This window comes from Acomys russatus, chromosome 7, assembly GCF_903995435.1.
Source record: "Acomys russatus chromosome 7, mAcoRus1.1, whole genome shotgun sequence".
Taxonomy (NCBI): Eukaryota; Metazoa; Chordata; class Mammalia; order Rodentia; family Muridae; genus Acomys; species Acomys russatus.
Window position 1 is genome coordinate 27326508 of NC_067143.1, and position 284165 is coordinate 27610672.

The 284165-nt window shown below is 40.6% G+C and overlaps 1 protein-coding gene across 1 annotated transcript; it reads right to left on the reverse strand.

Annotated features, from left to right (window-relative positions):
• Positions 1 to 10380: 10380 nt before the first annotated feature.
• Mctp2 (multiple C2 and transmembrane domain containing 2) lies at positions 10381 to 234635 on the reverse strand. The gene is made up of 23 exons (XM_051148727.1): positions 234407 to 234635; positions 188418 to 188951; positions 174457 to 174519; positions 172852 to 172960; positions 156459 to 156601; positions 155608 to 155684; positions 155075 to 155186; positions 151882 to 151917; positions 140779 to 140943; positions 138484 to 138614; positions 129401 to 129587; positions 126937 to 127030; positions 113675 to 113777; positions 111914 to 112016; positions 90759 to 90860; positions 89376 to 89450; positions 87369 to 87488; positions 51029 to 51151; positions 47835 to 47879; positions 31290 to 31399; positions 18534 to 18643; positions 12604 to 12701; positions 10381 to 10449 (listed from the first exon to the last, which is right to left on the reverse strand). Exons 2-23 carry the CDS (start codon positions 188880 to 188882, stop codon positions 10381 to 10383), a joined length of 2640 nt encoding a protein of 879 aa, XP_051004684.1. The 5' UTR covers positions 188883 to 188951; positions 234407 to 234635.
• Between the last annotated feature and the right edge of the window lie 49530 nt (positions 234636 to 284165).

The window sequence follows — 284165 nt, forward strand, 5'->3', positions numbered from 1 at the left end:
ATGGAGCTCAGCAAAGAATAGCCCACTTGTTCTCAGTAATTTACCCTGTCATAGGAAGAGGTTAAATGAACCAAGTAAACCCAAATATTTAGCAATTTAGCAATGTTTAGATCGTAGATGACGTTATGGTGTGGATGCATACTTTCTCTGTGATGCAGTTAAGCAAATGTTGTGCAGTTTTTAGTTTTTTGAACCAGTTGTTTTTATGTAATAATGAGCACATGTGAAAGAGACAAGATTGTATCCCAATGAATACAATGAATGAAAAGCTGACATCTCAGGATGTGTCAGGCATAAAGAGTGGCATAATAAAATCATCCCAGAGAGAGAGAGAGAGAGAGAGAGAGAGAGAGAGAGAGAGAGAGAGAGAGAGAGAGAGAGAGAGAGAGAGAGTTGGCTGGAATAATGATGTATATTTTTTCTGGCACTGAGTGCCTAGTGAGGTTGAGATGCTGGCAAGGTGTGGAAGGCACTAAAAGGAAAATGAGCATTTCTTCTGAGAACATAGATTCTTGATATTTTTACTTATAGTCTTGGATTCATTTTTTGGAAAGAGGTAAAATTATAAAAATGATGAGTATATATATATATGTGTGTGTGTGTGTGTGTGTGTGTGTGTGTGTGTGTGTGTGTGTGTGTGTGTGTGTCCTGTGTGTGTTTTTATGTATGTGCATGTGCCTATTTGTCCTTTGAAACCTACTTCTTCCTACAGGAGAAACACATGGTGTTCTTTATGCACTCAACAAGCCTTGTTGCTGGACAAATGTTAATGTACGAAAATGTGTGTGTGTGTTGGGGGTAGGGAGGGATGAAATGAATCACACCTGTGAGAGATAAACTCCCTAGCATGCCATGTTTTGTTATCACACCTACCATCTGTAAAAGCTGAACCTTTCTGGACTACATGAGATCCTGAAATTTGATCAGCCAGTTAACTCATGATAAGCAGCAGATCAAGGCAGTGTTTTTGTTTCTGAGTGTTGTCCATGCGACACAGAGTCCCAGGCTTGCTAGGCGAGTGTCTATGCAACACAGGGCCCCAGGCTTGCTAGGCGAGTGCTGTGCCACTGAGCTATATCAGACATGTCCCCCGCCCCCATTCAATAATTCTACTTTACAGTTTGCCGTGGATGTCTAGATAGGGTAAGTCACTTTAATAATCCTGATAGTAAATATCTTCTTAAAATGAAAAACAGTTTGTGTTAGTGGTAGAACTAAATATTCAAACACAGTAAGACCATGATAAGAACCCTCTGGTTTATTGTTTAAAATGACTCAACCCTCACAGAAATTTAAAATGTGTATTTTTATTGGTGAATGAAAATACATTCAAAATAGAAGAGCTAAAACTGAACCTCCTTTCATGGTCTAAATATTTCTGATTGGCCTCAGTTTAACTGTGAAATGGGGATGAAACCATTCTATTCTATAACTTTTAATAAAACTAGAAGTGTGGATATTATGTCATAAGTTTGCAATGCAACAAACTTCATAAAGTAAACAAACTTATGCAACTTGAAAAGAAAGTAAAATAGTAGCACAATTTATACCCAAGAACCTAGGCATAGTCTCAGTCACTTAGCCTCCCAAGTCTGCCTTCCAACTTCTACACTCCAGGGGGAGTTTTGCCTTTTAACTTTAGGTAACTGGAATCACACACATTTTGTATTTCTTTATCTTTGGGCCTCCTGGGCTTGACATTGCGAAGTGGATTCATATTGCTACATGTAAAGCAGTTCAGATGATTTCTGCCAACTCCATTTTACAGTTACAATTCATGTCTCAACACATCTAATAAAGGAAGTAGGTCTTCTTATTTATGAAAAAGGCAAGAAGTGGCACTATGAATAGCTAAAAACGTAGACGTCCCTTTGTGCTTATGTGCCAAAGAGTGATCTTGTGGGAATGGGTACAAGGCTTATGTGATCAACTTCAATAGAAATTGCACACAGTTTTCCAAAGTAGTAGCATCGATTACATTCCCAGGCAGCTGTTTTTATACAGTTGTGTTTCGTAATTTCAATTTGTATTTGTGTGATAATTAAAAGGTATTGACCAATTTTTATACTTGTTAGCCATTTGAGTAGGTGCTTCTGAGAAACTACCATTTTACATATTTCTTCTGAGATATGTATTTGACTTTTTATAATATTCTGTATAACAGTAATTTACTGGACCATATATAAATATAATATAGGCATTAGCATATGGCATATAATAATGACCAAGAATAGAACATAATAAAGATATTTGTCCTTTCATTTTTACTCATTTTTGAAGAAAAGTTTAATTCTAGTCTTCTTCAAAGCATTAGTGTATTTCCTTTTTTATTTAATTTTTTATTAATTTATTCATGTTACATCTCAATGTTTATCCCATCTCTTGTATCTTCCCATTCTTCCCTCCCTCCCTCCCATTTTCCCCTTATTCCCCTCCCCTATGACTGTTTCTGAGGGGGATTTCCTCCCCCTGTATATGCTCATAGGGTATCAAGTCTCTTCTTGGTAACCTGCTATCCTTCCTCTGAGTGCCACCAGGTCTCCCCCTCCAGGGGACACGGTCAAACAGCCTAAATGTCCCTCAGTAGAAGAATGACTAAAGAAACTGTGGTACATATACACTATGGAATACTGCTCAGCTATTAAAAACAAGGAATTCTCAAAATTTGTGGACAAATGGATTGAGCTAGAAATGATCATAATGAGTGAGCTAACCCAGAAGCAGAAAGACTCAAATGGTATATACTCACTTATATCTGCATACTAGTGTATTTCCTCTTAACTAAAATTTTGCTTATAGCTGATATTTTTTGCTTATTGCATGGTATAAAGATATTTTCTATTGTGTCTTTCTCGAATTTTTATTTTGCCTTCCATGGTTAGATCTACTAAACTGATATTTGTCTGTGAGATAATGGGTCAATATTTTACTCACAATAATATTAAAATATCCCAGTACCATTTCACACAAAGACTTTCTCCTGTGCGCTAAAAAGATACAGCCTCTAACAGTGCTTGGCGTCTATGTGGATAGCAGCAGCAGGAGCCAGGTTCTGACTTCTCTATTCGTGAATTTTGTGCCCATACCATGTCATCTGTTAACGTTCACTTTTACAGTATTGCCTTGTCTATTCTTGAAACCCCTACATTTCCTTATAGTCTTAGAATCAGCTAGTCAATTTCTGCATTATTATAATCAGAAGTCTTTTGACACTTACATATACTCAATTTCCTAATTTATGAACCCCCATCATATATTTTCCCTCCTGTTTCTGTGTAGTGGCTTAAATATGTTTCACTCTGCATATATACTAATGGGGGAGTATGTTGCGTACTTTTCCACTTTTATAAAGTTCTTGAAGTTGAGAATGAGGATTATGCTTTCCTTATAGCATGTGCAGGTAGATCTTATGCTTCTAGCTATGTAAAATCTAGGCAACCTTGTACAAGATTAGTGTTTTTTCATCTTAATTTTTAGAAAGAATTCTAAAAGTTTTTTTATTATGTTTATCATTACTAAAGCACTTCACTGACATTTGATGGTCCCTAAAGTATTACCATTATCATTGCATGTGGTAGGACAGCCGTCACTTCCATGTAAGGGAAGTTCAGTAAGCTTCATGCAAAGATGAACCAGCTTTAAGCCCTTGCTCTGAGACTGCAGCTTTTGTTGAATCGTCTATTAGTTGCTCAGCATCCTTTCGGGAGGCAGTTTCAGCTGTTCTGTCTTCGTAAGTGTGAGATACACTAAAGGCGGGAACACTGTGACAGAGATCCTTTCAGATGCTTAGCATGGTTAACCTATGGATGCTTTTCTTTTTCCTGCTAATAGGTGGACACGGAGTTTATGACCCAGAAACATCTTTTAGAATCATCTTTGATTCTAATCAATATCTGCGGGGGGAGTGTGCATGTGCGTGCGCGCACGTGTGTGCCTTTCTCTGCCTCTGTCTCTCTCTTACACACACACACACACACACACTCACATACTCACATACACACACACAGTTCCCTCCACTGAGGAGCCCAACTGTTCTATATCTGTTCCTCAATCTAAAGCAGATTTACGTTGCTCCACATACTAAAGTGGCACGAAGCCAGATTTAACCAAGTCATTCTATACATGTTATTCTGTGTTATCAATGTATGTGCTTCACAAGCCGTACCTGTGTTCTTTTTCTAAAATTAAATTTTATTATTCAGATTATATCCCGATTGTTATCCCCCCCCCAGTTGTATCTTCCTGTTCCCCCTCCCTCCCTCTTTCACCCTATTCCCCTCCGCTAGGTCTGTGACAGAAGGGGATCTCCTCCCCCACCATATGATCACAGCCTATCAGGTCTCATCCTGGGTAGCCTGCTTAGCCTTCCTCTGAGTGATACCAGGACTCTCCACCAAGGGGAAGGGATCAAATAGGGGCCACCAGAGTTCATGTCAGTGTCAGTTCCTGCTCTTCACACTACTCTACAGAATGTGCTGCCCATTGGCTAGATCTGGATAGGGGTTCTAGGTTTGCTGCATGCATTGTTCTTGGTTGGTACCGTAGTTTGTGTATGCCCCCCTGGGTCCAGATCCACCAGACTTGATGGTCTTCTTGTATGGTTCCAGGACTCTCTGGGTCCTTCTTTCTCCCCGTTCTCCCATACTTCTCTCACCTGGAGTCCCCATAGCAAGTCTCAGCTTCTGTCGTAATCCCCTGCTGAGTCAAGACTCTCAGAGGACATCTATGTTGGGCTAGTATCCAATTATAAGCGAGTATATACCATGTGTATCTTTCTGGGTCTGTGTTAATTCACTCAGGATGATCATTTCTAGTTCCATCTATTTGCTTGCAAATTTCAAGATTTCCTTGTTTTTAATAGCTGAGTAGTATTCCATAGTGTAAATGTAACAGTTTCTTTATCTATTCTTTGACTGAGGGACATCTATGTTGTTTCTAGATTCTGGCTATTACGAATAAGGTTGCTATGAACATAGGTGAGCAAATGTCCTTGTTTTGTGGTGGAGCATCTTTCGTGTATATTCCATACCTGTGTTCTTTATCCCTTCTTTTTCTTTATCCCCACCCCTTTGCGTGCATCTGTACATGCATGTTTGGAGGCGAAGAGTCAACATTGGGTAACTTCTATTTTGGCTTCTATTGCAGTTTGGCTACATTTCATTTACTTACTCTGTGGGTTGGTAGACCCACGTGTGACACACTACAAATGGGAGATGTGAGAACTTGTGGAAGTTGGCCTTCTCTTTCCACAATGTGTTCTAGGATTGGATTCTGGTCACCAGGCTTGTCAACACACACCTTTATTTGCTGAGATAGCTCACTAGCCCCACTCACCTTTACTTTTGAAGATAAGGTCTCTCAGTGAATCTAGTGCTCATTGATTTTTCTGGCACTGGTAAACATTTGACCTCCAAGGATCCTCCTGTCTCTATCTCCCAGACTTGGGCTTACAGACATGGGCCACCACACCCTACTTCTCTGTGGGAGGTGCGAAACCAAATGATTGTTCTCATGCAAGCACAGCAGGCATGTTACCAAATGAGGCATCTACCCAGCTCCACTACTTAACACTCTTAACCATCGCATGATCATATGTCTAAATGTTGTCCTCAAGATTTTTGTTCTTAAACAACAAACCTTCACTCACTTTGAGTGTTACTCCTGAAGTGGGCTTCTCCTAGGTATGGACTGGTTCTCCATTGAGTGCTTTGTTCATATGGTATCCCTTCCTTGTTATTCCCATTGGAGGCCCTTCAGACCCCTCAAATGCAACACTGACCACACAGTCTTACCATGGCTCCCACTGTGGTTCACACACACACATGTTCTTCCCACACCTGAGCTTCTACTTACTTCCACAAGATGCAGCATCCCCTTCATAGACTCAAACACTGTAAATTATCAATATCTCATTTTCTTGAATCAAATAGCCATCTTTGTCCCTGCTGTCTCCCCAGTCAGGCAGATAACACTTTCTCTTTATTTCTTATAATGTCTCAATTAGACTTTTATATTTTCTCTCACGGTGCAATGATATAAAAGTCTAGGACACCATTCATTTATATCAGTAACATGACAAATGACAGAACTATTCTCTGCACATTCCTAATTGCTAAGCCACCCACTGCAACTAGGTCAAAAGTTTTGTGAAACTTGGATCTGAGTATATTATCTGCTTGAAAGCATCCAGTTTCTATGTGCCTCCACCAAGAGAATGTTGAATGTTGTCTATTTTGCTCATGTGTATCAATCTATGTTCCATATGTTAACTGTGAAGTTACAAGAAAATAAGAGAAGAATCAAAGGCTCATTTTCCAGTTCACAAATATTGTATTTTTTTTCTATTGATGAGTAAGAAGTCCTCCAAATATAAGACACTGTATAATTGAATGGTTGGTCGTAGACACATCTAGAAACCATATATATCACACAAAATAAGCTCTTTACTTCACGCAAGTATTTATTGTCCAGGACACCATTGATCTATCTGGATTTATTTTTCTTCTGAAAGCAACATGTGAAAAGACACAGATACAAATGGTCTGTGATTGTGCTGTCAGCCAGGTGCTTCTGAGTAGCTTCCAGGCTGGGATGTCAAGTAGAGAGTAGTGGGGTCTAAACCTCTGGGAGCTCTGACCTACAGCAGATGGGAAGAAGATTTCTGATGTTCTGGTGTGTTTTCTGGGATTCATTTCTTCAAACATTGATCTCAAATCATTGAATAATGGCATTTGAAGATAGGGGATTTGGAAGGTAATCAGCATGAAGCTACCTCATGATGGCAATAGTGGTTTTAGGAGAGACATGAGTGAGTTAACACGTCTCTCCAACACTGATGTCCTCACCACGTTACGCTACAGCGGGTGGTGGAAACAGACAGAGCACAGAGCATAAAAACAAATGTCGCATCGTCAGAGAGGAGAACTTTGAATGGTTTGAAGGAGACTAGAATCTGCTTAGCCAGCTATTTGGGGAAAGATATCACAATTGAAGGGATAATATGAAGAATAGCCCAGCTCAATGAGATTGTCACCACTGCTGCCATTTCCATGACATGTGGGATACTATAGACTGTTGTCTCGCAAGGTCACCACCAGGATGGAAGCAATACTATACCCATCATTGATGGACTAGATCTTATGGCTTTGGAGATGAGGAAAAAGCACAAAGAATGAAAACAAAAGATATCCACGAGGACCCCATCCCCAGTCCAGAAGCCGAGCTTTTAAGCTGATTTCACACACTCTGACAATGGAGCTGTGTCTTGAACCTTGCAGCCCAATCTTGTCTTCGATGTGGATCGATATTCATTCAGTATATTCACATTGTGTAGGTTACCTGCCTATTAGTCACGTAGGAGTTGCCATGCAAACTAACATAGGAAAGACAGTTATGTACTGATAAAATAACTTTACAAATGTTCAATAAATGTATAATTTATTGAAATACATTTCAACAAGGCAAGGAGTGAATTTCTAGACAGAGGAATTCACGCCACTCACAAAGCAGGAGGAAGTTATTTAATTGTAGGAAAAGGAAAAGTTACTTAAGTCTTCTTGTTGTGGAACTCCTGTCTTGGCCCTTATCTGAGGGGACAGGTGGACTTCTTAGTAACATTTCTCAACAATAAATTTTAACACATACCACAACTCAGGTTTTCAAGACCGACCTTCTGTGTAAAGTGCTGTGAGGGACTAGGGGTTAGGCCCCAGGTATCTGTGTGAGGCATCTTGGGTCACGAGGGAGCCAGGCTCCAAATGCTCATGGCTTGACTATAGAGCCGTGAGAGTGTAGCTTTCATTTGTCTCTTTTATCTTTCAAATGGCCATCAGCTCTCAGATTTACTGTGGTGGCTTTGCAGTGATTCCATTCCAGTAACATGCATTTTACTCAGTGCTGGTCTCAAATCATATGAACTGTCATGCTGACAAATCTGGACATGCCAAATGACTTCTTTCTATGAGTGTAAATTGTGAATATTCTCAGGATGAAGAAAAATCTTGCAGAAGTTGCTAACATCTTGGGTTAAAACAATTCCTCCTTTTGTATATCAAACAGTGGAAGGAGGAAAAAGAAATCCACGTTCCACGCTCATTTGGTGTCGTGCATACAAGGAGAAGAGTTCTGCCCAGTGTGTGACAGGTGCTTCTTCAAGATGGACTAGAGTATTTAATTATAGTATTTGTCATTCTCTGAGATCCTGGGCTAAAACAGGATTAGACCTGTACAACTGTCACAATTGTATAAATTTTAACATTTTGCTTCCAACAAACACTCGTTTTCTCACATGCAATGTTGATTTAATCAACAAGCAATTGTCAGTTAGTATAGAGCTTAGGAAAAGTTGGCCCTGTCCTGCTCTCAGATACCAGCTGGCATTTGTGTCCTGAATTTAATGTTGTGAGTTCTATTTGGGCTATGAAGGAAAGAAGTCTCGCTAATGATACCTTCCTGTCGGGGAAATTATTTCATTTAGAAATTCTAAAGCAAAAGAACAGCCATGAAGGATGGGTTCCACATTTAAATAAATAAGGGGTTATTTTGCTCCCAAAAGTTTTCATTCCAGTGACTGATCAGATCTCACATGTCGGCTTAAAGATATCTGCCTTGGGTCATTACTAAATGACAGACTATGATAAACTGGATGATGAGAATAAGACAATGAAGTATTGTTTACACAGAAGATTGAGTAACTGGTTGAGACAAAGAAGTTCTCGGGCATCTATTGTATGCACAACTAACAGATTTACTGGGGCTTTTACAATCTCTTCAAAGCTCTTTTCCAGCCAGCTTCATTAACTTGAAGTAAATCAAATCATGCAGAAATCGGGTGCTGCCACAAAGAAACCAGGAAGAAGAATATGAAGAAGAAAAAAAAAACAGACATGAGATGATAAAGTTTAGAATCTTTGGCATTTTTTTCATAAAATATTTTTTTGGAGATTATTAAGTTACAATGCAGAAACAACAAAAGAGAACCAAACACAAGTAAATCAGATCTTTTTACCCCAATCGTCCTTTACAGTACTTATATAACCCTGCACATAGCAAGTATGTGTCTGTGTCAATGAAATACAGATTTTAAAGGTTAAATACCATTCTAACACAAAGATATGTGTACACATTTTCTACATGCACAAAATTAATGTTTTTAAACCTGTCAGAGTGCTGTGGAGTTGTGGAGTGCTCAGTACTCAGACATTATCTACAGAGGACTTTTTGGAGATTGTTTTGTATGCACAGAGTTTTGAAATAAGATTCAATTGTCTATACCTTATTTTGACACTCAGAAAAACAAAACACAAATTTGGACAGCCAAGGGCAGTTTTACTGTCTGTTCAAAATATCAGGCAACTAAAATGATTTTTAACTTGCTAAGAGTCTCAGTTAGTAAGCTCATTAATACTTCGATATTACTAAAAACCTTCTGAATTTACTCATTCGTCTCCCTCAGCTCCCACCATCTCTTTAAGGATGCATATTGACATGGACATCTTCTTTTGGTAGTAAGCAAAAAGAGAAGTTGGAAAAATGGCATTTTGCAGCAATAAAATACTATTACAAAACCTGTATTTTTCTGATGGGTGACTCCTTGGGACTTTCATGGATAGACCTTGCCAACAACAGCTGGGATATGATTATAGGCTGGCATCCAATACTAAGGGGTCACCAAAAATAAATATACATATGCTTAGTAATCACAGCCGAGAGATTCCTAAATATCTGGTTTAACTCTGGAAATCACTAAACATTCATTTTTCTTATGTACATTATCTGGATGGATAGATGGTGGCAAAATAGTCAGAAACAAGTGGGGTTTATAGAGACTATGAATAACTGAACCACTCTTCATTGTTGATGTTAAGACAGAGTTTTCATGTGGAGCAAAGGCTGGCATGGTACAGTTCCTGAGCTGGCATTGAGCTCATCACTGCCCTGCCTTGGCCTCTTCACCCTTAGCTTTACATGTGTGAGCCACCAGCCCCAGCTGGAAAAAAGAAAACCTTGAACCTTAATGAAAATCTGATGAAGATATTGAAATAAGTTCAGCATCATCCTGGAATAAACAACCTCCTGGTTGTTCAGAGGAGCACACTGAGATATGTGGACACCTTGTTTTATGTCCTAAGAATGGTTGAGAGACTCCCACAGTCACAGATTTAATGCCTTTTTTTCTTGTTTTGACTCTCAACACATCTGGGACATCCATGCACAGGGGCCTGCGAGCAGGGCTGTTTGCATCTGTATATGTGAAGAGTGCAGAAAATGATGAGGGGGATGCACAGAGCACCCATTTCCGGACACCTTGGTACCACTAGAGCAGCTAGGACATGGGACTGATCAGCTGTACACTGGATGCTCAAATCCTCAGTGTGAGCTCTAGACAGTACTCCGCTTCTTCCGAAGTGGGCTGTGGCTGCCACAGAGCTTCAGCTCTGCATACTGCACCTGTGAAAACACACAGACATGATGCTGGCAGTTAGGTAACCCTAGCTCACCACGGAGTGTGTTAATGGCTCCCCAAGGACACAGACATGGCAAGGCAAAGGAAGGAAGGTTCAAAGGTAATGAATCACTTTCTAAACACAGAGCCATGGGGGGATTAATTGCAGGAAGGGTTTCAGAAGTCATGCATCATTTCTTGAAACCAAAATATTAAAAGCAGGTTTTTCTAATGAGATGCATGGATGTCTATGGGCTTCTATTTTGCTCACTGCTGCTTCCTGATCTTAGTCTTGCTTATACCAGCTTTCAAACGTAAATAATCTAATAGCTGCCTCTGAGGATTGTTAATCTTATATTCTTACCTAACACTGATTCCAAGGAACCTACAATAATGAGAAAAAATTCAGCCTCTTACAGACATTTATTTTACCTCAGACGGGACAAAATATTGGAATTGATACCAGGCTACAAACTTATATAGAGGTCACTTAAAATTAAGTTCACTCATAATGTAATGGCTAGAACATCTGCAATAAGCATGAACACTTGGGGAGTCACCAACGGTTATTGTCATTAGAGAACACCCTGGTGGGACAGGAAGATGTGCTAATGCACGGAGGATCCTCATTCAAATATTTTGTCATATATATCTCTGTGATTATACCAACTAAACTTGGATGACACATTCCAAGGGGTGGGGCCAGGACCATGGAGTGGTGGAAGTGATGGAAATTTTCTATTCACAGATGTTGTATGAACTCACACTGTAACTCAACTGATGGTACATTGCAAGTATAATACTTTCATGTATAGCTGTGATAGGCTTGTGTAGACTGCATTTATTTTAAACTACTATGTTGTTGACCACATGTGCTACCTAATTTTAGCATTTCTGCCAACTTCCCCAAGGATGTTCTACGTACTCCTACACTAGGCTACACTTTCTCAAAATCAGATAAACAGGAAGAAAAAAAGTTTTGTGAAAGTCCCCTAGAAGAATAGAAGATAATATTACAATTGTTTCTAAATGCAAAACATATACCAGGTTATTATTTCTCAGTTATGTCATGTAAGTGATAGAGAGTAAATATATCTTTATAGAATTGAGGTTTGCAGGTTTATGTTATGAAGTAAAAGCTTAAAAACTGAAAAGCACCACAGAGTACATTTTAATGTCTAGAATGTGGAATGAAGGGAAGAGATCTGTTGAGACCTTTAGCCCCATGTGTCTATAATCCACCTGAAGATGCTGGGAAACCAATTACACTACATTGGCCCAAAGATAAAAAATCGATACTTGATTTAGGGTTCTCTCAGACAATAAAAGACTGTGCCTTTGATGATCTTGATGATGCTTCATGCCATGATATCCCCCTTTGCCCATTTAGTGTTCACTCTTTTCCATTAGGGAATTCGCTGCCTGCCTGTCTTCCTCTGGCTTTGGTGCAGGCAAGTCTGCAGGGCCCTGGATGGGGCCACTCCTCGAGACTTTCTGTTATTGGTGCTTTTGTTAATCTCTGGGTATCCACAAAATTGAGTCACTGCTGGACTAAGTGAGCATTACCTGTGACTAATACTTGCGATTGATCTCAGATTTGATTTCCCATCACCTCTTCCTTTGTGTGTGCCAGAGTAAGTAGCGGTTTGCCCTCAGTCTTCCCTAAGTCTTTAGTGGAAAGAAGATAGAGGGGAGGCTGAAAAGATAATTGGGGCAAAAAAAAAAAAAAAAAGGAATAAAAAGAATAATCCTCTTGTCTCCTACTTCCCCGAAAATGCCTGCCATCTGGAGGACTAAGAAAATAAGCAATGCCCCCTCTTCACTGGAGCTCAGGTAACTCCTGAGTTCATCTCACTCTCTTCAGGGAGGAAAGCAATCAAAATGAGACCAACACCGCAGCCCTGTAGCTGCTCAGTATGAGTTCCAGATCCATTCCTAAGTAGCTCTTTTGCAGGATAATTTTCCTCTGTCATTATATGCTTTGGATGAAGGCTGTTTTTCCCCCACACCTCCCAGAAAGAACTCTTCAGGGATTTGCTGACTCTTTTTATCTCAATTACTCACACAAGCAGAGTCATGTGCCCTTCCAGGTCTCTAGCGCTGGTAAGAACTCAGCGCTGGTGCCCCTGTGTGTGGTGACTGATCAGAACATTGCATACCTTCTGAACGTCTGAAGGCACCCTGGAGAGAAAGTCTAGCAGCTCGTTATTGTCGATGGAATATGGATTTCGAAGCTTCTTAGTAAATTTATTTATGCCTGAAAACAAAAAATAAGGTACATTTATCATCCATATCTACCTACCAACATATCTATCTATCTATCTATCTATCTATCTATCTATCTATCTATCATCTCTACCTACCTGCCTACCACCTGTCTTTGAAAACATGTCTCAGTAGGGGAGGAGAAATATTCACAACTAAAAATTAGTGTGAAAACAAACACTGTACTTTCAATTGTGCACAAGTTGTTGTCATGTGGCATCATTCACGACAACTTTTTCCTGAAAGGATGGAGGGTCATGCTGTGGAAAGAGGGGCTCTGCCTCCTTCAGCTGTGAAAATCCCATTACAACACCAGCAGCAGGGCAGCAGAAACCTGTGCTAAAACAGGGGGACTGATTGGCTCTTTCGGTAACCACTGATTAAAAGCCATCTCTGCTATAGAGACAAATGTCCCAGATGGGAAAAGGCCTCTACTAGTCAAAACAAGTCCCTGCTTGGATGCTCCGGACCAAACATAGCTGTCGGGAGAGGAGGGTGGGAGCTTTAGTGGGCAGAAAGAAACTGCAGCAATAGCTCTTCTTTTACTTGTTTTTTTCACAGGATCCTTTTCTCTCACTGCAGAACAGAACTTGACATGTTGATTGCACGTTGCTGGCAGAAACTGTGAAAAGTTATTATTGGAAAATTATCTCACTGCAGTGACTAACTTCATTTATGGACTGCAACAGTGAAACATGTGTTTGTCCAAGCAACAGAGTCTGGAATAACTTACAATGGGGACGGTCGTAATTAGAATGAGGTTTAATGTTCAAGATGCCGATAGACCCTACGGCCTCTGTGAATCTTAGGCTGTGCAGCTGGAGTTCCTGGGCTGCCCACAACATGGTTTCTTCTGCAGAGAGAGATTCCTCCCAACCTTCTTTTGTCTTCTACTCTGTTCCTTGGGGCTGCTCTGCCTTAGCCAGATCTCATAAGCTATAGTCTTTTCACCAAATGTCAACCTTTTTTTTTTTTTCATGTTGAGTTTTAGAAGCAGAAAGACTAGGTGTCCTTCTGAAGTTTTGCCACGGGGTGCTTGTTTAATAAGGATGGTATCTGAAGGCCCGCCTGTCCCAATGACGCTGAATGAATGCTCAGCTTAGCTGTGCTCTGAATGGCTCCTACTCAGAAGCCAAGTTCAACAGTCCCCATCACATGAAAGGTTTGATGTTTCCCTTTGTTCATTAAATATGACTTTGCTTTCATCTAAGGACTAGACTTCCTGCATGGCATTGTACCTGACACAATGACAACCTCCAGTCCTTTCTTTTGGGGGTCAGATTTACATCTGCTTTGCAAATGGGAGGCAGCCATTGTTCATGAGTAAATGGTGGCATGGTGGTTGGGCTGGGGAAGGATCTCAGTTATGTTCCCCTTTCCTTCAAGTCAAAGCTGCACTCTGCCTTTCTTCCCTCTACCCCCACAGCAAGCTTCGTGTTTGGAACTAAAATTCCCCCCCAGCGTTCCTTTAAACTAAAATACTCTCACTGTGTTATTCTAAAGACATTTAATTGTAGCATAGGCTTTTTGGCAAAAGAAAACAGACAAGGCAAAGTGATGAAGGGAGACAAAGACGTATTGAGAAAAGATGTATCTTCTATTGTTAATTATATATAGTGTGCGCATCTGGAGCCTTTACAACGAACAGCAAGGCAGGGATAATATCAGAGCCGATCAAAACACCACATTCTTAGTCACTGAGATTACAAACCTGCACGGCGGCTCAGATGCACCCATAAAGGCAGAAGTAGTCCACAATGCAGTGAGGCTGACTATGTTTGAAAAACTTGGAATAAAAACCGCAAGGTATTCAGCGTGCATGCTTCAGAAGTCTAGCTCATTTTCAAGGCATCTTACATTCAACAATTTCAGGTATTCTACTAAATTACCTATTATGTGAGATCAAGGATAAAGAGGGCATTATCGACTCCTTGGTCAACTTTGTGGGGTAAGAGGGCAAATAGCAAAGGTACCGGCATGCCCGGGCTTCTGTTCCAGCTTCATAATGTATTAACTGTGTGACTTCAGGCATATAACTTAACCCTCCAGGGCCCAAGATGTCTGACAATGTACTCTTCATAATAAAAACCTTTCCTCTGTAGTCTCCAGGATTGATAATAGAATCCTGCTGAGTAATATAGCCAAGGATTTTATAATTTGCAATTACCCAACAATGGAGGGTAGTTGGAGTCATTACTGTAGATGTCAATTAGATAGGATCACAAGGAGGTAGTGATGGAAAACAAGTTCTTTGTGTTATCCATCACACACACTAGTTTGGGACACATACCCAAACATGGACACTGTGTCTGATCCCGTGATTCATGACTTCAGACTTATTTACAAAACTGAAATGATACAGTTATCTGTTATAAATATTGTTAGCCAAGACAGGAAAAAAAAGTTAAATCAGATGCAAATAGCATTGCTGAGTGGTCCCAGACTTTACGACATACAGATCAGTTAATGGAGCTGAGGCCTCCAGTAGAAAAAGGAATCACTTGGAGAAGTAGGGTGGCTGCTTTCCATTTCCATATTACAATACCAACCATATGGCAGAGAATGGCACTGTCTATAAAGTACTTGGGCACATTGTGCAGAGGTCCAAGGATAGCACTTTTGTTGAATGCAAGACTGGACTTGTGCTTGTTCTGGCAAATCCCGAGTTCCCTTCATATGCCAGATAGTACGTTCTCAAATGGAAGTATAAGGCAAATGGGTCACAGTTCCTTCTTACACAAAGCTCAACAGGTAGCATGGGGAGTTTCTATCTACCATGCAAAAATGGAAGGGTGTGAGACCAGAACTGGTAGATAGTAAGGAGAACATCTATGTATGATGAAGAAAAGAATCAAAGGAATTATGGGAAAACATGTCAAAATGAGCAACAACAAAAAAAGATGTGCATTGGACTGGATAGTAGAAAGGGCTTCTGGATTTGTGTAGATCACACAAGCCAATAATGTCCCTTAGAGACTTCTAGAAATGTATTTATCGTACAAGTTAGCAAAGCCCAGAAGAGCAAGGTTTCTAGGGTGACTTCAGAATTTCTTCATAGATGACCCTTTGTGGAATTTCCCAAAGTCACTCTCACAAAATACAGCAGTAGTGGGGGCCACAGCAGGTCGCATTTATGGAGCACAAGTATTGAGCTCACACTTTCATGCACTCCTTACATATTACTTACACTCACCTGCCTAACTACACATTACAGAGCCAAAGGACAAAGCCAGTGTTTCACCTGTCAAAATGTTACAATGTGTTCCCTGCATCTAGCAGTATTTCCCAGGAGGCTTCTCCTGTTAAGCTGTTTTCATGGGTTGGTGTCGATGAATTTCTGTGCTTGAAGTGCTCCTACAAAAGTATTTGCTGTACATAACATGAGATCTTAGTGCATGTAACGTGATTACTTTTTTTCCCAAAGGGTTAATGCCACCAATTAATTTCTGACACTAATTCATCTGGTTTAGCAACCAACAAAATTCAACAGGTAAGTTTTAGAATAAGTCATCTCAACCTTATTCAGGTTAGAAGGAACAACCAAAGCTTTAGGCATATATATAAACTCTTTCTATGTGATAAGGTGTGAGTCTACAGGGAATATAGACTTTTAAAAGACATGCAGGAGTATTCTCTGAGCCTATGATAACTTATAACTAACTCACCTTGGCAAAGAAGAGGTCATAACAAGTGCAGAATATATTCCAAAATGCAGTGCCTCTTTTGCATGAGGAGACAAGGCAAGCCATCCCTTATTGATGGCTAAGCCTTGGACTCCATCGTGTATTAGTAAACTCATCAGCAAGCTATAAACTATTGTCTAAAGTGTAGAACAATGCAACTAGAATGAAAAACTGAAAGGAATTATTTGGGCCAATGAGAGCAAAGCTAACTCCATGCTGCTTAGCAATATTAGCCACAAACTAAAAAAACAGGAGAGATATGTTTTGTTAAGTTGGTGCAAAGAGATTTTAGAAAGCTGCCAAGATGTGAGACTATTAAAACAGAAGCCAGAATGATCTGGGTGAATAGAGAGAGGCACAGGATCAACAATCAGAAGAGGAAACATAACTCTGTACTTTCTCTGTGTATTAGATCCCTGTATTAGACAACTAGGGTTCAAAAATACTGGCAAAAACAATGTCTGTGCTGAACTTAGGCTGATTTTCCATTGCCAGTCCCTAAAAATATAATATGGCAATCATTTATCATATATTTATATTGTTTTATATGTTAGTAATCCAGGGACATTTTAAAATACAGGACAGTTTATATAGATTATAGGCAAATACCATGTCATATATGGGACTTAAACATCTAGAGGTATGGGTATTCACAAGATTCATGGAAACAATCTCCCAAGGAAACACAGGGAAGACTATGTTATCCTTTCTTCTGGGAGGAAGGATGCTCAGAAGGATATTCAAATATGCATAGCATTCAACAGCTGACCATGGCATTCAACTCAGCATGATCAAGGTAGTAGGCAAAGGCCTATCATTGTCAATCCCATCTGGTTAAAAGACAATATCTAAGTGCTAAGCAAGAGCAGGAATTGGATTTGAAAATGAATACTTATACAAATGAAGAAAAATACAATTATTTCAGCATTATAATTCAGCAGGGTTTCAAACTTCGTACTTGTTCCTCAATCATGCCTAATTCTTTTAGATCAAGACTCTACAAAAAGCAATTAGACTATGTCTTTCCTTTGGGTACAATAGCGAGAGCTTTAAGATTTCACCTAAATAACACAGAATGGCCAGGTACCCTCCCCCACCCCTTGCTGTTGTGTAGTCTTATGAGTTATTTCACTTCTCCAATAACCTCTCTCTCATTTCCAAATGTCCACTTTGGTTTTCTTCATCAGCATGGTTCCCTCCACCAACACCGTCTTGGTAGATTTTCTTGATGGATCTAGAAGAAAATGGTAGCTTTTCTCTTCATTCCCAGGTTCTCTGCTGTTGCTTATGGGTGAATGCATCTAGGCAGTCTCTCATCGTTGGGACTTCCTTAAATATCTTCATGTGGAAGATCCCATGAAATGATGAAGATAGGAGATTCAGCAATAGTCATATGACAAAGCTTGCTGGCTTCTGCATCAACGAAGCTAGTGTGCCCTGCTGCACTCTGTTATCTCAGTACAGATGTGTGGGCTCACACACAGCCTTCGATTTGGTCCAGCCACTTGCCTGAATGTGAAACTTGCCATGGCATGTGTGCCAAATTGATCCTTTTTCTTGTTGCTTTTTAAATGGGCTAACCTTTAGGTAGGCGTGCCACGTCCCCTGCAAACAACCACTTACTCTTCTTTTTCCCACTGCCTAGGTAGGCACAGAAGTCTGTCCCTCACCACACTGCTTCTGGATTTAACCATGACGTCAGTTCATTTCTTTGCTGCCGTTGAGATGAAGCGTCAGAAGCAGTGAGGCAGTGGCCAGACCCATTTTTGCTGTCTATAAAGAGCAAGATGCAGGTGTTTGCCCACCATTTGAACCACAGTGCCTCCGCACAGTTACTAGGCCGCAGCCATTCATTATTCAAAGGGATTTATGAGCAGGAAAGCCTAAAGGGAAATGGCGAGCCTGATCGTAGTTTCATTTGATTGTGATTCTGCACAGGGCTTATAAATATCCATGTTGAGACCTCATGAAACTGGCCTTTGCAGAAAGATCCTGGAAATTTTCATTCCCCAAATGTATTCCTTAATCTTATGTGTAATTGGTAACAAGAGTGCATTTAAAGTTTATGGTTGTACTTTAAAAATGAGTAATTTGTTCTTACCTGGAACTGCCTGTTAGCAAAAGGACGGAGTCAGACTTACCCCACAGTAGAATGATATACCGCAGAGGGATGAAATACAAAGCAACAGTGGCTATGGCCAGAATCAAACAGGCCAGCAGCGAAAGGAAGGGGACTGTCCAGTTAAACACACTGTGAACAAACCACATGAGTGTCAGTTAAGTCATCATGTCACATGTATTTCTAGTATAGCTATAAATTAAGGCCAATTTTAAAAGTTTCTTTAAAGATGTGTGTGTGTGTGTGTGTGTGTAAATTATGCTACCCTGAGTACATGCTTCATTGGGAACCTGAGAGATATTAATGAGTAAACTATCAGAAGACCCAGTTAGCTCTGAACTTGTCAGAAAACCAATAGTACATTCTTCCTCAAACCAACAGTCCCCAGCAAAACCCTCACACACTGCATGGTGGTTAAGAATGGCAATGCTGCCGTAATGGCTTGGTGCCCACATCTCTTCAAAAGTAAGCCTCAGGTAAGTCATTTCCAGGCCAATGTTTTCTCTCTAAATATAAAATGGAGAGTATTATTACTTCTGGGTTGTCATGCTTTTGTGAGCCCTAGACTGGGCCATGGAAGTGAATGCAGTGTGCACACTACTGTGTAGTCCTTGAAATCTGCCTGGCTCCTGAGCTCCCAGCTGTGCCTAGACTAGTTCTGTCACTGGCTTCACCTGCATATATAAGTAAGTTGTAGATGCACTGCCTTGAATTAGAAGTATAAAGAATGTTTTTTTAGCCAGGCACAGCAGCTCACATCTGTAATCCCAGCACTCAGAGAGGTGGAGGCAGCCAGATCTCTGTGATCCTGGTCTACAAAGCGAGTTTAGGACAGCCAAGGCTATACATAGAAACCCCATCTCAAAAAACAACAACAAAAAACAAAAACAAAAACAAAAAACACTTAATAAATACAAAAGAAAAAAGGAATGCTTTTTTCGGGTGATTCTGGGGGAAATGAGAAAAAGGGAGGAGGAGGAGGAAGAAGAGGAGGAAATGATGAGGAAGAGAAAGAAAAAACAAACAAACAAAAATGGGCATGGCTTTATGCCCTGTAACCCCACTGGGAGGTGAGTGAGAGTTGTTTCCCAGGAGCCCCTTGGATAACCAGCCTAGTTGAAATAGCAAGCCCCAGGTTCACTGAGAGACCACCTCAGAGGAATAAGGTAGAGAGCCAGAGAGCGGGACACCTGCCATCCTCCTGTTGACACAACACACTAAGCAAAAAACACACTTGTGTACCATACACAAACAACCAAGATTCCACCAATGCTAAGAAACTGTAAATAGCTTGCCCTCTCTTTTACACTATTACCAATATTTTTTAAACCTTTATCCCTTGAGAGGTATAACATATAAGTTCCTTCGTATTAAGTACATTTGTATATCCTTTAGAGACGCTAAAGGACAATTTTATTAGAATTTAAGTGAAAAACATAATATTGGTTAGGAGGAAATCCAGGAAGCCACCAGGAAGAGAGATAGAAAAAAACTCCTTTCCACATGGAATTGAAATAGTGTTAACTCAATAAGACAATTATTAGGTATCCTCTCCCATCGGAGGCTCCTAGCTCCAGGTTTCCATATATCAATGTAGTGTTTATCCTGCCTCAAGACACTTCTCTCTACAACAGACAGAGACCATTATAGAAAACCGCAATCAATCAAAATCCAGAGTTGTGGAGCCCAGACCCAATGAATACATCTAGAAAACACTCCCATACTTGAGCTCAGGAAGCACTGTAGAAGAGAGAGCAGAAAGATTTTAAGAGCCTGAGGAGCCAGGAGTTTCCCATCGCTGTGTCTCCTAGTAATCTCTGAAGCTACACCCAGAAAGACTCACCATCATGACAGCCTAAACATGAGATGAACGAGGCCAATTACAACAGTGGATGAGGGAAAGGTCATGAGGCCTCAACCTACATGAGAATTGCGGGTAACTAAGGAATACTGAGGGTGGGAGAAATAGTCTTCCCTAGGGAATAACACACCGACTGGTTATTCAGTACCAAATGCACAACCCTAAACACATAGGCATACAAGTAACATTATATGAATTTTAGTACGTTGTGTTTAGGAATATACATATATGTATGTGTACCACACTAAACGAAAAAGGAGGCCAGGAATTTCAAAGGGGAGGAAAATGGTATATGGGAGGCTTTAGAGGCAGGAAAGGGAAGGGGGACTGATGTAATTATAAAGAAAAACATAATTAAAAAATTAAAAGTACTCCTAAAAATGGAAATGGGCCACTGGGCTGAGGACAGAGCTCCACGGTGCTCTTTAATATGCCTATTGACTCTCTTGTGCTGAACAGTATTTTTTTCTTGCCTGGAGTCAGTTTATAAAAGTGTATAAGAACACTGAGTTATAAGCCAACTGGCTTGGGCTCTAGTCCAACTGTAATACTGGGCAATTGGGGGGGGCTGGTTTAATAAATCTGAATTATATCTTCTCAGTGAGATGGTATTATTAATAATATGTACATATATAATATATGCCATATATATCTCGAGGATTAAACAAGAACTTATATTTCTAAATACAAATATGGATTTTCATTACAAAATTTGCTCTTGTTTGCCTTGTCAATTTATAAATTTGGTAAGGCATCTTATTTTTATCTCTCTTTTTAAAAAATTTTTTTTGTGGCACAGTCTTATACTAGCCGGAAGCTCAGTATGCATTCCAAGTTGGCATACAACTCATGGCTATCCTCCTGCCGTAGCTTGCCACCGTTGGGACTGTTACACATGTGATGCTGCTTAGAATGGATAGAAACTAGAGAGAAGTCCTTAGCCAAGGCCACAGAGGCACTCTACACGACTGGCTACCAAAGCATAGGTCACGGCGCTTGCATTCAAGAAATCACCTCTCGGTTAGTCACGAGGAAATCTCTGAATACAATGCCTAATCTAAGAAAAGAATGGCAGGACACAAAGACCACTCACACATACAACACCTCAAAGTTAGTGAAAACATCAAAATATAGACATCAATGCATGCATATAATTATGACTGAATTTACCCATGTGGAAACAGTAAAGTAATAGATGTCTACGCTGTGATAAATGCCTGCAGGATATATTCCAAACAGTAATGATAGCTAAATGTGATGGAGTTTAGGAATGATGCACAGAGTACATTAAGAGACTTTCACTGGCCATATTTGTTTTTTATAATGGATACATCGTGAAATAAAATAAAACCAAAGCAAATGTGAATACCAAACTATGGTTTTGAATACATTTTAGTGGTAGAAAAAAAATGAGCAGATTACCATACATATACAGCCACAGTTAGGTATGAAGATGTAGCCCTTTGACCTTTGCAGATTATTTGTTAGGACTGTGCAATTAAAAACAGAGTTTTGGTCTAACATTCTGTACCCATAAGTAAGGAAGCCAGCTTCTTTCTGCTTCATTCCCATTTTAGAGATGCGAGCTGACAAACTGCACCTACCCTACAGGAATCCTCGGGCTACATAATGAGTTAATGAACACAAAGCATTTAAAACACTATATGGTAGGTACAATGGTTATTTAATACATCTTAGCTATTTGCATTACTTTATTATAATATAAACGCAACATAAATATGAGAAGAAATCTAATTATACCACATAGCAGTATGAAGTCAAGTGTTAAAATACATGAATGTACTGTTCAGGAAGAGATATACATCATGATTCCCACTGTAGCAATAATATCATCCACACTTAAAAGAGTAAAGTGCTAGAGACATGATTTGGAAAAATAGCTTTTGGAAAAAATACGCCACTATTCAGATGACAAGAAAATAATATAATGGTAAAAAAAAATCAAATTAATACAAGTATGTTAAAAGTAAACTCAATTCAAAAATCATTATTCTACTTTTTTTTTTTTAACAAAATACTAGGGTGTTTTTAGTTTGTTTCTGTTACTTGTGTGAGGTAGGAAGAAAAAGCCTAGAACATCCCTAAATCAAGCATTTTATAGGCATTCACGGTATAAAACAAATGTATATGTATTTACAGTAAGCATAAGGGAGAAATAAACGAGTGAAAAGAAGGGAGACCAGAAGGGAAAATCCATAAAAATTATGGATAGGAAGGACCAGCAACATATTGTCAGGACCTGGGAAGATAGGACTGCAATCTGAGGTTAGGTTACTTGTACAGATTAAAAAGCTTTGATAGCAACATGTAAAATAAAAATAAAAAAAAAAATACACGAATCACAAGTTGGTAGTTGCCCAAGGTGAGCCATGGCATAATCTCCAGCAGTAAGATTACCAATCCAGATATCTGAGCCCTGCATCATAACAATCCAAGAATGGAAGGTTCACAGCTGATGCCAAAGGGCACCTGGCTCCATAAATAAGACCCAGCAGAAACCAAATTCTGAGATAGAAGATTTCAGGTGCTGAGGCCAACTTCACATGTTAAGTAACCATGTTTAGTATGGAAAAGTCATTAAATAACAAGCCATTAAAAACTAACTCATAAAAAAATATCAAAAATAAATAGGATGTTTAAAAATCAGACATTGAAATCTAAACATATTAGTAACCTTATGAAATTCAAATAGAATACATGCTATGATGGGAAGATCTCAAATGTCATATGCAGGACACAAGTCAGAAACAGTGCTGGGAATATTGAAGGAAAATAACTAGACATGGATCATGAAAGTGTCAAAGGGAAGCCTGTGCAACTATGCCCATGTAATCCAACAAGACAGCAAAAGTTCATTAGTAGTAAATAGGTTACTTCCTAATGAAGAATAATGTCATTCATGAAAAAAATAACAATTATAACATGTAAAAACTAAGAACAAAAGTATAGGTCACAGGCTGGCTATAGACACACAGAGAACCACCAGCCATAGGAGTCATTACTTTTTTTTTTTCTTTTTTCTTTTTTTTCTTGGTGCAGTTATGTGGTGGACAGATGCAAAGAAAGAAAAGCAGAAGAATTTGAGCATTATAAAGAGAGAGAGAACCAGAGCTGAGAGAGTGGAAAGAAATAGCCTGCTGTGAGTAGCCTGCCTCTCCACCTGAGGCCATTGTGACATGGTGGCCCACACAACAGCAGGGATCTGTGTCTTATGTCCATAGCTCATATCACCACTAAAGACCATACGAGTGTCCATATGTGCTACCACCTGCGACCACACTGATGGCCAAAAGTTGTGCAGAGTGGCCCATGCCCTTCATTGGCAGCAGCATTCTGGAGAGCTGGCCCCACTGCTCACCAGCTACAGCACTAAGGAGAGCAGACCCTGAACCTCAACTGCACAGCACAGCAGAGCTGGCTCTGTAGCCTGAGTGCAGATGAGCCAGCCTGAGAGTATGAGAGCAAGAGAGCTGACCCTGGCCCTTTTGGGCTGCAGCATTGGGTGAGCAAGCTGGAGTGAGTGTTGGGGAGCTGGTGGGCTGACCCAAGGGCCAGGTCTAGGGACTTTGACTTGGCCCACTTCAACACCACCCTCATCTATGAAGTGCTGGAGCATGTGAAGGAAACCAGTCCTATAAATCTAAAACTACAGGATCTCCATGACACAGGGTATCTGAGAGGAGTCCCAGTGAGGATCCAGTATTGATAGGGTAGGAGAAGCCAGAGGCTTCAGATCAGACCAATGACTCATTGCAACGAATATTTGCAAATAAAGGTGTGTGGAAAAAGGGGTATACTGTGGGACACTCTGTTGACACACTACAGCTTCCACACCAAGATATTTTTTTATGCTTTGTTCTGTTTTGGTGTTTTGTTTGGTTTTTGTTTTTGTTTTGCTTTTTATTTTCTTTGAGAGGGATATTGCAAGGGCAGACAGAGGGCAGATACAAAATGACAGGGAGATGAGTGGATTTGGGATACATGATGTGAAACTCACAAAGAATAAAAAGTTAAAAAAAAAAAAAAAACAGAGCATCAAGAATATAGAAAGTCAAAAGCAACAAAATTCAAGGAGAGAGTTCCAAATCATGGTGGATTATTCTAACAGATCTCTAAACAACTGTTAGAACAAATCCACCAAAAACCAATGTTTAGTGCACACACAAGATATGACCATAGTAATTTGATTTTAGGAAATATACACAGTACAATATACTCAGGGATCTACTTACTAAGCTTACATGAAAAAATTACGAAAATAAGCTATTGCTGGGCCAATATTTTCTGAACATAAAGGAATGGGATGACAATCGAGAAACAAAAAGATGTACAGAAAATTTCCATAGTAACCTAAATTAAGCAACAAATTTCTTGGCCAAGAAAGAAATCAAAATAAAAATCAGAAAACGGCTTTCGGTAAATGCAAATGATTATTATTACTATCCAAAATGTCAGCTGTGGCATTAAAGCTGTGCTTACAGAAGACTCAATCTTTACATTAACAAGAAAGATTGAAAGTAAGTGATGTAATTGCCCAGAGACAGAAAAATAATAATAAATAAAGACCCCAGAAAGCGATGAGGAAAAGTAAGCAAGGAAAGAAATATGAAGCAGAGATTCATGAAAGCAAACATGTGTGCCTTCTAAAGACTAACATAAATGACATGGTCTTGTCAAGGGAGAACATAAGGAAAAACAACTATCAAGAAGGTACTGCTGCAGATCTTACAACATACAAAAAAGTAGAACACGCAGAACTGACACACCTCATCAGGTAATTGTGCTTGCTAGCCACATAAGGACCTGAGTTCAAATCCATAGTACCCATGTGAAAAGTCAAGCAAGGCTGCATGTCCCTGTAACCCCAGAACTGAGTGAAGACAAGCAGGTCTCCAGAGCTTGCTGGCCAACCAGCTTAGCCAAGGTTCAGTTCAGTGGCAGACCCTGTTCAAGGCAATAAGGCATTGAGCCATAGAGACAGACATGGGACATCCTGGTCTGTTCTGTACATATGACCACCCTCCTACAATAGGCATACGCCACCCACATTTATGAACACACAAACAAAACAGTATGCTATTCTAAATAATTAAGATAACTTCTAATAGTACAGTTTATAAAACATGTTATAAAAATTGAGCCTGCAGAAACATAATAGAAAAATAATATGACTTACTATATATGTGTGCATGCATACATATGCATATATATATATGTATATATATGTATATATATACATATATATATATATATATATATAAACAAGAGATGAACATTTAATTAAAATCTCAAGAAAAAACTGTACTCCCAGATGCCTCTGACAAATCTCTCAGGTATGAAAGGAAATGATGGTTCTCCTCCTCCACCAAAATCTTTTAGAGATTAGAGGAGAGTAAACCCAACTGGACTCTTCTATTGAGGAATTTGAAAGAACAGAATATAAACTAGCCACAGTATTAATCATCCTGGCAAAATCCTAGGTATGTGTCTATATTGTAAAACCCAGCAATAAAGAGGCACAAACAGTACTTGAGGGCACTGTATCACAAAGGACAGGGGGTTTGTTTCAGGGTGGTAAGCTTGGCTCCCATCTAAAAATCAACCACAATACTTCAGCACATTAGCAGAAGGAAAGGAGGGGTCCGTGGATGAAGCCCATGATCATGCAGAAACTCAACTTCTGTGCATGATAAAACTGAGGGACAACGAGGCACCAAGGAACTCTTCTCAATCTGAAAGGCATCTTTACAAAAACCTATAGCAGACATCTTCCCCAGGGATGTAGTGATAGGAACTTTCACTCTGAGGTGGAGTCAGAGGAAGCGATTTCCACCAACCATGTTGTGATTGGCGTTGTCTTATATCCACGATCAATGCACCAAACCAAACTAAAACACACAGGAACTGCAATGAACAGATGAAAAGTTTCTCATATGACAGGAAGATCTAATAAAAAATCCAAAATCCTTTTCATATAAGAACTGCAGTAACAAAACCTACCAAAGGTCAATGGAAACAAAGTCAGTGGAGGTAAATGTATTTTACCTCTAAACACCAGTAAGGAGCGGGTAGAAAATAAAATCATTTTTAAAGATGTAATTTAAAGTAATAACAAACAAATCAAGAACTTGAAAATCAATCTCTCACACACTTAAGTGTCAAAAAATCTAAGATGGAGAGTAAATGGTCAGAAAAGATGGAGGAAGACATCAATTCATGTGACCTGAATATTTCTGTGTGCCAGATGAATATACACATTATGTATGCATGTATGACAAAGGCCAGAATTCTGGTGGGAGTCTTCTATGGCACATTCAGAGTTGAACACCATGGCCAACTAGAGCTTTCCTATTTTGAAATCAAATAAATTATGGCATGTTTTCATAAACCTGAGTGGGTTTCCTGAGTTGGGAGCTCCCCAAATTCTAGTCATGGAGAAACAAATAAAAGCCAACTTTCTTAACATGAGCCCACCACCATTTGAGGACATAATTTTGTAAACTGTAAGGTACTTGGCAAAAAAAAAAAAAAAATGACTAGCAGTGTCCAATAAGATGGGTGCAGATCTGTCCTGCGGCCCCACCCCACACAGAGTTGGGGTTAATTCATGACAATCCAATGGTTACTTTTATCTCAGGCTGTGATAAATGTATCTGAGGACAAGTGAAGTCCTCAGATGCTTGCTCTATTAGAAGTAAAAGCTACTGGCCACACACTCATTGCTGTAGATTGTTCTCTCTGGCATGTCCAAAAAGATGGCCTCATTTAGTGTATGTACAGTTGTCATGCTAGCGTGCGAATCGTCTTCTGGGCATTTGTCCTTTTTTCTTTGCTCCCTTTTTAACCAACTCTTCTCAGGGTAAACACAAAGTGTGCCACTGATATTCTGCTGAACTACCTGTGATTCTAACTGCCCTTAACTTGGTTTCTTAACCCCACTTCCTACTGAGGACAGTCCTACTTTTACAGATGTGCCATCTACACTCTAGGCCATCAGAACACCAGCGAGTCTTTACCTTCCTAGGCCCCCTTAATCTCACCAACTCCTCCTTGAAGCTTTGCGTAAATGCTCAAAGATACAGGAATAGAACAATCAATCAGTACACTTAGCTCCTCAGGATCATTTGAGAGGCTCTGTAGGAGAGTGTAGTGCTGACTAAAAGTTTCAATGTGATATGCACACATATTTGAAATTTGCATATGTTAGAAAAAAGTAATCAGAGACGATAAAGCAGGAAAGATTAAATACTGTTTCCCCCTCCATATATAGACAGTGTTGACACTCTTCCGGACAGTCGCATGGAAGGCCTGCTTTAAGCACTTCATGTAAAATATCCCTTGTTGCCAAAAGTTGGGTACAAGTTTTCTTGGTTTGTAAGCACAGAATTACAATAGAATTCCAAGTGTGTGACAAATGACATCCCACTTGAATGCCCAGCAGGGAGTTTAAGGTCACTGTAATAATGAATAGGCAAAGAATTAATAGGCGTTGAGCCTATTAGCCTTCCTGTGTGGCAGCTGGGCAGAACAGTGCTCTGTTCATGGCCTGTAAACATGTTCCGGGCATGGCCACCACAGCTGTGCCGGGCACAGCTGCCCCTCAAAAAAGCCCTGTAGAGATGGGAGCCTGCTGAAATCACTCTGCCCTCTTCTCCCATCAGACACATTTCCTTTTACATTATCAGCTACACAACAGCTACATTTGTGCTTTAGAGATGTCTGAGAATGGAGACAGTTGTACCAAACATCATCTTCCTTCCTCGGCCTTGCCCCCACTCCACATCCTCTCATCCTCCGGGCTCCCAGTACGTTCTTTACTCGTGTGTGTGTGTGTGTGTGTGTTCTAACTACTCAGGACCTCTTGTAATGTGCCTCATCTCCAAGCATCAACACTTTTCTCCCTGTGTCATGAACACGTTGCTTCCCTACTTCTCCCTGCATCTTTGTTAGTGTTCGGGTTCCTGTCTTTGCACAGGATGCCCATCCATGGCAGCCCCGAGCCGCCATTTGCCAAACCCTCTTCTTCCATTTTCAGAGATTGCTAAGAGGCAGCTGCTCACTCTTGCCTTCTAGTTCCCTGTCTTTTAGGTCACTTTCTGCACACGGCAAGCTTTCCCCACTATCCTATCTGACTTTTATCTACTAAAGCTATATAATTCTATTTTCCTATTCCAGTTTTTCTTCTTTACTGAAAAAAAAAGAAAGAATTCTTGGAGAGTGTAGTGCTATGACTGTGTAACAATAAAGAATGCAGGTTCAAGTCTAACTTGAGTCTTATTGACTGTGACCTTGGACTATGTATTTAATCACACTCTTTAGCATCTTAGGCTGTACTAGGAATCACTGCCATGCTCTGCTAGGAACTATGGCATCCAACACTGAGTGATTCCACAAAACACTCACTGTCCGAATGGCTTAGCGCAGTGGCTGGCCAGCATGCCACTAGCCGATGGCTTGCTTAGCCCAGACAGCATTGCACACTGTCGTTCTCAGCAAAAGAAGCTACAAAAGAACTATGCACTCTCCTCACTGGATGTTATTCCTTCAGCTGTTTCTGTTAAACACTGGCAAAGCCAATCTAAGGAGTGATTTGTTCACCATGTGAAACCTAGGAAAATAAATCAGATAAGGTGTTAACGTATGTCAGCAAAAATCCTTGCTCTCTAATTCTTTTCTATTACGATGTTAAAAATGAAAATTACACTGTTTAAATTTAAACCTGTGTGTTTGAATTTTTCAGTTTTTATTCCTAATTGTGTGTGTGTGTGTGTGTCTGTGTGTGTGTGTGTGTGTGTGTGTGTGTGTGTGTGTGTGTGTGTGTGTGTGTGTGTTTCTGGTTGTGGATGCAGGTGGATGGTCCACTAAGACCAGAGATGTCAGATCCCATAGAGCAGGAATTAAAAGCAGTTGTTAGCTGCCTAATATGGGTTCATTGAAGCAGGGCCCTCTGGAAGATCGAAAGGACTCTAAGGCACCGAACCCTCTCTCTATCCCCTGAAAGTTGTTATTTACTTAGTTGTAAGCAAATGTGCATTCATCTAGATAGATACATGGCTTATGCCTATAATCCCATTTCTTGGTAGGCTGAGGCAGGAGAACTACCATGAATAACAGGCCAACTAGGGCTACAAAGTGATGTCTGGACAGCCTGAGCTACATAGTAAGCACAGATCAGCCTGAGTCACAGAGATGAAATATCTGAATAGCAGCTCCAATAACCAAAACTGCTACATTGATAGTGAAAGGTTATTTGATGTCAATATCTTTGGACCTCCAACTGAAAACAAACAGTATTTGTAGAAGACACATTTATTCTGTATACTCCCTGATGTTAACCATCACTTGAGATTTTCCTGCATTCTTATGTAGACACATTTACTGAGCATTTAACACTACTTGAAAGTGCTTTACTTCTACAATTTCAAAACTAGTGTCTTTTTTAGGTAATTAGAGCAAACTACACAGACATGACCAATAAGATAGGCATTAATTTGCAGAACATAGCTGATACAATTTTGGATCAAAGAAGGGATAAAATCTATTTATAAACCTAAAGAAAACAGTTAAAACTCACATCATACTAAATAAAAATGCTCTTATACACATTAATACTGCATAAAATAAAACAAAAATTATGAATCCTAGCCTTAATTGTCTCCATTAAAAGTGTGACCTGAAAGTACAGGGTAGCACATTACAAGCTAAATTTGAGGAAAATGTATGCCACCTTATTTTGGCTTTTGCTTTTGTTTGTTTCTGCTTGTTTTTGTAAAGAAACTTGTACTGGTCACATAGCAAACTGGTTATTTATACAACAATAGTAAACAACAGAATAACTGTCAGAGGTCACAGAGCCTTCTAGAATCAAAGATATATTCTCTAGCATGTTGAGAAAATCCTGGCAGCACACCTTTAATCCCACTGGGGAGGTAAAGACAGGCAGATTTCTGTGAGTTCCAGGCCAGCCAGGACTACACAAAGAAATCATGTCTCAAAAAAATGCAAGGAAAAATAAAAGGTAAAAAAAATAGTAAGTCCTCAACTTGACCCTAAGATAATCACATAGGTGATGAAGTAATTTCATGTCCCTCCACCTAAGATATTATTAGTTGTATACCAATTTTGGAAATTAAGAAAATTTGTTTTAGTGAGCTACTTGATTTTAGGGTTCAGGTTTAAAAACCCTTTGGAGCACATTTGCTTCCCCCTCTGATCTCTGAATAAACCCACAGGCTTTTCACGAAAACCCAGATATTTCTGAAATTCAAAAGTGCATTATTAATAGTTGTGCTTCAAAGACTAAGCTCAGTGCCTGAGTTTGCACCAAGTCCTCTGCATACAAAGGATGGTTTGCAATTTAATGTTAAGGATTCCTGAGTATGCAAACAAGTGGGCCTCTGGTTCTTGTGTCTCCATTGTGGTTTTTTTCCCTCTGTCTAACTTGAATGTGATACTTTTTGTTTTATCTTATTGTATTTTTTGTCATGCTTGGTTGTTATCTCTCAGAAGCCTGTTCTTTCTTAATGGAAGACAGAAGAGGAGTGGATCCGGACAGGGGAGGAAGTTGGGAGGGACTGAGAAGAGTGGAGGGAGAGGAAGCCATAATCAGGATATATCATGTGAGAAATAATCTACTTTCAATAGCTAGGGGGAGGGGGAATAGTCATGCTCAGACAACCCATGTAAACTGAGCCACATTGTCACCCCAGTTCTGAGGTAACCCACATCTGCCAAGCTGACAAGCCCAAAGGACAAGGCAGTCTAGGTCAACCCCAGTTGAGTAATACCATTGCTTTTCTCATCACTTACGAGATCCACTAGCCTCCTCCTCCTCCTCCCACCATCCCGTGGAGGACCAGGTCTACTTATACACCACTGCACACAGGGAGAACTTACTTCTTAATCCTCTCTCCGAAAGAAGCAACTTCCTCCAAGATGTTCTGGACAGTGGAAACAATATCCTGTACCATATAGAGTCTCTCGATTATTCCCTTTTTCTCAGATTCCTAGGAAAGGCAAAAAGGAACATTTGTATTAGCTACTTGGAAGAAAAGGAGTTATTTCAAAAGGACAACCACATTTCCCACTAATGTTTATTGATCCCAAGTTATAAAAGCCAGTTCACTCTTTGGCTTTTGCCACACACACACACGCTGTGAGCCCCAGTCACCATCTTAGGCTGCAGAGATGATAACAGGACATCCTTGAGATGAGGAGCTTCAGGTCTCTGCTGAGAATTCTACAATCACTTCAGCATGACCGGCTGTTTTCCCTTCTCCCCTCGGGTATCTAAAGTATCCTGTCACCCTCTTCTATGACAGTGTATCAGACACGCCCACAGTAAGAGCACGTCAAGATGGAAACACACACACATTTCTGAGTACTGTCACTTCATATGCAAACCGTTGCCTTCTGTCATGCTCCAAACACATTGCAGACATCAGGAAAACTTCAGTCAACCTTTTGGCAACTACATCTGAAACAAGCAAGCATTAAAGGCATGCCATAGGCAGCTGGACCACATGGGCCTCTGTTCCACAGCCTGCAAACAGATCTAACACTGTATTATGTGTGATTTATTCATGAACTTAAGAGCACTATATAAGCTTGACTTCCTCAGTCTCCCATCCTTTATGTAAAATGGAAGAAATCCCGTGGTCTAAGGATGTTGCCTCTAATGTGTGTGTAGAAGATCTTCAGTATATTTTACTATGTTATATGATTTAATTTAATGATTACTCAAATGCCCAATGAAGAAAAAAAATCCCTACACTGGTATTTTTGTACTATGTCTTAGCTTATCTCTTTCCTACTCTTGTCTCTCCGCAACAATTCAGCCTATTATGCTTGTTGTACAAGCAAGGGTCTTTACAAGATTCTCTTATTGAGACTGTTACTTGGGTTAGAATTATGATAAATCACCAAGTAGCCACTCAATAGGGGAACACTCCTAGGATCCCCCCTCCGTACAGAGAGAGAGAGAGAGAGAGAGAGAGAGAGAGAGAGAGAGAGAGAACAAATAAACTCATTTTTATCTTCTATTTTCTGCTTCATTTAAAGAATCTTCTTCAAGATTACCAAATACAAATAGCCAAAACACTATGAATGTAACATTTATATAATTCCTGAGTGTTACATGGTTCTTCTTGCTGAAGGTAGTTTATGGTGTGTATGTGTAATGGTATAAATGTATATGTAAAAATATAAATAAATTAATAAAAATTAAAAAGTTGTGTTCTACCAATAAAATAATAAATAAATAAATAAATAGTCTTGAATGGAGTGAGGAAACCAGTGCCCCCTGTGGTGGTTGCAGGCAAAACCAGCAATAGGGCAGATAGTTGAAATCTACTCATTCATTTAAGTAGTTCCCTACTCCACCATTGGGTACTGAGGTTGTTGTTCTTGCATTCCCAACTTCCCAAGAGAGTTTTATTCTCTACCCTAATTTTAAATTATTCGCCACCTACTATTATTCTTTAAGCAGTTTGTGCTAAAAAAAACAAAAACAAAAACAAAAACAGACATGCTGCCAAGGCAACCTCATTCACATGCAGCAACCCACAGTTGCCTATGAATGGGCACAATGGTCAAAACCCATCTCTGTCTGCTGCAGAAACCCCATGTTTACAAAGGAGCATTTGAAGGCTCTGGACAGCTTGACCAAAGGGCAAAGGAGCTTCCTACTTGCAGCAGCATTGACTTGAGGTCAAAACAATTCCTTGAAAAATGACTCAAGTTTCTGTGTGGCTCAATTTCCTAAGAAACTTCCTATTTTAATTGATTTTTTTTACCCAACAAAAGCACCAAAATTTAAGGTTCTGATTATGAAAAAAGTGTTAATTAGTACATCAAACTAATGAAGGATTGTGACAGCATCCTTTCAGTTTTTAAATGAATTTGACATTTTGCTGTGAGTATTCAGTATCCATAGATGAGATTCACATTTGCATATTTTTAAGAGTCAGAGTAATCAAAATCCTGTACATTTTGAATTACCAACTAACTCACTTTGATTATATTACCTAAATTATAAAAATGATTTCATTTTATTTTTATAATTCACTGTTACAAAACAAAAATGCATGGTATATAGAATTCAAATGAAAAAAAGTCTTTATGTTGGTTTTGTAAATGTTTGGAACTGACTCATAAAACATGGTCATCTATGCTACAAACACTCAAAGCACTCAACAAATCAACTTTATTTGAGGTCCAACTTTCATCTTTGTCCAGCCTGTCACAGGATGGACATCTAACAGCCTTTTTTTTAATCTTCTCATTTCTAATCTCCATAAAGCTGTCCTTAAGCATGTTCAGAGTTGAAATAAATGGTCATTAAATTGGCACCTTAATTGACACCACTATAGATAAAACTAAGCGCAGCTTTCTCAGCAAGGCTTGGGTACCCTGAAAACTCACAACATATGTAACAGATGGAAGATATTCTTAATTCTGTACTGTAATATCAAATGTGTATGCCTCGGGCATAGTTTATATCAATTGCTATATTTCTCTGTTAAACGTTTTTAAAGATAGTGCTTCTATAAAGATATGTCCTTATTTGACAATTTTATAGAATTTATTCAGAATGACCATGGATTCACTATTTTCTATTTCTATATACACTATTTATTTTATGTTCAAAAGGCTGATCATAGTTTGAACTAAAGCATGGTTGCTATGTGCTTGATCATTTTCATTCGATCAATGTGCAAGAGGGCTCCCACAAGGTATTTGCCTTTCCTACTACCAGAATCATGAACTATGTAGGACTTTTTACTAAGTGCCTATCGTGGCTCTGGGTATTTTGTTATAGCATCAATAAGCAATATAAAATATAGCCAGCATAATAACACTACCTTTAGAACTATATTATCAGACCATAGTTATTTATTAGCTATATATTATATATGTATATAGTTATATGCTTCATTCTTATTTAAATTAAATTATGTACCCAAATTAAATTCTATATAAATTAAACTATATACATATCATTTTTATTTAAATAGTGATTGCATTAAAGATTGTTTTTTAAAGTGCAGAATTATTCAATATAGCAGATGAAATAAAACCTTCTAATATTGTAACACATTTGTTGATTGTGATCGCTTTAAAGAAAATGGCCCCCATGGGCCCATTGGGAGTAGCAGTATTAGGAAGTGTGACCTTGTTGGAGTAAGTGTGGCTTTGTTGGAAGAGGCATGCCACTAGGTGATCTCTTTAAGATTTCAGAAACTCAAGCCATGCCCAGAGCGGCATTCACATCCTGCTGCCTGCTGATCCAGATGCAGAACTCTCAGCTCCTTCTCCTGTCGGCTTGCATGCTGCCATGCCTCCCACCATGAAGATGATGGAAACTGTATGCCATGCCCAATTAAATGTTTTTCTGTAAAGAGTTGCCATGGTTATATTGTCCCCTCACAGAAATAAAATTCTAAGACATTCTATACTTCTGAAGTTATCTTTAAACCACTAATCTGCCAATGGATGTGTCACACAGTCACTTCTATTTCCTAAAAACTAGTGTCTAGTCACAGCAGGAATTTTGTCTGTGTTCACAATGTGAAACAATGGACTTAAAGGCCAGGACTGGTAACTCCTAAGAAGATCTCACCCACAGAAGAAGTGCCACATGTATTAGGTGGCCTTGTCAAAAGTTCCAATCATACCTCCTTTGATCTTTTGCCATTTGCTGTCTTGGTGCCTCTGGGTTTCTCTTCTCCCTCCTTGCCCTATGAAGCATCATTTTGAAGAGCTGGCTCCTGCTAAGTACTCCTTCCTCCCATCTCCCCTGGGACTTTCTCATGCAGCTTTCATGAGACTGTGTATTATTTGATGCCTTTTGGCAATATTTTGGGGAAAAGCTTTCCATTTTCATCTGAGAGGCTGATTGGTAACCAGTGATTTTTAGATCAATAGATGACAATTTAGATAAAATGTAAAATGAAACTGCGAAGACATATGAACACTACAGATCTGCACATTCTGGAAACACATTAATCTTTATAGTAGCCAACATTTTGCTCACTTCCTATCCTGTGAGATTATTTCAAATAAGGTGAATCATTTTATGGTTCTAAAAGTGACAACTGCCTCTATAATAACGCACACAAAACCTTTAGTGTTATTTGCATTTTTAGGAAAAAAAAGGCGCATCTCTAATAACAGTCTATGGAGTTGGGGAGAAGTTGGTGCTGCTCTGGTCCAATTACAGATGAGCTTTGTGTGTGCATTAGTTCATGTAGATTGCTATGACAGGTCACATGATTTATAAAGTAAAGAGATTATTTGGCTCACAAATCCCATGTCTGGAAGATTCAAATAGCATGATAATAACATCTCAGTGAGCAGAAAAGGAAATCAACATTTGCAAAAGGGGCCAAGCATCCAGGGCCTCTTCGTTGTATGTTAATCACTTTCAGGAGCAAATATTCTATTCCACAAGAACAATGCTAATCCATTCCTTGGGTATGGTGTCAGACATAATCACATCTCATGAGCTCTGCTTCTGCACAACACATGAGGACCAGAACCAGAACCTGCAAGAGTCAGAGATTCACTGTAGCAGTAAATATGATGGCTTTTACCATGGGAGTCTTAGCTGCAGTTCTGAAAATGAAACTCATATGATCTGGTCCTGACTGGGGTGAGAGGCAGGGATGGGAAGCCTTAGTTGCTTTTCTATTTCTGTAATAAAACACCATGACCAAAGGAGAAGAAAGGGTATGTATCGTACAGCTTGCAGTCTTTCATATTGGAAAGTCAGGACAGAAACTTAAGACAGGAATTGTAATAGATGCCTTGGAAGAATGCTGCTAACTGGCTTGATTAGCCTGTTGTTTGGTTGTTTTTTGTTTTTTTGTTTTTTTTAAATACATCCCAGAACTGAAAACTCAGGACTGGCACCAACTACTATGGACTGAACCCTACCATACCAACCATTCACTAAAAAAGAAAAATACCACATAACCTTGCCTACAGACCAATCTTATGGAAGTATCTTCTCAATTAAGATACCCTCTTCCCAGATATGTCTAGGTTTGCATAAAGTTGACAAAAGCCAATCAGAAAAGAAGCTTCATCACATTTGTAAATTACATGGTACAGTCATTAACATGAACCCCTTCCCTTCAAGCAGGCAAAAAGACAAAGGATGAACAGCCTTTTGTCTAGCTTAAAGAATACTGGGATGTATCTTGGTTTCTTAAGAAAAGCTCTTCTGGGACAAGTCTGTTCACGTTACCCTGATGCTCTGAGAGATGGTCTGGTAGCTGGATGTGCATCCCGCTGGCTTTATTTACACATCTCAGATTGAACCAGGGAATGTGGTGATAACAGTTTAGCAGATACAACATTGCCTCTGCTGCTGACACCACACTGCCTGGGAAGAGGAGGGATGATTCATTCAGAAAGACAGTCAGGGGCTACAGGTCTCTCGTCCTCTCACCACAGAGGCTTCTGATTCATACAGAGAACTGTGTTTAGAAAAATAGTGATGACCACTGGTGTGACTGCACAAATGAACAAGAAGATTGCAACTGACCGCATAGCCACAGTGGGGTCTTCCTTATGATTATAAACCTGCAAAGGGATAGAGGCATAAGTGAAATCCTCAGGACTGAGGGTCTACTTGGCGTGCAAGCACCTGTCATCAGTACTAGAGGAGGAAAAATGAAGATTTCAAATCCGGAATCCAATCTCACAAGGTTCCTTTATATGTGTGCACATAGCATGTGTGTGTGTGTGTATGTTCACATGTGTGTATGTAGGGGCAGTTGGTTGATGCCACTGCTTTTCATCATTCTGTACTTTGTGTATTAGGCAGAGTTTCCTCCCTTTGTTTTGTTTAGTTTTTGAGACAGAGTATTCTCTTCCAGGATAGCCTTGGCTGTCCTGGACTCGCTTTGTAGACCAGGCTGGCCTGGAACTTTCAGAGATCCTCTGTTAGGACTGCAGGCATGTCCTGCATTCTGTGCAGGCAGAATTTCTTAATGGATTCCAGGGCTTGCTGTTTTTCTAGATTAGGTGGTCGGCTTGCTCTGAGGATCCAGTTTCTGCCTTCAGTGTGCTAGTATCGTAAGTGAGCTGCTCTACCCTCCAGCTATTTATGTGGATACTGGGCACATACACTCAGCTCCTTGAGTAGCCAGTGATTTTTGCCACATTTTCCTTTTGCTCCAGCTCACCAGTTCCTGCTTTGCCTTGTTTAAAGCACTATAAGAATGAGTGACACTGACAGGAAGGGAAACAAAATGAAAAATTCCTATCCTCAACTTGAAAGTATTTATCACGTGAAGATGAATGCAAAAATCACCATCATTTAAATTATACATGTGTTTACAGGGCATCAGAAAGCCTGCATCTTTGGTTGAGTTTTATAGAGAGTTGAATTAAGGATCGATAATGTGCCTGTAGCATAGCATAGCCGCTCACTCCTTTAAAGTGAACAAAACACAAAGAAGGCATCAGGCAAGCTTGCCTTCCTTAAGGCCTTGTTGGCTAGCTAACCCATGTCTCCAGTGAACACAGCTCTGTAGGTGCAAGAAAGGAGCTTTGAGCCTCTGGGAAAGAATTAACACCATCAAAATAAATTTACAACTGAGAATTAATTATATAATCAGTACGTTACTTTAAGTCTTTCCTGTTTGTTCTGATTTAGAGAACCACTCATTTCTCTGTTAATTATCTAAGCAAAACCAGGGAGATATCGCTGAAAACTGACCCTGTCAGAAAAAAAAAAAAAAATACTGTTGACATGCTTCAAAATTGAGTGGTGTTTATCAAAGAATGCGCATGAATCCCCAAAGGGTCCAGGCAAAATTTTTATGTCGAGATCCTTCCAGAGACTCCAGCCACCCAGATGGAAGATGCAAAGCTGGAGTGGTAGACAAGGGGAATGCCTTGTCTGTTTTAATTCATTGAATCTTATAGACCCATAATTTGAAAACTTGAATGATTAGAAATTTATTGACTGGCATTGAAACATTAAAAAAAAAAAAGTGCTGAATATCTGTGCTGATGAATTGCTGCTGCATGAGATTATAAATTCTTCCCCGGGGAACCCTAGCTTCATAAACTAGGAGCCCACTTCTGGACTTAGCCCAAGAGGCGTATTCATGTGCATAGGTAGACTCAATACTATGGTGCATACTATTAAATTGGGAGGGGGAGGCTAGAACCCCATGGGCAAGCTCACCTGGAGTACACAGTTGGGGGAAACAAAAAACATCCTGTCTCAAATGAAGTAAAAGTCAAAGACCAACACCCAAGCTTGTTCTCTGGTGTTTATAAGTGTACTGTGGCATATATACATCCAGAGGCACATTCACAGACATGCATGCTCACAGATAGCAATAGATTTACTTGTTTTTATTTTATAAATATGTCTATGCACCACAGAAGAATTGGGCATCAGAATCCCTTGAATTGGAGTTACAGACATTGCAAACTGTGGGTCACATGGATGCTGGGAACTGATCCCACCATGTCCTCTAGAAGAGTAATTGGTGCTCTTAATGACTGAGCTATCTCTCCAGCCCCAAAGTTTATTTTTTTTAATAGGGGGAGAAGGCAATGCAGGCTCTTTCTTGAGAGTGCTTCTGTGTCAAGTAGTTCTCTTACTTTGAGAAATAAATACAAAACGGTTTGAGTTCTGAATCAATACCAGTTCTAAGCAGCTTTATCCTGCTTTAGCCATCTGATCTTGACACAGAACTCTGCCCTGGTGTTTATCAACATGTGCTTTTGCCTTGAAACACGAGTCTTTTCAGGTGTCAAATGAAAGGATGAGAAAAGAAAAGGCCACAATCTCTGACATCCTGAGGAAAATACTGGAGACACACAACTTCATCTTTGGAACTCAAATGCCAGGTGGACTGACTCCATTGCATCGTCCCTGGGCCAGCTGAGAGATGGATGTGGCCACAAGGTAAAGAGGACTCATAGCTCCTGTAGCTGGAGCTACTGCAGACACGTGACCAAAGAGTGATGGTTTCCGGCTTTGTTGTATATGTCCTTTACCTTCCTTCTAGGTAGAGGAAGTGGGGGAGTGGGTAGGGATGAATACTGGGTAAGATACTCAACTGATTAAGAAAAGTAAAAGGTAGGACCGGGGGTATGATTCAGCCAAGTATCTATCATCTTACTGTGATAATGTTGGTTTGGGTCCCAAAATAAACATAAAAACCCAGGAATGCCAGCACTCATCTGGGATGAGTTGGTGGGGTGAAACACAAAAGCAGATAGATCCCTGGAGCTCATTGCCTGGCCCACCTAGGTGAGCTTCATGTCCAGTAAGAAACCTTCTCTCAGAAAGTAATAGATGAGGAGAGGGAGGAAAAGACCGCTGGCCTCCGACCTCCACACTCATGTGTGACATGCCCACAACAAGAAGTATATAGCACACATACACACAGATATAGAACACTAAAGCTAATTATTATGCACTAAAACCTGACTCAGACATCAGCTCCTATAAGCAGTCCTGACTCCCTCAGCATTTCCCTCCAACTGCCTTGACTGCTTCCCAACTCGGTCCAAGGGTGACACATCTCATGCTGTGGTTCCATTGGAGCGCCTGTGTGACTATGGTCTTTGTATAGTCACAGGGACTCTGCTACAGAAGAAATCATCAGCAAATGCTGCTGCTGGTGTGGGATGAATGAATGAATGAATGAATGAATGAATGAAAGAAATGGCATGCCTGTTTCCAAACAATGTAATACAGCTTACAACTAAGATTCAGCTCAGAGGGCCTGGATTTAAATCCCACTGTGAATTTGACAGAGAAATCTCAGGTGCATTAAATTTTCTTAAATGAGATTTGTTTATCGATGTGAAAAATAATAGCCAGTGGAATGTTCTGACTGCTGAATGAGTTAAAGGACACAAAAAACTGAAATTGCTGAACATGATAAAGTTACTAATACTTCCATGAGTTTGAGTATTAGAATGTCTTACCATCTTGCTTTAAATTAATACTGTTATAGTCTTTTCTACACACATTACTTAGTTTTCCAGTAGGAAAAATGTCATAACTCTATTTTCTATCAATTGTTTCATAAACTGTCAACTTATAAATTATCTAAACCAAGAAGAGACTTGATACCCTATGAACGTATACAAGGGGAAGAGGTCCCCCTCAGTCACAGTCATAGGGGAGGGGAGTAAGGGGAAAATGGGAGGGAGGGAAGAATGGGAGGATACAAGGGATGGGATAACAATTGAGATATAATATGAATAAATTAATAAAATATATTTTAAAAATTAATTTTCTAAAATGTATCTTGTAAACCTCATGGATAATGGAGACACAGGGTGTGGTGGCCATGTTTAAACAGCGGGTTTCGCTATGAAAGACAAGAGCAACCATTACTACCCCCAAGAAATCACTAGTGGGTAGTGATCCATCTGAACTGTGATGTTTAGTTCAAATCCACGGCAGCACAGTCAGTCTCAAAACTATTAAGTACAATAAACAAAGGCACAAGCAATAAACAGAGAAATGAATCTTAGGGCATGGAGGCAGGAATGTCAGAGGTAGGAGAAAAACAGGGGGAGGGGGTGGTAAGAGTGCCAGAACATAAAGTTTACTTGTGTGCCATTGGGAAGAAGAAATACGGCCAGTGGATAACCAGCATCCCATGTCCAGTTTCTCCTACCCTATCTTCATGGAATGATTTCAGACAGCAGGAAAGCAAGCAGCTTGATGTAGCGCCCATGACTGAAGAAGCAGAGCCTTGGACTCTTTGCTTTTAGATAGTAATGTTATTTAACAGCAGCATGGAAAACTTGTGGAATTTGCCGGCTGGTGTGTCTTGCTTCACGTTGATTGAAAGCATATACCAAGAACAACATTTACAGTGGATGTTTTAAAACCTCTCCAAGTTCGGAGACACTGCTCAGTGTCATGACAAGCAAGGTGCCCGAATAACATCCAAGGACCAAGTTCGAAACATTTTTGGGTTACTTCTGAAGGCAAGGAAGTCTCAAACATTTGAGAAATGAGGATTAAATGATCAAAAAGGAAATGTACATGAGATAATACATCAAAGAAACATAGGAACTAAGGACTGCATCCTCCTGTGATCCCAAACATACATCTAGTGGTCATTAGAAATCGACTGCAACACATTCTCCTACTACAGTCTTGAAAGTAACACAGTGTGATAGAGGCCCTAACAGTAAAATTGCTGTGTCAGTAAAAAACACATTAAATTAAATTATCAGAGTTTAAACCAGAATGACTACTTACATTACTGCCCTGGAAATTATGCCAGATTCTCTGCACCACATCCTACATATAGGTTGTGCTTTTTCAGAAGCTATGTGCACCTATGTGCACACTTGATGGCAGACTTAAGACTAACTGTTCAAAGAAGCTTGCTGAAGATTTTCTTTCCTTAACAATACCATACCCTGTCACTAATAACTGCCACTATCTCCTATAATAAACAAAAATCGCTGAGTGATATGGGAGCTTCTGTGTGTCTGTCTATGTGTGTGTCTGTGTGTCTGTCTATGTGTGTGTCTGTGTGTCTGTCTATGTGTGTGTCTGTGTGTCTCCCTGTGTGTGTGTGCCTGTCATTCTCTGTGTTATATGAGCAGCTATTGTTACTTTGCTTTTTCACAAGACACAAAAGAAAATGAGTGAAACTCCTCTTTCTGATAGACTGTCAGACAGTCAGCAGCTACTCCATGGCCAATAGTATTCCGAGGTTACAGGAACAGAAGATTCACCTCTATAGGAATTAGCCTTGGTAGCCCTGGGCCCTCTATCCAAAAGGTTGACTCTGAAAGAAACTACCAAATGCATGCCATGTGTGCAGATAAGTCTAAAGGTACATTTTAAATGATGACAGTGACAGCATTTTAAGTTTTTTCTTTTTCCTTCTTCTCTCTCTCTCTCTCTCTCTCTCTCTCTCTCTCTCTCTCTCTCTCTCTATCTCTCTCTCTCTCTCTCTCTCTATCTCTCTCTCTTTGAGGCAGGGTTTCTCTGTGTAGTCTTGGCTGTCCTGGATTCACTTATAGACCAGGCTGGCCTTAAACTCACAGAGATCTGCCTGCCTCTTTCTCTCCCAAGTACTGCGATTATAGGCGTGCACCACTGCATCTGGCACATTATAAGTTTTTAACATTATTTTCTAATGTATATGTGTATATGACTGAGTGTATGTATGTGCATCACTGGCAAGTAGGTGCCCACAGAGACCATAAAAGGGTACTGGTCTTGTATGTGGCTGGGTGCCACCTGATGTGGGTGCAGGAAACAGAACTCAGGTCCTATGCAGGAGTAACAACCACTTCTAAGCACTGGGCAATCTCTTCAGTCTCGGCATGCTACGTTTTCTGAACAAGAAGTAACACTCATTCATCCTATCTTATTACTGAACTTCCCTCAGTGAATACTGAGATATTTCTTGTTTAAAGTAATGTGTCCATTATCTTTTTCCAATCCATAACTGATATAAAGGGATGGATTTCTTTTCTCATAAGCACTGATGGGCATCCATGCCATCATCAATGACCCTGAAAAAAGAAGTCATTCAAGTCCCCTGACAGTCTAATTATACAAAAATGCACCTACACGGTGAACATTAGTATAGGCTTTTTTTTTTCTGATAGCAAGAAGCAAATTTTTTTTTAATTTTTATTACATTCCATTATGCTTTCATCTTCCTGATAGTAATAGTAAATGCTGGAATGTTCTATGTAAGTAACTGTTGGGCTGGAACAAGAAAGACACTCTCTGGGAAACTATTTATACCTTCAGCAATGAAAACAAGATATTATTGTCTTACATGACCTTTCATAAATATGGGGTACAGCATTTTACACAATTGTTTCTTGGTTCATGCTTCAATTACTGACCTTTACTGTGTAGAAAATTAATGCAATTTTCATTGTAGTGCATCTGTACAAATAAGGTCCACATGAAGAATTCCACATAAGAAATCTAATAAAAATAGAAAATGCTAACTGATTGTTGTTGGCTGAACTCAGCCATTATCTGTTTGTTCTGGGGTCCCTAGAAAAGTAGACTTGCAACAAGCAATTTCTTATATGGTATAAGAAAGAAGGAGTTTTCTTTCTTCAAAGTTTAGTCTGTATGCTTCATTTCTTAAAAGCCAAAAACCTAGTTACCTGCAAAATGTATGTGTTATCACAAAAGAAAAGGCAGCAGAATTGTGACATCTAATCTGGCTTCTCACATAGATGGCTGCAGTGTGCTGTTAAGAATGAGAAGGAGCCAGAGGTGACGGTGATGTCATTTTACAACCAGCTCTATTTGAGACAATAAAAGTGTGACAGTGACCAGGCCTGTGAGTCAGAGAAAGGCAGAAGATGGGAGCCCATGCATCCCCTGAGGAAGCTGGGCCAAGGGGCCCAGGCAACCTTTCATCCTCTGTCATCTGGGATGGTGTTTGCATCACTCTCAGGCTAATGGGTCTGGTAGAGAGCAGCTTCCTTCTCTTCTGCTTTTACAGGGAATGGCTGTATGTTTATAATTTGTTCATAGATCCTCTGGGATCAGGTGTGCTATAGATCCCAAAAGCCTGTTCTGTCATGTCTAACACACAGGAGAGGATCATGCAACAGTCTCCTGTAGTGGGAAGTTGCCCTCTCACTGCCTGGCCAGGTTTCAGACAAGTACATTATGGTGCTGGGGTCCTGGCCACAGAAAGGAAATGATGCACTGGGACACACATGGCATGTGCCCTCAAGAGGTCTCAGTGTTGAACTTGAAGTTTAACAAATCTAGTTTGGCAAAGCCCCAAGGGAAGCCCTCTGGTGCTCTGGCTAGTTTTATAACAACTTGACACAAGCAAGAGTCATTTAGGAAAAGGGAATTTCAGTTGAGAAAATGCTCCTGACAGACTGGCCTGTAGGCAAGTCTATATGGAATTTTCTTGATTGATAATGGACTTTACCAAGTGTAGTTCCATCCCTGGGCTAGTAGTCCTAAGTGCTATAACAAAGTAGACTGAGCAAGCCACAAGGAGCAAGCCAGTAAGCAACATTCCTCCATGGCCTCTTCATCAGCTCCTGCTGCCATGGTCCTGCCCTGCTTGAGTTCATGCCCTGATTTATCTTAGTGATGGACCATGTTGTAAAAGAGTAAGCTGAAATAAACCAAACCCTCTCTTCCCCAAGTTACTGTTCATCATGGTGTGTTATGGTAGCCATAGAAACCCTAAGATAAGAAACAAGAGCAACTTGATATGGACTGAGACTAAAACTATGCCAGGCTCCTAGCAACAGAGAGGTGTGTTTATCTGAAAGATCATACATAGCTGGGCTTTTTTTTTTTTTTCAGTAGATTTTATTCTTTACAAAGTTATATAAAAATACAGGAACAAAGTGCCATGGTTATGGCCAAACTATGAAAAGAAATTACTGGAGTACCTTAGTAGAAACATCTCAGAATTGAATGTAACCTGAAGCTAACAAAGACAGCCCCATTGCCAATTCTCTCCACGCAGGACAGGGCAATACCACTAGTTTGTTTAGCTCCATGCTTGGTCCTGACCCATTTCTGCAGATGCCACATTAGGTGCCTTCTGCAGGCATCCTTGCCCAGAAATGTTTGAAACATTAACACCTCTCTCCCTCCCCCAAGCATCAGACAGCTCTTGAATGGGTCATGTTCTGGCCTAGACATGTGATTGGACTGTATTGCCTGGTGGTCTGCTGGAGAGCACATGAGAGCCGTTATCTTTATAGGGTAGCTTTGACTACTTGAAGAAGACCCATAAGATCAGACCTGTTAGCTGCTAACATTCAGTCATGGAAGGAGGTACTGAACACGGTCATTGGACCCTTGTATGAGGCTCAAGTCACTGCCTACAATGCCTCCTAGTCAGCTATGGGTAATTTTGCTCCAGTTTCACACAGCCTTGTGATCTCTAGATATATCTAATTTGTGGGAAATTAGCCGCAGTGGGGAAGTGGGTACAGGGGGCTTCACTTATGCAGTTTTGGGGAAGTTGTAATTTATGCTTGCATGTAAGTTTTCAGTGGTGCAGGTGATTTTGGGGGTAAGCCATGCTTCTATAAGCAATCCCTCACCATGTTCTATAATGAGCCCCATAAGCCCATTGGGGTCACATGGGCATTGGTTTTTTCCCCCTACATGCCCTTTCATAGCGGAGAAGCCCTTTTTATAGCCACTCAGTGAAAGACCTCACAAAATATTTTTTCATCCACTGTTTTTGTGTTTTGTTTATGATTGTTTGATACAATATCTTACTCTGTACCTCAGCCTGTTCTCAAACTCACAGTAATCCTCCTGCCGCAGCCTTATAAGCACTGGGATTACACTTCTGAGCCACCATGAATGGGTCCATTCCTTCCTGCTGGAAGCTTCTCTTTATGTGATATGTCAAAGGCACTCTGTGGCAAGTGTCCCTAGTGGGGACAAATGGTACCCTCTTTCAAGGATGGCACATTTAAACAGACTTGGATGAAACAAAATCTGCCTCACATTTAAATTTTGGTTAAAAAAAAACACTTTAAATTCTGCCTAGTGTGATATTGTGATATAATAAGAAATAGATATTTTGTCTTGGGTCCTGGCTGTTGGCCAGAACTCTTAAAGCTCTTGAGCTGTGCTAAGTGATAAAAGCAGCAGGAGTGGGTTCTGTTACATTCAGGTTTTGTCTTTAGCTCCAGAAGCCGGTCTGGACCTAGAGAGCTGGGAGAAGAACCGTTTGCTGCACACTGCACAGATCAAGCTCTGTTCAGTCCCACCTGAGGTTTGAGAGAGTGCAGTGTCTTCTGGAAAGCCCCTAACATGGAGATCTTCCTGCCACAGGAAACCAAGCATCTGATAATGGGTCTGAAATTTGCCATTGCACCCTCTCCAAAGCTCCCGACCCTCCAGCCAAAGAGCCAGGCTCTTCTATCCACTAATGGCCACTGAAGTACCTAGGCAATCTGTGTTGCTAAAGAAACCTACATACATACAAGAACAGAAGCACCACACAGGGGCGGGAGGATTCTGTGTGGACAAATTGTAAGGAATTACTGGGCCCAGATTGGGATGCTCCACACCCTGTCCCACGATTGCCCTTCTGCATCTCTTCTGTTTGATTGTTCCCAGGTTGAATCATTTATGTATCATAAGGCAGTAAAGGGAGAAGTAGGTATTCTGAGTTTTGTGAGCAATTCTATAAACTTAACAAACCTTAGGGGTAGGTTATGGAAACCCCAACTTATAGCTGGTTGTCAGAAGTGCATGGGGCATCCTTGCAAGTGCCTCAGATAGGTTTAAAATAACCACTTGTGAGTTTCTTTGGCAAAACACCCCTCCATGCACTGGGCTTGGTCTTCACCTCACATTAAGCGGTTTGCTTATTCAGAAACCACTTGAAACAGTTAATCAAAAATTTCCAAAGAAGAAGCTTACATTGCTATCACCTCTATTCTGTAAAGAAACAATGCTATTTTAAAAAAATATTCTGTGTTTTATTCCATTGTGTCTTTAATAACAATCACCTTCAGACAACAGAAAAGATTCAGTCTGTAATACACTCATTTGTTTCAAATGGGCAAAACCATCTGGTCCCCTCAATTAACTGCAAGGCTCTGGTGTCACAGAACCAGTCTTTGAATTAATGGCTGTTCAGCAGGCATTTATATTGCACACTTGCTCTTCAGGTTCTCCTTTCTGCCCTTTCTTCTCGCACAAGACTCCTCCATGCCACCACCATCCCCGCCCCACCCCCTGCCCCCGACACCCAGGTTTTAAGGGACTGGAAGTTCATTAAGCTCAAAGCCTCTCATTTGGCACTTCACTTTTTTTTTTTTTCCAGAAGGTTTGTCGGAAAGTGTAATGACAACAAAAGCAGCAGATTTGAGAGATTCTCCCAGGAGAAGAAAAAGGACAGATGTACACAGACATAGAGCAGAGAACACTGCCAGCAACAGCTGGGAAAGTGACAGGCTCAGAAGTGGGTGACCACCCCACAGAGCGGGTGCAAACCTAAAGGAGCAGCCATTTCCCTTGATTTGCTCTTGACTTACCAGACTCCCTCTCATTGACGGAGAAGGGCCTTTCTTGACTTACATTCTGATTCTTAGGAAAATTCAGCTATTTGCTCATCTTTTACCCTCTTTCAATCTCATGTTTAAAAATATTAGAAAGAATGAAAGTAGCACAGTGCCCTTCAGAACAATGAACATGCATTATCATCATTAGAAATAATCATTGTGAGATATGAAAAGTAGTTAGTACTGCAATGGTATGTAGTAGAGGAAAATCAGATATTGCAGCCATTCTGTTTCAGTTAAGCAAGAGGTTGATTTTCTTTAAATCATAGCATTTCTATAATATTACATAATGCCAAAAATCAAAACAAACACAACCTGGGAAAACACAGTATGGGAATCATTAATTAGTTCCTACTAAGGGTCTGTCATCAGCACACCACTTACCTTCTCCTCCTCCTCCTCCTCTTCGTCATCTACATCTGTGCTCTCCTGAAAGGAAACCCCATAGCATGTTAAGTATCAACTGGGATTACATAATGCAAATGAAACACACATTTTTAAGTTTTAAAACTGAAACAACATTAGTACGTTTTAAAACTCATGATATATCCTCTTGGAAAAATTCACACTTTTAAAAGTTGAGAGACACAGTGACAAGGTTATAAATAATATATATAATCTACTTGGAACTGTTAGGTATAAATAAAGCTATTGTGCAAGTGCCCTTTGACAGCATCCACCTCCAAAACTGCATAGGCAACTTATCTTTTCTGTAAACAGTTTTGTTCTTGTCTGCAACTGCTATGCTAAAGCTGAAAATACTAAACTCATAGTTATGAGCACCACTCTTCACTCCTTTGCCTTTCCAGCCATTACTGAAACATTCTACAATAGAAAATGCATTTGTCTGAATATAATCATCCTTAAGAATGTCACGTTTCTCCCCTTGGGGTTGTGGGGACAGAGAAGGGAAGAAAACTGAAGACTCTGATACTGACTAACAGTTGCATTACCTCAGACCAGGTGCTGCCCTATAGTTGGGCTGCTATTTAGGTTCATTGGACTGGTTTAGATGTTTAATAGGAACATTTTACATCATATAATTGTAGTGTCTAAAGATGAACATCAGTCAGATATGATGGCACATGCTTTTACTCCCAGCACTTGGCAGATAGACGTTGAGGGATGTCTGTGGATTTAAGGCAAGGCTCTGCACAGCCAGTGCCAGGACACTCAGGGCTATATAGTTCAGATCTAGCCAATGGACAGCTCATTCTCCATGGTTGTGGGGAGAGCGGGGAGTGTCTCTGACATGAACCCCGGTGCTCCCCATTTGATCACTTCCCCTTGGTGGGGAAGCCTGATGGCACTCAGAGGAAGGGAAAGCAGGTTACCCAGATGAGACTGGATATGCTATGGCCATATGTTTGGGGAGGAGGCCTCCTTCTGTCAGGGGTGTAGGGCAGGACAATAGGGCAGAAGAGGGAGGGAGCATGGGAATGGAAAGATACAAGCAAGGGGATAACATTCTGGATATAATCTGAATAAATTATAATAAATTAAAATTAAAAAGAAAAAAGAGACCCAATCTAGAAGGAAAGAAAAAGAGACAGACAGGGAGGGAGACAGAAAGGGATTGGGAGGGAGAGGGAGAGAGACAGAGAGAGAGAGAGACAGAGACAGAGACAGAGACAGAGACAGAGACAGAGAGACAGAGACAGAGAGATGTTATCATCAGTTGCTGCAATCAGGTGGGTTCAGAAGCAGGGGAAGAACAGTCAATGTTAGAAAACCAGGGATGTTTTCAACCTGAAGATTTACTTTTCTGCTTAACCATGTGAAGGTCAGACTTCCTATTTACTATTGATCCACCAGTTTCAAGCAATTTTCTTCACTGGAACTGTTCAAAGAAGTGACTACGAATGCTCTGCTCTACCCTATCCCAGCAAACCTCTGAGCAGTCACCAAATAACATCTCTCAGGGCTGGTGTTTCCTTACCTCTGACCATCCTCATAAGCCTGAGCTGTCACTCTGTAGGACACACACTGTCTATAGAGGCGTTAGCTTTTTCACCATTGTCACCATTCATGCCTCATAAAAGCCAATGGATCCATGCTAATGTACTGAAGAAAGGTAAGCAAGGGTCAAGACATGACAGTGAGGATGGCTAGATGTCAGCATTTTGAGACACGATTTCCAAAGTTTGTCCCTGTAACTTTGGGATCATCACTCTGGGGTTCTAATCCTTCATGGCACTAGGCATGATGAAATGAAAACGGACGTTCTTGTCTCATTCAGAGTTGCTTTACCAAAACTAAATTAAGCAGTGAATTTGAATATGTTTTTGAAATCAAAAAGTTCTTAAGAATGCAAATTTATATTCCCATCCATAAAAAGATATTTATGCACATCTGTACACACATATGTAGATACACAAATATATGTACTTCTGCACATAGGATAAAGAAGATCTCATTCACACGGTGGCTGAATAAAATCTGGTTAGACATTGCACCAATGTGAGTTGACAGCATTTATTACTACAGATGTTTTCCATTAGAGATGTTTCTCTAATTTATATTCATATAAAACCTAGTCTATAAACATATATAAAATATAAATCCATTTTTTTGTTAGCTGGTTCTTCTGTCTTATTGATATGTGTCCATGACTGCTCCATAAGATAATCAAAACCAAATACAAGAACAATTTGAAAATTCTTGTAGTTCTACATCTGTCATGTGCTCATTGTTTTACATTTGCTTCATCTCAAATGAGGCCAGAAATGCCCTTCAATACAATATCTATTCTTTCACAGATGATTTTTTTTAAAGATGAGAATATAAAAACACATATGACAATAGTTAGCATTAGAATCATGGGAAAACTTACATATAGATGATGGCCTTAGAAAGAAATTTATCAGGCACAGAAAATTTAGGGTTTTTATTTTAAAACCTGCTTCTTAAATCAGAGATTTAACTACAGCTAGTTACCAAATTTAAGTTCTGGTTCACTTAGACCAGAAAAATACTTTCCGAGCTGGGATGGATGAGGGGAGTAAGGAGGGCAGGAGGACAAGGAGACACCAAGGGATTTCCTTCAGAAGGGACCATGTGTCTTTTCACATAAAGGCATTTTGATGGATAATCAGAACCAATGTGGCCTTTGGGAATAGAGGGTGGGAGTTATTCTCACCCACTTGCTGAGCACCCTGGAAGTTGGTAATCCCTGAAGAACCCTCAAAGGGAAGAATGGCCTAACCCAGTTTCCCCCAAAGTATGCTAGAGGAGCCCAGGGAACCCCCCAAAGATTAATCTCTAGTGTTTAAATTTCCAGGAACCCTATCAGAAAACAGAAGGGTATACAGATTTCTAGGGAGGAAATGACAGCCAAGATCCAGAGGGTTCCTCTCCTATTCAGAACATCAGCTGAAATGTGGAAGTGTAAGATATGAGAAAAGGAAGATTCCAGAATGTGTGTGATAAAGCGTATGTTCTGGAAATTGTGTCCTTAAACCTCATTCTTCATGGTCCTAACAGCAACTGGAGCAGGGCTTCTTTATGGTACCAACACACATTGCCTCCATCCTCTTCCTCACTGGGCCATTGGAGGAACTCTGCGAATTTTTGCTCACCTGGTTGTCCTGGGTGCTGCTGCCCTTCCCTTTCATGGGCCTGAGGAAGTTGTACAGAAAGAGTAGCAACAATGCCAAAGGAATCATGTAGAGTTCAAAATTCCAGACAGCGACCAAAAACACCTGCCAGGAAGACAAATAGGAGTCCATGACTGCTGACTAAAACAGAAGATAGGAGTTTTACATTGCTATTTCATTGATATAGGGAGATTAAATTTAGAGATAGTTTAAAAAGGGTGAAAGTACAAATAGGTACAGCTCCTATAAAAACCAGTGTGGGAGTTTCTAAAAAACTAAAACTAGATCAGCTATTTGACTAAGATATACCGTTACTGACATATACCCAAAGGACTATATTTCCTATTATAGAGACACATGTTCAAAGCTGCTCTTTTCACAATAGCCTAGACATGAAAATAACCTAGATGTCCCTTAACTGATAAGTAGACAATTAAAAAATGTTCTTCCCATACACAACAAAATTGTATTCAGCTGTAAAGAAAAATGAAATGTATAGGTAAATGAACGGAATTGGAAAATACACTAAATGAAATAGCCAGACGCAGACGGTAAATTGTTACATTTTTAAACTCATGTGAATCTTACTGTCAAATCTTTAGATTTGCATGTTTACATTGGAACACCTACTGTAGAAACCAGGAAACTGTAAAAGGACCACTGGTTGAGGAACTTGGGGATATCTTAGAGAAGAGTGAATATTAAAACAGAAGTGATAGGAAGGGGAAAGGGGGCATAATGAAGAAGAGGTTTAAGTAGGGAGAGGGATGGGATGGGATGGGATGGGAGGGGAGGGGAGGGGGGGAGGGCAGAGAATCGGGTTGGGGGAAAAAATAACAAATGCTGAGGATGACCAAAAGATGAAACCTACTGCTTGAGAGGCTGCAGATGACTGATAGATGATGATGATAAGATAGATAGGTAGATAGATAGAAAGACAGACAGACAGACAGACAGACGGACGGACGGACGGACAGATGAGAAAAGTGCCATTTCCTTACACAGGAGATAATGTTCCTCCCAGAAGCCATAGGTTGCAAAAACAAAAAGCAAAAACAAAAACAAACAAACAACCCCCAAAAAACAAACAAAACCTCATAAAGCCCAGCACCAGATATGGAACACTTCTAAGCTGTTCAACAGGAATGTCAGAGACACTCAAAACAACACAGCGTATTGTCACTGATCTTGGTTGGTAACCAGAGCTACAGGGTAAGACCCTATTGATGAAAACACCACTTTCTTCATAGGAAACAGAGAAATAAAGTTGGTATTCACCAAGAATCATCCTGTCGGGTAGCTGGTTCAGTAATCTAAATCTAGGCAAGAATCATTGCTGGAGTGATCACAGGCTAAATGGACACGCCTCAAACTTCCCTCTAAATTCATAGCTCAGCCATAATTCAGTATAGCTCTCAGGCCTCATCAGAGAGGCTTCTTTGTTCAAGTGACATTGGCTAATACAAAAACTAACAACTGGTCAAAAATGCAGAGAATAGGGTCATTGGAGTACTCAGCCACAAATAGAACATCTGTACCACAACCTCATTTCCCAAAGCTCAGGGACTATTGCAGAAAAGATGGAAAAACTGACTATAGGAACCAGAGGTCAGGAAGAACTGGAGTGAAACTGTGTCTTCTGGCCATGGCAAGATTGCTACTCAAAAAGGGTCTAGCTAAGGATATCGATGGCTTCGGAGGGAAAGAGACTCAGTTTTCTATTAAGGGCGTGGCCTCTGGTCCCTGGGAGGCTGTCTACACTCCAGAGCATAGACCCACACTCATGAGGACAAGGGCATCACAAACTGAACTCAGTGGGTTATGGCCAAATATTGCTATCAGTGAAGATGACTTGAAGCACAGAAAATGACTGCCAATATTTCAAACTACAGGTATTTAACATGCATATATGTTTCCAAAAATTAAGAATCCTAAGTTGAGAAAGTTATAAAATTGTAGGGCTCTCAGAAAATAATTAGGCATTACTTCTGATGTTATAAAGATATAGATGCACCTGGACATATGCCTCTCAGCTTCTAAGATATGTGTAATTTTCTGTGGAAGGGCAAGTAAGAACTCAAGGCCTGAAGCTACAGCAATGGGTAAAACTCACAGGCAAGTAACAGGGGTATATTGCATCCAATGATACAGAACATGAGAACACAGAGCTGCCCTTTGGAGGAACTATTGCAATACTTGGGCCACACTTTCCCACATAATCTATGAGCTGAGTCACATGATTTGTAATTATCAGCTTCCGGTGTATAGGAAAAACTCACAGTAGACTATTTAATCATAAATATAAAATACTTCCTATCCAAAAGACATTTTTTTTACTAAAATCTAAAAGCTTTATAAACATTATATATTGCTGTACACAACAAATAACTTCACCCATAACATTTTTTCAAATATGGTGATAATTTTTGTGAAAAGCTCCTCATATAAATATATTAATTTTTAAAATTAGCAGTATTGCTGATTTTTTGTTGTTGTTTCAGATAGCATTTTATTTAATTTTTCTGTACATTCTAAAATATAGTCACATGAACTATGTGTAAGAAATCTCTTCTGTTACTTACTCCTTGTGTTTGAAACTTGTTTTCTTTGTTTAATCTCATTGTGCCTACAAAACAATATATGTATAAAGATACTGAAAGAGATATTATTGTCTAATTCAAAATTTTAATGAAAATTATTCTGGTTTCCCATTTTTCTACCATTAAGCATGATGTTAGCTTTTAGTTTCCAATGTATAAATCATATTACATTAATAATATATACAAATCTATCCAGTTTTAATATGAGAAAATTCAGAGGTATTTACTTTATTACTGCTGATATCTTCCAAATATTTTAAAAGCACTTCTTTGTATCTGCTCCAAATTTAATGAAGCATTTTTAAACAATAAGATTTCTATCAATTCTAATAAGAGTTTATTTTATGATTGTTACTTATTGAATCAATAATGGATGGTGGCTGAACAAATTTTTTGTTGTTTGTTTTTCATTTTGTTATCTTCTGAAGGATGATTTTATCCTTCTCATTTTAATACATTATTAGGATATATTTACCTAAACAAAAGATTTAAGCAATCTTCTATTTGTTTGGGAAACTCCTGCACAAGGTCTAATGATATGCATATATATGTACATAATATAATGTTTATATATAAACTATATATAGTTGTAGTGGATATACAAAATAAAATACACAAAATAACGCAAAAGCCAACTTTGCATTGATTCCAATGTTATATGTTGCTTGATTTTTGGGTTATTTTCAAATTTTGGAATTAGATTCATTATGACATTACATAAGCATTCTTCAATATCTTATGACACATGTAACAGTTTATATGACACATGTCACAGTTTATATGACTAAATATTTTATGATTATAAAAATATATAGACACCTCAAGTGTTGAAATTTGCTCTGTCATTTTTCCGTGACTTGCTATTTCTATTTTTCAAAAATAATACTCATCAGGTAGCTCTTCCCTCTGTTGATACCCCTCTGTTGGGGGTTGGTCTGATGCTGGGTATTCTGATGCTAATTACCGGCCCTCAAGATCTGATTGCCACCCAAAGGAGCATATCCTCACAGACACCTCTCCTTGTTCTGCAAAACCTTGCCCTACCTATTGAAAGTTGATTGTGTAATTTTAAAAATGGGGAAATTTGGGATTTGGCAGAAGAGAGAGAGGTACAGTTTGAGGCTTGCAGTCCTGGGGTCACAGAACTGTGAGGCAAAGAGGGAGCAGAGACAAGTACAGGAGGAGCAAGCAAGAAGGAAGTCACTATGGGTTAGCATGGAGACAAGCACGCGGTCAGATTGGCGTGGATGGGGGAAAGCAGCCCAGATGAAGAACATTAGCAAGTGTTTGGGGATTATGGACGGGAAGCAGCCCAGATAGGAATAATTAAAGCAGATGGCCTGGAATTGGGGGCTGGGAAGTGAGGACGATAGTTTAGAAGTTTAATATCTGCCCAGTCCTAGGTTAAATGATGTTATTCTAAATTACAACAGGTGTTTGGGTCTTTATTGGTTATGATAGCCGGTTAGGTAACACTGCCATAATAATTATAAGTATTTAATTATAAACATTATTAGATGTTTTATAGGTACCACAACACCCCTCTGCCATGTTCCTCTCATCCCCAAAGCAATTTTCTCTTAAAAATGGAAAGTCCTTCCCGAATGAGGACCCTTTGGGTACTCATTAAAAACTACAGGTGTTATTGACTGTATAAAGATAAATATCCAGGTATACACTTAAAAGCCCGTGGAAAATGACAATATTTTATTCAATAGAAAGTCTTACACTCTCTTTATGCATAAAAAGAACATTCATTTTATCTGACATATTTCCTTACACAAATGACTGTTCTTAATGCATATGTTACACGATTTTATCTATATAATCTTTGATTGAAACTATGGCTTTTTCTATATGGTGCAGCATGTCACCTCAGGGTTTGTGCCTTAAGGATTCAGTGTTCTACAGGAATCCTATTTCACTCTGAAATAATAAATCTATTTTCTTTTAAATGATATTTGCATGTATATGATCCTTTCTTTTTCATTTTTATAGTTAGAAACAAGCATCCAATATAAAATTTTTCTATATTCACTATTAGCAACTAAATTTATATACCAATTTACACCTCCCATTTACTTCCATTTCAAACGCGCTGGTGAAATTTCATCAGCCATTTCAGCACCAAACAGTTTTAAGAAAGTTATTCCTTAAAACAAGATTTTATAACATGTGACTTTATGTGTGTGTTTAAACATTTCTGTGGAGCATGATGTCATATAGACCAAAAGAAGTTTCCTCCATGTTCATTTATTATTTGGAGAGTTCAATGTGTGTGTGTGTGTGTGTGTGTGTGTGTGTGTGTGTGTGTGTGTGTGTGATAGATGATATGTAGATAGATAGATAGATAGATAGATAGATAGATAGATAGATAGATGTGTAGATATTTAGATAGAGGGAGAGAGAGAGTATGCTTTGGGTCTTTTGAGTGTTTTCTCATTTTTGATCCAAGAACTACTGCAGTTACAGTGGGGGCACTGGTAACAACACTTCAAAAATGGTCCAGACAAATTTAAATGTAAAGCAGCATTTTAAATTACACATGTCTCTTCAACACAAGGCATTTAACATTATCTATCATAGAGTTTACAATGCATTAAATAGAAAACACAAAAACACAAATATAAAAAGGGTGAGCTGATCAACTGAAGCAAGAAGCAGTGTTTATATGGAAGAAATCGGCATGTAATACTGATTCTAAGTTGACTACCAGAGGTTAAGGGAAGACAACATGCACACAAATACAAATTGATTTCTAGCATGTATAACATGTTTATTCTTGTGCGCTCTCTCTCTCTCTCTCTCTCTCTCTCTCTCTCTCTCTCTCTCTCTCTCTGGCCCTCTCAGAACCCACCTCTCTTCCTCTCAGCAGACTCATCTCTACCACACAACCCACAGCTCTACGTTTTCCTAAGATCCAGGCCAACAGAAACCAAGTAGCAGAAAACTAACCCAAAAAAGATACATCCAAATATCAACACCTAAAATCACCTAGACATTGGTGAAAAACCAAAACAAAACATTAATATCCAAGACAATATACCTCCACCAGATATGCCTTCCCTGTGTACCAACCCTACCACAGTAGGTCCTGAGACATGCAATATGCCTGAAGCAAAGACAAAGACTTCAGGATAGCAATTAGGAATATGTTCAAGGACCTTAAAGAAGATATGCATAACTCATTAGTGAAATCTGTGAAAACAAACAGTGGAATGAAATAATGAGAAAATTTCAGGACATGAAAGTAGAATCACCAAAGAAAACCCAAACTGAGATAAAACTGGAAATGAAAAATTGAGGAAGTCTAACAAAAAATCATAGAAGTAAGCCTCACCTACAGAGTATAAGACATGGAAGAATCTCAAGCACTGAAAACAAGGCAGAAGAAATGAATACTTCAGTTAAAGAAAATGTTAAATAGTTAATAAAAAAAAAAAAAGAACAAAAACAAAATAACAAACACAAAAAAACTCCCGGCACAAATCATGCAGGAAATCTAGGACACTATGGAAAAAGCAAATCTACAAATAATGGGAATAGAGAAAGGAGAAAAAGCCCAGGCCAAAGGCACAGACAATATTTTCAACACAATCATAGAATAAAATTTCTATAACCTTAAGGAGATGCCTATCAGTTTTCAAAATGCATACAGAATACCAGATAGACAAACATGACAAGAAATGAAATTCCCAATGGCATATAATAATAATAACACCAAACATAAAAAGCTAAAGAATATTAAAAGCTGGAAGGGGGAAAAGACCAAGTAACATGTAAAGGCAGAACCATAACACCTCTTTCTAGTGGAAACACTGGAAGCCATTTGGGCCTACACAGATGTTCTATAAACTCTAAGAGACCTCAGATGCCAGGCTACACAACCAAAACCAAATTTAATTTGTAGTATATATCTACCAATTTAGCTAAACAGAAGATCCTAGCAGGAAAACTTCAACTTGAGGAGGTTAAGCACACCCAAGGAAACACAAAGGATTAATAAAAGGTAGGAATTCAAAAGAGTAGAAAAACCCAAACCATGACAACAAAATGACAGGAATCAATTAACATTGCTCAAGTATAACTTAATTATCAATTTTAATGTCATTAATATTAATGTTCTCAATTTCCCCAATAAAAAGACACAGACTAGCAGATTGGATTTGAAAACATGATCCATTCTTCTGCTGCATCCAATAAAAATACCTTAACGTCAAGGATAGGTATCACCACAGGGTAAAAGAATGGAGAAAAAAAAGCTATTTCAAACAAAATATATATTTTGCAGGAACCAAGCAGGTGTAGCCATCTTAATATCTGACAAAATAGACTTCAAACTTAAATGAGTTAGAATATATAAGAAAAGACTCTATATACTCATTAAAGGAAAATTTTGCCAAGAGGATGTTACAACTATAAACATTTTTTGCACTAATCACAAGGACACCCACTTTTATACATGAAACACTACTACAACTAAACTCATATATTGACCCTCACACCATGATAGTGAGTGACTTCAATGTCAACAGACAGGTCATCCAGAGAAAAACTAAACAGAGAAATAATAGACTTAAATAGCATCATAAATCAAATGGAACTTGAAAACATAGAACATTCCATCTAAACACAAAAAGGATATAACCTCTCCTCAGCATCTTGTAGAACTTTCTCCAAACTTCACTGCATACCGAGACACAAAGCAAATCTCAACAGATGTCAAAAAAATTAAAAATCACACCCTGCATCCTATTCGACCACCATGGATTAAAACTTGATATCCAACAACAGAAAGCTCACAAAACCAGGGAAACCAAATAACTCACCATTGAATGAAAAATGAGTCAAGGCAGAAATTACAAACTTATTAGAACTGAAGGAAAATGAAATACAACATACCTAAGCCTATTAACACAATGAAGGTGCTTCTAAGAGGCGAGTTTACAGCACTAAGTGCCTACACCAAACAATTAAAAAGGTATCATATTAGTAATTTAGAAACACACATAAACTCTAGAACAAGTAGAAATAGTACACAAATAAATGGGCAGCAAGATGTAATCAAACTCAGGGCTGAATCAATAAAATAGAAAAACAACCAGGAATCAATGAAACAAAGAGTTGGTTCTTTGAAAAAAATCAATTAAGATTGATAAATTCTTACCCAAGTTAACTAAAAGACAAAAGAGACAATGCCGAAATTAATAAAAGTAGAAACAAAGGGGGAACATCACAACAGACACCATTGAAATCCAGAGAATCATGAGGACATATTTTAACAATTTATATTCACCCATCTTGAAAAATGAAAGGAAATGGATACATTTCTTTATATATTCTACCTACTAAAGTTAAATCGACATCAGATAAACAACTTAAACAGACCAATGTTCCCCTAAGAAAATAGAAGCAGTAATTAAAAGTCTTTCAACTCATCCCATATCTTTAAAAATGCCTAAGGCCAGGTGGATTTATCTCAGATTCTAACCAGACTCCAAAGAAGAAGTAATGTCACTATTTCTCAAATTATTCCACAAACAGGAAATGAACAGAAAATTTCCTAATTCTTTTTACAAGGTTAAAATTATCTTGATACCTAAACCACATGAAGACCCAACAAAGAAAGAGAATTCGCAGATAAATTTCTCTTATAGATGTAAAAATTCTCAATAACATACTTACAAACTGAATCTAAGAGCACATCAAAATGATGAGACACCATAGCTATGTAGGTTTCATCTCAAAGATACAGGAAAGAGTCAACATTTGTACACCAATAAGTATAACCCACCACGTACAAATATATGTTCAACGTGAACACCGTTAGTGTTGCTTGGAGTTTGGTTTATGACACTAGGGAAACAAACCTACTATACATACCTTTCTGGTATCTTCCATTACACACATTGAGGATGTGATGAACTCTGAACTACCTAAAATGAAATTCCTATGTTTTTCACCAGAAATAATTTCTGCTTTAAAATTAATTTTCAGAACCCAGAGACATGACTCAGTAGGTAAAGATGTTGATAAGAAGTCTAATAAACTGAATGCAATCTCTGGGAGCCAGATAATGATGGGAGAGTGCTAACTTGAATGTGCCATACTGTTACTTGCACATATAAGCTATGTCATGGACATTTTCACACATGCAATCAGATACACACACACACACACACACACATGTATATCCGTTGCATGTATTCATACTGGTATACTGTCAAAATGTCAAATAAGATAAAAGGACCCATAAAGATACCTTGTGTTTCCCTAGGGAAAACCATAAAGATTGAAATACCTTAAGGGCTTCATATCTCCAAGTTACCTATAAAGAATTAGCTAGAATGTCCCAGAGATATGAACAAATCTCTCACACCATCTTCTTTTAGATGCTGTTTTTTTAGGGATGAGATGAGAAGGATGTTATGTTATGAGGAGTTGTAAAGAGCAAATCTGCCTGTGTCCATAGGGCTTCACAGCAAAATTGTTTGCAACTAAATCAGTAATCACCTATCCAGTTAACAAAGCTACCAACCAACTGAATAGTTTCCACAGACACCAAAAGATTATGCCTCTGTAGCTACTTTGAGACAGTAAGTCTATTGACGGGGATGTTTCTCTAAATCATTTTGCAGCTCTTCTTTTGAAATTATCTTCTGATTGTGTCCTTCTTTTCACTGACATTAGATTACCAAGTAGAAAATACCCAAAAAATAAGAAACAAAATTTCTTAATCATACTCAAAAACACTACAATGGTGAAAACAAAGGGAAAAATATCATTGAAGAAATTAGAGTTTGCATCTTTTTGTTTATAAATTGTTCATGAAATTACAGTTAAATGAGACCAAGATCCCTCTATTAATACATGAACTTTGGTGTAGCTGCTTATGCAAAAGTATAGGCTACATTATATTTGTGTTTCATGATAACTAGGCATGCCACAGAGAATAAGGAATCCAGTCAATATGATTATTAAGAGTAGGACATTAAGATAAAATCAGTCCAGTGGCAATGTAAAGTTGCTAGTCTAGAGAGACACAAGATGATATCAATACAGTAAGTTTATGATAAAAATAAATGCTCATTGAATAGCAAAGCATGGAGAATAATATATGTGTATTCATATACACATATATTTGCATATTCATGTAAATGTGACATAATTCTTGAATCAAAAGTAACCATCTTAATGGAGCTTACTTGGAGCTTTTATATATAATCTATTATATGCAATATACATAAATACCAATAGTATGACATTAATATATTACATATAGTTTAAACAGTAAAACATTATATAAAATATATTACAATACTATATAGATGATGATGATGAAGAAGAAAGAAAGAAACAGAGGAAAAAGAAGAAGAAGAACTATCAACAAAAAACAAACAGAAACAGGAACAAACAAATGAAAGGGACATCCATCAGCAGGTCTGGTTTTGCAATTTTAAAAGGATAGTCAGAAAAAGTATTAAAGAGAGATCCATGAAATGGCAGCCAAGGCTCTGCAGGAAGTGCAATGTACGTGCTCACAAATTTCAAAATGGAGGGAAAAGTCTACCATGTAGCATAGCTAAGGGTGTCTGAGGGAAAATTTGAGTGATCAGAGAAGTAAGACATAGGAGCTTTGGGCTTTGTCAATGAGCATTAGGACTTTGACTTTCATTCTAAGTAAGTAGTCAGCCTGTTATACAAATGGCTATTAGCAGGAGGAGGAAAACATAGGCTTACTTCTACTCAAGAAAAATTAATGTGATGGTATAATGAGAACTCTCCCAGATATCATAGGGTATCAAATAATAGGCTCTGTGATAAGAATATGTTACCTCTTTTGTGGTTCTTGGTCAGTGGGATCATACAGATACACCCCTCCCCCCTCCAATGAGACATGACAAGCTATTGCTATTGGTTTTTATTACCCTCGAGAATTTGATATTAAGACCCTATTGTTGAAGGTACCATATAATTGATTCATAGAATATGGAGAAGTGAGCTTGTACTGAGCTGGAAGATTTATTCCAACTGTCTAGCTTTCACATTGTGGGAAAGTAGTATGCATGTACTGAGTGGGAAAAGTCATCTTCAGTCTTACTCAGCTTTAAACAATGTGACCTATAATAATGATCAGCTTAGCAAGATATACCCAGTAGAGCAATAGTGGCACAAATGTTACGGGAGTAATCAAGAACCTTTTAAAAATTATATTTAAGGACAAGTTCAAGGATAGAACTCATGTATGGGATTATTAAAGGGGTCAGGAATCTGTGTCTAGTTGGGTCAAGGGGAGACCCTACTTATATGCACATCATATTGAACTGACCCCTAAAGACATAACTTTAGATCCATGGGTTAGGGCATCTCTTAACTCTGATCAAGAAAGTGTCTTTTTCTACTGAATAGCTATTAACACAGAGATCCACTACTGGTTAACATGTGAAGAATAAAAGATTGTAGAGTCCTCAGCCCAATGTGGGACATATAATTGAATTTATCCTTCTCAATCTTCATTATTTATTTATTTATTTTGGTTTGTCAAGACAGGGTTTTCTGGGTATCGTTGGCTGTCCTGGACTCACTGTGTGGTCCAGGCTGGCCTTGACCTCACAGTGATCCACCTGCTTCTGCCTAATGAGATCTGGGATTAAATGCCAGAGGCATCTATGTCACACCCTTTCCTACCATGGATTGGGGGGAATCATTGAACAAATAGGGGCAGAGAGATTTTAAGAGCCGAAGCTATTGGATGCTATTAATTTTTTTTTTTAACACAACAGTGTAGTTATATATATGAACGTATAGGAGTTGTGACAGCATGCTGAAGTCATTCATAGGCTAAAGCCAGACAAAATCCTGCCACAGGAATGGGAAGTCCCACCACTAATTGAGGTTGCTGGGAGGAGAGTCGGGTTCTTTTTAAATGTGCATCCTTGGAGGTTGCTAATGATGACTAGCAGCAATAAATTGATTCAGAGAGTTAAAAATACAATACATAAAAATGGAATCTCATAGTTGTGTAGGAACTGGAGAGAGGGGCTGTAAGGTGAACTTAATTGAAAACATTATATGCATTTACAAAATTCTCCAACTGTACATCCATAAAAGGTGGGTAGATAAAATGAAATCAAACTACAAGATGACTAACATTAATGTAAATGTCAGAACAGTGAAATCTTTAAAGAATACAAGACTTAAGGAAGAATTCCTTGAACATGTACAAAGTAGAAAACATGGTGGATTTGAAGTTTGATATGGTAAGAGTTGAAAGAATGGTATATATGATGTGCCTACAAAAGTTAGGTATAACCTTTAAGAAAATATTTGTACTGTAAAGAGGTTGAATATAAATTATATATATATTATATACATATATACTATATATAAAATACTACAAGTATATATATATATATATATATATATATATATATATATATATACTACAAATAAGCTAAAAAGATGAAAAGGGAGGAAATATACAACAGAATAACAGTGTACAAGAAGCACAAAAGTTCCCTAAACAAAACTCATTAATAAGAAAAATACATTTTCCTTATATGAAAAATACAATACGAATTTGGCCAAATTGAATTATGCATCTTGCTCCCAGTTGATAAAAATAAGAAGTCAAATGAAGTAGATAGAAGTTTATTTATTTATTTATTTATTTATTTATTTTTCATTAATTTATTCATATTACATCTAAATTGTTATGCCATCCCTTGGATCCTTGTATTCATCTTTCCCTCATGCTTTCCCCCTACTCCCGTCCTCTATGTCTGTAACTGAGAGGGACTTCCTCCCCCTGTATATGCTCATAGGCTATCAAGTCTCTTCTTGGTGCCACCAGGCCACCCCATCAAGGGGACATGGTCAAAAATAGGGCATCACAGTTTGTGTGAAAGTCAGTCCCCACTCTCTACTCAACGGTGGAGAATGTCCTGTCCATCGGCTAGATCTGGGTAGGGATTCAAAGTTTACTGCCCATATTGTCCTTGACTGGTGCCATAGTTTGGGCAGGACCCCTGGGTCTAGATTTGTCTGTCATAATGTTCTTCCTATAGATTTCTAGGACCCTCTGGATCCTTCTATTTCTCCATTCTCCCATGCTTCTCTCACCTAAAGTCCCAGTAAGATGTCCTCCCCTCTGACCCACTTTCCTGGTGAGTGAAGACTTTCATGGTACATGCCCCTTGGGCTAGTGTCTAGATATGAGTGAGTATATACCATTTGACTCTTTCTGCTTCTAGGTTAACTCGCTCATTATGATCATTTCTAGTTCAATCCATTTGTCCACAAATTTTGGGAATTCCTTGTTTTTACTAGCTGAGTAGTATTCCATAGTGTAAATGTACCACTGTTTCTTTATCCATTCTTCTACTGAGGGGCACTTAGGCTGTTTCCATGTTCTGGCTATTATGAATAAGGCCACTATGAACATGGTTGAGCATATGCCCCTGTTGTGTGGTGGAGCATTTTCTGGGTATATTCCAAGGAGTGGAATAGCTGAGTCTTGAGGAAGCCCTATTCCCATTTTTCTGAGAAAGCACCAGATAGATTTCCAAAGTGGTTGTACCAGTTTGCATTCCCACCAGCAATGAAGGAGTGAGAGATTTTTAAAGATTGAGAAAGAACTGGATGTGGTAGCTCAGGCTTTTAATCCCTTAACTCAGGAGGCAGAGGGACGTAGATTGCTGTGAGTTCAAGGCCAGCCTGATCTACACAGTGAGTCCAGGAAAGCCAAGGCTACCCAGAGAAACCCTGTCTGGAAAAACAAAAATAAATAAATAAATAAATAAATAAATAATGAAGATTGAGAAGGATAAATTCAATTATACACTGATGATCTATAACTTAAGACATGGTTAGCAGTAGCTAATGAAGCAATATATGTACATGTTGTTCCAGAAATCCCATCTAAATCAGTCAGTATAAACTTTAAGAAAACATAAACACCTGTAAAACTATGTAAACAAAACATGGGTCTATCCCCCAGAGTTTTTGATTCCACAGGTTTGCTGAGAAGTATTGAGAAAACACATTTTTAAAAAGCTCCTGTTTGCTCCTTTCCAGTCTCTACGTATCTTAGCTCATCCATGTGTCTCCTAGATGACATGTATACCAATATTTAAGAAAAAAAGTCTTAATAATAACTGAAAGCCAAAAAACCAAAATTGACAATCTAGAATCAATCCAAATGTCTAACCAGATTGAAGATAAAGAAAAGAACATCAAAAGTAATGCCGACTGAATTGCTTTGTAAGTCACACATGATTTCCTCTGTCCACTTCCAAACTTAGGCAGTGGTGAATATAGCCAATAGGCACGGGCATTAATGGCAAAACCGTAGCCAACAGAAGGAATGAGTCCCACTCAGTGCTGAGAACACTGTCAGGAATGGAGGGAGAGTAAAGAGTCCATCACATTAATTACTCAAAGTTCAACCCTGACATCATTTCTCAAACTTGCCTGACACATGGAAGTCTTCCTTTTCCTGAAGCGTATACTTTATTCCATAAATCCCTGGTTGTTTGAAGTCTACTTCAGAATTATAGCTCACTGGCAAGCTTCTGGACCAAAATGCCCAGACGGATCAAATAGGAAAGCCCAGGTGAGGGACTCAGGGAGTGGTGGAGACCATGGAGAAGCTCCACTCCTCTCTAGGCACCCATTTCCAGCACTACCTAATTATTCATGTAAATTGAAGGTCTGTCTTTGCACAGCCCTCTGAGTATTTAAAGGATGAAGAAGACAGAGAAATTAGTGATAAGCAGAACTTGAATGGATCTACATGTCACTAAATGGAATGAAGTAAGTTCATCTTGGGTGCCATACTCTGTGATGTTTCTAGCCGTCCATAGCTCAGCAGTGGAAAATAGTGAGAGCTTGCCATGGTTAGGCCAGCTATAAAGTGGCCACCCGAGGGAGGCTCTGTGCGACACTGTGCTAGTTCAGAATCTTGACTGTGGGGTTCTTTACTTACGTACTGTATGAAGAGCCCATTCAAACCACCCAGCACATGCCAGATCCACAGAAAAAGGACTCCGCCTCTTACTAGGGTTAGTAAGAGATGAGAATACCAACTCAGACAAGGCACATCTGGGATTACGTATCATACCACGGGAAAAGCAGGGGTCACTGAAACTCTTCACAGAAATGTTTAAATATATTTCACAGTAAGAATTTCTTTTAATGTCCACTATGGAAACACATATATTTAAATAAAAATAACTGATTTGATCATTTTGCGATAGTCTATTGGTTCCCCTACATGGACATACACACATGCCATGGTGAACTAAACATAGCCCTAATCATTTTCTAGCTTCCAAGTCTGTACCCAGATTATTCAATACATTCTGTTTCCTAGAATATTCATAATAACTTTTCACGGCCTTTCTCTCAAAACAGGACCAATGCCATCAACCAAGAGTTCTCAGCAAGCTGTTCTCCTGCTTACAGCCTTTTATATCTCCCCACTATATAGAGTTTTAGACTTAGTACACAAAATTCTAAGTTTGCTATTAAAAGCCCATTAAATCAAAGAATGACCTAAGCTTAATTTTTAAAAAATACTTATCTCTCTCTGTATCCTACCCTAGTTCCTCAATTGCATGCTATAAATTTTGCAACTTAAAAAAATTGCCTTCTCTGTTTTCCTTCTCAGTAGTTTTGCTTGAATTAGCCTAGTAAAGTTCATTTTTCCTTTTCACCAGTTCTTCTACTTGAGACAAATCTTGCTTTTTCTACAAGATACCAGGTACCATATACTTTGCATAGTATCATGGTTATTTTTGGTCATATGTATTTTTCATTTTAGAGTTATTATCTGTTGTTTGGATTGATGGATCATACCGGTAGGATCATCACCCTGTAATGGATATGTCAACATTTGTTGAATTAAATCGGGAGGTCAAAATGTGAAATATTTAAATAAACATCCAGGTAGGTGATAGTTGTGGTTACCTAGTTGCAGTTGGGTCATGGTACAACAGGGCTGTAGATAGAGCACAGTGGTCTCAGGAAAATCTGTACTGCAAACTACACTGCAGCATTGGATAACACGAACTCAAGAAGTGGCGCTTCAAAGTCTCTTGAATGCATGCAATCCTAATTCTTGCCAACATGACTCAATGAGGGTGAGGTTTGTGCCTTGGAAAGTAGGAACACATGGCATCTGAGAATGGCTAGGTCCAAAGGAAGCGTCACTTTCCCAAATTTCAAAAGGCAGTCCAAATGTCCAGAAAAGAGTTCAACCTGGGCTAGAGGGTGATCTCTAGAGGTTAGATAAGAGCCAGCATTCCTCAGGGACTTGTGAAACTGGTTTCCTTTGGCCAAAAGCTGACTTTTTTTTTTTTTTCCTGATCAGTGGAGGAAGGAGAAATGGCTACCTGTGGTGCCTATTAGCATACCAAAGCTCATACTGCCTTCCCTCAGTAGCTTAAGTACCTCTTACACACTTCAAAGTCTGTACTAGAGTCCTAGTACTCTCACCTCTACTTTTACCTTAAACTCCCTCTGGCTCACAAACTCCTCCCCACAGCTACGGATTCTTCTCATAACCCTGCGATTTTCAATATTCCCTTGTCTGTCTGTCTGTCTCTGCCTGTCTGTCTCTGCCTGTCTCTCTGTCTCTGTCTTTCTCTGTCTGCATCTCTCTCTCTCTCTCTCTCTCTCTCTCTCTCTCTCTCTCTCTCTCTCTCTCTCTCTCTCTCTCACACACACACACACACACACACCTATAATAAAAAACCTTCCTCTTTACTATACTACAGAGCAGCCATATTGTCATTCACGTCAATATACAACTAGTTTCCATCTTAAGCTGGGTTCTGTAGCCCTACCTGGTCTAGAACTCACTATACAGGCCAGGCCAGCCTCAAATTGGCAGGGATCTTTCTGTCTCTACCTCCCTGTGGAGATGCAACATGCTCTTATATTCTTAGAGACAGGAATTTGAGCTGGATCACACAGCCATAGTTAATGCACTTTGAAGTCACTTGGGCTTAAGACTGCTATCTTACTGCTTATTAATGCAGCTTGTTTAACTGCCTTTAAGAGAACAATGCAACAATTGACCTTGCTTGCCTTGGATTTCCATGTGATCAACTTTTACAACCTGAGCTAATGTGTAACTGCAATCTTAAATTAGGGATCTCCCACGTCCATCCCTGAACCAGGCCTCATTTGCTCAAAGTTTCAAATACAGAGGTTGAAAGCAACTTCCTAAAATCTATCAGAAAAGTTGGAAGCAACTATTTCTCGCTTTTGGTTGGTAAACCTTGATGCTTGTTATCTGGGTCAGTAGGGATCAGCTGGAGTCAGTGACTTAAACGCTATACAACTCTGTTAAGGATTTCAGTAAAGTATCCATTTCTTCTCCAGACAGACACACAGAGACAGACAAAGATACATTTGCAGGTATGCATTCAGATTTAACAAGGCCGACTACAGAAGACACAAGAAGCATGGAGTCAGGAATTCAAATCTTCGCTCTTTTGGTTTAATGGCTCCAAGGGGAAGTGCTTTGTTTCACTCCTTGGTGCAATACCAGTGCATTACTGGGGACTCAGAGTCAGCTTTTCATGCACATGATCCATGTAGTTCCCACTTGCTGGATTATAAGAACATGCCACCGCGCCGGGCTCACTTCTCATCAAATAGTCCTCCCCTGCCCCTTCTCTGAAAATCACTCCCCTTGGATGTTTGCGTGATATCTACAGTTCATATATGCTCTAGGTTACTTGATGCTTTTCACCTCCCTCGTGACCCAAGACACTCCCCACGTCACGCATAAAGGACAGGCAATAAGTCTGTAAAGTCCCCAGCACTGAAGTGACTGAAAGAAGGGATACAGCTAGTGTGCAGCAACTGTCGGCTCCTCCCCTGTAATAAGCATAATTTCAAGTCTCCAATCAGACAATAAATTTCTCATTATGCATTTGTGGCAAAGCCGGTAATTGAGCAGTTGAAAGCCTGATTTTGGTAAATACGTTTGCCACTATTATCAGCAAGTTCTCCATTCTCATCAAAGAAAGGACTGAAAATCTTTAAATCTCTATTTATTTTTATATAAAGCGGGCTATCTGAAGAGGTCAGAAAAACAACAGTTCCATTGCATGAACTGGTGAGGGTCTCAACTCCTTTCTGAAGCATTATTATGGACTGTTTGGGATCCTCCATTGAAGAGGATGAAAGAGGCACACTCTATTCATACGCCAGCTGGTCAAGGGTTGACTAAAATTGAGCCATTAACAGTCATTGGCTCTTCGTGTTCATAGGACAATCAGAATAAAGACAAGGTATGGAGGTATCTAGTATTAACTGAGTAGAGTTGAGGAGCAGAAGTGGGGCACTAGAAAACAGTTTCCTTCTGTTGTGTTACCCACATCTGCAGCTTTGTTTCTGGGAGCTGAAAGCAACAGAGCTATAGAAATGTTCACATCAAATCTTCTCAGGATACATTCTCTGCTAAAAAGCAAATACAGGTATCTTAACTCCCAGAACCTCTTCCAAAGTGAGGAGTGAGTAATGCTATTCACAGGCACGCAGAGCAGAGTGCCTTTAGAGATCCCACCAGGGATGTCTTTGAGGGCTTCCCTTAGAGGACTGATTTGCTTAATTGAAAAGCAAAATTGTGCTTGCCATCAGAGCCACCCATGCCTGCCACTGAAGACAAGGATCCTGCCAAGACCTGGAATCTCCTTCGGCAGACAGGCACATTTAGAAGTTTTTAATCCATGCTCATCAATAGGAACCCAGGAAGTTCTTTCCTAAGGCAGAGATGCTTTTGTAAATCAGGGAGAAACCCAAAAGCTCTTACAACACAGTTCCCATACCATGTATATATTCAACTGGAAGATCTTTTTTTTTTCTCACTAGCATGAAAGTTCAAGTCAAGGGAAAACAGAATACTTACCCACTCAACTTGTGACCTGTCATGTTGAAAATCTGCTGCCTCGTGTAAATAGAATGTGCCTCTGCTTAAACCTACAGGACAACAATGATCCTATTTATGCATCTTCTGAATTCTGTCTAATGTGTTACACTAAAGGACAAAGGACTACTTTTAATGGCAAGAATAGAAAATAAAGTCCCTCTTCAGCCAGCTTAGAACTGGAACTTTTAAAAGAGTCACAGAATGAAAGTATTTCCAGAGGGTCTCTAAGAGCCAAAAGGCAGATGTCTAGGTAATGCCAAAGCCAGGAGATTGTTTATTTTAATAAAGCCATTCTAAGTACAGCCTCAAATTAGGAGTGGCACTGAGACCAGGGAACGTCTAAACCATCACCACCTGTTTGCCCTGAAAAATCAATTAAAGTCACATTTTCATAGCAGCCTCATTCTAACCAATAAACTGCGGACAGCTCCACCAGCCCATTCCCCGAGTGACTCGGAGGGAACATATTGGAAACCGACATCCTCCCTGTTCAGTTACATACACTAACCACAGTGAAGAGCAGCACTGGGTGGGGTGGGGGGGGGTGCTGGGTTGGGACTGGGAGGGAGAAAGCAAGGTGAAGGGGCCCATGAGGAGGGGAAGAATGTCAGCTGCCCTCAGCTGAAATCAGGAAACCTTCCTCTTCTGAGTGAGCTACATCATTTCTTCAAAGGTTGATCTCCCCCTCCTCCTCTTCCTCTTCTTCCTCCTTCTCCTCCTTCTCTCCCCGCCCCTCCCCCACCTTCAAAACAGAATTCTGTGCTGCATTTTCTGAGCAATAGAAGAGATCCAACTTTAGAAGTTGAAAGCAAGGGCAGAAAAGCCATCACGAGTGTTTTAGTAATTAAACGAATATGCATAATGAACCATATGCCCAAAGGGCCTGTTCTTCATGTGGGCCAGATTTTTGTTTGAATTTTTAATTTTTATATACAGATGAAACATTCAGTGCAATCTACCAACAGTGAGAGATAACACACAGAAAGAAAACATGTGAGAAGAAGTCCAGCACGTAGAAGCAGGGGCCAGGGACCCTAGAGAAGCGCCCTCACTGAAGATTCTGATTCAGATGTGTTTTTCTCCCTCCAGCAATTGTTCGCGTCATCTGCTTAGAGTCTTCAAGACACACGTACACTGCACGCACTGACAGCTTTATACGGAGATGAGTAAAATACTGTGTAGTCGGCTAAGAAGTGTGAAAAAACCCAAGGGACAAACAAGGATTTCTTTTAAAAAAAAATCGTTCCATATCCATCACTCAGTACCACCCATGAATCACAGGGAATCCTCCCAGGTCTCTTTCACATGCTACATAAACATTATACTGTGGGCTCCAGGCCACATACGCAATCTGTATTCATAGTTGGGACTGATCTAAGAGGGATCTGGACTGCTCTGTGATGCAATGGTGCCTACTGGGGAAAGAACACTCACAGAGCTGTGCAGACCTGCCCCTCCTGCTCCACACAAACCACAAATGTAACAGGCTCACCATGCTCTGCCAATCACACAGGCAACTGTATCCCCTAAACTGCCCTGTGAAAGAATTGGTCACGCCTTCAGTTTTAGTTCTCTGGTGTCATATAGGAATGATCACATTGTTTCATGGGCTCCCAGGTATACAAGATTTAGTAAATACACGCCAAAGCAGGGAGTGGGGGGGGGGTGCTCTGTAGAAATGTGCTTGTATGTTACTTGAAGTTTACAGTGAAAATTTGGACAAAGCTATCGGGGGTTCTATTTGTAGATGGGTCCTGTAAACATTTTAAAACATGTGTGTCCTTGTGTGTGCACGTGTGGATGTGTTTCAGAGTGTAAGTATTATAAGGGTACATGTATATGTATGTGTGTATTTGAGAGGGAGGGAAGAAGAAGAAGAAGAAGCAGAAGAAGAAGAAGAAGAAGAAGAAGAAGAAGAAGAAGAAGAAGAAGAAGAAGAAGAAGAAGAAGAAGAGAAGAAGAAGAAAAGAAGAAGAAGAGAGAAAGAGAGAGAAGTATGTGTTTTGGTAGAGGAGAAAGCCACCCAGAGATGTTAATGCTTATACCTCCCCACATGTTTAACTGATCTACTAATTCAACCCTGATATCTAAAATGTCACACAGCATCCCAGCACCAAGAAGAGATGAGGAAAACATACCAGGCCAAAAATCAAGGCAGAGCTTTGGACCTTCTGTGGTGGCCCTATGAGACACAGTGGTGCTGTCCTTCCCACGAAGTAAGCTCCAGGGTATTCAAGGAGCAGGTAGGAACCCTATTGTGAGTATCATCTCTGGTTACTTCCATCCCTTGTCAGGGATGTGGGTCGTTCAGCCTAGCAGAGGATACTTGATATAGTAGTCTAGGCAGGAAAACAGATACAGTTCAACTGCAGCAGAAGACAAAAACCTGCCCAGGAGTCACCTCTCTTAGCTGCTTAAATCCTTTAAGGAAGTGTGTGAGCAATTAGAGAGGGAGTGTAATCCTTGCAGAGTGCATTAACACTCCCCGACCTCCCAGACAATAGATCAGACCTCAGACACATAATGCTTCCCTAAGGCTTTTTAGCCAGTGTATTTGATCTCTTAGTCACTCGGAGGGCCCCTGATACTAAAGGTATCACCCACCTCCTAGGCATTATTCATGGGCACCAGTGTCCACTGCCAAGGCTGGACTTCAATCAAGCAGAAAGCTGGATTGTCACCACAATCTATAGCAAAATCCCAACCTTCATTTCCGCCGCCCCCCTCCCAAGCTACAAAATCAGTTCTATAAAGTAAATGAGTTACATTAATATGCAGAGGTCATTTGATGGTCACAGAACAGGGATGGGGTGGCCCCCCCAAAATCATGCCATGCTTTTGCTCTTAAAACGAACTTCATAATAGATCATTTGAAGAAAACTCCTGTGAGCGAAGAACAACGCAGTTATATGCAAAAGAGAGCAAAGCGGGGTGGGGTGGAGGGTAGGAAAATCAAATACAGTCCTTATTCTGCAAGCTTTTAAATCTCCTTTCTGTCCCTTAGGCTTCTCAGCAGGACAACTGGTCAAGCAGCAACCTATTTCTGAGGAGCAGGTCCTCGCTGACTGCTAATCTCACGGTGGAAGCTTGCCTCTCACCGTTTATTATAAACATTTTTTTTTTTCGGGAACTGCTTACTACGATATATTTTTAATGGATTAGATTCTGGTCAGATGCTAACAGCAGAGAACTGAATATTCTTCCTATGAAGGCTGCAAAATAGGTTTTCAGGGGGGTCGGTCTTGCCGTCCCCTCGCCTCCCTCATGAGTAATTGAAAGAGCAATTGAAACAGAATATCAGAAGTCTGGTTTCCTCTCTCTCTCTCTCTCTCTCTCTCTCTCTCTCTCTCTCTCTCTCTCTCTCTCTCTCTCTCTCTCTCTCTCTCTCTCTCCCTCCCCTCCCCCACCCCACTTCTTTTTTAAGACAGTCTGAATCCATTGGAACAGTAGACAAGACCTTATTGGGTTTTGAACTTTATCATATGACTTAGCAGACAGTTCCAAAGAAAGACAATGACAGACACTCAGATAATTTCCCCAGGACCATCACAGTTGTACATGGATGACACTCAACTTCTAAAGCCTAAAGCATTTAAACCAAAATAATTACATTTCCTTAGAATCATGGCAGTTTCCTTAGAAAATGTGCACTGCAAGGTTTTTTTTTTTTTCAAATGAGGCTACAAGAAAATAGGAGAGCCGAAATTAGCTTTATGCTTAAGCAAATCACTCTAGAGCCAGTGTCTTCAAGCTGAAACCTAAAAGATTGCAAATGAATATATGCCTTTGCAAAAATTGCAATTTAAGAACTTTTGAACCTTAGCCAGCATCAGAGAAACAAATCTCAAGTCTTTAAGTCATTAACTTTGCCTTTACAGTTCCTAATGTCCAAAAAGAAACAATGAAAGGAGTGGAAATGTTATTATATCTGCTATGCATTTTTTAATTAGGAAAACCATTTATGCTTTGTTTTTAGCACTGGATAATTTTTCTTAAAAATACGTTGAGTTTGAGCACATTAAAACTAACCATAAGTAGCTAAAATGGGGGTCGGGAGGGGAAGGCACTTTGATGCAAGTGGGTTTAATATTATAGCTTTAATGTGTGTCTTCGTACACATGTACACACATTCACACACAGGGCAGATTTTCTAAGCATCCAATAGTATGTAACTTTTCCTAAAACCTGTGTGCAATACAAGCGTGCAAGGTATCTAACTGACACAGGAAATCTGTACTAACCTGACAATAGTCTAGATTTTATCCCTTCTGCGTACAGATCAACAAGCTACACAATATGAGAGAAAATGATTACAAAAACGGAGCAGAAAATTACACAACATGGAAATTAAATTTTTTTAAATGGATGTAATAATTTCTGTTTACAGATTATTGTATCAAATTAAAAATAAATTGCTGGAATTAAAATCCCAGCATAGTCAACAGAAAAATATCTTGGGATTTTCCTCATTTGTGGGTTTCTGCCGCCACCTGCAGGACATAGACAAGCATCAAGCTGCTTTCCTGTGCTTTTTTTTAATTTCCTTTCCTTTTTTTTTCCTGTTTCCTCCAAATTGTCTTTTTTTCCATGTGTGGGTGGGGATGGAGGGGGTGCAGTTAAATGACCATAAATAAATAGTGTTCTTTGGTAGCACTTACATTTGTGAAGATTTTTAAATCACAATAAAATTCACAATTAAACATAGCTTTAAGGTGGGGGTGGGGGTGGGGGTGGGGGTGAGGTGGGGGTGAGGTGGGGGTGGGGTGGGGGTGAGGTGGGGGTGAGGTGGGGGTGAGGTGGGGGTGGGGGTGGGGGTGAGGTGGGGGTGAGGTGGGGGTGAGGTGGGGGTGAGGGTGGGGGTGAGGTGGGGGTGAGGTGGGGGTGAGGTGGGGGTGGAGGTGGGGGTGAGGTGGGGGTGAGGTGGGGGTGAGGTGGGGGTGAGGTGGGGGTGGGGGTGGGGGTGAGGTGGGGGTGAGGTGGGGGTGAGGTGGGGGTGAGGTGGGGGTGGGGGTGGGGGTGAGGTGGGGGTGAGGTGGGGGTGAGGTGGGGGTGAGGTGGGGGTGGGGGTGGGGGTGAGGTGGGGGTGAGGTGGGGGTGAGGTGGGGGTGGGGGTGGGGGTGAGGTGGGGGTGAGGTGGGGGTGAGGTGGGGGTGAGGTGGGGGTGGGGTGGGGGTGAGGTGGGGGTGAGGTGGGGGTGAGGTGGGGGTGAGGGTGGGGGTGAGGTGGGGGTGAGGTGGGGGTGAGGTGGGGGTGAGGTGGGGGTGGGGGTGGGGGTGAGGTGGGGGTGAGGTGGGGGTGAGGTGGGGGTGGGGGTGGGGGTGAGGTGGGGGTGAGGTGGGGGTGAGGTGGGGGTGAGGTGGGGGTGAGGTGGGCTGCCTCCAGCAGCTACTTTCAAACAACAGAACATATGGTCCATCCTACTATCTTGTAAAGTGGAATGGGGGTGGTAGACAGCACAGAGAAGTTTCCTTACAAAAAGGGACTATATATTTGTTTCCCAGGAAAACAGCTCATGTTTGGGAATAGTTTACAAAATATTTCTGAGTGCTGTACCTAGATGCAGCCAGAACAGGGGTGATTTTGCTATTAGCAAACACTTACTTGGTGTGCTGCTGCTTTGAAAATAGAAGACATATTTTAAAATAGTTTGCAAAAGAAATCATCATTTTATACCAATGAACCAAGAACAGATCGTTATGGCAGAAGCACTTAGAAATACAAGGGTCGCAGACTATCCTGTCCACTGTCCTCATCAATACCTGTGCCGTCTCTGTGCTCAGAGCATCTTGATGGTAGAGATCCATTTACCTTAACAGAAGGGTCAGACGAATGTACATAAGGTTCAGATTTATGTTCCTGAAAGCATTGTCTTTCTGAGCAACAACTCCACTGACTTACATACTAGTTTCCAATAGGAAAACCTGCGGGGGAAATGCACTGTTTTATAAACGGCAGACTCTATGGCTGCCATGTAGATGTAATCCATACCCAGAAACTGCAACCATAACGGCGGAGTGTATGGCAATAAAAGCCACACTCTGTAAAAGTGGGGTAGGGCTGAAGTTTCTCAGGGTTGGGAGGTAAACAGTTAAGCTGCCCCTGGGAGGTCTAAGGAAGGCCTTGTTCCAATCCCCCTGATGGAACGCAAACACATCTCCAATTTTTCCCCCAGATGCAAACAGAAGCCCTGTGTGCCTCATTTGCTACTGGTGTGTCAAGAAGTGCACACCTTGTCTTCTCTTTTTTTCTTCCTCCCCCTCCTTTTTTTTTTCTTTGACAAGAACCATCTTCATGATAATTAGTAAAAACAGAAACCTTGAAGAGATTGGGCAGAGATTTAAAAAAAAATAGTTCGTTCCAAAGGGCCATGGGAAAGAAAAGGTGGATTGCAGTGGTTTGAAAACCCCAGGGAAACTAAAATCATTCATAAGCCTTGCTAAGAGGACTGTGCATTGAATTCAATTGTTTTTTCCTCATATCTTTATTTATTTATTTATTTATTTTGCATAAGTGAGATATAGACTATTAGGCCAGAGAACAACACACATACACACAGAGCGGGGGGGGGGGGGGGGGGGGTAAGGAAGAGAGAGGGGGAGGGAGGGGGTCAAAGAGAGGGAGAGAGAAGGAGAGAGGGAGAGGAAGAGAGAGATCTGTTATTTTAAAAAGCTAATGACATAACCTCAAGATCCAGGGAGAGGTAACAAAACACGCCTTTCAAAGGCATAAATCAAGTGGCAGAAGTGCAGTCCAGCAGTAAACCCTAACCAGACCACAAAGCAGGTTGCTCTCCATAAACATCAGATCAGGCAGCTAGAATGATTACTGGGCTCTCTTGTAACTGTCACCTGTGGTGGGTCTAATTACAGGCTACCCAGGCAAGCACGCCCACATCACACAGCAATAAAAGGCCTTCCGTTTGCCGAGCCCAGCCAGACAATGAGAGCACACGCCACCTGATGCGGAGCCCCAAAAGATCAGCCAGAGAGACTAATAAAAATGACAGCTTAGAAACAAATAACAAAGCTCAGGCTGCAACAAAAAAAGGCAATATCAAATTAGCCAGAAATATAAGCACTGCGCATGTTTCTTCAACAGGTCAAAACCTATTCAGGGAGCAACGGTTGTGGCTGTTTTCACACGTGCCCTTACCTCTCTCTATTTCTAGATATTTCTTTCCATTTTTGCATCACTCCAAATGTTTGCACATCCAGGTGTCACATTAAAGAAACAGATGGAGAGGAAGAAAAGCATTCTGCTTTTTTTTTTTTTTTTTTTTTTTTTTTTTTTTTTGTAATTATTTCAATGCTCCAAAATTCAAGGACTACAGGTCCCAGTTAGAGATCTGCCAGCCCCTTCCTTACCCAGCTCCCCTGTTGCTGGATGCTTTTTGGGCATTCTGCTGCTAATTAGCACTACCCTGGACGGGCAGGGTCAGAAAAATGCGTTATCAGACGAGAGGACAATAGAGTTGTCAGATAGTCTCAGAGTTTTTACATTAGAGCAGTTGCAGGATAATAGGACAGAGGAGGGCTCCAGTGGTCCTAACATTCTTCCCAGAAGCAACGCTTAGATGCTTACTATGTACCCAGCACCAGCAGCAGAAGTAAGAACCTAAGACTACACCTTTGCCATTTTACCATACCATACCATAATAATATATATGGTCATTTTGCACAATTCCTTAATGGAGCAAACAAGCATAACCTGTGTGTCCTCCTTTGGATGTTGAGAACTTGAGTGAAGTAAGTATGAAGACGGCTATCATAGCCTTGAGAGTCACGGTCCATGCTTTGGTATTTGGTGGTTATAGGCACATTAATGAGTCCCTGGAAGTAATTGGCTCTTGAACATTCACTACAGGACATACCATGGATCTTGGCTTTTTTTTTTTTTTTTAACCTCACAACATAAACTTCACAATAAAACACTATTAATGAGGTTTTTGCTAGAACAACATCAGTATCCATTAGTATTTACAACTTCTACCATTACTTGTAACTTATTTCATTAAATAAGCTATCCCATGCTTATTAGACAAGTTGCTTCTCAAAGGATTCTTCCCATTAAATATTTTCATTCAAAACGGTATCTTTTGCTTTCAAGTATAAGGAAGGAAGGTAGAAGAATACAAGCAGAGAGGCAAAGTGTGATGCTTAGGGTTGTCAACTGGAATCTGGACCTACCTGGGAGATGGGACGCAGGGCATGCCTTGGGAGGATTATTTTAACTGCATTGATTGAAGAGGGAAGAACCACCCTCTGTGGGTAGCACTATTCTCTTGGTGAAATACTGGTCTATATAAAAATGAGGAAGTGAACTGAGCACAGAAATTCATGACTGACTGTTTCTTTTGATTAAGGATATGATGCTTTCAACTTCTTTAAGCTCCTGGTGCCTTGACTTCCATGCCAGGATGGTATGTACCCTCAAACTATGAGCTAGTAGGAACCCTTTCTTCCATCTGCTACATCTGTCAGAATGTGGTTTTTTTTTTTAAACATCAATAGGACTAGACAGTAAAAAAAAAAAAAAAAAAAGAAAGAAAGAAAGAAGAGGGGGGAGAAGGAGGGAGGCAGGAAGGATAGAATATTTGGGATTGATGAATAAGAGACACAAGAAGAAAAAGAAAAATAGAGAGGGAAATTTTGTTGGGCGAATGGCTACGTGTATGAGAAGTTCATTGTTTGCCTCTCTATACGTAAGCACAGTAAACCTACTGGACCATCAGCAATAAAGAGAAGGGAAAGAAGTATAATAGAAGGTGGAAAGACAGTAAAGAAAAAAATCAACCATTAGCCATACAGAAGAGCAGCATGGCTGTTAGACTCTCACCTTTATCTAGGACTTAAGCGTCTAACATTTGAAACCACAATCAAGCTCACAATGGCATACTCCTGGAGACTAGACTGACGTAAATGGAGTTCACTGGAATCTGTCAGATGCAAGGCTTCTAACAGAAAGCTCAAAGAATTGTGTGTGTGTGTGTCTGTGTGTCTGTGTGTGTACATACATGTGCACATACATGTACACACATGATTTGTCCTTATATAGTCATCTGATGCTGTTTTCAAGCTCAAAGAAAAATGGGCGCTCAAAGTTCACCCCAAGAGAAAGATCAGAACAGGTAACACTAATGACAGAGGTCTGATGGAGACTAGTCTGGAAATCCTAGAGACAGGGTTAATCGTCTCTTGCTATCTGGCATGGCTGTGTGAACATGGTAGTGTGCACTGGTCGTGGATTAAAATAATAAAGATCTGGTGCTTATAAGTCAAAATTAGCATGCTCTAAAATGCCTCTGCGTGTTCAGTGATTCTGTCTGGTAGCACAATTCAATTATAAGTTTGAAAACATAAACATAAAAATATGCTAAAATAGTTAATAGTGTCCTTTTATATCTTCCATGGATAATCTTGTAAATGCAATTACTATAATTTTATTAAATGGCATAATTAGTTAATGCCTGAGAAGTTGTCAATAGAAGGTGCAATTATGCTGTAAAAATTATAATCACGATGTGCAATGATGAATTGTTCTTCTCTTAAAAAGTGTTGAAGAAAAAATAAAATCTTCAAAATGTTTTTGGAAGCATGCTAGATAATCTTTCATGTTAAAGATATGAGAGATCATTGTATCAGTACTAAAACAAATGATAGGCCAAGACCTACAAACTTTTATGTCATATAGATGCATATTGCATGTGTGTGTACATTCAGTTAAGATGTCTTAAGAAATTCTGGCTTCATATAAAATGGTTCAAACCTTATGTTTATTGTTGTTATCTCTCATAAAAATATTGATTATCTTTAAACTCAAACTGCACAGGCACTGGCCACATGAACAGTGGTGGCCTCCAGTCCATATGGAGACAGCCACCAAAAGAGTACACTGTTGATTAATAAGCTAGTGACTGAGCTTAGAAAAAAGTTAAGTATCTTAGATACTGTGAACCAATATCCAAATCATCAAAAGACCATCGGAATGGCACCGTGTGCAGATGCCAACCTCAAAAGCAAAATCAGAACTGTATTTAACTATCCATAACAAAACAAGATATACCTGAATGTCCCAGAGGAATCATGGTCACTGTGATAGTTAATGATTGCCAACTTGGAAGTCCCCAAAATCACCATGGACACAAATTTCTGTCCATTTCTGTGAGGGAGTTTTGCAGACTGAGTTTATTGAGAAGACTCACCTTGACTGTGGGTGGCACCAGTCCATGGCCTGTGGTCTTTGTCCAAATAAAATGGAAGCAGTGAGCAGACTACCAGCATGCATCCCTCTCTGGTTCCTGTCAGCTGGATGCAGAAGCCACATGACCAGATGCCTCTTTAAGCTTCTGGTCCCATGAATTCTGCAGCATGATGGTCAGTAGTACCTTCTAATGTGAACCTCTTCTCCTTTACGGTGTTTGTGTTACATTGTTTACTTACTGTTACACCAGTAAGTATAGCAAGTAATAGTCACCCTCAAGACCTTGTTAAACTGCTCTGGTAAATGGTTCAACAGAGCAAACTATTCACTTCCTAAAAGCCCTGTATTCTGTGATTGTGTGTGTGTGTGTGTGTGTGTGTGTGTGTGTGTGTGTGTGTGTGTGTGTGTGTGTACACGGACGCGCTTTACACATATACCTGTTCTATGTTGAAATGGCTGGTTCCGTTATTACTGTTATGGTTAAGTTAGAAGTAAAATGCAACGGATTCTGTAAATCTTAAATACTGCCTATGACTAAGAAGTGGAGAGTTGTATGTTGAACTGTATTTGAGGTGCTGATTGCTCCCTTAAATTATATATCATATTACAAGCCCTGTCAACTTAGGAAAAATTCTTCATTTTCTGACACTCAAAAGTTTAGGGGACAAAGCCACAGATGTTAAAGTCATAGCTTTATGAAGATGTCCATTGATATATGGTAGACTTAGATTACTTTTTAACAGCAAGTGTCTAAAGAAAAATTTAATAAAACAAGGAATCCATCAATGCCTGGGCCACTAGCCACTCTCAGTGCAGTAGGTGTCCTCCTGTTGCAAAGACACAGTGCCATGAAGGCAGCCCTACTTTTAAAAGCACAATGAGACCTCTGCTATTTAAAGTAACCTTGTGATTAGACCATCTCTTAGTAAGTTCCATTTTATCACATGGAAAATGTATTTATGTGATAATATAGCTTCACTTCTTTTAGCAGAGTCCTGAGATAATGTATAACTCTATACAGAAAACAACAAAAAAAGCAAAATCCATATTTATAATTGATTCTACAGTATACTACATAATATCACAATGCAAAAGTATTTTTTGTGAGTTAATCCACTATCAAATTATGTGCTGCTATAGAGACAATATGGGGGTGGGAACCTCCCCAGAAGTGCCTGCATATTTACTGATTGTGTTATGGTAATCTGAAGGCATGCGTTACTGTACACAATTATTCTCCATTCCATCTCTTCTTTAACAGCTTGAAAACTTAAAAAAAAAAAAAAAAAACTTGAAAAGTACAACTTCTCTTTATGATTGATTCATTAGGGTTTTTTTTTTTTTTAAACTTAGCCTTCATTCATGCTTTCTCTGAAAATACTTGTGAATTATCTAAGATTATCCTTCCAATGTAAGGGAAATCAACACTCCAACTGGGGAGTGATAGAGAGCTAGTGCTTCTTAGATCCTGTATATGGTTCCAAATTGAATGCGCACTGATGGAGAACTAGTCCCACCCAGGTAAGTATTTTTCTCTCACCGCCTTGGAAGAAGTATTTGCCCCATACACACAGCGTCAATGCATTTCTGAAATAATCAGTAAGCTTGCTCCTGCAGCCAAGACTACAAACGGAAAGGCAACAGTAGCTTTGAATCATGAGCATCAACAGCAAGGAACATCAAGCCCTCGAATGGAGCAGGTCCTTTCTAAAGCCAGATGACCCAAGTTCCAATCTTCCCCTTGCATCTCAAAAACACAAACTTCAACATTCTACTACAGGTGGACATTTTTCACTCATAAAAAAGAGGGTGAAGCTTTACATCTATACCTACAGGCTTTTGTTGGTACTCACGAAATTAACACCAGACTGCACGGAATTACTATGCTTAGTAAGCAAAGCAGTAACCTGAGCTCTTAGTATCCCCAGAGTTCAAGGTCTCTGTGGGTATCACCATGAGCACATGGATAAATGCCATAGCTGCAAATCTATTCACAGAGCAGTGTGCAGACAGATGCACTTATTCCTATGTAAAGATGTTTGCTGCATTTGTTCTCTGTCAATTACTTAGTATTTTATATTTGCTTTCAATTGGGAAAGTCAAGAATGTGACTTTTTAAGGGGGATCTTATATAGTTAATTTAGCATGAAGAATTAATTTAGAGCTTGGAGAGAGCAATGAACCAAAATACTTAACAAACTTTCATGAGAAGAAAACTCTCTAAAGACAGAATAAGAATTCTCTTTGAAATATTCTGCCTAATAAAGCACGTTCCCCATAAGATGCAAATGTAACATTTACAGAATATACTTTATTGAGGTTTATTTGTTTATTTTTTGAGACTGTATTTTAATCAAATACTTGTACCAAATATATCTTAAATTAAAATCTAATGACACCACTTCCCCTTCCATTTCTTCTCTGAAACCCCTCCCATGCCCCCTCCTTCCAACTACTCTTCCATGTCTCCCCTCTCAAATTGATGGCCTCTTCTTTGATTTAAATTTTTGTAGAGACAAATTCAACAACACACAGCAATTTTAACATAACGGGTATCAGGGAAATAGTAAGGATAACACTCGTTCCTTAGCACGGGGGATGCAGTCACTCACACAGGAACAGGTTTATGCATAGATAAGCTAACAAAATTAATTATTCCATATCTACCTGTCTACTTTTCACTAGACTCCCTGGACTTAGACCTTAAAAGGCTGGTTTAATCTTAAACTGAAGCTTCCATCAGGGGATGATCTATGTATGCCCACACTCATAGTAATCCTAGGAAAGTGTATGCTGTGCCTCCCTGAGGTCTTAACACTAATAGCCAGTACATATTAAATGTAATTCTACAGTGAGCATGCTTTGCCTCATCTGGAAGAACAGGAAAGAATATGGAGTTAGTAGACTGTTTTCTGAGCAAACAAGGATAAAATAATTTTCCTGTCTCCTCTTAGTTTGTGCTGTGCTGGCGTTACTCCTTATGCCCTCAGGGACAGTGAAAGTCCTACTGTGGATAGTTTGGCCAAAATCATTCTTTCTTGGCCCTCCAGTAGCCCAATACTATCTCTCATCTCGTTTCCAATAGAAGATAAGGGCAGTTCAAGCAGAATCTGGGGGCTGCATAAGTTCTCAGATTAAAACTGTGCTTCAGATGTCCACAAAGCTGTTCTGCCTTGTCACTCCCAAGGGAGCAGGAGGCACAAGAAGGAAGTACCAGGTTAATGAATAGAAAGCAGCAGCACTCTGCCCTGACTTGACCAGAGCAGAACCATTAGTGGGTACTAGTGATGACATGCTCCATGCTTCCACTGAAGGCTAGGCAGAGGGGATGCTGAGCTTTCTTCTGTCAGCCTCTTTACATCTCTCTGGCTCAGCTTAGCAGAAAAGCTAACTTTCTCCTGGTAGACCATCTATGACAGGGTCCCACATACTTGAGGGTACAGTAACATGCCCAGCGGCAGCTCCTATCTGTATAGTTCCAATAGAACTCTATGGGCAACTGAGAAGCCCACAGAATACTTTCTGAGCAAACATGCCCCATAAAAAACAGTTTGGCTGCTCAGGATGTAATTTAAACAGCAAAAACAGAAGAGGGGGAAGTACACATGCAGACACATATATGGCCATCAGTCTGTCCTATACGTACATTTCAATATAGTCCTGTATTTTAAAGAGCAGAAACTGTACAGGGATAATTATAATGATAGTGTATAGTAACAGAAAGGGTTTAATAAAATCCCATTCCATCAGCTTTGGGGCAGGAACTATCTGCCTTTCAGTATCTTGGTGTCTCAGAGATCCACCGTGGCTAGGCACTCTGCAAATGGTATAAACTTGGCATGTGGGTTTCACATTAAAAACAAAATGTGTTTTTAATAGATGAGTATTCCATTGTGTAACTGCACCACAGTTTCTTTATCCATTCTTCAACTGAGGTACATTTAGGCTGTTTCCATGTTCTGGCTATTATGAATAAGGCTGCTATGAACATGGTTGAGCATGTGTCCTTGTTGTGTGCTGGAGCATCTTCTGGGTATATTCCAAGGAGTGGAATAGCTGGGTCTTGAGGAAGCCCTGTTCCCAGTTGTTTTTATTTTTAGTTTTGTAATTATATTTATGTACAGAAAACTTAGCCATGTACATTTAACCCAGCTTAGTGGCGAGTTCTTTAGCCTTTGCCTTCCAGATTTTTTTAGAAAGTGCCATATAGATTTCCAAAGTGGTTGTCCAAGGAAATCCAGAAATTTGTAGACAAATGGATCGAACTAGAAATGATCATACTGAGTGAGTTAAGTCAGAAGCAGGAAGACTCACATGGTATATATTCACTTATAATTGGATACTAGCCCAAAAGGCATGTCCCATGAAAGTCTTCTCTTACCAGGAGATTGGGATAGATGTGAGGACATCCTACTGGGACTCTAGGTAAGACAAATATAGGAGAATGGGGAAATAGAAGGATCCAGAGGGTCCTAGAAACCTACAAGAAGAACATCACGATGGGTGGATCGGGGCCAGGGGGGTCTGTTCAAACTTCTGCACTAACCAAGGATAATATAAGCAGTAAACATCAAACCCCTACTCTGATCTACCCAATGGACAGGATATTCTCTACAGTTATGTGGAGAGCAGAGACTGACTCTGACACGAACTCTGGTGCCCCATATTTGACCACTTCCCCATGGTAGGGAGGTCTGATGGCACTCAGAGAAAGAATAAGCAGGCTACCAAGATGAGACTTGATAGTCTTTGACCATATAGTGGGGGAGGAGGTCCCCCTCGGTCATAGACCTAGGGGAGGGGAATAGGGAGAAAGCAGGAGGGAGGGAGAAACGGGAACATACAAGTGATGGGATAACATTTAGGATGTAATTTGAATAAATTAATAAAATAAAATTTTTTTTAAAAGCAAAATGTGTCTGACTGCATTTCAGTGCAGTACACTCAGGACAAGGGATAACAGTTTATATATATAGTAATTCCTCATTACACTTAGGGTTCTTGTTCCAGGCTCCCCAGCAGACACCTAACCCAACAAATGCTCTAGTACCTTACAGCCAATGTCATCATCTGGACTATAGCATACATATATCTTCTAAAACATTTCCAGAGTGCTTATAATATAAAATAAAATGCAAATGAAATGTAACTAGCTGTGATGCTATTTTGTATGAGAAGTAGAGATGAGGAAAATGCCTGTACTTGTTTAGTACAGATGTAATTTTTAAGAATTTTTAGTTGTGGCTGGTTGAATCTGAGAAATTGGCGTGTGTGGGCATAGTGAGTTGACTGCAGTGTCGGTGACTAAATGTGATCCTTTTCAGCAACATATTGGAGAAAATATGCCTTTCACGTGAACAGGAGAGCCTGCCACAGCCTCATAAGCCCAAGTATTCCTGTACATCAGGCTACAGCAAATCAGGTAGGAGAGGACAGCACTCTTGTCCATCTATCTCAGGACGTATGGTACCAAAGAACATTGTCATAGTCTCCCAATAGCTTGTGAAAGGCTCTTCTCTGAGATTGTGCCCAGCAGAAAGGACTCAGCCAAGGCAGGGGCAGTGGAAGAGAGGCCCTTGTCAAGGTTCCCTTTCTGTCCAGAAGTGCTCTTTACCGGACAACCTGTTTCCATTCATTTGTTTTAATCTTTCTTCAGATCAGGCCGGCAGCCCATTAATCATTTCTGTCAGCCCCTTACTGAATCCACGGCAACAGATCTGTTTTTCTAAAGTCTCAGAGCCAGAACTCAATTGAAAAAAAGGGGAAATCCTCTACTCCTCAAGCGACTGGCCAGAGCGCCGGCTGGAAGCAGCCACCAATTGTGTTCACTTTCCTCTGAGGGCCAGAATTGTACACAACAGCCCATGGAAAGTTTTGAAAGGGAATCTGGGTAGGAAGTGGGACTGGGGAGGTGGAAGAGAAGCCTAAGATATGAAGCCACCAGCTCAGGAGGGTGTAAGAAACGGAGAGAACTAAAAAATGCCAGGACAATGACAGAGGCGCAGATGTCCTGAAGTGATACAAAATGAAAATACACCAATCAAAAATGCTACCCCACTGACTAAGAAAAACGTCTCTCATGGAACTGACATAATTAGTTCTATAAAAAATGTGAAGATAACTTTGAGGTCACAATAAGACACTAATATTTTGTATTCATATATAAATACACACATACATATAACAGATATGTATATATTTTATTTCTGTGTCAATTTATGTGATGCACACAACATATAAATTAAGGCTGAATCTGCAAGGCAGAGGAAAACATTGAGAGTGTACAGCCAATAGAAGACAGGAGAAATATGATATACACACACATACAGTCTAGAATTTTATTGTAATCTTCTATGTAACGTATAGAAGCTGTCTACAAATCTGCCATTAATATCAGGTACATGAACATAAAAGGATGGAAAATCTTAATATCTCCCCCATAGTGGACATTATCAATCCCATTAAATACCAGCCCCTTTGCAAATGAGAGCAAATGCTCCAGAGATGCCAATGGAGGCTATGCCAATAGAGATGCCAACAGGGCTGTTCTTCAAAGGCTCATGGACTCCCCGTGATAGACTCAGGAGTAGCTACAATCTCTTGTAGCCTTTTGACTCTATGTTACTATTATGCTCATGAGAATGGGCCAATGTTCTGAGAAAATTAGTGTATCTCATATATATGTGTGTGTGTGTGTGTGTGTGTGTGTGTGTGTGTGTGTGTTTATCAATTACAGTGTTTATCTGAGTGTTCAATTGCATCCAAAGCTTGATGTGGATACATTGTGGTAATATTTTCAATATTGAATTTTGTGAATGATTTATTAAAAACCTAGAGTAGAACCATTGAGTTATAATTTAGCCATATTTTTTTTCTGGCTGACATTTTTTTGAAATATTACTGACAGTCACCGGCCTAGAATTGGATAAATAAAAACCTTGTAAAGACTATATAGATATGGTCCAATAACACCATGAAAGCATATAGATACTGGCCTTTTTAAGCTTAGCAAGAAGTGATATATAAATAGCATTTGAACAATTTAAAGAATTTCTTTTTTTTTTTTATTCTTGTTACATCTCATTGTTTATCCCATCCCTTGTATCCTCCCATTCCTCCCCCCCCCCCATTTTTCCATTATTCCCCTCCCCTATGACTGTTCCTGAGGGGGATTACCTCCCCCTGTATATTCTCATAGGGTATCAAGTCTCTTCTTGGCTACCAGCTGTCCTTCCTCTGAGTGCCACCAGGTCTCCCCCTCCAGGGGACATGGTCAAATGTGAGGCACCAGAGTACATGAGAAAGTCATATCACACTCTCCACTCAACTGTGGAGAATATTCTGACCATTGGCTAGATCTGGGAAGGGGTTTAAAGTTTACCTTCTGTATTGTCCTTGGCTGGTGCCTTAGTTTGAGCGGGACCCCTGGGCCCAAATCTGCCTATCATATTGTTCTACAAGTAATTTTTATACTGATACAGTTTTAGAAAAGCTAATCCCCTATGTTATAATATATTTTCGAGAGATGAATGGATGCAAATAAACAGAAACTAATGTGAGCATTAAACAAAATACTTACCACAAATGCTATTGTACTTCTTAGCGTGGACTCCCACTGGAAGCAGCTTTTGAAGAACTGGATTGTGTTCCATATTGCCATCGTGAGTCTTTTCACCCGGTCTACATCTCTTGATAAAATCTTGTTGTTTTTTTTTTTAAATGGAAAACAGAGAAGCAAATTAGATTTACACACTCTGGATGTTCCCTTAGACCAGCTTCCCTTAGCTGTTTAAACTGTATTGTGTACAGTGCTCCTAAAACTGTTTCAAAATGTTGTCATCCAAAGGAGACAATCACATCCAACTTGGGTTTTAGCTCATTTACTGGAACAAAAACAAAACAAAACAAAACAAAAAAAAAAACTTGCTTTAATAGTGTCCTTACAGAACTGAGCTGATGAGAACTCCAGCAACCAGACATTTGTTGGACACAAGTGCTGTGTGTAAGCACCTGCATAGGTAAGCATACACAGTGTGGCAAGAGAGAGAGAGAGTGAGCAAGAATGAACAAAACTGAGGCAGAACGGAAATGTGTCAAGATATTATTTGGTATGGCTACAGAGAACACCAGTAAGACAGCTTTAGTAGCCAATCTTTTTTGGCTCCAAGAAGTGTAGTTGATTTCCTAAGCTCTACAGTCTTCAATACATTTCTCAGCCTTCCTCCCAAAATATGAGTGTGCTGTTTTTAACCTTTCAGATGGTTGTGAGAATTCAAGACTTTAGAGAACTTCCTACCATACAGCAGGTGGTTTAAAATATTTGTTTCATCAGTAAAAACTTCAACTTTGTCACCTAGGGTAAGCCAGTGCTGTGCAACACCTGAGGACTGTCCTGAAATGCCCAGAGAATTTAGCCCAAGAGCCATCTCCTGCTCTCAGAGCCAAAGCCACCCCAGTGACCAAGTTGTTGTGTAAAGGAAATAATTTTTCTCCCCGTGGGAGGCACAGTATTTTGATTTTCTTTCAAAGCTGTTGCCCTGCCTACCTCCACTTAGGTTTTTAACTTTCAAGGAAACAGAGCAAAAGACAAAGAATTAAAATAGTTAATAACAATAATGGACACACTTATTTGCATTGTGCACAATGACTATTGCACTCAAAGCTGTGGCACTGAAAGCAAAACATTCCAATAGATACTTCCCTCCAGAAGACTCCTAAGGCCCTCCCCCAGCACAGTGCCCAGGAGTTCATGGGAAACAAAAGGAAGAGAAGATGGCTTTATATTTAACTGCTTTGTGTCATGCACAGCTGCTCACCCCAGAGGAAGCTGTGGAAGTAATAAACACTTTTAAAGGGGGGAACACTTTGTTCCTTGTTACACAAGCGGAGAAGAACAATGTGGACTGGCTGAAATCCGGGCCTGGATCTGCAGAGGACAGGGAGGAACTCCGAAGAAAGAAAATGCAAAGGTCATGGGTTTTTTGTTTTTGTGTTTTCTGGTTTACTATGAACACCCTCTCCCTCATCCTACAGCCTTACTTTTTGTTGAACTGATAAAAAGAGGAGTTCAGGGTGACAGGGCAAAAAGAGAGACATCTAGTTCAATCCAGGGCAGGATACCAACACACTCTTAAGTTTAAACGCAGGGAGTTAATAAAGCTGAAGTAGGTGAATTTGAGGCCAGAAGCCTCCTAGAACTCCTAGGAAATTCCTTTATCTATTGAACAAGAAGAGAGCACTTGCCTTCAGCTGCATAGGGGAGAAACCAACACATTGCAAGCGAGGAGGATAGACAAAAAAATTTAGGGTGTCCATGCTCCATGGTGACTTTTAGACAACTGCAGGGTTCACACTCCCTTTTCTTCAAATCAATAGGTCTTAAGCCACTCCTAGTTGACCTGGCTGAAGCTCCCATTTTAGAGCGAGGATGAGAGAAAAAAGTGATAAGATGAGGAGTCCAGATGAGAAAGGAGTGGGGGAGGAGATGATGAATGAAAGAGAAGCCAGCCATGTCCAAGAAGTAGCTGGACCCCGTGGACGCTGGCTGTGGACAGTACTCAAAGGCCATTTGGTGGGAGCCACCTACCTTTTTGGACAGCTTGCGACTCTCTTCCATAAAGCGCTTTTCTCTTGGACTGAAGGTCTTGAGACTTGCTTTGACCTGGAAAAAGATGGTTGTTACAAGGGCAGCGGTCACACAGACGTCATTCTCTTCCGGAGTAACTGAGAAGATCACAGAAAATGAGACCTTTTAACCCAAAGGCCATAGGCAGGGACCAGAATGTTATGGGTCCAACCATGCTTGGCCAGTTACCAGGGTCTCTGGGCCCTAGCATCTCTAGGTATGTCAGGCTGGAGCAGGGATAGTCTTTTTACCACTTGACTAAATCCACAGAAGTATTTCAAAGTAGAAGAGACACTGAACTTAATAAATTTCCATGCTAATCTAAATGACAAAAATTTCTCCTCTCATTTTGAACTAAACTTTCAGCAATTGTACCTAAAAGAGGAATGGCAGTTCTCAGTCCATAAAAACAACATTTCCACAGACAATCTCATTACCTCCAGTGACCTGAAAAAAGCAAGCAAATGGGCCATGATAGCTCGTTTACAAGGGGAAAACTGAGCCCCAGGGGAATTTACTAACGTGTTCAAACCAGCAGAGTGAGGGAGAACTTAAAAAAAAAAAAAAAAAAAAAAAAAAAGATGAAGCACAAATCTACTTCCACTGTATCCTTTAACCAATATATTTTCCCACCTGAAACTACACCACTGTCATGGCTGAATAACATAATCTACATATAACCTATACATATATACAAATGCTTCCCAGAAGAAGTAGACTGGAAGAGGTCACCTCTCCTGCAGATGGTTGATTTGGGAGGCAGAGGAAGAAACTGCAAAGAACACACACTTAGACTGATGACTGTCTCCTGGTTTCAGCGTGACTGAGAATTTGAGAATATACACACACACACACACACACACACACACACACACACACACACACACATATATAATATATGATATACGCTGTTTTAAAGACGGTACAACTTGTATATCATAGATTAAACAGATACACTACATATTATATGTAGATTATATACATAACAGAATTTATGTTTTTAAAAAGTAGATTATATTTATGTATAATATATCATATATGGAATCAGTAGACAACAAATAGATATACAAAGTATATATAGATATATAAAGACTACTTTTTCCTTTGCTTTTAATTTTTTTCCTTGACCTTTTAGATTAGTGAGAATTTAGACCTCATCAATCCTGTTGGCTCAACCATTTGAAACCTGGAAAAGCACAGATTTTACGACAAAGGTTTAAATACAACCCTACCATTCTCAAGCTTTAATTCTGAAATCTTTGACGTTAATCCAAGACTGCACAGGCTGAGCGCCATACGTTTGAGATACTGAAAAGCTGGGAGGCACATCCTGAGGGCACTTACCGGATTATATATGAGGTCCATCTCTAAGTAAATAAGCCCTTTAAAGGCTTGGTCTAAATCTTTATTCTTCAACACGTAACAATTTGGTTGTCCATCTCTAATCTGTTAGGAACAAAAGAAAAAGTACATATTTGTGCCAATGTTCTGTGTGTTTTAAGTGGAAAAAACAAAAACAAACTTTGACTAAGCTGAAAAGGTATTTATTTATTTATTTATTTATTTATTTTGTCCCTCTGTAAAAATGTATTTTACAACTAATTTTGTATCTACTAGCACGGTTTGTTATTTATTTATGGTTTTTACATTGGTCTCATTTTTACCACTATATGATTACACATGAAGCAAATACTAGGCAGGGACTAAAGGCAAGATTAATCTACTTTCAATTCTAGAGTGACACTGTAATTGGTAGAATGATAAAGTAACAAAAACCATCGGCTCAAAGCGGTGTATTGATGGAAACATAGTGATGCAGATTATGTTGCAATGACAGGAAGTTTTTTTCTCCCCATGTTCTGGAATACTAAAACTGGTCTACATACTCAAATAGACGAAGTCTCTTCAAAATTCCTGGCCAATAATCCTAAAATGTGTCAAGTCATGGGGAAAATAATGACAGAGCAGAAAAGTGTTATAAATTAGAAAAGACTAAGGTTACATGATTACATATATGTGGCACCATGAATGGGATCCTGGAAAAGAAAAAAAAAACTGTATTGATGAAAAGTAAGATAAAAATCCAATTGAAGATCCAAGTTTACTTATTCATAGCATACTGCTGTTGGTGACGTTTTAGTGCTGGCAAATGCAACATAGTAACATGAGATGCTAGCATGAGAAGGAAGTCGAGAAAAACTCTCTTCTCTTCGCTGTTTTACTTTAATCGCAAAATCAGTCTCAAAGAAGATTGAGGAATCATAAAGAAATGAATAAAAGAACTAGGTTTTATTATGAAGCTATCGGTGGCTCACTGTCCCCCAAGCAATTCAAATTAATTAAATCAAAACTTAGCTGAGGTTGAGGTCAAGATCCCAAATCATTCAAGATACACAATGTGCCTACACATCTTTGTATAGCACTAAGTCCCCTCGGGCCTCCATGCAGCAGGTCACAGCACTTTCACTCACTACGCTGGCTGCCTGCAGTTCCCAGAATGCATGATATCTAAGCGAACACTTCCCATGGCGTGTCAGAACATCTTTGTCTCCCTTGAGAGCATGCTAACCATATACTTCCTTGTTCTGTCTTCAGACTGAGAGCAGCCCTGCTTCTCGTACATAGTTGTGGTGGTACATGTGTTGATGAAACTGGAAGGCCAGGGATCTGGGCCATATTTTAAATGACTATTGCTGTCACTACAATCATTCACACGAGTGTTCTTATAAACACTGGTGGAAATGAGTTGAGTGAGTCACGGTGGGGAAACAGCAATTCCACTTTACAAGGGAGAGGTCATCTTCCTTCCCTAAGCACCCCACCTCTTAGATTGAATAGCTTTTATAGGGAAAGATGGCTTTCCTGGTCAGTGGCTCAGAGGAAGGGGTGCCCCATAAAGCCCCAGCTTCCTTCCTCAACAGTGTCCAAACAGGATTCGCAGCTTCCGCTCTGGCACTGAGTGTCACTTAATAAATAGTGGGTGTTAAAGTTGAAAGACATAAATACAAAAACAGCATGACAATTTGCCAAGCTGAAGTACTTCCAACTTCATTTTCTTTCAGCCCTCATTTCTTGTAATGTTATCTTAAAATTTCCATGATTTCTTAAGGGCAAGGAAAGGTCAGTAGAAGAACAAGAAGTATTGATATAAAAATATTTCATAGGCGAAGCAGGTTTTCTTTTTTAATTTGGTAAATGATCGTTTCCTGTTACTCAATGTCCCTAGCATTGTGTCAGCAAAACTCAGAACCATGTAGGAACATTAAAGCTACCATCAAAAACAGGGACACAATGAGACATAGTCATGTTTAGTACTTGAATAGCAAATTAAGTTGGAGCTACAAATTTCAAAAGTTTGAAAATTACAAAGCTAGACACCTCTATTCCTTTTGAATATATTCAAATATCACAACTCCTTTCCTGGGTCAGGAATCAAATAAAAATTTAGCAAATACCTCCCTTCTTTTTTTCTAACTGAAGAATTATATTCATAAAGATAGTCTTTAAAAAGTTAGTTTTTTTGTTGTTAAAACTACATAAAGTCTGTAATTTTATTTTGTAGCTCCCAATGTGATTTCACGATATTATATAATATAATAAATATCTTCTTTATGGATATATAATATTCAAAATGAAAATCAACTACAATGTTTTAAAATATGTGGCATCACAGTAAATAGTGATACTAAGTCATAGGAGAATGTTTTGAAAACTATTCTCCAGCTCTGGTATGTAACTGGACTGTCAACACTTGAATACAGGATAAAAAGTTGGTCTGAAATGCTATCTGCACCTGTTCAGCACCCACATGATAGTATTACTATTACATGAGTGCTGAACATGTACATTGCGCAGCTAAGGCCAGTCTCATGATTTATAGTGAGAATTCTGAAGGTTATTTCTAATGTTCATACAATTGAAAAATTAAGATATAGTCAAAAGAACACTTAGAGGTGAGAATCTGTGCGAATTTTTGCGTCTAGTTATGAAATAGCTGAAACCTAAGCTGAAGTTTAAAACAACTGTCAGTCCAGTCAGAAAACAGCAGTTGTTTTTAATTCACAACAAAAGGAGATGGGTCCCTATGCTGATATGGAGTCTTCTGTGCTAACATCTGGGCAGACTGCATTCCCATCAAACCAAGGCTCTCAGATAAAAATGGCAAATAATATAATAAAATTCAGTTCTATGGGGTCAAATCTTGAAACTGATTTCTTACATAATTTTTCTACTCAACTTTATAGGCAACAAAAATAATATTAGGCCACAATTCAAGGCACCTTCAGAGGACAGTATAAAAGATATGTAATCTTATAATTCCTGGAATTATTAGGGAAAATTTTTCTCCATAGTTTAAAACAGTACTTACCATAGCTAGAAAACTACATTTCAGGGTTAGGGACAGTGCCTTTCCTTTATAAGGAGTGGCCCTTCCATAGTTAGCAGCAGTACCTTCCATGACTACTAAAATGAACATTTCTACCTACCTCAGATTATTTTCAGTTGAGCGTGAGATATAAATCACCCATCTGGAGCATGGATATAACTCTTTGCAGCAAAAGCAACTCTTTGGTAATTATCCAAAGATTTTAAAACCACCAGGAAGTCTGTTACTGAGTGATAATTTGAGATTTGGGATCAAAGAAAACTTATTATGGAAATTTATGTTATAAGGCCAGCCTATAACTACCCAAATGGAGGGCATCAAGGGCTGCTCCCTTCATCTCTGAACTGTGGCTAAGCACAGAGTTGGGAGAAGGGTCACTCCGTTTAGGTGTGCTCACTCTGCTGACCCCACAAGACTCCAGGCAGCAGCTCCAATCACAGTCTCACAGATGGCATTCATCTTGATGGGACACAGTCAAATGGGCAGATATGAATGTGAGAAACAGATTCATGCAGATGACGGAAGGAAGGAAGGAAGGGTAGAAAGTGGGCAGGAGGATGGGAGCAGTGAGTAAGCAAAGTATATATAGTTTTTCACATGTAAAGTGTGTGTGAGTGTGTCTGTTTGTGTGTGTGTGTGTGTGCGTGTGTGAGAAAGAGAGACAGAGAGAGGTTGGGGGAGGGAGAAAGTGGAAACAAATTAACTTAAACTTTGAAATTGCTATGTTAAGAATATCAGATTTGCTGGGCAGAGTGGTGCCCACACCTGCAATCCCAGGGCTTGGAAAGGCAGAGGCAGGCAGATCACTGTGAGTTCGAGGCCAGATTAGTCTACACAGCAAGTCTAGGACAACCACGTCTACACAGAGAAACCCTGTCTCTAAAAGAAAAAAAAAAGTTAATATAAACCATAATAGTATTTAAACTGTCATTTTTTTCTACATAAAAGATTATCATTTTGGCTTATTCCTTTTTAACTAATTTGTTTATTATTCACTTTACATCCTGATCATTGTCCTGTCCCTCTTCCTCTTCCAGTCCCATACTACTTCCCTCTTCCCTACACCTCAGGAGAACCCCCCCCCCCCACATACTAACCTACTTAAGCACATCAATTCACATAAGGACTGAACACCTCCTTTTTCCCTGTGGCCTGGGGCAAGGCAACCCCCTCCAGAGCAAAGTTATCCAAAAGCAGAGTCCATGTCAGAAACAGCTCCCGCCCCCTTACTAGAGGACCCACATGAAGATCGAGCTGCCCATTGCCTATGTATGTATAAGGGGCCTAGGTCCACTACATGCATGGTCCTTAGCTGGTGCTTAGTCTCCCAAATCCCCACTGGGCCCTGGTTTTAGTTGGCCCTGTTGGTCTTCTTCTGGAGATCCCGTCACTTCCAGATCCTTCTATCTTCCCCCACTCTACCCCCACACTTTTCCACAAGACTCACTACTCTTTGCCCAATGTTTGGCCGTGAGTCTCAGCATCTGTTTCGATGCACTATGGGATAGAACCTCTCAGAGGACATCTATGCTAGACTTCTGTCTAGAAGCATAGCAGAGTTTTTTTTAATAGTGTCATGGGTTGCCACCCTCCCATTGGGTTGGTCTTAGGCTGGGATAGGCATTGGTTAGACATATTCCCTCAATCTCTTCCCTATCTTTATCCCTGAATATCTTGTAGGAAGGGTAAATTTTGGGTCAAAGTTTTTGTAGTGGGTTGGTAGTCCCCTATGTCCACTAGGAGTCCAGTCTAGTTGAGAGAATGTCCACTTCAGTCTCCATGACCCTTCTGCTACTAGAACTCTCAGCTAGGGTCACCCCATATCCTCTCAGAAGCCTAACCTGTCTTAGGTCTCCAGATTGTCATAGACATGCCACAGCCTAAGGTTTCTCTTCTCTCTGTATTCCCTCTGTCCTACAGTCCCTGCTCTCCCCAGGTCTCGTTTCTACCCTCATTTCTCTCCATACTCCCTTCTCCTTCCTTGTTTCCTCTCTTCAACTGCTTCCACTGTACAGCAAATATGAAAAACTCGTTATAGGTTGATAGATGAATTTTTTTGAGTCAGAGGAATGCTCAACTCATTATTTTTTAAAGCTGTATATAACCTGAATGTATCACACTAAAGCATAGGAGGACATAGAAAAAAATCCCAATTGCATTTTTTTTCAAACCACAATTATCTTTATTGTAATTCACCATAAAACTCTTTGATGTGATGTATTACACCAAAGTGAATCAGGATCAGTATGAAGGAATACAACCTCAGGAGAGCTTAAGGAGGACAGGCATGCATTTAAGATCAAAATCCCAATAAAAAAAATCACATCGCCAAGAAGAGACTTGATAGCCTATGAGCATACACAGGGGGAGGAGGTCCCCCTCAGTCACAGTCATAGGGGAGGGGAGTAGGGGGAAAATGGGAGGGAGGGAGGAATGTGAGGATACAAGGGATGAGATAACAATTGAGATGTAATATGAATAAATTAATAAAAAAAAGAAACACATCTTCAGTGAAAAAAAAATCACATCGATTCCATTAGTGTTTGACCTTCAAACTAGAAAAGGCAGACCATTTGGATACAGACTAGCTTCATGTATCAAACACAATTCTCTATTTCATGTAACAACAACAACAACAACAACAACAAAAAGGCTGTGGCCACAACCTGCTACAGCAGCTGAGCCCAGCTGAAGCCCATGCTAAGTGACTCTCCGGTAACACATGACAAGGAGAGACACATGGCTTGGCAACAGGACAAGTAATACACTTTATCCCATGGGGTTTCACATTCTTCATGCAGCTTGGAGTCAGGCATGGGTCCAACGACATGAGTTACAAATAGCTAGAGAGATTAGGCTGTCCAGGAGGCTGGGCTTAGTCCTGCAGAAAGAGCAGCTACCAGAGAGCTGAAGGAGCCCTGACCCCCTACTTGGCCCTGCGTCCTCTTCACCACACCTCACTTCTCTCACAGGCAGCAAGTCCTGTGCCAGAAGACAAACCCGGATCTGAACTTGGGAAATGACACAAAGCTTGGCATACTTAGGGCTTCTCACAGCCACTCGTTCTACCACACAAGCTATACAGATGATTTGAAAATTATGGGAAATTTTACAAAAAAAAATTTCACAATAAAAATAAAACCTAATATTTTTGGACAAGTGCATCTATAATTTATAATTAGTTATTTCTGTCTCTTATAAAAATAGGATGTATTTTATATATACATTTATATTATTATACATATATACAACAACCTACCTATTGCAAGAAGAACCAAAAAAATAAAAAATAAAAATGTTTGGTTAATAGAAAAAAGAAAGAAAATTTGCTGAAAAATAAAATAAAATGAAAATAGGATATATTGTACATCTCAATGAGTTTCTAAACAGTTAAAATACCTATTCTGAGCTTTACCTTGTACTTTACACTTCCACCATCAAATATATTTTTATGCACTATGGGTATGGATAATTTCAGTATGAGATGTTTTTTATTTATAATTTAAATTTTTTAATTAAAAAATTATAAAAGGATAGGCAATAAGTGAGGTAGACCCTAGAGACAGATAAACTGAGTTCATATTCTGACTTCGCTTAAGGTTAGATGGATAACTTTGTTTTAATTACTTAGCTCCTCTGTTCTTGTTTCTTAGTTCTTGAAATATAAATAAGAATGTACACTCTCTCAGAGGTGAAAAACAGCAGCCACAATGGGGAGTACATAGGAATTGTTAAATAGATGACATTTGTTTAATATCATGTATCTGTTTGACTTAAGTCATATTCACAGAAATTATGCATATATTCACACATGTAAAGATATGTGTGTGAATATATTGGTAATACTAGGGCCTCATACAGCCTGGGCAAGTGCTCTCCTACTGAGCTATATCCTTGATTTTCTTTTCCTTTACATTTTGAAAGAGAGGCATACAAAGTTGCTTAGCTTCACTCTGAGCTCATCCTGTAGCCTATGGACAACTTGAATTTCTATTCTCCTGCCTCAGCATTCAGAGTAGCTGAGACTACCACCTACCTAGCTTAAAGTATAATCTTTTTGATTAGATTTGGTGAATTATGTTATAATTCTTTCAATTCTCCCCAGTCTTTGGCAGTTGGAGGCTGTGCTGTGTAGTGGGTGTAAATATGTCTTTGTTTTGATACCAAGTGTGGGATGTGAAACAGACTTGTGTGAGGGAATATGTTTGTCCCCTGGAGACAGATGTGTTACAGTGCACACTGTTTGCCTGATAGAAAGGGGACTGGCTCTTGCAGGGGCATGGTCTTTGGCAATTGATAAACCTCCTGGTACATAGACTTAGAAGAGATCTATAGGAGCCCAAAAAGCATAGGGTTGGCTTTGGCTTTTGCATTGCTTCACATAGCTTGGTTGCTCATTGCTCCAAATTTGAGATGCTCCTAGAGAGAGACACTCTGGAGAAGATTTCAAAGAGGCCTGTTCTTATTCCTGCTTTTGCCTGTTTTGTTTTTAGCCATTCCATCATTAGTGCTTCAATTCACCATGCTACCTGGTGTTTAGGCCACACAGACTGACATTTGAGGATCTTTGGAATCTTTTCTCTTATTGCTTCTTTTACATTTGAACATTAGGATTTGCCTTTATTATCATCAGTTTCTTAACAGCTTCTATTGAATCTGTCACTGGATGGTTTAGTAAATGTCTGTAGTGTATTTTGATTATCCTAAGCCTGTTCTGTCTTATCTTAACCTCATTCTTTCCCTCTACCCTACCCCTAAGTCCCTTCCCAAAATTCATTTGGCTTTGAGACTCACTGAGTTTAATAAGCATCATGTTTGACCTTAGGTGTAGAACTATTCATTGAAGCACGGTAAGCTTGTTGGTGGGTACACAACTGAACACAATTACTACCCTTCTCAGAATCCACTGATATTCCATGGCTAGCCTAGGAGGGATAGGACTACATGGGCCTCTTCAATCCCTAGTTAACTATTTACAGAATCTAGCCTTGTGCCATTTGCAGGCCCCCTGCAGCTGCTGTGAGATTATGACTACACTGTCTATGTTACTTCTAAAAAGACAGCATTTCACCGCCTGCCTCCCTGTCTTTCAGCCCTTAGATGCTTTCTACCCCCTCTTCCACAATATTCACTCAGTTTTAATGGTGGTGGTACAAGTGACCTATAAAAGTCTGTACACTCAGAGGCCACTTATTCTCAGAATCTCGAGCAGTAAGCATCTCTGCATTCACAGCCTTTCATTACAAAGAGGAACTTCTCTTATTAAGGATGGGAATACCATTTTTCTCTTGGCATAATTATATTTAGAAGGCATCTTGGTGCCATGTCAACTCTGATACAGAGTAATAAATTCACTTTGAAGGCCTAAAATTTCCCCAGCTTTGGGACTGTGAATTACGAAATAGGCCTTAAGTTAACATCAGAGCATAGTTGGTTACCACCATAATTCATGCCACAACTGTACCAGTAGGGAAATCTTGCTTGACAGATTAGTATTATAGTCCATAGAGTTCACATCTGTGTAACGCCATTGGTCTGCAGCAGGTGGCATAGTATTTTCTGGAACATTAAACCTTGAAAGCAGGGAGAAAGCTTCCAGCTCAGTTCCTACCTTTGTGTGTGTGTGTGTGTGTGTGTGTGTGTGTTTCTGCCTTTTTTGTTTTTTAAAATTTTATTAATTTATTCATATTACATCTCAATGGTTATCCCCTCCCTTATATCCTCCCATTCCTCCCTCCCTCCCATTTTCCCCTTATTCCCCTCCCCTATGACTGTGACTGAGGGGAACATCCTCCCCCTGTATATGCTCATAGGGTATCAAGTCTCTTCTTGGTAGCCTGCTATCCTTCCTCTGAGTGCCACCAGGTCTCCCCATTCAGGGGACTTGGTCAAATATGAGGCACCAGAGTACATCTTCACCAACCCTACATCTGACAAAGGTCTAATATCCAAAATATATAAAGAACTCAAGAAATTAAACACCACCAAACCAAGTAACCCAATTGAGAAATGAGGTTTGGAACTAAACAGAGAATTCTCAACAGAGGAATATCAAATGGCTGAGAAACACTTAAAGAAATGTTCAACCTCCTTAGTCATCAGGGAAATGCAAATCAAAACAACTCTGAGATTCCATCTTACACCCATCAGAATGGCTAAGATCAAAAATTCAAGCGATACCACATGCTGACGAGGATGTGGAGAGAGAGGAACACTCCTTCATTGCTGGTGGGAATGCAAACTAGTACAGCCACTTTGGAAATCTATCTGGTGCTATCTCAGAAAACTGGGAATAGGGCTTCCTCAAGACCCAGCTATTCCACTCCTTGGAATATACCCAGAAGATGCTCCAGCACACAACAAGAACATTTGCTAAACCATGTTCATAGCAGCCTTATTCATAATAGCCAGAACATGGAAACAGCCTAAGTGTCCCTCAGTAGAAGAATGGATAAAGAAACTGTGGTACATTTACACTATGGAATACTACTCAGCTATTAAAAACAAGGAATTCCCGAAATTTGTGGACAAATGGATTGAGCTAGAAATGATCATAATGAGTGAGTTAACCCAGAAGCAGAAAGAGTATACACTCGCTTATATCTGCATACTAGCCCAAGGGGCGTGTCCCATGAAAGTCTTCACTAACCAGGAAATTGGGACAGAGGGGAGGACATCCTATTGGGATTCAATTTCTGCCTTTTTATACTCTGCTGAGGTATCCTGACTCAAGGCATCAGAGTATGAACATGTTAAGTGGGTAATGGAATACAATGTTTCCCAGTTATATGCATGGATATACACATATCCCACTGATTGCTTGTATTGTCTACATTTTGATAATTACACCTTTAACGTATCTAAAAGTTATCTGACAGTTTGCAGATAGATGTAAAGAACCCAGATGTTCCTGCTCGGACATCTCACGCTCTAAAGCAGCATGTGATGTGTTCACTATCAACAGACCTGACAGAATTGAGGCCTCAGGAAGCAACATGACATTACCTTTACTCTGTTTACATTTGGAGTTTTCATCCTTAGTTTGTTTCATTGTTCAGTGCTAGAGATGAGAAGACGTCAAATTCCCCGTAATCCCTAATCCATAAAATTTTTAAAAAATACATATATTTAAAGCTGGTAGAAATAAAAATGAACATATTTTATTGTAATATTGTATTTTAAGAAATATTCTCTTTCTGAAATAAAATATGAAACCTTCCACACACTGAGCCGTGTATCACAATCAGAGTGATAACTCATCCTGTTTTGAACTCTTAAAACAATCCACAATTCATTATCTTTCTGCTATGTGCCTTACTTATCTTCATGCATTATAGTTTCCTATTTTGTGTTACTGTTTTAGCTGTCTCGAAGAAGAAAGTAAGGTTTTACTTTGACTTAATATAAGAGACTTTCCATTTAGTAGAAAAGTTCAGTGTGCTCAAGATCTACAGCTCTGAGTGGTGGGATCAGCCTCATGCTCACCATCTTCTTGTTTTAGGGCACTGGGAGAACCACACCAGGGATTCTCACTCGCTCAGTCTGACGTGACCCAATACCATTTATACTACACGCTGCATATGGATCATAAAATCTTCAGATTGTTACCAGTGCCCTGAGCAGAGCTGACTGATTTTGTGCCTTATTTCATCTTTGTGTCAGTTACCATGTATGCGGGGGAAAGTAGGTAAGAATAATCAAATGTTAATGCTGAAAGGACATTTGGGATCTGGAGAGGTGGTCCAGTGCCTAAGACCATGCACTGCTCTTCCAGAAGACCTGACTTTGGTTGCCAGAATTCAAGTCAGGTGGCCTACAACTGCTTTTAGCTAGAACTATCTACACTTTTGGCACTGGTTGCACTTGGACTCATGTGCACATACATACACTGCCCCCTTAAACACACACACATACAAATAAAATTAAGCATTATCCCACATGAGGATTTAAGTCTTGTTTACATCCAATAATCTCCCAAGTGATGCATCCATTTCTTCTTTTCATCCAACCTGTACCCCAAGACTGCATGTGTTGATTTATGGACCAACTCCACTCTAAAGCCAAATGATGGCAACATGCAATGTCTCATTTTTATATTGATCATAAACTTGTGAATTCCATCTTAAATTTTACTATTTTTTACTTTAGTGGCCAAAATCCCATCTTAATCTTAAAATAGGCAAATGAAAAATTATGATGGCCCATGTCTCCTACCTCAAGCAACCCCATTGCACAAAATAATACTTAATTGAAAATTCAAATGGAGATGTGTATGGTACTTATTTGGTGCAAGTAATTACAGAAAATTTGTCCCATAAAGCTAATTAAGTGAAGCTGTTAGGATTATAGCTCCTCATAGCAGACATGCATGCTCTACCAAAACACTACAGCTCCTGAAGGCAGCATGGAGACCATATTTCTAGTCCTATGTTGCTTTGGCCTTATGGGCTATGCTTGGATAAGATAAGTCAAATTTATTCCAAAACGCATTTCATTGAACTGAGATAATGGAGTTATTTTCATTTTGGAGTATTAGAAAGTAATAAAAGTATATATCTTATTATTAGAAAATAATGAGTCAATATGTATTGTAGCTGTAGCAGTGTTTCTTTTATGGACTTGTGTGCCCTTGTTTGTGGTGCGTAACTATTTAGAATTACAATATCCTCTTGGTGTATATTTTCTTTGATGAGTACTTAGTGTCTGTCCCTAGCTCTTCGATTAGGTTTGAAGTCTATTTTGTTAGCTATTAAAATGGTTATACCTGCTTTCTTCTGTACAGATTGAGTCACTAAAGCCATTTGTACTTTTATTAAAAGAAATTAGCCCAATAGGTGACATTAGAGAGAAACCACATTTTGAAGACGTCTGGGTTAGAGAAGAAACTTGTCTGGTTTCGAGAGGACTAGATGCACTTAATTGAAGCCTGAAATAGTAAGCAAACCTAATTATTACAAGATAGTGTCAATGGCTCCAAATATTTCAAAACTAAAAAGTGTTTCCTGTCATCCATTACATCTATTATGGTAGTGATTAGAGGATTGCAGAGCAAAAAGAGAACTATCCAGTATCAGATCATCAGATTACGATATATCCTAACAATAGTTTGAAATGATCTTGGCTGTATCTGATTAAAAGATTTTTAATATCTATGTGTCTGTTTTACCATGACTATGTATTTTATTGAAAACATTCAAAAAATATAGTTTAATAATATTCTTTTCTCTCTCTCAGTGCCTCCTAGAGCCTCCCCACCTAACTCCATTTTCTTTCTCTTTTTCTTTCATCAAACAAAACCACCCAAAACAAACACACAAAAAAGCTATATCTAGATAGATGTTTTAAGTTGATAATGACAAAATGTTATAGAGATTGAGTTACATTCAGAATTTTAGAAGCACCAAGAAAGATATTTTCTTCAAGGCTGTCAAATACAAATAGCCAAAACTGTAAGAAGGTAACATTTATATAAGTCCTGATTGTGTCATGGTTCTTCTTGCTATAGGTAGTTTATTATATGTACATGTAATAATATAGATGTATATGTAAAAAATAAAAATGTTTAATAAAATATCAAAATAAAAAGATCAATAAGACAAAAAAAAGCAAAATGAAATAAAACTGTATTAAAATACCATTGCGTTGCTTTGCATTGGCTAACTACTACTGGTGATGGGCTTGCCCTGAAATGTGGTTAATAACCAGTGACACTCCATTGAAGAAAACTGGTTTTCTCTTTGCTAGCAAGTACCAACTGCAAATTGCTTCTTGGTTAGTAGTGGGATCCACTGCCCACTTCCTCTTCTCAGCGCCTGGCTAGAACTTGTGCAGGGCTTATGCATGTTGCCACAGTCACTGTCAGTTAACATTAGTGTCAGTCACACTGTGTCTAGAAGACCGTTTCCTTGGAGTCATCCATCACCTCTGCCTCTTAGAGTCTTTCTGCTTCCTCTTTTGCATAGCCTTTTGAGCTTTAAGGAGACGGGTTTGATGAACAGATCCCATTTAGGATTGTGTGATCCAAAATCTGTCACAATTTACACGTTTTCCAATCACAGGTCTTTGTGTCAGTCCCGTTTTACTGCACGAGGCTTCTTTGATGTGAGTTGGTGAGGCACTGCTTTCTGGCTGTAGTAATATCTCATTAGAAGTCATTGGTTTCTATGTTCTTTTAGCAGAATAATTTCAGGTTTTTTTCCTAAGACCATAAGACCTGGCTAGTCTCAGGTTCTTGGCTACTTTAGCAGTGTCAGTTATGGGCTCTATCCATGGGCTAGACCTTAAATCCAATCAGAGAGTGGTTTGTTATTCCTGTAACATTAGTGCTGCCATAGCACTGGTATGTCTTCCAGGCAGATCACGCTTGTAGGTCACATGGTTTGTATCTGGGTGGTGTTGGTGATTAACTTTCTCCTTCAATATCTTTCAGAGACTGTCCCAGTAGAGTGAGCACTAGTCACTAAGCATGAAGCTTCTAGTTGGGCAGTAGCTTGGTGTTTTCCATGATATTAATAAGTGTTGCTGTCTTCAGCAATAGGACATGGCCATCAGCATGTGGAGTGTAAACAATAATCTGAATTTGAGGGGGATTCCATAGGGCCCCATTGGCAATAACTCAGAAGGATGAAATTCATGCTTGTCATTGGGGGTTTTACTTGGTGGCAAACAGTGTCTAATTGGGGGCTCTGTTTCCCCAATTATTAGGTGACTTCATTTAAGTTCCTTTCACATAAGTATATATTTTATGGATCTTCTACAATGGTAGGTTTCCATATGGCTTTTCAAATGGCGTTTGGTATCAGTTGTTCCTCTTCATAGTTTCTCTTTAAACCTTCTCTCTCAACATCCTCTTTGTTTAACCTTCGTATTCTGGTTTCCCTTTGTCCATAACAATATATTCTATTTCTCCATCCTCAGGAGATCCTCTCCCTTCCCCTTGCTCCTTACTAAGAACCTAAACCCTGTGGTTATTTGGATTGTAGCATGCATGTTGAAAGCTTAAAAGCTAAGATCCATATAGAAGAGAAAACGTATTTGTCTTTTGGGATCTGGGTTACATCATTCGTAATTGCTTTGTTCTAGTTCCATCCATTTACCTGTGAATTTCCATCATTCTGAACAGCTGCATAATATTCCATTGTGTAAATATACCACATTTTCATTATCCACTGACCTGTTGATGGACATCTGTACTATTTCTAATTTTGGCTATTATTGTTAATAGAACATCGATGAACACGGTTGAGCAAGTGTCTCAGTGTCTCTGTAGTAGAATGTAGATTCCTTGGGATATATGTCCAAGATTGGTATAACTGGATCTTGAGGTATGTCTACTTCTAGCTTCCTGAGAAACTACCAATTGATTTCCACAGTGGCTGTTGGCCCTCCTACCAGCAATGAATGCGTGCCCAAATGCAGCCATTAATTTTGAGCAGAACCATTTGTTGAAGATACTGTTTTTTCTCAAGTGTGATTTTGGGGGATTCTGTCAAAAATCAGTGATCCATTGGGCTATGGACTCATAAATTAGATCTTTTATTTAATTTCAGTGATCAATATGTTTGTTGTTTTGACAATATCATGCTGGTTTTTTATTACTACAACTCTGTTGTACAACTTGAAATCTAGGATAATGACACCTCCAGCAGTCTTTTTATTACTGAGGATTGTTTGAGCTATCCTGTTGGTGTGTGTGTGTGTGTGTGTGTGTGTGTGTGTATGTGTGTGTGTGTGTGCATGTGTTTCCATTCAAAGCTGAAGGTTGTTTTTTTTTTTCAAATTTTGTGAAGAACTGTGTTAACATTTTGATGGAAATTGTATTGAATCTGTAGATTTCTTTTGGTAGGATGGCTATTTCACCCTATTCACCCTAACAATTCATGAGCATGGGAGCATCCATCTTCTAGTGTCTTTTTCATATTCTTTGATATCTTAAAGTCTCTGTTATATAAGTCTTTTCCTTGCTTTGTTAAGAGTTATTTCAAGATCTCTGAGATGTGTATCTGTCGAGATGTGATCTGTGTCCTAGTATGTGGTTCCGTGAGCTTCCCAGAAGAAAATATAGTCCTTAGTGTTTGAGTGGAATGTTCTGTAGATATCTTCTAGGTCCACTTGATTTACGAAATTATTTAACTCTAGTATTTTCTGGGTATAATAGCCTTCCTTGGCTGGCATCTTTAGTCTCCCAAGAAGTATGTAGGACATCTGTCAAGGCCTTTCTGGCATCTAGTCTTTCTACAGAAAAGTCAGGTGTTATGTGATCTGCCTTTATATGTTACTTGGTCTTTTTTTCCTGTATCATTTCTTATCCTTTTTGTATTATGTACTTCTATTGTTTTTATTATGTGTCTTGGGTCCTTTCTCTTCTAGTCCTGTATATTTTGTATTCTGTACATTATTTATACCCTCATAGGCATCTCCCCAATGCTTGAATTTTTGAATGACCCATTTACTTCCACCCTGATTGAAGAAGCAACAGTGCACATGGGAGGAATGGGAGGGAAAAAGAGAGATTATGTTGAAATTATATTTTAACTTCAAAAAGGAAAACACAAAAGCAAAAGACAAAAAAAGAAAGAAAAAAGAAAGCTCTAGTAGAGTTTAGCATAGTCTGTTTATTCAACAGTTTGAAATTCACTTCAACAACAGGCTTAAGCACATTGATGCTGAGGAAAATGAAAAGCTGAGGTGCATTGTCCATCTGAGGCTTGTGCGTTTTTAATGCCTTGTGCCTTGCCTCACTGACCTGGCCAGTTGTATGTCAACTTGCCATGAGCTAGAGTCATTTGGGGAAAAGGACTCTTAGGTGATAAAAAATACCCCCAACAGACTGGCTCGTAGGCAAGCCTGCACTGCATTTTCTTAATTCGTGATTGACGTGGGCCAGCCCAAGTCACCACATGTGGTATCATGCCTGGGCTGGTGGTCCTGGGTACTCTAAGGTAGCAGGCTGAGCAACCCATGAGCAGCAAGCCAGTAAGAAGGACTTCTGCCATGGCTTCTTCTCTAGTTCCCATTTCCAGCTTCCTGCCCTGTTTGAGTTTGTTCCGTGACTTCCCTCAGTGATGGACTGTGCGATGTAGAAAAATAAACTGAAATAAACTCTTTGCTCTCCAAGTTAGTTTTTCTTATGGTGATTTATCACACCATTAGAATGCCAAAGCCGGGCATGGTGACACATGCATTTAATCCCAGCACTCAGGAGACAGAGGCAGGCGGATCTCTGTGAGTTTGAGGCCAGCCTGGTCTACAAAGAGAGTCCAGACCAACCAAGGCTACACAGAGAAACCCTGCCATGAAAAACAAACGAACAAATAAAAATCCTGAAGTAAGACTCCACCAAATGGCAAGTGAAACTTTAGCTCAAGGCTTAGGTAAAGAGAAGACAATTGCACAAAAATATCACCATTCAATCATGAGCGTGTTGTTCATGGTAAATAGTTTTAAATATAAAATAAATCTTAGTATTTTTGTAATATGGACCTAGGACTTCCTCCATGCCAAGCAAGTGTTCTGCCACTGAGTTCTTTCCCCAAATCTCCTTTTATGCTGAGTCATGACCTCTCTATATTGCCCAGATTGACAATGACTGACTCTGCATCCCAAGTAGGCCATGAATTTGAGATTTCCCCTGCCTCAGCCTCCTAGGTCTCTGATCTCTGGAATTATGGACCTGTGCTACCAGACCATGCCACAGTACTAGAACACTGAATAAAGTTTTTGTTCTCTTGTAAAGTAAATTAAGTACCACTGACTTCTTTTTCTTGATTCTTTCACATAATTGAAAAAATACAATCGGGAATCAGCTCTTTTCCTAAAGACATATGAAAAATAAATCTTGAGTATCTTCTTTGATGCCTAATTCTTGGAGATTTAACAAATCTTCAGGCATAGTCTTACACTGTGGTCCTAGTGGGCTGTTCTAGAGTCACCACTTCTAGTAAAAATCTAGCTTTGATCCCTGCTAATAGACAGACCCGATGTCCCTCTATCCTCTCTACTCTGGTCCTTAGATCAAGACTCCCAGGCTTTCCCTTTTACCACAACATGGCCATTCCTCTGCCCCTCTGTCTTAGCTTTTTCCTCTGCTTTGGAGGACCTTCCCTGTTCATCCACCAGTCACCATCAGCACATTCCTCCTCCCCAAACCAATTCAAAGCCCTGCTCCCTAATGGCTTCTCAAACTTCAATCCGTCTCTCAGGACATCTTGTTTTTTTGCTGTGGTGTTTGGGATTTTTAGGTTTTTGTGCCTAGTGCACAGATATCTCCCAAGAATTCCTGATCTTCTGCACCTATGTCTCTCTTGGTAGCCTTGACTGTACATATCACAATTGTACCAACACAGCCTTAGCCTTGCTTATGGCATGATGCTTGATGGATGCTCACTACCGCTGTCTAAGAAACTCTAAGGAGCTCAGACTCCACCATGAGGCTGTCTACATTAAAAGCTTACTTACCAAGCAGCTACAGTACAGGGTCACTTCTGAGCCTTTGTTTCCTAATTCATAAATTCCCCAAAATAAATCTGTAAGACTAAGTCATTAGAAACGTAATGATGTAGTATATTAACCACACTGAATTTGTCAGGTATGCAACCCTCAAGAGATAAAAAGAAAAATCATAGATCTAAATAGATCTTTAAACAAATTCTCCCAAGTACAGTTCAGTATTATTTGATAATAGAACAATAAATTAAATAATTATTGGATTATAATTTTCAGCTATAATGAGAGTCATGACATTTAAAAATCACATTTATAATCTACATTCTATTAGAAAATAAATTAATTTGAAAAGGTCAGTTTGTTGCATCTGGACCACCTGATGTCAAGAAGACACAGATCTACTCTAGGATTTGGTCATTTCCCCAATCTATCAGTCAAGGAATTATAAATTAATCTGAAACAAATCAGTTGCATAGAAGAGAAGCAGCAGAGCCTGCCACTCAGTGCCATGCCAGGGTCCCCAAGACAACTAAGAGGATTAAAGCCTTGGCTAGGCTGGAATGCTATGCAATGCTAAACTGGGGCTTTCTTTGGGTTGTACCAAATGCTACTTGAATTTAAGGCAAGTAAAGAATATGTTCTGAAAGTTTCATGTCCACTTGACACAAACTAGAGTCGTTTGGGAAGAGGAACCTTAATGGAGAAAATGCCCAAGCAGATTCTTGATTGATGACTGATATGGGAGGGGCCAGCTCACTGTAGCAATGCTATCCCAGGGTTGGTCATCCTGGATGCTATAAGAAAGCAGGCTGAGTAAGCTATAAGGAACAAGCCAATGAGCAGCACTCTTCTGGTGCCTTCTGCTCCAGTTATTGCCTTTAGGTTCCTGCCTTGAGTTTCTGTCCCCATTTTCCTATACAACGACGAACTGAAATGTAAACCTGTAAGCTGAAATAAACATACACCAATCCCCACCCCTCGTCAAGTTGCTTTCGGTCATGGTGTTTTATCACTGCAATAGAAACCCTAAGGAATACATGATCTAAACCTGTGGTTTCCCCATACTTCACTGAGGGAAACTTCAAATACTTCGCAGGCTTTGGCTCTTGGCTTTCTGGGCCCTACAAGGCTTGCCTCTGTCTAGCCCTACCCCTGGGTCCTTTCCTGTCCTATAGGCCTCTGTCCAGCCCTACCCCTGGGTCCTTTCCTGTCCTACAGGCCTCTATCCAGCCCTACCCCTGGGTCCTTTCCTGTCCTACAGGCCTCTGTCCAGCCCTACCCCTGGGTCCTTTCCTGTCCTACAGGCCTCTGTCCAGCCCTACCCCTGGGTCCTTTCCTGTCCTATAGGCCTGTGTGCTCTATCCCCGGCATTCCATCTACCTTGGCTTCCCAGCCAGCTCTGGATGTTGACAGGCTAAATCCTTCCTCTGAGCCTTTGAACATAGATTATTGCCAGCCTGAAAAGCTCCCCAACACTCACATGGAACTGCTCCTTTATCTCCCCCAGTTCCTACTGGAATGCTCCCTTTCCTGTGCACCCTCACCATGTAGCCCTTGAGACCTGCTCTCTGCTTCCTGTCATCTTGGTATGCTCATGGTGGGTTTGTGTTATGTAGAACTGTATTATTGATTTTATTTTAGTTTTCTTTTTGTATCCTTGTCTCCTAGAAAGCAGGATATGAGCTACAAGGGGAAGAGGGGTTTTCCTGTGGTCAGAATTAAAGCACTGTTAGCTAAAATTGCCAGCTATGCAAGTCAAACTTCATTAACCTTTGTCAAACAAAAACATGAACAATAGACTCTGGGCAGCTTGTGCCCATCATGCAAAACCCAACTGTGGAGTTTGACTTATGTTTAAAGAAAGACTTAAGTAAGGCATGGCTTTTACTAGCTTTCTAGTTGGAGGGTGCATATTTTGAAAAAGAATCCATTAATTTAGTTCAATTTTTGTCTCCCTGAAGGAGTGAGTCCACCACTCTTCAGTGTCTAGGGACATCTGTATTTTTTTTACAACAGTGGAGAGAAGTGCTTCTGTCATCCACAAAAGCCAGGAATCTGCTGAGTACCCCCAAACTGCCCAGGGCAGCTCTATCTAACACACAAGTGTCCTTCTCCAAATGCCAACAGCCTTCGGACTGGGTTGCCATAATACAGCTGGATGCCCTGCCTTAGATCTGCTGAGGAGACATGGAAGGAGAGACAAAGACATGGAGGGATTGACGGACTGAAGGAAGTAAGCAAAGCCGCTGGCTGCTGCTACAGAAAACAAAACAAAACAAATGTACAAACCTTTTAAGAACAAAGGAAAAAGATCAAGGTTTTTCCAACTATCCAAGTCTATTCACATATCAAGGAATAAAATATATTGCAGGTTTATCCATTATAAAAGGTAAAGGGGATAGAGGGAGGAAGAGATAGGGAGAGAGAAGAGGCAGAGAAAAGAGAGGGTAAAGAGTGTGTGCACAAACACTGTAAAGGAAGGTTTGGCTCTGTATCATCTCTCTTTAGACATCTTTCAAAGTAAGCCCCATATTCCTGCTACATGTATTCTTGCAGGAATATCTGACAAAGTTGTAATAAAAAGGGGGAATTCCCAAATTGCCATCTCCTCTCTGCGAGCACTGCCGCCTGCCATGGAGGGGGCTCAGAGCATTTGGCAGGGGCCGGCTGCCGCAGCCAGCAGCTGCTGCATGCATGTTCCTGGAGAAGCATCAGGGGTATGAGAACTTGGGGAGAAATTAACCAAGCGATCAAAAGCAGACAAGAAGATATTAGGAGGCACAGCGTTCCCCCTCCCTGTAAACATTATGTACACACCATGAAGCTTGTGGTTAGATCGCAGAGTACACAACCCACAAAAAATGTACAGATAGCTTGGGGGGAAAAATTCTAAGTGTGAGGGAAGAAATGAACTCTCAGATTTTGGTGAAGCCATAGTGACTGTACAGCCAATTATATATTTGGCTGGATGCAAAACTGTAATAATTGCCTTGAACCAGTTTGTTTGATGCAATCAAAAGAAAAAAGTATATATTAAATAATAAATGATTAAAAGGGCAATTCACTGGCCACCGTTTGCCTTCCAGTCTCATAAAGGCACTCTGGGATGTTTCCTCTACTGCCTTTTATAAGTATTTTGTTCATTCTGATTTTCTTCTTGTTGACCCTAACAAAATTATTGGAACTCCTGATTTTCCAAATGAGATCTTTATTTTCTTCCACAAAATATTTTAAGTCCAAAGGAAAACATAACAGACAAAACTTTGGGGTAAATAGTCTTTAGGAGAAGTGAGAACAAATGCACAGTAACCAATAATTAATCTTTAACATTGTGGGCAGGGAGGAAGTAAAAATAAAATCTACATGGTCCTCCTGAATCAGTGGAAAATCTGACCACAGAGCTGGGTTACTTGACATCAGACATAACGTGCCAACCTGTGATAGAATGAGGTCGGAGAGTATATTGAAAGAGTTGCCAAAATGTCTGGTTGAAAACATAAATATTAGACTGACACAGAAAAGGCTATGTAAGCCTCTTTAAACCTAAAATATGAAGATCAAGAATAAATAGTACTTTCTATAGTAGCTTCAAGAGTGATGAAGACAGAGTGACTCTGGATTATAGAAACTCCACCGTACAAATTGTTGATTAATGAAGAAGACTTACAGACAGCAAGGGGATCGCAACCTTTCCAAGAAAATCCGGGGCCTTATCTCCATCCTCATCAAACACTGTCACTTCCAAAACATCATGGATATCTTTAATAGGGCTGAAAGAGGAAATATCAGGTATTATACACAAAAACACGAGTGACGTCTGCTCCATGAAGAGCTGAAAACACTTGCACTAATTAAGTCTCTGTGTCCTCAGAGTATAAAACTACCATTTAATTAAACTCCAAAAATTAAATCAAACTGACTGTATTCCCAAACCTTCCATCATGGAAGATTCAGACGTGCACATGATGAAAGAAGTCAACTTTCTTACTGTGGCATTTTCCACACATGTGTGCACTCAAGGGTGATACTGTAAAAGAGGGAAGAAAAAGAAAGAAAGAAAAGAAATAAAGAAAGAAAGAAAGAAATCAGAGGAGAAAGGAAAGGGATTTCAAAGTTGCTCTGAAATGGGAAAGCAAAAAAAAAAAAAAAGTTTTTAAATCACTTTTGAAATTAATGAAGAAAAAAATGTGATGGGCTGGAGGGATGGCTCTGTGGTTAGAAGCCTTACTGCTCTTGCAGAGGATGCAGGTTCAGTTCCCAGTACCCACCCAGTATCTCACAACTGCTTGTAACTCCAGTTCCGGGGATTTCAAACTCTTTTCTGTCCTCTGTGGTCTTCTGAATGCACATGTGGTGCCCATAAGCCCACACATGTATATACAAAAATAAGCAAATAAATATCTTTTAAAATATTTTTTCAAAAAAGAGAATGTGGTAAAATTCATTATTTATTGAAGTATGCAGAAAGCCCTTTGTAATGAAACATTACATATGGAAACCCCATGCAGAGTTTCAGAAACATGTTTTCTTTCTATTGAACAGAATCTAGCCGCTGTGGACAGTAAAATAATCTAGAGCCATGGCTACTGTCAGATGCCCTTGTATCTGGCATTTGGCTAAGTGTCTCCAGGTTAACCACTTCCCCTAGATCTTTGAGGGACTTTCTGTGAACCAACAATTACACTGGAGGCAAATTTGACTCTTTTCATTCACGGGCACAAACAGTCAGTGGTGTGTGTGTGTGTGTGTGTGTGTGTGTCTGTGTGTGTCTGTGTGTGTGTGTGTCAGGGGCAATATCAATACACTAAAGTCCAATAGGAGCCTTCTCTAACAATCACACACCTTGAAATCTAAGGAAACCTAGGAAACTAGACACACCCAGCTTCCTAAATACCCAAGTTTGATGAAACACACAGGGCAGTCCAAAGGAGCCAGCCACCCTGATAGAAAGGAATATAAGGAGCCTTTGGGAGTCTTTAAGGATTCCCAGATAATCTGTAGTTTCCAAAAGATTCTGACAGGATACAAACCTCCACGCATTTATGATAGTATCACAGCATCTAAGTGCTTAGAATTTAAGACAGGACTCCATTTGTAACTTTTCTTAACCCAGAAATAGATTAGTCTGGACATCTAGTAGCTTCCATCTATCTACAGATTAATTTAGTCACTAAAAAAATCTACTTTATAAATGTCTCCTAGCAGTCCCTTACAGTTCCAAATGGTCTCTTCTATTATTAAGCCATACTATAAAATGAAAGGATAAAAGGGTTTTGGAAGGAAAAAAGACAATAAAATTCACTCTTTGCACATAAAACTGAGTGGAAAGTTCCCCCTCAAGAGCCCCCCAGCCTGCCCGATACACATCAGAGATAATTGCTCTCTAAGTTAACGCTGCTCCTTGGATCCCAGGGCATGACACACTTACAATGTAAAAACTTTGTTCCACTCGGGATTGAGGTTTTTGTAAATGGTGTGCGTCTGAAGTCGGTCATTGCCCAACTCCAACAGGCAGAAAGGATCGCTTTTCCCTGGAAAGAGAACACAGACAACCATCAAAGACAAATGCATCTCAAAGGGGACACAGCAAATTGAGCAAAAGCTGTGTGCTTTCACAATGAAACCACGGAAAGGGAGAGAAGCACGGAGGGGGTGGGGACATTGCACTGCTTTCCCAGCAGGCTTTCTGGATACACATTTGAGAATTCAGGAAGTTAGAAAAGTGCAGGAGTATTCAGTCTTTAATGTATCAAGGGATGCACACTGATGATCAACCTGATTTGTCACACTGAAAGCCAATGACCACAACTCTTATAGAAGGTGGCACCTTGTTTGTCTTTAAATGAACTCAGTAGCAAAAAAGAAAAAAAAAAAAAACCTCCAGTAAATACAGGTGAAAGGCCTTAAAAGGCATATGAAGCACCAATAATGTGAAGACTTATTCAACATTACTCATCTTCAGGAAAATGCTAATTAAAGCTACAATGACATAGCATATTGCCCCAGGTAGAATGCCTATTATCAAACAGACAACAACAGGGATGGAGATGTGTTCTGTGGGAAAGCATGTAGCACACACAAGGCCTCATGTTTGATTCCCAGTACTTCAAGAAAACAGAAACAAAAACAGAAATAACAAACACCAGGAAGAGCTGAGGGAAAGGCAGTCTTGGTAAGAGCAGTGGAACGATCAGTTAGTACAGCCAATGGGGAAAAGCAGGATTCCTTTAACAGCAACACACAGATACATCACTGGACAGCAGTCCAACTTCATGAATACATCTAAGGGAAATGGTTTCAGCCTCTGAAGTATGGTGTCCATTGCAGCATTCCTCACAACAGCCAAAGGTGCAGACAGCATGGGTGTCTATTAGCTGACAAGCATAGGAAGCAAATGGAGTTTGTATAGACAATGGAATAATATACAGCCACAAAGAAGACTATACCATGAAGATGATTTACATAAATCATGTCATTTACAGTAGTGCAGAGGAGCCTGTAGGGTAATAGGTTATATAATTCACAGAAAAATAACTACTACAAGGTCTCGTTCACATACAGCATAGGTAGAATCAAGAAGTAGAGTTAGGACTGGTGAGCTGGCTCATCCATCAAGATCATTGGCAACTCTTGCAAAGGACTCTGGATTAATTCCCAGCACCCGTAAGGCAGCTTACAACCAATTCCAGTTCCGGGATATCTGATACCATCTTTGGGCCTGCACAGGCACCAGGCAAGCAGACAGCACAAAGGCATATTTACAGGAAAACACCCATATATGTAAAAAATAAATAAATAAATAAAAACAAATCCTCCCAAAGCAGGAGGCAGTGTAGTGAAAGAGTGGCTATAAGATGTGAGAGAAGGAAAAGGGAGGGTGGATTCAGAGAGATTTGTGCATAAGTACAAGGTTGTAGTTGGACAGGAGAGATGAATGTTGGTGTTCTCTTGTACAGTATGCTAACTAGAGCTAATAATACTGTATCAAGTATTTTAATAGAAGCCAGGCATGGTGGCGCACGTCTTTAGTCCCAGCACTCGCGAGGCAGAGGCAGGTGGATCTCTGTGAGTTGGAGGCCAGCCTGGTCTACAAAGTGAGTCTAGGACAACCGAGGCTACACAGAGAAACCCTGTCTCAAAAGACCAAAAACAAACAAACAAAAAATCCATATACATATACAGGTATATATATATGAATACATATATATATATATATATAAATATATAATCGTTTAATAAAGCTAGAGAAAAGGATTTTGGATCTTCTGATCCAAAAAATACTGATGTATGAAGTGAGAGACATGGAACACATATGCTGATTTATTTATGACATCATGGACAAACATACCAAAACGCCATATTCTATCACGCTTTGATCATATGCCAATTAAAAGCAGCTTATTTAAAGCTTAACCCTGATACCTGCCTAAACACTCCTCAAGTCAACATAGATAATTACTCTCCTATAACTGGAAACTAATGAAAACACTTTATTTTTCAATTAAAAAAAAATGTATTTATTCACTTTACAACCTGATTGTAGCTCCCTCCCTCCTCTCCTCCAACTACCTCCCTCCCTCTCTCTTCCTCCTATTTCCCCTCCTCTGCCAACCCACCCCAGAACATCAAGTCACTTAGCCCAACCTGCAAACACTGACTTTCAGTAGGCTGATGATATATATGAAAATGCTCTTAGGAACTATACCACTGTCCTAAGTGAATGAGTAGGCATGACCTAACTTTTCAGTATGAGTCTGCATATGCTAACGTTTGTGATGCTATGAAACACACAAAGCATAATTTAGTAAGTAAGGTCAGAGCTTATCTTTAACTTTACATATTCAACCCACAGGGCTGGAAGGGATGGATATCTTGAGATCAATTCTCCAGGATCCACACAAACATGGGCAAAACGGGTAGCAGAGGCAAGAGAATCCCAGGAAGGTTCTGGGTTAGATACACACACACACACACACACACACACACACACACACACACACACACACACACACACAATTACCTCACTCCTTATATTTAACCTTCTACGGAGCCTAGCAGGAAGGCCTAAGATTTAATCTGTAAGGGGGAAAAATGGCTATATGGTGACCATATGACATCAGCGAGGCATGCATGACAGGGACCTTAAAAACAGCTGTTCCTTAACAAATAGCCAGGACCTACCATAGAGCATGCTCAGGCCTCCTGATCTCTTGGCCAACCCTTCAATTTGCTGAGCTTATATCCAATTCTCTTAGTAATTAACCAAGAGTGCTAAGGCCCTGGACACCCCTACAGAGTTTAACTTGTCCTAGAGCCCCATACATGGATAAGATATAAAAAAAATGTTTTTAAAGATAAAATGTAAAACATAAGTCAGGACTAGTATTAAACAGGAGACCTCCAGTGGCATTGCACTGACTCACGGCCTTGGACCCTTACAAGCCTAGAAGACGCTTTTCAAAGTTAATTGCATAATTTCCGTTGCTCTTAGACTGATGTAGCCACGGACATAAATAGAAGTGTTGCAGTCCTCAGCTACGAACATTGGGCAGGACCAGTCTCCCCTCCACAGAGATGTAATCAAATAACACCAGTCCTCTGAGTTCCTGAAAAGGATGGAAAACCAGGCTAAAAACACTATCAACCAAGACAACTTTGTTTAGTAGACCAGTTTCTCCACACGAAAAGCCTAGATTGGCCTCTGCTTGTCCAGGATTCTGGTCCCAAGAAGTCATTCTTGTCCCTAAATCCTGACTGTGGCTGCTTCTGCTGTCAATTCTGGCTTTTAGAATTCCATGCATGGGGGCTGGAGAGATGGCTCAGAGGTTAAGAGTCTTGAGTTCAATTCCTAGCAACTACATGGTGGCTCACAACCATCTATAATGTGATCTGATGCCCTCTTCTGGCTTGCAGGTGTACATGCAGGCAGAGCACTGTATACATAATAAATAAAGATCTTAAAAAAAAAAAAAAAAAAAAGAATTCCATGCATGAAAATGGCTTTAATCTGTTCTCCAAGCATATGATGCAAGACACCTGGAACACAGAGGGCCAGGCAAAATGCCACTGATTCTGAAAGCCACCAGTAGCTAGTCTTGCTGACTTGTGATCAGGTTCCCCTGGCAAAGTCTTCTACAGAAAAAGTGGAGGAGAAACCTGCTGGGGCAGAAAGGCATGCCCCGTCCTCAGCATGGACTGCAAGGGAGACACTGGTCCTGGCTGCAAGGCTCAGGTGCAGCAGCACACCCCCTCCTCAACCTGAGTTGGAACAGCTACTTAACTGTTTGTCAGACTATTAGTAGGTGTCAGGACTGCTCCTCCAGAGACAGCAGCATGACATGCCATCAGCACTGGCTCTGGGGAAAGCACCTGACACTTTTAATGAAAGCCCCGTGGTTGGTACACAGCAGGGCAGAGACAGCGCAGTCCTGCAGAGGCACAGGTGGGCTCGGGCTGTGCCCAGCTCTCCAGAGCAGGCCTGTGCCTGGCTGTCCTAGCTAATGAGGAGCACACTCCTCTCCAGAACTCAGGAACTTCAGTTATGTGTCCCCAAGGAGCCTATAGCACTAACTCTCTGAAGATAGTTCAGTCAAAGCTCATTAAAATGCTGCATTTATTAATATTACAGTATAAACAGGCAGAGAGAAGTGGAAACAAAGACAGGACCATGCTTACAGAGTCATTTATGGACACTTTGTGTGGATTAGTTTCTTTCTTCTATAAGGTTTCAGAGAGACAGGTTCTCCAAGATTTAAATGATGAATATTTTTTACTGAGAACAGTGCTCTCTCATAAAAATGCACTATCCAGATGTTTCCCAACGATACTAAGAGAACAACGGCTGGCCAAATGAAATCCTTTGGCCCATTTCATTACACCCTGTTTTGTTGCTGAGCTTCTAGATGACCCCTAGCCTAAGGAGATGCACACCAAGTGACAGCCATGACGTTAGAGGCTCAGGTTCTTGATGAGGGGTGTCACTCAATAGCTCTCATTTTGCGGTACCAACTTAAAATCCATTTATCTCTCTCAAATGGTTAAGTAAGAATTTTGCATTTTGACAGTTTATCTTTATTCTGATGCTACCGATGTCAGATGTTGGTATTTTGGAAATAATATCAGCCATTTGATAGCTATTTTCTGATGTCTACTCCATTGCTAGCACTGGCCAAGACACGGATACACAAAGCTTACCAAGAGCCTCTACCTGCAACGGCTCTCCCCAGAGGAAGGGACTTTGTAACAGAAATGAATGGATCCTTCCTGAGGAGTTGTGGACGAGTTCATCAGGAAGGTGTTTATGTACACACAGGTACAGTTGGCCTACCCTATGTGATGGGTGTAACAAGCATTAGCCATCTGATATGTGATTATGCCCATGATAGCTTCACCTGTTTGAATAGAGACATCTCTGTCACCATTTACACACCATTCCTCCTGTATCAGGTGTTAATAAGACAGAGGTTAGTTACTTGATGCATCTGGGAGAATGCATACGCATCGTTTTATAAAGTATACACATTTTATACAAGGGGGTTCATCACCCTTACTTAGATCCTGGGGTTGGAGAAGGAACCCTGAAATTAACGAGAATTTACTGTCTATACGTGTAAAGGAACAACTGTGAACATGCAGACAGTGGCAACCAGGACATGCAAGGTCTGGCTCGAATGTCGGGACCGGTGTGCTCTTCATGAGGTTTATTTAACCCATCCAGCAGCCCGAGCGTCCACATATGAGTGGCTCCAAACAAGGGGCCAAACTGGAAGAAGGGACTCTGGAGATGGATAATTGCTGAGGCAAGGTGTAAGGGAGAGCTGGGGAGGATGGGCAGGGGAGACAGCCATTTAACGTGTCTGGAAACTCTGGTTTCACGATTCCTTCCCATTGGTTTGTAAACCTGATTACCAAATACTGAAAACAAAATTTAATCATCATTTCTGAAATTCGCCCCCTTGTAATTCGTCCTGATTTCCCTTCTACTCATCAACTCTCGAGCAAGGAGGCGGGGGGGTGGGGATCTCTCTGTCCCACCACTCACCCCACTGGGCTATCCATTCCGCCCGGCTCCCAGAGGCACATGGTTCCTTTGTGTTCTCTACTTTGTATGGGGAACAACTGTGCTTGCAATGTCCTGGCAGCTCTCCCTCATGCTGTGTCTAACTCAAACACAAACTCTTTACGGGACTCCTCCTCCGATCTCCAGGGAGACCCCCAAACTCCTACAGCAATTGGTTTAGGTTTCATAATGCCTCCTGTATAGTAGTACATCTGCTCATTAATGGACAGATATTTATGACACCCACAGTTTGCAATCACCACCACCAGCACCTCAGAGGAAAACATTCATCTCCAGCCCTTCTGGGATTTTTCACATATACCCTGCCTTTCCAAGTAGGTCACAGACTCCTCTAGGAAAAAGTGTAACTTCCTGAGCACTATGTGGACAACAGCCTCTTTGCTTGGGTGTAACAATGATCTAGAACAAGTCAGGGCCACATTCAGACAGCAAAGGCAAAGGGGACTTCATTTTTCTGGAAAGTCATTAAGCTAAGTTTCTGGAAGTATAGTATCCCAACATACACATTGAACACCAATGGCCATAATGGAAGTCGTTTTTCCTCTTAGTTTTCCTTCTGCACTATCCAAGTTCCGAAACATGCCAACATCCTCTGAACCTGCCCTACATTTCACAGCCTCGCTCCTCTGCAGGAGCCTTCCTCCTCTCAGCTGCTGGGATACAACCTTGTAAGTTTATATCAGGTTGCGCCACTCCTTTCGCCTTAATTTTCCAAATTTCTTTGTCTGATTCCAAGTGGTCCACTCTCACCTCAGACACTAGCCTCATCCCTGAAAAGTTCCCCTAAGGGATCTATTTTCTAGTCTCACTTGATCCCTCCCAGCCTTGACACGGCTGCGCATGCAGGCTGGGAGCTGGGAAATGCTCCTCGGCCCTTGTTTCTGCCTTGGCAGCTCCTTCTCAGCTCTCCACCTCATTTTATACATGGCCTTCTATAGGACACTTGTCAGATGCTCCTCAGTGCATCTCAGCACTAACTACAGCACAAAATGATAATCCAGCTGCTGGTGCTGAGGGTGGGGAGTAGTTCCTGCCCCCTCTATCCCATGAGGATATCACAGGGCTCACACAGAAATACATACTGAACTAAGTTAGGATAGACTATGAGCCCTGCCTCTACAACCCAAGTGACTCACGCTAACTCACTGGATGCCACACACCAGCAGGATTCAGTGGCACTTGTGGCACCATTAAGTTACGACTGGCAAAGCTTCTATATCCTCTCAAACTTTATTCAACTGGTGTCCACGTTCTTTGGCAGACAGTTAAAAGACACAGGCTGCCAAAGGCAGATTTATATAGTTTTTAATGTGTTTTTCAAAAGTCCTCGATTTGGGCTCAGCTGTCCAGGAGGATCTCATGAAAATTAAAAGCATTCAATCACTACCATGAAGCTTCTAGAAATTCCAATTATAGTCATCACCCTGAAAATAGGACATCTTTAAGAGGAAAAGTATTGCTATGGATACAGCTCCCAGAGACAGACAATGAAAATAAACCATAAAATGGACATGTGGGTTAAAATTCCCAGTGAACAATAACTACAGGCCTGCTCTTCTGATACAGTGAATTTGTAAAAAAAAAAAAAAAAAAAAAAAAAAAAAAAACTAAACACGACACAACAAAAACTGCACTGTTATGATTTATAAAATGCTTCAAAAGTCAGTATTGCAAGCATATGACTGGATGATTTCTACTCTGTATTGTGAGGTTTCAATGTGGTGTTCTAGTCAATGGTTTTGTGGAAAAGACTTATATATGTAAATATTTGATGAGCCCATGAAGAGTTTTGTACAGATAAAATTATTATCCAGATTATCAAAATGTGAAATGCAGGTGTCAGCCAGCTTAGCACAAGAATTTCCTTACTGTGGAACTTTTTTTCATTTTCAGCAAATAATAAATGAAAATAACAAGAATAAAGCATTCCAGAGTGAGAACTGTAGATTTCTAAAAGTGATTAAAAAGCTAAAAGTGATTTGAATGCTTAATAATTCCAGGCTCTAAAATTAAAGGAAGTTATAGACAATACGTTAAGAAGGCAGTATTTGACGTTTTCCATAAGTCAGTTACACACTAATAAAACAAATGTAATAAAGATTGGGAAAAATAACTTACTGAATATAAAATGTAGACTAGGCATGTTCATTTAGGTTTTAATTTAACCCTAGAAATACTCAAGAAGATTCACAGTAGATCCAAGGCCAGTGAGTGGGAGAACCATTTAATATCTGGCATTGTGTGTGTGTGTGTGTGTGTGTGTGTGTGTGTGTGTGTGTGTGTGTGTTTTTATATGTGTGTGTGTGTGTATGTATGTTTTTATGTGTGTGTGTGTGTGCCCCATTCCATAACAAAAAGGGAGTTTAAATGAGAAGCAATAGCCACAAAAATCAGGGGGAAAACACATGCATTGATTGTCATCATCAATAAGGACATCAGTGAACTGTGTAGGCTTACTCAGGTACATGGTTTAGCCACGCGGGAAGGTGTATGCACTGTCTTATGAGCAGAGTGTGTTAACAAAGTAATGGGAGAAGAGCGCCACCTGTTGGATGTGCCAAGAGCTTTTCCTGATGGCACAGCCAAGGAACCAGCACAGTGAGTGCCCCTCCTTGATTCAGCAAGGTTCTTCCACACCACCCCCTATATCTGTAATTCTGAAGTAGAGGAGGGGGAGAAGGCACAAAAACAACACACACACACACACACACACACACACACACACACACACACACACACACACACACACACACACACTTGCACCACCTGCAGATCCTATGTCCCTAGACATCTGTCCACCTAGTGGAGACACTGAGTGGTAAAAGCTTAAATGTCACCACACAGCTATCATGCTGACTTTGCACAAGTTGAGGAAAACTTAAAAAAAAAAAAAAAAAACTGCAGGGAAGGCAAACTACGCTCCCTGAAAAGCAGAAGCGGCATGCAATCCAACACACTTCTGTATCCTGGGTCTGCATCAGGCCATGACACTGGGCCTAACTTATTCATCTAACAAGGTTATCTCATAGCGAAAACAGGCATTTCTTGCTCAAAGCCGTGCTGCCCTTGACATTCCTCTGACAGATGCACTTGGAGATTATTTAATTTGGCAGATATATTTGGGAACCTTTTGTGGCCCGTGGCAAGTTTTTCTTATGACAAAATATGTTGAAAACTCTCGAGAATGAAGTAAAATTCTATGTGAGACTGTTGAAGGGCAAGTAGATGCCAACACTGGGTGAAGATAGTAATTCCAGATCCTGGTCACCCAGTGCCTCCCGTGTGTGCCCAGCTTCTCCACGCACACAGGTTAGCGAAATGATAGGACTGCATTGCAGAAAGTGAGCATGCGCAGCACAGGGGCAACCACTCTGCACCATCCAACTATGCCGCACCATTCTGTTCTTGCCTAGGTATAGATTGATCATTCTTGCAAAGAAAACTCTCACGATCTTCTACTTATATTTTTGAATGCAATGCATGGGCCAACCAAGTGCCACTCACAGAGTTGACACATCAGGAATAAGGCATGGGGAGATTTTTTTTTTTTTTAAATCTCATCTAAAGAATATTTTAAAAGGAAAATTATGAAATCTAGGAAGGGAATACTTAACTGACAGGAAGGCAGACGTGTATGAGAGAGAGGGGAATCAGGGATAGATGTCGAACCTCGGCCTGGGGTGGTTGTGCAAAGGGTAACCGTGGTGGTTGCTACACTGACTGTGAAACTGACTCCTCCATTTGAACCACCCCACATCGTACTGAGACTCTCCTGAACAGTTAGACCATCATGGGCTGAGCATCCAAGACTCCTTCCTTCTCACCATCACTGATGTCTCTCAGATGTAAGAGAAGGGTTCTGAATGGACAATTCTGGCTGGGAAAGTCTTCGGTCCCCAAATGCCTTTTCTACTGACACACCGCATACCTGATTATCTTTGGATAGTCTATGAGACAATTTGCATTATTCTTTAACTTTACCCATGCATTTACATGTCGCCCCAGACAGATAAGAACACACAGCGTTAATCTTTGTTGAGGGTTCTACTGTGGCTAGGGAACTGGGTCCTCTTGTCATTATCTCAGCTTTGTTTGTTTAGGAGGGGAGGGGCTCTCTGACACCCTTTCAAGTCATTAAGCTATGAGTTTATTTTTTTTTTCCTCTAAACAGTTGAGTTTTATGCTGAGTAAACTATGCTTCTCTTATCAAGCATTACACAGAGCTCTGTTCACCTTGAGTCGATCATTTGTTTCATGACTCAAGGCTGGTTACTATGGAAATCATGACACCAGCCTGTGTAAGCCACTGCTTTAAAGAACGAGGTTACTCTGAGCTCGCAGAATTTGTGAAAACAAGCTTATAAGCATATATGACAGGCTCCTCATTAGAATAAATACTTATGATGTATAGCGCTAATGTTAGCATGAACCTCGGGGCATTAAAAATAGCTTTCACCAATTTTTAAAGAGACAGATGGGTTCTACGACAGTCTCCCTGTGTAAGCCAGCCTGGCTTCAGAGTTGTCCTCTGTTCTCATATTCTTACTCTTCTAAGGGTGGGCATGTTTAGGTGTGTTCAATCACACCTGGCTTCCAGATAATGTACGCATTTGCATCTTTTCTCTCAGATACAGGCTCTCCTGTGATCCCTGCTGGCCCTGAGCTGTCTGCCTAGTGCAGGGCTATAGGCAGCTCCCTACTCCATGCCCTCACCTGCCCAGTGCTGGGACTACTGCCTTGCACTTCCACAGCTGGTTTATGCACTGCTAGAGATGGAGCCCAGAGCTTCATGCAAATTAGCCCAGCATAGGACCTGAGCTCCTCCTCTGTCCCCAGCTGCCTTCACTTCTACACAAAGAAATGGCAGCGATTCTATAAAAGAAATGGAATAAGATAAAAAAGCAAGATACCGGGAAATTTAAATGTATTCATAATGAATAGCATTAACCACTCTCCATGTTAGTGTACAAAAGAATGCACTAATAGGGCTGGCAAGATGGCTCAGTGGGTGACAGAACTTGCGGCTCCAACAAGTGCATATACACAGACACACACACACACACACCTTGGATAATAAATAAAATTTAAAACTCCTTCAAGAATGCAGTAATCAAAACGTAAGTATATGCCACAGGCTCCATGCCTTTAGCAGATGCAAGTGTCTTAAATTTGACGACAGACACACACAGTTACTGATACCTATGTGACATCTAAAAGGCTATCCAATGATTTGGCTCTCCATGTAGCAAAATGTTTTATGAAAACGCCACTCGACTGCATATATTTTATCCCACTATTCTAAAATGCTAACAGTTTTTCATTTTAATTCCATGTAACTATATAATCATTAATAACAAATTATGAGTATTTTAATTTGATGAGAGTTTGGAGAGGCTCATATTTCCATTATTTCTGACAGAGAGAAGGGTGACCATCGAGTCAGAGAGCTGCCAGCAGCTTTCGTCATGCATTCCTTTTCTTTCCACAGCAACAGGGACCCCTGGTCACCACGTTCAGCACCCCTCCAGCTTCCGCCTCATCCAGAGTTCTTTATCAGGGAAGACAAACTCAAGAGTTCCAGGTCCCCTAGTTCTATAGCATTATTTCAAGTAATAAGCCATCATTAAATAGACTGATGGACAGACAGACAGACAGATGTGAAAAGGAAAGAAAAGTCCTTTTTCACCATGTCTAAAATGACAATCATCCTTTAGATAACATTGCTGGAATACAGAATAAATACTCATTATTTTTAGATACCTCATTAATTATATGAGAATATCATTATATAGTTTGATCCGATCCACTATCCCTACTGTGCGCACATCCATCCTCTCGACCCTGACCTCCTCCCTACCTACCCAACTTGGAGTCTTTGCTTTCTCCACTTGAGTCCAGTTTGTGCTGCCCAGATGACATTGGCAATGAGGCCTACCCTGGAGTGTGGTAAGCCAACCAGGGGTCACATCACTAAAAAACACTCACTCTCTCTCTCTTCTAGAAGCTATCACATGTCAATAGCTTCTCCGCTAGTGGCCGGTTTTGTGCAGGTAAATTTTTCATTTCTGATCAGCCACAGCAAAGCAAAATTGACTGACTAATGCTGGGCATAAAGTATAAACAATTACGTTTTCAACTCATATTAATGAATTGTACAAGTATTCATTTGATGGGGAAGAAGATGGCTCATTAAGTGAAGAGCCACTACATGTGTGGGGACCAGAGTTTTGACTACACACACGTGGGGACCAGAGTTTTGACCTGTGAAACCATGTAAACTGTGTTAAAACAGGGATGCAATCTTAGCATAAGGGAGGCAGAGACAGGCAGTCCCTGGCATAAGCTAAGCAGAACAGCCAAATCAGTGAGCTTGGTGGTTAACAAGGAACCCTGCCTCAGTAGCTAAAGTGGACAGCAATTTAGGATGATACCCCATGTCAGCCTCAGGACTACACACACACACACACACACACACACACACACACACACACACACGGGGGGGGGGGGCACATGCTCATGTACCCTTGCACAGAAATGCACCCATGTACGTGCAAATACACACTAGGCATAAGTATGTGCGTAAAAAAGTATTATTTTGACTATTTTATCTATAAAGCTTAAAATTACTATCTTTTACTAGGTCATAAAAACACATCTTAAAGTCTATTTGCTGTGACATTCCTGGGGTGGAGATAAATCACTTCATAAAACTACATAGTAGTCCTTTCTTCTCATTCTCTGGGGCAGGATATAAACTTCTTAAAATAAAGTTCCTATTTTCCATAATTGTGGACATAGGCTGTGCTTAAAAATTAAAATTCATGTCAAGTTTAAGTTTCTTCAACAAAGTTGGTCTCATGAGTTTTCAGCTTCTTAAAGCAGAAAGTAGAGCTGGAGAGATGGCTCCAAAGTTGAGCACTTTCCGCTCTCCCAGAAGACACTTCTGCTCCAAGCACCCACAGCAGGTAGTTCACACTGCCTGTAAACCCAGGTGATTAAACACCACGAGCCAGTCACTTGCAGTTGGTGTAATGTGAAAATGAGTGGGAAAAGATTGATCAGGCTTCGTTATGGCTGGAAGACTCTCCATGCTGTCGAGTCCCACTACAGTGTGAAGAAGGCCCACTCAGACCTCCACCTGAAAGCTCAAGTCACAAAGCACCGGAAGTGTTCCTAACGGGCAACAGGATGTGGAAAGCACTGCCAGGGCTTTGATTCTGGGCACTCATACAGCAAGTGATCCTGTGAAAAGGTGAAAGGGCGGGGCAGCAGGAGCCATTGAAGGGACGGTAGCAACACAGGGCCTAAATAGGCCTTTATAAGAACAAAAGCTGACTGGAAGGCTATCAGTCCATTAGTATTCAGAATCCCAAATGAACAACCACATGAATGCATCTGAGTAAAATTATTTGAAAAGAAATTATTTTGTGAATAGTCTACATTGTAAGAAAACAATGGCTCCCATGTGTGTGTTTTCCCTCCTATTGCTTTATTCAAAGGAATGTGGTAGTTACTTCTATTTACTAGGTCTTGCTCTGCCTGACGCTCACTTTGAAGCAAGATAAACAACGATATCAAACATAGTGAGTGAAAGGGCCTGTGTTCTTTACCTGAGAAATCCGCAGCCAAGAGGTCCGCAGCCTTTAGAACCTTCACCTGTAGAATGCCTACGTCCTTCATATCCTTCAGTGAGTTCTGTAAGGCCTGTGGAGACGGACAAACACAAGTCAGAGTGGCTTCCTCATGCATTTATTTTGAAGTTGTTCCCCCTAGAAGTATGTTCCAGATTTGTCTTCCCCTTGCCAAAAAAAAAAAAAAAAAAAAAATTCTTAGAAGAGTTGCAAAGCTGTCTCATGTCAAGCACCAGGGCCGTTAGGCATGTATCACAGCCAGATTAGAAGAAAATTGACTGAGAATTAATTAACTGCAGCCTCAAAATAAACAAATTAGAAGCACACACAATCTGCTTTTAACGTCGCCCCCTGGTGCTAGCATCGATAACCCACTGGGAAAATGTGTGGGTGGAATTACATTCATTCTCCCCTGCCTTTTCTCATTAACGCAACTTTTAAATCACCTTTAAAGGCAATATCAAGCTGATCTTGTTATTCTATAAATTTTATGGATACCATAGCACTAACGCTCATCCCGTCATAAATGCTTGCTACCAAGGGAAAGAAATCGGGATGGAAAGAAACCGAGGCTTCTGATCTATGACCCAACTTGTTCCATTCATTAAATGAAAAGCTGGGCTTCTGGTGCCACCCTGTAGGCACTTCCGCTTTAGTCTTTAATTAGCACGATCCATAGACCAAGCGCGTTTACTACAACTACTTGTGATTCTGAAGCAGACATACACAACAGTATTTGCATGTCTCTAAGCACGTGGCATCCTTAAAAACCTATGCACCAGGGATAAGCAGGTACCTAGTCTCATGCTTCTATTGAAAAAAAAAATATTGCAGTTTCCAAACCTTTAATACTGTTGCCATCCTTTTTAAATAGTTAAAGGCTGGGATAATCAGACTGTAGTACCTCAGAAGATAACAATAAAACCCTTCCTATTTGGGCATGTGGGGGTAAAACAACAAAAACTTAATATTAAACACATTTAGCCTAACCTCATCTGTGTCAGCTCTAAGAACCTATGAAAGGCATTGTCCCTGTGTATTTTAATCATAAACAAATGAGCCAGCTAGTTTCTGACTTATATGGAATCTTTTGAGATGACTATTTCTATACTGTGAAGGTAGAAATGCTTTCTAGAGATCACTGCTTTGCCAGGGTGTTGGGCACATCTACCTGTAATCCTAATGTTGAGACTGAAATGGGAGGACCAAAATATGAGGCAAGCCTGGACTACACAGTAAATTCTAGGCCAGCCCACACTGTACATAAAGACAGTGTAACAGTGGATTCTTTCTTTCTCACACACACATGCCAGCTCACAGAAAAATAAAAAATAAAAAAACCAAAACAACTACGGTGCCCACATTCTTAGTGGCCTCAAATCCTAAAACATTATTCAAAGCAGCCACTATGATGCCAACATATTGTTTTTATAGATATAAGTGGGCTGCACAAATTTCACAGCCCACTTGAAGAAAGGATTCATTTCTATCTTCTGTTCACCTATATAAAGTGTTCAGAGAAGAGGTCAGCAATGAACTCTGGCCAGACTTCCTCAGACTAGAGCAAACTGGCAGGCAGACTCTGCACTGACATGAGATGTAGGTCTAGAATTTTCCCTCCTGAAGATTGAGAATTATTCAATTCACCAATTGCATTCAACGTATGCATAGTGAATGCTTCTGGAGGCGCCAAACTCTATCCTGAGAACAATGTGCTAACTGAATTAAAAAAACTCATCTTGATTCATTTCCAGGTCTCTGCTTTCTTCCAGAGACAGAAACAGAGAACATGTGTTGATTTATTAAGAGGAGGAAACAAAAATGAGAACAGGGATGCAAATAAAGAGAACTAGAAGGCCACAGAACAAGAAACAAATAGACAAATAGATGCTGAGCGTAACAGCCCACACATGGCAGTACTTAGAGACAACCGTACACTGATGTCACCACTGAGTAAAGCCCTCCACACCTATCCTGGGCTTTATCCAGGCACATGGTGCTCCCTAACCCTACAAAATCCTTCTATATAAAGCACACTGAGCATTTATAGCTGCTTAGACAGTTTCCTCACTTGAACTTCTTTCTGTTCAAATTTCCACAGACAGGCTAACCTAGTCTTCCTAGAGATTTCCAGTATCCCACTACAACTTCCAAACACTGTTTTGGTTTTTTGAAACAGCAAGGTTGTTTTTTGAAACCGCAGGTCTCCTTTCATGGTCTGTTGTCTTGTGTTCGGAAACCCAAAATTAAACTTGCATCAACCATCTCTGTTGGTCCCCGCTCCTTTTTTTTTTTTTTGTTGTTGTTGTTGTTGTTGTTGTTGTTGTTGTTGTTGTTGCTGTTGTTTTCTTCAATGCATAGATTTGGTTTCAACTTAAAAGTGCAAGCTGAAAGGAAACAGGAAATGGAGCAAAGGGGCAATGTGGGGAGGTAGTGCACTCACATATCGCTGGGAAATCTGCTTTCTTTCACTGGGGTCCTCTAATGGGCAGACACAGAGATCAGAGATGGATACTCCGGGACAGGGCGTCAGGGTGATCAACATGAGCAGAGCCCCCAGGCCGCTCTCCAGGGGCAGCTCCAAGCAGTTGTCTTGCCTCAGCGGGAGTGCTGAGATATCCACTTTACACCTGAAACAGTTCAGGAGATGGGGAAAGCAGCAGTTACTTCAAGGCCATAGCGAACCTCTGTAGTAGCCCCCATTTCGTACATATTTCCTCAGCCCCAGACATCACTCTGTTGGACATAGGTTATTGACCAGAGAAGGGTTGCCAGTACTCCTTTGCTCCGGATACTCTCTCAACCTAATATGCTCTAACTGAAGGATTCACTTTCATTAAAGAAAATGGAAAGAAAAGGCAATGACAGAGGACGCTAAAGAAAAGAAGATGTTATGTCTTTGCCAAATAAGGCCCGCAAAAGGACAGTGCAGTCAAGCACTGGGAAAAAAGAGTACCCTGATATGTAAGCACGCAGCACTGGTCAGGAGTTCGCACTCAGCGAGAGAAAAGTGGAGACAACCGCGTGTGGGGGAAGAGGGAATGCAGCCTCCAGTCTCTTCCCAATTGATTAATGCCAACTGGCAAATTTGTAGTTACAGAAACATGTTGAGGTGGTTTCCTACTGGGCAGGCTTCCCCAGGTGAGTTTCTTGTGGACAAATGGAGCATGAAGTGTTGTTGATTGATCCCATCTCTGCAGCACTGCCAGGAAGGGCTGTACCCATCTGGTATAAACTGCAGGTTTTCTGTCTCTGAAGAGCCAGCCTTGTAGAGCTGCTGAAATCCTCAACGCATTTAAATACAGAAGCAAACTCTCCGTCGGGGGAGGCGGCTCATAGGTGCTGAGCCATTTGTTTGATTCAACATTGAAAAGCTCTTGCTTTGCCTGGACCACACAGTCTACCTTTAAGAACGCAGGTGGCTGATGAAGCCAGGAAAACACTGAGGGGTTGAGGCGGGGGAGCAATAGAAGCACGGAGATTTAATTATTTTATACAATTCTCAGAGACTCTCTATAATTATGAATATGATGAATATTCAAGACTTCCAGAAAGAATAGAAGCACTCCCTCCACCATGAGCTGAAGCAGGGACATTGTGTGTTAGCAGAAAATTAGGAGCAGGTATCCTTATAGCAAGGAAAGCAATGGAGATTTGAGGCCACACAGATACAAAGACAAAATTCTTCCAGTCTAACAAATTGGCACAATTGTGGTCTCCCTCACAAGTAAAATGGGGAAAACTAAACTACTAGTCTATTCCTCTTTTTAATTATATGATCAAAATTCACATATCAGCAGCTGACTATAAATTTAAACATGCGCCGGGCGTGGTGGCGCACGCCTTTAATCCCAGCACTTGGGAGGCAGAGGCAGGCAGATCGCTGTGAGTTCGAGGCCAGCCTGGTCTACAAAGTGAGTCCAGGATGGCCAAAGCTACACAGAGAAACCCTGTCTCGAAAAACCAAAATAAATAAATAAATAAATTTAAACATGCATAGGTTCTTACTTGCTATTTATATAAAGTGACCCCAATTATAGGAGGGTGGTATTGATTATTTTATATATAATAAATTCTCAAATATTTCTATTAGAGATATATTATAATACCAATATATTGAGTTTTCTGTGTTTTTAATAAAAATAATATTATCTATAGCAATAAGAAGCCTTTTTAAAATAAAATGTACTGTTCCTCTTGAAAGGAGGGGTAACATGGACTTTTGTTTCATAAGCAATTGTTTAAGTGGGGGGTCAAATGTGCTTAATTGTGAAAGAAATATCAAGTGTTACATGCTGACTTTAAGACTTACAAACTCCCATATTCTTAATATTACCGGAGCTGTATGCCTAAAAGTGTTATTTTACATTGTTAAGGATACATTAGTTTAGAAGGGGTGCACACTTTTTCTGAGTTAAACAATCTGAGAACTTTTGGTCTGTATCTTCATATGGTTTAAAACTGCCATTGCTGTATGTGGTACACAGTTATCAATTCTGACTTATCTGCTAATATTTAAAATCTGCTGAAGATTTGGAGGAGGGGTTCCTCTTTAGTTCACTGTAAGAGTAATACTTCTGCTCTTTATTAACAAAGCAAAACTAAATGCTTCAAGATGTAAGCAACATAAATTTTAAAATCAATTAAAGATGACTTTACTACTTAAAATCCTCAAAAGGCAACCCAAGATCCGATTTTTGTTTATTTAAATAGTTTTGCTAATTCTCTGACTATTCTTTTTCATACATTGCATTTTTATCCTCATCACCGCAAGCCACTTGTCTCACAGAATACACAAAGTAATTTTGGTTAGGTTTTTTTTCCCCCTGCTGTTTGGCAAAAAGCTTTCGCTGCTTTCTATGGTTCTTTGTGTTTCCATTCCCCTCACTACCCACTACAGGTAGATACAGGATCAATGGGTAGGAGCTATAAGGGGACATAAGGTCAACCTCTCTACCTATTATGGGCAGGTCATGGGATTAGCCTGTTAACCTGTTATGAGCAGAACCCAAGCTATTCCCACAAAGAGACAACTCTTTGTGTGATGAAGCTCAGTGTGGTCTGTGGGTCATCCTTTCCACTGAAACTACCAACTCCCTATAACACAAAGGCTACAATGTAACTAACAATATAAACAAATGAGATTGTTGACTAATAAAGCTTTATCTACTCAAAAACTGTCTTTGACTCCTGGTTTCTATTCGTCAATCTTGATGTACAGAAATGCTTCTATTTTGGCTGCAGTGGGTTACACCAGCAAAAGTATTTTTAACTGCAAGATTGCTTGAAGGTAACACAAACCGACCAATAAGGACATTAGAGACATAAATCTAAAAGATTTTAAATAATTTTTAATCTCACTATACCCTATGAAGCTGGCCCAAAGTACCAATGATCTGTTTACTAATAAAAAGAGATAAACACTATTATAAAATTGCTCTGGTATAAGAGACTATACAAAATTCAACCACTCAAAACTCCTTTATAAGCAATCTGATTAATGAGCATTAAAGAAATATTGCTGTCACCAGGGTATCATGTTTTACTCCTTGTGCAGGGTTAATGATCCTCTCTGGACAATTAGGGTATTCTACCCATAGGACCAATGGTGATCCAGGAAATGTACATTCCAGCTTCAGATCTTAGCAAATCGAGACTACTGGTGCAGTTCAAACATTCACCTTGCGCAAACAAAAGCAAAGCTGTCATTGGTGTGTGCATACCTAGAGAGAAACTACTGTATTCGTCCACATTACATAAGAGTCCATGGCTATATACCCCGCTCTGTTCTCCAACTTCATCCAGAGCCATCACCAACCTTTTCACACCTCCCAAGAAGATGCCTGCCTGGATTTGCACTGACTTCCTAAGTGTGTGTGTGTCATGGAATACATGTGGAGACCAGAAGACAACTTTAGTTGTTGGTCTTTATCTTCTACCCTGTTTCAAACAGGCTTTCTTTGCTGTTGTTCTGTGGTACACAGTAGGCAAACTAGATCCCAAGCTCTCTGGGATCTTCATGTCTCCTGCTCGCCCTCCCACAGAAGTGCTGGGATTACAGCTCCTCGGAGCCTGCTTCTGCCTTTTCCATGAGTTATTGGACTTGAACTCTATGCCTACATGGCAAGCAATCAGGTCCACTGCTACATCACGCCAGCCTTCTCTGTCCTGCTCCCAACTACTCACTTTACAGACCTCTGCTTAGATCACTCTCCTACTCTGTCCTATTTTAACCAGACACCTGAGTTCATTTGCGTAATTCCAGGATCCACAACCCTCCTACCAATGGTAAGGCCACTGTTGGCTACATGCAGCCACCCAAAATTTAGTGCTAAAGGGCAGGAGATTCACCTCATTATTTTGTAATGAACCATCACTGCTTTGAAGCCTACCAAAACACATAATATTGGTGAATAAAATGAATGCTAAAAGAAACATTTACCAATGGAATGAGAAAAACTGCATACCCTCCCAAATCTCAGGCAATAAAAAAAAAACTATCCCTTCGGTTAATTATTTCACAGCCATTATTCTTCCCCTGTATACAAAACAGCGGAAATAAATGGATTTCCTGGGTTTGAGGCTGGGAATTCCACAGTTCTACTTACCTGAAGGAAACAGAAACTAAATTACTTTTACTATTTTTTTTCCTCTGCAACAGACATTTATTAAAACTTCCCTTCCTCACCACAGGCTGCTAAAGTGCTGACTTAGCATTGTTTCTGACCTCATGTTCTTGTCTTTCTCCATTAATCCCACAACATTTTAATGTTTTAATTCAACACATAATTTTACCGTATCAGTCAGCCAAACTGGCCCAACGTTGACTTGCCGTGATAGCTTTTAACCTCTTCTTCATCACCATAACTCCATGTTTTATATTACAGATTGGTCAGCTTTTAGCTTAAATGCACAGGGCAGGAAAGAGTGCTATAGTTTGAAAAGCTGTAAATCTCAGAGGCTGAGGAAGTGGGTGAACAGGAAGAGGACGGTGAATGTGTCAAGCCTGGCTGTAAAAGCAGATCAACGACATGGGCTGCAATTTGTCCAGAGAAATATTCCAGCCTGGACTGTTCACTGCCTCAAAGCCTCTAATAAACTGGTAAGGATGTCAGAGCCACTTTAAGACACCATCTGGGACTGAGGAATGCCTGTAAAGCAGATCAAAACAGGAGTATGCATCTCTTTTCTTTCTCAACTTTTGCAAACTAAGTTTAGACTACTCTGTGAAGCAGAATCTCTCTCTTAATGGATTGTATCCATTAAGAAAATGATTTCTTTGAAATGGCACAAAACGGATAATTTATATTCATCTGTTATTTATACTTTTTTTTTTCAATTTCATTAACAACAGAGGCTGGAGAAGGGCCGAGTGGGTAAATGACTGCCATTCAAGAAGGAAGATTTCAGATCCTCAGTGCACACAGAAGAGCTGGGCATAGTGTTTGTTACTAACTCTGTGCTAGGGGCCTGTGACAGGAGGCTTCCTGAACTGCATCTTCCCTGTATTGCTAGTTATAAGTTGGAGCATGTGCACACATCGCTGGGGCTGGGTGTGCTTGGACTTATGTCTTCCTTTTTGTGAAAGTTCACTCTCCCTGCCTTGGGTCTGATGATTTCTTTTTACAGTTGCTTTCCAAATAAAAAAACATGGAGTTAGGCATCATGTTTTCAAGGGAAGCTGGCTCTTCTGAAAGCATATTCATCTCTGAGGCTCCATTTACCCGACGCCTTTCGAGTTACCCGAAGGTCAGGTAAACCCTGTGGGAGGGTGTGCTATGGCAGAGAAGACAGACTCTAAAGACCCTCAGAACACAGACACAGGGAAGAGTCAATCTAAAGATCGACACTGTTTATATGAGCCGCACTCCTATAAGCAAAGGCTACCCTACGTGTGAATCTTGAATAGTACTGTTCATACCCTGTTCAGTAAATATCCTTGAACATGCCCCCTGTTCACTTATACAAAAAAGTAAAAAAATTAAGGTCTATATTTTGAAAAACATTGAATTTTACTGCTTACATTTAATTTACCAGAATTGAATACTTTTCATTTAAAATATTACAGAGATTTATATTTGCTATACAGAAAACTTCCAAAATTATTAACAGTGGTGCAATGTTCACTGTGGACAATGGCAATGTATTCTGCTCTGGTTTCTGGCTTGAAGTCTGGCCGTGGAGTCCACTGCACAGCAAAAGCGTCAGACACACAATGGGTTCATCACCAACGTCATAGAGTAACCCCTTACCCCTGGGTGAGGTGTTTCTTTCCCCTATTAAATTATTTGCAATGGGAAGCTTTACCCAGGAGAATTTAGAGGGTATTAAGAGACGGTGAGCATTGATTTACACCACTAGAGACTCTTATATTTTTGAATAGTTGAAGTAAGACTAGCTAAGCCTTAGAATGAACAATATAAAAGAAAGAAAATTGGGGTGGGGGTGGATGTAAATGTTGAAATTTGAGGCTGGTGGGGTGGCTCAGTGGTAACGGCACTTTAAAGGCATTTGTTGCACAAGCCTTATGATCTGAGTTTGAACCTGTGAACCCATGGCGGAAGGAAATAGTCAACCCCTGAAACTTGTCCTCTGACCTCCATGTGAATGACTTGACATGTACGCACCTGCGAACACACGCAGACACTCACACTCCTAAGTAATTTTTTCAGTGGAAAATTTGAAAAATACAAGCCATAAGAAGGATCCATGGGTAACTTATAACTTTCCAGGGATAACTACATGCTAGTACAATGGTTTATTTGTTTTTAAATTGATGAGACAGAGTTTTGCTGTGTAGCCTAGGCCAGCCTCAAATTCATGCTCCTCCCTCCTGAGCCGAGTGGCATTGCAAATCCAGGACACCTCTTCCTGCCTCCATATGCCCATTAAACCTGAGATGCAGTATTCTTTGTGAGTAAAGACGCGGTGCTCACTACACAGCAGTGCTGCACAGAGCCAGGTCTCCCAAGAGATAACTTCCTTGTTGTTGTTGTTATCTTTTGTATTGCAAGAGGGGAAAAAGGAAAAGGATGCCCAAAAAAGAAACAAAATCCTTTCCAGTGCATAAAGAGGAAGGACAGAGTGATCAGCAGACAGGTAGGCATCTCAGTTCCAAACAGGAAATTGCTAAAATAAGTGAATACTAAAATGACAAGACAGAGACCATACAGGACACCTTCAATTATTATTATTATTATTTTTGTCTCTGTGAAGCCACATAGCACTCATTTGGAAAAGCACTTCCTATTATGTGACGGAAACATGACAATGCAGTGACATGAGACATGCAAGGCATTATTATTTCCACCTACTAAAATAACCACAGGCCATTCATCACAGGAGGCCCAGACACCCACTGTGCAGATAACACTTTGGGACACAGAGTTCTCTGGGTTTCCTAACTTAGCCTTGGTCCTGACTTTCTGATCCTACTGCCCTTGATATTGTCAGGCCTCTGGCCTGTCAGAGAACTCAGGATGTTGGAAGTACCGGGAATAAACATCTGAGGTATCTCAGTTCCCATGTGTGGTCAGGGGAGAGGAAGAAAAAAAAAAAAGCAAGATGAGACTAGTAACAGGACATTAGGAGATGGTCAAACATCAGCCCACACCTCCTGTATCCGGGTTATGTGGCATGACCCAGTTTGATACGCAATGTGCCCAGTTGGCCCAGTGGTCTTAACAAAGCTGCCTACCAGTCAAGGCAGACAAGACCTACAAGGCAAAGCCCACTGTGTTGGGCAGGTGTGGAGTGAAAGGTAGAGATGTCCCCGCCATAGCTCTGGCTGGCTGTCCCCTTAGTGGGTACCTGACAATGTATAATGGAATGCAGACATCGTGTGCAGAGGCACGTGCCTGCTTCCATAGCGTTGTGGGAGGTAATAGATATCAGCTGGACAAGAGCCCTTCAGCTACAAGTATCTCGTTACACACCAGGGAACACCATGTAACAGGACAGCTGTGTTGAGAAACAAGGGAGGAATTCTGTGGATGCTAAATCTCCCTTGCAGCTACCTGGGGAAGGAGGAAGATACAGATAGCAAGAAGGGACAACACAGCATGGCATTTCAGGGTTCCACACACTGCACTAAGAGATACACAAAGAGAAACCATTCTCTGAAGGACTGCTTAGCTGGCCTCCTGCCATATCTCCCCCCTTTGAGCTTCTTATTGCTCTCTTTGTACTCCCTCACTGTAAAATGAGCCGGTTATAGCTGATAAGTTATTTTAATCATTTAGTTTTGAGTAATAAGCCCTGGTCCTTGGCTGAAGTCCCAAATCTCAAGGTATACCAGCTACATAGGAGAGGTGAGAGCATCCGTCAGCAGTGGCTCAGCACACAGCCTTGAGCTCAGGCTCTAGGCTGGAAGGTGGCAACCATTAGCTTGCTGGCATCCCTTTAAACATTTGTGTTCCTCCTTTAAGATTTGCATACAAATTATGTATCTAGGGGGAAAACAAAAGATAATAATTTTATATTTAAAAAAAATGGGATTCTTAAAGCCTCAAATCCTGGCTCTGGAATTCATTGCTCTGGAGCCCAGGGACGACTTGCTGTCCCTGGCTCACAGAGTTCTGCCATCCGAGATCAGAGCTGAGGAGCGCTTCTGCCAGGGTTTCCTTTTGTGCTTGCTTCAGGCCAGGTATTGGAGCTGGGGCTTTCACTGTAGTCCTCACTACAATCTTACAGAGAGACTATAGTTCTCACATTATTCTCCGCTACCCAAGGGCGATCCCTCTGTTGACTTGAGAAGAGTCCAGAGTAAACAAATAAACAGCAGAATAACTTTGGCTCCTTCAGAGTCTATGACATTTGCTACAAAATCTACCCAGGACATTGAAATGTTTCTTCCATCGTAGGGCACAACAACTCACCTTCTTCTTTTGTTATTTTGTGAAACTCCAGTGAAATCTTGGAAATGGTTACGAATGTGTCCCAAAATTCTGAGACAGCACATAACCTTCTATGGAGATTTCCAGACTTACAGACTGCAGTGGGCCCTTTGGATACACGGGATATACATGCATGAATCCAACCAACCTTGCACGAAATATTTTCTTTAAAGAAGATGCCCATAGTAACAACAGGAAAGCATTCTGGGATCTGCCAACTTCATCCATAGCTTTTACATTACGTTAGGTATTATTTGCAAGCCAGAGGCAGAGCATGTAAGACGCACAAACAACTGTGGCACCTGAATGCAAACATGACGACATTTCCCATGCACTCTGACTGTTGAAGTATGCTATCACCATGTGTTCTTGAAATGAGCTTCCTATAGATGAGGAGGAACAACTCTGTTTTCTTACGGTTAAAGCCCGCTGTGAATACTGAATTGCATTTACCAATCACAAAACCGACTATCACCCCTTTCACAGTAAATGGCTGCCCAGCTTATCACCAACTCCTTTGGCTAGGGTACAGGTGTCCACTCTCAACCCAAACAGGTAAGACATGCTTTCAGAGCTAGCGCTGTGCAGACAGGAGCGCCCACCCCGAGTAGTAGCAGAGAGAGTGACTCACGTGCCCAGTCGCTCCTCGTGCTTTTTGCTGTCCTTTCCCCACACTTCAATGTCCAAAATGCCCATCCTGTCAGAGAAGTAGTGAAAGTCAAACTGTTCCTGCCACTGCGGGTTTGCACTCTTACACAGTGTCTAGAAAACATGCAGTCACAGGGTTTACTTTCTCAGAAGATCAGTCATGGCTACAGCAGCTACACATTCATGTCATGTCTACAGGACAGGAAGTCACCACGATGGGGTTGGTCTCTTAGCAAGATACTCTTAGCTTCTGAGATAAAAAATGGACTCTTGTGGACTCAGGATAAGACTACTTGTTTAACTGACTCCCAAATGGAGCAATTTCTCTATCAAGTTAAAAATACTACCATGAGAAACTGTAAAACACAAAAGCATACAGAGAGCATATACAAAGAGCCTGCCATTGCTCAAGCCTACAGAAGATAACATTAGCTCTTTAGTCAAATGCAAGCAATGTCTGTGTTGGTGTATATCAGACCTAGCCTAAGCACTGAAGAAACTAGCACGTTGTGGACTTAATAACAACTTTTTGACACATTAGATGGGAACTCTATAATATGTGACAACACGTATCTGTCTAATTTTAAGTCCAAAGATACTAAGACAGAACTAGAAAACTCTACTTTGCCATACTTGAAAAGTTAAGGAGAATTTTTAGAAAAATTACACACAGGTTCCCATGTTTTCTGAGTGTGACCAAACTGTCTATGGGGTGGCTTTGCTGGCAAGATCTCCATTTCTCTTTCTTTTATAGATTATTTTGTGAATAAATATTTCAAGCATCGGCCTTGAAGGCCACAGACCAACTCTTAAACCAGCACCAACTACTCCTATGCAAGGAAAAGCATGGGCAGGTCATGCCTTAGCAGTTGTCACGTCATATAAACACATTTTGGCTGTTTTTTAGTACCATCTTTATTACATCAGATCATAGAAATTATATTCCAAGAAAAAAAAAACCATGTCTTAGAAATACAAACTCAGTACAGCCTTTCCCAGAGGGAAAGTGCCAGACATTGGTCCAGCTCTACATTTTGCCTGCTACTGAACAGCGCAATGTTCATAGGGAAGAACATGCTTTCCCGAAGTCCTCAGCCCTGATCCTGACTGGCTAAAGACTCCTCCATGAAGGGAAGTGATCACTTCTGGCATACTCGGTACCAGCTCTGCTTAAAATGAAGACCTGCATATTTTAGATCTCACTCATGCTTTCTTTCCGTTTTGTCCTTTCTTTATTTTCTCTTTTCATGAACTCTTGCTCCCTGTGTGTTTTGTCTTCCCACTCCCTCACGCTGGACTGAAGGATGTCTAGCTGTCTAATGTTGTACTTTTGCACTGCATCTTGGGCAGCACATAGTCCCTTGCCTTCTTGCCTCCCTTTGCACGTTGTCAATCTACTCAGCTGCTTTCTGGATGCCAAAAAACCCCCCATTTGAATATCCATGGCTCCACTTTCAAAACGTTTTAGGATTATTTTTTTTTAATGCAGCTCCTTCTGCTAAGTGGCATAACTTTCAGTTACCATTACCGCTTTAACTCATAAAATATACAAACTAGTCCTATCTGACAGTTATAAAATACTTACACGAAAGATTAACAACTAGCCATCAATTTCCATTGTTTAAAGATTATGATTTTTTTTAATTCAATCCACACCAAATTACTAAAATTAAGAATTATATGGCATTTAGATCGGCTGGATTGGATCAGACAATTTATTTGTACAAATTAGTTAAGAATGCTGTTTTTTTTTTTTTAAGTACTTTATATAGGCTTTTTTTTTTTAGAGGGGAGACACAAAAAAATACCAAAACCCAGAAGCACCACATATATAGTATTGGTGTTAAGACTAATGAGGACAAGATAAAAACAGGACATACAATTTTGAAACTATTTTTACTTATATCTACCATTTATGTTCTCAAGTTGTATGCTGCTTTGTTTTAGAGTCCTGAAAAACACTCTTTTACCCTTTGCCCGCTGTCTATGAAACCCATATTTCTTCTCTCAAACTGAAGCTAAGCCATGCACCCAGAACTATCATTTTATTAAGCTTTCCCTACATCTGAAATACATGAGAAAATAAATGACACTAAACAATACCCATCGTAGTTCAATGCATCTATACACTTGCTTTGTTTTCTATAGTGCTATTCAACACAGTTAGGTAGAGGCTAAAATTAAACCTCCTCCACTATGGAGAAATAGAGAGTGGGAACATTTTCATCTTTAGTGCTCGGGAAGATAAAGTCCTCCTTGTAGAATTAACAGAGCTTACCTTGCTTTTGTACCTCTGCTCTCCCAGTTTTAACTGGACAAACATCTCGGTCATGTTTCCTCCTGAGACATTCTTCCCTTCCAACAGAGTTATACTTATAGTCCCATTCCAGAGTTGGTTCTTTCTCAGGGACTCTGAGAGACGTAGGTTGCGGATCAAAGAAGACTATAAATAAATAAATAAACAAATAAGCAAACAGATAAATAAATAAAGTTCATGGCTCTTGAAAGTGACTCTGGTAGACATGGGAGCTGCAGCCCGAAGTCGCTGCCAGCTTGGGGGGAAAGCATTAGTATTCCTTGATTTTGCGAATCCATGCTCCAAGTCTGTGACTTGCTTCCAAGCTAGCAAAAGATAGGTGCAAGCAACATGGGAATTTGGCTCTGGTTTGTACTCCCACTCGGATGAGCTCTTTCATAGAAACCCTTGAACTGGGCTTTGGCTGTTTGACTAGTTGGGAAGGGGAAAAGGCACTTTGTGAAACAGGACTCTAAGGGCCAAAACACTTCTGGGGATTTCACAATAATGATTGTGGATTTATCTATCACATTGAAATTTATCCTATCTCTCCATTACTTTTCAGGCTAGTATTAAAGGAGCTCCATGCCGCTGTGAGAGCCACAACTCCAGTGGAGCTTACAGTGACTTAGCTGATCAAGTAAGTAGTGTGGATGTGAGTCTGGAGGGCGAGGTGTGACAGCATGGGATGAAAAGGAAGAAATGAAGTACTTCCCAGAGTCCTGAAAGCCCAGAGGGGCTAAGTAACTCAGCTTATATTTTTTTTTTCGAAATGATTTTATTTATTTATGCCTTAAACACAATGTAGAAAGAAGACAAACATCTATTATTAAATGATAATGGTGGCTACACTTTTCTAATCCACGCTGTAAATTTTTTAATCTCTATTTACAAAAGTAAATAGAATAAGTGATGGAACCAATCTCCATGTCCTTACTACTTTTAACATTCCACCCATCTCAGTTCATCTCTCCCTTGCTAAAGCTTTTTAGTGAAAAGGCCACCTTTGTTTTTAAAGAATCAACATGCCACAATTACACTCACTGAAGGGAACCGTCATTCCATTAGCATTGCTCAACACCCTGTGAGGCTCCAGTTGCCCTGACCTCTCAATGGTCTCTCCGTACTCAGTTGTTCCGAGTTAGGATTCCCATCTGATCCATATGCTGCCTGTACTTGGAGAGTTCATTTCCAAATTCTGCTTAATAAGTGAATTGGAACAAGCACATAGTTTTCTTTAGAGGACAGAATTACTGGACTGGAGAATGTAAACAAATCTGAGAATAGAACCAGTGCACAGATAATCCTGTGTAGCCATTCCTATCCATCTGCTGGCTATGTCTCTGTGGTTACTTAGATGCCACTTTGCTCAAACACCAGACAGCCACAATGTATCCTAACTAGTAGTAAACAAGACCCGTATTATTAATATGTCAGCTTACCTGATCCAACTATGTCATTCCATCATTTTCAAGAAATGATGTACCAATGCCCCTCGGAGTATTTTGCTAAACATTGTATGATAACCTTAAACAAAATTACTTTTATGGAAAGATATACTCCCAACTTTTATGCATGATGATCATATGGATTCTCTTCCATAAATGTGTTTGTGTGTGTGTGTGTGTGTGAGAGAGAGAGAGAGAGAGGAGGGGGAGGGAGGAGAGAGAGAGGAGGGAGGGGGAGAGGAGAGAGAGGGGAGAGGGAGAGAGAGGGGGAGGGGGGGGGGGGGGAGAGGGGGAGGGGAGAGAGAAGGAGGGGGAGGGGGAGAGAGAGGAGAGGAGGGGAGGAGGAGAGAGAGAGAGAGAGAGAGAGAGAGAGAGAGAGAGATGATTTAGAAATACTAATGCACGCCAAAACCATTTTCCCAGGCAAGCGGGAAAATAAACAAACAGGAAAGAAACTCTTTTCCCAGAAAATAAGGATTATTTCTTAATCCTCAATTGTCACTTGGTCTTCTATACACTATATTCAATAAAAAAGATATAAAGTAGTTTAAGTTAAACTACTTTGTTCAAATCACAGCCCATAACATAAACACACACCTATGTGTGTCCACATCTATAGATGTGCATACGAACACAGAATATTTGCTTACACATTTTATAGCTTATTGGGTGCATGGGTTGAAATGTCTGCCTTTAAAAGAAAAATGAGATTTTAACTCATAAGTGCTGCAGTAATTCCCTCTTTTGCTGTCTTTCGCTTTTCTTTCCTTCTTAAAAGTTTGACTTCTAACCAACAAGCTAAAGCGTGACCTGTCCCACGGCCATGCTTCAAAGTTCCGACAGATATATTCCTCCCTCAACACTGCAGCTATTTCAAAAATCCCTTTTATAAAACAGGGAGTAATGTCCACAGAGGATCAAAGGGCATCCTACAGTCTGGCAATTGCCTAAGAAAAATGGCAGCATGTCCATGAAATATGCCCTAAAATAATTTTGCAGTGCGGTATGTCCTAATTTCAAATTGGATGTTTATCTTGGAAAGGCCTCTATCTAACTTGTCCATAAAGCAGCCCCACTTAGCTCTATGAGCTCTGTGAAAATGGAATCCAAAGCTGGTTATTAAGGGGGCTGGAGATGGGTTCCATATGGCAGAACAGCACGGGAGGCCAAGGCTGAGGCCTGCATCAGGCACGGCTTGGCTGACGCTCCTGATCTACCCATGGACACTCATTGCCTTACACCATAACATCTGGATTATGGCTTGTAATGTCCCTGGGAAATATCCTCTTTCCATCAAAGCCTTTATCTATCTCAGTCGGACTTTGAACGTTTTCGTATTTAACGCAGTCATGTTTGATCTGATAGACTTGCTCATCACTGGCCAAGTTTTCTTTTCTTTTTCCCCACTCCCTCCTAAAGGCAGGGTGGGAAAGAAGAATTATTTATTGCAGAGTCACAGATAGGGCAGAAAGTAAGATTTTTATTCTACTTATCTGACCTAAAAAAAAAAAAAAAAAAAAAAAAGAATTCACTTGCAAATCCAAGTGTACTTGTGTGTGATCTAAGGACACTCTTTATTCTTCCTTCAGCATTCCTTCCCCAAAAGAAGAGACAGCGCAGGGCAGAACCAGGCATCCAGTGTGTGCTCTCCAGCAGGGCCAGGTTAGTGGGATCTATTTGGTTCTTTGAACATCCCTGTTCTCTCGCCCAATAAATCGACTCATCTGCACTTACTCAATTTGCTGAATAGCTCAGGGTTTCGAGTCTCTGTCCCTGCCTATAAGGGAAATTTGTCATCCTAATGCAGCCTGGACTACTATAAGAGAGGAGGAAATGACCCATCAAAGGCGAAGCCCACCCCACCTGAGCTGAAACAAACACCAGCGGATAGAGCAAAGTTTCTGGGTCCTGACCCTAATTCCTCCACAGACAGGAGGGATAAAATATAGTGCCTCAGGGTTGTGTTATTTTCCTCCTTCCTCCCCAAGGATCAGAACCTTTTAGTATTTCTATGTGATCCATTTATCTCTCTGAGTCTGGACCTCCACTCGCTCCATAAGATCCACACTCCTTCTTCTTAGAAAGAAAAAGTGATGTCCATTGAAAGTGCATACATCAATTATTAATAGAAAAACAAAAACGAGGTGTGATACTCAGCTTATTAAGCAGCCTGTTTCTCCTGCAAATGAAACAACCCTCCAAAGAGCTCTTTCCTTCTGAGTCATGGTAACCCCACACCCAGAACTCAGCAGGGAGAAAAGGAGCCTGTAAGCTACGGAACTTCTGTTCACTTCAAGTAGGTGCCAAGATTTACTTCAGAATATCAAAAGGCTCTCATCCAGGAATAGATTCCCAGAGTGAATGTACTTATACAGGGTTTATACAGTGACTTGCAGCCTGGTGACATTAAGTGCTAAGTGAAAACACAAGCAAGGTAGAACATCACTGAGTTAGGAGCCAGGATGACAAGTCTGTGGCCATCAACAGCAAGATGACACTAATGCAACTGCTCCCTGCAAATGCCGCAATGGAATGTGCAAAATTGGTACCAGAGAATAAAAGAGAAGGAACAAAGGGGCAAAGAGAAAGGAATGAAAGATAAAAGAAGACAAGGGGCTGCGACACAGCGGTTGAGGATAGTAGCTAAGCGCATTTGTTTCAGGAGCATTAGGCATGGGGTTGTATCTCCTAGCAGAGCACCCACATAAAAAGGCAGGCAGAGCCACAAGTGTTCGAAATGCTAGCCGGGTACATGAAGATGGAGACAGGAAAATGGCTGGGGCTAGATTGCCAGAGAGTTTAGGTCAAAAGATTAGTCCTGGTATCAGCGAGACACCCTGTCTCGAGGAATAAGGCAGTTTGATAAGCAGGACAGCTAAGGGTTTCCTCAGACCTCTACACAACCACACCGCCCCCCCCCAGCTCACACACATGTAGCTACAATACACGATAAACAAACAGAGTAACAAGTAAAGACTGTGTCAAGTGTAGGCACATGAGATGTGAAATAATACAGTACATTACTCTTTAGGTGATGGTAGTATAAGAGTCTCGTGTTGCCAGCACATCTTATATTTGACCTATTCCTTATGTTTCTGAAGTCTCTGTGACAGCACAGGTAGCCAACAGAAAACAAATGCATTCAAAAAAAAAAAATAAAAAATCAACCACCTATGTTTGAATATTGACTAGCAGAGGAGGGCTTCAACTCTGTTGACCATTTCTTTTCAAAGCTGAGGAAAAGCACGCAGTCTATAAAAGGCTTTGCTGAATTATTCCTTTCAAGTGTTTTCAACATGTTAAAGAACTGCTTCCTGCCAACAGCTTTACAGCTCAGCAGGAGCAGATCCATGCACCCAGGGAACCAGCTTCCCGAGCAGACCCTCCTCTGCAGCTCCCTACATTATCCAAAGACGGTCCTCGGGCCACAGGCTCTGCCAGAACCCCGTGGGATTCTCATAATGATGGGAAGGAAACCTTCTACATTCCCCACACATGCATGCACATGGAAGATGAGATTTATATTTGTAATTACAGCAAAAGGTCCAACTGCACACTGTGTCTAGAGCTACAGAAGTTCTGTATTCATTTCATGCTCTAAGTCAGTAGGAAATATCGTCGTTCATACTTTATACGGGAAAATGAAAAGTAAACGAAGAAAAAACTTAACAAGTAGACAAGGACTGTTAAGTGCTCATGACTCTCTAAAGTCAGGACAAGGAAAATACATTTTCTATTATTAACAGGGTAAAAAAGACAAAGATCACGTGACCCATAAGGTTATTTCTTTGATCTGATTTCTGGGGGAGCTCACACATTGTTCAGTAATATTTATAATCTAGTGTTTAATTTTTATGTCAACCGCTGTAGACTTTCAGTCTGTTCCGATTTTCTGCATCTTGCTTTAATTTAAAATGGAGCAAACGTCCCTGTATTTGGGACTTAAAGGATGTGGAGCCAGTCTTACTCTTAGGTGTTTGAAAGTGTGGGACTAGCACCAGAGCCCAAGCATCTTCTTCTGCTTTTCCCCACAGCAACTCCTTGCAGCATCCTAACCCCAGCCTGGTACCTATTCACCAGGAGCTAGCATCCTCCAAGATGATCAGGCCATCCACCCTTCCTCACATCTCTACCTTCAACTCCTACTATCTTCAAGGGCCTATATCCTTCTCTACCCCGTGTCAATGACTCTCAGACTAGAGTATGCTTCAGAGCTACCCGGAAGGCTAGTGAAAACCCTTGGTACTAGTTATTGGAGATCTTTATTCAAGAAGTAGAAGACAAAATGAAAATTAAGAAGTTGCATTTGCATTTAAACTGGGTATGGTGGTGCATGCCCATAATCTCAGTCCTTGTGAGGAGGTGGGGAGGAGACTGAGGTAGGAGGAGCTGCATAATTTTGAGGCTCGTTTTATCTACATAACGGGTTTTAGGTCAGTCACAGCTACATGGTGAAAACTTATCTCAAAAACTAACAAGCAAAAGGGTTTTCAAATAGGCTTTTAAAGCCATTGTAACAATTCCCAGTCATGACTGCTTCAAGGGTTCTATATAGGAACAGGCTGTTCGAAGCCTTATAAGATGATCTTTGGCTCTTTCCAGGCGCCCCATTATTTGGGATAGCCACATCTTCCATGCTGCTGTGTCTCATTTACTCAGTCATTCCAGTCTTCCTGAAAGCTTGCCTGTGCAGAGCCATGGGCCCTCCCCACCCACCTGCAGGAATAAAAGAGGGTCTCTTTGTACGGCCCTGAACACTCACTGCACACACCCACGTTCCCTAATTCATATTTATAATCTGGAACATCATCCCCACCGTAAGACAATGTTCCATGTTGAACTTTGGCAAAAGACGGAGTCTAATGCTACTGAGAAGATAGACAGGATCACACGGCTCGGGAGATGGTGCCTGGGCCCTGTGCCCTGGAGCACATAGAAGCTTACAGAGCTCTAGCAGATTGACAGCCTGACCCGAACATGGCTGCAGACTCCAGAAAGCAGGAAACCCCCAGAGGTCACTCAGCCCAGTCTCATGTTGACCTCGGCTTCTTAAAATGCAGCAGAAGGGTCAGAGTTGAGACACACAGCATGAGTCTATGCAGGGTCACAACTAGACCCACAGACTGCCGGCAGTGAACAGACAGAAAGGAGGCAAGGGGGAGCTCAGTGGTAGAGCCTGTGCTTAGCCTAAGACCTGGAGTTCTATTCTTAGCACCAAGAGTTCACACACACACACACACACATACACACACACACACACACACACACACACACACAGACACACGAGAGAGTCACTAGATTTACAAATAAATAACAGACATGCAGAGAGAGATTTATGAACATAGATATATATGACAGTCTGAACCAAGCCTGTGAGTTTAACTGAATGAGTAAATAGTGCCACTGTGTTACTAGGGAGCAGACACTGAAGAACACATGCAAATGAAAGTGAGCAAATTAAAAAAAAAAAAAAAAAGAAGCAGCAGCAGCAGCAGCAGCAGCATTCTGCTCACTGGAGTGTTCCAGGAAACATACGGTACCTTTGACTCCCTGCATGCTACTTCTTGCATTGGGGACTCCCTCACACTCCTCCCAGGCTCACACACCAACATGACACGCAGAGCTCACACAGATAAAAGTGTGCAGTGTGCAGTGGGATGGCAGACACCCATCTGGGTAGAAGCAGCAGTTGTTGTTTGTTTGTTTTTTACCTAACTACAAACAGAACAATCATCAAACCCACTATTTTTTCTTGGTGAGATTTGGTCATAGGATGGATCAGTAATAACATACAATAGAGCCAGGTGTGGTGGCGCACGCCTTCAATCCCAGCACTTGGGAGGCAGAGGCAGGCAGATCGCTGTGAGTTCGAGGACAGCCTGGTCTACAAAGTGAGTCCAGGACAGCCAAGGCTACACAGACAAACCCTGTGTAAAAAACAAACAAACAGATAGACAGACAGACAGACAAAACCAGACAATAGACAAGCTGAGGTAGGCAGGCAGGCAGGCAGAGGGCCCATTCAAATTCTTTCACTATCTACCCTCAGTTTTTTTTTACTCCGCGTCCCAAGCCAGCTGGAGCACAGATGATTCGGGGACCTAGAGAGTGTAGCCCACAGAGCTCAGCCTCCACAGTAACACTGAAACTGCAATAAAAGTCTACAACGCTAAACTGGCCAAAAGCTGGCACTATTAGTCAAGTAATTTCATAACAGACAATAAAAATGTTATACTAGTGTGGGTCCTCTCTTATCTTAGACAGCTGACATATTAATGTGTGAATCAGAAGGTCAAAGAAGAGCCGTGGGAGGGTATGTACTCATCTCGATGAAAATGCATGCGAGGCACAGGAAATCCATAGCTAACGGAACATGTGTTCAGACATCTTTACAGACTGTGAGGAGACCCTCTTCTCAACTGTGTGTGTGCATGTGTGTGTGTGTGTGTATGTGTGTGTCTCTGTGTGTGTCTGTGTTGTACACATATGTGTACAAAGAAGCATGTGAGGGGGGAAGGAAAGAGAGGGAGGGAGAGGGAGGAGAAGGAAGAGGGAGGGAGGGAGGATAGAGCTACAATGTGTCACTAATCTGGTACCCCCACCTCTGTTACTTTTCTGTCCCCTCTTGCAATAATAAACTGTCTGATAGTCATAACTGGTGTAAGTGTTCTTGGGGCAGCCCTGGCCGTACTGAGTACTGCACAGCAGTAGTGTGAAAAGAAGTAGATGCCAGTCTATGATCTATTATATCAAACCCCAAATTCTCTATTCAATGCTTGTTTTACATGATTTTCTGGATAGAAGCTAAGTCTATCTTAAAAGCCATGCACATACATACATACATATATATGTACATATATCATATATAATTGAGATCTAGGGAAAAATAGCAAAGCTACATTTTAAAACAGGCCATGAAGACACTCTTATTCAGGAACATTTGAAATAACACAAAAATACAAAAGTTTTAGAAAAAAAGAAGCAATCATCTAAACAAAGCCATTTTAAGAATCAAATTGAAGTCAAAATCCCTGCTATGCTATAGGAAGTGCAGACGTACATTTTTCTATATTCACAGCTAAGCAATCTTCATAGGTATTTCCTAATATTTAGTATAATATGGAAATCCTAAAAGAGAGTTTTGTACAAGGTGGGAAAATGGCTCTTCCAGAATAGTGGCTCTTGAACTTCCTGATGCTGTGACACTTCAGAGCAGTTCTCATATTGTGGTGACCCCACCATCCAGACATAAAATTATCTTGTTGCTACTTATAACTGTACTGTTGCTACTGTTATTAACCATAATGTAAATATTTGATCTGTGAACGCTAAAGGGGTTGGGAACCACAGGTTGAGAAGCACTGTTCTAGAGGCTCTGGGTTCAATTTCCAGCACCCACATGGTGCTCACAACCATTTGTAACTCTAGTTCCAGAGGACCCAACTCCCTCCACTGGCCTCCCACAGGAGCACCAGGTCTGCATGTGTTACACATACATACATGCAATAAACATTTGTATATATAAAATAACAATGTTTAAATAATGAAAGAAATTTGTGATGTAAAAATATCAAAAGGTAGATCATCAGAGAGACATTTGTCCACATTTACAGTATTAATGGCAGTGGGTGTGACTCATTTTCAATTTGTAAGCTATCTCTCCTCCTTAAGCTGCATATTTTCCAAAGCAAAGAAAGTGATGTCACCATTAAGTGTTCGCCAATGTATACTCTTCATGTCTCACATGTGAATATCCCTAGTGTCCATCAAATTTTTACTTGACTGGAATCTTCCTAAACATACGTACTGGCTTTGGGCATTTATTATATTCCTGATCCCAGCACACACTGAAGTCAAAATTCCAGAAAGTAAGACAAAAAATAAGGCCGACAGCTCAGGCTCAGCACATAACTCTGTCGTATCTCTATATAAATACTGCTCTCTGGGTCCTCTGTCCCCTTCATATTTTTGAGATCTTTATCCAAGGCGCCGACGTTTTTCCTACCCCTCTTCGTTCCTTTGCCCGTTGTTCCGTAACCTCTCCTGTCCTCCCTCGATTCCAATATTCCCCAGGCTCACAATTTCTGTTTCTCGCCTTTATGTTCTCCCACAAACTGCCAATGCTCTTCCACAGACTGGAGCTCCCTAAGTAAAGATGGTTATTGATGTACAGTTCTGGTGTTTTAGTGCAGCGGCAGAATCAATAAAGGAGAAAATACTGCTTTGTCAGGCTCCACCAAGGCATTCTGGGAAACTTTACTGCTTTGGGTGGTTACAGCCGCTCTTAATACAGAAGTGAGAGCTGGACTCCCTTCTGTGGCGAGAAATGATGTTCTCCCACCCTCTAGTGACTATAAAGGGATAAGGCAAAGGTGGGGAGTGTTTCCGATTGCAGCACACCATTGTTTCTCATGTCCTCATCGCTTCTTAACACGGCAAAAGTGCGAGAAACCGAGTGAGATGGGAAGATGGCCAGTTACCGTTTCATAATTCTGTTACAAAGTTTAAAATGCAGAAAGGATACACTATAATCAGTGTGTGCCATCAGAACATTAGCTTCTATGGGCTTCGGAATGCAAGAGTCTTAGACTCTCTCTCTCTCTCTCTCTCTCTCTCTCTCTCTCTCTCTCTCTCTCTCTCTCTCTCACTCTTGTTCTCTCTGTCTGTCTTTCTGTCTGTCTGTCTCAAAACCATTAAGGATTCTTGATCCAAATGAAGACTCCATATTCTATAGGGCAGTAGCCAACTGAGATACTGTACAGTTACAAATTAGAAATTTTGAGTGTGTATGTGTACACACATGTGCATGTACTCATGCACACCCAAGTGATTGTCTGCACAACCTCTCTCTGCTACAGGTATGGATTAGCCCCAACACTCAGAAATCAAATTAGACAAAGAGCCTGGAGTAGTATATCATTTCACTAAAATTCTACATCTCTTGATAAAGGAGCAAGAAATACTAAGTTAAGTTAAAAATACTTTCGGGGGTTGTTTTTAGAATATTTTTTCACATTTAGTTACCTAAAAACTTTAACTTAATAAATGATTAAATTCTGACCCCTTTGCTTGGTATTCTTCCTTGTATAATCTGTAAACTATTATACAATTGCTTAGATATATTAATGATCTAAAACTCGCCAGTACTTCATGAAGAAAACTTCTACTTAAAAACTGAGAAATAGTTTCGTTCCAGGAGAGATGAATGAGACATACAAAGGCTGCCACATACTCTTCCGGTCCTCACATCACCCCTGAAGCATTCACATTAGCTTCTCATGGCAAAAAACTAGCTGGAGGGACAGCATCTAACCCAACTGTACCACACTCTAAGTTTTCCAAGCTTAGTGAAGTGTAAAGTTCTAACATGCCTGGTACACATAAAATCTCACTGCTCAAACAAGTACTAGCTCCAACATCTGGCCATGTCCTTACTTAATGAAACTCTACAGAAAAAAATCCTTCACTTTTTATTCATTAAAACAGTAAGAAGCATAGAATACTACTACTAATCAGCCTGGGCAACACTAATATTACATATGTAGGTATATGTATACAGAATATACAGATGTATTTATAAAAAAAAATATGAAGTTTTATACAGATTATATAAAGATAAAAACAAGTAAAAATTTACCTTGCTGGCACTTATCCGCTTCCGATTTGACCAACGCTTCATTGTACAGTGAAGATATCAAAATGAAACAAAAACATCAGATCATTAATAATGCAATTAAACTATTTTTCATTACATATACTGCAGATTATATTCAAGTTATTGTCTCCAAACCTGAAAGTTAGCCTCGCCCATTACTCTCCTCCCCGCAAAAAAGCTCATTTATTTAAGCAAGAAAATAGAAACAAAGAAATACCATGCTTAAGTGGTTATACTAATCATTTCCTCAAAATATTCAAAGTGGATCAGCATTGGCAGACAAGTGCCATTCAGTCTTAGTAAGCACATTTTAACCCCCAAAATGAGGGTGTTTGCTTTCTCCTACTAACCATGTTTAGGTGGCACTGTAAAAATGTTTGTAAATTCTTAACTACTCTCAGTCCATACTTAGGTCATCCATAATTTTTGTTAACAGAAAACGGAATTCTATTTACTTTCATAGGTTAAATCTTGATAGTCAAAATAACAGAAAAGAATGTGGCACTTACGCCATATGGAAATCTGGTATTTTGCAAGCTAATTAAAATGAAATACTAAAATCTTTAGAATCATCATGGTCCAGTTACATATTAGGATATTAACATGATATCTACTTTGCTGTAATGCTACAAGCTACCATGTACAGAATATCTCCGCCATGTCTGGCACCATAGTTGATGTCATTATCCATGATGCGTACAACAAACACGTAGCAACATTCTTATCCCACATGAGGGAAACACCTCAGAGAGGTTTAGTAACCCTGTGAATGTGATCAGGTCGTGGTGGATCTAGGAGTCAAAAGCAGGCGGCTTGATGACACAGTCCACGGTATGAACTAATGACCCTACTCTTCTCCAAGGGGGGAAAAAAAGTACAATTCTTGGCCTTCCAGTCATTGTCAACTCCACTATACCCAGATGTACAGCCCGGAGACACGCTGCACATGTTAAGAATGTTTTTGTCACTTTGGGTCTAAAGCCACAGAATCTGACTCACTGTTAGAAAAAAAAATGGGTACAAAGCTAAGAATCCAAACGGGAACTCTATAGTTAGCACATTAGTGGGAAAGGTATTCCAAGCATTGTAATCACAGAAATGTTCTGACCTCCAGGTCCGAGGGTTAGTCACTTACACTTAAAAACCCAAAGTAAAAACACCTTTTAATATTCAATTATGCTTAATAAAAAGAAATAAAATTTCTAACTAGTATATCCAAATGGACCATGATAGTCCTATAAGCAGAATCGAAGTGTGCGGCTCAGAATAAACTAGCCCTCCATTACTGCCTTTCTGGATATGCTTAGATAAAGAGAGAAAGGAAGATATAAAGCAAAGCAAACGACATAGGCAGTCTTCTGTGTGATACTGCTTTCAGCATATATAAAGTAAATTGTGCACTGGGATTCTGCTGGGTGAAGCACAAGGCAAGCACACACGTAAGCCGAGACCCTGACAATCTTAACAGTGGAGGGGTGAACAAGACTCCAGTAGTAAGAGGGTCCAAGCTGGGTAAGATGAAGACAGTGGGCACTCTTTGAACTTTGAAAAAGACACGTCATGAGATACACCACAAGTGCAAATTCAGGCTGCTTCTTGCATTAATTGCTCTGCAGTTTGAGATAAATTGAAGTCAAATTGCTATTACTTTAAAATTCTAAATGTGGCAATATTGAAACACAGTTGGGGTTACAATATGATTGCTGGGAATAGTCTAGTGAGGAAAAAAATTTTAAAATATGCAGCCATTTTCATAAGAGACATCAAATTTACAGAAGCCAACGAAGAGATTTTTAGAACATGTTGGCTGTCAGGTGTTCCATCGTGGGCACCTTATTCAAATACTTATTCATTTTGCATCTTAATATAACCTAGCACACATCTCAGGTTCTCTGACACCTACTCTACACTGGGCAGTGAATCCAGGGGCAGAGATTATGAAACAACAACAACAACAACAGGATGAAAAAGAAACTGAAGAGAAGGCCTGGGCAAAGGGGACAGAGAATACAGTGCTTCTCTGGTTCTGTGTGTGTGTGTGTGTGTGTGTGTGTGTGTGTGTGTGTGTGTGTGTATGTGTACATTTATATGTAGATTTTGGTGTGATATTTTTAAGCAAATTATCCTAAGGAATTGATATATTTTTTTTTTTTTGAAGTAAATGTTTACTTGACATTCTGACAATGGAAAAATTCTTAGTACATTTTTCCAATAATTTTGAGCTAGCCTCTGGAAGTTTACTAGTAAATTAGTCATGGTCTTCTCTATGAAATTAACTCCAACAGAAAGATTAAGCAATAGCTAAAATGAAGAGTATTTACTTCATTTAGGAGGTATCATTAGAAGCCTAATTTCTGATCAGGCTTCAGATTTTCACATTGGATTCCATGCAGGGTCAAATGTAACACATCTCATCTTTCTCCAGTCACTTCTTTAGTTGGCTTTTTAAAAATGTCTTTCAGTAAACTGTAATCAAACACACTGTGTTCATATTTTAATTATTGGAATTATAATGTGCAATCCATGTATATGAAAATGAGATTATAATTTCCATCAGCATGTTTACTTGTAAGAGCCGACTTTCTATCTTATCTTAACAAGATCAGATGCTTCGCTGATGGTGCAGACATCACCACTCTATAGTGTGTTAATGAGAAATTTCCACGTGATAGAATAGATAACATTAAAATTTGCATTTTCACAAAAGCACACCCAGTGGAAAAGTTAGCGACTAAAAGCAACACTGAGGGAAGAAGGCGAAAGACTCAACATATTACAAGTGGACACTTGATCATGCCATCATTGGTGATGAAAACGTGAAATTCTGGGGAACTGTTTGCATAACTGAATATGTAAAAGTCACCCAGAATATAAAAATGGCTAAATGGAAACACTGATACCTAAGGAAACTATATTTCAAAAGTCTTATAGCAAAACCCATATTCTGTGTGAGCTTAATAGCAATCCCAGCCATACCCTTCTCAGCCAGGTAGCTTCTTATTACCTGGGCTGTCTGCCCCGTGGTTCCTGAGGGAGAATACACATAACCCATCCTAAGACTTGATGCAATTGTTTTACTTCTCCCATTAACATACAATTGACAGTCGTTCTGTGTGCTGGCCTGTCCTCAAAGAGCCACCACAGTAGAGAGTTTGAGCAGAAAGGTCACACTTACATGCCTCTTGAAATCACCCTGTTTTACTACTAGGTTCAAATTTAACACAATCACTCCCATGTCATCTTCTAAACTGTTCGGATCTTCCAATTTTAAAATATGTTCAGTAGTCCTGCAAGCAAAAACATGGCATATGATTTTAACACTAATTGGCAATATGACAGGCCTGACAGTATATCAGGAGCTTGTGGTAGAAGCTGTGCCACCTCTCTGTAAAGATTAGACAAGGCAAGGTGTGTGTGTGTGTGTGTGTGTGTGTGTGTTGCGGGGGGTGGGGGGTAGGAATGGGGCAGGGCAGGTGCAGAACCACATTCAGTAAAAATAAATTTTCTGGGGGTAAAAACTCTGACATTGTCAAACTTAACATTAGTTAATTTATCTCCCTGCTCTACCACCAAAATAACATAAGACATATTTTAACCTAAATTCTGTGCATCAATATTTTATACAATCTAAATAAGTACCATTTAAATATGAACGTGGGTTTCCCCTAAAACTCACTGATAATGATTCAAGGTAAAAAAATACAATACCTGTTAAGTTCAAGATCCCTGAGAATGACAAAGGCAGAACCCATGAAATCAGACTTGGTTAAGTCCCGATCATATACCTAGAAAAGAGTTCCAGCATTAATATACAGGGCCATCAGCACCAGCGAGATCTGCAATTATGAACATACAGAGTAGGCTGGGGACTCTGAAATTTTTGAGAATTTGCACACTGAAGTTGAAGAGTAATACAGCCAAGTCAATGCAGAGAAATGACTTGTTCATTTTGCCAATCATATTAAAAACAACAGCACAAACCGACTTTTAGGGCAGCGGTCAAATACAACAAAATATTACACTCAATGGACCCTCCCTGTAGTTTAATTGGCCTCTCATTAAAACTTAGCATCTTCCACGGTGAGCAAATCTGCCAATTAAACAGAAGTTTGCTAACTGTTGTACAAGCCATCCCAGTCTGCACTCAACTCGCACAGTTTTAACCCAGATGTTGGAGTAATTGATGCTTACACCTGGTAGCTCGAAGCTCTATTAAGTATAAAGTTCTTTCTAATGAGAACAGTGTCTACACTTGTCACCACTTCAGGGCCAGTAATAATTCTTCCACACTGAGTAAGTTTAAATATAGCCAATAAGAACATTATTTACACAGTACACTGTGACTTTGTAGCATATGTATCTCCTTGATTGGAGGGGAACATAGTCTCATAAGGAGTCTTAAAAAAAAAATTCCTCCTCAGTGTTAATATTTTAATCCAGCATCAGAGGATAATGGAGGAATTAATTGAGGCAAGGTCACTTTTAAGGAAGCCTGAGAACTACGGAAGAATAAATATTTTGAAGAAAGGAGCTGACTTGAAAGCCGTCGGGATTATTACCTTCACACGGAGCTTTTGATCGAGGCTTTGTATTGGCAACACAACCATCTCATCCCAAATTGGGTTCAAGTTTTTATATATGACTTTACTTTTGTACAGCGTCTTCCCGTTCAGCTTAAATTTCACATACGGATCACTCGTGCCTTTAAAAGAAAAAGAGAACAAGACAGAATTGTATAAAATACATGCAAAAACCGAGCATCTCTATCAAGTGGAGATTCTTCCTCCCAGTCTCCAGGCCCGAAGCAAGCCAGAGATCAGTGTCGCTCTCTATGCAGGGATGGGAAACCCTAGAGGTGTCATGGGGAGGGAAAAATGCTACAATTTAAGGACAAATGGCTAATTCCATTTTGTCTTTTAGTGGTTGAATATGAATAGGCTCTTTGGGCTTTTTACGTGGTTTCATTGTGGATATGTCACCCCTCAGTTGCCCACAACAAAATTCAAAAAAAAAAATCAAGGCAGTGTCAGGAGTCCTGCAGAGAAGCTTGCCCCTCCTAGGCTCAGCACAAAGTCCATGAAAAGGGAAAGCAGCCATCTCCAAATATTTAGCAGATGGCTGATTCAACAGAATCTTATACCTTAAAATACAATAATAATAAATAGACCAGTCTCTGAAGCTACTCATTCAAAAGACGGTGTGAGAGGACTCCAACTGGAACCAGGGCACAGAGATTAAATCAACAGAGTGGCCATTGTTTGTTGCCTCCTCCTCGCACCTGCACCAAAGCTGCCACACATTGTCCCCACCCAGGGCCAGCGGAACTGCACATCAGCCAGGCCCTCAGCTGGCCTCAGAGCTGACCCAGCTGACCCGAGTGGCCCCTCCTGGGGAGCTTTGAAATGGATGCCAAAGGGAATGAATAATATCCCTTCTAGTTGATACAACCCCCACCCACTCCCCCAAAGAAAAAAACTGATGGTAGGATCCCCCTTCACATTTCTCAGATCAATTGGCAGGGGGGAGGGGCCTGCAAGCATAGTGCACAAATGACGTGTTGTGCCTGTGTGTTACATGAATGTGTGTCAAGGATATACTTGCTCTTCTGTATCAGGTTAGAGAAGAAATAGGAGCAAACGAGTAATCAGCTTGGAGTTCAGGGAAAAACTACTCAAGATGCTACTAAGACAAAGCTTCTGACTTGAAAAGTTATGGCATTGTGGCCTATCTTGAAACTCAACCCTATGAAGCTACATGGAAGGGCCCACTGTTTTTAATCCAGGGCCCCCGGATGGGCTCCAAGAATATTCACTGAAATGTATTTCCGACATGAAAGTCAAGCTAATATCATCTACAAATATTATGTCATAAATTAGGTCCACTACTTTGTTGCAAACATTTATACGTCATTCAGAACTATCATTCTTTGCTTTAACCGTCTGTCACTTGGGCCCTTTCTTGGGTTTCTGTATGGCTGTAATAGAGAATACCAAGGAAAGTAAATGGAGGACAGTCTCCAGCTTTTTGAGCGGAAGGCGGCATCGCTATGGAACGAGACAGCATCCACCAGTCAATGTTAATAGCTTCACCAAAGCAGAAATTTCCCGAGTTAGCAATCCGGTAATACAAGGGCACTAACTTAACAAAACAAAACAAAACAAAATGAAATAAGCTACAAGAGTCATATGCGTCTAATTCTGCCATCGAAAGTTTGGCAGCATAGGAATAGAAGAAGGCCAGCCTTCATGTGAAACACAAACTCGTGCTGAGCAGTTTTTTTGAGGGCTAGTAAAAATAAATGCATTCACAGACACTCAGTGGAATGTTCACTGGTGGGTGAGCATCTGCTCGCCCCTCCTCCAGCACCTAGAGAGAACACCTCTGACTAGTCAGACTTTAACAATCATCCACATATATATATATATATATATATATATATATATATGTGGGGGGAAGCTATAATAAAAAGAGGCCTTTAATTAAATGAAATTGCCACTCTGGGATCAGACCTTCATGCTTGTCAGCGTACTCTCAAAATAAACATCTCAAAACTCGGCCTCAGTGGTGTCACTTTCTCACAGGCAAGGCATACTGGGTAATCCCCAAGCATCTTGACAGCTACATAATGTTCAAACTGTTTCACGGGTGAATGGCAGCAGTCGCATGAAAGAAAATATTAATGTCTGGAATTAACAGAAAAAAAAGGACCAGGGTTTACAAAGCCAAACAAGGAAAGAGGGTGTCAAGTTAGTGCAGTGTTAATTGTTAGAGAAAATTTGAGGGGAGGGCGCACATGGTGAATTTTTTTTTTCTTCCCTCTCTCTCTCTCTCTCTCTCTGAGCCTAAGTGCCTGACTGTCAGGAAAGTGGCATCTCACTAGGCAGGTTCTGAAAAGGGAGCAGCCGCTCAGGAATGCGACTCCTTGAGTATACAAATGCTGAGCTGACACCTGAATGGATGGACTTTAACCTTCCTCACTGGGAAATTCAGATACAAAGAGACTTTTATGGGAGTTGGTAAGTTCAGTGAAGATGGAAAGAAGGACTAGAGACCAGGCTGTGGCTCTGGAGAGCCCCAAACTCAAACGCTTAGGACCCAGGGCCGGCCATGCTCTCACACTGGACAGACGGAGGCTTCCATCAACAGAACTTCTACACGCAGAGGAGATTCAAGCAACCATGGGCACCACAGTACAGACTCCTGTCCTGGTCATCATCCCACACACAACACAACCACTTACTTACAGGGCACTGATATTGTATTGGACTCACCTACAGATGACGTAAAACACAAGGAGAAACGCATATAGGTCGCATAGGAGATTTTTTTGATGGCTTGCATATAATACCACATCTACACACATAGTTTATATACGACTTTCTATATCAAGGACTTGCATATGCACGGATTATGTAATGAGCAAAGGCACTGGAACTAGCCCCATGAAGATCCCTAGAGATACATGTATCTGCCAGAGAAACTGGCAACTAGTCATAATCTCTGCAGCAGAGAGGCACTAAATCCCTTCCTAAGAACTAGTTCCTGCTCACTCACACCTACTAACCTACAGATGGTCACTGTCCCTTGACACATACCTGTCAACCACACTACCAGCCCACAGATACTTATGGTCTCTTCCATGTCTCGCTAGCCATACTGGGTGTTGCCAAGGCACATCCTCAATACAAGAGCCTGCTCTTCTGTATCCGATAGCACTGGCACCTTATAGCACAGCACATGGTCCCAGGTGGCAATGTTCAAAGGAGCTGAACATGCTCCGGAGTTCTGCTCAGTAGTAGGTAGGAAAAGTAACCCCTACCTCACATGTCAGTGAGGGTTCAACTCAGGAGGCAGGCGTGAAATCAACCCAGGACCAAACAGGAACAGGGGGAGCCCTCCAAAATATTAGTGTTGTAATAGCTAAGCAAGCATTTCAGTGAAGCCAGAAATTGAAGACAAAGAGGGAAAAAAAAAAAAAAATAGACTACCACAGGCTGTTTTAAGTCGGAAACCAAAGTACCCTAAACATATACAATAAAGGGTTAGCTATTATTCTGCAAGAAATGTGGGTGTTTTATTTCCTGTTCCTGAGCTTTTTATTTTTATTTTTTTTAGGTGAAAGTAACATGTGCCCACAACTTTGAAAGGTATGAAATGAAATAAAGTCCACACCCTCTTACTGGTCCCTGATCCCATTTGTCTGGTGTGATGGCCATAAGCGATTTCTTGAGTGTTTTACAGGGAAAATATTATATATATATATATATTTAAATGACTGCATTTGGTCAGGTACTATGCCTTGAAGTTGGGGTCACACCAGCAGTACGCACCTACTGGTGTTTTTCTAACTAAACACATTCTTGCTGTGCTGGATCAGCGTAGGTAAGTAGCTAATACTTTTCCCACTGTAGACAGGAGTTCGCCAAGCAGACTGGTGTATCTACCTTGCAATCTCTGCTCTATAGCAAGTTTGTACACAGGAAGCATGGCAATGCCTCGTCTTGATTCTAACAGATATTATAAAATTGTTTTCTAAACCTCATCATACTTAGAAGTGTGAGAGATGGCTCCATGCATAGGAGAGCTTGCCGCTCTTTCAGGAGATCCCAGGTCAGTTCTCAGAACTTACCTCTGGCAGCCTCTGAGGGCACCCACATGCATGGCATATATATAGGCTCACATATCTACGTATATATAGGCTCACATATCTACATATAAGCAAGTATACAATCCATCTTCTAAATGCTTATCAACCTTAGAGCAAACATTGTTTTTGTCTCTTTCAGTAATCACAAGCACTGAATATTGTAATCTGTTGGCAGGGCAGGAAAGAAAATAAAACATAGCAAAGCACTTTCTCTGTCTCCCCTTATCTTTAAGACTCTCAATGGCTTTTCTGCGGCTGCGATGTCTATCTGTGTTTTGTGAGTCAGAGTCTTGTTCTTTACTTGTTTGGCTTTCAGTGGGGATCAGCTCGTCCTCTGGCTACATCTGGGTAGGATGCTTCCTTACGGAATTGCTCACCAACTATACATCTTGTCCGAATTTATTTAATAAGTTATTACTGGCAATAAGTTATTTTCCTTTTTATTTATTAGCCAAGGTCTGACTTCAGGCTTTGTACTTTCACATTCTGCTTAGAAGTACTTTGTTTTTGTTATTGTTTTTTTAAACCATAAGATTTAAGATTAATTCAGCCGTGTTTCTTTCTTCCCATTGATTTTGGTACATTTTCTCCTTTTCTTTTCTTTTTTTTTAAACACTTAAAATTTCAGTCCATCTGGAGTTATTTTAGTACGAAGAGGAAGGAAATTTAGGTTCATGCAGGAGGAGGGTAAAGTGATCAGAGCCAAGCTTTGCACATATAAATCTGACAGCAGCTTATAATTTAGAATGAAGGAGAAAGGGAAGAAAGGAAGGACACCTGGTAGCACAACCTAATGCTATGTTGCGGCAGAGAGTTGAGGGTGGGGGAAACAGCTGAGCTCAGGCCTGGGGCGGTGGAGGTTGGGGGACTGGCTCTGTGGCTGAAGTGACTCCTGAGCAACTGGGGACTGGATTTCAGACCTCCAGAACCCAGGTTCCTGCAGGGTCTGAGTGGCATTCGATCTATAGCTCCAGACTCTGGGAGCAGAGGCAGGGAACCCCACCCCCACATTCCCCCCCATGCTGCCCCAGGAGACTGGTCCTGTGTATGAGCTCTGGTTGTACTCGAAAGGCCTGATCTAAGAAAAAGATGGGAGAAACAGTGAAGACGATGCCTGTTGTAAACCTAGGGTCTCCATGCTCTTTCTCCCTCTGCCTCTCATACATGCGCGTGTGCGCACACACACGTACATACATGCCTTTAAAAATGGAGGGGGAAACCTCAAAGTATTCAGATATCCTTGGCATTTGGAGCGATGCTCTGCACACTGGAAGGAGTGTGTCGCCAGAGCCGTTGGAAATGGCTTCGCAATGTTCTCACTTGGAATTTTCAAAATGTACAGTGAAATATTAAGCACCATTTAACAGGACCAGTGAGGTGGCTTGGTGGATAAAAGTGTTTGCCTTACAAGCCTGAAAAAAATTGATGCCTAGAAATCGTAGTAGAAGGAGGAAAGTGACTTTCAAAAGTTGTCCTCTGACTTACACATATATGCCTCAGCATTAATAATAATGATGATGATGATGATGACACAAAACAAACAGCTCAATAATAGATTCAGGATACAAAGGACAGAAATATAAATACACACTTATAACTTTTTCAGGAGGGCACTTTAAAATAATTTTAATATAGAAAACAATGCCTAGAGCATCTATAAATGTAATATTGAATTCATCCACCTCTGAGCTCAGGGAAGGAAAGGCATATGTCTAGGGGTCCCCAACACACATGGGGATGCTGAAGTCAGTGCAGAAACACCCCATAAGTAACTATGTAATCTTGAGTAATTCACTCAATTTCCTTACTATTCTCCTTTGTAATGTGAAAAACTACCTTTCTCACAGGATTCCCTTGAGAGCAAATAAGCCAATCTACTATAATGGTAGCCAGCACCAGAAGTTACCAAGATGCTATTTTTGGCATCCCAGTTCAGTCAAGTTTTAAAAAGGGAGAGCAAATAACCATTTATACAGTTCTATTGTCCATGTACTTTATTTTAATGTCCAATGTAATTCACACGGCTAATTTCTCCCCATAAAGTTTCTTTATTGCTTTCTCTGACGGTGTGGAATTTTCTATCATCTTCCTTTTAGAGAGATGGGAAGAAAATGTGTACTTTTAAATTCTATATTCAGGAATTCCATCTACTCGGGAAAACATCTCTGAAACATTCTTAGGTATTCTGGAAGGCAATGGCTGTATAGACACTTTAAGCATTTAAACCCCCATGACCACGGGCTTCTGCTCTATCTAAACACCCAGAGGTCATTCATGGAGGACTTCAGGGTGCTCTGGAAATCTAGCCTGGCAGTGTGGGGTCCACGAGTTCTCTCTTTGAGCCTGGTTAAAAAAAAAAATTTTTTTAAAGACAATTTCCAGACTAAAAAAAAAAAAAAAAAAAACTGAGAGGGGAATGTGTTAGCTATGACATCTACATAGGTGCCCGCGTCTGAGAGCAGCATCATGGAGCTATGCACACAGAACAACGCCTGCTCCCTGTATCCCTCACAGTCCCGTTCAGAAACCAGATGGGCAACTGAGAAAGAGAGGGAGCAGCTCCTTGATCACATGAAAAGAACAATCACTTCCTGTGTAGCAGATGAGTCCAGAAGAATCCAGAGCCAGCGGTCTTTCTGTATCACTCAACTCTGGGGAAGCAGCCATCTGCAGAGCTGTCCAGGCCCAGGCTACTTCTAGATAGCAGCTATCTGCTCCTGGGATCTGCTTCCCCACTTTCAACCTCAGAAGAGCTGTGTTTTCCTCAATGTTCTATGGCCCTTACAGCATGCTTTGCTAATGCATCCACCCTAATTGAATGGGAAATAACTTCCCTCCTTTAAGGGGACCAGCCATGTATTAAAACCTCCAGTGGCTCCTTGAGCGAGTCCTGGCCCTGTTTGGGCCTTGAGATGAAATAGCCTCAGACAATTACATATATGTAAATTTACATAAACAATATGTATATATACATACATATATATGAATTTATTTTTGGTAACAATATATACCATATATGTCCACATAAATATATATATAAATAAGCACAAATTTTAACTTTACTGAGCAATGCTCCAACAGTCAAGTTATAACAGAATTAATGATCCAAAAACGTCTCAAATGGATGATGGAAGGACGGATGCAGCAAACATAGGACTCATTCCAGGCTTACTTTCCCTGGTCCTCCACGAGCACTGAGAGCAGATCAAGTGGAAACTGGTTCAACAAACTGGCAAGCATCAAATGTCCCAATCAATGCAGGAGCGTGCAGTCTCAAAACCGAAACAAAAAACCAAACAAACAAACAAAAATAAAACAAAAAAACAAACAAACAAAAAGCAACAACAGTACCCAGAAAGATCTCAGAAATGGGAGTACACAAAGGCTTCTGGGACCAGCATGTCCTGTGGGATCTATGCAGGGTGGGAAAGGGGTCTCCCGAAACAGATTCCAAACTTAGCTGCGTGTATTTGTCTTAGTATTTTAAGACCACCAGGCATGAAGGAAAAATGACACCCACGCCACTGGATGGGGTTTGCATCCTTGTAAGCTTTCAGGTTTGCTCCTGACACAGCAGCCCATATGGGTTTTTTTGTGCAGCTTCACAAGCATAGTAAGGATCTTATGCCATCTGGTGTTCATAGCTGGTACTGCAGAGAGAAGCAAAGCTGGAAGTTTGCAAAATAAAATGGGCTGATTGGGTGGCGTAGATGAAGTAAGACTAATGTGTGTACCTGACTCTTATACCAGGAAACACGTCAGCAGAAACCCAGCAGAAGCCAAGGAAGCACAGGTTGGTGTGTCTGCCCTTGCATGTATAGTAGTTGAAAAGAGGAAATGTAATCATTAAGGAAAGAAAGATTTGTTCTTGTTCAGTGGAAGTCATTTTGAAAAACAAACAAGCAAACAAAGTTTTTATCCAGGTCCTAAACTCAGGAGGTAAGTAGAGACAGATGAAAGATATGAATGAGAAATGAAAAAAAAAATAAAACAGAGAAGATAGATGGGTGGATGTGAATGATGCTAGGAGCGTGGGCCTCGGCAGACATGAGAACAGAAGAAGGGAGTCTTCAGAACAGGAAGTGAAATGAGCAACCCTTTTCACAGCAGACACTTCACAAATACACTCCCAGGTCTGGTGACAACGCACAGCCCTATCCGTGAACACTGTGGAGGCAGGGGCCACTGCACACGGAAGAGGACTTGCAAACATGAGTGCAAATCTCAACAAACATATTGAAAGGTCCAAAATTATGGATGCCAAAGCAAATTTAATCCAAAAAAAAAGGGGGAGATAATGCTTTTCTGCTACCAAGTTAACAAAGTTATTGTATGGTCAGTGGAGATAATAGAAATGAGCCACTTCATTGCTTCTGGGGAGAATGAGACTTTCTCAGCAGCAGCTTGCCAAGTGTGTAACGAGGACGTTGAACAAGTCAGGCCATCATGGGATGGAAGAGAATGGATTCAAATCTACAGGTGACTTGCAAAGAAGTTGGGACCAGAGCTGGGTACACAGTTTAAGATGCAGGCGCACTCACAGAGGTATGAGTTGCACTAATGAAAATTGGGCGGCAGCAAGATGGGTCAGTGGGTATAGACATTTGCCACACACACCTAATGACCTGAAGTCCATCTCCAGAACCACATGGAGAGAACTGACCACCACAAAGTTGTCCTCTAACTGCCCCACACTCGCTGTGGCACATATGTGTCCACACACATCATGGAAGCACGCACACGCATGTGAGTACACACATACACAATAACAGTAATCAATTACAGTAGCAATAAAATACATTTTTTGAGCTAATCTAATTGGAATATTGATCAAACAAATCATGATGTACTCTAAACTTTTGTGTTTCTTCCTATATTTTATAATAGAGAAAAATATACGCAGGAAATAAATTTGAGTGATCCAGCACTCTAAAACTTAGGATCTGTTATACATTAGAAAGGCAAACCTGTTTTCAAATTTATATTAGTAAAAGAGTGATGCAGCTCAAAATTCTAGTGAGGGATTTGTGGTGCTTTCATCACATCTCTTTTCTTCCAGCTTGGTCACTATACCTTTAAGGATCGTTTTCTGAACCAAATTAAAACTGGAGGCTATAATTTCACCACCATTACAAAAAGAGTCCTTCAAATGATGCTCCTCTCTTTGGAACAGAGTTCTAGAGACACCTGTCTGTCCCTCATTACAGACACTTCAAGGAGCCTGGGTGTCTCTGTAGCCTCGCACGGTTAGCTTTTCTTTATAAAAAGAATATACATTCATGAAACTTGGCCTGCTAAAAGGAACAAAATTTAAATCAATTGGACAGTGTTAGTGGGAGTCTATCCATTTTCTTTCTTTTTTTTTTATTTTTTTAAAAATTTTTTAATTTTTTTAAATTAATTTATTCTTGTTACATCTCAATGGTTATCCCATCCCTTGTATCCTCCCATTCTTCCCTCCCTCCCATTTTCCTCTTATTCCCCTCCCCTATGACTGTTCCTGAGGGGGACCTCCTCCCCCTGTATATGCTCATAGGGTATCAAGTCTCTTCTTGGTAACCTGCTGTCCTTCCTCTGAGTTCCACCAGGTCTCCCCCTCCAGGGGACATGGTCAAATGTAAGGCACCAGAGTACGTGAGAAAGTCATATCCCACTCTCCACTCAACTATGGAGAATGTTCTGACCATTGGCTAGATCTGGGTAGGGGTTTAAAGTTTACCGCCTGTACTGTCCTTGGCTGGTGCCTTAGTTTGAGCGGGACCCCTGGGCCCAAATCTGCCTATCATAATGTTCTACTTGTAGGTTTCTAGGACCCTCTGGATCCTTCTACTTTGCTATTCTCCCATGCCTCTCGCATCTAGAGTCCCAATAGGATGTCCTCCCCTCTGTCCCAGTTTCCTGGTAAGTGAAGGCTTTCGTGGAACATGCCCCTTGGGCTAGTATGCAGATTAAGTGAGTATACACCATTTGAATTTTTCTGCTTCTGGGTTAACTCATTCATTATGATCATTTCTAGCTCAATCCATTTATCCACAAATTTCGGGAATTCCTTGTTTTTAATAGCTGAGTAGTATTCCATAGTGTATATGTACCACAGTTTCTTTATCCATTCTTCTACTGAGGGACACTTAGGCTGTTTCCATGTTCTGGCTATTATGAATAAGGCTGCTATGAATATGGTTGAGCAAATTTTCTTGTTGTGTGCTGGAGCATCTTCTGGATATATTCCAAGGAGTGGAATAGCTGGGTCTTGAGGAAGCCCTATTCCCATTTTTCTGAGATAGATTTCCAAAGTGGCTGTACTAGTTTGCATTCCCACCAGCAATGAAGGTGTGTTCCTCTCTCCCCACATCCTCGCCAGCATGTGGTGCCACTTGAATTTTTGATCTTAGCCATTCTGATGGGTGTAAGATGGAATCTCAGAGTTGTTTTGATTTGCATTTCCCTGATGACTAAGGAGGTTGAGCATTTCTTTAAGTGTTTCTCAGCCATTTGATATTCCTCCTTTGAGAATTCTCTGTTTAGTTCCAAGCCCCATTTCTCAATTGGGTTATTTGGTTTGGTGGTGTTTAATTTCTTGAGTTCTTTATATATTTTGGATATTAGACCATTGTCAGATGTAGGGTTGGTGAAGATCTTTTCCCAGTCTGTAGGCTGTCGCTTATTCTCTTGACAGTATCTCCTGCCTTACAGAAGCTTCTCGGCCTCATGAGGTCCCATTTATTAATGGTTGACATTAAGGCCTGGGCTGTTGGTGTTCTGTTCAGGAAGTTGTCTCCTGTTCCAGACTCTTCCCCACTTTTTCTTCTAAGTAACTTAGTGTCTCTGGTTTTATGTTGAGGTCTTTAATCCACTTGGATTTGAGGTGGAGGCTTGGTGCTATTGGTCTGTATATCATAAGGATCCTCCAAAGACTTTTTTTTTCCCCTGTCATCTGATGAGGAAGCCCTCACCATCCTATAAACAAATGCCAACTCTTTATCTAGTCAGATATGAATAAATAGAGAAGTTTTCTATTGGAATTTGTTATGAATTTTCAAAAAAAAAAAAAACTCACCTCTCAAAGAAAACCCTTAGCCCCCAACATAATGGGAGTCTTGGCTATGGCCGTAGGGACGTTTCTGTGAATTTTATTTTTTCCCCATTGCAATATCCAAGAGCAGCCAGCAGAGGGCACCAGCCACACAGTATTCTTTTAGGTCACAGCTGTGGGCTTCCCTAACTGGTTAGCCAAATAAAAAGGGAAAACAAGTTTTAATGTGGGTGGTGTTAATTTCTAGGGATTAGTGAGGTAGAGTATGAGAGGGCATGAAATGGGAGTTTTCCAGAGTCTGGATGCTTCATCTCTATTAAAAATCCCAGGCTCCTGCGAGTGTGAAGGATAAGGCTGTTGGCCTGTGCTCTATCGGCTGTGATGCCAAATACCATCTTAGTCACCTTCCTTTCTATGGGACACTGAGTCAGCCAGTTTCCTCTATGTATCAACCCAATTATGAAGCAGTTGCACTGAAAGGAGATGCTCATGATATAGTCCTTCACCTTTACATCTCAGAGGCCAAGGACCGCAGCAAAAGCATAAAAAAGGTCCGTTGTATTTGCTCAAAAACAATGCATCAGGTGTAAATTCCCTAAGTAAGAGGGAAATGTGGGCCATAAAGGAGGAAATTAACGTTGTAAAAGGGGTAAAAACAAAGAAAGGAGATGGGAGGGGCACAGACAATGACAAACAGGCAATTACTGGGCAAGAAATGGCCATGTTGTTGTTCCTAAAAGACTAGGCTCAGGGCCATGCACAGACGGCGCACAGCATCCCAGCTACAGCATACAAAACTGCTGCCAAAATGAAAGAAAGAAATCCCTTGGTTAGGTACAATATGCCCATTGCTGGGGCTAGTGTGATCTGAGCAAAGGAACATGTCAGAAATGCAAAGAAAACTCTGCACTAGAAAGAGTGCTGCCAAGGTAATCTTGGGTATGTGTCCACATTTCTAGAACTATGCAATTAAAGCTCTTGGCATTACATGACACTATTCTTATATCCATAATTATTCACGTGTATATAGTCATGTTTATGAGGGGATGGGAGGTGGAGGGAGACAGGGAGAAGGAGACAGAGAGAGGGAGGGCAGGGGAGGGAGGCACGGTGGGAGAGAGAGAGAGAGAGAGAGAGAGAGAGAGAGAGAGAGAGAGAGAGAGAGAGAGAGAGAGAGAGAGAGAGAGAAGAATACAGGCAAGCAACAGATAAGCTGGTCCTGGCTAGCAACTGCACACCTCTGCTCATAGCTGGATTCCAGCACTAAAGCCGTTCAGCTTACTGAACCACACCGCCCCACGGAATCATTTCAAAGAACACATGACAACTCTGTGTAGCAACAAACTTTACCCAGCCACCCCAGGAAATCTCCACATCCTTAAAACAAAGAAGCCAAAGACTCAACAAGAGCAGGGCACATTTCCCGGCCCTGGAGTGCCTGGGAGGCTCCCCTCGCTTTGTTTTCTGTTCTTGATGCTGTCTAAGCAGTCTTCTCCTGAAACCACCCCACAGCCTGAGGAACACCAGAAACATGACTGTTGGATGCCTAATGTCTCCAGATATTGATGCACTATTTTGTCTTTTTACCAAGATGCTTCCTAGATAGTTCTATTGAAAGTATGAACTTCAAATCTAGATGGTTGCTTAGCAATACATCTTCCTGATTCTAACAGTGGCATCAACCACTATGCTTTTAAAACCAAGTTTTTAAAGGATGAACACAACAATTAGATCATAATATTCGAGACAGAGGTCAGCAAACTTCAGTACCTGGGTTCAATCCAGCCCAAGGTCTAGTTTGTTTGTTTGTTTTGTTTATATTAATGTAGTTTTAGCAGAGCATAGCCATGTTCTATTGCCTTTTTCTTAAAACTTGTGTTTTCCTACAATATTAACACAAGTTGAATGGCTGTGGCTCATGGATCACGAATCCTAAAATATTTACTAGTGGGCCTTGTGTAAACCAACTGTTTGCCAACCAATAACTTGTCAGAACACTTCATAAACAGGAATTATTTTGTAAGAACTCAAAGAAAATGTTGACCCCTTTGGTAAAAGAGAATGGTTCACCAAAAATAACTTCTATCACCAAACCCTACAAAATGGAAACTGCGTTGAAATTAACAATCTTCTGGCTATTCCATTGAGCTGAAGGGATAACTAAAACATCTGAATAATTTGGAGCTGCCATCATAACTGAAAGCTAATATCTGATCAGTAGATACATTTGTATTTTCAAATTTAAAAATAAATTTATTATCCCATTTAAGTATGTGAGATATTTATTTATATTCAGAATTTTAGATTCACCAAGATAGGAAAGGTGTTTTCTTTAAGGTTGCCAAATACAAATAGACAAAACACTATGAATGTAACATTAATGTAATTCCTGATTTTTTTTTTGTGGTTGTTCTTGCTGTATGTAGTTTATTTTATATATGTGTAATAAATATAAATGTATATATTAAAAATTAAAAAATATATTTAAAAAAAACCAGGATGCATGGCTGGAGAGATAGCTCAGTAGCTGAGACCATTGGCTGCTCTTCCGGAGGACCCAGGTTCGATTCCCTAGCACCCACACTCACAATTGGCTGTAACTCCAGTACCAAGAGAGTTGGCACTCTCACATAAACACACAAGCAGGCAAAACACTAATGCGCAGAAAAATAAATATCTCTTTAGGAACCAACACCCCCCCAAAAAAAAGGAAAAGAAAATACAAGTACAGCTCTCTTCTGAAAAATGACTATGTCCTTTACGGTGATAAAATGATGACTGTGAAGAACACTATGTTAAGTGAAATAAGCCGGGCTCAGAAAAGCAAGTACTTTACTATCTCATTTATATGTAGAATCTCAGAGAAGTTGAGAGTAGATGGTAGATGCATAAGACAGAAGGAATACAGGGAAGAGGGAGGGGGACAGAAGCTAGCCACAGCCATAATGGTACAGCTAGGTGGGGCAAGAAGTTCTGGGTTGTGTTGCCCAGTAGAGTGACTATAACCAACAGTAACATAGCATGATTCAGATAGAAGATAGTGAGTATTCTCACAATGATGAGATATGATCATTACACATATTGTACATACCTAAAATAATACCCCATAAATGCGTGTCTATAAAGAATTATAACAGTAAAGTATGATCATAGTGCATATGAACCCCAGTGCTCCATTCTCATTCTGACACGGCAAAGGCTTCATCACCACTCAGGTGCCCTGACAAACCCACAGGGTTATGCAGTGATTCTATCAGAATGATACGCCAAGAGTGGAATGGCTAGATAATTTATGGTCATAAGAAATAATAAAAAAGATCAGAAAGGTGGACAAGGTGGCTCACAGAAAGGATCCATGGCCTATGACTGGCCTCAAAGATACAGATTTGGAGGGAAGGGTTCCCAAAAATTAGATAGATAGATAGATAGATAGATAGATAGATAGATAGACAGACAGATAGAGCGAGCACATGAGTGTATGTGTGCATTGTGTACCAGGTTTCAAAGTTAAATACACTCTCTCCAGAATGCTCTTAACATTTAAGGAAGTTGCTACAAAATAGACCTACTAGTAGTCTTCTTTTGACAGAAGCATTCATTCAAACACCGGGACATCTATAAGTGATCACTTTATATTGGTCAGTGATCACATCCCTCACATGTTATCTCAGGTGTGAAGATCTAGGTTACCACTCTCGTTGAATAGTCATGGGATGTTTCTATAGGCATGAATGTGTATATGACAGATATAGAACACAAGAGACTCAAGTGACAGATAACAAATTATGGTATTGAATAAGCAATAATCCATTTGCTAACAAATATAATACAATATCTTCTGTTTTGAAAATTACATATGAAAGGAAAGACAAAGAAAGAGAGAGAGGCAGGGAGAGGGAGGGGGGACAGAGAGAAGTAGAGAGAAACAAAGACAGAGAGACAGAGATTTTTTTTATTAAGAAGAAAGGATATATTTCACATGGTTCTGACAGAAGCCGGGTAGGTGATAGCAGATGGGTGGAGGAACTGGCAGCACAAATACATGCTGTGTGGAGAGGTAGTAGGAAGGTTTCTGAGGCAGAGGTGGGATGAATAGAAGGAGAATATGAGTGGCAGGTGAGCTAGTGATGCTCCAGACTTGGAGGCAGCAGATACGAGAAGTGGAAGCTGACTTCTTTAGAACTCAGCCCAGGGGCTGCTGCAGCATACATAGAGCAGAGGACGGACTGACACTCCCTTGTACCTGGATGCTCCCCAAGGACCAGTAAAGCATGTGTGGACAAACAGGAACAGACAGCATGGGCAGTGAGCCAGAAAGGAAGACTTTAAATGGCAGATGGCAGGAGCTGGTCCCAAGCAGAGTGGGAAGAACCCAACAGGTCCTACCTGCTCACCCTGCCCAGATGCATGTCTCAGTCCTCTTCACCGAGGGCCACAGTGAACAAAGATGGCATCCAAAGATACAGAAAGGATGCTACGTGAAATAAGCCAGCCTCAGAAAGGCAAACGCTTTATGTTCTCATTTCTATGTAGAATCTTGGAGAAGTTAAGAGTAGAATGGTGGGTACCAGGGGACAAGAATAATATGGGGAAGAGAGAGGGAGATGCAGGTTAGCCACAGGCATAATGGTATGGCTAGGCAAGGCAAGACATTTTGGGGTGGCCTTTTCAGAGACTCAGACATGCAAAGGATGCCCATAAACATGGTGAGTGCAGAGAGAAAATATATCTGCACAGAAAAACATGATCTATCTTAAAGGTATGTGTTTTAAAGTAAAAGTCAAGGCTTCCTGCAGAACAATATAGGTAATATAATCTCAAATTAGTTTAACTATACAATATATGGAAATGTATACAGAGTAGATAATAGTTATTAGGGCATCCTGTGGATCCTTAAGGCAAGAGGAAAGAATTCTAAAGTCTATCAGCATCAGTCAGCGCATCTGATGGCCTTGTCTTAGAAATCCATTCACTCTATTATTTAAAGTGGTAAGACCAAAAGATTATTTTTTCTGGATTATTTGAGAAATGCCAAATATAAATTATCATGGCTATTTCATTCTAAAATAGTTTTATGTGATATCGTTATTACTTCTTTTTAAAAGGATACCTACATTTATCACTGTTTAAATAACTCATGGTCAAGGTATGGGGAAGAGTCTGGGGCTGGAGGTCTAGTGCGAGATAGACAATGGTTGACTACAGCTGTCATATCAGGGCACAGAGAGGGCATTTACAGTTACCGAGCAAGCGCACAACACACCAACCTTACCGCAGCGATCCCGGACCACAAGGTTGCGGCCTTCCTTCAGGTGTATGGTGAGGAGGTATGCAAAGGCGCTTGGCAGGTGACTCAGGCAATCACCAGCTTCTCCAAGAGTCTGCACAGAAGAAAAAGGCATTGGAGTGAAATTGTGGGCCCAAGCAGAGACACCCCTGATTCTAATCGAGTAAGATAAAAGTTGGTTAAGTATGAACCTCAGCTGTCACATGCTTTGATGGCATGGTTATGACTGCATTATTAGCTGATGCCTTTATGCTTTCCTCCAATGGGATTTATCTGAATCCAGAGCCAATAACAAGATGAACTTTCCAAAAACTGTATGAATAGTATGTCAATGTCTGAAACCCCTAAACTCCTTCATTCATTGTGAGATTCTCATTATAAAACTATAGACTTGGACAGGAGAGATGACTCAGCTGTCGGGCACTTGCTGTGTAATTATGAGGACTCGAGTTCCATTCCCAGCACCCACGTAAGAAGCCAAAAAATGTTCTATGCGTTTCTTCAACCCCAGCTCCTAGGAAGGTGGCAACAGGAGGATAAATAGGGTTTAGTGGCTTCCAGTCTATCAGAGAAAATGTGAGTCTTGATTCAGGGAAAGATTCTGCCTGATGGAACATGAGGAAAGTGATGGAAAAGGATACCCTTATCTAGTCTCTGCATGCATAATGGGCAGTGTACCCCCATGCAAAGGTACGTATACATACATACATATATATACACACCCAAGGGGAAGGGAAATAAACTAATTCAAAAGCAAAGACAAAGCACTGTAGAAGAAACAGCATGAAGAGGGGAGAACGGGGCTGACTCCCGCCAAGGTGTGTCCACACATCCACCTCAGATGTAGAATCTCTCCCACTTCCTGTCTTCACGCCCACCAATCCTCACCAACTCCAGTAGACCTCCTCCACATGGGCTACAATTTCAACTCTTCACATGAGTCTCAGCCTTCCAGTCCACCAGGCACAGTGGGGTCTTCCCCTGCTGTGTCCCCACATCCACACTTGGTAGTCTCGGCTCTGTGCTCTCTGGCTTCGGCTCATTTCACATTCACTCCTCAGTATCTCCATGTATTGTCATACTCCCCCCTCCCCTACGCTCCATCACTTCCCTCTCTAGGAATTCATCAACTGTCATGGGTCACACGGACAAATCCAAGTCTATTTTTGAGTACCTATGCATTGTATGAATCCCATGCAATGCTTGTGCCAGTTCAAATTTCTGCCTTTTTTTCAAAGAGGGTAAATGGAGTGATTTATTATTCATTCATTAGGCATTCAATCAATTGATCCTGTGGCTGCAGCCATCCTTGACAGGCTTCTTTTCAAAGTTTCAGAGGGCTTCAAAGGGCTTTGTTCTCTTTCCTCCCATACGCAGCAGTTGCATAGCTACTGTATATTTTTAGACAAATCCATTCCAGGCTATCCAATCAATAAGCCTGAATTAATTTCTTGCAGCTAGAAGTTGCAAGACATGTTTCTATAGGTGGGCAGCCTTCCATATATTTTAAAGAAGCAAAGAAATACAAACACTTGGTAAGAAGCATTTGCAGATATAACATCGGTGTTATTTGTAACGAACGACACTCACGGATTGTTCTTCAAAATGCTGAGAGGTCATAGAAGCACTTAGATCACCATTGCCATGTGTCTTCTGTAAAAGCAAAAGAGAAAAAAGAAAAAAAGAAAGCCTACTTTAGGAAAGCAAATTAATACTGACTGTGACAATATCCTGCCTTGCGAAATCTGATATTTGCATGCCTGGCTTCAGGTACATGGGCGGCTTTGAAAACTGTGTGGCAAGAAGAGGTGAGCTCTGGTGGGTTAACAGGCTGTGGCCTTTTACACCTAGGTCATTGACTAGAGCACAGCTCAGGTACTAGATTATAAATACATACAGTTTATCCACACATACAGCAAACAACTTGGTTTAATTGCTGTGAAGGAGACCAGGAGGACACACAGCCAAGTAAGTCCCTTCCCAGGTGGGACTGCCTGGCCTGCAACCACTAAGGCAAATCGTGCTGCCCAATCCTCCAGAGAACTCAGCATGTCCACAAACAATGATGCCCTTCAATATGGGATCTGTGAAACCTTTTTCTAACTAGACAGCTTAGGTTTCACAGCTGTCTACTCACCAGTACAAGGGATCCTTATTCCCAATGACTGGCTTCACAGGGTGACAAGTGCTCTAGTACGAATATGCTCCCATGCCCAAGAAGGGATGGGTGTCAGACGATATATCTGTCGGTCGTAAGGATGAGGCGCTCAGCAGCCTACTTGGTCTGGTCATATGTGCACAGATGAGGGAACATCTAGAAAAGCTGAGGATTTTACAGACTAAGCGAGCAGAGTGAGAGGGTGATACTTGCATGGAAACACAGACAGGAGAGGACATGGCGCATGTGCACTCTCCTGGAAATCTGAGCATGCTGCCATTTGCCTGGCACATCAGCCTGGATAATTACTTGTGGGATAGTATTTCTGGCTCTAATGAAAGGCTGGGTGACCCCAACATTATAAATCAGTTTGGGAACAGGAAGGAGGCCTCCATACATTGCTCAGACTATAATCCACTGTAGGTAAGCCATGTCTGGAGGCACAGATGGCACGAGTTTTCTTTCCACTGGTGATACGTTAAGTATCCTCCCCCTCTAAGACATAGACCCCCCCCAAACCTTGCGATAGTTCCAGAGCAAGAGGGCCATTTTTCATCCCCCCACAATGGTGGGCGAATCGTTTCAAACAAGCAGAGGCTCCCTGACTCACCACTTCTGAATTTGGTAACACCCAGGAGGCCACAACATACAGAAATGAGCATGCATACAGATCCGCAGCCCGGGACTCTTTGATGGTACTGTTCTCAAGCTTTTCTCTCTCCTCACCAACACTAGGTCTGATGTCCCAGAGCATGAAGACACCACCGCGGTCCATTCATATGAGCTCACCCAGGAAGGAGGGAGGGGACACTTCTGAATTTTGAGTTTCCTCTGAGGCTGAGACACTTCAGTTACTGTACCCACTACCCCCACAAGTATTATCACTGCCCTGACCTTAAAAGGTATCCTAAACCCCCTGGTGGGGCCCAGCCTAAAGACAGACAATAATGCAGCAGTAGGTCAGTCCAGTGCTAGAAAACCTCCCCCTCATGTTCTCGGTCCCGCCTTGATTGGCTGTTTCTAAATGACAAGACAGTCAAGATAGGCAGGCCCGTCAACAATTAGATCCTTACTCAACTCTCTTGATGTCAAAAGATTCCTTGCATGTCTTATACTGCACATTATCAAGTCCCTTACATTCAATTTCTGACTGCTTTACTATACCATTACTGATGCTTCAACACCCAGGACCAACAATAACCAGTGTTCTGATGCTCTGCGGCCTGAAAGGTCTCCACTACCATTTCATTTTATTAAATGAACCGCTGTTCAAGTTGGCCAATTGTGTTTGAAGACAATCCTACAAAGCTACCAGGATCATAATTTCAGTTTGTTATTAGCCAAGGGTCTGCTATCCTCCGCTTACTCTAAATGCTTGTTTAGTATTTGTGTGTGTGTGTGTGTATGTGTGTGTGTGTGTGTGTGTGTGTGTGTGTGTGTGTGTGTTACCAACATGTATATACATGTACCATGTGCATGCCTGGTGCCTTTGGAGGCCAGAAAAGGGTGTGGGAGCTAGAGAAGGAAGTGTGCTGAACCTGGGTTCTCTGCAAGAGCAGCAAGTGCTGTTAACTGTGGATTCTTCTTCCCAGCTCTTTATCTTCCCACTTTGGGTGGCTGGCTGAGCTACATTATGCCAAAGCATGGTACTGTGTATAATCTCCAATGCTAGCCTTACTCTGTTTAGTAGTAGTGCTACTTAAATGATGAATTAGTCTACATATGTGCCATAATTTATATACTATAAATGAATGCCAAGCCTTTATTTAAATACACTGCAAGTTTACCACTTATAGCAACAGGGAAATTCCATGTGAGCAATGACATCAATTCAACATTATGGCTAGTTTTACTCACAGAAGTCACAGAACTTAAAGTTATGGTTCCCACAGCCGCTGTAACTGTCACGCACCATATATACACAGGGAGGAAGGAAAATGATTACCATAAGAACTGGAAAGCATTCCATATGCACACGAGGACGAGTTACAGCAGCTAGGAGACACATAACTTAGACCGTTCTCGTGCACTCTTGCACAGAACACAGAGACTTATCCACTGAGCAGAATCCACAATGCGCTCCTCTCCTCAGTGAAGCTAATAACTAGATTTATGACTTCTGACTCAGTGTCTTAGTGAAAGGAACACAAAGTTATGTCATAAGGAATGGCTGATGCCCCTCTGCCATTGGATGTTGCTGTTTATGTTCTCAATAAAGATAATCAAGCATGCTGGCTTTGCTTGAATTTATCACAAGTCTAGTTACCACACAGTAAGATGATAATATTGCTATGAGTGCCATGGCTTTCAGCTGGTGTAGATTTGAACAACTGCTCTGTGATTGGGATACGCAATTTTGGCACTTGAAAAATTCCTTCTATCTCACTATGCTAAAACGCTTCCTCCTCTTCCTCACCCAAGGCAACCACTGATCTATTTTTGTCATGTAATTTTATCATTTATAGATTATCTTGCCAAAAACAATCATACAGTATGTCACCTTATAAGAACTTGGACTTTGCACAGTACCTTTGAAACGATCCAAATCCCCATCTTTATCATCTTTCTTAGTTGCCAAGTAATATTTTATCACATGAGAGTACAGATTAAGAAATTATTGGGCATTAGTTTTATGATTTTATACAAGTTGTTTTTAAGCACATAGGAAAGGATGGATAATCTTGAACATGACAAAATCTAATAAATTTTAACATCTGTATAATGTACATGTAAAGGTGCTCACCTCTCACAGCAAGCAATATGCATTTTAGTATTTTATGTTTAGAATACACATATATTATATATGTTATATATCATATGTATATTGTATATGTATATATTATGCATGTGTATATATATGTATATGTGTGTGTGTTTTTTATATATATATTTTATATATACATATATATACATATATATAATTTAGTGTTGTGTCCCCTTTAGATGTGAATCTCTAACTTAATAGAACAAATAGATTAAATTCCAGAAGGGTGTAGGTAGGTCTGAGAGGGACACGTCATGCACATCACATATATATCACTGGGCCAGAGCAATGGCTCTGTTGGTGAAGTGCTTGCTGAGCAAGTGGGAAGACCTGAGTTTGATTGCCAGAGCTGTCCATCTTGTGCACACTTGTAATCTCACTGCTGGGGAGTAGAGACAAATCAATCTCTGAGGCTTGCTGGGAAGCAGCCTAGCCTGTTGGCTGGCCCCACACCAATCAGAGAGCCTGTCTCAGCTACCAAGGTGGTCACCTCCTGAAAAATAATAGCTGAGGTTGGCCTGTGATGTTTACGCACATGTGGAAATATGCATGTACACTTATACACATGCAACTAAACATAAATGGATGTGAATACACTTCTGCACACAGCTCAGTACAACATTCACCAGTCTTTCTACTCTGTTTACTTTTAAGCAAAATTCCTTTGAATTCTAGTTCCACCTATCCATTTCTGTGTCCTCCATAGCGTAACAACCGAAGTGAGTTGTGGCAGACACAACTCTAAGTCTTTCTATAAATCTGGACAGTTGCAGAAAACAAAAACCTGGCCAATCCCTGATATAAGTGCCTGGCCAGTTCCCATGCACTTCTTGAACCACAAGTAATATTTGCAAATGACCTTCCATAAATTCTTGCATGCTCCTTTGCAATAGATATGTTAACAGAGCAATCCATCCCTTTGCATTTCCTCATCATGTCTTAATTCACAACAGCATAGTATCATCTTCTACTAAGACGTCCAGAGCTCGTCGACACATCACAATTTACGATAAAGAATCCGGAGCTCAGAGTTTAAGCAGTCACTAAGAAGCAGCCAGAGAGTTGGGCCTTTGGGGAGACTTTCAGTATGTTGCTGTTCACCAGAATGCAACTGTATCAATAGCACCTATAGCAGTCTTAGCAGTCTCCTCACCAGACACGCTAGGGAGCAGAAACACCAATATACAAGGACCGGACTAAGCACGACCAAGACTCAAAGCCCTCAGTGAACAAGGATGAGTCAGAAAGACCTAGTCTCAAACCTACTTCTACTCTTTCTCTCTGTCTTTGGATTTTTTTTTGTTTAAATTTCAAGACATGAAGACATTCTCCAAAGGGGCAAACAGGATACTTACCCTGTCAGCCTTAGGAAAAATATTATTAATTCACAGGATATTTAATGAATGGCACTGTACTAGGTAAGCTCTTTTTAAATTGGTGCATTCCAATGAGATAATGCTGATGCAGACTTTAACAGAATCCTTTAAAGGAATTAATAATAAACCAGTATCACTATGATAGAGATCTTTATTATTGTTGCTGTTGCTGTTGTTGTTGTTGTTGTTGTTGTTGTTATTATTATTATTATTATTATTATTATTATTATTATTACAGATATGGTTGGGAGGTAAAGAGCAAAGAAAGGTGGAAACACTCTATTCTATTTTGGTCATTAAAAGTATATATCTATGTGAAGTTACTATATTACATCTCCATAAATATATGTGACAATAAGAAATGCTTTCTCTCTCTCCCTTCTCCCTCTCTCTTGGTATGCGTGTGTGTGTGTGTGTGTGTGTGTCTGTGTGTCTGTGTGTGTGTCTGTGTCTGTGTGTATGTATGTTTGATGTGAGAGGGCACACATGCATTCTTATGTGTGAGTATTGGAGAGTGTGTGCCAAGGCAAGCATAAGAAGGGTGGAGGACAACCTTAGGTGTAGGGCCTTACCTTCTGCTTCATTTGAGACAGGTCCTACATTGCTGGTTTTGCACTGTTTATACCAGGCTAACTACTTGGTCTATTTCCAGGGATTTTGGGTTAACATTCACTTATAAGTGACTATATATCATGCCTGTCTTTCTGGGTCTGGTTTACCTCACTCAGGATGATTGTTTCATGTTCCATCCATTTGTCTGCAAATTTCAAGATTTTTGTGTTTTTAATAGCTGAGTGGTATTTCATTGTGTAAAGTATGATAGTTCCTTATCCATTCTTCAGTTGCTGGACATTTAGGTTGTTTCCAGATTCCAGCTATTACGAATAAAGCTTCTATGAACATAGTTGAGCAAATGTCTTTCTTGTATGGTGGAGCCAACATCAAACTAAATGAAGAGAAACTCAAAGCAATTCCACTACAATCAGAGAGTAGGCAAGGCTACATACTCTCTATATCTCTCAAATACAGGACTTGAAGTTCTAGCTAGAACACTAAACAAAAAAAAAAAAAAAAAAAAAAAAAAAAAAAAAGATAAAGGGGATCCACATCAGAAAGGAAGAAGTCAAAGTATCACTGTTTCCAGGTGATATATGATAGTATACATCAGTGATCCCAAAAATTCTACCAGAGAACACCTACAGCTAATAAACACCTTCAGCAAAGTGGCAAGATAGAAGATTAATTTTTAAAAATCAATAGCTCCTGCATATAAATGAAAAACTGTCTGAAAAAGAAATTAGGGGAACTACACACTTCACAAAAGTCACAAATAATATAAAGTATAATGGTGGAATTTTAACCAAACAAGTGAAAGGCTTGTATGAAAAAAAAACAAAAAAACAAAAAAAATTCAAGTCTCTGAAGAAAGAAATTGAAGAAGATATCAGAAGATGGAAAGATCTCCCATGCTATGGGTTTGTTGAGGATCACTGTACTAAAAATAGTCATCTTACCCAAAGCAATCGACAGATTCAATTCAATCCCTATCAAAATACCTACACAATTCTTTAACAGATCTTGAAAGATCAAATCAACTTCATATGGGAAAAAAAAACAGAATAGTTAAAACAATCCTGTACAATAAAAGATCTTCCAGAGCAATCTCCAATCCTAATCTCAAGGTTTACTATAGAGCAACGGTAATAAAAACGGCACTATATTAAAGTTTACCACCTGTATTGTCCTTAGCTGGTGCCTTAGTTTGAGCGGGACCCCTGGGCCCAAATCTGCCTATCATAATGTTCTACTTGTAGGTTTCTAGGACCCTCTGGATCCTTCTACTTTGCTATTCTCCCATGCTTCTCTCATCTAGAGTCCCAATTAAACCCCTACCCAGATCTAGCCAATGGTCAGAACATTCTCCACAGTTGAGTGGAGAATGGGATATGACTTTCTCATGTACTCTGGTGCCTCATATTTGACCATGTCCCCTGGAGGGGGAGACCTGGTGGCACTCAGAGGAAGGACAACAGGTTACCAAGAAGAGACTTGATACCCCATGAGCATATACAAGGGGAGGTAATCCCCCTCAGGAACAGTCATAGGGGAGGAGAATAAGGGGAAAATGGGAGGGAGGGAAGAATGGGAGGATACAAGGGATGGGATAAACATTGAGATGTAACAAGAATAAATTAATAAAAAAAAAAGAGGAAAGAAAAAAAACAGCAAGATAAAGCATCATTTGTATTTGTTATTGCAAATAAGAAAATAGGATTATATAACAACCATTGTCATTATAGTATGAAAGCATTAACAATATTATTAAATCAAGATTTAAATATCATTTGTAATATTAAATCTATTGTTGTAAACCAAAAACAACAACAACAACAAAAAATAAAAACAGCATGGTACAGCCATAGAAATAGGCTGGTTGATCAATGGAATGGAATCAAAGACCTAGAAATAAACATGCACAAAATAAACATGCACACCTATGGACCCTTGTTTTTTTAACAAAGAAGCCAAAACCATACAATGGGAAAAAAAACAGCATCTTCAACAAATGGTGCTGGTCTAACAGGATGTCTACATGTAGAAAATGCAAAGAGATCCATATTTAATCACCCTGCATAAAACTCAAGTCCAAGTGGACCAAAGACATCAGCATAAAACCAAGCACACTGAATCTGTTAGAAGAAACAGTGGGGGAAAGCCTTCAGCTTATTAGCACAGGAGACAACTTCCTGAACAGAACACCAACAGCTCAGGCTTCAAGATAAACAATTAGTAAATGAGACATCATAAAACTGAAAAGCTTCTGTAGGGCAAAGGACACTCTCAACAGAACAAAACAAACACCTACAAACTGAGAAAAGATCTTCACCAACCCTACATCTGGCCAAGGGCTTATATCCAAAGTATATAAAGAACTCAAAAAATTAAACACCACCAAACCAAATAATCCAATTAAAAAACTGGGTGCAGAGCTAAACAGAGAACTCTCAACAAAGGAATATCGAATGGCTGAGAAACATTTAAAGAAATGCCCAACATCCTTAGTCATCAAGGAGATGCAAATCAAAAGTACTCTAAGATTCCATCTTACATCTATCAGAATGGCTAAGATCAAAAACTCAAGTGATAGCACAATCTGGAGAGGACATGGAAAAAGGGGGACTCTCCTTCATTGCTGTTGGGAGTGCAAACTTGTACAAGCACTTCAGAAATCAGTCTAGCGCTTTCTCAAAAAATTGGGAATAGTGCTACTGCAAGACCCAGCTATACCACTCCTACACATATACCCAGAATGCTGTCTGTTTAATCCCCAATACTCCCAAATAACACCAGTAGAAACACTAGTAGAGGATTGACTATTCAGATGTCATTCCTGACCACTATAGTTTCTCTGCACGGTGCTCTCAAGGATGTTTTCCATTTCATGCTTCTCCATGGCACTTAGCACTTTCTAAATTATCTGTGGACTAATCATAGGAAATCCATAAGGGAGGAGCTTTGACTATGGTGATGGCTGCTGTGTTCCTAGTGCCCAGTTCATTGCCCAGAGATGGTAAAGATGGTAAAGATGGAGATGAAGGAGAAGATCACCGCCGTGAAAACCTCTAGAGCATGGCTTCTATAACAGCCTCACTGACGCCATGCTGAGGTCAAACAAAACAGTAACAACCAAAGAACTGAAGTGTAGTAAGCTTGAGGCAGTTGCTTCACTTCACAAGCCACAGGCTGTTCCCTCCCCAGGGTGGCTTCCACATTGCTTCTCTGTGATCACAGAAATGGAGGTCTATGACTGTAAGGAAGGTCTTCTGGAAATATCCAAACAGGGAGCATACTTAACTTTCCATATGAAGTACTGCCAAAGCTAGTGTTTACAACTCCAACTGCCCTGTGAGGGAAGGATGTACCACATGGCAGAATTCACAGAGGATGTCAAGGAAATCACTCTGCTATTTATCACTATTTGTTTTTTTGTTTTGTTTTGTTTTGTTTTGTTTTAGCACTGCCTTTATCCTTGTATTTGATGAGGCACAGTAGAGGCAGAGGGAAAAAAACAGGTGTCTTTCTTCTGCAGTTATCTTGCTTTGGATATCTCTACTTTCAAAACTACTCCCAAAGTTGTGTAGGACATATAATTCTGCACACGGACTTAAGATCTCAGACAGGAGGAGAGTAAGCCTCATCCTGGCACCAGCTGAATTACATTTGATAAGTCATTAATGTCGCTCCCCAAACTTCTATTTCATTCTTGGAAAAGCAATGTAAAAATATTTTAAATTCTTATGATAAATGAACAGGTACTTCTATATTCAGCACTGAGCACTTTGCTAGGTACCAGAGAATTCTTAGAACTTGTGAATAGTCCGCCCCCTAGGATGTGACCGTTAACTGGTCTATGTCGTTTTCCACCTGACTCTCTTCTTCATCTTCAAAAATGCCCCTTTGTAATACTTTCCAATGATCCTACCTAGCGACCTCTGTCCTCTCCCCTCAGCAAGGCATCTTGCACTGGACAGATAGTGCCTATTATTCTAGTTAGTATGTTCAACACCAACACCGAGGACAACTAGAAATGAGTGTTAAGTCCTGAATGGACCGCCCCATGGGTGTGAAAATAGCATGGAACACACGACTAACAAAAGAGCAGATTGGGAGGGAGAGGAAAACTGCTAGAAAAATATGGGAAGACAAGAGTCTCCAAGCCCTGAGTTTACTTCACTACAGCAGCTGCTCTACTCATCTGACAGTGCTGATCTCTTTTACAACGTGGACCTTTATAAAATTAATTTTTAAGTCCATCCAATATGGTAACTCTGAGACACACATTTCTCCCAACAAATTAACAAAGTTCCTGTTGATTTTAATTTAACTTTGAAACATCTTGGCTACAATAAAGAATGTGTCCTTTTTTGAAAAAAAAAAATTAGGGGAGATATACTTATTGATTCCCATTGTATATTAGTTGATATTCCACCTTGTACCTTAGTTTTATGGCTCTTTATGAATCGGCAGTCTTGAGAAGCACATGGCTACCAAGTAGTTAATACCACAATCTCACATCACTGCTGACTTCAAGTCAATGGACACATTTACATAGGGACAGCCATGCCAGGCTCTCATTTTCTTTTTTTAAATCTACCTTCCCCTCCTTGCTCTACTGATTTCTACCCAAAGGAGATGGAAGATATTTCTCAGTAGAGTAAGAGCACACTACTATGCAAATGAAGGCAGGATGGTCACATCAGGTGCAGAGGTGGCAAAAACTTTTACCCGCTGCTGAAGAATATGAAGGACACATAGAAGAAAATGCAGGGGTAAGGAAGAGGAAATATGCAAGAGGTGGGAAAAGGCTGCTTCCCAGATTGAGAAAGAAGAACAATTTAACCCTAACATCCTGGGCTTGAGCTAATAGAGAGATAATGTTGGTGCTGCCTGCAGCATATGTGTGAGGGCCCTTTGGGAGGCAGTGTCTTCCAGCCACACAACTTGAGGCCATGTGTCCAGGAGTTTTCAACACACATGGCTCTGAACATCAAAAAGAGTCTAATGGGATCCTGTCCTCCCAAACCTCCTCTGCGAAGTCTTTTTAACTCCCATTTCCTTGCTGTGCTGAGTTTCCTGCTGCTACCTGTCCTACATGCTCTCACAAGCCATCTTCCATTCTGTTCGCTTTTATCTGTCCCCAACCCACACACTTGTCTTCCTTTGTGTGTGTGTGTGTGTGTTCTGACTAATCTGACACTTCTCTTTGTTTCCCAACACAGGTGGTTCTAGAGAGTGGCTGGTAAATTCAGACATGATGGAAATTTGAGGTATTCTCCCAAAGTTCCAGGCGCCGACCGACACCAGACAGGGAAGACACGTGCACAATGCACCCTTCAAACCACAGAGTTCCCCACCTTCCTCCTCTGGGAAGTTACAAGCCATACACCCTGCACCAACAATGCTTAAAAACCTCTAATTGTTCCTGTTGTCCGGGCTGGTCACATGACAACCACTCACATCCTCATTAGCTCTCCCTATTCCATAAAAGTTATTGATAACTCTGGACTATTTATAAGGAAGAAGAAAATGTGAGTCAGGTCCAGAAGACCAATAAGGTGATGCCAACACTCCGAAGACACGAATTGATCAGGATTTCTATTGTCATTAAATAATGCAAAATTAATAAACTTAGATTATAAGTACTAAACAGATTTGGACTGGCACACTTCTACCTTCTTAGACCTCTCCTCACTTGTAGCTAACAGCTTCTAAAATATTGAATTTATAATACTTTTCCAAGAAAAAATGTTGATTTCATTAAATCACAACTCATGATTAAAAACTCATGATAAAAATACTGACAATACCAATGGCTGCTGGGAGACAGAGAGAACTCTTTCCCTCAGTGGCAAAGCCACTAGCAAGGTGCCCATGCTCCTGGACACAAACCATCACCCATACACGCTTCTGTAAGCAGCCCTAATGAGTCAAAAAGACCAATTAGGACAACAACAAGAAAAACAAAAACAAAACAAAAGTAGATGGGAGGTGAAAGGGGCACAGGAAGGGGAATCTGGGGCAGGAAGTCAAAACACATTCTAGAAGTTTACAAAAATGTCATAATGAAAGCATTAATACATATAATTAATATAAACATTAAATCTCAGTAAGAAAAGAGAAAAATAGATAGGTTGAAAAGAAAAGTAACCATGTGACAACAAAAAGTTTCGCCATTCCAAGTGAGCATTCAATAGAGACAGTTGTATCCCTTGTTAATTCTTTATTATTCACAATATCCAAGTTGGAGCAAGTTCAGTGGCCAGGCACACATGAATGGCTAAAAGAAATATGATTTTTATATACAATATAATATCACTCACTGTAACGAAGATCAAACGGATGCCGCTTACAAGAAAATAGGTAAAACTAGTGCAGATCATATTAAGCAAATTAAGCCAGTCTCAAAAAAAAATGCAGCACCACATACTTTCTCTCCAATGTGGCAATCAAAAATATATTTGCAATCTAAAAAGTGGATGACTTAGAGAAAAGGAATAGAATTGAGGAAAGTTGGGCATGACTATAAATAAAAGCAATATTACTAGAGCATACTATACAATTATAGAAAAAATATCACCATGAAGTCCATTTTGTACTTAACTAATAATAAATGCCAATAAGAAATCAATTTTGAAAACCCACAAATAAAGCTCTATTAACCTGGGTCAATGGCTATCAATGATTTTTTTTTTTTAATTAAATGTAGTTGAAAAATCTTCTGTTGTGGGCGGAGAACAAGGCTCTCAGAAGAGGACAAAGTAGACATCCTTCTTGTAGCTAGGCACACTATCCAGGTCATCAGACAGTGAGGGAGAAAATCTTCTCTCCATGTGATAAACTCTGGACTCTTAGGGAGTGGGAAAGACCCATCTGATAGAGAGGGGACCAGCATACATTTAGGCATTGTGTACATCACATACTAGACCCATGATCCTGGTGTGGTACTCATCAGTTTCCAATAGCATCCTTCATAATGTTTGATCAATATAGCACTCAAATATTTATATTTATTCAACAAAGACTACTGAAAGGCTAACATAGTTAAGTACCCATAGCTTGAACATCTTTCGAATTTGAAGCTGTTAGTATACCAAAGCCAAGAAATCTACCCAGATTCCAACAAATGCAAAGATGGTGAAGATGAGTGTCAAGATACAATCCACATACTGGCCAGGCTTAGTAAAGCTACCTTATTTACATATTGGAGAAGGAGAACACATTTCAAAATCACAAATATTAAATATCAAAAAAAATTTTACAAACAATGCATCGTATGTGTTAAGGTCAAAGTAAAAGTCGCTGAGCCCTCTAATGAGTACTAATGGCTAAAAGAACCTGGTGACAGCACCCCCATTCCCAGGGTCCATTCTCTGAAGAAATCCAGACACACTGCGTGATCAACAGATTTTCACCTAAAAGCAAACTCAAAAGCCTTTGCTGAAGAATCAATGTTTATACAGCTCTATGAATAATCTGGAATACATAAAAATGAACCCTCTACCTCAACATTGAAACCTCCTTCAGCATCATTAACTGAAAGGAATCTAAAGAAACAAAAACATCTGAGCAGACTGATTAAATTGATCATCCAAATCAGGATTGAGATTTAGGGAGTTGGTGACAGAATTTAATCTCTTCTTCCAAAACTGCGATTTTTTTTTTTTTTTTTGGCATAATTATACAGGGTAGTTAGCCTTCCTGAAGCAATGAAGCTTTGATAAGGCTGCTCAAGCAATAAAAATTTGATTACTGATTTTGAGCATCCTTGGTTTTGGTTTTTGTTTTTTTGTTTTTTTTTCAGCGAATTAAAGGAAGTACTCAAAACTGAGTATACAGAGTGGCACAGAAGTTTACACAGACTTATACCACGGCAGGAAAGAGTACCCTTTGGATTCCAGTGGTCAAAGATGAACACTCACATAGCTAAAAGGTGGTCTGCATAGTTTGTCTGTAACAGTAGTTTTCAACCTTCCTGATGCTGTGAACCTTTAATACAGTTCCTCATGTTGCGGTGACCCCTCAACCATAAAATTATTTTGTTGCTATTTCATCACAGTAATGTTGTTGCTGTTCTTAATCGTAATGTAAGTGTCTGGTACAGCGGTTACCTGAAATGAGACTCCCATAAAGAGGTCATTAAAACCTCCAAAGGGGTCGTGACCCACAGGTTGAGAACCACTGGTCTACAGGGTCTCAAAAAACTACATTGTGTTCCTATTGTCTATACGTATGAACGAGCTAGTAATGGTGGCAGAGAGGCCATACTGCTTTATAGCCATTCCTTGCCTCCATGTAAAAAGGTAACTCGCTGAAGGTCAGGGGACGAGGAAGAAGAGGAGGAAGAGGAGGAAAGAGAAAGGGGTAAGAACAAAAGGTTAAAGTTACTTGCTCAATTTCTTTGCCAGGAGATGGAACAAAGAAACCTCCTCCGCTAGGGCTTCTGAAGCCTTAAACGGTCCTAGAAGGTTCTTTTCTGCTAGCTTTTAAATACCGAGGTCAGGCCTAAAACAAACGGGAACACCGGTGCAATCAATAGTACATTAATTTAAATGCTCGTAAATGACATTCTCTCCATCCTGGATAACCACAAAATAACTCCTACCCAAATTTCCCAAGGACAATGAAGGCATTTAAAAAAAAAAAACATTTATTAAAAAAAAAAAAAAAGAGCTGGGAAGTGCCCAGGCCTTACCTCCGTCTCTTCAGAAGCATCCCCTCCAAGGGGAGGTTTGCGCAGATCCAGGCCACTCTGGCTGGATGCCCGCCACTCCTCCGCGGGAGAGGCATAGATCTCTTCAGAGTCGGTGTCCACTCCGTGGACATGGCTTGCTTCCTCCTGGCTCCAGTCCAGTTCTTCCTCAGACTGCTTCAGGGAGCTGCTGCTGCTCTTGGGGACGATGCCGGCAGTAGACAGGCTGTTGGGTACAGAGGTATAGGATGACTGAGGCCCTGAGTAAGGCCGACCCTCAGGGACCAAGGCCTCTGCCTCCAGGAGATCAGGGACTGAGAGGCTGAGGCGCCGGTCGAGGTGATGCTGCACCCTTAAATCCAAGGGTTTGCTTGGTGTCTTTTTAGTCTTTTTCTTGCTCAGGTTGATTAGCAATGGTCTGGTCCGCTGTTTTAATGACCCCCAGACGGATGGTTTATCCAGATCCATAACTGCATGAAGAATCAAGAATTCCACTCCTCAAAAGAGTGCGCTCTGCTGGAAAACAGTCGGTGACTTCTGCAAAACAGAGCATAAGGAAAGAACATGAGCCTTCTCACTGTGGAAGGTTAAACACAACCGAGATTCTTCAGAAAATCTACTCTCTATCCCTTAATGAGAAGTGAAACATTAGTATTGCAAAGGGCATTTTTTTTAAAAGAAACATAATATTTAAGAGTTTTTAAATCAGCAGTAACAGAAAAGTAAAAAGCGGGACTATCAGGTTGAACCTAAGAGTCACAAAAAGACTACTGATTCCTCTCTAGGGACGTCAAAGCTAAGGCCTTTGCTAGAGCAATGACTAAAGCATTTCCTCACCACAAACAAGGGGGCGGTATATACACTTCTCTACATGGAGGGCCATCAAGTACTACTTGCTGTACTCAGAAAGACAGTAGGTATCTCAGACACAGAGGATGAGGTGATGCCTGATACAGCTACTTGAAACTGTGTTGTGACTTCAAAAATGACAAACCAGTATCTACAGCAAAGAGCATTGCTATGTTCTAATGAAACCTTCCACGATCTGTACTGCAAATGAACCATTTTCCTGTGTGTGTGTGTGTGTGTGTGTGTGTGTGTGTGTGTGTGTGTGTGATTTACATGTGTGAACATGTGCATAAGCCAGAGGTTGATGTCAGAGATCTTCTTCAGCCATTCTGTGCCTTGTTTTCTGAAACAGGGTCTCTCACTGAACCTGGAATTCATTGGTGCATCAGCCTACTAATGAGGTCCAGGCATCCTCCTGCCTGCCTTACCCAGCGCTGGGATTACAAATACCTTTTTAGGTGTGGGGGATCTGAACTCATTCCTCATGATTGCATAGGTAGCCCTCTGCTGATCGAGCCACCGACACCCTGAATCACGACATCTGCTTTGAATGACAAAGTGTACTTATTTGGACTTGGATTCCATTTAATAGCTGTAATTTCTCATATTCACATTAGGGTAAACACCTTTGCCAAACTGTGAGTCCAGTGCATATCCAGAAGAACAGACATTTTCCAAAATGGAACCTTCCACAAGGCAAGCCACAGAGACTCCTCCTGATGAAGTGCATTGGACATGTGTCTCACATGCAATGGGAGTGTGGGTGAGGGTGGCTGCACAGACACGTGCCATGGTGGTTTGAGATGTAAACAGGTTGGATTAATCAGAGAGGAGCCAGTAAAAATCAAATTTGGAGAAATGACCCTATTTCATGGGCCAAATGTTTCCTTTTGATGTGAATGAGTTTTATCAGGGCACTGTGACCTAGGCTGCAAAAATGTTGCCACATTTGGCTGAGGAACAAAGCTGAGAGCCTGAATGCAACCCTCAGTGCTCTTCTGTCTCCTGCCATCCCATTTTAAGACAAGGTATTTTATAGTGGTGGAAAGAGCAATCAAAAATCCCTAAGATAAGGGTTCACATGCCATTGGGCTCCTGAAGATTAGATTATGGATCTCTGAAGCCCATGCCTACTGTGCATCAGCACAGGCAAGAGATTCTCCCACTATGTACTTGGTGTGTCCAGCATCACAGACTAAGGCCTTGGGCTCTAGAGAGGGCTGTGTTGGGCTTATATTTTACTTTACTACAGACTTCCTTGCTGTTGGCCCAGGGTTATGACATCTCGTCATATCCCAGCTTTCTCAGTTCTCCCTTGGGGATGAGAGCATGTAGTAAGAGGGAGCGAGATCACATCCAAAGCTTCTGGTTAACGTATGGAGGACATTCGATGAGACAGGTGCCGTGAGGGTTCAAGTTACAGCTCCAGAAATTCATCACAGAGATAGAAGCAACACAACACACATGAAACATCTGAGAAAAATAATGTATCCAAATTTGATAATAATCACAACCAGCTACAGTTCTTAATGTTTAAAAATGTTATTTTGATCAACAATAACCACAACAAAAAGAGGCACAGGGTAAATAAGCAGTCTCAAATAACAGGAAATTCTGATACATTGCAAGTAAAATACACACACACACACAGAGACACACACACACAAACATACACACACATATACACACACACACATACACAAACACACACACCCCATATATAAAGCTTAAAAAGCTAATATCCACATATAAGAGAAAATATGCAATGTTGTCTTTCTGAGTCTATGTTACCTTGCTCAGGCACAGTGGACTGATGCACATATGAACTTGCAGAGACGGTAACATACTACACAAGACATGCACAATGAAAGTCACCAAGTCTCAGCACAAACAGGGGGAAGTGGGCAAAAAGTCCAGCCCCTGCCTAAGAAGCTATTTGCAATGCATGGATACTGGCAGAAGGCAGAACAGTTTTCTCAAATGAGGTGATGCTATCTATCACCACACTCCAAGGCAGGATCCACGTTGAAGAGTAGTTGCCAATGCAAAACAGACCCTATGGGTTTGTTTTTGCTGTTTTATTGGTTCTGTCTTTGCTTTTCTTTTTTTTTTTTTTTTTTTTTTTTTTTTTTTTTTTTTTTTTTAATGTGTGTGTTTGGGAAGGGGCAGACTTTTCTTTGCATTTGCTTTGTTTCTTTGTTTAGAGCAATCTGTGGGCCTCAACCCCAAATCACTCTTCCACAGCAGTCACCTAAGATCATCAGAAAGCAGAGATTTTTCCTTTCAATTCATAACAGTAGCAAAATTATAGTTATGAAGTAGAAATGAAAATAACTTTGTGGTTGGGGTCACCACAACACGAGGAACTATATTAAAGGGTAGTTGCATTAGGAAGGTTGAGAAGCCCTGGTTGAGAGAGAGAGAGAGAGAGAGAGAGAGAGAGAGAGAGAGAGAGAGAGAACAGGGAGTTGAGTGGGTATGGAGTGAGAAGCATATGGGAGGGGCTAGGGGAGAAGAAAGAGTCTGATTTAAATGTATATAATATGTGACGATTTTTAAAAGAAAATTCACGAAATCAGAGACGGATGCCAATAACGTCTAAGCAAAAACAACGACCTTGGGTCTGGGAGCAACACACATGCCAAGAGAAATCTGGAGAAAGACAACAGCACAAGGGAGAGATGGGTGGGACACTTGAGCACGGCTTCAGTGGAAGAGTAGAAGACAAAGCTCTCAGGGCACGGAGTTCGATGAAGTGCTCTGCGGTACTTGAAAAGGCAGCAGGAGGCACTGGGGATTTCATACAAGTGATAAGAGTGAAGTAGACAGGGGTGAGCACACACAGATGACCTGTGTGTTCACATTCCCAGGCCCACAGGGTTCTCAAAGAGGACCCTGAACCACCTGGAATGTATTTACTGAGGTGGGGAATAAAAAGAAATTTTGTTTGACAATTTGTATGGTATTTAAATAATTAAACCCAATAAATCTATCAGATGAACCGGATTCCCAAGAATCTGCCTTGCAACAGAACTTCCTGGCAATCGCTGTTTACAATCTAAGTCTTTAAAAAAGAGCTTTGCACTCCCTGCTGGGGAAGTCTATTTGTTTTGAGGAGAAGCTATGAGAAGAATTAAGTGCTCGTGGAAAGGAGAGGTTTAGAGTTTTAGTATCTATTTTAAAAAATTTTAATGCAATAAAGTTATAAACACCCCCCCCCCGAAGAACTTGCTGCACATGCAGAAGCAATGATGTCACCCAGGCAGCTGAACTCACCCACGCCAACACACACAGCCTCTCCATTTTGTTTGGGTAGAGAGGATCAAAGAGGTTGATAGAAGAGGATATTAGGGACCATTAGAACCCATTTAGGAGTAAATCATGTCCTCTATTAAGCATGGATCTATTGCCCGCCATGACAGCTCTGTCTTCAAGAATCCCCTAAATGCAATCATACAGCCTATAGTTTTTCAAGGTTGACTTCTTTCAAACTGAACTCTGAGACTCAATCAAGCTGTTGCCCATATCATCAGTGGATTACCTCTTCATTTCCGAGAGCAGGACACTATCATGTGTGCATACCACAGATGGAGTTACTGCCCTTGAGGGGCATGGGAGGCCTTTCTAGTCTTCTGTTCTTTCAACTAAGACTGTTTGAAATTTGTGTAGACGTATTTTCCATTCTCTGGGGTAAATGGCCAACAGTGTTTTTGCTGGGTCATGAGGCAAGTGAGTGTTTAGTTCGTATGGAATGTTTCCTGGGTGGCTGTATGAATTCCTTTTTTACTTCACACTAACAATTTGAGGATTTCGCTTGCTTTGCATAGTATGTAGCATTTGACATTGTTAGTATTTTTATTTTATTTCTTTGTACTTATTAGAAAGGCTTTAAAATTAAATTTTCCTAATGGTGTGTGATATTGAAAATGATTTGAGTTGTTAATTTGCTAACTTATATGTAGTTTGAGGAACTGCCTGTTCAAGAGTTGTATCCAACCAGGCATGATGGCACATACCTTTAATCCCAGCACTCAGGAGACAGAGGCAGGCAGATTACTCTGAGTACAAGGCCAGCTCGGTCTACAAAGTAAGTCCAGGACTGACTTGGCTACAGAGAGAAACCCTGTCTCAAAAAACAAAAAATAAGGGGCTGCAGAGATGGCTCAGTGGTTAAGAGTACCACCTAGTCTTCCAGAGGTCCTGAGTTCAATTCCTAACAACCACATGGTGGCTTACAACCATCCATAATGTGATCTGATGCCTTCTTTGGCAGATAAAGAACTTATATACAAATAAAAAATTAAAAAACAAAACAAAAACAAAAACAAAAAAAGATTTGTGTCCATTTGTTTTAATACAAGGCTCTTGGCTCTCCTATTCTTTGCTTATGATAGTTCATTATAGATATGAATAAAAGAGCCTTGTTGCACATATAACTTGCTAATATTCACCCCCAATTTTGAAGCTTGTCTTTTCATGTTATTAATATCCTTTGAAGATCAAAAGTTCTTAATTATCAAGGATTAGCTTTTAGAAATGTGATGACATTTAGCAAATCTTATGCAACGAACTTGGTTTCATATCAAAGATCCATTGTCCAACCTCAATTCACAAAAGATTTCTTTAATGTTTTCTTTTAGGAGTTACTTAGTTTTTATATTTAGAGTTATAACCTATTTTAACAAAATTTCTGCATACAAGATTAGGTTTAAGTTAAAGTTAGTTTTTATACATGGATGGCAATTTACTCAGCTCAATTGCTGGAACACTGACCTGACATCTTCTAATGAACTACTGAGCACTCCTCTCAATAAAATATTTCCTATTTGTGGGGCATGTCCTAGGCTGTCTATTCCATTCCATTAACCCACAAACATATCCTTTTCCACTACCATGTTGTTTTGAAAGCCAGGATAGCATCCACTCTTAAAACCGGCTTATGGAACTCCTATAAATTCATTCTTCTTCAGAGTTGCTAAGCTATTCTGCTAAACACATCACTATCAAACATACTAAATCTAAGCACTGTGAATTTAATATAATGACAATGAAAATACAACAGGATTTTTTGTGGGGTGATAAACTTACTCTAAAATTTATACACAGCTATAAAAGATCCAGGTTGTGATGAAGTGAACAGCATGTAAAACAAGGCATGGGCTTACAGGATATACCTCTTCCCTCTGGCCAAGCTGTTACTCTAACTGACACATCCAAGCCACGAGGGACAGTGTCCATGTTTTGTCACATTTTAAAGGACCCGTATCTTTCTACTAGCCTGGTGTGATCACAGAAGTGGCATGTTTCTAGGAAGATGTAAAAGTGAACTCATGTCTAGTTCAGAGTAATTTCAGTGTTGGGGTTCTTACCTTTTTAGCTTATTCCATCATATCTGGAGATGGAACTATTTTTAATAACTTTTGCAAAAATGGAAAGGGAAAACCATTCTGCCTATCAATTCCTCAAGTCTGTAACCAGAGCAAAATATACTGAATCACAAGCACGGAAACACAAAAATATTTGTCAAGACAAAACAAAATAAATGAACCAACAAACAAAAAGAAATCCTATGTGTTCTTAAAGGCATACTGCTAACTGCAGTCGGGTGATTTTTAGAACTAGAAACTTCCTACAGTATATAGCGTGTACCTCAAAATTAAGCAGGGCTGGAAGAAGAAATAAATCCAAAATGGACATAGGCTTGAATAAAAGCCCAGTAAAATAAACTCACCTATTTAATACTGAATATAATCCAACTTTCCTTATCTCAAAGAATACTTGAAGCAAATCCAAATATTTCATTTTCTCTGAAGTCTTAAGTGAAAAAGCTCATGTCAGAAACACCCAAAGGAAAGGACTGCAAGTTAAGCCCTCAGGCTCCTTATCAGGGTGGTATGGCGACCCACAGTCAATGAAATGTTTACAAATAGAGATCAGATTGGACTGAATATCCTCAATATAAAGAAAGTGTAAGTCTGGTCATTTCACATTGTGTATAAAAATATCACAAAGTACTCATTAAATCACTGTGTACCAACTAAAAAGATAGACTAAAACTCTTTGCAAGAACGTACTTATATTTTACAAAACAGCAGCATCTCCTTAAAAAATGTTTCTCCTACCCTATTCAAAACCTCAGCTTTCATGAAATGAGCAAAAATATGCCTTATGCCTCACTAAACCATTCAGGACAGGACAAGATCTTCCCAGGAAACAGCCCAAGCCCAGGAGACTAACGGCACTCCCATTTATATTATGGTTTCAGACACTCTCCACAGTTGACAGCTAACAGTTGCCCAAGTGGGCAAAGAAAAAACACCAATACCAGACCTCAAAGTGTTTGAGTGAGCCTAAGCCACACCAGTAGTCAAATCAGAACCACACAGAAGGAACGGGAAGCTCAGAGTGACAATGACATTTTCCACATGAGCTTAACAGAGCTGGTTAGTAACAAGACTCAAAGGTCACTGTCTTCTTCTGTAGCAGTGGTTCTCAGCTTATGGGTTGTGACCTCTTTGCGTATCAAAAAATAGGACTCACGTATAAGATATCCTGAATACCAGATAGTTACAAGTCCTAACAGTAGCAAAATTATAGTTATGATGTACAAACAAAAATAATTTTGCTTGGCTGTCACCACCACATGAGAAACTGTATTAAAGGGTCGCAGCATTATGAAGGTTGAGAACCATTTCTCTGTAGGATAAACTGTAGGTTTATTTCAGAACATAAACATATGTTATATAGTAGAATAAGAGGTAGTGTATTCTACTATATCTTATTTTCATCGAGTGATCGCCATCTAGAATTCTGGCAGAGTGAAAAGTCCCACTTAAAACACAAATTTTGGGATATTTCTATCTTTACCCAATGAAAATGCTCATGGTTTCAAAAGACTTATTAATTCTCATTAGCTGGTCAAAGACTATATTTTCTCAATCTGAGATCATAAGCACAAATTTCTTCAGCACCTGTAGTGTATTTTATTGTACATGGAGATATTAAGTCTATGTACAAAGCTAAAAAGTAACTCACAACCATGTCAAGTATCACAGATTTTCCTTCCAACTTCAGTGTTCCTATCTACCTATCTATCTATCTATCTATCTATCTATCTATCTATCTATCTACCTAACTACCTACCTATCTACCTACCTACCTATCTATCTCTATCTATATTACATCTATCATATATCATATATCTATTCTCTATCCATTAATCTATTATCTACTTATCTATGTACAATTTATGTATCTGTATTATCTATCATCTCTCTATCATCTATCTATCTATCTATTTATCATCTATATACTGTAGCTGTGTATTATCTATCATCTCTCTATCATATATCTATCTATCTATTTATCATCTATATACCATCACTGGCCAATATGCTGGCTTGCTTCCGTCATGATCATATGTGTTAAAGTGCTTTACAAGTATTAAGTGAATACAGAATGAGTTGGCTTCATCACTGCATCATCTGTTTAGTGGAGGTCTCATTTGATCTTTCCCAACTGCCTGCTTTGAGTCATTTCGAAGCCTTTCATTTATACTTCAGATTGGCGATTTTTAGAGTCTGGACACTCAAAGACTCCCAGTTGTGGTCAGGTCATGTGTTCCCATACGAAGTTCTGGTGCTCTCCTTTTTCTACTTTGTTTTCTTTGGTTACCTTTTAAAAACCATTATATTGAATACATGTACAATATTATGGAGCACCCAGGTACTGATGACTCACTTCATGAAATAAAAATCAAAGCAACTGTATCTTCTATCTATATCTTTCTGATAACTTTCCCCAAGCATAGTGATAGAAAAGGCCAATATATTAACATTTGACTTACTTAATTTATATATTTGATTAGATATAATTACTGCATATATTTGCAGATTACTGATTCATGGTGACATATGAACTTGATTGATGTAAATGTCATGTTACTGAATACTTTTCATTCCATGTTCCATTCAGAAATATTATTCACAAAGATATAGGCTTTATTAAAGGCACTTTAAAGTTATATAGTATTTCACAATAGCAAGACTACACCGAGAAACCCTGTCTCGGAAAAAAAAAAAAAAAAGAGTTGTTGATGTTCCAGCAAATAGGAACTTAAAATTCTTCCTACAATGACAGCTGGTTTAATTATGTAGCTCTCAGAAGGTATATACACATGAAAATATGAACCAAGGACTATTGAGAAACATCAGGTCTTGGAGAAGTGTTGATGTGTAGACTGATCATATTAAACTACTTGGCATATGTCATGGATTCCCCCTGTGTAACATATTTTCTGTCAAGAATTTATATTTGACAAATTGATGTTGTAAAGAGAGACACAGTAATTACATTTCCAAATGAGTCCCTTTGATTCTCTCCCTCTTTCCTCGTCTTTTGACTGCATGTGATGAGGATTTTCAAACCATAAACACCATGTGCAAGCTCACAGGTCAATCCCTATGCAACTCCCTCTAAACTGAAGTTCTCTTTCTCACCCATCATCCTATTCAGTATTCTTGCTTTATAGTTTGAGATGGGGATGAAATTTCATTTTTCACTCCTATGAATGATCAAAGTTCAAAGCATCTTTTACTGCCAATGCCTAGCCCACTGTCAGGTTAAAGACTCTACTCATAAAGTCTGTACTGATTATCTATAACTATATTATACATATGTTAATTCTTGCTCTTTGCTGTTGGTTTAAAGTTTACTATCAAGATGGGTAAGCCGATCCCTATGAGGTTCTTTAAATTCATTTACTTTTCCTGTACTGTTCCATGTATAAATAGTAGCATCTGGATGTTTGGTGTCCAAACTCTGAATAAAAACAAATTAATGATTTTCTGATCTATCCACTGACAAATACGGTTTCTTTTTGTATGTCATTTTTATAACAAGCTAGAGTAATTTTATATTTGTAGACAAATTAAGCAGAAAATACAGAGCATAAAGAGAATCTACATTCCTTTTCGATCCCCTTACCCGAAACCCATTCTCCTCTATTATTTACCTTTTTTTGTGTGTGTGTTACATATATTCACTGAACATAGTAATGAGTTTCATATAGACAGTTTCTTTCAAGTATATTGTGTAATATAAACATTCATGTCGCCGTTTTCCCCTCCCATGAGTGCCCCTCCCCTTTCTCCCTCTCCCTAATGGCCACTCTTTATGCTATGCCTGTTCATGGGTTTTCACAAATGGTCATTGCTTACCTACCACTGTAACATTATAAAGAATAGCGTCCTTGACCTAAATATCCTCTACACCCTTGGTCCTCATCCTCTGCCTCTGCATTTTCAGTCACTGACCATTTCATAGAGTCTTAGCTTTGTGTTTTCAGAATGCCATAGGTAGCGAGTCTCACATTACAGATTCTTCAGTCCCTCTTACTTCGATGACCAAAGTACATCTAAGGCTCCTTTCTCCAATCTTTGAGGCTCAATGATACATTTGTTTCTTATCACTCCATAATATTACGCTGTCTGTATGTACCATAGTTACCAGTTCATAAACTGAAGTTAACCTTATTCCACTATTTGCCAATATGAGTTGAGCTGCTATTGTCAGACATTTGTGAATTCTTGTGTGGTCATAAGTTTTCATTCCTTTGGGTGATGTATCATAGGATCATATGATATCTATGCAATATTGAACAATCTTCAATAATCATCAGTGAGAATTTAAACATTTCCATAGTAACCTGTCTTACTTATATTTTGCTGTCTATGCCTGAGCATCACACAGGCTTATAGCTACTCATGTTGTGGTTTTATTTAACTGAAATTTTCAAAAACCTCAGAGACCTACAAAATATGGCATTTAAAAAGGTTATTATTCTAAAGAATACTTTGACAAGACAAGTTAACTCCTGGCAACACTCAACCTACTTCAAAGAATATGAGCATCAAAGAACCTTCTTATGGAGTTGGCCTCAAATGTGGCAACCCAGACACTGGGCAAAATGTTCTTGTCTCTGCCACAGACAGAATTCTGCCTAAAAATAGGCAAGTTTAGATGCAGGCAGAGTCAACGGCCAAACTCTGCCAAGTCAGGGTAAGCAAGTCTTCAATAGTTCCTGCCTCACAAATACATCTGTCAGATATAGTGGGCCAGGAGGCTGAAGATGATGCTCCAATATTGTAGAGAGTGTTGGGTGACTGTTTGGGCAGTAAACTGTCTCAGTCATTTTTATTTTTTTATTTTTTTCATTTTGGAAGCTGCTGACCTGCACTCCTGGTACACTCAGGTATTTAAGTTTTATACCTTCTCAAGTCTCTGATGGGTTTGCAAATCAAATAGTTTAGTCTTTCAATTAAGCTTAGTAGGTTAGGCGTTAAGATGTTTTTAGACCAAGATAGATGTTTTTAGTTAATAGAGATGAGATATGATAGATATTAATCTCCATTGAGAAATTTAGACCCAACAAGATAGGAAAGATATTTACTTCAAGTTGGCTAAATACAAATAGCCAAATCACTATGAATGTAGCATTTATATAATTCCTGATTGTCTCGTGGTTCTCCTTGTTGTATGTAGTTTATTTTACTCGTGTATAATAATATAAATGTATATGTTAAAAAAGAAACATAATAAAAATATTTTTAAAAGAAATTTATATAATACAAGAAACTGCCCTTGTATGTAGAGTCTAATTCCAACCATCTTATTGAAATCATTTCGAAATCATTTTAACACTAAAAATTCTCCTATGAACTAAATCCTCTCTAGTTTCCAGGATAGACAGCTGGCCTAGTTTCTTTTTATATTGCTGTGAAACAGTGGCCTGACTAAGAAACTCAAGGGAAAAGGTGTTTATTTCAGGTCACAGTTCAAGGGTACAGTCTCCTTGGGTAAGAAAGTCAAGGCAACCAGGAGCAGGAAGTAGCTGGCTATATCATACCCACAGTCTGCAAGCAGAGAGAGAGGAATGCTGTGCTCAGATAGCTTTATTCTCATTACACAGACTGGAGCCTGATCCTGAGGAATAATGCTATCTATACACTTCTAGTGTGGATCTTCCTACTTAATTAACCAAAGCAACACAATCCCAGAGGCTATAGAATGCGACATGCATGTCTCTCGGGAGATCCTAGATCCTGGCCCTTTGATAGCTAACACTGAACACCACGACCATATCATTTCCAAGTGACAATAGTTTTATTTAGCCTTTTTAAATGCCATGTTATTTTTCTCCCTTTCGACATGATTAGAGTATCTAATCTGATTGTATCAGAAGTTCTGCCGGTAAGCACTTGAATATCCCTTGAGGTACCTGAAGGTAAGGAGATAGATTTAGTTTAGCAAACTATAAAATAAATAGGTATGGAATTGTTAAAAGAGTTGTCTGTTTAGGTGACTGTGACTTTTCTCTTTTCATATGTTATTGTAGTAAATCACACTGATATTCCAGTGTGGAATGTTCCTTCTTTTAATGCCAAGATTAATTAAAAATTTTCCTTTCATTTGTATTATAACAACTTCAACCACTTCAGAATTCAGAATGTAAAAATTTTACTTAGGGCTTGTTTATATGTAATGTGGACTCTATTCCTGTGTTGGTATTTGAGGTTTGAGAGTCAGGACAACTTCACCTTCAGCAAAGAAAACATTAACGTGGATGAACTCAGGCTTCATGCAACTTGATGAGCTGTAGTGGGTGGGGAAGAGGGGTTCCCCTTTTCTGAGTAATAGAGAAAGAGGGAGGAGGGAGTGAGACTTGAAGAGAAAAGAAAGGGAGCTACACCCCAGGATTTAAAGTGAATAAATAAATAAATTTAAACAAAGAAAAAATTAGTGAGACAAAAAAAAAACAAAAAACCAACAAAGAAGAAAAAAGGTGTGGTGTCACCTATGGCAGATAGAATCTAAAACAGGGGCACCAAAGGAAGGGCGTTTTATAGAGGAAGTGGTCAGCAGCACCAAGTGCTGCACACAGACAAAGGTATAATAATCTTGAAACTGTTCATTTGGGAAAATGAAAAGAATCAGAAGTCATGGTATGAGTTGCCTCGGTGACGTGATGCTTGAATAGAGAGAGCGGACAAGTGTGCGGAGGAAGGCTGAGAAGAAAGGCACTAGCTATATGACACTCAAAAGCTGGGCGAGAGAGGAAGAGAAACGTAGGTTCCTTGGGGAGGCCTGATTATGGTTCAAGGTAGATAGGCGAAGCTCTTACGGTAAAGACATACACAGGTTCAATGCTGTTGTCAACCAGTGATTCCCTCATTGACTCAACAGACTCTCCATTCCAACACAAACACATATAGACTTTGACTTTTTTACCAAAAGAAGCTAGGAGCAGTAAGTAACAACTGTCCAGTGATTGACCCAGTCTTTATTTTAGCCCAGCGCTGTCCAAAAATCAACTGTATGATATCAACCAAGCGTAAGAAAAATAATGCACTTCTTCATGCCATTGCATCTACTCACTTCACTGGCCTTCTGTAATCCATACAAACACATCCCTTAGTTCCTCCACTTCAAAGCAATTGCCACCCTTCAGAAACCCCAGTCTAATAGTCTGTTCTATCTAAAGATTTCCCTTGTATGATTGTTACTCTTAGTTGTTACTATGGCTAGATCTTGAATCTAGAAGAAACACTTCTGTGTATACAGAAGAATGCTTCAGGACATTTAGCAGAGGAGGGAAGACACAGCCTGAATGTGGGCGGCAGCATGCCTTAGCAGGTGTCCCAACTGGAAAAAGCCATCTGAGTGCCTATATTCATGTCTCTCTACTTCCTCACTATGGATACTACGTGACCAGAAACTCATAGTCCTGCCTCCACAGGTACAGCCACTTTCACCACTATGCCTTCTCCATTGTTATGGATGATGCTCCCAAACTCTGTGCCAAAGAAAACCTTCCTTCCCTCCCTCCCTCCCTCCATCCCTCCCTCCTTTCTTCCATCCTCTTCCTACCTTAAGTTGTCATGGCAATATGAGCAGCAGTTGACACCTTACCTGGGAATTAGCTTCAAAAGAAGCACATGCTGAAGGGGTCAGTAGGGTTTTTCCTATAGGACCTGTATATAAAACTTTTTACAGAACTTCATCCCACCTTTTGAATTATTTTAGAATATTAAGTATGAGTCAAAGTACTTATGTGGAAATATGTGATGTAGGATGAAAGATAATCCATGTGTGTCTAAGCCATGGCTAATGCGAAATATGGACTGTTCAATAGGTTATGTGTATTTTTAAATTACCAAATTATTGTAGGTTTTAATACAAAACAAAATACTTCAGGTACATGGCTGAGACTATTAAAAGTTGAACATTCCAAAACTTAATGTCAGGTTATCTTTCCTTGCTTCCTAATCAAACAAGTAGTCTCTGCATAGTCCAACTTTGCAAAGTAAATCCTCATTCATATCTGTCTGAACGGAAGCATCAGACTCACATGCAAAGAGCAATTATACCTCCTCCAGGCAGACAGAGGCACCCCGGAAATTCTAATACAACGTAAGTAATTCAATTGATATCCCCCAGAGATTTGCAGCCAGCTTCAACCACATTCCCACAGGTTATCACATCATGAGGTCTGCAAAGTAGTCCTGCATACAACTGACAGCAGCATGCCTTCTACATTTATAGTGGATGGGAGGACCACAGAATCTGGTGAGCAGGAAATCTGGAGCGTGTGCACTATGTTGTTATAATATTTGGCTAATTTGTTTAGATGGAAAAGAATATGCAAATTATTATTTTTATCATCTACATCAGAATTTATTTAACTGGAAGAAAGATAACTTTTTATAAACATATTCTCCCAAATATACGCATACTCTCAAACATACACAACCACACACAACTGTTCAATCACAACTTACTCCATCCTGCTACTAAGTAATCTTTTCTTTTAATAAGCATTGTTGGCATCTAATTAATCAGGGGCTATTCCCACCTTTAGGGATATGTCAGGGAACAACACAGACTTCCTGATATCATAAAACTTGTATCCGACTTAGAAAAGTCTGACAATAAACAAATGTATATTTAATATGCCATATTAAATGTATATGATAAGAAGAGCAAAACCAAACAAAACAAAAACAAAGGTGCTAAGATGTCTGGGATGTGCAAGTTGCCAAGTTACCACTTCTGTTCCATATTGGGGGAAGCATCCATTTATAAAGTACCAGAGCAGAAAGACATGAGGGAGAGATATGAAAGTCGGGAGCCTTCCATACACAGAAAGATCCAAACAGAAGGGCAGGGGCATTGGGAGATGGAGAGGCTTTAGTCAGCTTGACGTGGTTAGAGCAGAAGCTAACAAGGGAACCAGCAAGAAGGCACTCTAGGAAGAGAAGGGACGCAATAAGGCATGCCATTGGGAGGCACACGGAGGACCTTAACTGTCCTGTAGCATGGGCAGTGGAGCCGCCAGAGCATTCAGCATTGAACCCAGGACTCTCAACTGGTCCTTGCTTTGTATCTGCCCCTGGATTCACTGTTTCACATGCATTAATGATTCTTCCAAATTGTCATATACAATAGATACTTTTATTCTAGCTTTACAAATGAGGGTTTTTTTTTTTTTTCAGAAAGGAAAGTGCTTATTTGACGTACACTTCCAGGTAACAGTCCATCACTGAGAGAAGTTAGGGCAGGAACCTAGAGGCTGAAGCAGAAGCCATGAAGGAGTGCTGCTCACTGGCTTGCCTCCTTATGAGCTTTTTCCTCCCTCACTCTGGAAAATTTGTATTAATAATTTCACTAATTAAATAACCAAAATGATGAAATAGTCTATTTTATAGTTTGATTTTTTGGAAATTAAAAGTTCCAAAGGATCATTTATAGAAAACACATTTTTACAGAAAACATGTACCCTTAAGTAGCATATTATTCTTTTTTTTAATTTGACAGACTCAATTAGACCAAACAATATATAAAAGAAAAAAATCATAAGTGATATTAGATGTCTTTGTCAGAAAAAAAGTTATTCTGAGCTGAGCTACCCAGGAAGAGATTCCTTACCAGATGTGGAGTTAGGAAAAGATGTAGGGTAAACAGCACCTTTATCAAAGTCACTTTGTATTTTACATTGTAACTCCAGGCCTAAGGAACAGAGATGAAAGAGAGAGCATAAAAGATTCCAAAGAAATAATTCCTCTGGAAAAATTTACAAATTTCAGCTATGATTTTAAAGATATTTCCAACATTTGCGAAATAGAATGCCAGTGGTGTGATGGATGAATATTATACAAGGTCTCAATTAAATGGATGCTCACATGGAAGAAGGAATTAGAGAATATTTTTAGTATGCTACAGCAGGAGAAAACAAATGAGGACCTTATTATTTGATCATGTTCACAGTGCCAGAAATGGACCCTGGGCTTAGAAAGCTCAGCTTTGCTCAATAGTGGACATTGTTGGTACTGGGGCTGATGTAGCCCTTATTCTGTGGGGATGTCCAAATCATTGAAATTATTACCAGTCCTCATCTCCTTGACATCAAGAATATCCCTGCCATAGTGACAATCAAATACAGCATCCATATCTCTAAAAGCCAACAAGAAGATCACTGCACCCACCTGGTACTTATCAAGGGAGATGCAAAGAGATGTCCACACAGGTTCTCACATAAGTAGTTAAACTTCAAACACTCTGACTTTCCATTACCCACTAAATAGATACTTTTAAAAGCTATGGTATGTTTGTTGAACAGAGTAATACTTAGCAATAGAAAAGATATGTGTCTCTGAATCACAAACACGGATGAACTTGAAAGCGTTATGCTAAGTGAAAAATGGCATGGAAAAAGTATATATTCTGCAATGCCTTTTATGACAGTATAACAAATAAAAAAATTTAAAGGTAATAAGAAATTAAAAAAAAAATAAGAGTGTTGACTTCTTAAAAATGGCATGGGGCAAGGAAACTCAGGGTGGTAATAAAAGCTTCTCCATCATGATTAGGAAAATATATGTCTCAAGCTCAGGCACATGTGTGTGTGTGGTATATTTGTACATATATATACATACATATACATAGTAGTTTTACTGCATACATATACATGGTAAATTTACTGCATCAGAGTTTTATAATAAACCTAGGTCTTAAAACATCAACAGAGCCTCAAACAAGTACAAAAGATTTCTTCAAACCAAGCTGAAATTCTGAAATTCACAAAACAATGCAATCCTTGTCAGTCCTCTTAGAAAGTTACCCTTCCAGGTCTTAGATTTATGCATCCCTCAGAGGCCTTAAGCTGCTCATTCTACACAGGATTTCCTCCTGTTACCATTGCTCAAGATGGGGGAGTGAATTCATACATTTCACTTTCTGATTCAACCTTCTACAGAGGAAGACACGTAAACTTTCTCTGTCCCAAAGATCAAATGCCAGGAAACTGGCCACTCACTAAAACACACTCTGTCCGTTCTTTGCCAAAAGGCTGGCCTATAACCATCACCGCCTCTCCTGTGCCTGCTCAGCGCCAGGCCAAGGTCTGTTCCAGATACTGGCGACCACTTGCCTTCCCTTCTTCTCCACACAGCGATCCCCTCCACTCACGCGTTAACACACCAGGCTTCAGCACATCAGCACATACAATTCTGAGGAGCATGTGCATAGCTGCTAAACTTGAATATGAAAACTGATCCACTCATTTGGCAACGTTCAACCAGCCTACACTTGTGTCAAGAACTCGGTCACTGTGCTGAAAACAGAACAGGAAACAAGACAGTAAACACTGCATCACAGAGGACAAGATGGACAAGAAATTTTAACAAAAAAAAATTTTTGAAAGCCAAAAAGCATTTCCTGTAATTCACATAGTGAGTGGTACAAATGAAGAAATAAACTGCCAGGAAAGGAAAAAGAATGTGGTCCTCTTACCAAACACAGGTGCCAGTGAGTCACAAGCCACTGGAGCAGACCTAAAAGAAGAGATGGGGACTTTTGCCTTGCCAGACATTATCAAAGGGTCCACAGGCTCACAATCATCCTGGGTGTTGTGCATGCGTGCGTGTGTGTGTGTGTGTGTGTGTGTGTGTGTGTGCGTGTGTGTGTGTGCGTGTGTGTGTGTGTGTGTGTGTGTGTGTGTGTGTGTACACATGTACCTAACACTCCAGCTACAGATCTTTTAAGATACCGTCCCATTTTTACCAGGAAAAGCCTCACCACAAAGAAACCAAACATGGCACATCATCCAAGTGGAAATTATGCTCCGAGTGTGAGCGTTTCCTGGTCAGATGATTAAGTTATTTAAAATGTTCATCATGGGATGTTTTATTATATTGCTTTTTGAAAATGTAAGTGATGGGCAATGGAAGGAGAAAGTACCTTGAAATTTATAGCATCTCCAGTCCTGATGCAGAAAAAGGCTTACCCTTCCTAAGGCCTCCTGAGTGACACACTCTCTGTGGTTTGGTTAGAGATTTCCCTGTTTTAGCTGATCTCTCAACACAAGTCTGATATACTATCTGGTAATCTGAAATGCTAAAATTCATAAATATATAAATATAAATAACACAGAGTTTTAGGAGCCTTACTCTACAGTTTCCCTGGAAGCAATAGTTCATTTAATCAGTATTTACCAACTCACTGTTTCTGTTGGCTTTCTAGAACACAATGGCTGTGAACATAGAGATCACACACAACCCAGTGTATTCATTCTTCAATAGACACTTTTAATAGTCAGGGTTAATCTAACAGCCATGCCCATATGTCCTGTACTAAATTAAGTGGTGTGTGAGTATATATGATTGAATCATGACTCCATTATATGAATCCATACTTTTTTATCCATAGGGAATCACATATACAAGTGTACATATCATTTTGCAACTAAAGCAATTGAACACAGACATGCACTGAGAAGCAGTATTCCAAATGCATATGTAATGACACACATCTTCTCCTCACTGGTAATGTCTCGGTCTATCCTAAAAGAAATGGCATATGTTATAAATTGGTAAGTAAAGAGAACAGGCTGGGAAACACATGAGCACACATGCACAAATTAAAACTGCAATCTTCAAACAATTATTTTCAAATGAAGTTCAGCTGGCAAACACTGCACATTAACGACCATCATAAAAGAGTGTATTTCATGGTAATTGCACAAGAAGACTATTATGAAGTTTTACTTATTGACACTTAATAATACTACAGTATTTGTGTGACTTGAACTAAAAGCCTTTTAAGTATAATTTATTGTTAATCTCCCAAAGTCAGTTAAATTATCCAAAATAAGAGGGTATGTTGGTTATTGGGCTGGAATTAAATGTGTGAAGACAATGGAGGGGCAGGAAATGAAACACCGACTTAGTTTCCAAAGACCTTAACTGTGCATCTAATTAGATTGGCACCTTCGTGAAATGGCAATGCTTTCCCAAAGCCCAGAGATAGACATGGTGTCCTAATCAAGTATATCACTCAGACCTCCCCTTGCTTTGACAAATACCAGTGGAAAGGGGTTGGAGGAAGATTTATTTCACCTCATCCTTTTGGATGTTTCCAGTCCACATCTGGCTAGATCGTCTTACTTTGGGCCTTGACAAGGTAGAACAACATGTGGGTGGTGGGAAAATATGGAGGGGGAGGAGACTGCTAACCTCAGGGAGGCCATGAAGCAGAGGGCGGAGAGGCCAGGGAAAAGATGTATTTTCCCAGGGCCCCTTCTAATGACCTACTTTCTATAAGACCCCCCCTCTTTATTTTTCTACCACTTGCCAACATTGCTATCATCTTATATAGACAGGAAGGGACTGAGCATCTGTCTGATGCAGTCCAGGCCCTCATGATCCAATCATGATTGGGTCCTCCAGGTAGAGACCAAGTTTCAGCCCGTAAGTCTTTGGGGGACAAGCTGACCATCCAATCCTTAAAGTCATTCAACTTCACAGACTTCAAATAGGTAATGTACCGCAGGAATTCATGAATTCATTTACAACAGACGAAGTAAGTGCCAGCCAAGCAGAGATCCGTTTGAAAGCCCATTTCTCTTACTAGCACGATCCACCCAGAAGAATCTTGGGACTGTTAGGAGAGTCTCTTTGGAATATGGAAGTTTCAACTTTACAACCCTGGACTTCAAGTTCAGATCATGGTAAGAATAGCGAGTGGTATTGGGGTACTGGTCATGTTATGTACCTGGCATTACCCACATATATCTTGCCATGTTCTGGATCTTGACTACACCTGGAAAGGCCTCTGTGTTGAAGATGTCATGTCCAACCCATGGAGTCATCTGAGTGGTCGAAAAGGAGGTGCAGACTTGTGAGAGGAAATTCTGTACTAGAGGAAGTCCCTTGACTGGGACACTGGGAGCCAAGCCCCATCCTCTTTTGTTTCCCAGCTACTGTGTGGTACACAGGTATCTCCTGTCATATGTGCAGGCCTCTTGTGACATTGCATCCAACCATAGGCCGCAAAGCAACCACACTAACCATTGACTGAAACCTCTGAGATTGTGACCAAAATAAACCTTTCTTTTTGCCTAACAGCAATTATTGCATAAAAGGAAAGAGACAAAGGGTAGTCTTCCTGGGCTTCTTTCTTATAATCTAGATAAGCGACACTGGTCTAGATATCTGGGTCTGAGATATCTGCTGACAGGACCCAAGGCATGAACTGGAGCGCCTCATTCCTGAATTCTAAGCCTTTTTTGGGGGGAGAGTTCAAGTCTTCTAGATTTAAGTAAAACATTCAGAGGAGGGGGGCTAATTTGGAGCTCTCTGCTGTGATGCTGAGTTCTCCATAATTAGAAAGGAAGAAAGTGCTATTAGAAACTCTTAAGTTTCCGAGGCAGGTTGAACGTTCCCAGGGCAATCATCTCGTGGGAACAAGAAACTCTAACCAGCTCAAGCTTGTAAAGCAAAGAAGGAAAAATGACCAGTCTTCAGGACGGGGATGGTCAGGCAATGAGTGCGGCTAACCTGTTTTTAGGGGGGTCCTCACCTCTCCTGGCACTGTCTGGGGGCCCAGGTTGGACGCCAGCTGTGGGTCTTGTCTTGCCTGAGTGGCTGTTGGCTACCAGCCCACAAAGGCAGGAGCCGCAGAAGGCACTCGGGAAGGCCTCGAGTAGTACAGAACAGCCTCTGAGACCCACTTCAGCAAGACAGTTCAAAGGAGAACAAAGGCTCTATAGACCTTGGGCAATGGGCAGGGGCCTTCCAGGATAGGTACACATAATTGGTTGAAACTAGGCAGTCCAAGGAGGCTTGATTTGCATTTGGTAGCATGCTCCAATCCTAGAAACAGGAACAGAGCACCTCATTATCCTATAGGCACAGGGAGGGGAGAGGTCGCAGAGTACTGTGCCAAAGGCCATAAGAAAAGGTGTTCCATCTAGCTCCGAGCTCAGAAGGGCTATCCAGACTGGGAGGACTTCAACCTCAAACAGAAGGGTCCTCCAACAGCCCTTCATAAGACCATTGAAATGGAGTCATTAATGCACTCCTCAGATAAGGTGCATGACTCTGTGGTGAGCAATCCAACTTGAAGAATGGGGTTCTAGAAAAACTGAGAACAGGGAAGCTGGAGGTGAGCATAGTCTTCACTAATAGTTAACAGAATTTGGAAACAAGCATTTCATTACTAGAAGAAGGGCATGGAAGGGGGTGGGTTTATACTACGGCTGTCTACTATGTCTGCTCATCATAATCAAGGTGCAAGAGATCAATGTGAGCAGGTTCTTGTTTTGTAGCTGGAGAGACATAAGCAAACTGTTCGTCACCCTCCTATTGCTGTAACAAACAAACAAACAAAAAACCTTTAACAAGGTTTATGTTTCAGAAGTTTAAGTCCATGATTATTTGGCCCTGCTGCTTTGGGTTTATGGGGCTATAGTGTATTATCATGGGATTACAAGAAAGAGAAATCCTGTACACATGGATCCAACCTAGAAGCAAAGGCAGGAAGCTAGCAGGAAATACCAGGACCTGAATAGCCTCTTCAAAAGGACAATGACCCAACTTGTCCACACTGTGCTTCACATCCTAACTTAAACCACCTCCTAATATACCATGGAGTGGGGACCGAACCTTCAACACGTATGTCTTTGGGGGAACATTCAGGACCTTATTCTACGTCACAAGCCTTTCACAAGTAATTTTGTCTCAACAAAAGCCGAATCCTATATAAGAGGTCACAGAGCATGAGATTCAACAGAATTGTGTCAAGTTTCAAACAGAATAATGCACTGATCAAATTCTCCTTCTATGAAAATCTTCAGTCAGGTTTGCAGAAATCAGAATTCAAGGTTTAACAAAGGAAGTATCAACCACATGAAAAGTCCAAACCACTGAGAATGTACAGATATCCCATAAATGCCTCCCTAGGTCAGACTGCAGTTCAGATGCCAAGGAGGAACAAAAGCACTTTCCATCTTCAGAAGTATTTGTGTTTTGAGGGTAAGTGGTTCATAGAGCAGCAGAAACAGCTGCAGTCATCAACCAGCAGCAGAAACAGATGTAGAAGGCCAGCTTCCGTTTTTTGACCACCACCTGGTACCAGGCACCGGCCGCACCCTGTGTTCTCTCTGAAGTGGAAGGAGCCAGAGCTCAATGAGTTTCCTGCAGGATCCTAGCCAACCAACACTTGTGCTCCCAGGATTCATTTGCAAGGTGCTGGCACCTTACAATAGATCTGAAAACATGTTCTGGACTAGGAGGCCTAAGGGGGTTCCCCAGAATAGACCAAGTATGGAGTGGGGTTTCATGGTAGAAGAAGAAAATACTGGAACTTCTATTCAGAACGACTTTGCATATCCCCCTTATTTCTGTCTTGTGTATCTTTACTGATGCACTGTCATGCTGTAGAACATTCATATAGTCATGTCAAAATAAAAACTCACATATGATACGTCTGCTGCTAAAGTTACATGGTCAAGGGAATCCAGAGTGTTTCAGAGCAGACGAAGAGTTAAATCCTTCAGTCTTCTGTAAAACAAACTTTAAAAACAACAGCAGCATCAATACCAAGAAAAGCATTTGGTTTCCCCTTTAGGCAAAGACTATTTTAGGAACAGTGTGTCTCCTTTCAGAAAGTAAGATCAGGCAGAGAGCATTTTGCCAACCAGAAAGGATGAGATTAAAGAGAGAAAAAATATTCACGTTTTAAAACACACAGGTGTGATTTTAAATAAGGGTTTCAGTCAAGACTGCTGGAACATCTACAAAGGGCTGCTTCTCTTGGGGACATCAATTTCAATAAGTAAGCTCATTTGTCTCAAATATACTGTGATATTTGCAAACTACATGGCATGCTGCATCCTTTTGCTTCCTCTGTCCCATTTGTATAATTTGTTTTTTCAAAGGTAAATGCAGATGCCTTTCTGTGGCCTCAGGTGATAGGTGATTTAGAAGAGACAAAATATAAATGAAAGGAAACCCTGCCGAGCCCTGGGGCCACCATTCAGATCATACAATTAAACAAACTCATTCCCCTTTGTGTGTGGATACAGACATCTAGTTTACTTACTTCAGCCACGGCATTGTAAAAATGATTAGGATGCCCCTAACCCTTAAAGGTAATGAAAGATCAATATGAGGAAATGAAAACAAATATTCCTAAACAGTGGAGTTTTCACAAATACAAATAGAAACAACAATGTTTTCCCTTGTAGTGCTGCCAGGTGATTGTAGTAAAAACACACCATGCCTAAAATTGCAATATGTAAGAGATAAGGTTCAGTTTTACCCGATCTAGCAAATACTCTGAAATGTATTCCTGTGAATGAACTTCTACGTGCATATAAGAAGTCTGATTCAACTTCTCATACATCCATCAGTTGAGTGATCAAATCACCTTGGGCGCTGCCCATACACACGTCTACACCAGTGAAAATGGATGTCTTCAGAAAAGAAGCCAGAGTCAAGATGACATGTGTCTTGGTCCATTCTTTGTTTTTAGAGATAAAATGTCTGAGACTGTATCAATTTACAAAGGACAAAGGCCTACATGGTCTAAAACAGAGGTTCTCACCATGAGTCCAAGACCTCTTTGGGGGTCACATATCAGATATCCTACATGTCAGATATTTATATCTCCTAACAGTAGCAAAGTTACAGTTATAAAGTAGCAACAAAATAATTTTGTGGTTGAAGGTCATCACAACGTGAAGAACTAGCTGTATTAAAGAGTCCCAGCATTAGGAAGGGTGAGAACCATGGGCCTAGCTGAAGTCTAACAGCATGGTGCCAGCACTGAGTGAGGGCCCTCTTGCTGCGTCATAGCATAGCAGAGACGTTGTTTTGTCAGAGTAAGCATGCTAGATCAAGTCTAGCTCTTACACAAGCAGTAATGACATTGTGGGGACCCCAACTTATGACTTTAATCACATCCCTATCACTCCCAGAGGTTCTATGGGCCTGCCTCTACATATCATGAACACACACAAACACACACACACATACACACATTTGGAAATTAACTTTCCCATATATAAAACTGAAAGATACATTCAAGTCATGGCAAGGAGGTGATGTGAGAAGTGACTGACAGGCTACTTAAGGAAGGAGGGTTCTAGACAGACAGAGAAGCCCACACTAAACCGTGAAGGCACATCTATGTCTATGGTTTATCTTATTAGGAGCTTCTGTCATTAGGAAGATAAGATAGTGGTGAAAGGGCAGGGGATGGCAGAGACCACAGCAGTCATCTAAGTGACTTTGATAGATATGGCTAGACAAAGAGGTGTAGTTGAAAATGAGATAAGCCCTCTCTGCCAACACAGTTTGGAACAATTATTTTGCTCATGTCAGTTGCCCTGCTCCATTTCATTCTTCTTATTACTATCATGTGTGTCCAACCCATGGCTCATTGGCCACTTGTATCCCAGGATAATTGTGAATACAGCCCAGCTCATTTGAAGGCCACATCATGCTACAATGACAAAGGGTTAGTCTCTTAGTCTACCAAAGATCACCAGAATACTAAATTGGGAACATATTAAGTTGTATTCCCAAACATAATGCACCTTTTGTAAAAGTACCAGGTGAAATGCACCTCAAAACTCCAAGCTTCAGAATAATAATGCACAGATATTGTTTACATTATTAATAAAGTAACAGTTTGAAAATTGTCTCTAGTAAAGTCATTAGTTTCTAAACAAATGATCATCAGTCATTTAAGGTTGTCATCGATGACACATTAATGATTTCTCTCATAGGACAAGTATATGGTTTAAATTCTATCATTCATTCAAAGAAAGTGTCCACAAATCACTATCAGATCTGGTATAGAAGACAGCTCTGTAGTCATTTCTCTCCTTCTGCCTTCACATGGGTTCCAGGAATCAAACTCTGGGCCCAGACTTGCATGTCCAATTCCTTTAGCTGACCCATTTCACCAGTCCCTGAACTTTTGTTGTTGTTGTTGTTTTAATCTATGAGTTTTCTGAATCTTCACAAGTATAATAAAGCCAGATAAAAATCACTCTTGTTTCATGTCAGAGGAAATCCAGATAAAAAATATCAAACAAGTCATGAGCTGGTAAGTGCCAATGCCAGGGTTTCCCTTGTTTGACCCACCCCCCACAGCATCTGCACCTATACTTTGGCCTACACAGCCATCTGCAGCTGGAGGAAGTCATCCCAACTGTCTCATGGATAAGTCATGTTTGATTCTGAAACAGACACTGAGGTTGACAGAGTTAATGATGTGTTAGAGGGGAGAGAAGTAGGTTCTGGACCGGTTACAAGGTGACAGGACTGAAGTATCCTACAATGAGAAAAACAGCAACATAAACAGAAGTGAATAGACCGTGACTTCAAGATCGCCCAAGTCCTGTCAAGAAAAGCACATTACTCACTGAGTACCACTGAGATCTTAACAGTTTCCTATCGTGCCAGCCACCATTGTCCCATCCTCATCATATACACATGTTCAGACTTAAGACTCCAGTAGTTGGAAACTGGAGTCACCAAAGGTGGAAGCAAGCCATGTGCTAGAGAGCAGAAGAAGCCAACAGTCTACAGGAGACACTGGTGGTACCCACCATTGCTTACAGTATCACTTCATGTTCTTAGCCCAAGAAGACTTGCTCATCCAGCCCTTTGCACTTTTTGGTTATAGTATACGAACGCTACACTAGACACTTCAGTCTGTGACCTGTAAAAATGTGAAACCGTCACATGTTTTACATTCTTTTATTTTCTAGGTTTTGCAAAAGGGAAGTGGTGCAATGGTAGGGAAGGTCTTGTTCCTTCCCAGGTGTTAGAATAAAACACATGGTTCGATCTCCTCAGACACTTAGGGCCCAGATGATACAAGAGCAACCACAAAGCCTTAAGAAGTAGATGCCATTAAAGCATGCAGGAGATGGATCTAACCTACACAACCTACAGGCCTAGACCAAGCATATCATACACTGAATGAAGATGAGGTGATTAAATGAAAAGCTGAGCTGTGCACACTTAGCCCTCTGCATCCACAGACCCTGCACTAACCAACAGTGGGTTGAAAATATTTCAGAGAGAACTGTGTCTGTACAGAATGCATGCTGATGTTGTTCATGACCCTTTCCCCAGACAATACTGAAACACATACACAAGCCTGGGAATGCTGCTCTGTGTTGCATATCTGCCTAGCATGTGGGTCTCTATGTTCAATCAACACTGCAGTAAAAAAAACAAAAACAAGAAAGAAACAAAAACAAAATCCTACTCCCAATTGCTAGGAACCTGGGGGTGTTTAAGGCACACAGGAGGATAGGAGGCTGTATGTAATTACCACTAACAGTTTATACAAGGACTTGAACCTCTCTGGGGTTAAGGACTTTAATACTAACCGTCCATGAATATAGAGGAATGACTGTCATTTTTTTGATTATGGCTGTGGCGGGGGCAGGGCTGAGGCAAAAGCGAGGGACATGGCAAAACCACCAATTGACAAGGTACAAAGGTAATCGGCAGGAGGGGGGTGAGCCACAAGTTTCTAAACCTAAGACAGATTAAATATACCTGGATATTCAGAGTCCAGTTAAGAACAGAGACTACATGGAATTGTAGGTGATGGAGGCCCCTGCTACTACTTTAACACAGGAGCAGAGGCAGAGTGAAAACAAAACATGACTGGGAGACCCTCCATAGAAATCTATCTGTTAGTGGCAGAACAGACAAAATTGAACTTATGGTAAAAAAAAATTTATCAACTCTCCAGGAAGGATGTCTGAAAAGTGGGATGGGGTCAGAGAAGCTGACGGAAGGAGGAGACATTGAGAGAAAGAGAGCATCCTTTTCCGATACAGAGAAGCAAGGAGGATGGGCAGCTGCACCCAGCTTTGGCAACGTGGATATCAGGATGAGGAGAGCTAGGAAGGCAGAGAAACAAGCTTGGCTTGGATAAAAAACAATCTTGAATAAAAATGTAAAATAAAAAAATTCTAATCTCAAATAATAGAGATATAATAAACTGCATCAACTGGATAAGATAATTTAAACTTTTTAAAAATCAGCCATATATAGAATGACATAAAATCAAATTAACTCTAAGATATACATAGATAGAATGACATAAAATCAAATTAACTCTAAGATATACATACTTAAGATTGTATTTCTGCGCCAAGGACCACAAAGAGAAAAAATATAAAGCACAAAATGTTCATTCATTATTTTAGTTTACAGGGTGTTTCTTTGCTGTTTTGGTTTTTACATCATAGAACCTATGCCTCCAAATCTTATAACTATTTTTATTTTTAACTTCCATGTTATAGTTCTCATGTATTATTTTAATTGCAGGTAATCCTGCCTATGGCTGAAGAGAATCTATGTCACATTTGTAATTTTAGGTGCCAAGTTTAAAAACTTCAGATTTAAAAAGGATTGAGGCTATGAGGGGAGGCTTTTTTTTTTTACTTCACATCCCCATCCTAGCCCCCTCCCTCTCTCCTTTCCTCTTAGTCCCACCCTCCCTCCCCCATCTCCTATTGCTTGGAAAAGACGACCCCCCTTTACCCACCCACCCCAGCTCACCAAGTTGCATCAGGACTGAGTTCATCCTCTTCCCCTGTGGCCTGGCAAAGCAGTCCCATCATGAGGAAGAGGGTGATATGCATGAGACCATGTCAGAGACTCCCCAGCCCCCATGCCCCTTACTAGAGGACTCACATGAATCTTGAGTTGCCCATTGGCTACATCTATGGAGAGGACCTAGGTCCAGTCCAGGTATGGTCCTTGGTTGATGCTTCAGACTCCCCAGGCCCCTCTGGGCCCTGGTAAGTTGGGTGGAGGCTTTTTAAAAGCACTTTCATTACTGTAAATGTAAATTAATGGAAATATTGTGACTTATTTTTCTCCTCCCTGTGGTACATGGAACAATAATTAACAGTCAGTAGTAGCCTAGTTAACACTTATTAAACAGAATTGAAGGTCAAAGGGTTAATTATACATGGAATCATGGCTAGAATCCAGATCTTTTGATTTTCCAGGTCATTTTCTTCTACTGAAACTTCCGAATCAAGGAATGAATGTATGCATATTAAACTTTTGTAAACAGTTATACGCAACATGAATAATAGTGAAAGCTGAATGAAAATCCCAATGAACCTCACACTCACTAAGTAAATCCCACATCCAACCAGAAAATACCTAGGGTGGGCAGGGACCCGGCAAACAATAGGCTTTGTCAACAGTGTTGGGAGTGTAATGTGGATATCAGCTTTTAGAAAATTATATAGGCAGTTCCCAAAATATTAAATCTTATCATCAAAGAAACTCTACATCAGCATAAATATCCCCAAAGAATTGAAAGTAGAGACTCAAAAAAAAAAAATGTTTGTACATGTCAGTGTTCCTGCTATCATCCTCAGGGGCAAAGGATAGAAGAAATCCTTATCCAAAAGCAAACAAAATGCTCGTGTCTGTGAGAAAGAATATTATGCAGCAGGAAAAAGTTAGTGAATATGGAAACTAGTTATTATTTACAATACTGGTCAACTTTGAAGGTATTATGCTAAGTGAAATACCCCAGTCACAGAACTGACTCCATAATTTTGGGAGGGAAGTGCATTTTGTTTTAGTAATTTTTTTTGTCTTACTGGTATTTTGTTGTTGTTTTTTTGTTGTTGTTGTTTTGTTTTGTTTTGTTTTGGAGACAGAGAGAATGAATGTGAACTTGTGTAGGTTTGGAAGGTAGAGAGGGTCTGAGGGGAGCTGAGCTAGGGCATATAACCAAAATATATCAAATGAAAACAAATTCGAAAAAAAGGAAAACATACACAAGTCCGCCCATCCCCACCCACCAACACAAACATAGGTTGAGGTTTTTTTTTGGATGAGATACCTAGAGTAGTCTGATATTAGAAACAGAGAGCAAAACAGGGGTTCTGGAGCAGGGAAGAAGGGGCTGAGGTGCTGCTCTCTCAAGGTACACCAGTTACACTAGGTGAGGCTTCCAGAGACTGACGCTGTGGTTCTTCAGCCATGCGGATGTTCAGGGCCACTGAGCAGCACACGACATAGTGAATCATATGTTATATGAACCTTACCTCCATTTCAAATCTGAAGTTATCAAATTGGTTTTTAAGCTAAACTAGCATGAACGTCTAGATCTAGACAAATGACAGTTTTAAGAGGAAGCAAGACTTCTCCATCCACAGCTTGGTCCCAACCTCCAATGAGCCTGGTTCTCTCCGTCTCATTGTTCACAAAGGCCGTCCTGTAGGAATGGGGCTGGCTACCACCCCCCACTCTGGCTTTTCAAAAGCTGCTCTTGTCATTCAAACACTAACCAAGAACAACTGTGTCTTGTGTGCGGAAGTGTGTGTCTGTGTATGTCTGCCAGTCTCTGTGGCCCTAGCACTGGAGCTATGGACATACGCTGCAGCACCTGGCATTAGGTTCTGGGGAGCCAATCTCAGGTCCCCTTGCTTGCACAGCAGGTACTTTACCTCCTGAGCATCTTCCAGGCCCCAGGACCATTTCTTAACGCGGTTCACAGCCATCCCTCTTACAAGTCAATGTAACACGTCTCATGTTGGTGTTTGCTCAAACTAAACAAGGGCATTTTTGCTGTTCTCCACACTATCAATCCGCACGAATTCACATTTTACAGCACAGTGCAGACAGTTTTGATGGGTCATTTTTATTACAGACTTGCTGGCCTCCGCTGTGCATTTGCTAACTCAGTTCAGCTATGCTGAATTTCATTAAAAAGCATAAAATTCCAATGCATTATTTAAGGCCACTTTGCTTTTAATTTTCTCAGTAATTTCACCTTTCAGAGAATACAGTATCTCATGTGTCTAAGAAAACGACCTTCCCTGGGCCAATATAAGGGAAAACAGACAACCCAGTGTACCAATAGTAGAGGAAAAAATGTTTAGATAAATTTTGTTCCCCAAGTAATTCCAGTGTTGTTTCTTTGGAGGCATCGGTTTTCACCTTAATTATTTTATATTTAGACTAAATTATAAGAAAAATCCATATGAAAGTGCCCAGTTCATAACCTTCTGTTCCAAATTCCAATATACGCTTACCCCACTGTGTGAAATTTTAAAGGATTCCGCCATAAGAGGTGAAGACTAAGATGCTTTTCTAGATTTGTCCAAGATGACAAGTGAGATCATGCAAAGTAAATAAATGTCCGGCCTGGGAGATCTGGCTTGGGATGAATAGTAAGCGGCACGGCTTTGAAGACAGGTGCGTGAACAGATGCAGAAAAGGCTTCCTGGTCCGCTTATCAAACCAGCCATTAAAAATTATCCTCAGGTGCTACAGAGCCACTTGAAAAATCACTAATGACATTTGTAAATGGAAAACACACAAAGCCACAACGAACCAATATTTGCAATTCTGTGAGATGGAGTGTCTATCCAGGCTCAACTGCAAATAAACATGGAACACCTGCTAATGGCTGACTCCACTCCAAGACAGAATATTTGATTTTTTTTCCCACTTTTATTTTTGTTCTTTTTAGTATAAGCTGTGTGTGTGTGTGTGTGTGTGTGTGTGTGTGTTAAGCATCTTAAAGCAACAAAACACCAATGTGCAGCGATGTTTGTGTATGTGGAGAGGTGTACTCTTTGCCATCATGATGCTGAGAGTTCTGATGGGCAGCTGAGAGGAACACAAAGCAGCTACGTAAAGAACCATGGTCTAAAGTGTCCTCGGAATTAGTAGGAAACATGACTTCAAGGACATGGACCTGCCCAGGGACTTGTCATCTTTCTCAAAACTAATGTCAAGACATAGACTTTACACACACACACAAAAAAATCAAGAACATCTGGGCTTTTTCACAACATCATCAATGTAAGAGACATTGGTGACTAAAACACAGCATATTGAATGATTTATTTCCCCCTAGCCAAGGGAGAAATGTTCATGTATATTACTGAGATTTTAATAGTATAAAGAATAAGATGCTCGGCTGGGCAGTGGTGGCACATGCCTTTAATCCTAGCACTTGGGAGACAGAGGCAGATGAGTCACTGTCAGTTTGAGCTCAGCCTGGTCTACAAAGTGAGTCCAGGATAGCCAAAGCTACACAGAAAAACTCTGTCTCAAAAAACAAAACAAAAAACAAAAAAGAAAAAAAAAAAGTAAGATGCTCGTAAAAAGATTGCTCCTAACACCACATAGGTATGTGGCAGGAAAATGAATATAAGCTGTTTAATCTGTTTCATCATTACTTTGTTATAATGCTTACTTATTGGCAATAAAATGTTAACACATTTTTTTTGTCTCCGTCCAGAGAATCTATTCCAGAAAACAGCAAGAGTAAAATAAATATCTACTTGTACAATTCAAAGGCTCACATAGGACTGGAGTTGAATCTCAGTACTTAAGTAAATTTCTGCTTCCTTGCAAAGCTGTAAATGTATATATTTCTTCCCATTAAAAATATATATAGTATTCTCTTCTTTATACTGAGTTAATCAACAACAACAACAAAAAATATACAGAGAACTTCTCAAAACACTGAAACACAGTTTACAGCAATAGGTGAGTCTCCTTCACTGACAGGTCATGAAGGAACCTTAATTCGGACATTTTCCCTGTTACTAAGCTTCACTCCCGGCCTAAGTTCCTTTCCCAAAAACACATGCTGTGACTCAGACTTCATTAATAATAGAAGTAGCTAGAAAGGACTTCGTAATTGACACGTTCAAAATGAAAGTAGAGGGAGCTCATTTCCAGGAGTTGTCTCAACAGGAGTGAGTAGAGCCATGACAGCCAGAGGCTGACAAGACAAAGCAGTTTTTACACATAGCTAAGAGCACCAAGCAGGGGAACATAAGTCTGAGGCAGGAAGGGAAATGAACAAAATCTTAGCCTTAGCTCATGGTTTACCTATCCAACCATTGTCACTGACAAGTAAACAGGTGACAGCCCAGGAGGTACAAAGTTCAGTTGACATTGGCTATAGCTGGGGGGGGGGGGGAAAGCTCCACTGACCCATGGAGAAGACCTTGCCCAGTAGAGAGCCATGTTCAGAAGTTCCAATTCTACCCAATCCTACCAAGTCCTGCCCAGTTCTATCCAATCCTACCCAGCCCTACCCAGCCCTACCCAGTCCTGCCCAGTCCTACCCAGCCCTACCCAGCCCTACCTAGTCTACACAAAGAAGAATGCCACCGCACCAGAATAAAAAAGATGTGTGCAAACCTTTGAAGCAATGGTCTGGGGATTCTGTGTCATTGCTCCCATGTTTTTATGTAACAGGCCCAAACCACAGATCAAAGCCTGACTCTGTGAGGTCTTAGAAAGAGCTTCCTACCCCTGGACTGCTCCCCCATAGGCCTTGCACTAAGGCCCGCCTTCTAGTATGAAGCAGTATCTCTTCTTAGTTATTTTTTCCTGAGATGCCTGCTGACATCTACCTTGGACCCAGTGATCCAAAACTGTCACATAGCCTGCTTACTAAATTCCCAATCTACTCACAGTTCTGGTGGCGTAGGAACTTGAGAGGCAGATGAGTGTGTTGTGTTGGTTCACATAAATGCTCAGCACAGCACAGTTATGTTCTAATCAGACAGATGGATAGCTGGGCAGCGGGGAAGAAGGACAGAGGGGTGAGTGCATCCAGACCACAATTAAATCTATTTGTATCATGACTGAATATTTACCAAAACCCATGCCTGCCTAGAGACCAGCACATCCCATCAACCTAACAGGTGTCATACCCATTAAGCCTTTTAAACCTATCGGCTGTAGGAAAAGGTATTGCTCTGTGATAAGGAATATGGGTGGGTTAGTGCACACATGTGAGAACATTGATCGAGGATGGTCATTGTCCCTCTCATAAGCCCCATTAGATGCCCAGGAGGAAGTACAGTAGGAGTAGCCATGTAAGTAAGGGTGGAGGTGTTGTGCCCACTGCGTATCCCATCTGCATTTTCCAAATCATTTAATAATGAACAGTCCACTTCCCTACTGCCATTACAAGATTGCAGCCAACAGGTGGCCCATGAAGTCCTTGACTTTCATAATATGTTGAGGCACACATACCAAACTTCAGAGGCTTTTAGCTGAAAACTGAAGGTTACTAGAGATGAACATGGTACCAAAAATCTGAAAATACATCCAAAAATTGCTCACAAATGAATTCAAATTATCATGTATGCATGCACACTCACATACACACATACATGCACAGACATACACTCACATGCACACCCATTTGTACATACACACCAAAGTTTCTCAAATATAAATTACCAAATATGTCCTATGCTTATATGAACCATGGTTCATTTGACAAATCTATTTCTAAATTTGTCAGTGATTAACTCAAGTGACCTTTGTCAAGACCATGTCACTTTGGTTTCACAACGACCAGAGGGGCTACTCGGAAGCAAACCCTGTAGTCAGGCCTCTAGGACAGTATATTTATGTGGCTTCCTATTAGAGTAGCATCTCAGACAGTAAGTTGCAGAAAGAAAGCTGTTCTCCATATTAAAAGCATCCATCTTTCTGAAAGGCCACGTTGCTTTCTCCCACCACTCTGGTTCCATCAGTGTGGCTGTCTGCTCAATGAAGAGGACACTCTCATGTAACAGCTTAAATGGATAAATCCCAAATGTGCATTTTGCAAGGTGCCTCAGAGGATCCACATGGAAAATGCCTGGAGTGATCAGCAGCATCCCAAGAAACCTTCCCACTGAGATATAATGCTATAAATGAGTTTTAAATATGAAGCAATTATTAGCGTCTATTGAGGTAATCCAACAGGACACATGATGGTTCATTAATGCTAAAATAAGCCTCCTCACTGAGAGGATGGGAAACTAGTGGCTGCAGTTACCCCTCACAGTGAGCAAATGATGCCTTGAGCATCAGGAACAAGCTCCCTAGGGATACTGTCATATAACGCTCATAACCCTGTTAGCAGCCTCCATTTCACTGGTTAGCTCACTGAAGTACCGAAAGCTTTGAGCAACATGCTGAGTGGCACACAGACAAGAGGCAGGCCCAGCCATGCAGCTCTCCATTCTTGATTATGATGCTGCCTTGTACCTAGGTATCCATCACCTGATGTCTTGGATTCTGGGAGGTTTTACTCTTTCACATCATCTTTGCTTAACACAAGCATTGTAGAGAAGCACCCTGCAGCATCATCCAAGGAGGCCGTGAAAGGACCCTCCCAGCAACCTTGACAAGCCTCTCACAATCATTTCCATCCTCCCATCCTACCCAACAGGACATGTTTCCTCTCCTCTCTGGGCTAAGCAGTTTACTTGCCTTTAAAGTTCACTTGGCCCCAAGGAGAGTACCATGGATAAACCTCTCATGAAGAGGAATCCTGATACTCTAGGGAGACATGGCCTCACCTCTCTCCCTTCTATCCCTGTACTAGGGATTTCCCCCTGAGACCTGATGCGTACCAAGAAAGGCCTGATGCATACCACTGAGTGGTCCTCAGCCCATTTTTTTAACTTTTGATTTCGAGACATGGTCTTACTAAGTTGTCCAGGCATGTTTTAGAAGTTCATTCCTCCTGCCTCAGCCTCCCACTCCCATGTACCTGGGACCACAGGTCAGAATCCTCAGTTCCATCTGAGACAAACTTTTTGAAGCTAAGAGCTATTTCTGTTTTCACCTTTGACCCCACGAAAACATGAAATTATGGCAAACCAACGCTGTCCTAGCGATTAAAAAAGTAGGTGTATGAGTCAGACAATGCCACTGACTCAGTTTACTCTTCCAGGAAACTGACAAATTTTGCTTAGGAGTGTTCCAGCTTTTCTCAAAGTATACTGCACTCAGCAAGGGGACACCAGCACTTTGTAATAGGATGCTCATGTCTGCCATCAGCGTTCTGATCTCAGATTTAGTTTAAAATATAAAAAGAAAAAAATATACCTTAAGAGTAAGGTAAGCATCTAAAAGGTTTGGGTGAGTTCTTAAGAGCCAGACAGCCAGCAATTCATCTTTAAAAATGGGTTTCATCTAGTTGAGTCCATGAGTAGAATTTAACTTTTCATTTTTGTCTCCTAAAAGGGACCTTGGTTTGATGCTGCTGTTGTTGTTGTTTTTTTTTTTTTTTTTTTTTTTTTAAATTTTATTTCATTAATTTATTCATATTACATCTCAATTGTTAGCCCATCCCTTGTATCCTCCTATTCCTCCCTCCCTCCCGCTTCCCCCTACTCCCCTATGTCTGTGACTGAGGGGGACCTCCTCCCCCTGTATATGCTCTTAGGGTATCAAGTCTCTTCTTGGTAACCTGCTATCCTTCCTCTGAGTGCCACCAGGCCTCCCCACCCAGGGGACACGGTCAGAAATGGGGCACCAGAGTTCATGTGAGAGTCAGATCTCACTCTCCACTCAACGGTAGTTTTTAACATCGTTCCCTACCCCTACATCCTCTCGTGCCCAGGTTCAAAAGCGATGCAGAATAAAATCCTGGTGCACAGATGTCTGGTCTTAGACAAGAAGCTTCAGGGTCACTGGGTGCTTGCTCCCTGAGCCATCTGCATGCTGCTGAAGGCAGAGAAGCCAGCCTCCCCCTCTCCCACGAGTTAGAGGAACAGGCAACAACCATCATACACTAGGCACTTTCTCCCCCCCCCTGCCGTTACTAATATTCACACCACCATGTAAGTGTTTTCACTGCTAATGTATGAGAGAAATTGTTGAGACAATCAAGTCCACAGCTAATACCTGCCATAGTTGACACTTGAACTCTGATTTACCCTGAGTCCAAAACCAGGACTCTCCTCATCACATGGTGGTGGTAAATTCAATGGGGGGAGTGGGGTGGAGGCAAGAATAGACAGTAAGATCTATAACTTGTTTCCTGGGGTAGAGATTTCTAACTGGTCTACCCCATGCCTACCTCAGAAGGCACCATCTGGAAGACACGTTGAACTAAGACAAAAATCTAGAGACATTTTTCTGCTTAAACAGACATAGCTGGACAAGTTTTTGTGACTTCAGAGAATCTGTTAAAATCTGATAGTAAATGTCAGACATCTTAAGGCTTTAAAATGGTAATCAAATTCAGAGGTTTTTTTTTTTTTTTTTTTTTTTTTACTATCTTCATGTTCAAACACAAGTGTACTTTTAAAAAATATTTTAATTATGTACATGTACATGCAATTGTGTGCAGGTATGTGCATGTGGATGTGCATGTGGATGCAGGGACCTGAGGTGAGCAGATACCTCAGATGTCTTGGATCTGGCATTGCAGGTGGTTTGCTAGCAGCTTGAAGTGGGTGCTTGAAGCCATGCTGAAAAACAAATACCAGTCCTCTGAAAGAGCAGTATGTGCTCCTAAGCACTAAGCATTCTCTCCAGGCCCCGGAAGTTGTTTTTTTTTTTTTAATGACACATTAATGACAGCAAAAATGGCCCATTATCTCCCTACCCATTTAACACAGAACACATTTATTTAAAAGGCATGCCTTGGGAAATGGTTATTGTGCATGGAATCACGCAATGAACTGTGACTCAGCCCAGACTAGTCCTTCTCCATTAAGGGACAACTGCACATTCTCTAGTGCCCACTTCCAGGAAAGGGAATTTATATATTCATGCTCCACCCAATAGCATAAAGACACGTGTGTGGAGGGGGATGTGGCTGTGTACCATTTCAAACCATGCTTTGCCACACATTGAGAAATCACAGTCCTACCAAATGCTGTATAAACATCAGATCAGCCCATGCTCCCCCACAGCCACAGGCAGGAAGGAGTAACTGCTGGGAAGGCTGCCTCCTCACATGCTGGATTCAGGCTGTCCACAAACAGCCATCCAGAATCACTACTTGGTGTTAGGATTCAGACTGGGGACAAAGTGGATCTGGCCTCCAGGTTCTCCCAGTGTCTCTCAGTCTCTGTTACAGGGCATGCCTAGCATACCCCACCCTCCACGCTGAACAGCCCCTCCCCCAGAGGCTCTTCACTATGTAATCCAGACATTTTGTTCCCCTCGACCCCCCTCTTCCTCCACACCTTCTTTTCCCCCTTCCCTCCTTCTCTCTCTCTCTCTCTCTCTCTCTCTCTCTCTCTCTCTCTCTCTCTCTCTCTCTTTCTCTCTCTCTCTCTTTTTCTCTTTCTCATTTCCTTTCTTCTCTCTCTGCATGCACATGCACTTTTTCTCTCTATCTGCCCCCTTTCTGTCTCCCTCTGCATGCTGACTTCATTGACTCCTTCCTGTCAGGTTAGTGAACTCACAAAGAGCTGCCGCTAATTAACCAGCATTTATATCTCTAACTTGGCTTGAATTGGTTCATTTCATTGGTGGAAGAATACTTATCACTTGGTAAAACTTATGTTTTTTTAAAAAGTTAACAAAAATATCAGTGTGTGTGTATGCCTGCATATGCATGCAGTCCCATATGTCTGTGTCTGTGAAGGTCAAAGGTCAGTGTTGGGTGTCTTCATCTCTCCTTTATTTTTATTGAGACAAGGTCTCTCTGAACCTGAAGCTCATCATCTGGACTATGGTCAGCTGCCTGGACCTGCCTGTCTCTACTTCCCCAGCACTGGATTTGTAAACACGGGCTATCACACCTGGATTTTACCTGGGTTCTAGGGACCCATTTGTCTTCATCTGCTTGCTCAGTGAGCACTTTGCCTTCTGAGTAAGCTTGGCAGCCCCTCATAACACATCATAAAGTGACTTGGCTTCTTATTGGAATGACTACAAACCACAAGCTGTGTCCTTCTCAAAGGCGCACAGAGCCTGAAGTGGTGGGTTGTGGGAGCTTTTAAATATTATCTTACATTCCACTAAATTCTATTACCTGTAGCACCCACTGTTGCATCCTAAGAAATTACAGACTAGAGTCAAAAATGGGAAGTTCTTTCTTTATGTCTCCAAAGCTTTTCCCAGGATAACAATAGCACCCAACCTCTAAGACTGGAACAAGAAGAACACCAACCTCAGCTGTGTATGTAGACACTGAAATGACTCCTTCAATTAAATGCACCCAAATGCTGATGAATATATAAACAAGCACCTAAATCCAGTCAATGGCTAGGATTTTTTTTTCTGAGTTCTGAAATGTAAACCTTTGTCCATATTTAAAAGCTTGCACCATCTAACAGAAAACCATAGAGTGAGTTGATCTTAGAAGAGCAATCAAGAATGAAACATGGAGGCTGCTTGCTTCCTTCCTCCCACAAAGCCGTTTGAACAACCAAGTGTTTACAGCATTAGTTGGGTCAGATTAAGGAGAGGGAACATTGAAAAATATTCAGCTTTGCGTAGTTGTGATCTGGAAAGAAAGTAATCTAAAAATGTGTGTGTGTGGGTCTGTGTGTGTGTGTGTGTGTGTGTGTGTACATAAGTAGGCATATATGCATTTGTGTGTAAAATCAAAGACACGAACACCCATCTCAATGACAAAGCCAGCAAGATTCCCAAGGGATTCATCAATGTGGCATTCGGACCATTCTCTCTTGTGCTTTGAAGAGTCTCACAATGGTATTGAACCGGAGCCTGAGTGGACCAACCACCCTCTTCAAAATCCAACAAGCAGAGGAAATCATTACATATTAGTTGGAATGAGTCATGGTGACATGGAAGTTTTGGGATTAGTCTTTGTGGGTCTTGCACGTCAAAAAGAAAGGGAAGGGATAAAACAGAGCTAATTTCAAATACGATAATGGAGAAATTTTAAACAAATATTGGTTAGAACACCAGCCAACTTGGTTTTTTATACCTGCAAGTTGTACATGTTTCCTCTTCAGTCAAATGAGAGTGACTCCTAATGAGTAGGGATTCCACAGAGTAGAAAGACTAAGATAATGCTGCACCAAGTAGGGCCTTTGAATAGTGAATACAAAGAATGCAAAACATACCAGCTGACTTTATGCATTCCATCATCCATGAACAACAAGTAACTTCTCCTACTACATGCAAATTTGAAATCTGCCAAGGAAAGGGATGTATTTACAATGGAGCCCAGAACCATGCAATCAAAGAGTAAAAGTGGTGTCCTGGATTTATGATAAAGCTATCACTGACACAAGGCTGGATGTTGGAGAGGAAGTAGATAATGATGCAATCAAACTTGTCAATCAGTTAGGAAGGACCTGAGCCACACCTGCTTGTTCAAACATTTCTGTTATTGTTTTATACATTAAAAGTTCATGAAGTTTAAACGCAATTCATAATCTGCCTTCCTAACCCTCCCATGTCTTATTAAATATTAACAAAGAAAACTTCCTGGGAACCTTTCTTTTCAGTCTACCATGTCTTTGCCAGCTCACCCAAGACTTGAAGGAAGGAAAGAAATGCCAGACGATCCTACCTGTTCAGACAAGTCCCAAGTGCTGAAGGGGACTTCTACCAAAGATTATAACAGGATTGAAAATGCTCAGCTTCGTGGAATGAAATTAGAATGCATACATACCAGAAAGATGATAAGGAGGGAAGGGGAGGTAGAGCAAGGTCATCATGGGACATGCTTAGGCAAGAGGCAAGAGAGATTTGAGCACTGAATGACAGACATGTACAGACAAAGAGCTACAAATTCATTCTATTCAACAGACTGCCGCCAACGGGGAGAACACTTACATCACCTCTGGTCTACCACTCACTCATGGGACAGAAGCAGGGGCTACAATAGCTGCCCTGGAGGTCATGTGCAGAACGGCATCTAGGAAGTAGAGCTAATGTGCTCATGTCCACAGATGCATATATTCTCCTCCACGCAAAGCTATCATAGCAATAATGTCGCTTATTGTGATTCAAGAAATAGGATGTTCATGACTGATGTTACCAAAAGGTTCTCAGGCTAAAATGCCAGCATATTTGATGACACTGGAAAACAACCCATCATGCACCAAACCAAACAAGTGTCCCCTACTCATCATTCAGTTCCTGCCATTGTTAGTTTGAAAGGCTTCGGGGGTGCATACTGTTGTTCCTTCTTAGAGGGATCATGTTATCAATTGTCCTCACCATTGTCTCTTGGCATTGAGAAGTCTCTTTGCAGCATTACTCAGAACATGGCCTCTGCCACACATACACACAGGGCTTGGCTTTTGGGTCGCATCATCAGTTCTCAGATCTCTCGTGCACATCCTTTTTTCATTTGTTTACTTTTGCTAACAATACAGAAACTGAGCAGCTGAGGATTGCAGTTCCTCAAAAGCATCCATCCAGTGTGCCCTGCGAGCTTCCTCCTTGAGCCCCTGCCTAGCATAACCACCCCTCCTGCTGCTTCCTGCTACGGTCTGCAGCTCTGCCCAGAGCTTGCCCTTTGCCACTAGCTCCCACGGCACCTGTCCCTTATCCTGGACAGCACTTGAAGTTCACTCAATTCGAAATGTCTAGCTCCCCCATCCTATGCCATAAGCTCCAAAAAGATGGAAATCTCCTTGTTTTAGTCACAATTATCACTCTACTATACAGGATCAAATGAGAACAAATTCCCACTTCAAAAACTTTTTAGCATATTTCAAATAGCCTTCTACTGTGTACCTATGATAATCTATGCATTCTGGTTTTAAAAAGTTATCCTAAAATGTGTTAGCACCAGCCAGGCACCAATCCCAGCACTCAGGGAGACAGAAGCAAGTGGATCTCTATGAGTTTGTGGTCAACCTGCTCAACAACGTGAATCCAGAACAGTCAAGGCTACCTGGGGAAACTCTATCTCAAATACCTACCACCACCAACAACAATAAAAAGTGTTAACACCCACAACAAAATTTCACCATTTGTGTCACACTCACACTCACACACACACACACACACACACACACACACACACACACAGAGCATGATTTTATGAAATATATGATACATATATGAGAAAAATTAGGGTTTTACATGTAAAAAATTACGTAAAATTTTTATGGCATCAGATTCTGAAACCTAGCCTTTACTGCTTTGGCAAGTTCTGGTTGGCTTTTCCTCAAAGAGAATTTTCTCCCCAGCCACATCACAGGCTTTGGAATTCATTAAAGGTCAGTGGGAGTAGAGAATTCATCACCAGTTTCCAGAGAAAGGGCAGGAACAAATCTCTTCTACCTAACTTCAAAGGAAGTGAACTGTGTTAGCATCTTTCCTAGCCAGAGGGAAGGATGCCCAAGTGTCCTCTGCAATCTTCTTCTTGTGCCCACTCTCTAGCATCTAGTTGTGGTTCACTCAGTTGTCATAGAAACTGCATTATTCAATCAGGTGATAATTAGTCAATGATTAAGCTACTACCTAAAGACCTATTTTTTCCAGATCTCTACATGATACAAGTCTCTTCTAAATAGCAGACTTTTGTGTGGTCCCAATCCTCTTCCTTGGGGTCATACAGGTATTTCAAACACAGGGTCCATGAAAATCATAATTCTCTTCCTTGCAACTGGTATATATACCCTCCTGAGGCCAATATTTTTTGTCCTCATCACCCCCCATTCACCTGATCACCCTCGAAAATCTACTTTTCTCTTAAATCTAGCTACACCTCCATATTCCCCACTGATTTAAGCCAAGTAAACAGGCTGAAACCTTGAATGGCATGTCATTTCAGTGTTAGAACAAGAGGCATTGAAGAGCCAATACTTGTTTATTGGTCCAAAAAGGGTACATTTGACTTGATCTACTCTTTATCCCATAGTTGCCCAACAATAAGACAAGCAATGATAGATCACATGGAAAAAGGAATGCGAGAATGGACACCAGATGAGGCTATCAAACTTAGACCTTTCTGCCCATCATATACTCAATGTCTGTAGCCGGAGGAAAAGTAAAGACAGTAACTTGAAGCTCAAACTCAAGGAAAAAACTTCTTTCTATGCATTGTCACATATACTTATATCTGTAGCTACATATTCTTTCTTATGCAGCTTGATACTATGAGACCATTTTGAGATTAAATGTGAATATTTGTTTTCAGGAAGATTTTTAAAAATCCACAGCTGTGAAAATACAAGGCATGGCTCCTCTGTATGTCTTTCAGCACATAATGGTTGTACACAACATCACCTTCACGTCTTCTACAGTCTGGGTACAGGGTTCGATTTTAGAAAAGTCTAAGATGAAAATATTGCCCCATAAACAGGAGGCCCCTAGTTCTATCCCCAGTCCAAACCGAGGTCCAGATTTTAGCATATCTAAAGAAAGCCAACCTCCATAACCACTGGCATCCCAATTAAGCTCACTGAAGATGTACCCTTAGTCTATAATATGGTGGACAGGAAGGTACTTTCACACCTTACACAATTATGTCCATTCACTTCTGCTGAGGTTTGGGTGTAAAATAATCCCCATGAACCCATGTTTTAGCACCTGGTCTCCAACAGGTGGCACTGTTTGGGGAGTTAGTATAACATATTAGGAGATGGCAAAAGCTTCCGATTTTGGAACCTTCTGATTTCAGATCTTCAGACCGGAGATATTTAACCTGTTTTACAATAGTAATACATCTACATTATTCCTAACATATGTCTGTCTCTTGATCAAAAAGGTTTTTCTTTTTGTTTGTTTGCGTTGCTGCTGCTGTTGTTGTTGTTGTTGTTGTGTTTCCCTGCTCTGTTTTCTGAAATTCTTCAGTAGTTCACAATCTTCAGCATGCCTGGGATCATCTGGTAGGTGTCTCAATAAAAGCCTCCATGCTCATATACAGAGCTGTTGATACCCAGGCTCTGTGGTAGGTCCAGAGAATATGCACAGCTAATGAGCCATCTCAGGGATACCCATGCAGTTGGTCTGAAAGGTTATCATGAGAACTGACTAAGGCCCACCATTGCATCAATGAAAGCAGCAAGTGACAACAGACACTCAGGCCTCCTTCAGCCCTCTGCTCACCTACAAAACCCTTCCTAGACCCAGTAGCTCCGCCAACTCCAGACTCAGTCCAGTCATCTCAAGCCATGCAAAGGCTACCACAGAACTTTCATGAAGGCACCATATGCACTGCGCTGTGATCACTGATGTCCACTCCTGGAGACAAGAAGAGTCTAGCAATAAGGGCCTTCACTCACTTTAAGATATAGAAAATTCTTAGTAAATGGTAACTAAGCAGACAAGATCCAGGGAAGGCCGTAGAGGTCATATCTAGATCGTTCACTTAGACATAGATGCTAAGAGTCTCTAACAATCTAGGAGTCTCTGCCACCCCATCCAGCCTACCTCTTTATTCAAGGATCTAGGAGTGATCCCTGGCCTCCACACACCAAGGTGCCCTTCACTCTCCTATGAATACAGAAGCCTCAGCCTAAAGGCACTATTGGGCATCTCTGGTCCAAGCAGCTGGTAGATGCTAAGTAGTTTCAGGAGAGAGGAAGCCAGACTACAAACCGGAAGCATTGCTCTGTAAACATTTCTGATAAATTATGCAATAAGATTGCAACCAAAACAAAAGAGAAATACTCAAGCTCTTATCTATTTCACCCTCATGTAAATAAATAGCCATTTTCAGGCTTCATTTTCTATTGATTTCCTCCAAGGGGTGCCCAAGCTCTTTACTTTTCAGGATATGTAGAACCCTCAGACACCATAGTCTCACTGTCCAGACACATTTTGGCCTTTTGCATTTTCTGGAAATTTCTCAAAACTCATCATCTGTCCAGCTCTATCCCCACTGGACAACCTTAATCGAATCAAGCATAGGTTTATACACACCTCCTGCAGATGATTTTAAGGGGTCATAAAAAGGAGTTCAGGGTGTCCTGTCAATTTCATCGCAAATAGAGAAACTAAACCCACGTGACCCAGGCAGACTCTGCAACCTGATCTTTCAACACAGGCAAAAGCCCTTTCTCATCAGGTAACTGGCAACACCTCAAGAATAATTAACTAAAGCCCAAACTCCTTTGATTTTTGTGTTTACTTAGCAGCAATTGCAGAAAAGGTTTTAAGACATCGACTGGACTGAGTTCTAGCTTAACTCATTTTACGGAGGATAACCTTAATTAGGGCCTCAGTGTTCTAACTTGTGCGCACTTTGAGATGTGGTCAGCACAAGTGTCGTGGATTGATTCTGCACAGAAGTGACATGAGGATCCTAAGGATTCTTTGCCAGTCTGCACACTGCGCTGCGTTTCCTGAGAGAGGCTGAAGGAAAGATGTACGCAGTCTTCTAATGTTATGTATCCATAAGTATGAGATGGAGTTACATACAAATGCAAGGCCCTTTCTAGGGAACAATGATGTCCTTTATTCACTTCCTGGCTAAGGAAGGAAAGTAAACTAAATCGTTAAAGTATGTTAATATATGACATAGAAGGATTACACATGCATTTTCAGTAACTGGCCCCATTTGTACATATTAATCCTTTTAAGATAGATAGACTAAAGAAGTCATAATAATTTTCCATTTAAAAAAAAAAAAGGCTGCAAATCTGCTTGTCCCAGGTAGGTCATGGTTTACCAAGACAATCACAGCAAAACTGCTCACTTTTTTCAGTTCAGCCTACTTTAACCCCAGGCGGCAGATTTTTGTGAACATAACTGAATTCTAATTTCCAGCTAATCTTTCAGATCTACTTTGTCTGATCTTACTACAGCATGGATTATCAAAACAGCACACACGTGTAGCCACGTTCTATTTCTAGGTCAACCTCCTTGTCCAAATTACTGGGGTTTTTTTTTTCTTTGCCTAAATTTCTCTCCTGATTGGGGGGGGGGGTTAATATCTACTATGTGAATGTTATGCCATAAGATAAAGTACCTACTTACATAGTTGGGCCCTATTTATACATGAAGAGCCCTTTAAATAATTCTTCCTCATTGATTCTTAACTTTATTTAGTGACTTCTTCATCATTCTTTTCACTATGAATAATGACATACTCCTCTAAGACTTGTATTTTCCCTATATGGTCCCTTTTACCTGAAGTGACAGTGCTTGAGCTTATCATAAATGTCGACGTGGGCTTTTCTAAACACCACCTGTAAGCTGTAGGTATTCTAAGCCCCTCCCTTCCTTTGTCCTAACACCTGGCCTACCAAACACTAGATCAGCCTGGTCTTTTAGAAGGCTTGCCTTTAGCAGCTGTACAGTACTTGCTTAATTGAATTGCTGCTGACCCAATCAAGGCCTGAGTGCAAATGGTATCATCATCCAGAGACCCCACACACACACAAGAAATGGCGACTGCATTTCACATGCCTCGAGAAACCAGTATTCTAATGCCCCCCCCACCCTACCCCCACCCCCGGGCTCACTGAGAAGCTCTTTAGCCCCTTAAGTGACCCTGAGGTTGTGGCTTCCAGGGCACGCAGGATGGAGCATCCAGGTGCAGCTGGGATCCTCATACTGCAAAGGAGCTTTATCCATTAACAGACAAAACTCACCCTGTGAAATCCGAGCTCGATTTAACAACTAGACAGCGTTAGGGAACGAACTGCAGAAATATTGTTTTTGCAAATTCAGCTTTTGCTTTATTTTGTAATATGGCTGAGAGCCCGTAACCTGTGCTTATTCCAAGGCTTTCTGCGGTCCTGTGAGCAAACGCCAGCGCGAAGACCGAGTCGCGAGCCTCTCTATCTTGAGGAACTCAAGAGTGCATCAAAGCCCATCCAAGCAAAGGACTGACCTCCGTGGAGTTCAGATTCTGGCAGCAATGGGGTGAAAACTCCACTGGACCCGGGGAGACTGGGTGTGTGGCCTTTAACATGTTAAGAAACGCTGGGGCAGACTGCCCTTCCAAGTTCGCCAATACTGCATGCCTGCCTCTGAGCCACAAGAAATTCTTCTGAACCCGGAGCTAGCAATCATTGGTTCGGAATGCCACTAAACCCCATCCTGGACCCCTAAAGTCGGTAACCCCCCACCAGCGTTTAGGACTTCCAAGCCTCAGTATCCGGCTGTCCCAGGACCCTGCAACACAGCCCTTGATCGCTGCCAGATGAACCAGCCGCCACCCTCACCTGTCTGAGGCTGAGTCCCCCAGGCCAGCAGAGCGCGGTGGGCGCGCGCCCCTCACTTGCGTGGGATCCACCGTTGCTGTAGCTTGTGGCTGTGGTCGCCGCTTCGGAGAACACCCGAGGAGCCCAGATAAAGAGACAGGAGCGTCCCGAGGGCGGAGGGACTTCGTTGGCCACCCCCTTGTGAGTCCCGCCTTAAAGGGGAGGAGGCGGTAGCGTCACCTCGGAGCGCCTCCCAGCAGCTGCCCGTGACTCTACCAGGTGTGGCAGGAAAGACCTTGGGCAGTTCCCTGGACTGGCTGGACTTGCTGAGGGCAACTACTCCTAAATCGTTCCTTTGGGTTGGCTCATGGGGGAGGAAGGTGTGTCCCAAAAGTCAAAAGGAAGGAAAGAGAATGAATGTGGTGTATTGTGCAAACTTAACAGTTACTAAACACTTTTTCTTCACTGATACTCAGAGGACGTTGAGATGCTCCTAGTCTCTCCCTAAAAGATCACCAAGTAGAGAACAATTTCTCTTTTCACTGGGCCAAAGCCAGGAAGTGATACCCAAGCATCAATCATAGGAAACCCGTGCCATGTGGGTGCGAGGGTGGGTGGAAGTCGGTTACCCAGATCAGCTGGCCTTGACCCCTTCTCCAAAGATGAGCGGCCCTGTGGCCAGAGACCTCCTACAAAGCCTCCCTTGAGATTCTGACACTCAGGGGCTAAGTCAACTTGGCCTTCTGTTTCTTTCTCTTGTGTTCCTCTTGCTTGCTCCCTTCTGGCTGTGTTTTGCTGCCCCCTCTACCTCTTCCCTTTCCATTTTGTGCTCTGCAGACCTACCTGTAGGTGGCTGTAGAAGGCTCTGTCTCAGAAGACCAAGGCCTCGCCTTTCCTGGAAGCAGCGGTTTTGAAATTAGATACAAGAGTTACAGAAAGGGAAAAGTGGTGTGAGACAGACTTAGCGTTCTGGAGGATGTGGTGGAGATAGGAGGCCTCTAACTTGAGAGGAGTGTAATTGATAATTAAAGAGCTGCCCTCTGAACTCAGCCCTTAAGTCAATTCCTGGCCCAACAACTAATTATGACTAGGCAGATCATCCAACCATTAGGATTCGGACCCTCCCTCTAATAAATCTCAATTTGAATACATTTCATAGAGTCGAAGGTCTTTTGTTTTTGTTTGTTTGGTTGGTTGGTTTTTGTTTTTGTTTTTGTTTTTTGTTTTTTGTTTCTTTTTGTTTTTTGTTTTTGAGACAGGATTTCTCTGTGTAGCCCTGGCTGTCCTGGACTCGCTTTGTAAACCAGGCTGGCCTGGAACTCACAGAGATCCACCTGTCTCTACCTCCCCCAGTGCTGGGGTTACTGCTGTGCACCACTGTGCCTGGCTGAGTCTGAGAATTTCTAAAGCTAGTACCCAGCCCCTAGTCCATGCGAGTCATTCAGTAAGGGCAAACTAAAGACCATGTATCCTAGGTGGGAAGTTAGGGGGAACATATTGAAGTATAGGAAGAAATCAGGAAAGCCATTGACTTGTCATCAAAAGCCTCCTCAACTCAAGAGCTACCACTGAGGAAGTCAACTTTGCCCTAGTTTGGATGCTTGCAGTGGGATACTTGGTCATATTTCATGTTTACAAACCTTTGAGACAGGTCATAGTATTTCTGATTTAAAATGAGGACACAGGCCCAGACTCATGCAATAACTGCCTGAAGGCCTGGACCAAGTTCCTAGAGGAGCCCAACAAGCTGAAAGGCCCAAGGCAAAACTGGGCTTTTCTACTATGCGGAAGGGCCTGAGTCCTCTAGAGAAGAAAGGTAATCAGGAAGAATCCAGCATAAAAGGAAGAAGAAGAGAAAAGCAGCTGCTGGTCCTTTAAAGCTGACTGACAAAACACATGAATTAAAACAGTAAGCAAAGCCACAGAAGAAACTTTTGTCTCTATCTCCTGCCCCAAGCAAAGTTCCTGTTCTGTGGTTTCCACAGCCCAACCGCAACATTGAAAATGCATTTTTGCAATCATGAAAAGCTGTAGAAAGCGAAACAGTTCAGACAGATGTCTAAAGTGGTATCTTTCCACCCCTCCCAACACAAAATGTGCATCCGTCCAGCTTTCTAGCTCCCCGGGGGAGTGGCCCATGTGATGTGTGTTTTGTCTTTTTATCTGTCCAAAGGCATTACCTGCCTCCTCCTGGTAGTGTTTCACCCTGAGAATAATTCAGTTGGGTTTTTTTGTTTTGTTTTGTTTTGTTTTGTTTACAATTTGAGCTTCGCTGCTTTCACACTCACAGCTACATTTAAAACTGTATGAATCTAATCAATGTTTAATGTGCTGTTGCTATATTGAAATTCTTAACTTAAACAGGTTGTGAACTAAGTCTTACTTTATGGGTACTGGTTAATGATGTAATAGTTTTTACTTTAAAAAAATTAAAACCTCATAAGTTTATAATAGGCAGCCTGTTCTCGCCAGCAGAAATAAGGTATGTGGCCACTCAAGAAACAGCCCCTAGCCAGGTGTGGTGCCACACACCTTTAATCCCAGCCCTGGGGAGGCAGAGGCAGGCGGATCGCTGTGAGTTTGAGGACAGCCTGCTCTAAAAAGCATGTCTTGGACTGCCAAGGCTACACAGAGAAACCCTGTCTCAAAAAACAAATAACAACAACAGCAACAAAAGAGGGCTGGAGAGATGGCTCAGTGGTTAAGGGCACTGACTGCTCTTGCAGAGGACCGGAGTTCAAATCCCGGCACCCACATTGCAGCTCAGAACTGTATGTACCTCTAAGACCTGACACACTCACATGGACATACTTGCAGGCAAAACACAAATGCACATAATATAAAAGTTAAAAAAAAATTATTTAAAAAAAGAGAGAGAAAGAAAGAAACAGCGCCTGTGGTCAGTGTGATTGTTGAAGTGCAGATCTCTCATTCCAGACACACTCCTTTCAGCCATTAGGCAGTGGATGCCTGGCTGTGTGACAGTCTCGTAATAGCTCTTGGTCTTTTAAACTTTCAGTGCAAACACATACTCTATGGGGTCTATGTACTCATTTGCATACATAACCAAAGTCCATTTCCACTGTCTGTCATGTGCTCCCTACAGGCAGTACTGCAGGGGAAGAACCGTAGCTGTGTGAAGGAAGGTGTTGGGGTCTGGGGGTCTGGAAAATAGTGAGGACAAGACCACAAAAGTAAAAAGTAAACCAGAAGCAACTTTATTCACTGCGAGGAGTGCTTCTAGCCAGCTAGGGTCACCGGGGCTGAGAGTGCTGCCCTGGGGGCAGGAAGTAGGCTTCTTTTAAAGCACCACAACCAGAAGTCCACGAGATGATTAAGAAAGTCCAGGATGTTGCAGTCACGGGACATCTGTTTAAGCTTAGGGTTAATTGACGTGTCCTATAACTAGGTGAATCTAGGGCAAAGGGCATTCAGCAAAATGAGTTATATACCTGACAATGGGAGTCATGGTGGCCCTTCATCCCCCCTCCCCCATCTTTATGTACCTGAATCAAATCGTTGATGTTATGACTTCTGTCCTGTATACAAGGGTTGTATTATGCCCTACCCTCAAAACCTTAAGTTCAACAGCATTAACGGAGTCTTGGACCAAATGTGAAGTCCTGTCCATCATGCAAGGAGCACAAAGCATGACCAGGACAAACAGAACTAAGAGGCCTGTTTTCTGCTCTGTCAACAGGCAGCCAGCCATTTGTCCTTTATGCCAGAGAGTTTCTTTTGACTTAGCATTTCAGCCTGTTAAGGTGGGACAATGGACAACATATTCTCTCCTGTAATCACTTCCAGCTAACATTAGGAGATTGCTATCAGGGTCCAGGAAGGCTGAAACGCTAGTCAAAGACTAGGCAATGGGGCACTTACAGAAGCATCTGATTAGCCAATCTAGTTGAAGAGACAGGGAGCAATTACATCAGCTGGACTAGTTTACATCAGCTTTCAGCAGCTTGCAATCTCCAGGTGCTCCCTGGATGGAGTCTGTTAGCCAAGTGAAAAAATCTGATGAGACAAATATAGACTATGGACAGAAGTTAAAATTGTCTAGTAATTGGGGAAGATGAGGAATCTCACAGACAAGGGAAAAATCCCATTTTCAAGAAAGGGCAGGTGTATTTCTCTGGGGCCTGTTTGAGCTGTGACAAGTGGACCCAGGTCTTATAACTTTTTGATTCCCTAGAGTTTATATTAATTTTAGTTTATAAAATGAAACATATTGTTATTACCACTGTATCAAGATCTGTATTTTAGAAAAAAGCAGTTAACAGGTTTCTGTAAGATAGCAGGAGTAGATGTATACCTTTGAGAGTGAGGAAAAGCTATAGCTTTGGATTAAAATGCATGAACATTCTTTTTGCAATCCAGAAAGCTAGATATACATATTGGACAGAGATGTTTTTAGCACAGTGAGAAGCACAAGTCTGTATCCAGAAGACAACCAAAGGGAAATTAAAATCTTGAGCTTGTGGTTGAATAATAAGCAGTTAGTACTCCATCAGCTTATCAGGACTCCACTGATGAATTTTAAAATTCTGAACTTTTGAAATCTTATAAAAAAAATATAACCATATCATAGAAGGGGAAAGAAATCTGAGACATTTATCATTTTTCATATGCCTTAAATCACTTTCTTATAGCTCTACCACTTGGATTACGTACCACATCTTTTGGAGACCCTCCAACCTTCATAACTTGCACTTACCAACCTTCAAATACCTTCTTAGAACCTCAAGCACTTTTTTAGGAGTTTTTCTTCATAACTTGTATTTACCGACCTGAAAACACCTTCTTAGATCCTCATAACTTAAACTTTCAATACCCTCAAATCTTATATGAACTTTACAATGGTAGTAGAATCTGAAAAACAATTGAGGAATGCGTATCTATCATGATGCAGATCATGGGGAAAATGTATTCTACTGTCCAAGTGCCAGATGTGCATAGTGTAACAAGGGAGGGCACGCGCTTTGTCACACGGTGATGAGGAAATGGCAGCCTTTTGTGGTGAGTGCAAACAGTTTTTGCTATTCTATTTACTCAGCTAAGTTCTTCCATTGTATAATTGTCATTTAATCGTCTTTTTACAGCAGCAGGTGTGGAAACCAAATCTATTAGGTCACTCCAGCCCTAGCTTTAGCACACAACAGCTATATTTTCTCCTGAAGTGTTCATCCTCCTGGGTAAAGGGGGACCCTCACAGAAACCAGATTAATTACAAAGTGCATCACAAAACCTTTCTTGTGAGCCCATCAATAGAATTTATGATAATTCTATGTAGTAAATTATTCCAAGTACCTAGACATGTATTTAACACAGGATGATTAACTAAAAATGTTCCCAGATAGTAAGTTGTTCAAAATCCAGTTTTGTGGATGAGGTGGATGAAAATGTTATGGACAAGATGAGCATCTGGTGACTGTTAACTTAAAGTGATACAATCATGAAAACCATGGCTCTACCTTGAGATTTACTCATCAGCCTTATCCAATGGGTAAAGCAGAAACAAGCTTACTTTTTCAAGCCTTACTCAAGATTACTCCACTGGTTTCACATCTGGTGACCAAATCCCATCGAGTTATCTAACTGTTTAAAACCCCACAAGAGAGGAGTTCAGACTATATAGAACTGTCATTGGTCCTTGTTCAGTTTTACTGGCTTGTGCTAGTATGTTGCCAAGAATGTTAAGGGGCATGTCTCAAGTGAACCTTGACGAATGGGCTGTCGCCTTTACATCTAGACTGGTTGCCAGGGTCAATGTTTTCAAACTACTAGGCCTATTTGAAAATGACCCAAAGCATACGCTCTCACTTACCACAGGAGCAAAAAGTCTTAGGCTGCTCCTATGGGGACTAGCTTGTTAGCATCCTATAGGTTCTATAAGTAAAGCAATTGACTTTATTTTCCTCTCTGGATGGACCACTAGAACTCTCAGGATGTTCTGCTTCTGGCAATCCCTCAGTTCATTGTACAGGGTAGCTATCTCTGGCAGCATTTATTTTCTGAAGTCTGAGATGGAACAAGCAGTTGTCTCTACACTGGAATAGCAGGATGATAAGCAACCCTCCATGTTAGCCAATCCTCCATCAATAAGCAATGGAATCCAGGCACAGTCTCATGACTAACACAAGCTCAGCAGCTACAATCAAGAACACAAACTGTGGTACCTGCCACAGCCAGCTAATAAAATAAAAGATCGGCTGCAATCACAGTCAAAACAGCACAAGGCATACCCACCTAAAAGCATTCAAGGTCACAAAGTTCCAAACCTGGGCTTATGTCCACAAGCCAGGTGACTAGTCTGTGCCCCCTAGTCAACAGTGCCTCAGGCTCTATTATCAATGCTATGAATAGAAGAAGAAGAAGAAGAAGAAGAAGAAGAAGAAGAAGAAGAAGAAGAAGAAGAAGAAGAAGAAGAAGAAACAAAACAACAAAACAAAAACAAAAAACACCATGGCTTTTGTCCTCTGGGCTCTAGAGCTTTGCTGGAAGGTGAAATGTATAATCAAATGACCACAAGAAGGCAGATAAAAGTTTGTGTCCAGAGTCAGTTTCAAGAATATGTAGAAAATAATGCTGAGAGTCCTAGCAGGAGAGGAACTCCGGGCAGCTCCAGGGGCTGTGCAAAGATTGTGAAGTAACAAAGCCTAGGATGCTCACCGACATGGCAGGCAAATAAAGAGCAATTTGTAGAATGAAGCCAGAACTGTCTAGGAATGTCTCAAGAAATCAAAAAATTTAAATATTGATACACAAGGAGAAATAATAAGCAAGCTTATAACTAAAGACACAAACAAATGTTGGACATATGTCACCAGCCTGTCTTCATGACTATATAGGACATGCAATTTGCTTACGTTTTAATTTATCCACCTTCCAACTACTGGCTGGAATGTTGACCCACAAAGAAAGTACAGATTCACAAAATAGTGAGTACAGAGCAGTTGGAAATGGATGGAACTGAATTAAGTGTGCAATAACATTTCTAAGTAAGCTTGGCATACAATTACTTGCTTAGTAATTGTTTAGGTACAGGTGTCCAATCGCTAATGTTGCCACATCTTGAGAAAATATGGGCCCAAAATATAAAATGAAATAATAAGAAATTTCATCTTAGACTAACTTAATTAGTAGTGTTTAGATTGGGCTAATTGGGCCTTCCTGATTGGGCCTACCCAAATACCTAAGAAAAGCAGTTAAAAGTAGTAAAGATTTATTGTCATTCATAAAGGCTTCAGTGCATCTTTTTTTAAACATTTTTTTATTAATTTATTCTTCTTACATCTCAATGTTTATCCCATCCCTTGTATCCTCCCATTCTTCCCTCCCTCCCATTTTCCCCTTATTCCCCTCCCCTATGACTGTTCCTGAGAGGGATTACCTCCCCCTGTATATGCTCATAGGGTATCAAGTCTCTTCTTGGTAACCTGCTGTCCTTCCTCTGAGTGTCACCAAGTCTCCCCCTCCAGGGGACATGGTCAAATGTGAGGCACCAGAGTACGTGAGAAACTCATATCCCACTCTCCACTCAACTGTGGAGAATGTTCTGACCATTGGCTAGATCTGGGTAGGGGTTTAAAGTTTACTGCCTGTATTGTCCTTGGCTAGTGATTCTTTGGATTGTTTTCTTAGTTTCTAATTTGTTAATTTCAGCCCTGAGTTTGATTATTTCCAGATGTCTACTCCTCTTGGGTGTTTCTGCTTCTTTTTTTTCCTAGGGCTTCCAGTTGTGTCGTTAAGATGCTTATGTGCAATGTTTCCAATTTCTTTTTAAAGGCACTTAGTGCTATGAATTTTCCTGCGTTCAATGTATCCCACAATTTTGGGTATGTTGTTCCTTCATTTTCATTGAATTTCAGAAACTCCTTGATTTCTTTCTTTATTTCTTCCCTGGCCCAGGTGTCATTTAGCAGAGAGTTGTTTAGTTTCCACGTACATGTAGACTTTTTGTTATTTCTGTTGTTGTTGAATTGCAGCCTAAGAGCATGGTGATCTGATAGGATACAAGGTATTATTTCAATCCTCTTGTATCTATTGAGGCTTGCTTTGTGACCTACGATGTGATCAATTTTGGAGAAGGTTCCATGGGGTGCAGAGAAGAAGGTGTATTCTTTCTTGTTTGGGTGAAAGGTTCTATAGATATCTGTTAGATCCATTTGACCCTTGGCATTGGTTAATGGTGTTATTTCTCGGCTTAGTTTCTGTTTCAATGACTTATCCTTCAGTGAGAGTGGGGTGTTGAAGTCTCCCACTATTATTGTGTGGGGATCGATGTGTGGTTTAAGCTTTTTTAGCAGATCTTTTACAAATGTGGGTGCCCTTGTATTGGGAGCATAGATGTTCCGAATTGTGATGTCATCTTGGTTGACTTTACCTTTGATGAGTATGAAGTGTCCTTCCTCATCCCTTTTGATTAATTTTGGTTGAAAGTCTATTTTGTTCGATATTAAAATGGCTACGCCTGCTTGCTTCTTGTGACCATTTGCTTGGAATATTGTTTTCCAACCTTTTACCCTGAGGTAATGCCTATCATTATGGGTGAGATGTGTTTCTTGAATGCAGAAGAATGTTGGATCTTCTTTATGTACCCATTCAGTTAGTCTGTGTCTTTTTATTGAAGAATTGAGACCATTGATGTTGAGAGATACTAATGACCAGTGACTGTTTAGAGTCTTAATTTTGATGTTGTTTCCAGTTAAGTGTTTGTGTAGTTGTGTTTTTGCCATGGTATAGTTATCTATTTCCTGAGTAGTTTTGGTTGTAGCTTGACCGTTTGGGATGGAGTTTTCCTTCTAGTACCTTCTGTAAAGCTGGATTTGTGGATAGGTACTGTTTGAATTTGTTTTTGTCATGGAATATTTTGTTTTCTCCATCAATGGTTATTGATAGTTTTGTTGGGTAAAGTAGTCTGGCCTGGCATCTGTGGTCTCTTAGGGTTTGCAGGATCTCTGTCCAGGCCCTTCTGGTTTTTATGGTCTCTGCTGAGAAGTCGGGTGTAATTCTGATAGGTTTGCCATTAAATGTTATTTGGCCCTTTTCCCTTGCAGCTTTTAATATTTTTTCTTTGTTCTGTATGTTTTGTGTTTTGATTATTATGTGACGGGCAGTTTTTCTTTTCTGGTCAATTCTATTTGGTGTTCTGTAGGCCTCTTGTATGTTTATAGGCATCTCTTTCTTTAGATTGGGGAAGTTTTCTTCCATGATTTTGTTGAGAATTGTTTCTGGGCCTTGGAGTCTGATATCTTCTCTTTCTTCAATGCCTATTATCCTCAGATTTCTTCTTTTCATGGTGTCCTTAATTTCTTGGATGTTTTGTGTCAGGAGTTTTCCAGATTTGGCATTTTCTTTAATGGTTGTTTGAAGATCTGTGATTGTATCTTCTAGACCTGAGATTCGTTCTTCCATCTCTTGGATTCTGTTAGAAAAACTCACCTCTGTGTTGCTCACCTTCTTCTCTGAGGTCTCACATTCTTGTTTTTCCTCTGTCTGTGTGTTTATCATTGAATCCATTTTCATTTTCAGATCTTGAACTGATTTTTTGATTTATTTCATCTGATTGTTTGTATATTCCTGAGTTTCTTCCATTGCCTTTTTATAAGTCTTCAGAGGTTGAACCGTTTTATCTATTTCTTTCATCCGGTTGTTTGCATTTTCCTGAAATTTTCCAGTTCCACTCTATGTGCTTCTTTTATGTCTCTCACCTGTTTGTCTGCGTCTTCCTGCATTTGATTACGAATTTTATTTGTTTCCTCCATTATCATCCTCATTACTAAGGATTTGAGGTCATTTTCTTTTATTTCCATTTTATTTGAATTCTATGGGTTGTTTTCTTTGGGATAGCTAGAAACTGGAAACACCATGTTGTTTTTTTTTTGTTTGTTTGTTTGTTTTTTTGTTTTGTTTTGTTTTGTTTTGTTTTTTGCGTATGCTTTTACGCTGTCCTTTAGACATCTTGTCATCTTTGTTTTTGTTGGGAAGCTTCCAGAGTTGGATGGAGGGAGTCTGATGATAGATTCACTTGTTTTCTCACAATTTCCCTAGGCTGGAAGCTCTAATGCTTCACTGGTGTGGATGCTAGGAGGTTATCCCTGTCGTTTTGGACTCTCACACTCAGTGATCCTCAGCTCCCCTGTGCTGTGGGTCCTGCAATCGTTCTGGGTCTCTGAATGAGCGTTGGGTCAGGCCAAGGTATCCACAGCCTTCTGTGTCCCCTGCCAAATCCAGCCAGGAACACTGGGCCAGAACCATGGGCCGAACTCAGCTAGATTCTCAGGGCCTGAACCGTCTGCCGAGCTCAGCTAGAGATTCTGGGCCCAAAATGCACGCAGGGTCCAGCCAGAATTTTTGGGCTGGGACTGCGCACCAAACTCAGCTAGGGGCTTTTGGCCCAAAGTGCATGCTGTGGTCTGTTATTGACTCAGGGCCCAAACTGTCCACCAAGCTCAGCCAGGAATTCTGGATTCAAACTGCACACTGTGTCCAACCAGAGTCTTAGAGCTGGGACTGTGCCTAAAGCTCAGCTAGAGTCACTGGGCCCAATCTGTCTGCCAAGCACAGTTAGGGACTCTGGCCCCAAACTGCATGCCAAGCTCCACCTGAGTCTCCGGGGCGGAATTGTGCACCGAGCTCAGCCAGGGACTCTGGACTCACAGTGCGCGCTGAGATCAGCCTGGGACTCCAGGCCTAAACTGCGTGGATAGTCCAGCCAGAGTCTTAGGGCCGCCGAGCCTGTGCGCACAGCTCAGCTAGAGTCTCTGGGCCCAACTGCCCAGCAAGTCCAGCTAGGGCCTCTGAGCTGAATCTACGTGCTGACCTCAACCTGTCAGTGCCCCAGAACTGCCCGCTGAGCTGAGCTAGTGTCTCGGGCAGAACTGCTTGCTGAGCTGAGCCTGCATCTCCATGGCACTGCGCACTGAGCTGAACCCAGGACTCTGGGGCTGAACTGTCTGCGGAGTCCAGTCTGGGTCCCAAGGCCCCACGCGACCCAAATCCTGCCCAAGGTCCCCTCTCCCGCAGCAACTCCCACCGGCAACCACACCAATCACCTCCACCAGAAGACTCTGAGCTGCAAACCTCAGCCACCGCTGCTGCTGACACTGGTGCTGCTGCTGCTGCTGCTGCTGCCTCTGCCGCTGTGCTCCAATCCAAGAAAATCTGCACTCCTCCCATGTACAGGGGCATGCAGGTCCTCCACACCCTGGTCCCTCCTAACCGTGGAGCACTCCCGCTGCCGTGGTGTGGGGACCTTGGTGTTCCTGGCTCAAAAATCTGTGCAATTCCCTGAATTGTTCACTGAAGCCTCCAAACATGGTCCACACTGCTTGCCGCCATCTTGGATCCCCGGCTTCAGTGCATCGTGGCAGGGGTGGCCTGATGGAGCTGCTCACATCACAAAAATCTGGAGTCAAGACAGAGTATTTCTTCGTTAGCTGATGTTCTCTTTCTTCTCTTTTATTTTATATGGCCTCTCTGCCTATGGGATGGGTAGTCCATGTTCAGGGAAACTCTCCCCAACCCACCTCAGTTACAGGCCACATGCCTACTGTCCCCAGGAAGAAATACCTCACAGACATACCCACAAGTGTGCTTTATTCACCTCTTCTGCATGTCTCACACCAATCAACTTTACAAGATCAGGGAAATAAGAAGGGGAAGTGTAGATGTACTTTTTATCTACTTTCTTGGGGTTCTTATATATCTATTTCTCTTCACCCCAATCCTTTCCAATACCCCAACATCAGATAGGAAAGAAAGAAGGTTAGTGGGGAGAGGGGAAGAGTAGGTCACTTAGGGTACTTTCTGATGTTTAGGGTCCTTGGGTTCCTTGGGTGGTCCAATCTTTGTTTCAGGATGTCTCCAAGTTCTTCTCTTCAAACTGCAACATCAGCAACCAGGAGCATCAGAAGGAAGCAGCAGCAGCCTTCTTTCTTCAGATCCCACCTTCCCTCCCTGGGCTCTGATATTTATTCCATCTCAGAGCCTCCAGAACTAAACTATGTGCAGCTGAAAAAGATCATGTGCCTCTCAGAGCCCACAACAGCAAATAGTCAGCTGCCGTAAACAATTTAAAGCAGCTCCATATCCTACACCTGATATTAAAACAAAACCATGCTTGCATAAATAACTGAGTTTTTAAAGACATCAAAACTTCGACTACAGGAGAGCTCTCTAGGGAGGGAGGTAAACACAGAAAAAGAAGGTAAAAATAATAGTAAGTATATCTGAAAGTCATAAAAATTATATATTTTAACAACTTTTCCTTTTAAAACTTACAATACATATAATTCTGTGTCTAACATATAGTTTTTAATGAACTTTTCTCATCTAGGATGACAATGTTTGCTCCAAGAGTCAAAGATCCCCTAACAAAAACCCTAATACTAGACATAAGAAGCCCTCTTTTGAATTGTTGTTCAGGGATCTCCTTAGACGCCCAAACATACAGCCTATTGCTATGGCTCTCAGGTTGCCCCTCAGGGGTGAAAAGTAAGTGTCTCTTTGCTGCAGATGCTCATGTACTTCAGACACTAGGGACCCATGAGGTGGAACTGCAGAACTCCCATCTGAGGACCAGTTTTTATGGTAAAAGTAGGTCCTACCAAGCGGTGATACCTATGAATCACATAAACAGTCAGCATGGAACCATTCTTGTATGGATGCAGTAGTGGCACATATACTTTGATAGTAACCAACATCTCTCTAATTGGACTTAAGACCTGCTCAACAAGAGGAAGACCATGCCTGATACAGGAAACCTAGCTAACTCCTCAGTGATTATGAAGTCATAGTTATTGGAGGAGAACCTACAACCATTTTAACCAGCATAATCCCTAACAACAATCTACAAGTAAGTATAGTCTTCACCACTCACCAAGGTAACTTGTCTTTGCAACAGACAGACTACTACACAAAACCACAACCAATCAAAATTCAGAGTTGCGGTGTCCAGTCTCAGTGGATACATCTATAAAATACTCCCATACTAAAGGTTACAGAAGAAGGGGCAGGAATACTACAAGACTCAGAAGATCGGGGAGTTGGCTAAGAGTTTGTGCCTTCTAGTAGTGTCAGAGGTTATATTCATGCGTCACCACCAACAAGACTGTCTAAACATGAGCTGAACAAGGACAACCACTGGACATGCCAATGTGTGTGAGGAAAAGTCCACAAGGCTTTAACCCCACACAAAGAGTTACAAGTGACTAACAATGCAGAGCGTGGGAAAAATAGTCTTCTCCAGGGAAGAGAACACCAATTTGTTATTCAGTACCAAATGGTCAGACCTAACTTAAACATTATACAGACTAAGCAGGTTATATTTGGAAATATATGTACATACCTATGCAGGTATTCATATAATAATTCATGAAAAGGAGGCCATGCATTTGACAAGGAGCAAGGAGAGGTATATGGGAGGGTTTGGAAGGAAGAAAGGAAAGGGGGAAATATTGTTATTATATTGTAACCTCAAAATAAGAATTAAACAAAAGAAGTTGACAAGGTTAACCATCACATAGGCATTCCATTGGTTCCATATCTGGAAACACTGACCCAAAAGAAAAAGTGTACAGTCTACAAAAGGTGTATTGTCTTTACAAAGCATATTTGATTAAGTTGAACATCTTGACCGGCTGCTTTTAAAACAAAGAACAGCAAGGAAATCCTTATTTAATCAAGCACAAAATATACTTGAGAAGATTTGGAGAGAAGAGAGTTTCTCAGCCAATTCCTGCCAAATATGGTCTGCTGTACATGTACACACACACACACACACACACACACACACGCACACACGCACACTCATGCACACGTTACCTGTATCCTTATACCTGATGAGTTTTAGTGAAATTAACCCATTTTTAATTAATTTTCAAAATGTGGTTCTTCTTCAATGCCTCTCACTGAAAATCCCAGACTTACATTTCAAACGGTGCATACTTCACGCATACACATTCATTGCTGAAACATGCTCTGGAAACCACAAAACAAGAAGGGCATCCAGGTTGCATGTTCATGCAAGACTTATGCCAGGCCCTGTTAAGTCTGTATCACCTTCCGTGCCTCACTCATGTTTTTCACAATCTCTCTCTTCTTCAATAATGACAGCCTATTACTCCTTGGGAGGGATCCTCAAATCTCAAGCCTGTATTATTTCACCTGAGCAGGCTGTTTTGGTGTATTGCTGAAATGAGATTGTCTTAGACAGCAGACTAGTTCTCTAAAGAGTTACAGTTAAAGTCTGAGGACCAGCATTTGAAATGTGGATGGAGAATATGGTCTGTTCTTATTGCATGCAACCGTGAAGTTCCTATTTTAGCAAGATGTGCTCAGTGGAGGGGGTGGCTTGTGTCCCCTGTGGCAGGAAGTTCCACAGTCGCAAAAATGATGACAGAGTAAGGTGAGAGAATAGAGGGCATAATTCTCAGCACAAGAAGTGCTAGGTGACATCACATGGAAGAAAAGTAAACATGAAAAAGCCAGTGATCACTGAACAGTGTGGAAAAGCAAACAGGAATGTAAATTGCTAAGGAAAAGCAACCATAGACTATCAGGAGCAAAGCATTGCGGAGAGTGAAGATTAACAAGATAGACAGAGAAGTCAACAGGAATGGCCTGCTTGTGTCAGTAGTGATGGAAATGCTCCCAATAAAAGCAAAGCGCATACGTGTGTGGCTGTGAGATGTCAGAAAGGGAAGTGGAATGTCCTTCTGAGCGATCACACCTTCAAGTATTGGCTGTCATGGCAACTTATGAAATGCTGCGGTCCTGTGCTCACTGAAGGAACGTGTAGGCCCCCACAATACTTTATCTGTGTTTTTCTCTAAGGTTGTGGACACTCAGTAGCTCATCTACGTAACTTCAACTCAGGTAGAAGCAAACGCTCGTCAGTGCAAAGAGGAGCAAATGCTACAAGGAAATATTGCCAGAGTCAGTGTTTTGGTTTAACACACAATGCTTAACAACAGCCCCCAAGATAAAAGTTCCAATGATCTCTGTGGTCTAAAGAACCGTGTCTTTGGTTGGTCTTTGTTCCTGTTTCTCAGGCCGCCGCCCCTTTTTATGGTTTCCCACACAAAGCCCTTGACACTCCATCTCTCAGACCGCCTCACACGTACTGTCACATTCTGACTGAGGATGAAGAAAGCTAAATATAATTTATGAGATAATATCTCCCCCAGTACCCAAAATAACCACTGTCTTCTTCTTCCAAAATCCTTTCACTCCTTAACTAACAAGAATCAATACTTCTTGATAAATTGAATGATAAATCCAATCATCTAAGAGGCTTCACAGCAGTATATACTCTGCAATCTTAAAAAAAAAAAAAAAAAAATACAAGCAAGAGCGAGTGCTTCCATCTTTATAAAAGAGTTGTGTTGATGACTCTTGTGATTTTATTTGTTCCAAAATATAATTTCCAGGATACTCATTCATTTCTAGACAGCTTACAGAAAATAAGGTGTTTCAAAACTTCACACATGTATGAAGGTCCTTGTACATACAGATCGCCAGGGAAACCAGGAGTGCTCAGCACACAGCATACAGGACTGTCCTTTCACAGGAAATGACATAAAACCTGTTTTTCCATCCAGAAAGATGCGAATTGGAGGTGATTAATAGGCTGATGATCTTCATTATTTGTCAAACCAGGTAATCAAGCTCCCCCAACCAGGGCGCAAAGTGGCTAATACCATAAATGACCTCTAAGCTATCTACGACCGAGACCACAGCAGACCCTATCTTGTGTGCTTAAGTGAATACAGGTAGCCTATCTCCAGTACTCATAAGAAGTGTACTTTGAGTTGAGTTTCAATGTAATTATGCCTCCTGGTACACCAGGGATTGTATTATACAGGGAAATGTTTTTTCCAAATTGTGCTGTATTTACATACGCTGGCAACAAAACTGCCTGGTGTCAGACTCCTGATGTTTGATCCAGCTTCCCTAGGTCAGGCTGAACTGAGTTTTCGTTCACACCTCTTTGCAGACCATTTCCCTGCCTATCATGACACGCGCATGGACCCCCCCCCACACACACACACATATACATGATGTAATTGTTATCTATCGCTTTGTAACAACTCCTAAATTCAGTGATTTAAAGTAACAAATACTATCTCAGAGTTTCTGTGGAGGATGACTCTGGGAGTGCCTCTGACTCAGAATATCCCATGAGCTTTCAAGCAAGCTGCCCCAAGTGCTGTATCATTGCAGATTACCTAGTGTTAGTTTTTTCATTACTGATCATCTGTAGCCAAAAAGTATGCATCAAGACCCTGGAATCATACACTTCATTGGTTGTACAATATGAATCTTGACTATGTGAACCTCCCCACGGAGAGTTGTATATGTTATGTACAAGATGGAGAGAGAAAATCATAACTTTATTACACAGTTGTAGAAATCATATTCCATCAGTTCTATCATAGTCTAATCATTACATTCAAATCAATAGTTCATTTAATTGAGCACCAGGATGGGATGTTGAAGACCAAGCTAGAGATGGCTATGGCATTCGTAGGAGAGGTACACAATAAATGTCCGAGGAAAACAGGCTCCGCTTAAGGTTTGTAGAGCATCTTGACTCTATGTTGATCATCACCAAATCCAGGTTGGCTGAGAAGTTTTCCAAGCAGTATTTCTCCCAATGTTTCTGCATTCCTTCCTTTATTCCCGTTTGAAGAGCAGTTATAGGTGCTAGCAGAGTGCTGGACATGATCACAATAGCTGTACACAGAGGAATTGCTCGTTTCTTCTTCCCCTCAAGCTCCCATCTCACTTGGAATAGGTTCCTTCCTGTGGGATCAGGAGGGATCGTCGTTGTTTCGTAGCATCTTTTCTGCTATTACTGTCACTCTGTATCACTTGAAGCTCAGACTCTGTATTTTCATTTTTAGAAATGGACTGCATCTCTTTAGCCCTTGTGTTTTTCTCTTAGTCCTAATAACTTTCTGCACTTTGATGAGAGTGGGCAGTACACTTTTGCAGTCTTACACTCCTCGTCTACTAATCCTATCATTTCATTTGGGAATTTAGTTCAGATGACTGGCTTTCTTTCCCTGCTGGGGTCCTGTTTAAAAAATATAATTTATTTGCATTACATCTTGATTGTAATCCCCTCACTGTTACCTTCTTGTTCCCACACTCCCTCCCTTTTCTGCCCTACTTCCCCTCCCCTAGACCTCTGATTAGTTGGGGTCCTCCTCCTCCACTATCTGACCACAGCCTATCAGGTCTCATCTGGATTCCCACAGGGCCTCTCCACCGAGGAGCAGAGATCAAATCATGAGCACCAGAGTTCATGTCCGAGGCAGTCGTCCCCCCCACTCCCCTCCCCTTGTCCATGTGGAGAATGAGCTGTCCATCTGCATCTGCTACATCTGAATAGCGGTCTAGGTTCTCTGCTTGCAATGGCCTTGGTTGGTGCATCAGTTTGTGCAGCGACACCCCACCCCACCCCACCCAACACCCCATCCAGACCTGCCATCCTTTGTTCTCTCCTTGTGGAGCTTCTGACAGGCCCCCACACCCCCTCCCACCATCCCTCATCTCTTCGATACAATTAGTAGCTCTTAACCAAGAGTCCTGCTTTGAGTCTCAGTATCAGTCCTGATCCCCCATTGGCTGGAGTCTCTCAGAGGGCATCTATGTTGGGCTAATATCGACTTATAGCTTCATTATATAGTGAATCTTGACTAGAGGCCACGTAATGTGAATATTTTGTTCTGGGATGTTGACGTCTTAAAGAATTTGATACTTTAAATATTGAGGGCCTTCTTTCCAGAACACAGTAAGTTACTTACAAATAGTTTATCTTGAGGCTAATTTTGTAGGCTCTGTTGAGTGATTCTATAGCAAGTCTTTTCTCGGAATTGGAACCCTCAAGGACCCTACTCCATAATTCAGGTCATATTTCCTTATGGATTGTGTTGGTTAGGTTTTTGTCAACTTGACTCAAGCTAAAGACATCTAAGAAGAGTAAAATCTCAATTTGGAAATGCCCCCATCAGATTGGCCTACAGGCAAGTCTGTGAAGCACCCTGAAGAAGGGCCCATCTCACTGTAGGTGGTACCACTCTAAGGTAGAAGATGGTCCTTGGGTATGTAAGAAAATAGACTGGGCAGTCCATGGTGAGCAAGCCAGTAAGCAGCACTCTTCTATGGTCTCACCTTCAGTTCCTGCCTCCAGGTTCCTGCTTGACTTCCCTTCATAAAGGACCGTAAGTTGTATGGTTGAATAAACCCTTTTCTCTTCATGTCACTCTTAGCCATGGCATTTTCCCACAGCAGTAGAAACCCTAAGTCTCTTCGGCAGGTAATGTGAACTCTGCCAGGTTGCTCTCTTTGGACTATCCCAGCTCTTTGCTCAGGTGAATTTCTCAGATACTTGCTGAGCTAATTTGTGTTCAACTACACATTAAGAGCAATTTTTTCAGACTTCTCCCAAACTTTTTATTTTTTGTATATATACATTTCTTTTTCTCTCTCCTTCAAAGTAAAGCCACCATATCCTGAAGAATTTTCTCTGAGGGTAGAAACGCCATCAACTTCTGCTGAGTGTCTCCATCGCTGAACTACAAAACATGTTCACTCCAGGCTGTAAGGTGAAGGAGACTCAGAACTCATCTCTTTTCCTTTCCTGGGACCAGAGCACTGCACTGTCTGTTGTCTAATGCAGAAAAATGTTGGGTTGTTAAATGTGGATGTGCACAAATACAGTTTTCTTTATCTCATCACAGCCATGAATGGAGGCCTAAGTCTAGAGGCATTTGACTGGACCTCAACTATGTCTATTGTGACATTGAGTCTAAGTTACAAGACAAAAAATAAATAAAAAAAGAAAAGAAAAGAAAAAGAAAAAAGAAAGAAAGAAAAGAAAAGATTCAGTTTTTTTTTTTTTTAAGTCAAAAGTACTGCACTAGGGAAGGGGGTATCTGAGTTCACAACTTAAGTCTTCGGCTACTCAGAGTATTATTTCTCAGGATGTTTGATGAAGAGATTTAACCATATCAAACACTTTTAGTTGCTTCACCCATTAATTATTATTATTATTTTCAGTTTAGTGACACTGAATATCTTATTGTCTGTTCTACTGAAAGAGTCCGGCCTCCAAATTCTTGTCATGTTATCAAAACTTAGTCAGGATTCTTATGGCTATGAAATTCCTCGCCCGCCCCCATTAACTCATTGAGTTGATCCAATACCATATAGAAGTGAAATGGCCACATCTTACAAAAACTTACTGGGAGACAGTCCATTAAGATTAAGCCTTATGGCCCTAGCACCTAAAGTTTATAAGCTTCTTCCTTGATACTGAAAGAATCTTTCTACTGTAATAATACTTAAGGCTTACAAGGTTCCTCACACTCATTGTAGCTGATCCTTTAAATATCACACAGGCAAAATCTCATTTCCCAATGACAGCCAGCAAGATTTCTAGGCCATGTGCAGTTGCTCTTTAAAATATACTGAGAACATGATGAGATTTTTTTTTCCCCTTCAAGACACTTAGACAATATCTCAATGTGGGTTTTAGTATTACGGCCTTGGAAATAAAATTCCTAAGCAACATTACCTCTCCAGGTGACTGGCAAGCAATCAAAGTTATGATTAATGGTCCAAAGCTCCCTGCTGCATCTTTGCTTTTTGAAGGGAAAGATGTAAATATGTCAACATCAAAGGCTCTCCCTTCCTGTCCTCGGAAGAGTCTTGCCTTGCACCCAAACTGTCATTGACTAATGTCACTCCTGTCCTTCCAAGCTCCAACATCAGATCTCTTGCCATAGAACAGGGCCTCGCCGTGTCCACTGCCACCTATAGCATGAACCAAATCAGTCGTGGCAATGACACTTTCCCCTGACCTCTGTTTCTTATTCACCTATGTATTGCAGGAGAGTTATCACTCAAGCTTTTAGATGCTCACTCTCCCCCTGGTTTTTTTTTTTTATATACCTTGTAATCTGAGAAAAAAAATGACTTCAAACATGACTCTCTAGCCCTTCACACTAAGTTCTAGTTATTTGGATACACATGGGAAATATAGTATCATTATAATAAAAACAACAGCAACCATTAATAGGTTGATAAATGAGCAAAGCAAACCTGGCATATGAGCACGTTGCCCTTGAACAAGCTAAACTCCTACACATAAGAGTTGAAATAGAGCCTGCACTTGAGGACTGAGTAAGCAGAATTCATACCATACTTTAAGCCAAAACAGTTTCTTATTAATTAAATCAATGGATATGGTTATGATAATGTTAGTGATAGCAATAAGATTCACACTTGTAAGATGTCTCCCCAAGCCCCTAATTTTATTGGAGTTTTTGCAACATTTTCTTTTGAAAATCTTTAAACATACAGGCTCTATAAAACCATTAACCTGTGTTGTACTCACCACGTACACTCTATTGTCCATTTTATTACATACCAATTCTACTCTCTATCCCCCTGTTTAAATTTTGTTTTGTTTTGGTTTTGATTTTGTTTTTTCGAGACAGGGTTTTTCTGTGTGGTCTTGCTTGTCCTGGACTTGCTTTATAGACCAGAGATCTGCCTGCCTCTCCAAGTGCTGGGATTGCGCCACCTTACCTGATCCTCTGCTTAAGTTTTAAGACGTCTCAAGGTAGACAGAAGGTATTGTTGCACATCATCCATCACACAATTAACAAGAGTTCAGGTTTATTTTCTGTTTATATATGATATATAGTTCCAAATCTAAAATAATAAGTTCTTAAGTTCACTGTTTAACTGATAAACACAAGCTTGGTATCAAGCTATTAAGATGTTTCCTTTGTCCTCCAACATTACTTAATTTATTTCTCTTAAGTCGGAGTCTGTACACACACACACACACACACACACACACACACACACACACACACACACAAGGATAAGGAAAGGGAGAGGGAGAAGAAGAGAGAAAGGGAGAGAGGGAGGAGAGATAGACTCATACTCGCAGTGTGTTAATCTCATTTCTGATATATTTTTTCCATCACACTTTAGTTTTGCCTATTCTAGGACTTCAAATAAATAGGACAACATCTTTCTACTCTTTTATGTAAGGCTGGCTCTTTTTTCCCTCATTGTGTTCCTGGCTGATATCCTATTGGATGAATATACCATAGTTACTCTGTCCGTTCTATTGATAGACACTTGACTTTTCACACTAGGAGGTGTTATGAGCAAAGTTGCTAAAAACATTTTTATATTAGCCTTTTCCATAGAACGACATGTTCTTCTGTTGGGTTTTAAGGTCCTAGGAACTGATTGTTTTCCCTCGGCTGTCCTAAGGCTATAAATAGACTCTTATACAATGTCTTGGTTTGAATAAGAAGAGTCCCATGGGCTAATTTGCTTGAATTCTTGGTCTCCAGTTAGTGAAACTGTCTGAGAAGGATTAGGATCACTGGTTATGGGCTTTGAGCTTTCAACAGCCCACATTCCCAATTACATGCCCACCCCCTAGCCCTACCCCCAACCCCCGCCGCCTGCCCACACATGACTTTTTGTCTTTCTCTTCCTCTCTCAACTACTGCTCTACAGCCATGCCTGCCTGCTGCTGTCATGCTGCTTCTCATCATGATGGTCATGAAGAAAGTAAGGATAGGAACTCAAACAGGGCAGGAACATGAGGCAGGAGCTAATGATGCAGAAGTCACAGAGGGATGCTTCCCCCTGGCTTGCTGGGCCTGCTTTCTTATACCATACTGGGGAAGCACTTCCCACAATGGCTGGACCAATCACTAATTAAGGAAATGCTTTACAGCCAGATCAAGATCACATGGAGGCATTTTCACAGTTGAGGTTTCCTCTTCTCTGATGACTCCAGCTTGTGCCAAGTTGACATAAAATCAGCCAGTACACGTAGTATACTGTGTGTTGTATACTATGTACACAGCAATAAAAAAGTTACAAAGTAACTAACACACACACACACACACACACACACACACACACACACACCCCTATACACCAGAGCAGTTATTTCACCAAATAAACAAAAGGAAAGGTGTCCATTTTTTTTATTTCAGTTTTGATGGTTAACAGTAGAAGTGTCACAGTGTACCACCCCACCCCTGTAATTTTTGTGAAGTGACTGAAGTCATATTCCTGGAATAACCTGAGATTAGAGACTCAGTTTTCAGTTACTTTGTTGAACATGGTGCTTTCTTTTCCATTGCTTGGTTATTAAGTTTTGTCTAAACAACCAAAGTGTCAAAATGCCTGCAATTTAAGATCACTAAAATCTGGGGGGCTTTGTGAAAACTTTAAAGAATTTCTACTCAGAGCACCAATCTTGGATACACTGTCCTCTGGTCCCTTCACTTTGTTTAATGTTTTTTAAAGCCATTTTCTTAAAGTGCTGAGATGGGTCATTTGAAGCAGAAAGCTGTCTGGCTACCATGCATCTAGGGCTAGTGTAGGGGTTTCATGGCTGCACCCTAGCTGTGCTGCTTTGGCAAGCCCTTTGATGAGCCAGTAGAGTTTCCTGTTTCCTGTGGCACCAAGAGCAAATGGGACTTGATGCCTATTGGAACACCATGGTAATTAATGGAAGGGAATTTTAGAATCAACACACCAGATTCTATGTTGTCTTCTCCTGAGGTTTCTCACAAGTCTCAAGCTGTTAGGATTTTGTATCAGTTAGCTTGGTAGTTGCATGAGTTACTTCTATCAAATACCGAAGGGAAAACAATTCCAAGATCTACAGCCAGCAGCACATTAAAAAAAAAAATCTGCAGGCTTCAGAACTTCGCATAGACATACTGACAGCAGGAGCTCCCTGAATTATTGGGGTGGGGAGGGGGTAAGCTCATGAAAGATGCACCACTGATGAGCTAATGATAAACCATCTTTGCCTAAAGCATCTCAGCATCCTGCAAATGGTGAAGTTGTCTGCTAGCTACATAGCCACAAAGCTACTGCGCTTCCTCCTAAGTGAGATGTGATGAAGGCTGCCGGCTTCTGGGCCCTAATGGATGAGGCCACAGCTGCCTCTCACAGAAAAATATAGCTGACTTTGTTTGCACTGGAGTATTCTCTTTTCTCTACAGTTCCAGGAAAAAAAAAATCATCAGTCCAGAGCACAGAACTTTTCTTTTTGCACTTATTCTCAAGATTTTGATTTCTTTCTTCTAGGGGTCCACGTGCTGGAAGTCCAGTATCACTTTTGCTTGGTGGACATTTAATAATAGGCTCCAAGGACTGACGTTTTCATTGCATTTTTCATTGCTGCTGGCAAAATGCCTGTTTCCTTGGGCCCATAGTTTGAAGGTACTGTCCACCAGCGCAGGGGAGGCATGGAGGCCAGAGCACGAAGTAACTGATGATGCTATGTCTGCAGTAAGGAAGGAGAAACTAATGAATGACATTGTTCCACTTGGCTTTTTTTTTTTTTCTTCCTTCTCATTCAGCCCATGAGAATGCACAAAATGTTGCACATTCCCAACTGAACCCAGTCTAGAGTTCAATTTATGTATAATTTATATGCTGAGTATCTGAACTTTGGTCCTCATGCCTGTCCAGCAAGCCCCCTTACTACTGAGCCATCTGCCCAATTCCTTCACCTTTGTTAATGTCTTACAGTCTTTTTGATACATTAGTCACAATTAAGAAAAAGGCACTGGTAGCCGCCATTAATCGAATGCCAGCCTTTACTTGAATGATATTTTTTTTCATTACTGCAACACCTCTGCTTAGTTGTCATGTTCCCCTGGTCTCCTCTGGCTGATAAGCATTTCTCTGTTGTCCCTTAATGTCCATCTCCCCACCACCTGTGAAGAAGACTGACTACACACATGTGGTATAATGTGTAACTGTTTGGTTTCCTCTGTCATACTTTAAAAGTATGATTACACTGGAAAATGTAATCTTACCCTGAAAAAGTGTCACAGGAAAGGTACAAGTGAGGAGACCTCATGTCATATCAGACTAGGGGCTCCATGGCATTTGTAAGGTGACTGGTGATGTCCACCTTCATTACACTACAGAGCCTCACATTTTCTTTAAAGACTTTTGGAACTTGCCTGTTTTGTCACGTGTCCTCTGCCGTGCCCTCTGACAGTTTCTCAAGCTCATGATTCAGGAACCTGGCTCTTTCAATAGGCAATGCCCTCCTCCAAACAGGAAGGGACAAGTGAAACCACCAACCCTGGTAAACAGTGCTTGCTTTGTACCTGTCCAGGCCAGAGCAGGATGAACAAACACACCGACTTCCAGTAATTTGCAAAGTCATGCCTCACCATCTTACAGCAAGCCCTGCAGAGTGAGAGAGCATTTCCTGGGAAAATAGCCTAGTGTAAGCATGCAAACTCCGCAGGGAAGATTTGAAGTTAGGGAGACTTCACTGGGAGGCAGGGACTCTAGCCTTTCAGATGTGCTGGACAAGCATTGTAGGTTTCACAGAAGTCTCTGATGTGCTCTCTCCTAAATTAAGATCACAATTCCCCACTGTCCTCATTTCTGGGTTGAGTTCTAAGGCATATGAACTATGGCCTAAAATAAGAGATGCCTTGCAAGTTTTCCTCTTCACTCATATAGCCTTGACACAGACCGTTCTTCCTTATAAATATTGAGATTTTTTGTTGTTGTTGATTATTTTTTTATTAATTTATTCTTGTTACATCTCAATGTTTATCCCATCCCTTGTATCCTCCCATTCCTCCCCCCCCATTTTCCCATTATTCCCCTCCCCTATGACTGTTCCTGAGGGGGATTACCTCCCCCTATATATGCTCATAGGGTATCAAGTCTCTTCTTGGCAACCTGCTGTCCTTCCTCTGAGTGCCACCAGGTCTCCCCCTCCAGGGGACATGGTCAAATGTGAGGCACCAGAGTACGTGAGAAAGTCATATCACACTCTCTACTCAACTGTGGAGAATATTCTGACCATTGGCTAGATCTGGAAAGGGGTTTAAAGTTTAAAGTCCTTGGCTGGTGCCTTAGTTTGAGCGGGACCCCTGGGCCCAAATCTGTTAAGAAGGAAAGCTGCTTGGATCTTGTTGCACAAAACTGTTCTTTCTTGTTGAGCTTCAGAAGGAATAAAACCAAAAGAAACTGCTATGTGGCTTTTTTTTTTCTAGCCCCTTTAAAGAGAGTTTTAGGAGAGCCACTACAGGACACAGCTGCCCTGTGTTGTGCAGGTACAGGCATGAGTAAGGCAGGCAGGGCTTGAGGCGGGCTCTTCCTGCATCCATGCTGACACTCATAGACTGACATTGATATGTCAGCAGCCAAGGTGTGCTCCTGAGAATTACAGGAACTTAAAAGGTCATTTTCCTGCGGCTATTTTCAAATAGACTTTTACTATGTTTAAGTTTCAAATGGAGACAAGGAAGGCTTTCGTGGACTGCCCCCAGTAACCAGATCCGAAAAACAAGTTGGTTTAGATAGCATAGTAATTAGTTGAATTCAGTTTCAGCTAGAGAGACAAACCCGGAGAGCATTATTGATGCACTGTTTTACTGAACATTAAAAATCTTCAAATCAAAATCATTGTGTTCAAGTGGATTTCATTTAAAGGTCTTGCTGTTAGGAGTGGACCCTGTGCTGTGTCATTTGTCACCCTTATTTAAAAATATTATGGAAGAAGGATTGACTTATAGTTAAACATAAACCTTAACAGGTATAATACAATAGGTATGCATATTTTTGAAGCAAGAAAACTGAGACAAAGCATGCAGGCATCACTGCTCAAAGCTCCCAGGTGCCCCTGGGCATGTTCCCCCAAGCCTCCTCCTCCTTCAACATGTATTGTCTAGAGTTTAGATAAATGAGATCAGCTCTCCTAAGATCTAGGTTCTTGCATGCCAGATGATTATTTTGAAAGTCATTTGCATGGTTATGTGCACAAGGACGTTCAGTACTGACGCACAGCATTTTATTTATTTTAAGAGGCCATCACACATCTGGCATCAGACATTTCAGTTCTTTCCAACTTGTGGTAATTACAAATTTCAATGACATTTAACAGAACATATGCTTTCTTTTTTTTTTTTCCCCCATTACTCTTGTCTTTGTTTTTGTTCTAACTGGTTTTTATTCTAGTGCTCACAATTTGCTTTCTTCTACTTAAATTAGATTTTCTTTTTTCTCTTTTAGTTTCCTGAATTCCTTTTAGTTATTCTTTGACAATTTAATATGTGGACAAACTGAGTTTAAGGCATTTTCTTCTCTCATTACCTTCTCTTACCTCCCTCTCTCTGGCTGAAATGGTTCTTATTCTCTAGAAGCCCTTTCCACTCAACTTCCTTTGCTTGTTTTGACTGAGTGAATCTAAATAGAGCTGTCTGCATGGACATATAAAAAGATCTTTTCTTTATGCAACTTGGAATTCTTCTTTTTAATTGGTCTATTTGGGCCATTTATATTTAGTGTGATTACTGACATTATAAGTTTAAATCAATCGCCTTGCTTTTTAGTTTCTATTTGTACTATTACGTTTTGTTGCTGTTTCAATTCTTCCCTTTATACTGTCTTTGGGATTGTTTATATATATTGCCACGACTCCACTTTGTCTTCCTCTCTACTTGATTGTTTACTAGCCATGCTATTTTCTTGTTGTTGTTTTAAGCATTACTTTTGGATTTGGCTCCAATTTAGCATCAATTGTCAAGATACCCATCACTTTATATGTGGCTGAAATAATTGCCTGTGATAAGGATATGCTTTTGTTTCTCACTTGATAGATTTTATGTGATGTTCTGTATTGTTCTTAATAATAAAACTGAGAAAAGGCAAAGAAGAAACAGGAAGGAAGTAAATAAGAGAGAGAATAAAGAAAAGAGAACAGGGAAAAGAGAGAAAGAGTGGGAGGAAGCAAGACAAGACAGTACTGTAACTCCTTAGTCACAATTCAACAATCTAAGAAGCTCTTTAAAATGTGATTTTCATGAGATGATCTACTATTGTAATACCTAATCCTAGCTGATTGGTGGCAAAGCATGGTGTAAGCTATGGCCTTTGTTTGATCTCCTAAGTATAGCCCTTCCTATTTTACCACAAAGCATAACATCAAAAACTTAACATAGTAGAAAAGTCTTCTTGTGACACTGGCACAAAACTGAGATGTGAAGTGTGGATTTTGGAGACTTTTTGACATTCCCTAATTACTAGCAATGACTCACTATGCCTGAGCTACTTATGAAAAAAACATGGTAAAACTCATCTTTGCCTGGGAGCCTTAAAATTTTCACGTAGACACCCAACAGTTTAGGGAGTATCAGTGGAGGGGAAAAAGTCTTGCCTTTATTATTGACTACAGTTTTTGCTCCTTCATGAAAGACAGGCTGGGCACTGGACAGGGGTGCATAGGAGTATTAGACCCTAGTGAACCTTTGTCTTGGTCACTACTCTCTTGCTGTGAAGAGACACCATGGCCAAGGCACCTCTTATAAACAAAAGCATTTAATTGGGGGCATTCTTAGTGTATCAGAGGTTTAGTCCATTATCATCATAGCAAGGAGCATGGTGTCTGAGAAGAGGAGGGATGGCATCAAGCAGGCTTGTTGCTATAGAAGTAGCTGTGGTTTTATGAAACCTCAAAGCCCACCCCTAGTGACACACTTTCTCCAACAAGGACACAGCTACTCCAAAAACAGGCCGTACTAGACAATCCTTCTAATCCAAACAAACCCCCAAATCCCACAGAACAATAACAACAAAAACGGGAGTCTCCTCCCACCCCCATTCTCATATTTGATTCTCTACTCATGGGCTATTGGGAGAGCTGCTTCTGAGACACCTCCAACTCACCAGCTTGGGGCGTCTCATCATAACGTTCCCGCATAGACCTCTTCATATTTTTTGTTAGGGGTTCATTGAGATATTTGGATTTGTGCCTTTATAGCTTCTTCAAATTTGGAAAAATACAATCCACTGCCTTCTACTTCCTTCAGGATTTCTGTGACAGACATCAGGGTGTTTGAAATTGTCCTGAAGCTTCCTGATGAGCCATCTTTTTATTTTTTTAAGTCTGTGTGTGTGTGTGTGTGTGTGTGTGTGTGTGTGTGTGTGTGTGTGTGAGCACGTGTTCATGTTTATGTGCACACGGGGCTGTACGTATGTGTGTCTTCTTGTGGAGGCCAGAAGTCAACCTCCAGTGCAGTTTCTCAGGCGCTGACACCTTGGTTTCTGAGACGATGCCATGCCTTGATGGTTAATCAATCAAATACATGAACTTTTGGGAGCCATTGTTAGTCAAACTACCACAACCCTCCTCAAGGCTGAGTCAGTCTCGTGTGAAGTAACATGTGCTGTCACAGTACATTTGCCAGAAAATTAAGCGCATTCTTTGTGTGACTGTGCCGGAGTCGGGGGAGGGGAGTGACCCATGGAATCTCATGCCTGGTTTGCTCTGTACTTTTCTTCATAAGCTGGTGCCTCCAGCTGCTTTTGCACTGTGGCCAATAATGCTAGTAAAGCTACAGTAAATCCGAGGCAAGAATAGGAATGCATCCTAAGGCCTTTCTAGCAAAAGCAGCAGACCTGAAAATGGTCTTGACATGAAAGGGACCGCTCCATAGTACATGCTGTATGACACCAAATCATTTGTGTAAAAAATTCAAAAATTCTGAATTTAAAAGTACAAATTGGTTTGAAATTCTGAACAGAATATTGCAGAAGCATCTCTGCAAATGCACAACTAATCAATTATACCTCATTTGCAAATGTAAGGAATGAGGTTTTCCTTAGCTACACTTCCTCTCCAGGTAGGGAAAGCTGTATCTTGTGACAGGATGACAATGAGGGCTCAGTCGTATGGCAACTGTGATATTGGCTACTGTTCCTCAAGTCTTCCTGTTCATCCTATCTTATGCTCATGCTCTCATTGCAAGGCCACAGGAGCATCTCCTGGACATTCGGCACATGCCTTTTGTTTTTCATTCGCCTTGTGTCCATCACCGGGAGTTACTCCTGTGATTTCCATTGTTGTCTCTCTGGTTTAATTACAGAGTTATATGCAATTATTTGCATCTCTCTGCCCATGCTTCTGGTTGACAGTGGAAGTAAATGTGCCCTCGTGTTCCCTCCCACAGCTTTGTTCCATTGCAGAGACTCTCCAGCATGCGTGGGCACCCATGCATCTAAGCAGTTGTATATTATCTTAAATTCTTTCCTGAGTAGACATAAATCAAAACTGTGCTAAGCCCACTGTGTGACAAAGGGATCAAGAAAAGGGAAGAAAGATTATGGCAGTCTGAATGGGCCAGATAACACACAAGGGTTAGGCATGCATAAGAAGTCAGTCTGAAACTGAACTGATTCTTATCTGAAAAAGCCATCTTTGGAAGATGACATGTATGTATAGAAAACATACCAAGAGACATATGGGAAAGGCTCACAGGAGAGAATCAAGAGCCAGGGAAGTCTGAAGTCTTTCACATAGCTTTGCTTCTCTATGATGTGACACTGAACATCACTGAAGCTCAATTGCTGTCAAAAATTAACTAAGGCTGCTAGAAATTGCTCAAGCTCCATGCTAACCAGCATACATTACAAACACATGAGAGGAGCTTCCGGGGAATTACACTTGGAGGCTCTAGTTCAGGATCATCTGGCCTCGCCCCTCTAGACTTGTGGTGAGGCAGAGCATCACTGTGAAAATGCCTTGTACAGCAACAATGCTCACCAACAGAGGAAGCATCCCACATTCCCTTCAAGGGCATGGGCTAGAGACTTAAGGTACTCCCTCTGAGCTGCACTCTGACGGAATCCACCTTTCCCTGGGGAAGAAAACCTTCAAAACAGAGCTGTGGGCTACATTCAGGAACCAAATTAAACCAAGTCCCCTTCATCCCAGGAACTCTCTGATCATCCAAAATAAACATTTTTGGGTCAAAATATGTGTCACTAGAGGCATCTGAAGAGAAGAAAAACTATTTTTGAGGTGACTATTTTTAAAGTGCTACTAAAAGACATAGTCAGTGTTTGTGGTGAGGCTCTTAGGTGGTTTCTGTTCTGAAGCTCTGAGACTTCGGTTTGCCTTAAAATATTCTCTAATCTTTGTGAGGCTCCAGACAGAACAATACCAGAGCCACAGTGCTTTAGGTTTGTTGAACGACTTTTGTTATGGACACATGAACAAATAAATATCTTTCCCTGTCAAGACAGGACACCAGTGACAGACTCTACCCAGGTATCACTCAGTGAACCAATGAGCTTTATAGAACTATTTACAGGAGCAAGCATGAGGAATTATTCATAGGAGAATGGGTTACTAAGTCAGCTAGCTATATCGAGGAAAAGCCCACTGTAGCAGGACTGATGACTTACAAAAGCTACACCATTCTGTATCCTGTACAACTGGTAGCCAAATCCACCATCACTTAGATAAATGAAAATGCTATTAAACTTCCAGAAAGCGCTGCCCCACTGAGTGAGGCCCAAGAGGTCCAATGTCCATCTCTGCTAGAAAATGCAACTTGTGATAACTGCATTCACATTTTCCTCATAGATTAGGCAATGGCTTTTAATTTGCTCACAGAACCAGAAGTAAAAATCCAGATTAACTATCTCTGTAAGTAATTAAGGAGTTAGGAATTCTTCTTTTAACTCTGTAGTAGGTTAGCTACTTACAGATAGATGCTTACAGTGTACCCTGGCATTTAGTACCTTGGCTACACCAGTTCCTAAAACCATTACAGTAGCTTATGACAAGGGCAACTGTAGTTTCTGCAGTGAGCAGGTAAGGAAATCAAGGTCCAGAGGGAAAGATCCTGCGCAAGATGACACAGCAGTCCACAGTAGAGCTGTGATGTTAGCTGCACTGTAATTTTAGAGTCCATTTTGACAGAGAAGCTTGCACCTAGCACCATAGCTAGAAGCATTAGCAATCTGTCATCCCTGGAAGTATGTAGGCTAAAATCTTGGTACTTGAAGGAGTACCAAGATGAAAGATTCATCAGCTTTACAAACCATCCTTTTAGCAGGAGGCTAAATCTCAGGGGAGGGAACACAGGCCAAAGGAGAATTTTAAGCAAGAGAAAAGAGTAATTATTCTCTTGGTCCTTCCACCTAAGGATGATCATTACCATCTTATTAAAGTGTAAATGGGTGTCTATCTCAGAACTTCACCATAGAAAACCATCTTCTTGTTGTCAGTAAGTCATAAAATACGGAGTAGTCCTAGCTGGGTTTCATCATTCTTAATGGGTTCTTTAGCTGTCTTTGTATAGCTTCCCTAGGGGCAGGGGGATGTTTCCTTCCTGTGAGATATAGCACAGAGGTTAGCATGCTTTTTCTATAAAGGGTAAAAAGTAAAATATGCTTAACTCTTCAGGCTATACAGTCAACTTCACAGTCTTCACAACTGCTCAATCCTGCCAGGTAACATGAAGTCCCCACAGGCTATAGGAAGGAATGGCTTCCATATTGGAACATATGGCTATGTTCCAATAACCCTCTGAATAGCCAGTTGGCCCTTGTCTCCATAGGTATGCAGGATATGACGGGTATCCAACTCATCTCACTTTGCTGGAGACTTCTGCAAGTTTAGCATAAAAAGTCCTTCATCCCATGAAATCTCATTTCAAAGCAAGTTAAGATAGTGGGTTACTGGGAAATACTAGCTTGGTTCAATTTGAACATGACAGTAGCCCAGAAATGAAGAAAAGCAGGTATGGCTCTAAGGACAAATGTGGTCTGTGAGCCCTTAGGTATGTTGCACACACGAGGGAAGGAAGGACTCATGACGTTTCCTTTCCTACCTGTTTTCTCATGAAAATTTCTGCTTCTACCTCATCTCTCTCTCTCTCTCTCTCTCTCTCTCTCTCTCTCTCTCTCTCTCTCTCTCTCTCTTTCTCTCTCTCTCACACACACACACACACACACACACACACACAAGCTGATCACATCTTCAGACAAGCTGAAAACTGGAATGTTGTCAAGGCATCCAGCTGTCTCAGGAGAAGAAAGGTGACTCTTAATAGAATTGTCATTCTTGAAACTAATTACTGTTCCATGTTAGAGCAAGCCCCAGAGAGTCTGGGGGATTTCAGATGGTAAACAAGAGAATCTTCAGGGACTAAAACAATGCAGATGAAGAGCAACTTAGTAACACACCACTAATTGACTCTTCTCTTTGCAGTTCCCAGAAGGTTCTGTGTGGAATCTTACTGTGAATTTTAGGAACTGCTGAAACCGCAAGTGTGACTTTTCCATGTTGGCAAGACCTCAAAACACCATGATTGCAAAGAATATGAAGAGTTCAATATTTACAGCAAGCAAAATGGCAGCTTCCCTAGATACACATGTGTCTTTCTACAAATCCCCAGGAATTTAGATTTGTGTCTAAAGGAAGGAAGAGGAGGAGGAGGAAGAAGAGAAGGAGGAGGCAGCAGCAGCAGCAAGAGAAAGTCAGAGACAGGTACCTTATGTGAAAAGCTGGTAGAGCTGGAAAGATGGCTCAGCAGTTAGAGCACATAGCGCTCTTAGAGTGGGACCTGTGTTCATTTCTCAGCACCCACACTGGGTGGCTTACAACTGCCTGTAACTCCAGCTTCGGGGCCATCTGACGCCCTCTTCTGGCCTCTGTAAGAACTATACTCAACTGCCTGTAACTCCAGCTTCGGGGCCATCTGACGCCCTCTTCTGGCCTCTGTAACAATTATATTCATGCTGATACTGTGCACACACATGCACGTAATTTTTAAAAAATGAATGATGACGCTTTATTTAACCAAAGGAAAAAAGGAGACATGCATGAAATTAGAAGAACAAAGCCTGTTTTAAAGGGGATTAAAGACCATAGAAACAGTCAAAGATGTATGTCTTCCATTAGTTGCTGGGCGTGGTGGCATACACCTTTAATCCCAGCACTCAGGAGGCAATGGCAGGTGGATCTCTGTGAATTCAAGATCAGCCTAGTCTACAAAGCAAGTCCAGGTCAGCTAGGGCTGCACAGAGAAACCATGTCTCCAAAATAAAAAATAAAAAGTAAAAACACAGAAGAAAAAGTTTTCCATTAGCTTAGCAGGTCATTTGAAGAAAATATTGTACTGAGTTTGTGAAAGTCTAACAAGCTATTAAGTATTTTATTTTATGTGTTTTTGAGTATTTGCCCATATGTCTGTGTGCCGTGTGTGCGCTGGAAGCCCACAATGCCCGGAAGAGGGCACTGGATCCCCTGGAACTGGAGTTAGAAGATGCTGTGAGGATCTGCATGGGAATTGAACTCAGGTCCTCTGGATGAGGAGTTCGTGCTCTTAACCACAGAGTCGTACTTCCAGCACCCCTAAATATTTTAAATTAAGTGAGTTACAAATGAAAAGCCCACTGAGACATAATTTTTTGTAAAATCTGTTTTATGAAAAATCTGTACTTACAGCAGTAAAATTATTATCTCAAAGTAAGGCGCAAAGCATAAGAAATGCCAATGGAAAGCATTCTAAGAATAATTTACATTTCAGGCAATGCACACATTTCATATATGTTTGTTAATGTAATGCCTTTCTCACTTAAAGCCACAAAGAAGTGCGTTGTATAAATATAGAAAAGATGTAGCCCACACTAAGGGTTGTATATCTTGTATTGTTTTTCATTTCCATTCAGGTCGATATGTTTTCTTTTTTCTTTGAGATGTCCTCCTTGGCCCATGCATTATTTAGAAGTGTGTTCTTGGTTTCTAAGTGTTCGGATCATTTTCCATTACCTTTCTTTTAATGAGTTCCAGTTTGATTTTGTTGTGGTCAGACAACACATTCTGTGTGACTCCGGTGCCTTCAGATTTGCTGAGGCTAATTTTATGGCTCAGAATAAAATCTGGTTTTCATGAGCAATCAGAAAGAATGGGTAGGGATAGGGATGTACCTCAACGGTAGAGGCCTTGCTTAGCATGCTTTTTCTCAGGGCATCACAAACGATAGGTGTTTGTTTGCATTTGACACAACCAGCTCGTTTTAACAGCCTTAGTTAGCCTTTCACCATAGTTTGAAGAACCATTTTGTTTGTTACCATTATTTACCCTGAAGTGCATCTTATCTTTTGATCTTTGTCTTTCAGATGGTTTATTATGACCATTTATATTTAGTCAAATCATTTTCACTTTATTATTTGATATTTGCTTTTCCTGATTTTTGTCTGTGTGTGTGTTTTTTTTTTTTTTGGTTTTTTTTTTTTTTTTTTTTTTTTTTTGTTCTACCTTCCTATGCATCATTAAGACTATAGGATTGCATTTTTACTTACTTACAGTCATTTTAGGGTATTTTTTACACTGCTTTAATGATACTTCTAATTATATCATATTCTAAGCTTATTTTTAAAAACATTAACATATATGGTGACTATAATCATCGTATATGCATGTATGTGATAAAGTGTTTATGTATCAAATATAAACCTTATTATAGTCTAACAGTATTAAGTAATTTATAAGATCCTTACCTTTATGTTTATTTTTCTTATCTACATTTCCTTATATATATTCATTTATGTACACACATTTATAATACATCTGACAGTACTATGATTATTGCATCTATTATGACACTAGCTTTCTCACTGGAATGAGGGCATATCTAACTGTGGCTTTTGATGGATACCAATGTTCTAAGCATTTCTTATTATCCCTTTTGACTGTCAATATGTCTGTTTTGGAAAACTGGCTTTTCACACCCAATCACCCACTTTAAATTTGGATTATTTAGGAGATTATTTTCTGTTGAGTTGACTGTTTCTCACCATACTTTAATACTAGCAACCTTTTATCAGATACATGGCTTAAAGATATTTTCTTCCAAACAGCAGATTGCCCTTTTGAACTGTTGATAGCTTACTTTGCCATGCAGAGCGTTATAGATTGGGCTAATCCTGCTTGCTTGTTCTGTCTTTAGTTACTGGCGCCTTTGATATTACACCCAAATAATTGTTTTCCAGACCAATGAATGGAACTCTTCCCTTGTTTGGTTTTGTTGTTTCCTTCTAGGCACTATATGTTAGGGTCTTCTATTTGACTCTCTAAGGCATTTTGGATTGCTGTTTTGTCTTTGTGTCTACTGTCATTCTCCTGCATGCACATATCAGTTTCCCAGCACTATGTTTCGAAGACATGATACTTTTTTCATTTTCTATCCTTAACATCTATGTCACAATCTAGGTGAGCATCTAGAAATGGTTTTATTTTGAGACTCCCTATTGTGTTTTGCTAGTCTATGATGTATATGTTTTGTGTCTTTATCTTTCTTTCTTCCAATTATTATCAGGCTGCTTTGATTGCTGTAGCTTTGTAATTATTGTGGCCTACATATGAAATGCCACCAAAAGTCCCTTTCTTGAAGGCCTGGTTCTCAATAGAGCATTATTCAGAGGCACAACACCTCTGGCTCTTGGGGGCATGACTTCCTTATTAGTGGATTAATTTGTAGACATTCATAAGCCGATGGCGTTGTTGGAAGGTGGTAGAATTAGGCAAGACCTAGTTCAATAAGTCATTGGGAAGACACATCTTGTCTCTGGGCCCTTGCTCTCTCCATCCTGTCCTTCATAAGATAGGCTACTCCCTCACTACGATATGCTCTTCCATCATCTACAATAAAGACCATGTGACATGATAAGCCAAGGCAAACTTTTCCTCCTTTGCCTCCTATAATTTACACATTTTGTCACCATAATGAAAGACTGAACATCACAGTGACACAAATCCAAAATCAAAGTATGTAGTACCTCTTTCTTTCAGTCAAGATTTCATTGTCTATATGAAGTCTTTTATGTTCTACATATTTTTGAGTGTGAATAAAGCAAAATTAACTTTTAATTTCATATAATATGACAAATAGGAAAATACATATATATTCTACTGTCCTGAAAGTTTCTTATCCCCCATTTCCTGTGCTTTATATATTTACAATATACTCCTGGTGTGGAGAATGGAACCATAATTTAACCAAAATACCATGATTCATTACTCAATTGTTAGAATTGGTTCCCTAGAGAGTAAACGCTGAAAAATAAAAGCAAAAGGCAGAAATAAACACATTAGCCATTTTAAATAACTTCCAGATTAAATTTTAGTGACTATTTACTTCACTGCTCAGAATGGAGTCTTATAAAGGTCTAATGACAAATGACAAAACTTTGTCATTGGTACATATGCAGCAGTCAAAAACCCATTTTCACATGAATTGTCTGGTTGTGCATTCCAAATTATAAGACAACAACTATTAACATAAAGATGAGTCTTTTCAAACTGGGCAGAGTGGTGCTCCCATGGAATCACCATACCAGAGAGTGCAGGGGTTATAAATCCAAGGCACCCACCCACAGGATTACATAGTGTGACCTTGTCTCAAACAAAACAACATTCTGTAGCCAATGTGAAAAGCCTGGTGTTTCCTAAAATACTAAGGTAATAATGCATGTGAATTACACTTTCTATGAAGACATCAATTAAACTGGTGGCACCGCAAAAAAGAAAGAAAAGAAAAAAGAAACTTTGACAGGTGCAAAGGTTGTGATTCCTCTTTTGTTTTTACTTAACTCTCAAATCTGGCCAGGGGCGATTAATTTTGGATTGGTCATACAAAATGAAAATGAATTATCCGAAGCTGAGAAGGTAATGGCTCCAATCGCATTTATTATTTAGGTATGATCTATTTCAAGGAGGAAATCAATAGAAGTCCTCTTATTGATTCAGTGCAATGCAGTTAATTTCACCTAGCTGAGGATTTAAGAGTATGTCATAACTATCTCACCCCAGGATGATCTCAGCTATTTGTTTACATACCATAATTTAGCCTACGGAGATATGACTGTTGTACCTTCTCAGGAGACACAGGGCATGGGTCTGATACATTGGGACATCAGCTGTTAGAGCCTGAGAAGGAATGTTTTCGGTCTACCAAAACTCCACATATGCCATGGAATAGAAGGTAAATTCAACAAAAATATAACAGAATCAAAGTTCATAGGCCAAGACATATTGGTGTATTTTCTCCAAAGTAAAATACGAGATACACTACCTTGTACTGGGTACTTCTATAAACACAGCCTACATGTGGAAGCACACTTAAAGTCATCAGAAATATATCTGCAATGGGGTGGGGGGGGGGGGGGTGGAGATATGACCATGCTCTAACTATCAGAACCTGTGAAGGTGACCCATGTTGTAAAGGGGATCTTTTTAGGTGAAGCTAAGTTGAGGATCTTGGAAAGTATCATCTGGACTTAGGGTAGACCACTCTAAGTGTTCAAGCTGATGCCCTTATAATCAAGGGGAAGAAGTTACAATGCGGAAGGCAATAAATTTCACTTAGAAAAACATGAAGAACATTCACGAGCTGACTATTGCCAAAGATGACATTTGGCCCTCAAAAGCCAGAAATAAAATATCCCTGATACTCCTGGGGGACATTTTGTTTCCTACTTTGAGATGTCTAGCCTCCAGAGCCACGAGAGATTAAAAAAAAATAATAATACTGTTACTGTTTGAAGCCACCACTTTTATGGTAATATTATGTAGTAGTAACAAGAATGGGAAGAATGGCTTAGTTTGAAGGGATCCTAGAACAAAGAAGCCATTGTAGATGGTCCTGATTCAAACAGATCTCTGGAATTATGAACAATTTCAAACGTCAAAATGCTATACTGAAATATAGGAAGCCTTGATAAGTTCAGACCTCTTGGCATTGGGGTAAAATCCTGCACTCTTTGTCAATATGTTACTTTCCTTTGTAAGACATTTTGGGTGTCTATGTGCCATGAATAAAAACTGGATTCTGGGCACTGAAACCAGGTGACCTAGGTACCGAGTTGTCTCTATGAACTCTGTGACCCTTTTACTTAGAAAAACATCAACATGTGGATGTAGAAGAGACTGGGCCCAAGCTTGATCCAAAGGCTCAGACAAGCATATCAACAGATGAGTCACATTCATGCCTGCTCCTGCCCTGCCACCGCAAGCCACCATTTCCACCCTTCAATCCCCACGGCAGGTGACTGCTACAAGTGATAGGAGCACAGGAAAAAACTCAAACTTGTTCTACTTTGAGAAGCTAGGAAACAAACCCCAGCTTTCTCACTTTCCCAAACCACTGGGGGGAAAAGTAGCCCGTGGTATTGTTCTTGCTTGTAGGCCGGATTGAAGTGAAGATGCCAGCAAAACTCAGAAGGAAGTCCATCCAAATCCCAGCACATGGAAAAGCAGAGACTGGAAGTGCAAAGAGTGAAGATGTGGGCAAAGGGAAGACAGATGGGCTGAGAGGCGTGAACTGGAGGCCTTAGAGATGAAAAGAGTACAGGGGTTTTCTGGGGGTAATTCCTGGTAATTTTCCTAGAGGAATTTCTGGCCTAGGCATGACAGGGAGATCTGTGCTTAATGAAAACCTTATACTAACACAGAAGTTCATGACGCTATACAGGTTTTCAAAGTGGTGCTGGCCTTCTGGGTGTGTGGTCTAAGACCAAGCGTGTTAACTTTGAATAACAGAAAAACTCAATGCTTACAATGGTGCATAATATCAGCTTTCCAGCCAGAAAGGTGCCTGTGGGGGGGCCTGTTAATTCTATTTCTGGGCCCCCAAAGCTTTGGAGAGATTTTGCTCTCCAGAGCCAGAACACGCTGCTCTTTTTTGTCATAGGCTGTTCGTGTTGGAGTCCTGGAATTTCTTTCCTCCAAAGTACTAATGATTAAAGGTTTAAATGATTGATGACTTAAAATCTGTATGCCCCTTACATTGACTCAGCACTGACTTGCCCCCAACTCCAGTGCTTGCCAACACGAGGAATTGGAGCACTTCTTTGTCAAACCTTAGCCGTCTTCCCCATCACATGTTCCCCTTGGGGTTCGTGAAACCATCAATCTCCTATATAATGTTTCCTGCCTTAAAGTCACACCTGGAGACAGTAGAGCTAAGATACTCACAAGCTCCTCACTACACAAGCATTTAAGCCAAACCCAATACCCTTTAAACAGATCCAAACCTTTACTGAACAAAAGACTTCCTAAATCATTTCATGGAGGTCTTGATTGTATGGCCAGCAAACACAATGGCTTTGTAGCCAAATGTATTTGTGCCATTAAGATTAAAAAAAAAAAATTGGTTTTCCATTAGCAACTATGGAAATCAGCCCATTCGCACATCTAAAAATATTTCAAACAAAGAAGAATGGATGGTAACTTGTGTGTATTTTATTTACTAATGATTTTGTTAGATTATTCACATTGGTGCCTGTGTTTTAATGGTTGGGCTCTCAGTTTAAAACACCTTACTGTCTGTGAACTCTGATGTCTCTGTGTAGGTCCAACTTTCTCTTCACACTGAAACAACAGATTATACTGCAACATACCCTGCTTGTGTGGCTTTAATTTAGTCACCACTTTAAAGGACCTGCCTCCAAATGTTCTGAGGGGATTCATATTGTATACTTCAAACTGTGAATTTGAGGAGAGCAGAACTCAGGCCATAAGAGTCATATGTGCAATAAGAATTTATAGTGGAAAATATTCTTGCTTCCATTTGAATGGGAAATGCTTTTTTCAGAAGGAAGAAAGCACCATTCATAGTCACACTGGGGTTGAAAGTCTATTGAGCTATCCTGATTTGCTCTTAAGTCACCTTTCTTTATAGAAACTTATCTCCATAATGAAACAGTAGGAGATGCTTGTGTAGGATTGAGGTACAGACTTGAGCTACCTGGCAGGGTTGCTTCTCCCCTTCCCCTCTCATTCAGATAGATAGATAGATAGATAGATAGATAGATAGATAGATAGATAGATATCACCCAATCAGAAATTAGGAATGAGACAGCCAAAGAGGAGTCAAACCCTTCAGTTTGGTAGAAGCAATTATTTATGACTGTATAAAAGGGTTGATTTACGATCAAACAATTACATCTTTGTTCTGGTTCAAAATAGCAATGCAATAGTCTATAAAGTATCTGAGAAAATCAGTGGAAGACAAATGAAAGGCTACACATGCAGGAGCAGCAAGGGCTGAAACACTCATGAATGTTTGGCTCATTCCACAACAAAACACTCCCACCACTGGAGTCTATAGGGACGAACTGTAGATCCAGGGTGAACAGAGGAGTCGGTCAGTCATAAACACTGCCCACAGTCACAAGACCCCACGACAAAAAAGACAACTAGATCCACAACTCAGAATCACCTTCCTTCTTGTATGGAACTGTATCAACCAGCTTTTCCATTTTGTCTCCTTCCGCTAAGGTCATATGGTTTGATCTTTTGTTAATCATTTCTGATAATTTTTCAGGCCATCACTCAGGAGAATAAGATTAAGGCAGAATTAGAAAGAGGTGTAGACCACAGCCAAGGCCTTGGTGCTAGAGCCTCAAAACCCAGGGAGATGTTAATGACTTCCTCAAACTGTTGCCTGGTGTGTGAGGGGAGCTGGTCTACATTAATTAGAAGGCTTTTGTACTGACCATTTAGTTCTCCTTTGTGAAGAGCAGCAGTAGGATCTGATTGGACACATGCCTTCAATTTCTTTTTCAGCTGCTCATAGTCTTAAGGGCCATTCTCCCATTCCAGCCCCCACTTCCGTTCATATATATTTATTTTATTTTTCTTTCCTAATTATATCTACCTGTTCTCTCTAGTCCCTTACTCTATACCTACCCTCTGTGGCTCTATGGATTGCAGCTTGGTTAATTATTTACTTAATAGCTAATATCCATATATAAGTGAATACATACCATATTTGTCTTTCCGGGTTTCAGATACTTCACTCAAGATGATTTTTTTCTAGTCCGTACATTTGCTTGAAATTTTTGCTGTGTCATTTTTTTGAGCAACTAAATAATGTCCCATTGTGAAAATATACCACATTTTTTGTCCAATTTTTCTGTTTATGGATGAGGGTTGTTTTCAAATTCTGGCTATTATTAATAGAACAGCAATGGACATGGTTGAGTAAGTGTCTCTGTGGTAGGATGAAGCATACTTTGAATATATGACTAAGAGTGGTATATCTGGATCTTGATTTCTATTTTCCGTCTTTCTGAGGAAACACCACACTTATTTTCTTAGTGGCTGTACAAGTATGCATTCCTACCAGCAACGAATAAGTGTTCCTTTTACTCCACACCCTTACTAGCATGAGCTGTCACTTGTTCTGTTGATCTTAACCAATATGACAAGTGTAAGTTGAAATATCAAAGTAGTTTTGATTTGCATTTCCTTGGTGAGTAAGGATGTTGGGCATTTTTTAAGTGTTCTTGGCCATTTGAGTTTCTTCCGTTGAAAATTCTTGTTAGGTCTGTACTCACATTTTTGATTGTGTTATTTGTTTTCTTGATACCTAGTTTTGTCAAAGGGTTTTTCCTGTATCTAATAAGGTGACCATGTAATTTTTGTCTTTCTGTTTGTTTATATGTTAGATTATATTTATTGACTTCTGTGTATTGAATGGTCCCTATGTCTCTGAAATGAAGCTTATCATGGTGGATAATCTTTTGGATGTGTTCTTGCATTTTGTTTGCAAGAATTTTATCTATCCTACTTTAACTTTGATAAGTGGTGTATATCAAGACAAAATTAACCCTTTCCTTTAGATTTTTCAATTTGGTAGAATACATGTTTTTAGAGATGTCCTTATGATCCTCTGGATCCTTGATGTCTGTTGCTATAGATCCCTTTTTATTTTAATGTGGTTAATTTAGGATATTTTATATCTGCCTTTCAGTTAATTTGGATAAGGGCTTGTCAATATTATTAATTTTCTCAAAAAACTCTTTGTTTCATTCATTCTTTGTATTGCTTTAGTTTGTTTGCTGTTTGTTTCTGTATTGTATTGATTTCAGTCCTGAGCTCCATTATTTCCTGCCATATACTCCTTTTAGATGTGGTTGTTGTTCTTTTTCTAGAACTTTTAGATGTACTGTTAAGCCGCTAGTATGCGATATCTCTGATTTTTTTTATATATAAAGGAGGTTTATTGTGTGAAAGGGGAAGTGGGGCAGGGAGAGGAAGTAGATTCCCCATGACAGAGAGAATGGGTGAAACCAAGGGAGTGTAATAGTGATTTTTATTTTTTTATGTAGGCACTTAGTGTCATGAACTTGCCTCTTGGAATAGCCTTCATTGTGTCCCATAAGTTTGTGTATGTTGTGCATTCATTGTCATTCAAGTCTAAACAGTGTTTAATTTGTGTTTAATTTCTATCTTGACCCATTTTTCATGCAGTAGGTAGTTCTTCACTTTCCATGAGTTTATAGCATTCTGTTGTTTCTGTTGTTGCTATGTAACTCTAATCAGTAGTGATCAGATAGGATGCAGTGTATTATTTCAATTTTCTTGTATCTGTTGAGACTTTTTCTGTGTCTGGGTATGTGGTTAATTTAAGAGAAAGTTTCATGAGGTGCTGAGAGGAAAGTAGACCCTTTTATGTTTTGGCAAAATAGTCTGTAAATATCTGTTAGGTCCATTTTGTTTATAACTAGTCAGCACCAGCAGTTCTCTGTTTAGTTTTTGTCTGGATAACTTGTCTATTAGCAAGAGTTGGGTATTGAAGTCTCTCCTATCAGTATGAGAGGTTGAGTGAGTGATTTAATCTGTTGAAGTGTTTCTCTTATAAACTTGGATGCCCTTGTATTAGGGGCATAGATGTTAGAAATTGCAATGTCCTCTTGGGAAGTTTGTTTCCTTTCATGAGTATGTAGTGTCTTTCTCTGTCTCTTCTGAAGTGTATTTTATCAGATATTAAAATGGCTGCACTAGTTTGATTCTTAGGTCCATTTGCTAGTAATACGTTTTGCCAACCCTTCACGCTGGTAGGATGTTTATCCTTGATATTAAGATGTGTTTCTTGGATATAGCAGAAGGATGGATCCTGTGCTTGGATCCATTTGTGTCTTTTTATTGGGGAAATGAGATACTGACGTTGAGAGATATCAATAACCAATTATTGTTATTTCCTGCTATTTTGTTGTTATTGTTGTTAGAGTTGGTTGTGGTGGTGGTGGTGGTAGTGGTGTGTGTGTGTGTGTGTGTGTGTGTGTGTGTGTGTGTGTGTGTGTGTGTGCTTCCTTCCTTTTGATTTTTCAGGTCTGCAATTATCCATACCCTGTGTTTTCTTGAATGTAGTTAAACTGTTGGTTGGAGTTTACCTCCTAAAGCCTTTTGTAAGTCTGGATTTGTAGATAGATACTGCTTAAGTTTTGTTTTCCCTTGGAAACTCTTATTTTCTTAATCTATGGTGAGTGAAAATTCATAGTATAGTATAGTAATCTTGGCTGGTATTTGTAGTCTCTTTGAGTCTAGAGTACATCTTTCCAGGCTTCTCTGGATTTTAGGGTATCCATTGAGAAATCAAGTGTAATTCAAATAGGTCTTCCTTTATATATTACTTGGGGTTTTTATTCATTTGTTTGGTTTCCCTTGCAGCTTTTTAATATTCTTTCTCTACTCTGTACATTCAGGTTTTTTTTTTAATTATGTGTCAAGAGGATTTTTTTTCCTGGTTCATTCTATTTGGTGTTATGTATGCTTCTTGTACCTTGATACACATCTCCTTCTTTAGGTTAAGCAAATTTTTTTCTATTATTTTGTTGACATAGTTTCTAGGCCTTTGATCTGGGCCTTCTTCTCCTTCTTCTATTCCTATTAATCTTAGATTGGGTATTTTTATAGTGTCCCAGATTTCCTGACTGTTTTGTGCCAAGAGGGGTTGGTTGGTTGTTTTAGATTTAACATTTTTAAATTTAGGTATCCATTTCTTTAATTCCTGAGAGTCTGTCTTCCATCTCTCATATTCTGTTGGTAAAGACTGTCTCTGTGGTTCCTGTTTGAGTTCTTAAATTTTTCATTTCCAAATATTCTTTAAGTTGGGTTTTCTTTATTAATTTTATTTCTACTTTCAATTCTTGAGTGATTTCCTTCTGTTCTTTATTTATGTTATCATAGATTTCCTTAAGGGGATTATTTGTTTCTGGACCTCTGTAATATGCATAAAGTCCGTCCTAAGGTCTTTAATTTATGCTTCAATGATAGAATACTCAGGGCCTGGAGTGGTAGGGTCGCTGGGAGACAAATGGTCCTGGCTGATATTGACTGTGTTTTTGTGCTGGTATCTAGGCATCTTGGATTGGAACAATTATAATTCTAAATGCTGATATCTGGTACTCCCTTTTTCAGGTGGATGCTTTGTTCCTTTGTTTCTATTTTCTGTTCTTAGGAGAGTACGGTGGCTGTGTGTCGCCTGTAGGAAAATCTTATGAGGTCCTGGTAGGTGTGGCTACTGGCGGATCCAGGTAACATGTGTTTCTAGGAATTGGAAATTGACACTTAGAAACAGGGTTGGGCTGGTGTAGGCAGCTAAGGGGGTCTACAGGAGGGAGGAAAGCAGGGTATTCCCCCAGGATCTCCTGGGTTTCAGGGCACAGAATGGGCATAGTACAGTAGATGGTCTGCTATGGAGCTGGGGAGGAGAGTGGAGTAGTAGAGGGAGAGGTGAAGACCTGCAGTTAACATACCTACTTTGTCGTCTGGCTTCCCAAATTTGCAAGGAGTGCCTGCTGGGTTTGGAGGCTGGAATAAAGCAATGAGTGAGGAGAGGAAAGTTTGGAGGGGAAGATCTGTGTGATCTACTGGAAACGGGGCCAGAGAAGAAGGAGGGGCCCCAACAGGTGGCCTACTACAGAGCTAGGGATGAGACAGGGAGTTCTGGAAGATCTGAGTTAGAGATGAAGAGCTGTATTTAGCCCACCTGCATCCCTGGCTGGAGTAGTCTGCGAGTTTGCCAAGGGTGCTTGCTGGAGTTGTAGGGAGGGACAAAGAAATGAGTAGGGAGGTGAGAAGAGGGAGATTTGTAGGAGCCACTAGAGAGGGGGTGGGGGGAAGGGTGCTGCAGGTGTTTCTGCTAAGAGCTGGGAGGGATAAAGGGAAAGCTGAAGGTCTGAGGTGAGGCTACTTGCTTCTCTGGCAGCAGTGGGCTTTGGGTTTCCAGGCATGACTGCTGGAGTTGGCGGCTGGGATAAAGCAGTGAGGGTGATTAGGAGCAGAAGATCTATGGGAACCACTGGAGATGGGGGTAGGAAGAGAAGGGGAGCTGCAGCAGGCTTCTGTTGTAGGGGATGAAAGAAGAGCATCTTATTTGGAGGGCAGAAGGGGAAGCCTTTTGTTAGCCTGCCTGCTTCCTCGGCCCAAGTTTCTTCTGACTTTTCATTCTCTTCAGGCCTCCAGACTACTGAGTGGTGTCAGTCCTCAATAAGGGCAGGTCTTTCCCCACTCCATTCAACTCACACCCAATCACACTCAAAATCCGTACCTCATCCGCCACCTGCACAGTCTGCAGTGCAGTCAAGTTTTCACCCAACACTAGCAATCACAATGGCTTATGTCTTTTCTTAGCCCTCTATCTCTCCTTTATTTTGAATTTCTCTGTTCAAATTCTTACTTGAATTCTTATTTTGCATATCAAAATTTCTATGAAGTTAACCTGTTTTGGATCCAACCTTAAATTTAGTCATGAAATTTTATAAACTAGTTTTATTGAGACATAATTTTGTATACTATAAGATCTACCCATTTAAAATACAATATTTTTTGCACTTAACCATCACCAACCTCCCAAAAATCCATAACAGAGTTAGAACGAGGAAAAAAATTAGCTTTATATCCTCTTCCATAACATGTCTGTCACCTGCACTCAGTCCTTCATCCCCTAGTATTTAGATCTCCTTGTCCTCTTTCCTACATGTTATATTGTACCCACATGTGCATTTGTTTATATATAGGTATATTATGGGATTGTTTTTATATACAGAAGAACATAAGGGGTAATTTTGTTTCTGAGATTGTACAGCCTTGTGTAATGATATATACTATAAATCCACCCATTTTCCTGAAAATTTCATGATTATATTTCATGATTATATTTTTCTTTAAGCTGAATAACATTCCATTTATACACATACAAATTTTTCACCATATGTATACCTGTTGATGAACAACCAGGTTTATCCTAATTGTTTGGGTTTTTTTTTTTACTCCTTATTATAATTTATTTATAGTACATCTCACTTGTAATCCCCTCACTCTTATCTTCCTGTTCCCACTTTCTCACCTTCTTCTGCTCTATTCCCCTTCGCATGACCTCTGACAGGTGGGGTCCTCCTCCCCCATCATCTGACCACAGCCTATCAGGTCTCATCTGGATAGCCTGTATCCCCTTCCTCTGGATTTAGGGTTTTTTCTTATTATTATTATTATTTTATTTGCCATAGTGAATAAAGCAACAGTGGCAGGGGTGCGTCCCAGTGGTGGGCACAGTCCAGGGTTCGAAAGATGAGGTACTCGATGCATTCTGAGGAGGATGATTGTGTTCCAGAGCTACACAGAAATGCTCACCACAGAGGGTGGCCTGATTGGGAGGAAACACTTAGGGCAATGTATTAGAAGTACCCAAGCCGAGATCATCCAAGATGGCGTCGATCGCACACTGTGTCTGATCCCCAGAACAGCAGTCACTGCACAGCCACTAAAGGACGATACACCAAAGGAGAGCTCCAAAACACAGTGCTGGTGTTTCCCAGAAAGAAGGAAATCCTGTCATGTGGATTGTCCATGCCCTCCTACTGCAGGACCATGGAACCACGCTCCGATCCCGTGAGTTCCTAGGGACCTGGGGCCTCCGCCGTTGCTGCCACTGCCGCCGCCGCCGCCGCCGCCGCCGCTGCTGCTTTTCGGGTTGCAGCCTGGGGCAGTGTGAGACAAGGAGATGGCATTCAAGGAGGGGGTGCTCTTCAAGTCGAGCGAGCCCGAGCAAGAACTGCACTGCCCATACCACAGGCCTCAGGGACCTCCTCTCATGGGCCTGGGGGCCATGCTCAGTGCCAAGGTCAGGCAGAGGTGGATACTAGGGGCAGTACCAAGGCAGGGGCCGATGGTGGATGAAGCACGCCATGGAACTAGACTCAACAAAGCCACAATTTCCCCAGGACAAGAAGCTGAGCCAGGCCAACATCAAATGGCTTCTGCGAGCTACTCAAGGAAGACTTTGAGGATCTTCCACTTGTCACATGCTTGATGGCCCACAAGATCCAGTACCCACAGGAGTAGGAGGCTATCTAGGCCTTGATGGCTAGCAACAATCTGGCAAATTGAACAGGAGCAGGAGAGCTGGCCCTGAGGACACAGGAACAAGAGAGCTGGCCCTGAGGACACAGGAACAAGAGAGCTGGCCCTGAGGATGCGGGAGCAGGTGAGCCAGCCCTAGGAATATTGGGAGCCTGAGAGCTGGCCCTGCCTTGAGGACACAGGAGCTGGAGAGTGGTCCCTGCCCTGGGGACATGGATGCTAGTGAGCTGGCCCTGCCCAGAAGACATGGGAGCAGGAGAGCCAGCCCTGCCATGATAAAAGCTGGCCCAGTCACGATGACATGGGAGCAGGAGAGGAGGTGCTGCCCTGCAGACAAGGGAGTGGGCCCTGATCCAGGGCTCTGAGTCGATCTCACCCCAACATCTACCCCATGTATGACCTGCTGGAACACATAAAGGGGCCAGACCTGTAGATTCAAAGATTAAGAATCTCCTGGACACACGGCAACAACGGGATATCCGACAGCATCCCAGTGAGGATCTGGTAACAATAGTATAGGCCTCCAACTAGACCCATGACTCACAGCAATGAACATTTGAAAGTAAACATAGGTGCACAAAAGGCTAAACTGTGTGATACACTACAGCTTCTGTGACCACATTTTTTGTTTGTTTGTTTGTTTTATCTTACTGGGGGGAGAAGAGGGATTTTGGTGCATGACATGTAAATCATAGACATTCAATAAAAGTAAAAAAAAAAAAAAACAAAAACAAAAACAAAAGAACAACAACAACAACAAAATCTTAAGGCAGTTTACTGGGTATTGGTATTGGCCCAGGAATGAAATAACTGGATCATATATAAAATTTTAATAGTGTCCAATATCCTTGGCCATCAATGAAATACAAATGAAAACTACGTTGAGCTACCACCTTAACTCCATCAAGAGGTCTGACAACAGAAGTTGGAGATAGATGTGAATAAAAAGGGAGGCCTCATCTGTTGCTGCTGTGGGGTACAAATGAATACAGTCATTATGGAAAGTTTCAGTTTGAAGTTTCTCAAAATAAATAAATAAATAAATAAAAATGGCCCTGTCTTTTATTTTTGGCTGCTGAGATTTCAGATAAAAGTGAGAAGTGGGTGTATCTATCTTTTTGCATTTTGCTTATCTTATTTAGCATAATGTTTTTCAATCCCATCCATTTTGTTACAAAAGAAGAGAAATAATCAGGATTTTTTTTTTTTTTTTTTTTTCACTCTGGAGGTTTCTAAGCTTTCCAGAAGAATAGAACATAGGGAAATTAAAAATAACTTCCTTGGGTAAATATTGGTTCCTGGATATCCTAGAAAAGAAGCATTCGATCCGCTTAATAAATAACAGCAAAGTGTGGGCACGGCAGCATTTCAGTGCCTGATGCTGGCTGATGCTGTAAACACGACGGGAGATGAGGAATCCGCACCTCGTCCTTCCAAGTGGCTGCTGGTCTATCGTGGACGGCCTCAGGAGGGCAATGGAGACTTCCTGGAGTGACTGTGAAAGGCAATTAATTCAATTCCAATGAAAAGGCTTGAATTTAAGAAGTTGGATTTACCTTTGGGTGGGGGGGAAGCACAATGCTTTGTGCGTGGAGAATGGGAGGAGAGCATTTTAGAGAGGGGAAAGAGATGCTCTAGGTGGCCATGGGCACAGACGGACGGACGGAGGGACGGACGGACAGACGGACAGTGTGGGCTCATGGTGAACATAGACAGCAGGAATCTCGTGTGGTGCTTCGTGTAAGTGGAGAGACTCCATCCTGTCAGCATCTGGGAAGTATTGAAGGTTTCAGAAGGAAAGCGATATAAGTGGATTGAATCACCAGGTACAGAAAAAAGACGTTCCTGAGAGATATTAACTAGATTGATGGATAGACATATCGAGTGATCCAGACAGCAGTTTTCCACCCCTTAGTCGATCCTTCAATGTCTGTTTTGAAGTCTGAAGAAAAACAACAGTACATATATTTCAGTCCCAAGTCTCCCTGCTTTGGACTTCGAGGATGTGGAAGAAAATAGTTAAGGGAAAAATAAAGCGCCAGGCGGGCGAAAGAGGTCAAAGAAAACGGTTCTGAGATGGCACCTGATGAAGTTGGAAACAGGATTCCTCACTTGCCCCCAGGCCCACTGCAATGCTCGCCCTGAGGCCAAAGGCCGCATCCAATGGCCTGCACTGCCACCTGCAGGCTAAGACTGGAACTAGCGATTGGAAGTGCTTGAGGCTTATCCTCCCTCAGCTTACCAGCGCACCACCGCTCTACCTCAAATTGAGTCCGCCGCTCACTTAACCTCAGCCTTTAAGTTGTCATTTTTCAGGAAGGTTAAAAGGCACCCTTCCACACTCATTTTTACATGTCAAGAAAGTAGAATGATTCTTGGATTTGGACGTGACGGAGCCTCACCCACCGCTCACCTTCGTGATACACGGAGGTCCATCTCACAAGCGTTATCATCCTAGAATTTGTCAAATTTATTTTGCATATTGGAGGTGTGGCCTGATGCTACAGAGACAATTCTTTCTAGTGTAAAAAAAAAATCAAAACAAAACAGCAACTTCTTTGATCTTTCCTACCATCCCCGTTCCCCATTCTACCCTGGTCTTCATGAAATTTTAGCTCGCTATTGCTTTCCCACTATTGGAGTTTGGGAAGCT

Bases quoted from the DNA above. Each gene is read 5' to 3' on its own strand.
- Mctp2 (XM_051148727.1), bottom strand. From the start codon at position 188,882: ATGGATCTGGATAAACCATCCGTCTGGGGGTCATTAAAACAGCGGACC. The intron at 151,918-155,074 runs GTAAGTGTGACC...TGTACAATGAAG, and splicing joins AGGGTGATTTCAAGAGGCAT to CGTTGGTCAAATCGGAAGCG. The intron at 31,400-47,834 runs GTAAGTGGTGTG...TGCCTTTCCTAG, and splicing joins AGGAGGAGGAGGAGGAGAAG to GAATCTGAGAAAAAGGGAAT.